We start from the raw sequence: 288,358 nt of genomic DNA on the forward strand, positions 1-288,358 counted from the left end.
AACTGCTATAGTGTGGTACCAGAGGTCTATTTTATTGAGAGGTGGGGTTTTTTGTTTGTTTTTGTGAAGAGAGCCTCAGGATTTTGCACTGTAGGTATATAATTGTGAGGTAACTGATGATACCTTGATTACAATTGTGAACCAGAGCTGAGTGTATAATGCGGGATGCAAAGATACTTTCAAAGAAGTTCTAAAACCTCTACATTCAGACACAAATAGCTGCAGTTACACTTCGAGTGAAGTGAAGTCTGCTTAAATGCAAGGGAACAATTCTCTTTTCCTTGGGAAGAAAGAACCAGGTTTAAAAATTTACAGAGTAAATTAGATTTTCCAGTTCCCTTGACCTACATTTATTGCTGAGATTAGAAACTGCGGTGTTCAATAACTATGTTCTGGTGAGTTTTATGTAACTTTCTTTTCTGTTCTTAGTTTATTATGGTTAATAAAAATGAAATGTTTGCTTTGGAGGTACTTTCAGTCCCCTACTTAAGGTTTGCTCAGAAGAGAAATTGATAGATTTTTTTTTTTCCTCACCTCTGCAAATAGCACATCAAATTAGTTACTTTATATTAGGGAAACCAGTGTCTTTAGTTATCATCATTCTAGATGATCATTTCTGCTGTCATGGTTGTAATATTTCTTTGGTATTCAACAGTTAAACCAGCATAAAAATCCAAAAGTTGAGGAGCAAACAATGTATTGAGAATGCATCCCTCTAGTGCTGCATTGTGTAGGCTTTTGGAACAGTAAATCCTCATTCAGCTGCATTGTAGTCTCGTGAAAGGCTGCCTGCAGCTCTAGGCCCAGTCATCATTTCAGCAGAAATTACAGTAACTGTAGCATTGAGATTGGCGAGGTTAACCAGACAACCAGACTGGTTAGCACCTTTCCCGAACCTAGAAAAAAAATCTTAAGCATATTTGAATATAAGAGGGTTTGGTATATGGAAAGGGTGAGTATTCATCAGGTTAGTTCTTATTTAAGGTGATTTACTCACCCAAGATACAATAGGAGGGGACAGTGATTCTTCTGAGATTTTATACTACTCTGTGGTTAGCTATAAGGAAGCAATATGAGAGCAATGCCAAGCTAACTTCCTTGCAAACTTAAAATGCCATCTTTCTAATGATTTAGCAGTTATGAAAATGCCAGCATTAGTCTTAAAATACTTTTAAGTGCCCAAAAATATGCAAAAATCTTGCCAATGCATACACACACTCTCTTCTGGTAAACACTGAACAGAGAGAACTTTAAGAGTGGAACGGTTATTTCTTTCTAAACCATGCTTCTGCATAAAGCAGCTTTTATATAGTAAGTCCCTCATTGTCTTTTCCCTTAGATCTAGATCTTCACCTGAATCTGTTGTAAAATGCACTTTAAAGAGAATACGTTTACATGCTCCCTGTGGTAAGGGTTGCATTCCCCATCCACAGGGCTCCCTTATTTTCAGGTGAACCTAAAGCGCTGGTACATCTGCTAACAAATATCTTTTCCTTTGGTTTGTTATTGTTGAACAACTTGTATGAACTGTATGCAATTACACTATTACTGTCTGCCAATCCAGTTTTATGATCTTGCATTTTATGAAAAAGTCCAGTTAGTATTGCTTTGATGCCTGGTAAGAATGGCCTTCCCAGTAAAGATAAGGTTTTTGCATTAAATGCTTACAAATGGGGATTAATAATAGTCACCAGTGAATGAAAAGGGGGAGATCAATTAAATACAGCTATGTTTATTTGAATGTATACATCTGAGCATGTTTATTTTTATATATTGTGTTGTATGCTTTTGTGTGCTTTTGTGGGTTTAGTGAATTGTCATTGGTTTGAATTTGCTTAAAATTGAGCTTCTTTTAACAAAATAGGAGAAGAAGTATTTTACAGAACTGTTTAGCATATTTTATTGGACTTCACCGATAAAGCTAGATTGACGATACTTAACTTCGGTAAAAGTACCTGAAGAAGATTTTTTTTAACTGATGCAAAATTCTTTTAGTTTTATCATAGAGACAACCTAAAACCCCAAGGATTTGGCCGGACTTCATGAAATAAAGAAGTATGAATTAAGATCATTGTTGTGTATTTCAGATTTTCTGTGAGATTATGTAATCTTAAACTTGGGTTTAAGCTCTTTAGCCTGTAGGGCTTTGTTAGTGAGATATCCTATTGTTTAGTTTTATGATCATAAATATTCTTCCCATGAACAGTGCATTTCACAATTGGGTCCTTAGTATTTTCTCCTCCTTAGTTATGAATTCATTGCCATAATACTCTTGTTATTCAAGTTTTAATTCTGATAGTAGACAATTTTTGGTGTAAGTGGGTGTAGTTTGGAGACTTAGTTACTAGGCTCGCTCAGTGATAAAGTTATGCCTTCCAGTGATTGCAGTGAAATCCTGCTTTACCTGCAAACATTTGAAATTGTAAGTGTGGCTCCATGAAGATTGTAGTAGTACGAGTAGGCTCTTCATTGATCCTCGTTCAGTTTCCTGCATAAAATAGGGTAAAATATGTCTAGATTTTGAGGAGTTGGGCTTCTTGGGAAAATAGGACTTCACTGACACAAAGCTGAGAAAATACTTGAATTGTTTTGGAAATCTACCTGTGGTTAAGTTTTATCACTCCCATAGCAGCAGCAGCAAGCCTGTACCAAATATCAACTGCTCCAGAGTCCTAGTTTAAGGTACATATAAAATGGGTCTGTGAACTGGGTTGCCAAGAGATGAGCACATGTTCTGTTTGGCTAAATCTACTGTGGAATATGTTTTCCAGCAATGGGGTGAAAGAAAGAGATGATAGTGGGATTACCTCAAAACCATGCAGTTCTTTGTGGCAGAGCCTGTCTCGTAGAAGCCAGGTTAGTAACAAAATGGTAGTTGCATTGTGTTATTAACAGATGCATCAAAAGTGGAAGGATAGACTGCCATTTAAGCAATCTTCTTTCCTAATCTAACGGAGGTCTGCTTGGCTAGACTTGGCACTCGAGTCACACAGAATGGGTAATTTGTTTATTTTGGTATGTTTGTGTAGCCAGGTTACTGACTATTTGAGCCTGTCTATTTCTGATATGACACTATATAAATCTAGTAGAAGAGCTTGTCTGATAATGCACATCTTTTTTGACTGTGTAGAAAACCAGTAATCTGTGGCAGAAAAACATTGGAGGCTTGGCCAAGCTATGCTTTATGAGGAACTGTGCTAAATAGGAATGGAAGCTATTTTGTGAGGCTGCGAGTTCAAGAAATACTTGAGATAATTACTAAAGGTAATGCCGTGTGAGAAGTAAACAGTGATTAAATTTTATTCTTATATCTGGTTGAATTTCAAAGGTAAATGTTGGTAGTAGAGCATAGTGCTTTCTTAAATATCTGAACAATATTTTGAGTGCTGTTATGTTGCAGGCTTCAACCAACTTACTGGAAAAAGTGATTGCTGCAAAGGTGTGGTGACAGAGAAAGCAATAAAAAGCCCTGAATGTTCCTCTTCACTGTTTTCAGCTGAAGGCTTCATTCCAAAATGTTGGCTTTTGACCCTGATGTGTTTAGTCAGGCTTAACCTTTCTTATATGAAGCAACCTTTAAAAAAGATCAGATCTACAGGTCAATATGGGTGGAGTAGACTCATAATAGGTACCCCACCAATTTTAATCATAGTTAGTCATTATCATCTTTATGACCCATTACAAGAGTGTAAGATTGATTATGAGCTACTTGAAAACACCTAGATATGCAAGCTCATCATTGCTCTGTTTTTAAAGAGGGTATATGATGACTGAATGTGTTACCAGCTTTGGAGCCAAATTACAGTGGGGCCTGGTATTCACTTTTATTTCAGTGCTTTTGTTTCAGAATGTGGTTTAGCTACTGTTACTAATTATATGCATCAGAGCTGTTTGCAATTTAACAGTTGAACCTCCTAGTGCTAAGAGGGCCAGCAGAAGGTAGCATTTAAGCTGTGCATAAGGGCCTTGGGGTCAGAGGCACAGATGTGTGCCTGTTTTGTTTTTGCACATAGCAAATTGTGCAAGGACAGTTTGTGGGAAATGAGAAGATCTGCATGTTGATAGTAGTAGGAAATCACTATGGTGGCTCTGGATTTTAGTCTAGTGATTTCCATATGCTTGGGGTTCTGTTGCTCAGCTTCTGAGCAGGTGGAGTATGTTTTCTGTGTATAGTTACAATAAAATGGCTTTGAAATGGGGATGGAGTCAAACAAAAATATGTTATTAGAGCCAGCTAGGACTCCTTCAAGTTCTTTTTTCCCTAGAAAATAAAGTTTTACTGAGGAATTGTATTTATTTTGACAAAGTGTCTCTGGAAAACTTTCCAGGTCCTGCAAGACAGAATTTGCGCTTGAGAAAAATCATCAGAATGGACAGATGGTTGGAGCATTGAGACCCAGTAAGCTCCGAGTTAGGAACAGCCAAGAAGGGAACTCCTAGTTGTTTCTCTGACCAGTGCTCTGAGTGAGTGTTTTTCTTTATGGCACAATCCATATTTATTATTTAATATTTAAATTATTTCAATTGCATGTTTTGATAAATATCTGTTGAAACTTGTCTGTTTATCTTTTTGGTAAAGAATTGGTTTTTTTCCCCTCATACAACTAGTATGAGAGGAGTCCAGTATATATATGCAGGTAGTCTTGAGAATGCATTCATTAGTTTTTCTTAATAGTAATTTAAAACACCTCTCCCAGATTTTAGGAAGATGAAACAATGCAGTTATGCAGAATAAAACCAAGTTTGCCTCCTGGAGTTCTTCCCAATGTAGTAAATCAGGTGTTAGTTACTACATTATCATAACTACTGCTTGTTCCCAGTAGAAGCTGCCTAAATGGTTATTGAACTATGTCGTGAGAGACAACAAATGTGGGCAATTTCAAATCAAAGCCTGAGGGTGTTTGATTCTGAAATGCAACTTCTTATTGAGATGTGTGTTAACAGCATCACATCTTTCAGTGTAATGAGTCTCTAGTTTTACTATTGATGCCAACTGTTAAAATGTTGATGGGAGTGGTGTTTAGTGTAAGTATGCTGTAAATTAATACCTTTTGTATTATTACTTCTTGTAAAGTTGAACCACGGTAAGAGTTAGTTTGTCCATTGTTTTATTAAAGTTCGCTATTTCCTGAATTTGGGAACAAATCCAGCTCTTTCGGACTCCTCCACAGAAAAGAATGTTCTGTGCTGCAGTGATTAAACCTTTCTGTGGAAGAAGAGGAAAGTCTTGTTATCATTTTAGGATTTTTCTGGTCTGTCTCTTGCTAGTATTGATAGACTAACTACGTCTCTTCAGCTTGTGTCTTTGTCATTGTATTGTAATTGTCTTTTCAGTCATCTGAATGCTTTTTTTTCTTTTGCTATATTACTTCATTTGTTGTTTTATTAAATTAAATAATTAATTCACAAATTCCAAACATCCACTGTGCTTGTGCAAGCTTTATAACTCTATCTCACTGACCAAATTAGATACAACTGTTCATGTAATCTTTGTTGACTTACATTATGACATTGTAGCTCTATATTTATTATAAGATTTCCTAAAATACTGTTTTCAGCTTTATCTCAAGGCGTATGTGAGGCATATTTGTGTGAGCATGCGTGTGATTTTTCAGGGATGGTGCTGAATCCATCTCATTCTCAGCAGATCAAGTGGGAGTGTAGAGAAATTACAAAGTTTCAACATTGTTATGCATATTATCAGTACTAAAATTTGGTCTTAAAAGTTCGATTTTCCATTTAATATATATTTTCATATTGCTTTTGCTAGGATAATTGAGTAATAAATTAGTAACATTTCTGATTAAATTAAAATTGATTCTTCTGAACGAGTTTTTAATATTTTCGCTGTGGGCAAAGGGTAAGTGAAAAAAGCCTGTAAAATTTCTTAAAAGACAATGTATTTTGGTCTGTAAGATGCATTTCTTTCTTATTTTATTTCTGTAGCCAGTTTAAACATTTCTCGCAGGATGGAAAAGGTCAAAATTGTAAAAGGATGAGTCTTCTTTTGATTTTTATATTATTTCCTGAGCCTTACTGTTACTCTTTTTAGAGTTTAGATAAAGCACCCTTATATGCATATAATAAAGAAAATTCTGACAATAGCAATGCATTACTGGAAACAAAACGTGTCACAAGCAACCTTTTTTTTTTTTTCCCCAAATGGCAATTATGGACCTGTTTTCTGTGGTTCATTGTTTGTCAGACTTCCCTTCTACCTCAGTAATGAAGATTCATCCTGGGGAGAGACTACAGAACCCGTGGATTAAACATATCCTGTGGATTGCTAGTATTAGCAGGAAACTTGTAAGAATGACCCACCAAGGGCAGTGCTTTGCTACAGATCTTGTCGTTTTGAGTTATAAATGAAATGAAGATGATATGGTCTGAATTAAGTTTGGAATAGGATTTAGAATTTGACTGAGGATGGATCAGATTTAGATGGTTAGGAGGCATAGGCTTCACAATTCATATCCTGATTATGGAAATGCTAAAAGATCAGGTGTATTTCCAACTGCAAATGTGTTGCTATTCAAGGTGGTGACATGTCTTTTGAAATTATGTGTTAAGAGTCAAGATACTTGCCTTGGAATGTGGCTGGAACCAGATTTTGCAATTGGATACTTGGACTTTGCATTGGGTACTAGTTTTTCCTGATAGTAGGATAATTTCTGGAGATGCATTGTAAATGCCACCAGAGTCCAGTAAAATAAATGAAAACTGAACACATGAATTAAAATTCTGTAATATATATGCTGAGCGTGAGCTTTTTAGCCTTTACTCCCCCTTCCTTTTCTGATTTTCTCCAATTATCCCAGTGATGTTTCCTTTCATCTTGTCTCTTCTTTTCCTCAGGAAATGTTATACCCTTTGTATAAATTTTGTGTCATATTTATGTCTAGGCTGCTACCAGATGGACTTTCACAAAGGTCTGCTAAAGTCTTTTGGACCTTCAGGTCCAAAAAGTGACCTGAATAGATCCAATTGTAGAATTGGGATCATGCTTGGTAAGAGTGCAGTTTGATCTGTAAGCATTGACCCAACATTAAAGATCATAAAGCCATTTCATTCTGGAACACTGCAGGATGGCATACTAATTGTATTACATGGACTCCAGTTGTACGCTGTCCTGGTTCAACAAGTGGAGCAGTCCCATTTAACTATGAAGTAATGTCTGCCACTCGATTTGTCCTCAGTTGAACTCAATGTACAGGCCTCTTACATAATAAAGTCCAAAATACAAAGAATGAACATGTAGTACAGGTACTTTACAATACAATTTCAAAATTCATGCCGACATTACCCATCCTAAACAGGTTTTAAATATAATGTGCATACGTTATAGAGATGTCAGTTTATTTTAAGGTAGGATTAGTTATTTTACCAACTTCCCTGTTACAATGATTTTGATTCATGCAGAGAAACTGCTTCAGTAGACTCATTTCTAAAGGTACTGTAAAATTCATGCTTATGTTAGGGAATGTATGCATCTACAGATGAAACCGTAATATTGCTCTTTTGGTAGATATTTGAAGAGATCTTTCATGTCTATAGCTATTGTGCATTTGCCACCTCATGAGCTTTAATGTGATGTACGGTATGTTACCTCCTTGTATTTGAGTGAATAGACTTAAAATGCTAAAGGCAATTTCAAATGTAAAATGTTGTAAAGAAACTGTCCTTTCTGGTATTTTCTTTTTGAGTAGTGCTTTATGAAATAAGTATTTAGGAGAAAAGTGAATGGAAAGATATGTCTCAACAGCTGAAGTTCAGCATAAGCTGGCAATAGAAATAAGATTTTGATCTACATCAAGACAACTCTCTAAGCTGGGAGCAAAATCTGTGTCATGGTCAGCAGTCTTCCCCTACTGTACAGCCACAGAATCACAGAATCAACTAGGTTGGAAAGGACCTTGAAGATCATCTAGTCCAACCATTAACCTAACACTGCCAGTTCCCATCTACACCATATCTCTCAGCGCTATGTCGACCCTACTCTTAAACACCTCCAGGGATGGGGACTCCACCACCTCCCTGGGCAATCCATTCCACTGCCTAATAACCTGTTCTGTAAAGAAATACTTCCTGACATCTAGTCTAAACCTTCCCTGGCGCAACTTGAGGCCATTCCCTCTTGTCCTATCGCTTGTTACTTGGTTAAAGAGGCTCAGTGTGCTGCAAACTGAATTCGTAGTGTGGCTAAAAAAAAAAAAAAAAAAAGGCTGACACATCTTTAAGTTATCTTTTACATGAACTAGTAAATAAATTCCTAAGTGTGTTTCACTTGAAGATACAAGCTGGATGGGAATTCAGCTACTTAGATAATGTTATTTCATTGTAAGAACACTGTGGAGCACCTGTTAAATGTGGATATAATATAAACTCAAACAGGATGTTCTTTCATGTTTCCCTTTTCAGGTGAACTTGATTCTACTTCATAGACAGCTCACTAATGCACACTCCACTCTACCTTTTCTTTCTGCAGCCACAAGATAGCTTCTTAACACGTTGAACTTCCACATTTTTACTTGATAACATTCCCATTTAACAAAACTTTGAAACTCCAGCCTTGAGAGTAAAATATTTGTGCTTTTAAAGGTTGAACAGTACTAGAGGAAGAAGAGGATGTGATTGAGTGAATGTGGAGAAAAGAATGTGCTTAGAAACAGCATGTGTAAGGCAATGTGTAGAGTCAACCTGGGTGTGTAAGTATATAGGGTTTTGTCAGGGAATGGATGAGTCTTACTGAGTATGCAGAAGGGGCAATACATATTTGTTAAGGGCAGAGGGAGACAAAATTGAATGTTACAGCATAGGAGTAACTAGCATTTTTGTGAATGAATTGTCACTGTGTAAGAGCAGAAAAGTAAGTTAAAAACTTAATTTGAGGAGGAGTAGTGGGTAGCTGGATTACCCTACATAGTGCTAACAAAGAGCAGGTCCTCACTGGGGTGCTGAGAATGAGAGAGAACTGCAGCTGGTAAAGAAAAGATTCATCCAAGGGCTAGAATCAAAGCAAAGAGTGCAATGAAGGTAATGGCTGCTGAGCTAGACAGTTAATCCCTCAAAAGCTAAAATGGGGCACAACAGCTGGACAGAAAAGAGTTCTGTGCTGGAGAACAGAGCAGACCTGTAGCAAGGTCTGCGAGCAAGGAAGGACTCCTGGGGTGTTGAGCATTGGCTGTGGCCTGACACCTGTTGAAGTTTGGAACTTTATTTCTTAAAAGGAAGAAAAAAATGCTACTTCGTACAGGACATAAACATATAAAAAGTTTGGGACTGGGAGAAAACATATAGAATATACATTGAGTCACCTTGCTTTTAAAAAATTCTGTGTTTCTCATTTTCCCTTCTACTTTCCTTTCTTCCCTTCATGCCTGCTTCTTTCTACAGTGATCAGGTTATCCTGGCAGTAAGGAAGTTATATGAGGTGTAACCATTGCTAATAGAAGGACAATTATCTCTGTTTTACTGTGTGGAAGGGCTGGTCTGTTCAAAGATTACTTTAACTTTTATTATAGTTGATTGTACTCCAACGGACAACAGTAACAAAAAAAAACCCCAAACAGGAAGCTGCTAATTGATCTACATTTTTAATATTTCATTTGCATTTTATTTACATTTCATTTATTTTAATGCTTCATTGCTCTTCCTCCAGTTCCAGACAGCTTCTCTGAATAGCCTGAATGAGTGTTCATCCTTATGGTATACATCACACATGCATCTTTGAACACTTCCTATAAAAATTCACAGCTTGGAAAAGATGTACAAGTTTTTTTCCTTCACACAGGTTCTCAGTCTTCAAACATTAAGCAGCTCTCTTGAAATATGATATTATGTCTCAGTTACTCCACTGTAGAAAAGCATACAGAATGGTACAGTGTCATCTATGAAAGCCACATCAATCCTATGCTAATAACTACAGCTCATCTACAGGGTGGGTGATCAGTGTAAATGCTGTCCATTCCCCTTTAGGAGATTTCAAGATACAAGTTTTTAGTGGATGGTGTAAGTATGTTGCAGAGCTTGGCAGGGAAAACTGGAGGTTGAATTTTAGATGAAAAAGGCAGAAGTGGTCTGGTGATTATTTTCTTTCTTCTGTGGCTCATGTTGATGAGCTGTATAGCTTAGTATATGTCTGTGGCCTTAATTGTTCTTACTAAAAATTTGAACAAGGCTAATTATTGATTGTGTGTGCAGTCCAGAGATTGGAAGTAGGATCTACTTTCTGCCTTCATCTCTTATTATATGTACTGATGACCTTTATAGTTTGATGACCATGCTGTACTTACCCTTTATTGGTGCTGGATGAAATATTTATTTGATAGTATTGTGCTAATATGTGCAGTAGTATTTTCTGAATGCATTTTTAAAGGAATAGAAGACTTCGAAGTACAAAATTAAATGTATGTAGATAGAAATGTTGTGTAAGCATAATTTGTGTCATTCTGCACCTAAAAGTGTTTAACATTTGGTAACACTTTTCCCCTCCCCACCTCCTACTACAAAATAAATCAGTCCTATTTCTGCATTTTTCATTGTCATCATTGAAAATCTGGAGTATTAGGCCCATGGTGGTTTTCTCACGTTTTTGTACTGGTTTATATTACCCAAATTGTTTCTATATCTGTATTTTCGAAGAGCTTTTACGTAGTAAAATAAATGTGGGTATCATATAAAAGCTCAAGCAAAATTTAGTTTTCCATTCTCAACATTCTTGCATCTGTCTTCAATAATATGTCTTGCCTCATGGATGTAGATGAAGTCTGGAATAACTGAAATGAAGTCTGAGAATTCGATGTAAAAAGAAGAATATTTTCTGTAATTAAAAATAAAATTCCCATATGGGCAAGCAGTTTTAGAACATGTCACTTCAGGACTTCTTATAAGCTCCTTTGAAGGATTTTTTTTTTTTTTACAAGTGCTTATGGAAACAACAGGATCACTGGTTTATCTAGTAGCATTATTTCTATGACTTTAATGGTAATCTTGTGCACAAATGAGCTAGAAAACGGCTTAAGTAGATCATGTAGACTCACATGAGCCATGATACTGATTTTACTGGTAAGGAATATTTTCAAACAGTAACCCAGGCCAGACTGGCCTGTGTAAATCCTAAATGATTGTTTTGCAATGGTAAAGTAAAACTAACCATTTTTACTTTGTTTTGAAATAGTATACCCTCCTCAGCTCTTCCAGCAGTGGAAACATCTCAAATTGCCTGCTACTGTGCAGAAGAGGACTGAAGTAGTTGCAAGTTAACCTCCCTCCCTGACCCTCGCTGTTGCTCCTCAGCTGTTTTCTAGAACGAAATGGTTGTCATTTGGGAACAGGTAGGCAGTGAGTTCTAGGCTGATCTGAAAGTAAGGTGAAGTGGAACTATAGAAAGAATTCCTGAAAACTAAAGTAACAAGAGTTACTTGAAGAACTACAAGAAAAAGAATGAAACAGATAGGAAAGGCAGGTATGATGAAAGGGAAAGGTGGGTATGAATGGCAAAAAACCCCCAACCCAAAACAAAGATGCTTTTATGGTGCATACTAGTTGCAGCTAGTAAAAATTTGCCCATCTGAATTAAGATTTTGGTCTTTAGATCAATGAAAGCATGTTTGCTGCTGCTGCCAACTACAATTTTGGGAACCTCATTGCATATTTCCTCCTTAACAAAGAGCCGACATTTTGTTCATAATGATGACTAAACAGAACACCTCTGAAAATGTGCTTTAGTTTTTTTATGCTCTTGGATTTTTGTTACACAGAAGTAATGTGTAGAGTTGCAGTAAGAAAATATAAATCTTTTCAGAAGGGGAAAAAAGTTCATTTCATATGCTGTACATAAACAGGTTTAAAATCATGTTGTCTTCAGGAGGAACACAAAACATCCAGTTACTTACATGACACTTCTATGACCTGGTAGATTAAACAACATTAATTCCCATTATTCATTGGTGAGAAACTAATATTTGCTTATCTGCAAGCTGGACATGTCAGTTTATGTGTCTAATGATACCTATACTTTGGTACAACATTTCTAATAGATGCAGAAAATAAAGCAGGTATTTTTCTGTATTGTTTTATCAGACAGTTGTTAACTGTTCTGATGTGCTTACACTATACCAAGTTGTTGTAAGCCAGTGGCAAGGCCTGTAGACTTAGGCATTCCCGTGTTCAGGAATTTTCATACTGAAGCATTGCTTTCAAGGCACAACACTACAAGCTTACAATAACCTCCCACAGATCAAACCATGTAATTCAAGTGCATCTCCTAGAGTATCACTCTTCATATTTTTTTTCCATAATTAGTTTGCAGGGTGGAAACCTCTTCTAGGATGGGGGAGGTTTGGTTTCACTTGGATCTCCTAGTTATCAGATATAGGCTATTCTAGATACAGGCTCAAAAATTCTAAAATATAGTTTATATCATAATAGTCCTGCCTTGGAGTAGAGGAATGGATCAGATGACATTTTAAGTTCTACTTTTTCAAGTCCTTGTCGTAGAAAGACAGGTTTTTTTTCCTGATTCTTTGCCCTTGGGAGCAGGATAGTCTGACCAGTAGCTATGTCTCATTTATACAAAAGGAGATAAATTGTCAGTCAGCTGTCACTGCTGAAGATCTGTGGTGACACTGTGGCATGCAAAAATAAGTGGTGTCTATGGTGGTATGTCCCTAAACCATTTAAGACTTTAAGCATTAAAAGTAATATAAGTACTGGTTGTCATTTTGCACATTTCTCTCTGTTTCCATAACAAGAAGAATTTCTACTCTGAATCAGGGTTTCTTAGCATAAAACCTGGTTTTGGAATGTATTTCTGCTAATATGCTGGAGAATAAGACTCAGCATGTGCTAGCATTCTCAATTTTCTTTGACATTCATGATTTCTAGCACAGTTGCTTTTTTCTTTTCTTTTTTTTTTTTTTTTTTTTCTTTTTAATGAATATCAGATCTTCATAATGCCAGCAAGGATGTCCCATTGCCAAGCAAAAAAAAAAAAAAAAAAAATTCCCAGGAAGCAATAAATGGAATTGATGTATTTTTTTTACACTCTTTTTACTCTTAAAGTAACTTGAGTAGCATGCAGGGTTTCAGAACAAGATGTGGTATGTGTTTATTTTGGTAATAGCTGCCATATGCTATTTTTCTTCTTTCTTCAGTCATCTCCTCTCATGAGGGGGGTTGAATACTAACAGAACATAACTCTAAAGAGAGTCACCTTAAATACATTCCCCTATGTTATTATAAACTGATGCAATGAAACTGCTTGACAGCCAAGGTAACTATACCCAAATACATTTTGCATATAAAATAGCTGTTAAACATAACACAAATGTAGAGTCTTAAAGCTAGTTTTCAAAGATGTCTGAAAGAAAGAGGGGGAGAATAGGGGTTTCCTTAATATTGGGCTATGCTGTCAGAATTTCTGAAAGAGCTATGATATTATAGTGGTAACCAGCCAGTGCTGTCACTATTAAAAGCCATACATAATGATAGACCTCTTGATATATCTTTTTGTGCTGACTATGTGGTTAGTCCTTACAAAATGAACATGAGTCATGCCTGAGACATGCATGTATTTTCCCTCCTTTCTGCTGAAAAGATATTGAGGCAGACACAGTGTAGTACAAAAGCTTCTTACTGCTGTTGGAGGGCAAAGGCAGTAAAACTGAGACTGACAAATGTATTTAGGAGCCTGATTCCCATTGAAATCAATAGGAATTGGGTGCTTAAGGGCACTTGCAAATGTGGGTCTGACTTCTGGCTAGGCTGCATAACAATGTTATTGGGAGGAACCATGGATGGGATGGGATCAACCAGCACGTTTTGGGTTCCACTTCCATCTTCATGTTGGTCCTACTCATTGTTCGAACAGTGCTACTCAGCCCTCGGACCACCATCAGTGATGAGTTTGCCGACAGCTTGTTCTTTGTGACAAGTTGAGCTTTCCATTGACAGTAGCCCACAGCAGACTCCTTAGTTTCTGTGTGTCCTTTTGATTCCTGCATCAGCCACAGATGTCTCTGTGATGATGTATGTTGTTTCTCGCTTTTTAACTTAAAAAGATAGTCCTTTCTGCAACAGTAGCATGCATTTTGCATTTGTATTTAAGACAGGGAAAGATTCCATACTTTGGAAAGCTGCTTATTTCTTGGGTTGTTTTGTTTGTTTTGTGTTTGTGTGCAATTAAATCTAAATGTCCCTTCTCCCCTATTCAAAAAAAAAAAAGTTTTAATCCCGAATTTGTGTGGTAGCATGTTTTGTAGCTGTAGTTGTTGCAAAGGTGAGGTGAAATTTAATGTAAAACATGCTCAGTGTTTATATCTACTGTCACTACATTGTGCAAACAGCCATCAATGTCTTCTGAACTGCAGTCAGCCTTGAAGAGTTTCTTGTGGTGCTGCCCAAGCAAGAGGTTCTGCAGATGGAAGTTGTAGCAGAAGCTCACAGCCTTTGCCTTCAATCTTGAGGTAGAAACTGAAGACAGAATTTGCTTATTGGCAGATAAAAAATCAAAACCATTGAGAACAGCCTGGATATATTTAAAACAAATTTGTATTGTAACGGATATGGATGTATGAAAAGTGATATGGAGGCAGTAACTCTTCCAACAGTGCCATTCTGCATGGGATGTGTGCTCAGGGTTAGGTGATAGGAAGACGGCTGTGCTATTTTGTAGCTTCTTCCCTCTGCATCTACAGGATGGCCTCTTGATTATTGCTTATAAAAGCATTAGAACTGAAACTGAGTAGCGGATGAAAATCCCAGAAATTCTAAGACGTTTTTAAGTTTTAGCATTTTGTTACCCTTGGTTCTCTCCTTGATGCTTGGGTCACCAAAGTATTTTTTTTGAAAACAGTTTCTCAGTGGGGCTGCATATGTGTATAATATGTTATAGTTTACCTTAAATATATACCTGCACTGCAAAGTAAAATTACACATTGCTATGATGTAATATATTGCTTTCGGAAAAAGGTCAAAAGGGAAAATTTACCTTGGCAGACTAATAGAAGTTTCTCATGGTTTAACTGCTTCCCCTCAAATTTCAGTATAATTTGACTTCATAAGATCATTAGGTTAGGCAATCAAAATGTGGTGTAGTGAATGTCTAGCATCTCTTCATTTTGAAATAGCAGTCTTCAGGGTGTCTTGGAAGTTTGGCACAGTTTATGCTTAGATAGATGTAATTCCCAAGATGTTTCTCTGATTTTCATGTCATTTACTCCTTTACAATGTTCTTCCAACTGTGAGCCATAGTTTCTAATAAAACCTACCCTACTCACAAGAATTTAGTGTCTCAAATAGTTGAGAAGGCAAATTGCCAATATAGGTGTTTATGTGAGTTCAGAGAATTAATGACAACTACCTGTGACTGTATCTACATTACAGTGAACAGGCAGTTGTGACAGCAACATGTATAGATACTGCTTTGCAAATACCGATCTAGCTAGCCTAGGCAACAGCACTGAACTACAAGATTGAATTTGGCTTCAGCTGTACAGATCTGGGCAGTATCCTGGTAGTGTGTGGTAACTGAAGCCTCTGTGGTGCTACTTTGCTTATAGCTAATGGGTTTTGTCATAAGTCAGCTTCAGTCCTACTTTTGACTGCAATTTATAAGTAGCCTGAAACTCATTCTGAAGAAAGAGGAGATGCTAATACTAATGAGAAGGATTAATCTGAAGAAACAAACCATTCAAGATGAAAGAGATGATGTTGCATCTTGTGACTACTTGCTTGATCTTACAACTGCTTTCTTGACAGGGAAGCACTAATGTTGCAGCATTAGCAGCCAGATCACGTCTGTCTGGCTTTTGGTCTCAGCTTGACAAAGAAGCTGTGTATATATGCAGTTCATATAGACCATCCAACTATTTTCTTTGTCTTTTTCATCTCCAGACTAAACTAGTTTCAGCATGCTTTGTGTCAGCTATTATTACTGTCATTATTGCACTCATTGTCATTAATGCCACATATATGAATCAGGTTCCAGGAGTTCATGAGATTTAGAAAAAATCCACATGCACCTGACTTCTGTTTGCTTCCCAAGGTTTTGACTCACTTGAGGTTCACATTTTTAAACTCTTCTTTAGAAGGATGAACTCCATTATAAATACCTTTTAAAAAGGCCAATGCCCTCATGGCTTCCAGGAACAATGTAAGAATCTGGGTTTGAATCCCCTCAGCTGAGTAGTACTTCCTCCCTGAGTATGCCAGCCTCTAGACAGCCATGTAAAAGGTAGGGGATGCTACCTTCTGCTTTGATAGTGCTTCTAAGTGAAAGTGTATGTTATACCCAGTGTTTTAATCTGGTCTTGGTGTGGCACTTGTACTACAAGCCTGTCCATTGGGCTGATCAGCAGACAAAGTGCAGGCCTCATAGCTTGTGATCAGTAGGCATGAGACAGGCCCTTGAAATGCTCAGCTAAACCAAGATCTTGGCATGCAGAGTAGCAGAATGTCCGGCACTCAGCTAATTTCACTGGTGAGAGTTAAAGCACCAATGATTTTCAGGTGCCAGAGCTCTGAAAGCAGGCTTATATTTATAAATACAAATGTTACTCAGTGCAGAGCCAGTTGGTATGAAGTAACAAGTTACTCTGCCTCGGTAGGTCTGTATGCTCTGCTTTTAGTATGTGGTAGGCACAACTAATTTGAGTGAGTGTACTCCATAGTGAAGGGAGCTGAGCTGCTGTGAGTTACACTGCATTTTTTTGTTGACTTGCTCAGCCAGTTGCTGTAGGTCAGCTGAGGTGTGATACTTGATTAGCTTCCAGCAATTCGTTTGAACCTTTGAGCTTTCAGACACCTAAAAATGCCTGTGGATGTGGCACTAATGATGTAGAAGCAACTTATCTGAAAGTTATTTCATCTACTAGTTGATCAGAGAAGACACTTAAGCCTACATTTGTATGAGAGGGGAGCAGCTGGCAGGGCATTTTTCCACACTGCTCTGGAACTTGCACTTCCCCCAATACCAAAATAGTTCTGGGACATGCTGCAGTGGCCCACTTGTTTTTCTTAGCAGTAAGGGATTGGGAGGTTTCTGGTGGAAGATTGTAAATATATCTTTTCAGCTGTTGGGCTATGTTTATTATCAAGTAAAAGGGAGCTACTGCTTTTGTATATCTTTATAACTGACACACTAAAAATATAATCTCAAGCAAAGGGTAAGTGTCCCTTTCTTTAGAGTAACTGTATTTGTATGGAGTGCCAATGAAAAATCATACATGAGAAAGGACACACATCTATTTTCCTGAGAACTAGCAGAATGTGTAGCAGTGTATATATATCAAGATACCAAGGGTAAAATTTGCTAATGAATTGAGGGTAAGTTCCCAGTGAACTGATATTTACTCTGTAATTTTAGCTACAGTAAGTCTACCTAATATTGGATTGCCATTTGCTTCCTTCCGATAAACATACATAATCACTCTTAAGTAGCAAACTATTTGAGGGTGGAATTGTGGTTACAAAACAGAAAACGGGAATTATTTTTTCAGGTTATTTTAGTTCTGTAGACTTTATTACTTACAGACAAAATATATTACTTCCCACCACTCTTCACGTCATGTATTTGCTCAATAAATGGAAGACAGGAGGAATGATGGTGGTAGGGGTTTGAAAATAGGCTTTCACATATTAATGGCTGTAATGGCACGATAAATGTCAGGACAGAAATGAAGTCTTATTGTAAGCAATGTACCTGCAAATAGGAGTAAAGAGCACAAAACTGCCAGTGGATTGCTCAGTATAAGAGAGTAATTTCTCCCACTTTGTTTTATAACTCTCTTACCTCACTCTCCTTCAAAATTTTAGGGAGGGTGGGCAGAAAAATGTAATATTACAAGGCTGTTCTAACACTACATAGAAGGTGATGAGCTTGTATCTCATGAACAAATATATCCCAAGCTTCAAGATGCCAGGGGATCATATTTCATTTACATCATAAGTTATAAGTGATCTCTGCATTAGCTTTTCCACTCCTTCCATCACCTTCTACCTTCCAAAGTTCTTCTAAATAGATTACATCTCTTTAGAGTTATATTTGCTTTGCTAATGGCTATTTTTAGCTTATCAAATGGCCTGCTCTACTGCTGAAGCTCTGTTTCAGTGTCTTCTCTAATTTAGAAACTTAGAATGGACATTTCAAAGCCCCAAAGTCCCATTTTCATAAGCGACTGATGAACCTAAGTCACTTCTGCTACTTTTGAAAATTTTAACCCATACCTTTTTTTTGTATTTACAGAGAACTAGGTACAAGCAGAGAACAAGTTTGAAAATTTTTCTCATAAGCATGATTTAAAATTCAGATTTACTGTTTGTTTAAAGAAAACCAAACTCACCTACACTTTGCTGAGTAGTTTGGTACGTGCTGGACTAACCTGAATCAGATGCTATCGTGGCTAAGATCTTTCTACTTCTTAGGACACCTTACAGAGGCTGCTGAAGATTTCCTGAGAAAAGCAGTCCACAGCATCAGAGATTGCGCATGGGTGGAATTACAGCCATAATAAAAAGGCTTCAATTGATTTTTGCCTGGAAGCAAGATCTTAATGAAATGGCTGCAGCCAGCATCACATAGCCCTATGATTGTGATGAGGCTGCAGAAAGGTGCCTCACATCTGTTACCCACAGCAGTATGGACTGTAAGCACAGTGCAGGTAAGCACTTAGTGTTCTGTAGTATTAATTTCTCCCATTTAGTCTGGCCGGAGTAATCAAATTATCTGTTACCTACAAAGAGTGAGGAAAATGTTTACAATAAACAGAACTGAGAGGAAGGCATTAATATAATTTTTTTTGAGGAATAATGTATACCATTCTGCCCTTCCATGTTCATGAAGGATGAATTAAAACTGGAACAGGTGCTATGAGGTTGATCACAGGAATGTACCATGTATTATAAGAGCCCATAAAAGCTTTGTTTTCATGCACTAAATAAGCCCACATCTCTATAAATACATGTGAGGGGAAAATATGCTTAGGCTGAAAAACAATGCGGGGATAAGAACACGTGGGTGTGAACTAGGCTAAAATAAATTAGAGTAAGGTTTTTAAAACCACCTAACCTTCAAGTAGGAGGTGTGAGAATGGGAGCCCTAACTTCATTTAGGACTGATTACTTTAAGAAAGCAACACTTTGACATTGAGATGACAAGATTGAGTTGATTCTTTTCCATCCTCTTCCCATGTAGCTTTTACAAGGAGAAACGGTTACTAAAATGTTAGCAGTAACTCTGTTCTAGAATTCACAGAATGCTTGAGGTTGGAAGGAACCTCTGGGGATCATCCAGCCCAACTCTTGCTCAGGCAGGGTCATCTAGAGCAGGTTTCTTAGGGCCATATCCAGCTGTGTTTTGAATATGTCCAAGTGTGGAGACTTTATAACCTCTCTTGGCAACCTGGTCCATGGTTTGTTCACCCTCACAGAGTAAAAAAATGGTTTTGTCTTCAGATGGAATTTCATGTGTTTTAATTTGTGCCCATTGCTTCTTACCCTGTCACTAGGCACTACTGAGAAGAGTCTGGCTCCCTCTTCTTCATTCCTTCTTATCTGGTATTTATACACATGAATAGGATCCCCCTGAGCCTTTTCTTCTCTGGGCTGAACATTTGCAGCTCTCTCAGCCTCTCATGTCAGATGCTCCAGCCGCTTGATCATCCAAGTTGCCCTTTGCTGGACTTACTCCAGTAAGTCTCTGCCTTGTGCCAGGAAGCCCAGCACTGGACCCAGCACTCCAGCTGTGTATCATCAGGACTGAATAGAGGGGAAGGATCTTCTGCCTTGACCTGCTGGCAATGCTGTTCCTAATGCAGCCCAGGAGGCTCTTGGTCTTCCCTGCTGCAAGGGCAAATTGCTGGCTCATGGTTGACAGGTTGGTTGGAAAGACCCCAAGGTCCTTTGCAGAGCTGCTTTCCAGCTGGTCCACCCCCAGCCTGTACTGGACCCTGGGATTATTCATACCGAGGTTCAGGACTTCTCATTTCCCTTTGTTGAGCTTCATGAGGTTTTTCTCGGCCTGTTTCTCCTTCCTGCTGAGGTCCCCCTGGCACCCATCTAGTGTATTAGCCATTCCATCCAGCTTTGTATTAATCTGTGAACTTGCTGAGGGTGTACTCTGTCCCTTCATATAAGTCATTAATGAGAGTGGTAGACAGTAGTGGCCCTGGTATTGACCCGTGGGGTACACCATCAGTGACTTCCCTCCAGCGGGACTTTGTGCCACTGTTCACAACCCTCTCAGCCTGGCCACTCTTGTTTTCAATCCACCTCACTGTCCACTGATCTAACCTGTACATTGTCAGCTTGTCTATGAGCATGTTAAACAGACACAGTATCAAACATCTTACTAAAGGTTGCAAAGGGTTTCAATAAGTTGCCAAGAAATGACTGTTAATAGCACTTAGACAAATTGGAGTAACATAAGGAAAGTAGTGAGGGTAGGAGAGATGTGGCAACCAGAAATAAAACCCTGGTAAAGATAAAAGTAAAGATCCTTATGTTTTTCAGAGCAAGAACTGAACAGACTGATTCCACAAATGATCTAGTGTACTTTGCACAACAGCTTGTACACCAACAGGTGTTGCCTCTAAAGTAGTTTCTATAGAAATATATAGAATAGAATTAATAAAATTATATATTACAGTTACAACACATTACTTGTATTATATACAAAAAGTTGATTGCTGTTATTGGTATTAGGCTGTTTCCAGCAGTTGAGTATGGTGAAAAATAAAAAATCAGTGCCCTTTTAACAGCTATTTTTCATATTCTGTCAATGCTGCCATTTGCAACTTAAATGAATGCTCTTTCTGTCCAGTGGATAAAGGTGACTTTTGGAAACAGGATTCCTGGATTTTTAAATTACAGGAAGAGAAATCACACAATAAGAGGGAATGATTGTAGGGAGGTCAAAGGGAGTAGACCAATAATGCAGAGTTATATTTGATTCTGCAGGCAGTTCAAAAACACCCTTAGGGTATGAGTGCCCTGTAGTCCTGTGTTAACTGTGATCTACTGATGACTCTAAAGTCAGATTTCCAGGTTTAAGTGTTTAAGCATACATTTATGCCTGTATGAAGAAGCAATAATAACAGTATTCTAAGAGAACACCAAATAAAGCAGTATCTTAATTAAAGAGAATGTAATTATTCTACAATAAACATATTTAATCCTTTTCTATCAGAAATGATGTGGATCAAAGTTAGTAGATGATGCAAACTTCTTTAAGTTTTACCAAAGCATTTTAATTAAAAAGCAAAATAGATCTTAGCTTTTTAGAGAACCTAGTGCTGCCAGTTTCAAATGCCATACTACAAGGCATGAACAGGTGTTCATCTTTCCAAAGCAAAATTAAAGAAGCACAGCTGTATGCAGTATGCCATCTTAAAATAGGCTTTCTGTGTAGTTTGAACAATGTTTCAAGCTTACTCCATTATATTTTAAGAGGAACAGCTTCTCAAATGAGTTTATAAGTGTTTTTTTTTAACACATGCAGTTTTGGTGAAGTTTGCATAAATACTCTTTTTAGCTAGAAAACAATTTTACTAATTCTCAGACATACAGACTATTCTTTAGTAAAAATAGGCCCTTCCAGCTGAGGTACTTAATGCTGGAAGAAAAGACAGTCTCAGTCACTCCTTCCAAGAAGAGGAAAAAAATGCTTACAAATTCAGTTCAGATGCTCAAATTATGTCATCCTGAGCTTGATGTCTTGAGGCCTAAACAGGCTTTTAGCTGACAGCAGTGCAGATATGTATTATGACATTCCTGTTCCCTGAAAAACTTAAAACAAGAGGGAAAGCCTGTAGACTCTGAGAAAGCTTGCAAGCTATGCTCACAAAATAGCATGTAAAACATTCATTAGGCCACAGTTAGCCCTTAGCCTGTCTAAGCCACCAGAGGCATAAATGAGAAGTGATAGCATGCCATCACTATCCTGGAAATGCCTCTAATTAAGGGGGAGAAAAAAAAAAAAAAGAGAAGAGATAATTACCCAAAAGATAAGCTTAGGTTTGATTATCAAAGTTCATATAACAAGAGCTGTCTACTCAAGGCAATGCTAATAGGACTTATAGTTTCTGCATGTACTATTCAGCAAGGAAACATCCACCAATATTTGCCCAAGTCATCACTATACTCCCACTCCCCAGGCCAGAAAACACACATGCTCTAAATAATATTTCAGAGATGGTGAAGCTTTAAAGTTACTAACCCCAAGTAGTCTTCAAAATATCCTTCTCCCACCCAAGCTACATTTCCTATTTGGAGTTTAATAAGGCCATAATGGGAAAACTACTTCTTGCAGCCAAAAGAACAGTTATAGGTTACCTTAAATTTAATATACTAGTCATTGTTAACATTTAAGTGATAAAATGTTTATTTTTGTGTGTGTTACGTACCACAGGAATACTACTTTTTAATTAATCTGATGTAATTCTACTCTACTGAGTCATTCTTTTAAATCTTTAGTTTGAACAACCTGTTTTAAAGCAATAAGCTCAATAAACAAAAATATCTGAATTCATAGCTGAACTCATGTTTTACCCAGCTAGCCTACAGCTACACCTGACTGGATCATGGTCTTAGCATTTATCCTAAAATCTGAGGTGGCATAGAAATACTGATGAGAGTGGTGGTTTTCAGAACTGACCTGTTGGTGGGCCATAGGTAAAACCATGAACAGCAGGTAATGCAAAAAGATTTGGTTATAACAATTACCTGAAAATGTCTTTTGGAGTGCTGAGATTTAAAAGGGCTGTAGACCAGATTCTCTCTGGTGTAGGTGGATATCAAAAATACCTCCTCAGAACAGTGTTAATGTGGGAAGAATAAGTAGGTGGGAAGAATATCCATCTCTATTGATCTAAACAACACAAAAGTTGAATAGCTACATTTTTCTACCAGAGCTACACCAAAACTCAAAGATTTGAAGAGTCAGAGGACTAGCTTACATTGTACTTACTTTGATGGTATTTCTATGTGCTCCATATAACTGTGTGGTAACTGCTTTTTAAATGAAAATTATTTCAGTGAAGGTGCAAGTATTACTGAGTATGTGTGTATCTCTAACAGATCCCTTAAAAATGGATGTCTTAACTCATGTCAGAATTAGCCAATCCTGTAACCATTAAAGTAGAAACCAAAACTCTCACTAACTTGTAAAATGAGGTGGTTAAAGAGGATTTCTGAAAGGCTTTAAATGATAAACATGATTCAATTTACATTTTAAGTATAATATTTTCATAAACGTGTTTGCTAATTACCTAGAACCTTCACAAGTGTTTGCGTAATAATCTGTACGAACTTTTAAAAGGATATTGAATAATAGGAATAGAAAGCTTTCTTCAAAATGCTAGCTTGTTACAAGTTGAAACTTGGAGAGAAACTTAAAGTTTGATTTCTTATGCTGATGTGTCTCAAAGAACTAAGACCTGCAGAAGGCAAACAGTATTTGGTAAATTTCCTTATTAAGTTTGAATTATTCCTTTAAAAATTAGAATAGATTTTCCAGGAATTACTTCATCTTTAAGGGCTGCAGATTATATTGTTACCTTTAGAAATTTAGCATGTTTAAATGGTCTCTCTAGGCAGTTTGGTCATAGACACCTCATGTTTCCTCACCAGTTAGTGAATGGCTTCAAGGCAATCATGAAGCTTACCCTAGTTTTTGACAATCTGGCTACTGTAGAAAATCCATCTCATTTTTAGCCTCAGCCAGTGCATCCTGGAAATATGTTCTTTCAGATTTTCTCCTAAAATAAGCGGAATTTCTTTTGCCACATTATGAAAATGGATTCCTGAAACATCTTGCTGCCTTAAAGGTGGTAGACTAGTTTCTCTAAGTCAGCAGTTGTTTTCATGTCTCTTTTTTCTCCTAATGGTCTTGATCAAATTGATTCAGTTACTGATGGGATCTAAATCAGAACAAATTTGGGAAGGTGAGAGCTTTCCTAGCTTTAGGATCCTGAACAGAGAACATCTAAGTTGGAGTTCATTGCAGCGGGGATCATAAACTGTAACTCAGCTGGATGGAACCATTTCACTGTTGAATATGTCTGTCCAGTACAAATTTTACAGGATAACAATAATTATCATAAAATCTGCATTAATGCTAATTGTAAATACTGTAATGTTTACCACAGAGAACAAATGATTAATTTTGCTCATGTGGCTTGCAAGGTCAACTTTTCTATGACATTGTTGAGTGCACTCTCAGCAAGTTCACTGACAACACCAAGCTGTGTGGTGCAGCTGACACGCTGGAGGGAAGGGATGCCATCCAGAGGGACCTGGACAGGCTTGAGAGGTGGCCTCGTGCAAACCTCATGAAGTTCAACAAGGCCACGTGCAAGGTCCTGCATGTGGGTTGGGCAACGCCAAGCACAAATACAGGTTGGGTGATGAGTGGATTGAGAGCAGCCCTGCAGAGAAGGACTTGGGGGTATTGGCATATGTAAAACTGAATATGAGCCAGCAACGTGCGCTCGCAGCCCAGAAAGCCAATTGCGTCCTGGACTGCATCAAGAGAAGTGTGGCCAGCAGGTCGAGGGAGGTGATTTTCCTCCTCTACTCCACTCTTGTGAGACCCCACCTGCAGTACTGTGTCCAACTCTGGGCCCCCAACATAAGAAGGACATGGACCTGCTCGAGCAGTTCCAGAGGAGGTCAATGAAGATGATCAGGGGGCTGGAGCACCTCCCTTGTGAGGACAGGCTGAGAGAGTTGGCATTGTTCAGCCTGGAGATGAGAAGGCTCCAGGGAGACCTTATAGCAGCCTTCCAGTACCTAAAGGGGGCCTACAGGAAAGATGGGGAGGGACTCTTTATCAGCAAGTGTAGTGATAGGATGAGGGGTAATGGTTTTAAACTGAAAGAGGGTAGATTTAGATTAGGTATAAGGAAGAAATTATTTCCTGTGAGGGTAGTGGGACATTGGAACAGGTTGCCCAGAGAAGTTGTGGATGCCCCCTCACTGGAAGTGTTCAAGGCCAGGTTGGACGGGGCTTTGAGCAACCTGGTCTAGTGGAAGGTGTCCCTGCTCATGGCAGGGGGGTTGGAACCAGATGATCTTTAAGGCCCCTTCCAACTCTAACCATTCTATGATCTATCTTTCTATGATTGTTACAATATTTCTGGCGGACATCATGGAAATTTTTGTGGTTTTGCTTGTATCCTAGTATAGGCGTAAGAAATGGGATCTATAATTGATTGGTTTCTTATTGCTCTTTGCATACAAACCCCACTGCTACCTTAAGGCAGGCACTGGCTCTTCTGTTATTTCAACAGAGTCCACATTTTAGTCTATATATATATCATAACTGCATTTGAGTGCTGTCCTGTAGTCCTTTGGGTAATCTGCCTACACATCTGTCCTGTACTTTATCTCTCTCATCCTGTCCTGAGGGGGTGAAGATGATCTGCCAAAGTGTTTAATTTGTTTGGTTGGTTTGTTTTGCTGTACATGTCTTGCTATGAATATATTAAAGAAGGCATGGCCAAAATTGTTACAGGTTCATCAATGTACTATAGTTTCTGTAGGGAGGATTCCAGGGTAACTGTAGCTTCCTTGTGCTAACTTGTTGGTTTGACAGCAATTACATTTTCTTGTCTCCCATACTTTTTCATTAATAAAGTCCCTCTTAATAAACTATAAATTTAAAGTACTTTCTAATGTATAGCTTTTCTCTTGAAGATAGAAGAAGCTGAAGACACAAAACTTTTCCAATAAATTAAATGTTGAGCATTAAATGTTGTGGGAAAATGGGAGATCAGATGCCTCATCTGAATCCTTTATGTGGTTCAGCACTAGATTTTGTTTAGACTATTCTTTTTAATTTTCTTTGGATAGACTTTTGAACCCCCCAAAAAAGTTAAATCATAATCAGTACATTCCCACAAAGTGTCTTATTCATTGGATTAGTAAACAGCAACAAAACCCATCTTTTCAGAGAACTTTCAAATGCCCTGATTCACCACTTAGTTTTCCAGCAAGGTAGTTTTATTGTTGGGACTGCAAAAGGCAAAATCCTAGTGTAAAACATAAACAATGACTTACCATTTTTTGGTAGTACATTATATTTGTCCTTTTGATTTGTACTAATGTACAGCCTATAAAGCTTCTTCTGGACGGTGTCTGATGGATGTACATGCTGGAGTAGTAAGCCTGTAATGTCTGTAGCAGCATACAAAACCTCACAGACTTCTCAAGTAAATCTGCATTTATGGAATTTAGCATCATCTCATTAGTCAGTCTCTGATATTTACAGCCTTGTATTTACATGGTTCAGTACAGATGATGCTGTAAATTGACCTGTTGACTAGTATTGTCTAGTGACTGAAGACAGGTTTGAAGATAACCAGTGTCACCTTGTTGGTTGCAAAATGTTCATCCATCCATTTAATACTGGAATCTGACAGAAGGTTTGAAAGACAGCGGAAATCCGTGGCCTTTTCTGCATGAGGAGATCTAGCTGGCAAACAGTGTGTTGGCATAGTGCAGCTAGCAAGTTCTTTTGGCAGAATACGTTCACATTTGGCTGCTTCTGTTGGCAATTTATTTCTTCATGGCTTCAGATTGTATTGGCAAAATATATGTAGCTTGTAAGAGGATCTTGGTAACTGTGTCTGTAATGCTGTACAGTACTCATCTTGAAGCCAAATGCACTAACTATTCATTCTGAACTTGTTAGGGTGTCATTATTACTGAATCTGGGGACACATGAAAACAGCTGATTCTCCAGTAGGAAAAATATTGGGTAGTGCTGGAGTTTTAAAGCTCATTCAGGAGTGTCCTTACTACTGTGTGGATAGGCCTGACTAATTCAGTTGTCTGTGCAGATAAGATGGTTCCTTGTCCTTAGGACAGCTGTGTCATCACTTACTGTGAAGAGTGATGGGGTTTGTGAGCAGTCTGAGGTATCTGTGTGTAGAGCCAACTATATTAATGTGCCATTATTTGGCATGCAACTAGGTCAGTATGTTTTTGAATGTTGAATATTGAGAGAGTATCCTTCAAGAACTGAGGCAACTGTGCAATAAAGCCTCAGAAACTTCTTCCTCAAGGCTGTATTTAGTATTCACACCTTTTTCCATTCCCATCATAGAATCATAAAATTATTTAGATTGGAAGGGACCTCTGGAAGGTCACCTAATTCAATCCCTTGCACAAAGCAGGTTCAAGATCAGGTTTCTCAGGGCCCTGTCTGCTTGAGTCTTGACCACCTCCAGGGACATAAATTCTACAGCCTCTCTGGGTAACCATTTTTTGGGCTACTTTCTTATATCTACTTGGAATTTCCCCTGTTCAGCTTGTGTCTGTTGCCTCTTGTTCTGTTGCTGTGCAGTCTGGCTCCATCTTCCTTGTATCATCTAATGAGGTAGTTGTAGACAGCAATAAGGTCTCCTCTAAGTCTTCTAAGAAAGGGACAAACCCAGTTATTCCATACTCTCTATGTACATCATGTGCTTCAGCTCTCAATCAACTTGGTAGCCTTCTGCTAGACTCACTCAGAGGCACATCAATGTCTTTCTTGTGATGGGGAGCCCCAAACTGAACGTGGTACTCAGCCATCTATAAAATAGCAAAGCTGTACTGATAGGTGGAGTGATCCTGTCTGTTGTAGGATAGGCAAGACTTTGTTCTATAAACAGAGCCAAGATGCCCAGAATGAGTGAACACCAAAGAATAACAATGTCTAATGAGAAGTCTGTTTTTCTACAGGTGAAATGGTTCTGATGGTGAATGCCAAATGTTGTATACTACATAACTTCTGCAACTGTCATGTCCCTTGTGAACTTGTTCAGGTGGAGAAATAAGATGTTTGTACTAACTGTTGAAGTCAGAGATGCCAGTTCTGTCTGCCATATGTACCAGTTGTTTGAGTGAGCATAAAAGAGAGCATTGTGATGGTATGCACTAAACCAGACAGTGATTGTTTTTGTTACCACACATGCAGAAGCTGTTTTAGCAATTAATTTGGGGGAATTTCCATCTAATACAAAATAACATAAAGCTGGAATATCAGAAAATAGACCTTTATCAAGCTTAACTTACAATATGGGCAGTGGAAAACACTGGCCTTGGTATCTATAGCTGTTTCTGAGTAGGAAGATTCATAGCAGATCTTCTCTACTGGTGTTCAATACTGCTATAAAACAGAGTGAGGAAGATGATGTAGGTCTTCAATGAAAGGGGATTATTTTTCATGCTGTGTTGTGGATTCTAGGTTGCTAGCATTTCAATTTTCTGATCAAGAATGCAGCTTAGTATTCTTTGAAAATTGTAGCATGTATTCATGCAGTTTTCTGTCTTTCAGTTTTTGTTATAAGACTCTGCAATGGAAGGGAGTTTGTTACCAATTTAGAGCTTCTCTCATCTATTTTTTTCCCATTTACCAGGTAGAGTATTCTACATGTAGAGTATTCTACATGTAGAGTATTCTACATAGTAAGGTGTACCCTCCAGATTCATGTTAGTACACACAGTAGGATCTGATAGCTCAGAAATCCTAGAATAGCTTTGAATATCTGTGATTCCACTGTCCATCTAGAGCTCATTGTGAAGGGACCCAGTTTGCCCAGTAGTCTGGAAACAATGGAAACTGTAACAGCTATAACAAAAGGTCTCTGAGAGAAGTGAATGTATGCCACAAGCTTACTGGGTGGGATTAATTTTACCAAATACAGACAATTCCTCATCTGGACTTCATTTATTGTGTATGGAGGGAAGTAGGCATTTCTAGGGCTCGTTTTTTTCATTTTGCAGCACAATTTATCTCTCCCAATGTCACTGTCTAAAATAAACCAGATGAATCACTTGTTAAATGCCTGTTTTCTCCATTGATTTTAAAAGAGGCCTGAGATGACTTTTTGAGCTCTAAAAGCCTGTGCTGTAGCTGACTAAAGCTGGTTGTAAAAGGTTGACTTTTATTGTAATGGCAGCAGGCCAAGAGAAAATTTATGTTGCTTGGGGGAACTGTTTTAACTTTCCCAGCTTTTTGCCCCTGGTGTTTTCAGGGGACTGGAAGTGGAGCAGGAATGCACACAGACTGGTGCTGGCTGAAAGCTGTTTTTCCTGGTTAAGAGTTCTTTATTGTCTAATGACTGTTCCAGAATGAAGTGTTGAATTTGTCCATGCCTAAAGTTTTCCATGTTTCAACCTGTCTTCCTGGGTTGAGTTTTTTGAGCTTATTAGGAAAGTAGACTTCACACTGTCAGATGCATAGTGGGTATTTTTTGAGAAGATGCTACTGGCTGATTATCACTCTTTTCAGGATTTGAACAGCCAAACTGTGCCCTGGTTAGTTTCTGAAGCATTGGGTTTCACTTCTTGAAGACATCATGTGTGTTTTCTTCTATTTTCTTAGAGAAGTGCTGATAGCTCTTCACTTCTGTTTTGGAAGCAGTCACGTGAATGGGTGAAAGCAGTCTTCTGAGAACCAAACTCTTGGGGTCTACTCACCTTATTGTATAGGGTGGGGATATGTGAAACCAGATAAACGAGATGGACAGGATGCAGGAGGAGAAAAAATGTAGTTATGAAGAAGGATATAATCATAAAAGGAAGGAACAAATCCTGCTTATTTTTCCTCACAAGATATACCTGCTGAATTTATTTTCTTTGAGTCTGTACTCTGTGGTGTTTGTGGATATCAGCATTTTACAAGAAGTGAGCAATAAGTGTGAAATGCAGAAGTTGAGGCACTGAGTTGAAGAGTGTCACGTAAATTTAAAGTCACTGGCCAAGGAATAGCTGAGACTAGGACCTGAGTGAGGCCTGGTCAATAAATACATAGGGTACAGTACTCCCATACAATGATGACTGGTTATATATCCCATTGGTACTGAGATTACAATTGCATACCCTGCAGTGATCATTAAGCACAATATGGCTGCAGTGTCAGTGCCATCTGTGATAGTAGTTTTGAAAACAGAGAAGAAACCCCTCAACTACAATATACTGCTGAACAAGTAGGAGAGATTAAGGACATCATTAGTGTCCCATGTCCTTTCAACAAAGTATAGTTTTTAAGATAAAATTCCCAGATAGCTTTAAAATGTAAACTTCATTCTATGTTATGAGATTGTTCTCCTCCACAGAAACTCAAAAATATTTGCTGGATTGGGCTTGAGAAGCTTTCATCCTGGTCTCAACTTCTGGCAAGACCAAGCCTACTGACCAGCTCTATTGTAGCCAAACTTCCAATGTATACAGGAAGGTGAAAGGAGAAGAGCAAACCAGAAACCAGAACAAGCCATCTGATACACTGGGTAAAAACATTTCTTCTTGGTTCTTTCAAGTACACAGTAGAATGGCATTGTAAGGTCCACAGGGGTGCAAGCAAACTCAGTCAACAGTAATAAAGACTACTTCCAAATGTGCTTTGGAGGCAGCAACACAGTGAAACAAACCAAAGAACTATATCAATAACTTCATGTCACAAATTTACATTGCGCTTGTTCTTAAAACAGTTTAGTTGTGTGTTTGTACAAGTAGTATCTTGTAATGGAGCCTTGTCTTGACTGTCAAGAAAAGGTGTTTCATGTCAGTAGCATACTTGTTAATTGTCCTGCTGCAAAATACCTTGTCTCCCCTATATCAATTTTATTATGTAATACATAAAACAAAGTCATCTCCAGGCAAGGATACAGAACACATATCTTTGGTAATGTTCTTGCAAATACCACCCTGTAAAAGCCTATTTTCCACTGAATCAGAAGGTGTCTGAATGTATGGGATGGCATTTCAATTATAGAGTAGTGGCTATGGAACTTGTCTAGGATTTTAAAGTCCTGTCTTCATCTACTCCCTGTCTCCTCCACATCATAGGAAATTCTGCTTAGCCTTTAGGCTGCTGTTAGCTACTGTGAAGTGGGTCTCATCTGCACGCAGTATAAAAACAAATGATAAACTTTGGTATTGTGTCCAAACCAGAATTGTTTTGTGGCCTTCTGTTGTGAAGATAAACCCTTTGATAAAGTTTGTCCAGTACCCAGAAAGGTGGATCAATGTTTTTGGTTGGACCCATGATGTCTGTAAGTTTGTTGTATGTATATATATTTGCTTGTGTCCACACCTGAGCAAGCTTTCAACTCTTTAGATGAAGTACCAAGTGTTGGATAACTTTGATACTTTTTCAGTTACCTTGATAGTTCTTCAGTGGATTCGAGGAGCATCAGTGAGTACTCCTGCAGAAGATATGTGAGTCAGGTTGAAACTTGGTCTCACGGAGCTTAGAAGAGGAAGGGATATCTTCCAGCTGCTGGTGAAAAGGTATCAGGCTCTGTGGTACTCAGCAGGATATTGCACACTCGAACTCTAAAAGTCCTTAGCAAGTTTGTTACAATTGCAGAACAGACATTGTAAGACTGGTCTGTCAAAATTAATTGAAATACTGTGGAATGCATTTTTGTGGTTTCAGTTGGCTACATAATGTGTGAAAGACATCATTCTACCTACATGTTTCCATTGGAGTGACTGGATAGACTTGGGAAGAAACCCACTGTTGGATATCAGTAGAGGCACAGAAGTTCCCCACAGGAAGAAGATGTAGTGATGACAATTGTAATAATGTGCATTATGCCAAATCTCCGACTATTATGTATATTTCTAAAGCTGTGGCTCCTGGACTTAGATCCCATATTTAAGGTGGAAAGTTTAAAGCACTTATAATTACATAAAGTGCAGATCTGAAAGATTGAACCAAAAGGCAACAAAGCCATAAATGTATTTTGAAAAACTCTTAACTTCTCTAACGGCCTTAGGATTTTGGAGTGAGTTCATTGTTTTGGAATGTTAGTCTTAACAGTATCACTATCTTCTGTCCCACTTCCTTTCCTTTCCATTGCCACTGAGAACTTCAAATGACAAAATAACTTAAAAGCGCCCAATATTTATTTTGAAATTATGTAACTTGGTCATCTGGTGTTAGATTATTTCAACAGTTTCGAGAGGGAGTTGAACACAGCCACTTCATTCATGGCTGAGCCTTATTACAGCTGATTTTTACAGGCTTTGAATCTGTTCCAGTTCCAAGCAGCAGTCAGTGGGAATTAGGGCTATGGCAATAGGAGCAAGTTTGAAACTTTAATGACCAAATAAGGCCTTTTCTTCCCCAATACCCACCCTACTGAGTTACTGTGGCAATACAGAGGAGTCTTTAAAAACAGATTGTATAATAGACTTTCAAGGACTTTGCTATGTGCATTTTGAAAACAGTAGCCGAGTATGAGCTCCTAGATTTGATTTCCCTTGTATGGAAAGTTTACATCTAGTTTCTAGTCCTAAACATTAGAATTGTACATTTAGACATTAAATATCAAGTTTCACTGTATAGGACTTGCGCAAGAGTTTGTCATACCCTTGAGAACCAAGTAACTAGCGCAAAGTCTCACTAGTACTTAGGATACTGGGTTTGCTACGTACTTGTCTGAACTCTATTCTGCCTGATAAGGGAATTTTGTATACTTCTGCTTGCTTTTCCTGGGTTCCTTCATCAATAGCATTGGATATACACATGAGAACATATTTTCAATTTATTTCTTGAGGAAGGGACTAATTTGAAAGGACATTTCATGACAGTACTAAGTAAAGAGTGTGACTTTTTAAAATCTTAAAGCTTGGAAGATTCAGATTTGTATGTGCTAGATTTAGCCAACCTACTGTTAAATCAAAACATTATATAACATGACTTTCTGGTCTTTTCCTGTCTGTTGTCTTTTACTTTCTTTTCCTTCTGCGTTCTGTTTATGAAATTCCTGTTGAAATAGTTCTTTTTAATCAGTCCTTTAAAAATGTTTTCAGTTTTACTTTTCCATGGTTCTCTTTTCAAATATGGGGTGTTAGTATTTCAGCTGTAGAGTCTGATGACAGCGTTGGTGGTTGTCACTTTTTGAGTCAGTTGAAAGACTTGGCAAAAAAATCAAGAAGCAAAAGAGCCTCAAAAGTTGCATTCTTTAATTGACTCTGTATTCACAAGTTTGTCATCTTTGTTTTCTTTTTCAGTCCCCAGACTGAGATGAATAAATCACCACTGTATATTGATGTTAACTGTATCAGAAGATTGTGTCTGGAAATAGGAAATTTAGAGGACTGTAACAGCAGCAGTATAATAGAGACCTCTTGTATATATTTGAACCTAGTGGTCAGCTATTGCTTAATGCCACTGCTCTCTGATGCTGAAGGTCTGATGTCATCTTCCAAGTGAGTTATGCAATCAGCAGTGCAGATATGTGAGGGGAGCTGTAATTGGCAGTAGACAGAAAAGATCAGAAAGTGGAACGTTTAGAGAAATAACACTTCTATGTACTGCTTTGCTTTTGTAGCTCTTAAATTTAGTTGATAAGATGGTAAATATCCATCATTAATACTGTTGTCACCCTTGTGTCTGCTAACTTTTGAGTTGCTATTATTGTTGTTTTTCAGATTGACAAAATGGGAGGGAAGTGAAGTTGACAAGAATTTGATAGGAAGTTGACACTGTGCTGATAAAGGAAAGTAAGGTGTGTTGGGCTGTATTAACCACAGATGTTGCTTCTGAAATATGTAGAGACTGAAGTTTAGAAATTATCTGTTTCTGTACCCATTCACTGTAGTTCATGCCAGGCAGTTTGTATCAGTAGGTGGATGCCATTTTTAGCAGGAAATTAAGGAAGCCACCTGGCTTCACTCTGTCCCCATTCTTCATGACATTACCTTTCTTTAATTCTGGCAACCACAAGAAAGTACCATATCTTACTACAAATATATTTACATATCAATCACATTATGACTCCATCTTACATAGAAATACTTAAATTAGCCTTGAGTTAATTAACATCAGTCAAATACTGCTATCACTATAGATTCAGCAGCAAAGAATTCAGCACAAATTAACTTTCTGAATTTGCTTTTTAGGCAGGCTTTGCAGTCTGTGCCAAGTTCTGTAGCTTCAGTGCTACACTGCTTGCAGTCTATGTGTTTAAGTATACCTTCATACAGTACAGTCATGCCTTGCTGGGTATGTTGGCATGCCCTATTAGACTATATAGCACCAAGCAGAATGGACTTCTGTGGTTACAGTCTTTTACTATAACTTTGAAATAATTAATATAGCTGATGTTATTTGTGTCGGGAATTTTATGGAAGGAAGGCCAAGTTCCAATGGCATAAAAATAGGTGAAGACTGAAATTAAGTTTTGAATGTATCAGCAAAGCAATACCACTAACATTAGTGATTAGAAACAGCAGGTTGGGATGAAATTTTGAGGTACATACATAGAACCAGTGACTGCTGCAAAATAAGCTATTAACTATGACTGTGGCACTCATTGAATTTCTTGCCACTAGCAATGTACTTTCTAAAGAGATCTGGCTGTAATATTTGTTGCCTTGGAATAGTGAAAATACTTGTGTTCAGGAAGGAAGCACTAAATGGACAGTTTTGAAAACTGTCAACCAAAAGCTTAATAGCTGCTGAAGACACACGACTAATAGCTTAAACTGACTGGCTAAGGTAACCTTATGAAATTAGAAAGTCTCTTGCTGACTTCTACACTTAACCATGTTTTCTGAATTGAGTTTTATAAGATAACAGGAATTTTTGAGAATACCCGCAAGACCTGTTGAGGCTTTCACACTGAATACTTACAGATACAATGAACTAGAAATATCCATGTGTCATGATAAGGCATAAGATGCAAAAGCTATCATGTGCCATGAGTTTATGAGCCAGAACATTTATAAGTTGCTGTTGCAAAGGAAACTAGTTGCAGCTTAGCTGTTTTTCTTAGACGTGGTAATAATGCACTCATTTTCATGGCCTTACTTGGATCCATGAGTTACTTGAATCCAAGAGTTAATGAGATTAGTTACAGCAACATTTGCTTAGCAAATATTTTCTAAAAGAAGTTTAAGGGAAGAGACCCTGGATCATCTATGCATAAAGGCTTAGGATGAGATACTTCATATAATTTTAGCCATTTAGAGAATAAAAGTCAGTGCTCCCTTTATAGGAAATAGTGTAAATTAAGTGGGCTGAATTGCCCTCCAGAGGTGTCATTCCTCTTAGATGCCTATTTTAGGATAGGAAGAATTATCCCATTGAAGTCTCAGAACTTCCTCCTGTAGTAGAGTGCCTACACAGCTGGTGAGAATGGACACCTATTTTCCACCTGGCTAGACAGACTCATCAGGACAGATAGAACCCACCCATAGTAGTTAAAGTAGTATTTTTTTTTACAGTAAGAAATCCTAAGTAGTAACAACTGTAGGAATTTCAGCGTCCTCTCAAAAAAAGGAGAGATCCTATTTCTTAGGGCAAGATTTTACAATTTGTTCAAATATAGGTGTGTTGAATATATCTACAGGAAATAAGCAGTGGGAAATGTAAGCCTTAACAGTAGGCATAATGTGTGGAATATAGATGGGGAGAGGTCCAGTTTTCCATTCCCTGTAAATTTAATCCAATTTAAAGGCTGCTCTGTATTCTGTCAGTTTAAAAAGTTCTCTAGGGACTTTTTCCAAAGGGAATGGGCCAGATTATTGGAGAAATTTTACTTTGGCTTCTACCCACTTCTGATCACAATTTAATAATATATTCCCATTTGTTGGCCTGCCACCACTTAGGGACTTCCGTATAGATGGGAGGAATGATGACCACTATCTGTTCTATTAGCTTCACTGAGCAACACAAAACCAAACATATGAAGTTAAGTTTTGATCTCACTGAATGCAGTAGCAAAACTGCCATGGATTCTGGTAGTATTAAGATTTCACTTCTGGCATGTTTATGGCCACTCTGAACTTTCTTTTGTCTGCACTTCTGCTCTGCTGTGTTAGTTTTTGGAGAACAAGAGGAAGTGGCTACCCCTTTCTTTAAGCCAATAAATCTGAATAAGGTTTTCTTGTAACTAGGGTTAAAGCACAGCTTGAGGTTGCTGCTGTAATATATAATAATATGGTCTAACAAAGTACCGGCCTAAGGTTATTTACTGTACCATGTTTCACACATATAACAGGAGTCTAGAGGCAACAGACAGTTGTTCTGACAGGTGATTTGACATCATACTATTAAAACTGTCATTCTGGCCTTACCAGACCACAGAACTAATTGAGCAGATAATGTTTTTCTTGCCATTAATTCACTAGAACTGTGAACACTGTTGGAAACTCTGCTGAAGTCTAGAGGACCATTGTCAACTTCAGTCATGTTTCTGTCACTGACTGGTGGTGGCTTTACTGTGGGAGTTAAAATAGCTGTAAATCCCACTCCCCTTCCCTGCCATTAGCACTGCCCAGTGTGGTGTGCACTCTTCATCGCATGATGGGACACTATCACGTGGCTGTATGAAGCATAGCAATACATGAGGGAGGCATGTGTATCCAGTGCTGGTTATGGTTGAAAACTAAAATGACTGATTGAGACTTTGGGGTTGGAGTGTGTGGGCAAAGATGAGGGGAGAAGGGAAAATAAAACCTAGTTGTTAAGTTTTTTTGGCATTTAATAGCGTTGTCATTATAAATAGGAAAAGGTGAATAATTAATTATAGCAAATGAAGCCTCATGTTTGGAAGCTGTGCTCTGCAGACGGAGGTCTGTTGACTTAACCAGATGAAATTCCTGCAGAAAGCCTTCTCCTTTGCCAGTCAAGTAAGTCTAATAGCCTTTCGGGCTAAAACAAACTTTGAAGGATTTGTAACAACAACTTGCTCTGGTACTACAGAGACAACAACATATCCATAAATTGGCACTAGTAATCTGACAGTACCCATTTGTCTGACCTACTTTCTACTTGCACTCTGTAAGGAATCACAAGAAGCAAATTTGGGTATGACAGAAGAAGGAGCAGTTGGAGGGACAGGCAGGAGAGGCAGAATGTTAAGTAGCTTACACACACATTGTATCTCATAACCCAAAGAAAATGAGTGAGGGGGAATGATGAAAGAATACTAATGTCTGATGAAACATAAGCCCAGAAGAGTGATTCCTTTCTCTTTGCTATCACCTGTGGCTGATGTGGGAGTGGCTATCTCTGAAGAGTCATTTTAAAGATCTCACTGCTTTTTTATCTTCCTAAAGTGGATGGAAAAAACAGTGTATTCTGAGAAAAGCTGATTTCTCAGGGGTTCGTGTTCCCCTTGCCAAATGTTGCTGTCCCCAAAACCAGGATGACAGAATGTGTGTCAGCATGTTCATCATCCCAGTCAAGTCTGGTTCACAAGGTGGGTCTTGTTTCTCTACCAGATGTTGAGGTGGAGCAGCTAAACCATCCTTTGTCACACTGCTCTATGCAGCTGAGCATTGCCTTCTTAGCCTCATTGATCCCATAGCTGAAGCTTGAGCCTATGTAGTGTGAGCTACTCAGCCACATTCTACAGTTAGAGTCTATAGCTAGCAGCCATAACAAAATCTTACTGGGTGTTGGTTTGGAACATTTGGGATATAAAACGTGCTGATCAGTGGATTCTTGAAATCCCTGCTCCTTCTAAGGCAGAGTATCTGTTTTACTCAGAAGCTGAGAGCTAAAAGAAAGTGCTTTCTTTTTCTATTTAATTGAAAACTCAAGCCACATTTTTCTTTACACTTTTTTCCTGTGCTTTGCAATTACTTATGGTGAATATCCATGGCTACTTGTTAACCTGCTACAAAAACTATTAAAAGGCTTACTGAAGCTAGGAAATTTACTATTAATACTAAAGCAGCCTAGTTTGCAGCTCTGCCAACCCAATGCACATCCTGATCTGCCCTGGCTTTTGACATTCAGGAAAATGATTAACGTGTAAACTTGTATGGTTTTCCTCATGAATGAATTCTGCAAGAGATACATGTGTAAGTACAGCTTCAATGTGTAGACAGGGCAAATATGCAAACATTCAAAAGCACCATTATGTTCTCCGAAATATTTACAGGTCAGGTAAATAAAGTTATGAAAAACACAGATTCCAACAGACCTATGCCTGAAAGGAGCCCTTGAAGTCAGTGAGAGCTGTGCACTTGAATCTGGTGCAGTACATAGCACTCAGTTATGAAGTAATTGGGCGATAAGACACAGTGACCACATGAACAGAGTAATTAATACATTCATCAGTGCTTATGTGATGACTGACCTCTTGCCAGAGCTAAAAGTGAGAGCTGTGCCGGTCAACTGGAGCAGAAGTTCTAGAGCAGGGAGCAGGAATAGCTCATGTTCCCTCTGGATTTCCAAAGGGGAAAAGGTGTGTTAGCACACCAGGAGGACTAGAGTGCCACTCATCTTCCCTTCCCCTAGGGTAGCTGTGTGCTGCCCTGTCTCCACCATCTTTTTCTCTTCCTTCCTCACCTACCCAATGGATACAACTTTGTTGGGGTACATGGAGGCACTGCAGTTTTCAGCAGCTTTTCCTAAAGTAATATAAAGTCTGGCTTATTGTAAGTCAAGTTTTAATGGACATTTTTCTTTAAAGTGTTTTCTTGCTTTGCTATTTGCACTGATATTGTATCTTAACTATGTGAGGGATGAGAACCACAGCTTAGCTAGCTTTCACAGCTTTGCCAGTGAAGTATGTGATAATATGGCAGCTTTCATAAAATCTTTAAAAATGTGAACTCGAGTCTAGACTATAAAAAACCTAAAGAGTGAAGAAATGCAGTAGGGCAGGGCAAGCTGGGAGGAATGGAGACTTCTACCTTCTAGAACATCTAAAAGCTGAGATAATCTGAGGCCATTAACATTTAACATTTTTTAGAGGGCCTTTCTATAATTAGTTGTTGCTTTTATTCTAGCCTACAGCTGACATACTGCAAGCAGGGCTGATGGACTAATTAGTAGTCTCAGAGGCCAAAGAATGTCTGGATGTGGGGTCAAACTCTTTCTCCAGTGAATAGAGATTCTCCAGGGGTGGCAGTGTGGCATGGTTGAAACATTTGAGAACAAGTAATGCCATATTCTATACTGTAGCTTTTCTATATGGGTCAAGATAAGCTGCTTTCATTAGATAGCATCTCTTTGTTTTCTTTTTTCAGTTCAGGTTTGGCTGATGTGAAACATGAACTAATGTTTTACATGTTGTACTTTTTAATGTGGCTAATGCTACCTTACAGAGCTAATGGTAATACTAGCAGTTCTGCAGTGAGAAAGAAGGCAGAGCCAGACAGAGAAGAAAGAGGTTGATTATACTTCTTTTGCATCTAGCAGTTAAATGTCTTTGCACAGCAGATACTTTACATCTTTTTCATACCATTAACTCTGCACTGCACATGTTGAACTGCTCTCATAGGTGACTGGGGAAATGTCTCCAAGGCTGTCCTATTGATGCCTGAGTTAGCAAACTGTAAAGTTCTGATCCTGCCTCCACACTTTTCCTAGTTAGAACCATGGCAAGCTATATCCATATTTTGCTGGTTTCTATAATGAGCAAAGTGTAAGAAACAGATGCATTAGATTTGTAGCAATCTTGTGGCCCTGGACTTGTATGAGAAACACTGACTTTTCTCATTTGTATTCATGTTGTTATGCCTTGAGTTCATCCTAGTGCCTTGATTCAATCCAGTAAGCTCTGACTGTCATATTGTTGATTTCTGAACTAGCAGTATTACACTGACATGCAGAGTTATTAGTGAAAAAGGAACACTGACAGATCAGGACCCTCCTTCTCATCCCTAACAGAAAGCAGGTGCCTCCTTATTATAGAATGAAAAATATCCTTTAAAAATGTAAAAAAAAAAAATCCCAAAGAGACCAAGAACCCAGCTTTAGTCAGAAGTGACCTGAAAAACAATGGAAAAGAGGAAGTCCCCTCCCATGCTAAAAGCATAGGGTCATTCACTTGCAGACAACCTCTGTGGTGGTAATGGGAAGGCTTTAAAAGGCAGGAGTGGAAGTAGTGGGAGCCAGGCAATGAAATTTCTGGGCACTGGTCTTTCCATTAACTGGTCATGTGTGAGAAACACTTTGCAAAATCCCAGCTCATAGCCTCTTTTCACATACCCTTTTTCTCCTTTCTTATGTAGGGTCAAATGAGGAAGATCCAATCTCTGACTCTGCCCTGCTTTTCCCTTGGTGAAAGGAAAGCAATCAACAGTAGCTAACTAAAGGAACAGTGTTTTGGTTTTGGGTTTTTTTTTAATCCAGGCTTGTGGATTAGCCTAACTCAAGCCACAAAAGAAAACAAAGATAGACTAATGACCAATATTGATTTCTATACATATCATATCTATACAGATATTTCTCTGTGTTTGCTGATTCATACAAATCCTACTCTGCAGCACAGAGGTTTCAAAAAATAACCCAAATGTGTTACTCAAACTAGCAGCAGCTTGCCAGCTAAACGTGCTGAAGTCTCATGCTAATCAGTAGGGGTTGGCTGCTTACACGTCATTTGCACTGTTCCTTAACAAAGGTACTGAAGGTCATAATTTTGTGCAAACCTTAGTGTTGGCACAAAGACAGACCAAATAATACGAAGAGCTGGCCTTTGCAAACTAAGATGATCATCCAGAAAGGCCTTTTTATAAGGTCCATCTAAAGTGTATGAACTCTCATCAATGGGATATTCAGGATGAACATTTTGATAAGGGTCTCGAAGAAAATTGTCTACAATGGACTCAATGGACTCTTTTTTTTTTTTTTTTTTTAAAGTGTATGTTTGGGTCCACAGGGAACCCAGCTGGTTATACTAGTGTCCAGAAAGAAACTGCTGCCAAGGCTTTGTTGGCCTAATCTAAGAAAAAGGAGCATTATGTCAAACGCTTGTGTTACAGCACTGTAGAAAAAATATTTATGAAGGTTTTAGGTAGGAGGTTTAATCCACAGTCGCTTTTTTTAAAAAGTAGAATTTAAAATAATTTGAAACTTTTCTATAAATATTGTAAGAAAATATAGTATATTTTTTTTAAAAAAAAATTACTTCTTTGCATAGGAGTCTATAGGAGATATAGATAGGAGAATATCTAGGCATGTGTCGAGGTCTAACTTTAGAATTTTGTACTTTATGATGATCTTGATTCAGAAACTGTTTCTGAGCCATAGAGAACACTTGCTGACATCGGCTGTCCCTTCAGACTTGACCCCTGTTGCAGCAGATGCAGTTGTGTGCATCTTAACAGTGAGTGGCTGAATCTGCATCAGTTGAAATGATTCCTATATAAATTCTTTCACACTTAAACACTCTTTCACTGTATAAATTCTGCACTGGCTTTTTGTTTTTGGATTTAACCCTTTACTCTGTTAGTGGATCCTAAAGCAGGCACAGATACTTCACCACTTCACAACTGGCAGTGTTATATTATTAAACTGGCTGCCTGCAACTTTGGTGACTGGGGAGGGAGCAGCAAAAACCCTGTCAGTAAACAAACTTTATTAATAGAAATCTTATCACAAATGTAAACATATGAAAACAAATGTGACATTAACATGCATGTGTTAATTCACAAGGATTAATTAAAGCTTTTTATAGTTCAAGCAGTATCAAATTTTGAGGAACAGCAGCAAGCAATAACTATTTAGCTGTCATTTCCAACTACTTAATGCATGTTTCTGAAACAAAATGAGTTCCATGGTTGCTGCACAGACTGACTTTGGTGCATGAATGGCATGTACAAGCACATGCGCTATGCAGAAGTACCTCCTTGGATCATGATGATTTCAACATTACTGGTCTCTTCTGAATGTGCAGCATTTCTGGTAACATTGCTGGCAGTTTCACATGTGCAGGAGAAGGATGAATTGGTAGGGCAGAGGACTAATATGAAGTGGAGCAGCCCTGCTGCAGGTTTCCTTCTTTGATTCTAAGTTGGTCATTTAGCCACTGAACCTTCACTGACTGGTGTCAGTGTGGTGTTACTGACTGAAACAGAGTGGGAAATCTCCATGTTTGTGCCTATGCTGTGCCTGAGCGGGCTGCAGTACTGAGAAACCTAACACTGGTTTGATCCCTAACCCATTTCTATGAAGCCCACTGTGTTGTTACCCACTAGATACCTTTTGATAAGTGTGTGTGTCTCCTAGGCTGTCTAAAACTCCTGTCATCTGCTTTTGCAATGCATGATGGCTGAACTCTCTTAAGAAGCACGTAGCAGCTGTCTTGCAAGAAGGGCAGATGGGATAAATGTTGGTGGCCAGCTAAGTGCAGCATGGTCACCCTACCCATATGGTCTGTACATGTGTACACTTAGACCCAGGTTAAGGGAAATGTAGGTCTGAGTTTTCTTTCCTCAGTCTTCCCTATATCTACCTCATGTATGTGACTGAATTGGAAAGTTAAACTAAAACACAATTTTGAGCTCAAAAGATTGTTCAGGTGTAATATCTGTACTTCAATTCCCCATCTCAAAAATTGGCTTAAGTAGGACATTGCTACTATTTTACTCTTAATGACGGTACCACTGCATATTAAAATGAAAGGCTGAAGTACTTGGGTACTAAAAGTATCATACTTTTATGACTTGGGTCATAGAAGTATCATACACAATTGTGTTGTAGTTATGCTTCTTGTTTCTATGGCAACATTCAGCCAAGAATCTCAAGGCTCTTTACAAGTATTCATGAATTAAACATATGAGGTAAGGGATGGTGATTATTCTTGTTTACAAATAAGGAAACGCAGAGACTAAACTACTTGATCATGGTCACACAACAAATCTGTATCCAAGCCAAGAATAAAAGCTGACTCTGTGGTCTGTGCTTCAGTCACCAAGCTGATACTCTCACTTGGAAGGGCTGCACATTGCTGAGAGGAAAGCCTTGTACAAAGTCTACAGATTTGTTCATTCAAAATGTACATTCCAGCTCAGATTGCCTCACTGAAGTGACCTTATATTTTTATCTCTTTGTCTATCTAAACTTTGCCCTTGTGAAAACATCATTATATCCAGTCAAAGCAGGAGTAACATGATTTTGACAAGAGTTTTGCAACTCTCTGACAATGCAAAACTGAAGCCTATGCTAAAAATGTATAACAATCTTTGCCTGTATGATTGCTAATCCTTCAATGGTAATTAGATAAACAGATCCAGTACGTGCCTGTTTCATTTCAGTAGCTACATAAACCAAAGAAAACAAACATATTTACACAAAGAACAACTATGAGTTTCTCTGGAATTACCACTGAGATATTGCATTATATGATGAAAAATGAGGTTTGCTGATAGACAACAACAAAAGAAGCCCACTTTCCTGGTTTTTTTTGTTTTTTTTTTTTTTTAAACCACAGGAAGGGAAAAACTGTATACTCTTAAACTTTTTTGGTGTCCACCCTCTGCTCCTCCCGCTGTACATAGTGCTTGCCAGTGCCAGAATATGGCAAACTGAGGTATTAAAGGAGAATAACAGCCACACCTTTTTAACTCCATCATCCCACTGGATGATGTTTGTAGAATGATAGAGTGGAAAATAGCAAGTATGTTCTTAGGGATGGTCTTTTCTAGTCTGGGGTAAATAGTATAAAACGCTTTCTTGCTTCCTGCTCTGTTAGGCATATAGATGTATGACCTAAGGTGGGCTTCTTTTTTTTCTTCTAGATACCATGCCTTACAGTTATTATGTGGATGTTGGTCTGCTTGTTAGCTGTATCCTGGTGGTCATGCTCTTTTTCAGCCTGGGGGGCTGTGACTGCAAGTTTTACTCTGCCTGGAGGAATGGTTTGCTGCTGTTTTCTCAAGATCACTGGCTACTATGGCTGTATTGCAGTTCTGCTGAAGAGCACGTCAGCTGGGTGAATGACAGTAATTTAGTGAGGAAAAGTCTTGTGAGAGCTGAGGATCATGTTTAGCAACGTTTGCAAGTCTGATTAAAAAGTTCACAGAAGTGCTAAGCAGAAAGGCTCATTGGACTGGTCTTATTGCTTAAAGGAGGCAAAGCAAGGATGGGATAAGGACAGAAATGGGGAGAATCAGCACTGCCTCCCTGAAAGATAAAGCAGTCCTGGAAACATGTAGCCATATATACCCCTGTTTGAATCAATATCTGATAATTTTCTCAGCTTCTTAGAAATCTTGCATACATGAGCATTAAAATCAGTGAAACACTGAAAGGATAAAGTGTAAGTGTCACCTAAGGTCTGATAATCAATCTGCATTTTGATCGTTGTGTTGAGTGATGGCTGCACCTTAGCTGCCACTGTGTCCTCTGAGCTGGGCAGTCAGAGATGGGGATGACTGGAGATCTTTCTCAGTCTCAGTGTGCAGTGCTGCTTCTCAAATTTTTCAGTTTATTTCTCATTCTGAAAGTTTTGGAGCAGACTTGCTTGAGAATATGTAGCCAAACCACTTGGTATTACCAGTCCTCAGCTTGTATTACAAAGGATCACTTGACTGTACAGTGTCTCTGTTAGATAGGTAGTGGGCCAAACTTGTCAGCTGATTTAGGCTAGCTGTGGATCCAAGTATACTTCTGTTTTTCAGGTCAGAGAAAATTAAATGGGAGAAATGTAGCAATAGAACCTAGATGAAACTTTGACTCTCTACTTGCCAATCTCAGGCTCAGGCAATTAGTTCTTTTCAAAAACTATACCCATATTAATCTCACATAGGTCTTTACAGTTGCAGCAGTAAATATTTAAGTGGGAATACTTCAAAAAAAAAGAAATTACTGGCTTTGTATTAAAAAGATCTAGTGATCTTTTAGTGCATTGAAATTTTTGAGAGAAGATGACTTCTTCTGTCTATATCTAGTTTTACTCTGCTTTCACAGATGGAAGAGGAAGCAACCCACTGTAATGAGATCTGTAGGGAAGCTCACTTCTTATGTCTTTTGCCTGCTGTCCTGCTGCTAATGAAGGAGGAAAATTCTGGTTGCCACTGCGTCAGCATGTTGCAGCTTGGTGGAAGATGGGCAGTTTAGGAAGTGCTGAGTGGAAGTACTTGGTTCTGCTGAACCCACTGGTTCCATGGTCCTCAGGATGATTGATTTCACTCCCTGGGAAATGCATGTGCCCAGTGTTTCCCAGACTAACCTGAAATTTCTCCTAACATTGGGCAAGGTTTATCGATGAGGAAAAATAAACCAGAGAAACTCTTTGTTGCATTTGGAAACAGGTTAATAAATGTCACAGACAGGACTCTAATAGTTAACTACATGTCAGTGTAAAGTTATGATCTTCTTTGTCTAGTCAGCCCACAGGGTTGATAAATCTAGTGGAGAGAAAGATTTTGCAGACTGTACAGCTGGGGTCCTGATGGCTGGTCTTTGAGGCATTTTCCTAAATGTCAGTTGAGTGGACACCCAAACTCAACTGTACTTTGGCTGAAGCTTCTTCTTCTGAACTCTTGTAGTCACAGAAGATCCTAGTCAGGTAAATGCACCCCTGTTATTTTTCTGCAGCCTTGAGGACCAACCAAATTATGGTATTAAACTTATCTTGCTACTTATGAAATGCAGTCTATCACTATATAACTTTCTGATAGTTGAAAGTGCTTTTCTGAAATGCATCCCTGAAGCTAAGTAGCTCTTAAACAAGTATAGGAGCCATCTTATTGATAAATTAGGTCCTTTCTTGCTGTTCAGATTTACCTTATTCTGGAATGATTTGTGAGATAAACTGTGAATTGTCATAGCAGCTTTAGTGCAAATCTTTTATATCTTTAGAGAGTAGTTGTGAAACTTTATTGGTGATAATAAAGAATGCAAGCTTATCTCTAGTTTATGTAGAGACTAAACCTGGTAAGTAAGAACATGAACATGAGAACAGTGGTGTTTGTGGAATATACCACAGCTGCCCCTCATACATAATGTTATTTTTCCTGTTCTGGTAGAGCAGAGAATGCAGTGGACTAACAGAGCCTTGATAAAAGCTGAACGCACCAAATTATCCTCTTTAATGCCTGGTAACACGTCCATGCATGGTCTTACTTAAATGAACCAAATAGACATGTCTAAAGCAGAATACTGCTCAGGCAACGTGTGGCCTTTAGAGAGAAACTAACTGAAGAAATTCTACACTCAGGCTGTCACTCAGTTGTTGACACAAGTCTTTGGGGATTGTGAACTGGATCAGAGAACCAGATAAGGTTGAAAATAATGCAAACAAAAAGGAGGCAGGAGAAGGTACCAGCTTACTTCTGTGGAAGTGGGGTGGTTTTGCGCTTCTTCCCTGAGCTCTCTCCCCATCCTGGACAACAGCTTCAATGTTTGTCAGACCCTTCTGTGAGCTGATTTAGCTCACTAGATAGAGCAGCAGAAAACTATCCAACCCCGTTTTTCACTCTGCCATTTTAGCACATAAGATTAGCTCAAAGGAGGGTCTGATGAGTACCATAGCTAGTAGGAGATAAATGGCAGAAGCATGACCTCCTGCTCAGAGTTTCAGGGAACTATTAGTTTAGCTTAGTGCCCCTCTGGAAACCCTGTGCAAATAATTGTGTCATTGCATGTGGGGTAGGAGAGAGCTCCAATGCTGAGCAAAACAAGTGACTGACAGAGAGGGTAGAGAAGAATTCCATTGCCAAAATCTCCTGTATCATGAAACTGAGGTGTAAGCATGAGACAGAAGTGCAGCCCTTGTCTTTCTGTATCAGACTGTAAAAAATTGGGAGATAAAGGGTTTGAAGAAGACTTAGTGCTTAGAACCTGAAGTATTTGGAACTAGCTGTAGGTCTTAGAAGTGTAGAGCTGAGTATGAAATAACAAATGGAGACTGTAAAGTAAATGGAGTTTTTCCCCTTTAAAAACAAAGATAATTAGTGGAAAGATAAAATTTAGATTTGCTTATAGAGTGATTCTCTATCTTATCATTGCCTAGAAAATAATTCATTTCTGATTTCAACAGCAAATCCAGATAACATCACAGACTGGTGGCCAGACAGCCCTTGCTGGATTTCGATGCACATTCTGCATATAGATCTTGTCCTTCTAGCTCTGATGATCTGTCTTCGCCCCTTAGGGACCATCACCAATGGACCAGCTGCATGATTTAAATTTGTAGTACTTCAGCAAACTTAATTTCTTTCCCATTACAGTGATGGCTGTTTAATTAGAGGAAGCAAACTACCCACAGTACACTGAACTGAATTAGGAGTGTGTGGATGTAACTAGAACTTTTTCAGTCCTGGAGACATAGCAAGTTGTCAGTAAGATGAAAGCATTAAACTGTGAGATTAACAAACATCAGTTTAAACTAATAACTAAAATGCTGTGGCTAGCTTATGTCTGCTTAGTGCTGCTCAAAGTGAACATGTAGCTTTAATCTGGTTCTCAAGGACAGAGCCTAAATAAGCTCACTACCACCTCTGACATTACCACAGGCCATTTGTGATCAATATTTGTATTGGTGATTTCATGAAAAAGCTAAAGACTGGACATGTCTACAGGAGACATTAATCTGGTTTTGTGGATAGAGGATGTCATTCCTCAGTTAGCTATGTTTACTGTAATATTAATTTCTGATTATTTGCAATGTACATTAAAGACAAATGCGGAAATTGACCAGCCACAGTTTGCATAAAAGAACATTGATACACAGAAATTCACCATGAGAACATGATTTGATGAGACAGGGATGTTGACGGAAACACAGCTTTATGGGAGTGCCCAGCCTTCCTGGTGGTGCTAAAATCCCTGCCAAAGTGCAGGTGTTACTCCTAATGCAGATCAACTCTTTGATCGGCTGCTCAGTGTAACCCAACAGTTTCACTGGCACAACAGAAGATGGACAGGAAGGAACAGCTGTGTTTGCTCCGTTGTGCCACTGAATCTCTTTTGTCATTAGCCTACAGCCAGAGAACTAGAAAAGTAGCTTCTTCACCTACCTTCAGCTCTTATCTAAATGGGGAACCACTTGCCCTGTTCTTGTGTGACTGTTAACTCTTTTTTTTTCAATTGTGCTGTTGGAGTCTGTGTGAGGCTGATTGTAAATTGACCAGTGAAATGATTCAAGTTGAAAAGCCATTCCCATTCTTTATTTTAAGTTCTGACAGTTCAGCTGATATTGTATTAAACAACAGTCCTACATAGGTAGTTGCACAGCACAAATAAGAAGAAAAGCAGTTGGCCAAAGATAAAGGACATCAGAAAACTCTTTTATTGGTTTGGTTGTGGGTGCAAATGTGAATAGAACTACCCTTTAAATGAAAGGTACAGTTTAAAACCAACTTAGTTTATAAAACTGTACAATTTTGGGGGAAGAGCAGTCTTGCATTTTACATCTTCCTCTGTGAGGCAGGTTTAAATCACTCACCGATATGCGTGGAGAATCTTGTACCAGTTTGCCTATGTGGGTTTGAAAGTGGTGCTCTGGTCATACCGATTGTTCAAATTCTTTTCTCCTTGCTTAATTAAAAATGTTGATCATCTTGCTCCTAATTAACCTTTTATAGCCCTGAAGAGAATGCTGCTTTATGACTACCTTGTTGTTGATCAGGTTCTCTTCTATTTTGAATTGATAGGACTCTGATAGGGTGCACAAAGTTCATTAATTAGATGTAGGAAGAAGCAGCTGTGGTGGTATGATTTTAATAGTCACCTAAGATCTGAATACAAGGCAAACTCAGGGTGACACATCCTTGGAAGGATTCCTAGTGAAAACTGTCCTGGAGAGAGCATATCCAGTGAACAAAATTACCCAGGGCAAGACTTGTCAGTTACTGCAAACTGAGAAGAGGCAGCTTGGAAAAACAAATTGAACATTGCTGTAGGAAGAAAATCATGCCAGTGCATTCTGTGAGAGACTGAGTACATGATGAGGGTTCAGGACACCCTCAAAGATGCCCTCCTCAGTGACACTTGAATGGGTCACTGAGGACAGAAGAATTAAAAAAGTCATGATTAATATTTGGTGTCTGTAATGTGTCTTGCAGCAATAGAACATTCAAATCCTTTGCAGTGCTCTCATTGTTAATTATAGGTCCCTTCAATCATTAACATTGGGTAGATCAGAGAGTCCACATCTTGCAATTTCGAGATATCTTCTTTACCTCAGATTTTTTTTCCCATCTAGTCTAATTTTAAAACTCCCAGTTAACATGACAGCTGGTACCAACAGCATGCCCAATTACTGAACTTCTGTAGTATGAGAGGAAAAAAACACATCCTTTTTTGAGAGGATTTGAAACTTTTGTGTGCTGAGTATGGATGGGTGCAGCCTCCCCATTTTCTGCCTAATAATTAATCCAATCTTGTACTTTTGTATAATGATTTAAATACAAATCTGTAGTGCAACTGAAGAAATATCTTCAATGAATTCTTTCTCACAAGGAAGGTAAAAATGCAGCCTCAAATTGAAAGTTAGGAGATTTTTCTTAAAACTCACTGTTGTTTATTAGGCACTGAAGAGGCTTTTCTCCTAAATGATAATAATACACTGGGTTAACTTTAGCAAGGAACAAGAGCAGGTCTTAAGTAGTACTGACATTACTTTCCCATAGCTTGAGCACATGGTCTGCATTTTTGCAAGGGATAGCACCACTGCCCCGAAAACCCCAGCATTGTAGACATTATGCTGCAAAGCAATCCAGACTCCTTGACAACAAAGCTGTAGGGTTTTCCCATATTTTTCTCAAAGAACAAACAATTTCAAGTTTATGGGTACTCCTGCACTATTTCATGCTATAATTTCATTGATTGCTATGCTTATATATTTTTATTTAAGTGAAGAAGCTATGTAAAGTCTTGTTAGTAAAACTTTGCTAATAATTTAACTGAACAATCCCAAAATCATTATTCACTTTTAATAAAAGCATAATACATAACATTTCCTAATAATATATTCATTCTTTACAAGCACTTCTTTTGGGATAGATGTGAAGAAATAATACACACACAGTATTTTTTTCCTACTATGTCAGATATTATTATGTTTCCATGAAAAGTTAGGCAGCTGTTTTCATTTTTCTGGGTTCTAAGTTAGTCTGTGATGATCTTGTGTATGGGATGTTGGCTTATAGGCTGGTATCATTAGGTGATACCTCATTAGGGAGTTGAAAAGATGAGAAAGCATGGTGGTAATTTTATCTAACTAAAAATTCTAAGTTGTTTAAAAGAAAACATTAATTTGAAATGTTCTGTCTGAAGAGGTGTGATTTTTTTTTAAAAGAAGTATATTGTAAAATAGTAATATATTGGATCTGTCTTTGTTGTTTGCTCTGGTGGAGGGGTGAGAGGTTCACAGGAAAGAAGTTTAACTACCGAAGTACTTGGGATTTATGTTTTGTTAACATTTGCAAGGGTTTTATTTTGCATTGACCAAGCACAGGTTCATGCTGACAATACATCATTATTTTTTTCTAGCTGCTCCCCTACATGTTAACAAGCTAAGATATTTCTTTGACCATCATATTGCTTAGGTTATTATGTGCCTTAACCCAAATGTAATATATGGGAAAATTACAGCTCTTGGAGATATTTAAATATGGAACCTCTTGAAGTATTTAGCTGTCAGACTGTCCATTTGCCTATTGGAAAGTCAACAATAGCCACCACAGGACTGTATTAAAATAATCAAAGTCTCCTCTTTAGACATATTGAGTCACATAAACAAACAGATTATGTATCTTGCAAAATATGTCATTAGTGTTTATTCTTAACACGGTTCTTAGATATTGAAAACATTGAACATATTGTCTGTTGTGCATAAACATTTGTGCAATTAGTACTGCAAACAAGCAAAACCAATGTTCTTAACAAGGACTATTCAATTATGTCCACAGAATTCCATGAAAGCCTACCTGAATTAGCCTAGCATACTAAAACAGTATATTTTTCTTAATACAAGAGATCCTCTGTGTATTTGAAAGATCAGCTCATATGGATTTGGCAGCCTGAAATGGAAGCCACGTGTCATCATGCCTGTGAGCCAGCACTGTTCTGGACTCTTGCTGAAGGCATCCATACTTGATTATTTTCCCCATGAAAATCTGCACTGAAGTTACTATCCTTAAGTAAAGGACAGTTGTGAGAGACAGTGGTCTTGCCATTAGTCTCACTCACTTTTAGCCTATGGGCCTGTCTCTGGCCAGTTGTTTGGTTCTTGTAAGGAGTCAGAAACAGGAGACCAGGCACAAGTTCTGCAGATCTGCAGAACTGTGGTAATCACAGATGTGCCTGTTAGAATGAATGAACACAAGGGAATTGACTAATTTTAGCAGGCAGTAAATCACATGATTTACTAAAGGCTAAGAGTGTATTGGTTTTGTGGCTTAGCTGATAAACTCTTTAAGTTGACTGATGTGTTTGGGCCTTAATTAATCTTTTTCCAGTTATACTGGATTGCTTATCACAAGATCACAATTTGAAAGAAAATATCCCCCACCCACTCACTGCAAGGCACCAACTAACTCCTATCTCACCCCAGGCTCACCAAACTCATAATCAGAAACAATCTTCCCACAAACCCTCTGTATAAGTAGGGGAACCAAATTGTGTCAGAACAACAAATGCAAAACTAATACATACATTTCTACATCAACCACAGTAAATGCTCCCTTCTTTGAACAGAAGCATCACTTGTCTTTCACCTCTCCCCTCTCTGTCCTGTCATCACTCCTCTGGCTATATTTCCCATCTAATCTGCCTGTTTCCATTACTCTTCTCTCTGATATTATCAAATAGGTTAATGTAACTGAGAAAAATTGAAAGAGATTGTCTCCAGAATGTAGTTAGCTTAAGTTTGTTACTTCTGTTTTGGACCTGTAGAAAGATTTGTGTCCCAGAAAACTTCTCTGTTTTCTCGAGAGCAGCACTTACTCTAATGGAAGATCTTGCCTCTCCCCACCATCTTTCCTTCCTAGCAGAGAAAACATCCTCCTTACTTTGCTTTCTTTGGATTAAGGAAAACAAGGAAAATAGATACAGAATTATTTTTAGCCTGGATCAGTTGTGAGTGATCTAGTTTACTGAGCTGCCCCACAACAATTGTGTCTGTAGAACTGATGGGACGTGAGCTGCGGTGCAGGAACAGCATTTGGTAGCTGGGAGAAAGGATGGGAACTTCTTAAGGCAGTTGCTTCATCTCATTTAGCTGTACCTCTCAGTATTAACTGGGGAGCTTTGTTGCACACCTAACTCCTTTAAATACAAGTGCTCTAATTTTATAGCCAGAGTATGTTTGTAAATGTCAATACCCCAATTTGTTGGCTAAAGAGATATGAATATTAAGAAAATTCAAATGCTTTGGTAATCAGTATCATAACACTCCAGAGTTTTGAAATATTCTAAGAAACAATTAATATGTTCTGAGTGGTAGTGTGAACATCAAACTGATGACTATTTTTCATGAATAGCAAAACTGACCAAAAATGCAGTTTTAGAAGGAGCAAAGATTTTTCCATAAAAAAAGAAAACCCATGGACAGTCAGCATATTTCATTTTGTAACTTTGTAAGTTTAAAATTTGGTTTTTGAAATGGCATTTTAATTTGGAAATTGTTCTCTTTTTTATGATTTTAATGGAAATTATACGTACACAGAGCCATATTTTGAACTCATAACAATTTTGAACAGCAGAACTGTTGCAGAAGCAGACAGAAGTTGGTCTTCTTTGAACAGCAAATGACAGTCATTACTAAACAATATATTTCTTGTGATAGGGATATATGTGTTCTTTTTATTCCTTAGACTAGACCTTTGGGAAATTTATACTCTGTAGGACTTCTTGAACAGTACAGTGACAAAACTGGGAGCTGCTATTAACTGATACCAGCAGTGTCAGTTATTCTAATATATTTATTGCATTCCTTTAATATTCCCCTAGTTTCATCTCTATGGCTCACGTGTAAGATGAGTAGCTGGTTTGGATGTTCTGGTTGCACTATTCTCACCCCCTTCATGGAGCTGTGGTTTTTTTTGATGATATGAACATCGGTTCCTGCTGAAACAGTAGCTTTTCTAATTGATTTCACACTATTGTGTCTGTTGAGATCAATCCTTTTGATAGTGGTTTTCTGTGCAATCAATATGGACAAGAATGAAAGGCAGACCCTCTGGAGAGTATTATCATCCCTATCGCATACTCAGGAAAATTGAAATCTAGTCAGACTGTGACTTCTTGAAGTCACCCAGAACTGAACCTTCTTCCCACTAGCATTGGCCTACACCTTTATATCAAGAAGACTCAGAAAAGCTTTCAATGGCTGAAGAATCAGCCATAGAAATGTGTTTATACAGAACACAATGACCTCTGAAGAAAAGTGGAAAAATTTTTTTGTTTGTATCATTTAAAACTCTGGTTTATAAACATTTGTATTTGATTAACTTCACCCTCAATTATAGCTCTGACTAAGCTTGCAATCCATAATTCTGAGACCACAAAGAAGAATTTCAGCAAAAATACAAAATGTCAGAGTTAACATTCTGGAAATGTGTAAAGGGAAGGATAAACAAATAAAACCAGCCCCCACATTTTGTGAAGGAATGTTCTGTGCACTGGAAATACTGTTATCAGGTACAGTCATGAGAATCACATGCAATGGCAAGGAAGAGCAAGCAGTATGAATTACTGAATGTACTTTTTATTTTTAAAAAATGCTGTATAATCTTTGTGCATGAATAAAAGAATGAAGAGGATGTCTCTTGGAGGAAAAGTAAATGTCACATTTGAAGGAAAAAATTAATAAAGATCATCAGTCAAACATCCATATGTGATGCAATCTAACCCAAGGACTGTTAGAGCCCTGTTAAGCCAATTGCAGCAGTCTCCCAAGGCTCTCTGCATGCACAGTTAGTTCCACAATCAGTACCTTCTTCCAAAATGTGATTAAATTGGCTAAGTTAAGATACCGGTCTAAATTGCCCCCAGAAGAGTTCTTCTTTTTCATCAGCCAAATATTCAAATATTATTGCCAGATAGTGTAAAGAATGTATCTGCCTCTCTGTTTTCACCTTTATAAAACAGGAATGATAATTTTGATGAAGTTTTTGGAGAACTAAGGACACACTGCTGAATGACATCTTAGTGTTGCTTTTATTAAAATTGCCCATATGCCAACTTAACTATATATGGTGTTAAGAGTCTATACTAGATTACAAAAAAATTATAGGATGAATTCTCAGAAAGATTTAGAGACTTAAATCCTATTTCCAAAATTGAGTCGAAAGGAGGATTTATTTAATGAAGTTGAATCTAGAAATATCTAGAAACCTCTGAATTCAGGGAAGTGGGTGCTTTGTAGAGCGTTTCATTTCATCCTAATGGTGACATCCAAAACAGGTCAAGTGTGTCTTCACTGATCAGCTCAGGTCTTTTCTTCAGATGTCTAATCCAGCATGGTGAATTCTACTCAAGGCCATCTAGGGCTTTATTCAGAAGGTCTAAGTTCTACCTACAGCTGTCAATCAGTTATTTCGTTTGGCACCTCTCAAAGCCAAGATTTGTTGAGAAGGAAATTTTATGCAAAGGAATTAGGGAATGTTTAAATAATGTGACCTGTAGCCTAAGGCCTAAGTCTCCTTGAAAGTCCAAAGGGTTAGGGTCCTAAGTCACTCTGTCACTTTTAGAGTGTTTTATTTTCAGTGCTGTTGGAAAAGACCCTGCTTTACATAATAAAACAGCACTTCAGTTTTGTGAAATACAAGTCTTCATCACATTTACACTACTCATTGCTGAGATTTTGTCACATGATTCTGGGCCATCTTTTCACATCTGCTGATGAACCCTTAAGAAAAAAAAAGGACAAGAAGAGAAGAGAATTCAATTCTGTCCGCAGGATTCACATCTCAGATTTTTTTTTCATCAAATGGAAAAGGTCAGTGAACTAAAAGTCTTTTTTTGGTGATGGAGCTAGGAGGTCCAGAAGAATTTCTGCAGATAGAAAATGTAAAACAAATTATAAATGTAAATTAAAAGAACATCCTGTTCTTGTTTATCTTGCAGATGAAACTAAAATTCACCAACTTTTATGCACAGTTAAAAGTGGGTTTAAGACAACCTGTTGTCTGCCTACGATCTGAACAGCTGTTTGTAGGAAAATTTTCCACATAGGTCACCACAGAAAAAGAGTAAGGTGTTGACAGCCTGACAGATGAGTTTGGCTGGCATGGTGCCCATCCAGTTGTACAACTAACACTTTCATGTACAGTAAGTATCGCACACATTCGGATTGCCTGTAATATAGTAGCACATCTTCTACAGTTATAAACTGAAAACAGAAGATCACCTGAGATTCTAAAGACCAAGTCACTCTTCTCCTAAATGCTCTCCTGGTAAAAAGAGTAGTGAAAGTTCAAATTAAACTTCCAAAAAACTATTTATGTGAAATGTTGCAGCTGTTAATACATGGAAAGGAACATGCTACTTTGTGCACAGAGCTAAAAGATAAGCAAAGGTCCCATTGCTATGTAGAACTGCTCCCTGTTTCCCAGCCAGGAGCAGTGCTTCTTGTCTTTCAGAATATTGGTGGCCTTTATGTAAGCAAAATTTTGCTAAATGGTCAGGCAGACATCGCCACGCACACAGAGTCTCATCATTGTTTCAATTAGTTGGCATTGACTGATATCTGAAATCCCAGAAATCTAATCCTTTTGCTTTGTGCATGGAATTTAGGGTTGCTGCAACACAAATAAAAAAATCTTCAAGCCACACTTTATATAAAGGAAAAGAAAGACATTTTCTTCTTTAGGTTTTACTTCCCAGAAGACAAATACCTGTTTCTGCTAAACCTTTCCTTAACATTTCCTTTCAAAAGAGAAACAGATTACTACCTCAACACTTGATCTCTTCACCAGTCCTGGTCTATTAGGATATGGAACTGAAAATATGCGTTTTATTTTAAGTCCTGCTACTAGGTGGCTCAGTGGCCATATGCAAGTCATCTAACTTCCACGAGGAACCCATGCATACTCTGGCAGGTGCCTGCAGCTTGCTGGTTTAACCTTGGGCTGGAAGTGAATTTGAGAAAGCTTTGTTCTGTGCTTGTCTGCCAGCGACTTGCAGAAAAAAACAGAATTGAGTTCCTTAACTTCTCCATTCCCCTGTTGTCATATTTGTAAAGTTGCTGTTTATTTAGTGTTTACCTGCTGTTGCAAACTATTGTGAGACATCTGCAAAGTGAATATGCTACTGTACAAAGTGCTCTCTTACTATGAGCCAAACAGCTAAAATGTTACTGTCATCACCAGCCTGGCAAATACAAAGGCAGTACAAGAGATTTCTCCTCTCCTGTCTCTTTACCATATAGGATAGGAGTCTTCATTACCCTAATTATTTTTTAATAATGTATTATTTTTGTATATATTTATACTTAATATATATTAAGGAAGCCTTTGGGATCTCTCTAGTGGGGAGTATTAATCCTAAAGAAAGAAAATGGGTTTCACTCCTACTTTTTATTGCAAGGGGAGTGCAACACATGGTCCTTAGTTTAACTCCACAGCGGAGGCAACTGCAGATGTTTAACTGCCCTCCTTCCCTGGCTGGGGAAGCCTGCAGTGATATGTGCAGGGTGAAAGGTTTCTGTAGGTGCTCCACTTTGTTCTGCCCCAAGCCCTTCTAGGAGTTCCACTACCCCCAGGAAAAGAGCCTGTGTTACACTGGTAGAGCGTAAAGTAATCTGGTATCTGCTTAATCTCTGTAGCCATGTAAGGCAAAAAAGAGTGAGGTCTATCTTCATTTTACAGAAGTGAAAATGGACAATGATGTTGACAAAGGCCTCAAGGCATATCTGTACTGGATCTGGCACTGAGTTCCTTCTATCAGGTGTATTCTCCTAGGTATATTCTTGCAGCATTCCTGCCTGAAAGTACACAAAAAAGAGATCAAATTTTTTTTGACATCAATACTTTTAATAAGGATATTACAGGAATGATCCCCACCATATTGGAAGGTATGTCATGTTTTAATTACATGGCTCTGGCAAGTCTGATATTTTTTTCTTCATTGTTTAACTTTTTCCTCCTTGGGTTTTTCTGGGAAACCCTTTCTGAATGCTTGCTCTGCAGAGACATTGATATTTTTGTACTTCTTTTGACTACTAGAAATTCCATACTGTGCTGTCAATCTCATAGTCAGCTGGTATGCTGGCTACTATGTTAGCTGATTAGTTAGTTAATTAGGGTGTTGTGGTAGGGTACAGTAGGGGGGATGTATTTCTGTAGAGGTGTTTCTAAGATACTCATACAATCATTAACTGTTTTATTTTAGTCCCAACTGCAGGCAAAGGAGCAGGAGAGCAGTTAACATTTAGCTTTGTAACAATGCTTTGTTTCACTGCCCTACTTATAAACAGCCAAATTTAAAAAATATAGCAGAAACCCATCTTTCCTGCAGAAACAAATGGAAAACACAGTGGCCAGTATAGACTAAGAAAATGATGGCATAGAAAAGTGTCATGAAACTGGAGAAGAACTCCCCAAACACTGATTTTTAATTATAAACCCTTCCTTCTGCACTATGCTGTGGCTCAGTGAATGCCTCAGAAACAAAGCCCTGGGCTTGCTAAAGCTTATGCTGATTGAAATCTAGAATCATTCAGATACGAAGTCATTCTTGAGTCATCCATGCCCCACCAGATTTTTTACTGGCTTGACAAACTGTTCAAATTAAACTGATGCTGTGTTCTGTGTATAGACAAATCCCGAGGTTCAAGCCAAGGTTGCTAAGTCTCACATGCAGTGAGCTGAAACAAAATGTAAACTCTGAATCAACGGGCAACATTATGGGTTTTGAGCAAATGAGGCACATTGCCACAGTTGTCTTATTAATGTGTGTCGCTAAACTTCACCAGTGCCTACAAAAGCTGATCAAACATGAGTTAAGAGTGGCTCAGCAGGGCAACTGGTGCTTTTGCTGTCTGCTAATTGGACATAAGCATATATTGCAGGCTCCTCACCTGCCTCCCTACTTGATACAAACATATACAGCTTTTATCTCCAGTGGCATGGTTTTAAAGTGTTTCCAAAGCTGTCTTCCTTAGTGACTCTGACTGCAGAGAGTAGGTTTAATCTTCCCTGTTGCACTGAATGACTGCTTCAGCAATGGTACTGGGCTGAGCCACTTACTGGGGAACGTTTCTGAAGAGGGGGCACAGTCCTAAGTCATGCAGGTAAAGCTAAATGGGCGCACAGACCTTGGTAACAGAGCAGACTGACATACAGAGTTAAAATGCAGTGGATATTGTATGAATTCTTTTTTAGCAAGTCCTCCTTTTATTGAAGGAAGAAAAAACTATAAAGAAAAGAGTACTGTCCTTAACTATTATATAGCTACATGCATAAAATATATAAGACATTTAAGAAAGAGGAGACAGCTTAGAGACTGCTGCCTGCCAAAGATCTTCAGTAATATTGTAACTTAACTTATGTTGACTGTATTCTTGGATTAGTTGGCAAATAAAACAACTGCAATGAAAGTTTTGGCGTATGATATAGACTAGGAGTATAGTATAAACTTGACATGGGACTGAAGAAGTAGGTGATGGTCCATAAATACAATATGTCCTGTAGTAGAGGTCAGCTATTTTATGCATACTGAGTAATACTAACCAATCCTAAAACATGAGGAAACATCCAGTTTAGATGATTTACCCCATAAGATGCCGTCACCTGTTAGGTCAGATCCTTTTGATAATGTTACAAGAACAGATCTATTTTTACCCAGCTCTGTTCAAATATCATTCAGTAGCTCTGTTAGTGCTTTGGTCCAAAGCCTGAATGAACAGGTGTAAGAACATTATCTGACCAAATATGAACTCATGTATTTTATATATTGTACATGCTCACACTTTTATTTATAAAATGAGTTCACTGTTCCTGGCATTTTACTTGCACTGTTTCTGTCTTGTCTGTTGAAATCTGAAATGAAAGAAAGCAGCACCAGTATCTTCTGAACTTTCATGAGAAACTAGAAGAAGTAAAAATTAAGTGAAAAATGAGAGGTTTTTTCCTCTTAACTGATTTAATGAAGGCCCATAAAGTTTAGTTTAGTTTTCAATTACTTCAGGAGTAAACCAAAATAATTATTCACAAATTTTTGGTTTTGTCTATGTTGCATGTTATGGGTTTTTTTTGTTTGTTTGTTTGTTTGTTTTTTTTAATTTACGTTTACCTACCAAAGCTACAGAGATATATAAGAAAACTTTTAAATTCTCTGTAATGTACTTTTCCAAGAGAAAATAGAATATGAGCAGAATGTTCATGTTTTTAAGGACACTACATAGGGGTTTGTGTGTTTACTTTTCAACAAACGTTTTGGAAGCAAATGCTTAAAACACGGCTATGCAGTCTGTAAGGATCTTTGCACTTCATGTATGGTCTTTGCTTAATGAAAGCCCGGGAATTTCACATTCATGTCTCTGTGCATACCTTTCTTTTTCTGCATGGCTCAGAGTTCCTAAAGTTACTAACAGTTAATTAAAGGTTCCTGGTAAGGTACAAAGAAATTACATATAGACAAAATGCAAACCCAAGAAGCAAACAAATATATTGGAAATGTCAGGTCATGCAACTCTTAGACATACTAGAGTCAAATGTCTATCTTTAAATGTGTACTTTTTAACATGTTTTTTACAAGGATTTGCTAGCAGAGTGTCAGCATAGCATTGGCAAGCAAGCTCTGCTGCTTGTTTGCAGGTGGCTCATAGCTACCACATGCATAAGGATGGAATTTTTAGCAAGCACTTTTAGCAATGTCTGTGTGTTAAAACCTGAAGCTGACCACCCTTTTTATTTAACCAGGGCCAATATTTTGCACTGAAGCAAAGTTAAAATTAATGGAGCTAATGGATATTTACTCAGGCCAATAATCTAAATGCAAGCACTACACCTCTATATAAGTAAGATTCCAGGAGAGGTAGATAGCACTGTGTGTCATTAAGGCTGCACAGCATGTCCTGGTGTGACTCCTTGTATTCAGTTGCTCATAACTTTGAGAAGCTTTAACAGTTTTGGCTGCACTTTTCCATAGTTAATGTCTGCTTTAGGCAGAAAACTTTGGCAAATAGCAGCCAAGTGATCGAGCCATTTCTGGAAGAAAGGTTAAGGGAAGAATATGTCACTTTATTCTTTTAAAAATATTTTTGAAAGCTTGTCTCTGCGGTGTTGTAGTTTGGCCTGGGAGCTGGGGGAAACGGGGAAAGGAATGGGAGGTGGCTGGATGGAGATGGTGCAAGAAGAGGCAGCAAGTGAGGAGGGAAGTTGGGCCTGGAGATAAAAAAAACAGTTTATAAGTTGGGACCTAGGTGGGCAAAAAGTAGGACAGCTAGCCACAGGGATGTAGAGGAGAGTTCACATGTCAAGGTCGAGGATGGAGACTGCTTGGGAGAGACACTGAAAGAAAGGCAGATTGGGTAGGGTCATTGAAGACAAGGCAGGAATGAAGTAAATGGTACACATCTGAGCAAGAAACTGGGAGGCTATGTCAACATGGGAGTTGTTGGGAGACAGATATTCAAGCAGTGACCTTGGAGGGAAGGCAAAGGGAGAATGCTGAGACTGGCTTAGCCAGGACAGTGGGACAGATATAAGAGCCTTGCTGGAAAAAGAGGAGGACACAGATGGATAGGCAAAAGGCATGGGCCTCCGACCGGGAACAGAAACCCTTATGGATGGATAGGGATAGATAGGAAGGGCTGGGCATTGTGAATAGAATCCAAAAAGAGTGGGTGGGAGTTTTACATGTCCAAACACATTCTTCTTCCATGATGGAACCTACTGTCCCTGAATTACCTTTCCCATCAGCCAATAATGGTAGTAAATGTTACCCAACAAAGTAAATGCCTTGCAACCTCTTCTGCTGGTTCACTGGCAGGAAGGCAGCTTGTCTGGCTTATGGACAGGGACCTGTGCAGAAGTTTTGACTTGTGGATGCATAGTGGGCATCTGTGACAGGAACCCAGGAGTTGATGTAGCGATTTAGTGTGGCATTTCTGTTCTTTTCAGGTTGTAATTTGAGAATAGTCTAGGAAATTATACACAAAATGGTACTTTTAAGACCAAAATCAAATGTCTCAAAGATAGTAAGTAGCTACAGAAGTCCGCTGTGAAATCAGAGTGACTCATTTCCTAATGCAATTCTTTCTCTTGTGCGTCCTTATTGAATTTATTCCATAATACTCCTGTGACATGATGGGGCTTTTGTACCCCGTCTTTGTTATCCACACTGATTTATGACTGACATGCCCATGAACTGATATTTCAGGGTACTCAGTGTTTAGTACTGCAGATACTCAAAGTAAAGCATACACATAAATCAACTGCAAGCTGACTCTTCAGCTCTGCTACAAATTAGAAGCCACAATCTCAAGCCACATATGGAAGATGAGGAATATGCAATTTCTAAAAAACAGTGAAAAGTGTGGTTTAAATGGCTTGGTTGGCACTGCAGAAGAATTCCATGGCAAAAAGCCACATTCATTTGCTTTTGTTGTGATACCTTCTGTTTTTTTTCAAGTTCACCTTTAATCACTTGCCAATTTTTGCAAGAAACAATGTAGAGGGAAGAAAGAGTGTCCAGAAAGTGTAGCCTCCATCAGTACATAGTCTGGATTTCATCCCAGAGGAAATCCATGTAGTAAACAGAGTAAGGCAAAGGCCCCCCTAAAATGGTATAATAATATATTTTAAGACGTTAACTCAGTGTACATAGATAATCCTAGGCACAGCATCATGTGACAGGCATCAGGCACTTTTGGAGCTTGGCAAATACTTAGAAGAACAGGCTTAATGTTTGGATTCAGAGTTTTGTGATAACCAGGCCATGCCCTATACTGTGTGCTGTGATGCTACTGCTGCTGGAGGATTGGAACAAAATATAATGACATATGTCTTTGCTTTTATTTTGCAAGTGCTTTTAAATGTAAATATACTCAGAAAAATGACTGCACCTGACATCAGAGTTTTTCTATATTTATAGCTGTTACTCTCATGTCAAATGCGTTCAATTTACCCATCCTAATGACTACTGTATCTGTTTCTATTCATCAAATTCAACCTGGGCCATACAAAATTAACCAATATTCTTATAGGACTACTCCCCAAGCTGGTAGAGGAGGAGTGTTAGCTTGTGTATTTGCTTCCATGTTCCTCTGGGGATCTGTATTGTCCACATGCTCTTTTTATCTGTGACCCTTTTTACCAGCAGTCCTGGTTGACCGGGGAGGTCCCGACAGATTGGAAATTGGCCAATGTGACGCCCATCTATAAGAAGGGTCGGAAGGATGATCCAGGAAATTACAGACCTGTCAGCTTGACTTCAGTGCCCGGGAAGCTGATGGAGCAGCTCATCCTGAGTGCCATCATACAACACATGCGAGACAACAAGGTGATCAGGCCCAGTCAGCATGGGTTTATGAAAGGCAGGTCCTGCTTGACAAACCTGATCTCCTTCTATGACAGGGTGACCTGCTTATTGGATGAGGGAAAGGCTGTGGATGTTGTTTACCTTGACTTCAGTAAGGCCTTTGACACTGTTTCCCACAGCATTCTCCTGGCAAAACTGGCTGCTCGCGGCTTGGATGGGCACACGCTTTGCTGGGTAAAAAACTGGCTGGATGGCCGGGCCCAAAGAGTTGTGGTGAATGGAGTTAAATCCAGTTGGCAGCCAGTTACGAGTGGTGTCCCCCAGGGCTCGTTTTTGGGGCCATTCCTGTTTAACATCTTTATTGATGATCTAGACAAGGGGATCGAGTGCACCCTCAGTAAGTTTGCAGATGACACCAAGTTGGGTGGGAGTGTTGATCTGCTCGAGGGTAGGGAGGCTCTGCAGAGAGATCTGGACAGGCTGGAGCGATGGGCTAAGGCCAACTGTAGGAGTTTCAATAAGGCCAAATGCCGGGTTCTGCACTTTGGCCACAACAACCCCCAGCAGCGCTACAGGCTTGGGGAGGAGTGGCTGGAGAGCTGCCAGTCAGAGAGGGACCTGGGGGTGTTGATTGACAGCTGGCTGAACATGAGCCAGCAGTGTGCCCAGGTGGCCAAGAAGGCCAATGGCATCCTGGCTTGCATCAGAAATAGCGTGGCCAGCAGGGACAGGGCAGTGATCTTACCCCTGTACTCGGCACTGGTGAGGCCGCACCTCGATGACTGTGTTCAGTTTTGGGCCCCTCACTACAAAAAGGACATTGAATTACTCGAGCGTGTCCAGAGAAGGGCAACGAAGCTGGTGAAGGGTCTGGAGCACATGTCGTACGAGGAGCGGCTGAGGGAACTGGGGTTGTTTAGTCTGGAGAAGAGGAGGCTGAGGGGAGACCTCATTGCCCTCTACAACTACCTGAAAGGAGGTTGCAGAGAGCTGGGGATGAGTCTCTTTAACCAAGTAACAAGCGATAGGACAAGAGGGAATGGCCTCAAGCTGCACCAGGGAAGGTTTAGACTGGATATTAGGAAGCATTTCTTTACAGAACAGGTTGTTAGGCATTGGAATGGGCTGCCCAGGGAGGTGGTGGAGTCTCCATCCTTGGAGGTGTTTAAGAGTCGAGTTGACATAGCGCTGAGGGATATGGTGTAGTTGAGAATGGTCAGTGTTAGGTTAATGGTTGGACTAGATGATCTTCAAGGTCTTTTGCAACCTAGATGGTTCTGTGATTCTGTGACCTGATGTGCCACATGTGGCTGGGCTGGTGCATGAATAGGAATGGTAGCTCTGCTCAGCACCTGAAGAAAGCATGTTTTTCCTCAGCACATTCCCAAGTCTCACTCCAGTGGGCAATATACTCCTATCTGTGGCAAGATACCAGCTGTTGGCTTTATCCTGTAACTCGATGCAGTTGGAGGCTCAGTGACCTCTCCCAGGCTGTTCTTGTGGAGGTTTGGACAGTCTGGCCACCATCAGAAACTGTAAGTCCTGTGGTCAGAATTGTGGCAGTTGGCCTGTTAGTGTAGTCAGAAGTCTAGAAATAAGTTTTCTCCCCTCCAGCTGATTCATCTCTGCCATTCCACCAAAAGCAACATTAATGTCAATTAAGTTAGAAAATAACCCCTGAACACCCTGGAAGTAGATAAGCAGAGTATTTGGGTATGCATGCCATTTTACAGAGTCACTTTCAGTGCCTGTAATTGTGCTTTAGAAGAGAAACACCTGAGGGAAAGTCATTAAGAAATTACAATTATGTAGATAAGTGTCATGCTTCATTTTTAAATTTAAAAGTGCAACACATACCAAAGATGTGCTAAATTGCTATATTAGAATGGCCAACACTGTGTCTGCCCAGAGCAGGAAGGTACAGAGAATTTTTTCAGTAGTTATTTGGTAAAAGGTTTGTATTTTTAAAGGAGAGAGGAGGGTTTTGAATGTAGAAGGGAATTATTTTCAAGAGGCAGATCAGAGATGGGGACTGAGCCACAGGAGTAAGAGGTCCCAAGAGAGGAGGAGGAGGAGTGAGTGTGGGGTATAAATCCCCAGGAGAGTGAACAAGGGGAGAACTCAGGGATTTCTGACTTACAGACGCTCTGCCTTTTTGTCATCTGATTGGTGTTTCTGAGACTATTAACAATAACTTGTCTTTACAGCTACTTTTCTCAGACTCTCCAGTAATGGTCCATAAACCTCCTAGGATCTGTAGCTCTCTTGTTGAAAAGTACTGGTTTGCATAAAGAGGGTGATGTTAACAGCAGCACCTTGCTTTGGGCAGAGGAGCCTAAGCCAGGTATCAGAACAACATTCTGTCCTGAAGGCCTTTACTTTTGCCTTGCCTGCCTGCAAGTACCACATTTCAGGCCAGTGTTTGGATACAGCTTTGGGATGCCTGAAACATATAGATTAAAACATATTCCCAAGGCATAGCTTTCATCATAACAGTGAGAAAACTTAGAGCCAGAGCTGCTTTAATAAAGAAATACCAAATACAGAATTACCTCTGTTGTCTTCCACTGAAGTCCCGGCACTGGGAGGGATTTGATCATTTGCCTAGAAGGTGCTTCCTCTGTAATTGTTTTCCAGCCATTGAACTTTTGGGTGGGAATTTACCCTATCGATGTGTTTTTATGCCAGATGCCACATTACATTGTAAAAGACAAACACCTGTATCCTTAACAGGGCCAGTTACTGCTTCATTGCTCTTCCTGTCACTGATGTGTGATCCTTGCAGTTCCTGTGTCTTTCCCCGGTTTAAGAAAGACCCTTAAGAAAGACCATGAACAAAGACCATACTTTAGAAAAGCAGGTAAACATATAAACAAGTACTCAGTGGAAGGCAATGATATTTCTTTAGCTATTATTTTAGTATTTTCTTCTTCTTTGGCAATTTTACTCCACTGTCATTTTACAAGCAGCTTGTAGGAAGGAACAGAGGCTTAGGATGTCCCGCAGGCATTCTGCCTGACTATGTGAAGAATGTTCATTATCAGTGGAGTCATTGAAAATAAAAGGCAACCTTGTACTGAACCTCATTAATGTGTAATAAAATGAACTAGCTTGTTATCTTGGAGATGCAGACCACTCTACCCTGTAATAGAGAACATCTGCAAAACAGAGAAAGAGAAAAATGATGTTCTTGTAGGAGCAGCAGTGCATTTGCCATAACCAGAATTGCTCCCAGGCAGCGGAGCCTGCGCTTTCAGCCTGGGCAGTCACATAGCTCCTGATAGCTATGTGATAAGGAAAGGTGTGGCCCCTTCCCCTGTCAGATAAGTGGCCATGTATGTCATGTTCTCAAAATCTATCTGCCCTGTGGTCTGGCTGCCACACATCCAGGTACGTGTGAGATGAGTCATGTCACTGGAGGCTGCCAGTGTGTCCTGTTACGTGGCTAATGCAGGTTTGCTCTGTCCTTTGATCACCGCACAGTGTGTCATATGGCCAGAGGCTGCACATCTATCCTGGCAGACGTGTACACAGTCCTGCCTTGTGTCTTTCTCATGGTGGTGGGACCTGCCTTTAGGCTATAGACAAGATGAAGGCAAGCTGTGGAAGGACTGTGAGGGTCTTGGAAGAAATGGTTGGTGCAGGCTGCCCAAGTAATCACCTGGTTTGTGGTTGCTGCCTGGCTGCATTTCAGGGACGCTCTGGAAGATGGTGTTAAGACTGGGCTGTGGCCTGGATGAACTGCTTGGCATGCTGTATTCAGCTCATGAGGTCACCACCCCTGCACTAAAAACACTGACTCACTAGATAAAATTTCATCCATTAGTGTAATTAAAAAGTAAAAAGAAATGAAGCAAAGCTTCTTTAATAATCTCAGTAGATATCTCTAAAACAGAAACATAGGAATCATTTCATTTTAGAATAATTAGACTTTAGTTCATTGACGTTTCAAGAGTGACTAGGTTTTGGAAGTGTAACAAGCTGTGTTTAACCGAATTCCAAAGCAGAGGTCATGACTTGTTATCAAACACATAAAGTCTCAACATTTTTTCTCATGTTAGGAGTGCAAACAGATGTTTTGAAGGAGTAATACATTCAAGTTGTTTTGTAAGCAGGAGACTGGAAAGGGAATGCCTGTCTGGTTTTGCCTTCTGTCTTCTGAGGAAGGCAGTCAGACCAGCAAAGGGAACAATGTTCAGATTTTCCTGAAATGTGGACCAACCATGAGTAGGAAACCCGAAGTATATATGTTACTTTCCTAGCTTCCTTTTCTCCTATACTTTTCCCCAGGCTTCTGCTTGGATACATAAGTAGCCTGCTCTTTACTGATGTAAATCTCAAACTTAACTTTGTTGTTATGCAAAAAGGCTACAGGTATCAAAATCTGAAAAGCATACAAGGTTTGTGCTGATGTGTAGGTGCTGGACTCTCCTGATTTTATCTGAATCATGTTGGAAAATGACATATCAGAAACTGGGAGAGACGTTTAGCACACTCTAGCATGAAACCTCACCAGCAGACAGGTTCAACTGGGAAAACTGAGTATCACCCAGTCAGGCACTGGCTAGGAACTATAGCACAGCACCTGACCTGTAGTTCTGGAAAAGTTTCAGGCTGGTATCCCTTCCCCCAAACTGTGGGTCCATTTAGTAGCTGAGGATGGAACAGCTCTAGGATCATATCTACTGTGACAGTAACTATAATAAGGATGAAGTGCTTGAAATTGTGGAACTGCCTGCTTAAATGTGATTAGCTCTAGGAATGGTTGGATGGGTTTGCATGAAATAAAAATAGCAAGTAACTTTGTAAACAAGTCAGTTTCCTTTTTTATTTTATGACAAAGTGTACATCTCTGGACTTCCAATTCTGCTTGGGAGGAAAGGCTGAAAGGCCAGGTGTTTTTTAGTCTGTTCAGTGTTACTGGAATGGGATGCCTTGGGGTGGGAATCTGCTGGCATACTGTTTCGAAAAGGGTCTGCTGATTTTCTCTCTCCCACTCATGGCTGCACGGTGCTGCTTCTTCCCTTATGTGGACTCTAGTGCTTAGCTGCCTGTATGCTGATTCAACTCACTGAAGCAGCAGAAAAATATCTGCTTTTCTATTTTGTTTTTTAGATTAGTTTTCTGCCTCTTTAGTAAGTTGAATTGGTTCATTGAAAGGCAGCACAGGACAAGAAGGAAGACCAGATGACTGAGAATGGTATGAGAAAGAGCTGGGACCCCCCTTCTCTGGTTGCTCTAAGATGTTAGATATACTCAGTTTGCCTTGTCTTGGGAATTGCCCTGTAAGTATGATCTGTGTGAGTATAAATACCTTGTATGTTGATGTGGAGAAGGTGGCTCTTACTGATTCTCCTGAAAACTGCCATGTGCCTAACCGCACGTGTCGCTTTTCCCTCAGTCCCTTGGTCCTGTGAGCACCACCCAGGTTATCATGAATCGTTATAATACAGTGTGTGGGGGTGGAGAAGGGGATGTGGATTGAACAGGATTATGTTGATATACCTGAGTGCAGAACATGTACAGCTAAGCAGGCAGGAAGGAATGGGAACCTCAGCTTGGGGGTAGAGAGGTAAAGGCAGGAACCTCTTAACCAGAGCATTAACTTTGATCAGAGCCCAAACTTTTGTAGACAGACAAAGGTGATGCAATATTCCCAGGAGCTGGAAATTACTTCACCTTAAACACTCCTCAGAGTTTGACTCACAGAGAAAATGACTTTAGGTGAAATATATTTTGAAAACATTAGGGGGAGGATTTGGATTTTATCACTTCTTTTATTTAAAAGCTATAAATACAAAGCTTATTTCTGACACTCCAGAAAATCGGTTGACTTCCATAATGTCACAGAAGTGATGTAGGAGACTGCCTCTGAATATCTGTTCAGTAGAAGTAAACACTAGCATTAGAGATTAAAAATCATGGTCTCCTTTCCTAAAAGGTCCATTTTAAGAGCTTGATAGGTACTGCTATGTGCTGGCTTCAAGGGACCGCCATTGTAAAAGGCAAAGAATCCTTGTATCAGCTGAACCTGGGGCTGGCCCAGCAGGCTAGGTGCTCTCCCGTTGCTGAGAAACAGGTACAAGAAGTGCTGTAGAAGCAGAGCAGTCTGTGGCAGTGTGCTCTGGCAGGCAGGTTGTGTCTTCTAAGGATGCTGCTGCCTGACTGTACAGGATGATGGCCATCGGTGGCTAATATTGGACATTAAGTGGCAGAGATACCTGGTAATTTATCTGAATTTTTAGGCAAGATGGGGGAATGATAAATTGACTTATTTGTACTTCTGCCCATTTAAAGTAGCGTGTAATTATGGCAAAGAGCTAAAAAGTTGAACTTTCAATATGTATCAATAATAAACCCCCCTCTAGCATGGACACTTCTTCAGCTTTTTCTGTAGAAGTGGGAAGTAGGGCTGATGAGTGCAATCAGGGCTGAAGCAATAACCCTGAGCAGTGGAATGTTTTAGAGGAAAGCAATTGAGCTGGCTGTTGCACTGACAAATTAATTTCCACATTCTGGAAAGAATCACTGACTCTGTGTCTCTGGGCCAGGAAGAAGTACCCAGAACAATGAGATTAGAAACAGATGGAACCACTGTTATGTTAGGAGCTGGAAATCCTGTTTTTTCAGAGTTTTAGGAAGAGAAATCAAACACTTTTAAAGTTCATTGCACATGCAAGCTTGCACTGCTATGTACAGCTGATGCACATAAGCCTTTCCCAAATACTGCAGACATTAACAACAGCTCTCCAGTAACTGAAAGAGGATACAACTTTAGCAAGAATGTCAAGCATTTGTAGGAGCAGATAGTTTGAAAACACAACAGCTTTGCCTCGCCAGGTGGCTAAGTTTGCTTGATTGCGTTGACAGGAAAGTAAAGCAGTATGATGCACTGCATAGTTTGTTCCAGTTACCAGATGGGACTGGCTGATACTGGCTGAACAGTTATTGCACCTTTCCTCTCACCAACTTTTATCTTCATTTATCCTATTTTTCCTTTCTTTATAAATAGCAAGAGATGGCTCCCTTAAACAGCTCCTTTCTACCTCTAACTGTGCTCTGAAATACTACGATCTTGCAGTGACTACGAAGCTACTGTATTATAGTGCAAGCACTACCATCTGTCAGTAAAATCAGAAGAGTGGAGCAGCAAGAACCATGACATGGCAGGACAGGACATGCAGGTGAGGCTTAGAAAAGCTGTCCAGCTGGAAGTGAAACAAAGACTGTAAGTCTGAGAGCTTGAAGGGAAAGAGAAGCAGGGCCATCTGATATAGGAGGTACTGCTAATTGCAGTGGAATTGCTAACAGTGGAAACAACCTCTGCACTTTGGTAGAGTCCGGAAGAAAAAGGTATCAGGGAACAGGCAAGCAGGCAAGGAAGATGTGGCCACTTTCCTGTCTCCACCTCACTTACCTCTTTTGGCCTGACTGTTGCATACTCAGAAGTCTGCACAGCTTCCTTCCTTTGTTCTAGGTGTCTAAGAGAGCAATGGAGGGGCTGTGCCATTATCCAAAATGCTCTGTGTCATGTTCAGAATAGGCAGTTCAATTGCTTTTGGGGGTAAAACCTTTTTTGCCATCATGCATATCAACTGGGCCCTTGTTCATTCTCTGTCTGCATAGTTCTTGAATGCAAGTAACAAAGCATGTAGGACACTGCTTCTGAGTCTGTGGGCTCAGAGAGAGATCAGGTGGGGTGATGAACTGAAGTAGCAATGAATAAGCGTACCAAAATGATCTCAGAAGAGTGGACCAGCAAGTGTCAGTTAAGCAGATGGTGGAAGTATCCATCCACCACAGATGAACTGGAGGAGAAAGAGAGGAACGGCAGAAAAAAATGTGAGGAGTGCTTATCTAAGGCAGTGGTTGTCAAAGTGAGTCCTGATCTCCAAATTTTTTTCTGGGTCGTATCTTCCACAATGTAATACTGTCTGAGTGTCAGCAAGGAAAAAGGTGTTAATATTACGATTTCTTTTCAACTTCGGGTAATCTCAATATCTTCTCTGTACTGATAGGGTTTGCATGCATGATCTAGCCGAGTGCTTAATAGCCAAGATCTTCCTTCATCTGCACTAGATTTTTACTAATAAAGGTGATGATCCTTTTATGGTGTGCCAGCCTTCCTCAGCATATTGCTGGCCAATGACCCTGAACTGGGCCTTCTACAGTTATGATTGGATTGGGCTTGATTCCTGTTTCTAGCCTTTTTTAAAAATTTTATTGGTTTTCAAATCAGTTGCAGAAAGTGCCTGCAGATTTGTCCTTGCATAGTCTGGGCACTCTGAATAGAGTGAGCTGAAGCTCACTGATAGCAGTGAGAGAGGAATCAAACCCATTGTTTATTTCTCTGGGAGAAAGACAAAGCAGAGGAATATATGTGCGAGGGAAGAGGGATAACGAGGGGGAAGGGGACAAAACAACAGTTTAAGCAGTGTATGCTGATTTAAAATTGTTGCAAACATCCTGCTCAGGTGGCATATGCATTTGATGAGGTCTGTGCTTGCAAATGCTGTAACTACCTGTGCATATCAACTCAGTGTAATCTTTGTGGGGTTAATAGCAGTAAATGATCAACTTAGATTTTCCAGATTGTCTGGAGGTTAAATTTCTTTAAATCCCTTTGGGTGGAGGTAAAGCAAGTGCATAGCTTGGGCTGTGTGCTGTGACCCGTAACAGGATCTTGCTGGAATACACTAGCATGGGTGGCCTTCAGGAAGGAAGGCAGACGTTTATTGATATGAGGGGAGTGCAGGGGGGAGTAGAGGGAAGTTTAAAAATTAACAGAAAAAACTTCAGCTTTATCATTCCAAATAAGACCTTTCAGCTGTGACTATCAGTGAGAAAATGAAGTGCAAACCTGCCACAAACCATGTGAAAAGCACATGAAGAGTAGTGATGCTAAGCATCCTGAAGTCTGAGCAAAACAAGTTTGCATGCCCTAAATTGCAACACACTTATTCTACTAATATGCATAATGTGGGTGCAGCACAACGGTTGTGCAACCCACAAATAACACTGGGTGCTTGGAGGCACCTCAGGTGGACATGGTGGTGGCCCTGGGAACAGCGAGCCTGGCAGTCATAGGTGAGGTGGCAGTTGGATACAGATCATCAGATGTTTCTTATTAAGTGCTGACAGAAGCCAAAGGAGTGGAGACAAGAGGTTGCTAAGGGCAGATCAGTATTAGGGAAGTTTTGCTAAATGGAGAGTAACATTAATATGTAAGAAACTGGAAGAGTACAGGCCCTGGAACAAGGCAGGTAAGCAGGGCAGGACAGGCTGTGTAGAGCCCAGCAAGCTCACCTGCTCACAGGGACTCCCTTTGTCCTCTTACACTGCTTTGCTGTTGCAGCTGGTATCTCCTTTTTATTCAGCACTGCTAGGTTTCTCCTGCTCCATGACTCTGCAGGTTACCAGTTTGAACATTACCTGATTGCAGGCTGTATTTGCCACGTGGGACTTGCAGAGGGAAAAGCATGTGGGAAATGCATCTCCAAGCCAGGGACTGTGTGCTCCTTGTTTTCCATGCACCCCCATCCTGTATGCCAGTCTCCCATTGCACTGTCCACCCTTTCCCCCTGCTGCTGTCAATGCTCTTCATTCCTTCTTCCCCCAACCCGTGGCTCTGTGAGTTCCTCCAGCCCCCTTGGTTTCTCTAGTAGTGACACTGTGCATGTCTCCCGCTGTCATCTCCCTAAGAATTCTCTCTTTTCTCCCAGCCTGCAGTACAAGTTGTCTCTTCAAGGATGGGCAAGACTTGCAAGGCTGAGATAGCAAGACAGGGTGAGATGGAGATGGCATTAAGAATAGGGGGTCTTAGTGGCTCCCTTGAAGAATCCTGGAAGTTCATGGTAACGTGGAAGTGGCTAAAAAGACCAAGCTCAGGTCAGTGGAGGTAGTCTCTGTTTTCTTGATTTCTTGTCAGATTTTCAGCCAGGAAAAATGCAATGTTCCTCTAAAATGTGAGCATTGATCAGAAACGATGTCCAAAAGTTGCAGCTTTATGTACAGACAGGCAGAGAATTGCTGTTGAGCAGAGTACTAGGCCATGCTTTCCTTGCCTGAGATGTTTTGGATTTTTTTGTGTAGCTGACAGATGCTGTTTACTTGCACTCAGCTCTAGTAAAGCTAGCTTCTTTCCATCTTGAACAGAACTATTACTAACAGAAGCTTGGAAGCAAAGAAAATTTGATACCCCATGAAAAGTGAAAATCCCTGTTGTCCTGTATAGAGAAGCTGAGGCAGTGAAAGGCCTAGTGCTAGAGGTTACACATTGAATAATGCAGCAGAACTAAAATTCGACATGAATTTCTGATTTCAGGTTTTCTGCTTGCCTTTTAGCTCATACTGCTGTTTTGCAGTGTTGATAATACCAGTGTGATGTTTTTGGCTGTTTAGAGCTGAGTTGCATACATTTTCTGTGGTTACTTCAACCTGATATATTTACCAAAGTTGAGTTGCTTGGGCTACTTATTCCTTCTGCACAAGTTGATGCAAGATTAGTATGATTACTAATCTTACACGGAGTTTGTGTCCTTATGCACAGAATTTTATGGGATGCTTTTTAGTCATTTGCAGGCTACAGCCTTTTTTTCAATATATGGTAAACCCCTTAAACAAAAAGGTCTTCTTCAGCTAAGTGCATCAGAAGGAATCAGTGTTCTTAACAGAAAAGAGATGTTATTCAAAATAATTATATCAGAAGCTGGGAAGAATAAGATTGAGAGAATCCTATTTAAATGAATTTGTCATCTAAATCAAACCTACTTGATATGCACAGGCAGGTTGGATCCCTAGATAGAAAATGTATTTCAGTCAGCCAAAATGTTGGCAAAAATAATCATAGTGATGAAATTTCTTGTGCAGTATGTGTCCTTAATTGCAAGTAGTTTTAATCAAAATTTTTATTTCTGGAATGCAACTTTCATATAGTGCTTGTGCTACTGTTTGCAATCCAGTCCTGCAATTGTGGTAACAATCTTAATAATATCTATCAATCTCAGATTACATTTTCTGAGAGTTCTTAAATTTGTATGTAAGTGTCAGTGAGGCTTCAGGACAGTACTTAGGCACATGCATAAACACTTTAAAATACTATTTGAATATCACAGTCAATATGGTATTTTTTTAATATATATATCTTTGGAATGTATAATTGTTTCTTTATTGGGCATTCTGTATGATACGTACACTCTGTGTGTCTAGTAGGAGACAGCATCTAAGAAAAGAAATTTGTCTTCCTTAATACAATGAGAATAACATCTGGTAGGTATTAAAGAAGGTGTCTTCTATTTCACAGAAATTAGAGATAAGAAAGAACAGTCAGTTATTTCTGTCAAAGGAGGTTTGTCCTATAATGCTTTTTCTAGTGTTTCAGGACAGAATTCAAGTGGTTGGTAATACTATGTATTTAGAAGAAGCTTCTTGTGGATTAATTTCTTCTCAAAATTCACAGTTTTCTCATTATTTTAAGTAACTACATAACTGTCATGTACAATATGTGGGATCTCAGAGCAATCTCATGGGGACTAGCTCAGTTTTCAGTTCTCCAAGTATACAATGGTAGTGTGATGTCTGAGCTATGGGACCACGGCAGTGTCCTTCAGAAAGCATGTTTAAGTGTAGTTAAGCCAGTTTGGGTGTCAATTCATGTTGTAATTTAGATTATGCCAAAGGGTGGTTTTACAGAGTGGGGAAGCCAAATGTTGAAGTCTCATTGACTTTCAGAAAAAAGTTGTGAACATAATTTCCCTTTGTGCTTTCTTACAAACCTAAGTGTGGAGTTCATGTAGTTTTGCTTTCTTTCCCCCTTGCTCATATTATCTCTTTCTGGTGTTAATCAGAACTATTGTTCTCGCATGGGCTGGTCCTGCAGGGTGGTGAGTTGTTAATCGAACGGTACATGTCATCTGCTTTAACCAATGTGCGGTATTCCAGGGGTAACCAGGGATAAGTACTCTGAAGTTGGTTTCCTGTTATCGTCTCTATTTTATGAAATGGGCAGCCTCCTAAGCCTGTCCAAATAAACAAAATTGAAAAAGAAAAAACTTGTTTTCATGGCTGGGTGTTGGAGATGTATGTACCAGTGCTTGTTTTTCTTTCCCTGGGCATGATGAAACGGTACATCGTAACCACCTTATTTTGCTTGGCCGTGCTCCTTAGTTTCTCTTATGTGGATGCAAAATAATAAAAAAGAACTTGAGCCAGATCATATTTTCATTTAAAACATGTCCCATTGTGCAGATTTGCACCACACAGTAGAAAATATGAATTACCACTAGTTTAGCTGTTTTGATATAAGGTTCTATGGGAAATATGCTCACACTGAGTTTACCTTTTTTGCTTCCTTTTCTTACAAGCATTGTTTTTACTCCAATGGCTTTTGTTGAACCAGTTTTCAATTCAACATAGGAACAGTTTGATGAGCACACTTGAGGGACAGGCAAACCGCTGCTGGAGGGACAGGGGCTTCTTAAGTCAGCTTCACTGCTGGACCTGATGTGTTGTAAGACCGGGGTCAAGGTTGCAGTACCTGTATTTGTGTGGCTGTGTTGGGCTTTCTTATTGTTGTGGTATTTTAAGTATCATTCTATGTATTTCTTAAGTGCCACTGTCAACTTAATCAACTGTTCCTGGCTTTGCATTCATGTCCATGCAGTGCTGCTTCCATCATGCTGTCAGATCTGTTTGGGCATTTGCAGACTTAACAGGACTGGGAATGGAGCCATCTAAAAATAACCATTTCTTTTGCTGGCTTGTTTTACAGATGGATCAGCTCTCTGATCAAGTTCATTGCTTGGTTGCTCAGACAGCTTGGCTGGCAGAGCAGAGAGGGAGCTAAGATGGAGAAGTTGTTCAAACCAGCTGAAATAGTGCTGTTGCCAGATATGAAAGCCATCTCTTATTGCTCTGCCATGAACTACTTGTTTTATACCCTGTGCATCTGATGGACCAAAGACATATCTTGCTGTCCTTTTACCTAGATCATTCAGTCTTGCATAATGTTGACTGAGGAAAAAAATCCTGGTTTATGTTTTTAAGAATGCCATTATTTCATCTGCTCTCCCAAAGAACCTTGAGGACTTGATTTCAAGTCCCCTTAAATGAAAGGTGAAGTGATGTCCAAGGAATTCAAGCCAGCTGTTAACAGTGGAATCCAGTCACAAGTGATGAAGCAGCATTGCTGGCAGAGGAGCAACTAGATAATATTGATGAATCTGCTTGGATCCATTTTCTGAGTTTTGTGGCAGGTGATAACATGCTGTATAGCCATATCCTCCATTATTCCTTGGTTTCTCTTGTTCTGCTGTTTTTTCACAGTAAGCAGAACTGAAGGTACTTCAATAATAGCCTTTTGGCACTGAGGATAATTAAAGCTGTAGGCTTGCTTTCCCTCTGACCTGGTACATAGAGGGTATCTTCCAACATCAGAAATATGTTCAACCATTCAGGTCTGTGGTAAGGGGTTTAAAGATGTGATTGTGGTTAGAAACTACGAAATTGAGTTATGCTAAGAGGAAAGAATAAAAGATGCATTTTAGTAGCTTACAATAAATGGAATGGGAAAGATCGAAGATTGTCTCAAATATGATTCCCCTCATTGCTCATCAAATAAGGTACAAGTAATTTAAATAACATTTTCTTATTTTTGTTTTAAGTGAACACTTCTGAAACTAATATATCCAGCTATGGAAATTTCATGTGAAGATTTTCTTTTCCCTTGTCATCCTGATTTCTGTGGAAATTTAGACTTCAGATATGGCAAGTAAAACAATCATCTTTCAAGTACAGTTGCCTCCAGGGGTAAGAGACTATGCCAATAGCAGAAAAGCATTATTATTCATATATTGTACTTGATGTACAAAAACCTGCATATTATTTTTATTGGAATATTTTTAAACATCTTTATGTTTGATTGTCTAAGAAAAATGATCTATGCAGGTAACACTGCCCTCTGCCTATTGGTAGTCAACTAAATGAGGTATTTTTAAATTTTTAAACAGCTGATCTTAAGTGACTTCACAGGCACATGTACTTAGCACTAGATACCTTTTGCAGTTGCATCCGTTATATCTGTTTATAGTGTTGTTGCATGAATGCGAGTCTTGTATTCTTGGAAGAGTTTGGCATTTGCGCTATGAGGGTTCAGTGCTCTTAAGTTCTCAATACCATGCATTGGCTTCTCAGAAATAAGCTGATGAGCTGAAAAGGGAGAAAAGTGGTTCATGCGCAAGCTGGCAGATTTAATCTTGCTCCTATTAACCCTGAAATGGCACCTTATGTTTACGAGTTTTTTTTAAGAAGTAGGTGGACTTCAATTTCTTGTTCCATTTTAAATTACCTGAACAATTGCAGGCCTATCTAGAAACCTGCATCAGCATACAGTTTTAAGAAAAATGGTGGCTGCCTAAGATTAGCCACACTGTTGAGGATGAACTTGAAACAGTTCTGGTTCTTTATATCATGGCAATGGATTGCTTCATGTTCTGTTGTTTCCTATACTCCCAGGTTTTGTTCTTCGGAATTCTGCCTACTATGTATTTGTGCAATTAATTCTCCCTGAGTATAGTTCTTTGAACTTATAATTTCTGAATTGCATCCTACGTGTCCTGTATTTTTTCAAGGCTGTTTTGAAGTCTGTTTGTTTCCACTGTGGTGCTTGCAACACTTTGCAGCTTGTTGTCATTTAAAAGGTGTCTTTGCTACCTTATCAGCCAAGACAGTAATGAAAACACAGAATAAGACCAGTATACCTGTCTAACACGAAACTTTATGTAAGGTACTAGTGTGTGAAATTACTTATCCTGGCCCTCATTCAGTGACCTGGCAGTTTTTATTCTGGTGAAAAATTCTGAAACAATAGGTAAATTGTAGAGTCCTGTAGGACTTGCACCCTGGCTCCCTGTTTACTGTTATTTCTCCTTGCTAACCCTGAGGGGTCCCAGAGTTCAGCAGCTGCATAGCTGCAATAATGTGTTCAAAGTTAGCAGGGCTGATATTTTTTTTTTTTTTTGTAATCTGATATTTTGAAAAAAATATTTTGAATGTTTTGAGAAAGCTTGAGCAATTTTTGTTTTTCCTTACACTATCCTTTTCCAAAGTATTCCCACTCTGAAATCTGCAGTCACCATCAGGTTGCCCACATATTTAACCCAGTGGAGCTTCTGACCGATTAATCATTTGGTAGATATCTGGGAGTATGCCAGAGTTTCAGATCAACAGGGTTTAGGACAGGGGAAGTCTGCCATTATTAGATATATTTGCAGAAATAAGCAGCCAGCCTTTCTTAAAATCCCAAATAATTTCCTTGCAGGGGAAGAGTAAGTTGCAATTCTACTGTAAATCTTGCAGGCTATTTTTGGTGTTCAGACATCTGCCATTGATTCAAGTATGGTTTCACAGCGAGTTTAAGACCATGCTACTGTTGAAAATAGTGGTCCTGCCCTGGAAGTGTATTGATGAGTTTTCATGTGGATCATCCAGTTGTTCTGAGTTAGCCCCTGGCTGGATGAGTGCTACAACTGGTGTAAGGGCAGGAGCAGACAGGGAGGGAAGGGCTGATGGCACCTGTGGAGGACACAGTGCATGGCTTGTCATGCCAGTGGGGTGTGAAACTTCAGGCTCAGGACCAGGCTTAGGTCAGGCAGCAGGATCTGCTCCAGTGCTATGTGCTTTGTCCAGTTCCTGCCTTGCACTGGCGGTGCTCTTTGTCCCATTTGCCCAACACTTTGTGAACTATTTCTTTCATAAGATCATGGGAACTTGTCCCCCTCATTTTCAAATTCCCATTACCTAGGCTAGGTGAGTGAATGGCTTTACTGTGTCTCTTCTCTTTGCTTTTGGATTGACTCCTCTGTCAGCCTTGAAGAATTATGTTGTTTTCCAACAATGCATTCTCTTTGCCCTTGCTAATTCTCAGTACTGTGACATGCCAGATTGATTGAAGTGGTCTCCTGAATGGTCTTCTCTATCAGCATATTAGGAATTTTTTTTCCTTGCTTTCGCTCTTTCCAGTTTTTAGAGAGAGAGAGATCAGAGCATTAAAACAAGGCAAGAGTGGTGGGTCATCTTCTCTGGCTTCACACAAATTGTGTCTCCTCATGGACGTTTCTAGAGCTGACGACTCATTATCGGATTGTCTCTGCTGACAGGAATCGCTTTAATTACAAATGACTCTGAGTGATAAGGTTCCACAGGTATCTATTGTCAGACTGGGCCATCACATTAAGAAATCATCAAATTAACTGGAAGTGACTGGAGTGAACATGAGAGGTGATTTACTTATTTATGGGTTGCTACTTCAATCAATTACATTCTTGCTGCACATACAGTTACAACAAACATGGCTGTATGTGTACAGCTGAAGAGGACAGCTTTAGGACCCACAGGACTGTAATTCCATGGACACATATACTAGCTAAGCCAGTCTCAGACAGAGCGAGTCCTGTGGTTCACTGTCCCCAGGTACTGGCTTGTGCCTTCAAGTTTGTACATGTGGGGTGAAATAGGTGGAAGATGCATCCCTTGAGAACTGACTTGAGCAAAACAAAGGCAAAATCTATTTTTCAGCTGAGTAAGTTCCACAATCCTGCTTATTGTAAAGCTGCAAAAACCATCTGTGCCTGCCAAAAGGAATTAGAGACATGGGATGGGAGAGAGTGGGTAGACCCATGAGGTAAGGGACTACTTGTCTCCGAGGAAGAGCCACATGATGCTAAAACAAAGCGTTTATTGAACAATGAATTAAGGCAAGTGATGGCAAGTCTGTTTAAGCTGTCCTAAGCACCTTCTGGGCACCAGCCCCATCTTTTAGGCAGTTTATTCTAATTCCTAAGTCTCTCAGTCTGCTGTTTGTGCAGTTGGGGAACTGATCCAGCTGAAAAAAAGCAGGGTTTAGGTGGCGATTGGGGGTACAGTCAGTTTGAAACCTGTTCACCCTGGGACCTCCCAGACATCTGCCTTCATGAAGAAGAGAACAGGATCAAACTGTTGGTGGTGGGAAGGTGGTGGGAGTTGTGTAAGCTGGTGTTGCCACTAAAGAGAAGGATCAGCAAACTGAAGGAGACATGCATTTGTTCATATGAGAAGGGCAGTTATTGTTATAAACACTCTGGGTTTTTTTAACAGTTGGCTTAAAATTCTGTATCTCTTTTTCCACTGTGAAAGCCAAAGCGTTCATTCATATGTGCTGAGTGTCTCTTTCATAACTCAAATTTTCAGTCACTTGGCTTGTCTTTACTATTTTTAATTTTCTTCTATAGCTGCTGTTTTTCTTCTGACTCTCTCTACTTAGTCATATATAAGTCTATTTTTTTTTTCTACTTCTATTTTTTTCTACTTTGTTTCATTCACTGGAGCACATGATCTGTTCTGTTTCATCCTTGCACTAGAATAATTGGATTCTGTTAATCTTACAGGGTAAAAAAAGAAAAGGAAGAAGAAAAAGGCTATGATTTGGAAAGTGAGGTTTATGCTCTAATATTTGGCTCCTTACATCTGTGAAATTCTCTTTGCTAGTAATGGACCCATCATCATATAATGGAAGGAGTAGACTAAAATTGAGATCAGATAAAAGAATAGTTTCCTAATTACTTTTCTCAGTACTTCTTTGTAGTAGATAATCCAACTGTTTTCTTTTTCAGGAGGATGAACTGTCTTTGCTTTTCATGAGGCATGGTGGTAATGGTAATGGCATGGTAATGACTTGCCTTATGACCTCTTGCCTTGCAGTGGTAGAAGAGGAAACAGGGCTGAGAATTCCTGTTCTCCAGCCCTTGACTTAAACTTCTCCATCTTTAAGCATATTTCTAGGGTCTGTCTTGGAGTTATCTTGCTTACCTATTGATGTAGCTGGTTAAAATGACAGAACGTGAATGCTGGAAGCATGTGGGATGTTTACAGTCCGATGTGGTACAAGTCAGTCCCCTAATTGGTGCACTTACACTTGCTACCCACAAAGTATTTTTTCTTTCAATATCCTGTGTGAGGGATTGATTTACATACACTATATAATTCTGGTCAGGTGAGCAGTTTCCTGTAATGGTGAAGAAGCCAAAATTGACACCATTCAGTGTGGATCCATCAGGTAACACGCTCTTACCTATCAGGAGACTTATGTGTGCAAAATAGATATCTGGTGTAACCTTATATCAGTATGAGCTGCGCAGAGCTGGTGTCACACTCTGAAGTCATCCATTATTTTCAGAAGGCTTTGCTTGTACCGTCTGCCTAGCTTCTCAAAAATAGGTTTATATTAGTAACTTTATGGTAGGCATTTAATGTTGAAATACATTCCTACTATATTGGGATTTTTGTCCATCTAATAAATGACCACCATGATAAGTAACAGAATACAGTGCTCACTAAATTTAGAGGAGTCTTAGATTATTCACCAAAATCTATATTTTCGTCAGTATCAGCTAGCTTTTAAATAGTAAATGAATTGCTGAGTAGATCTAAAGAAGAGCCTGTCAAGCAATAGGTATTTGAATTCAGTATCTTCATCAAGAACGAGATTCCAGCAGACATGAAAGAAAGTCTTTCTTCATTTGTCAGTCTTTATAATTGAGACTGAAGCAGAGTTATAAATTACATATTTCCTCTGGAGGCAGCTATTCATGGTAGATGAGTGTTTGTTACACTATGGCTTTATCCTTGCTATTGATGTTTTTTCATGCTCACTTACTCAGACTTCCTGTGATGCTGATTTTAATTCCATATGGAGGTACAATGGCATGAGAAATCGTCTGTGCTGGCGCAATGAAAAGTCTCTTATGAATGGATTATGACAATGTTGTACTTTTATAGCAGCTAGAGAAGCTATGAAATTAACAATTGATTGCCTCACTTTTCAATTAGTCTTTGCACTGTGACAGGAATATTACTGTTCTGCTTCTCTGCCTTGCTAATGAGGGAAGAAGACTCAGCTACTGGGAGAGATTCTAACATCAGGTCCTATATTCATTAGGTGCTAATTCTGTATTTAACCTGGGTTTTCCCCTTCAACATGGGATGCATTGTTGAATCTAAAGCAAATGTCAGAACCACACATGAAAACACTGTCATAAGCTACCTCGGTGGCTTTTTATCAGCTGCTAGTGCCAGGTGGATTAACTGAATGCATGTACTCTTGCAAAGAAGTGATCAGTCTTTTAACACCTACCCACAAGCCTTCTGGGCACTCCTTCCCATGTGCTACTTACCTGTGCTGTCTCTCTCTTTGCATCACTGGCTTCAAATGGGAGACATAAAACCTTTTCTTAGCATCTATTATGCCAACCTTTTTACAATCTCTTAATTTTCATTCATCTCTACATTTTAAGCAGCAGAGCAGTGGGCCCTGAGAAACCCAAAAGTCTTTATACCAATAGCTTGACTGCAGGAACACATTGGATGCCTGGTGTCTGTCTCAGCTGGAGAGCAAAAATCCGCTACTTTAATAATGAAGGCGGAACACCAAATATCAAGCTTCTGCTCTTTGACCAGAGGGTTGGAGGATCTGAAGATCAGTGTAGAGGAGATAAAGGGGCTGAAGAGTACTGGCTGGAAATCCAGTAGTAAAAATTCCAGTGATGAAATGGGCTGTACACTGGCATCCCTGGGAGCATGGGCAAGGGTAAAGGCATCCGTGTTGAATGTGGCATCTGCAAAGACCAGTCAGCCAGCAAAGGGACAAGGGAAAGAAAGGGACAAAGGAAAGAAAGAGGGACCTAAGTGGCCTTACCCTGCCCTGGAAAAAAGGTCAGCTTTGGTTTACAAGATGTATATCACACAAAGAATATAAGCAGCACAAATTAGGACTCAACATGTCAGGACAGGAAGACAGAGAGGCAGTTGTCTCTATTCCTGTTTCAAAGGACAATTTGAAACATATGGAATGTGTTTCATCTTGAAAGCTCATCTTCAGTTTTCTGTTTAGAAATAGCACCATTGCTCATTTACCAATAGATTTCCCACTTCCTTCTTCCTTCATCCTGATCACACTGTTCAGACTGTTTGGTTCAGGTATGAGGGCGCAGAAAAGGCAAGCGGGACTTCATTGTTGGGTAGGCTTTCCACGCGACCACAGTTGTACTCTAAGCTGGTAAAAGTGGGTCTGCTAGGGTTGTAAATGCTACTTCCTTTCACTAATGTCTGCGATCCTTTTTCATTCATGCACTTCAAAATAGCTGGCATACGGAGAAAAAAGAGGAAACCTAGCACTTCTCAGCAGGTGAATTTGTTGGCTTTTTCAAAATGAGAAGCATTTATATACAGACTTAAACTGTTGTGTCCACCTCTTGATCAAATCTAAACTGACAGGTGTTTGCGTGCTTCCCTACCTGTTCAAACCACTTGCCTATTTAGACAGCCTGTAGATTATTACAAACCAGACTATTGCCTGGCTGATTTAATGTCTTTCTGGAGAAGAAGAATTTTACACTTGCTAAGACTTCCAGTCAGTAATTCTTTTGTAAGAAAAACATCTCTTGTCTGCCTCAGTAGTTTGCAGTCCCTGTACTGTCATTTGATTACTTGAGCTCCTTCAGTGCAAGATAAAGATTTCTGCGGTACAAATGGAAGGTGTCACCTCATACGTAGTAAGTAAACTGCTTTTTTTCTTCCATCGTAGTATGTAAGGGTGAGGTCTCACAGTATAGCACAGCAGATCTAAAGATCACTGTCGTGTGAAAAAAGCTAGTTTCTTCCTATCTTCCCCTCTTCCTGATCTTCCTCCTGTCACCAGCTGCACAGTTCTCCCCGTCTTTTCCCGGCACTCCTCTTGCCCTTGGTGGGCCACTGAACCCCCAAAAAACTGACTCAACATGAACAAGTGAATATTCTTCTGAGGATTCAGTGAGCCAGATCAGCTCAGCTGAGCTGCCAAGCCATGAAAGAGATGGAGCAGGAAGGCATGGAAAGGAATGGTGGAGGAGGCAGCCCACCCCTTGTAACAGCAAGATCTGGCTCTTGGATCTGGCCAACTGCAATGTGAAACCTTACCTGAATGGAAGCTTGCAGAAGTCTGAAAAGGGCACAGCATAACCACTGCTGATATTGTCTTTTCTACTAACGGGCTTACCCACCTCCTTTACTTCAACAACTGTTTTGAATAATTAGAAGTTAAATTTAACTGCAAATATCTTCCCTGGGGTTAACTCCCTCTAAGAATAATTCTCAACAGACAGAAGATTAATGGCAGAATGAGCAAACAACAGGAGCCAGTGGACCTCAAAAAGAACAAAGATGGGACTAATGTGTCTTCTAATCCCTAGGAGTGCATCCTTCTCTCTATTATATTTGCACATACTTTGACCAAATTAGGGCAGCTACTTTTTTAGCATCAAGTATTTTCAATGCACGTGGAAAAAAAAGAATGTTTATTTTTATAACACGCACATAAGGATTGTATCTACACACAAAGCAACAACCCCAGTGCACCATACTGCAGCCCAAACATATGACTTTGTCCTACTTTCCAGGCACTCTGAGTGTGTTAGAGAAATTGTATTCCTCACCATCTTTGCTCTGTCAGCTGTGTTGCTTGCTGTGGCTACATAGAGCCTCAGGGCAGGCATGAAACATGACAGAAGTATGCTAACGTTGCGAGTGTGACCATACTGTAGAAGGGTAGGCTAGCATATGTGGATAAACTCCGATTAATTAATTACCTCTGGGTTTGGCAAAAGTTGAGACAAGGGTTTTTGCTTTGTGCTTCATGTGTTGCGCAGCAGGTACATTATTTCTCTGCCTGGCAAGTGATGCTGAGAGGATTTGTGTGGCCCTTTGCTACAGTTACTTATCTTGAATTTACTTAACTTGTCAGGGTGAGCTACCAAAGGGGTGAGTACGGGCATAGTCACCTTTCCATACAGAGGTAGCTTTTCCAAGCTGGAAACGGGGGAGGTGGTGTGCAGTTTGAAGGTGTTTGTATTGTAATGTGTCCCTGCAACAGTGCTTTATGTCCTTGCTGTTTCTGTGAATAGACTTCAGCACATTCCTGTATCAAAACAAGAAGTACTCATTTAACAGTTAAAATCAACTGCCTTTTATTATCTTGTGTAGCTCTAATCTGCTTCCAGCCTGATGCCCTTGGAGGATATTACTTTAGGCGCATTTTAACTACAGGCATTTCTCCTCTGCTAGAGTCTCAGCAGACAGGGATTAGGCTGCGGTACTTGGCTGAAGCTGTCCTGCTGACAGATCGCAGTGACCTTGCTGTGGCTTCTGTTCTGATCTCACTGGCACTGTTGGAATTTGACACACTAGAACATGAGATACTGGCTCCATTATGCCACTAATTAGTATCCAGAGCATTGTGTTCCTGCCTCCTTCACCATCTGATGTAGGTGGCAGATAGTTCTAATTTATCTTTGCTGTGTGATTTAGGGGGCTTAAGTCTCTATCATCAGCCAGTTGATGCCCTTATCCTTTTATGTGGCTGTCTTTATCATATGCAGGTGTAGAGCTTGACACAGGCTTGTATTGTAAGTGTGGTTGGTCTCATCTTATTGCTGGGTGCTCTTCTGAAATGAAAGGAAATTTTTTGCTTGCTGAACATGGATGAAACATGCTAAATATTTTTCTCATGTGTCTTTAGAGGTAGATCTTAAAATATTTTCTTTTTTTTTGTCAAATGTACAGTAACATATTATTTCTGCATGGTTATTTAATTTTTGAACTGCATAGACTGGCTTTTATATTTGTCTAGCAGTAATGTGGAAGGTAACACTGTAGGAAAATTCATATCCTTAACTAAAATACTTCACAGTTTGCTCTGAATGGCAGTTTTTGGTGTTATAATGGGTTTCTTTGTCCAGTAATCACAAAGCTGAACAAAAAGATCAGCAAACTGAAACAGAAAACAACTCCACATGGGATGATGTCTGTAGCACTTTTTCTTCCTCATAGACAAAAAAAAAAGACAGTAGTTTTCCAAAGTCCAGCTTTGTCAGTCCTACATGTCAGAATTTCATGCTGTTACTTTAATCATTAGGGAAGTTTATGACCCTGAAGGATATGACTTGCAAATGCCTTGGTATCAAGAGGGAACAAATAACAAATCTGTCCTGGAGGGAGCACGGGGAGTAGTTGTAAGCAGCAAACTACCTGACACAATTAACAGAAAAATAAGTTGTGGATTTATTACTGCATCTCTGCCAGCTGGAAGTAATAGTTATTTATTTCTGGCACCAGTTAGGCAGCAACGGCTAAATCTACAGGGGGACCTCAGCATTGTCAAAGCGGCACTTGACCTTGCAGGCTCCGGCTGCCCGGATGGAATTCACAGCCTGCTGTTAGGCCCCGTGGTTCCAAGGCAATCCGTGGAAAGGAAGGTGTGTCAGAGTAAGATGCAAAGCAGCCTGCAGCTACTTAAAATACCAAACATGATATGCTGAATTGCATAGCAGGTCTGAACCCCACTTCTTTCTCCTGGCCCATCCTAGGCTGTAGGAATGTGCCTAGGTTAAATGAGAATCCACATCTTCTTTTTAGGTACCTAAGTGCGCCCTTTAAAAATGGGGTAGACGACCACTGGTGTGTAGAAGTTAGAATATGGATAGGCTGTGGATGGCTGGGGACAACCGCCTGCTGGGGATGCTCTTTCTCATCCTTGATTCAATGACTGTTCATACATTTTAACTAGCCTGCCTGCAAGACTCAGTCCTCCATCTGAAGAGTGCTGTGCGGACACAAGAATTTCCAAATCTCAGAAACAGGGTAAGGGTAACTGATAGGAGAGCCTGCAGGGCAAACCACAGAGCAATTGTCAGCACAGGTGTGAATGAAGCTCATATTCTAGGATTGGTTTCTTGTAACTGTGTGATGTTTCTCCTTTCTCTGAACAGGAAATAGTTGGAAAGCTATAGAAGAGAACTTCTGATAATATTGACAAGGTGAATTAATGACTCATAAACCATACTAATGAGGCTATTCTAGAATGGAGTTTGAGCAGGAACACTCAAAAAGAGTTTAATGCACAGGACATGTTAAGGATCAAGATCTCTTTTATACTTTCATCTCACTGATTATTTTTTAATGGCCTACAAAACCTGACAGATCTGAACAAGCAGATAATCTTTATTGGGAAATACTGAAGACTGATGTCCTGATTTTTATTGGCTCCCTTTTTGAGTACAGGTGCACACAACTAAAGGCAGATTTATTTCTTCAATAAAGATGTGGCAGAGATAGGCTGGTGAAAAACTCTTTTCCTTGACCTTAGTCACATGACCTAAATTGGGGTTAGAAAATCCCCCAGCAGAGGTTATGATCTGCTGAGTACAGCAGTTACAGTTCACGGTGTGATCATACAGCTGAATTTAAAGCTTTAGGCAACTACGTTGAATGATGCTAAACTACTGCCCAGTACTTTGGTGACTTAAGAAAGGACTATATATGCAGTTTACCTATTTGTTTTTCCTAGATCATATTATGGTTGCAGACCATGTTGGTCACCGTGCTGGTTTCCTAGAAGAACTTTGCTTTATGCCTTTTTGTTATCATTACTTATGGAAACAAACTTACTTAGGTATTTTTATAGTCCTCTTTTCCATTGTGTCCAAGCTCCTCCTAAGCGTCTGTTGATTTCTCCTCACAATTTCCCAATTTCCTTGGCATTTCTCACATCGTCATAAGTATTTGTAATATAGAGGAGAGCACGCTTTTTTTTTTTTTTTTTTTTTAAACAAAGGAAGAGTCTCAATCAAGAGACAGTTGCCAAAATCATTATAAATTGAAGGATTCTTTACCAGGCAGCATGTATACAGCACTGTTTAGTAGTTCAGCAAGGTGCCACATTCAAACCTATCAAGACATCACAAGATGGCCTGATTTTTTTTTCTTAGAGGTTGGGTAGGCTTTTTTTCAACAGGTTAGACCTCTTAGAGGTTAGGACCTCAGGCTGTGGTTCCACAGTATGAGGCATCTGGTGGCAGTGCCAGATAAAGGGGCTCCTGCTTCCTTCTCCTAGCACCTCCACATAATCTTTCCTTCCCTTGCACTGCAAGGAACTAGCCCCTCAATCAGCCAACACAGAAGTCATGAACCAAGTCAAGGAACTAATCCACGTTAAAAAATAACCTTTATTTTGTTTTTAACTTAGACTGGCTCCTTCGTGGAGTTCATGGCAGGGTCTCAGAAGTGGTGGTGCAGGGGTGGTGTTTCACAGTGCAGCTGTGAAAGACCTGCTTGGCCAATGGGAGGTGAAGGTTGAGTTCCAGGACGGGATGTTTCTGCCAAAAGTTTGTTACTGTGGAACTATGGTCTCAGATTTCCCATCTTCCCTAGAAAGAGCAAAGTTTTTTTCTTGCCTCCTTACTGCCTCCTTGCCCTTACTTAAAAGGGACCTGAGACCTGCACAACTATTTAACCATTTTTTTTCAATAAGGCTACTGTGAGAGCATTCTAGGTTCACTCTGTGAGCAGATTAAAGTATTTTATTCCACTACAGACCACGTAGGTCTTGAAAGATTTTTCTCTACTTCCTATCTTCAGCTATTGCTGAAGCAGTCATTTTTATTGAATTGCTTAAGCATAGCATGGCCAAAGGTTGGGGAAGCTATAAAACCACAGGTAGCTAAAAATTCTCCAACCTAAAGACATGTTTGAGGAGTGATAACCTATCATCAATAGCTTTTCAAATGGAATGACAGACTCTGTTAATGATTGTGAATAGTCTGCTCTGAAGAGTTCAGATATTGTCACCAAGGAGTGGTCCAGTCCACCCCTCATTAGGGTGTTGAAACTGCCCTACTTCAGAGGGCTGAGGCCAAACCTTCAAGGTACAACCAGTTAGCCTGCATTGCTGGGGTGTGGGCCCTTTCCCGCACCCTTGGGAGGAGTGCAAACCAAAGGTGGTGCTGGCTAGAAAAGCAGAGTTGCCCTACCAAATAGCAGTTTCCACAGACCCAGTCATAATCCCATGATCCAGAGGAGAATCCCCCACTTCTGTATGGACTGTGAATTCCCTCAGGCCTTGGTACCATGACTGTTCCTGTGCGACATACCCCCTCTTGGGTCACCCAGAGGTACAAACCTGAGCCAGATGATGGATGGGCACATGATCACGTTTCTGCTGAACGCATTCTGGTGTGGATATTGGCTTTGTGTGTTTATTCAGGCTTTACAGTGGCCATGCAAAGATGGGCAGTGCTTGATCTGGCATAAAATCTGCCAGTGCAAAATTAATCCATCAAAAATGCTTTATCGCATTTGAACCAGCAGAGTGTATTTATACTGGATGAGTGCCTAATGTCCCATGGCCATGGCACTTCTGGGTCCACTTCCTGTTGCATTAGAGGAGAGCTTACCATACTGCTGAAGATTTGTAGACCAGAAAAAGTGGGACTGGGTGCATTCAGGGCAAGGAGTACTGAAGATATTTCTCTGGTAGCTGGAAAGGAGCTGGTTTTAGAGCTGATAATTAAGAAGCTTCATGAAAACCATGTTGTCGGGAAAGATATAGAGCAACGGATCTCTGGATTCAAAAAGGCAGCTGTGGGAAGCCCTCTTAATGAATAAAAGAGAAGGTCTGTCTTTGTAATACAGAGTGAAGACAGCTCTTCCATGCTGTTGGACAGATATGTCCCAGCATAACTCCTCTGAGGGATACTGTTTAAACACCCTACTTCATTGGTTTTATCAGGTCAGGGGTGACGTAGCCCATTACTGTTATTTGAGTAAAGAGGTGTATGCATCCATGTGTAGAAGCACAGGCAAGATCATGTCATTGTCTGAGAAACTTAATATCTAAGTCTAGACAGGCGTGATCTATACTTTGAAGGTTCAAACTGAAAGGTTCAAACTAACAAAAAGACTTTTAATTACTATCCTTGGAGCCTGGTTCTCACCCAGCACTGCCTGGTATCAACAGCTATCTGCTGTCTACCATTCCCTGCTCTCTAAAAATAGATGGAGATAGAGGCCATATAAACTGAAGGCATAAAAAGGCAGGATTGATTGTTTTCAGGGGAAAAAGACAAAGGCATAGCTTAAAATGCGGACATAGGAGTGGAGAGTTTGGCATGTTACCTCTAAAGAAAAACATTATTAAACATTTATGCAGGGCCCAGAGATTCCCAGATACGTTTATCTAGAAAAGGAAGATAAATTAAGAAATAAAGTCAGGAATAACTCTTTGTAAGTAAGCTAAGTATCTCACAAAATGACTCAACTTGCCTGGAAAATGTTGCAATCTCCACTTCAGGCTGGCCTGCCCCTCCCTCCTTGCAGGTGAATGCTCTTGGGAGCGGTGATTTGACCAGATCCTTTGCAGGGTAAGCAAGGAGCAGCTTGTCTGGGAAAATATTGTTTCTAATGCTCTGTTTGTAACCTTGAGAAGATCTCCACAGCAACAGAAGTTGCTGAATAGAGTTGATCATGACATTCTGACAGAAGAAGTTTTCCACTAGAAAATGCTGGTTTAATGCAAGAGTGTTGGGGAGAATGATTTGATGTTGATGATATTTTGGTCTGAAAAAAAATTTGGGAAAATCTGAAAAATGTCTTGGAAGGAAGAGGTTTTTTCTCTTTTTAGCCTGCTGCCTTCCCTCCTGGGACCTTTCATATCAGGAAACAAGACAACTATCTCTTCCTTTTCTATTCTGGGACTAGTGGTTGAATTCCCAGTTCATCTTCTCTTTTCAACACTCTATTGTTGATGCTTTTATGAAAAGGCTCTAAACAAAACAGGAGATGAGAGAAGCTGTAAATCTTCAAATATCTGAAGTACTGGGTTTTTTTGAAGTTCTATTTTAGGAAAGAGAAATTCTGAAACAAAAGCACAATAACACAGTGGAAGAGTGTACTAGAATTACTTGCCCACTCATTTTTGAATAATTGATTTTTATACTACATGGCCTAAAATCTTCGATTAAAACTGTCGTTTTCGCTCTTCATGAGTTATCATCACCCCTTCTCTCAACTCTTAGACCTGAACTGCTGGATGTATTGACAGCCAGAGACACGTCATTGCATATCATATCCTCTCACTAACAGTATTAGTTTCACTGAGGAAGGTCTTGGGACCTGCCAGTGCCAACCTAGTGATTTGTCTCTTTTCCCAGTGATATCCAGTGATTCTCCTTATGAAACCATTGCAGAGAAATGGTATGGGTAATAAATGTTTCTGTAGAGGCAGTTTTCATGGTTGTTCTGCTTCATCACTCCTTCCTTGCCCCTTCAGTATTAAGAATACGAATAAAAATGAAACCATTAATTCTTTGCAGTCAGAAAAAAACAGGGAAATAGACACCTGTCTTCCTCACTGTTTTCAGCAAGAATGTTGTTTTTAAGAACTTTCCATGGGATTTTTGGAAATGGATTTGGCATTCGAGATCATTAGTCAAATTTGCTGATTAGTTCAGTCGCTTGACTGCCTGCTGTCACTAGCTGCCATTTTAGTACCACCTCTCCTCACACTGCTCTGCTGCCGAGACTAAAGTAGCCTTCTCCTGTGCCTTCCCCTCCTTCCCTCACACTTGCCAGATCCCTTTGAGGATTGTCTTTTTCAGGGTTTCACAGTTGAACACGGGAGTATATCTGTACCATGCAGGGCTAGGTGTTGCCTGCACTCCTGGGCTGGTGTCGGATGAGTTCACTCTGGGCTCACAAGTTTGATGAGTTGGTACAAGAACAGACTGCTGCTGGAAACATGGCAGGTCTTCCTCTACAGCAGTGGACTGTTTTACAAACATGTAGTGGTTCGGTCAGCCGTAGCAGGTGTCCCCAGGCTGGAAGCTGCTAGAAGTACTGCAGCTACATCAAAGTGGTACACAACAAAATCTAGCCTGTGTCTTCATCCTGGAGAGCATGGGAAGCAGATATTTTGGCAGCCACCCAGATACCTCCACCTGCACCTGCCCGTTGGCTAGCACAGAGTCACAAACCACTGCTGCCAAGGAAGAACACAACTCCCTTTCCAGGAGCCAGCCACCACCAGCAATCTACACACATTTTGCATGGTGTGGACTCGACTTAAGTAAATTTGCCACGCAGGAATGTGCCAAGTGGTATCATACCATGTAAAAAATGCTGGGAATGGTAACAGGATTTGTCAAATAGGGTATCTGGTGAAAGCATTAAGTTTCTAACTGGAATAGCTGGGATTAACAGAAGGCTAGAGGTGAACAGAGAGAGAAATAGCTCAAGGTCATACAGCATCTTAGCAGAGCTGGGGTGTGCATCCAGCATCCTAATTATCAGGCAGTTTTCCTATCACATATTCTGTAGACTCATGCTTTAGGTTCAGTGGGCTTATGTTTGCTTTGGACACATTTTCCATGGAAAACAGCATCTCTGCTTACCTCAAACTACATCATACCACAGGGTTTGCACTTGCTGTGGCTGCTCAGCATCTTGACTCTGGTGTTAAAACTGGCAAAGGAGCAGATGATATCCCCTTTGTCAAGTCTGACTGATGGAAAAAGGCGCAAAGCCAACATCGGATGCCAACTCTGATAGGAGGCTGACGTAAAAGAGGCTTGAGGAACCATATAGGACTGCTGCCATGGTTATATAACTTGGAGTATTTTTTGTAAATGCTCAAACTGACGTGCATTGTGTTTTGGCATGTGTTTGTCAGTGCCCTTGTTTTATAGCCTTGCTGAAGACTCATTGACAGATGGCACTCAAGAGAGTGCTTTTTATAGGTGCCAGTGTCCAACTCAGATACAGTTTCTGAAAGCAAAAGGTGTTTGGGGGTGGAGGGATCTGACGCACTGCCAAAGCATTTTGTAAAAGGTGCTTTAATGGTACTTCGCATTCTTCAAATAGGTAGTTTGAGGTAAGCAGACACAATATTTTCCAGGAAAAATGTATCCAAAGCAGACATAAGCCTGCTGAACTTAAGCATGAGTCCTGTATGTGGGAGATGAATGAGGAACATTGACTCTCACAGATGTTGAGTCACCAGATGATTCTGGTAGGTGAACAGCATTTATGAAATGGAAGAACAAGGAAACAGGAATTTAAAGGGCATGTACCCTGTGCCCAGGGGAAGCAGGATTTGGGCGGTGCCTATCTAACCTGGTATTCTGCAGAATGATTTCTTGTCACAGCTTTACCTGGTTCTTACCTGGAGACTACGTGTGTTATAAGTGAACCCAAATGTAGGCTATGTAGTGCTTCATAGCACCTTTCTCCTTTGTGGACAAGGACCTTAGGGCTGACAGTCACCACAGTGCAGGCTGTGCCCTAACTCATGGAGTGCTTTCCCATGAGGGCCAAACATGGTGGGCAGAGCCAGGTGCTGGTAACAGGCTCCATCAACAGTCCCAGACTGGGGGAGTGATGACCCAGGTCCAGGATCCAGCCAAGGTGTCCACCTGGGAACAAAAGGAGACAGGGCTAGAGACAGGGTTGGAGACAAGGCTGCAGTGTGGATCTGAAGTCCATGCAGGAGGCAGGGTTAGAGGCTGGCACTCCTATGGCATTGCTAGTGCAGGGACTGATGGCTCTGGACTGAGCTGAAATGGGGTCCTGGGACATGGGCAGGACAGCAGGAGAGGGCCCAGGTGAGATTTACCAATAGCAGTAAGGCCTCTTGGTGCACTTAGGACCCTGATACTTACAAAGAAAAAGGTGTGTTTTTTCTACAGGATGACTTACGTGCTGTGGCTGTCCAGTTTTACCAGAAGGAGGAAATGGAAGTGGTTTCAGTTGTAGGAAATGCAAAGACTACTTTGTCTCTACTTAGGATTTTGCAGTTAGGTAAGTAAAAGTAAGCAATGCATTCCTTATTCTGCTGTCATTAAACCCTTTATTCAGTAGAGGTATCTGTATCTCAATGTAGCTACTGTTTCTAGCTCTGGGGCTGAAGGATTTGCAGGCTCTGACTAGTTCCCGCATTTCTGGGAGCCAGGACAAGGCAGTCCAGCCTTCATCGATTCCCAGTCTTGTGGTTGGCATGTGTTCTGGGTAGTAGGGATTCAGGCTTCCAGTTGAGGTGTTTGGGGACAAGATGGCAGGCAGGCTGACAAACAAGCATAGTCAAGGGATTTATTAACCATAGGCACTTTGCTCTTTACGTGTATGAGGGAGCTATACATATCCCTGACATAATGCAGGTCCATAAAGTACCTTTTGTGGAAGTCTGTGGCAGAAACAAATATAGAATCCATTTATTCTTAGAAGTGTTCAGCTGTGGAATGATCCTTTCTCTTCTGGAAGATATAAATCTATTTTACCACATATTTTACAACTTCTTCAGCAAAGAAGCAAGGCTGAAGAGCCAATGGTCTTCTCTGAAAGGCATCTCTGAGTAGAATCTTGTGTGCACTGAATATGAGGTACAGGGTCTTTGCAAACCAATGGTATCTATTCCTACAGTGAAAGATTATATTGTAGAGCAAATATATTGTAATGCAGGGGAGATGAAGACAAGGTAATGCAAGCAACTGTGCCATTTCCTAATTCTCTTCTGCAGCCTTAGATTTATTTTTATTTTTTTTCTGTGACAGGTTTGTTTTGTGCCACTTCACAGGGCTTAAAAGGCAAATAGAAATGCTTCACGGTATGAGGCCTACTTTATTAGATTTTTAAACACTAAGAAGTGACTTCACCAACATGGCAACGATATTGATGTCCTGTGTAATCCATTTGAAGCCTTTAGATTAATTAGACATATTCCCATCCTTCCTGTGTGCCCTCATCAGAGTGGAGGGGGTTAGTTTGCTCACGTCATGTTTGCTACATCAGGAGAATGGTGAGATGCCTTCTCTGAAGGGGACCATGTCCTAGTGGTCTTCAATCCTTCTGCCTTGTGTAGACAGCTTTTTACTGTTCACCCTAACCTTTTTTTTTCTCAGTTCTGAAATTCAATCCTTAAGATTGCTGTCCCAGGCTACCCTTCTTCCCATCCCTCCCATGTATGTGAGAAGAAGGTCTTTTCTTACACTAGGCTATTCCCTGCTAAGCTTCAAACTTCTATCCCCAAATATGGGGATATAAAGGTTTCCAAAGAAAAAGTTTACCTGAATTTTTTAACTTGAGTAAAATGTGATCTAAACTGGCTTTTCTGTGGATTCATTCTTAAATGTTGTTGCACCATTTTGACTGATACTTTCTTAAAGCAGATGTCCAGCTGGAAAATTTAAGCTGTGGAGATCGAGATTCGGCAAAGTATTCAGTACTAAAAAAACACCATGGAATGAGAATTGTCAGACAATGCTAATTATAGGTGTGGCAGGCAGCTGTAACAACCAACATGGCAATTTCTGCTGTGTCTCTCTCTGTTTTGCAATTTAATGCTCTTACACTCTGTTGCCTAATTTTAGAGCATATGCACACTAGCAATTCACAACCAGGTAATGCTTGTAACCATCTGGAACGGAGATGATTTTAAAATGGCAAGTAGAGGAAGCACTTTTCCATGTGGTTGTGACGCTGTCTGTTCCTGACCTCTCTAATGACTGGAATTTAGGGAAAGCAATCATTAGAGGGAGGAAAGGAAGGAAATGTGGGGGAGAAGGTGGAGCAGGACAGAGTGCCAGAGCATCAGAGTCAGCAGAGTCAGTAGGTGCACTGACAAAAGTAGGGCCAAAGATTTACAGTGAGCAAGAAGTAGAGTCAGTGTGTGGATAAAACCAGTATCAGGGAGTGTAAGGAGCACTAGGAAGGAAGGAGAATGCAAAAGATTACTTTGAAGAAGCAAAAATGACAAGAATGGGTAAGAGATAATAAATAAGAACTAGGATTTGAGACTAATAAAAACCACCAACAAACTTGCATGGTGGTCCAGTCCTGTTCAGAGAGGCTGCAGTCTATCCCTGAAATTATGTCAAAGAAGATCAGCTGCTACTTTTGAATTATAATAAGTATTTTCTCTGAATAAAGGACAGGTAGAGGAAGTCTATCCACAAACTATTGGACTGAAATCTATGCTCTTCATATAAAAAGAATAAAAATAATTTGCATTTTTGTAGCTTTTTTTGGTCCATTAGTACGTGAATCCTGCCCAGAGCTTTTACTCAGCCCATCTTACCTGCCTCTACTTTCTGCATATGAAATCTGTGAGGAGATTCTGCAGGGTTTTTGGTGAGAATAGTCTTCAGAGCTCAAAGACGATTTCTGTAGCAGCTCCTAAATGCTTAACCAAGCAAGTTTTAGGATGTGGCAACAGGTAGTAATTTAATATAACTTCATTGTTTTTAGTATAGTCCCATAATCAAAGCAGCATTGTCAGACTGACCGGCATGAACAATAAAGACAGGCATAATTTTGTGTCAACTGTCATTAACAGTTGTTCATTCACTTTAACGTCAGCCACTTCCAGATACCATAAAAATAGGTTGCATTACATCTGGACGGAGTAAATAGCACAACAAAAATTTGTGTGGATGTGTTGCATGACAGTCATTCTCAAAACACTATCATAGTTCATCACAGTAGTAAGGTAAAGCAGCAGCATGATTTGGAGTGGTTCAAGGAGAGCAGAGGAGAGAAGGGGAGGGGAAGGGAAAGGAAAAGGAAAAGGAAGGGATATATTGTAATGAGAGTTACATTCCCTTCAGAAGCTATGTTGAATTTTATAGATAGTGTGGCAGAAAATCACCAAGTCTCTCTTGAATATAAAAACCATAAAAGTTCCTTTAAAAATGTTCATATTCACAGAACTGGAAAAGAAGTTAGGCAGGACTGTGTGGGAACCTACCTGGGGTAACAGGCGCTGGTGGCCTTTGGCGGTCTTTAACTGCCTCAAAAATGATGGGGTTATGCTTATAACTAGAGAAAACACATAGTTTAGAACAGAAGTTTGTATCTCTCACTTCATTAGAAAAGGATAAATTTAATTGTAGTGCAGACTCTGCATTATATAACACTGTTTTTGAAGTATGTCAAAAAGGAATGTCTTGCAAATCTGAAAAAGTTCTGAATAATGGAAATCTTGGGGAGGAAACAATACATGATCAGCTTGGCTGCAGTGTTACAAGAGCCTTACGCTGGTTGGGGTGTAATTCTCCTCCCGTGAAGTTAAACTGTGTTTAATACCCTGCTTGCTCACAGCGTTGTTTTTCAGTCCCAGGAAAATCATTTAAATCAACTTTTATGATTCTGGGAAAAAAAAAAATTGATATATAGATTGGCTGAGCAAATGGAGATATTTCTGAACTGGCTTTCTGTAAGATAACAGTTGGCTTTCAACAGATAAAGCTGGGTAATTAGTCAGTCATGACTGAAATCAGAACTGTAGAGCTGAAACCTGTTGTTTAATTAACATTCTCCCACATTTGGAACTATCATAAGACAGTAAATTGTTCTGAGTCTTCCTGAAAAAATAATGGCTGAATACCTGTAAAATCCATTATGTAGTAATAGAAGTGCTGCTAGCATTACATCAGCAAATTTGGAGAGCTGGCTTTGCTAGTCCTTTCTGGATTTTCTTGGGAACTTTTCATCTCTGGCACCTCCAGCTGTAAACTTTACTGATGATTTTGCTCCCAGAGTATATTATAGCTTTCATCTCAGGGGATTTACTGAAATAAATTAAGTGTCATTTTGAAGAGATGGGCCTTCTGTTCCTAAAAGATTTGATTTTTGCACAGTTTTGGACAGATTGTTTAGTAAGTTTAGGAAGTTCTGACCTTTTTTTCCCCACTTCAGACTCATATAAAGAGCTTGTATTTCTTCCTTCGCAGCTCAAGATGCATCATGTAAGGCATTTTTCTGAAAGCAAAGCCAATGTATTTTCTGTGGAGTGTGCTCCTGATTTAAAAAAGAACAAAGGAGCTTGGTAGCACACTTACCACTTCATCTTTTATGTGTTGAAATAAGGACAGTATCTTTAGTTGTGATCTAAACCATTTTATGAATTAGCTAGATTGGCATTTCCTAAATGCTTATGAAAGCTTCATTTAGGACCATGCAGTTCTGAATAATATATTGCTATGAGAAGCCTAAGCGATTTCCAAAATCAAAGGGTCTGTGTTCCCCATGGTTCCTCCTGGTGCAGACACTAAAGCTTTTGTCTCAGAGCCACCATCATACCATTGTTTCTGATAGTTGCTCAGCCATATGTTGCAGACATAGAAGTTGTGATTTCTGTTATCTCATTTCAGGTAATTGGATTTGAGATTTTGCTTTGGTCTCTTTTTTAGTAATTTTGAAACTTTAGAATTATTTAATAGCTTGCAAATCAATTAACAACTCACTCTGATTTAGATACTTAAAAATTAAACATGCAAATCTAAACTGGCCTTCCTGGGCTTTCTTTGAAGTCGAAAGAGAGAGTTTGACCTCCAGGGAGCAATGAATCTGATGGTAATCACAAGCTAGGGCAAGATGATTTGTCTCAAAGAGATACTCAGTATATTCAGTGACTATATGTAGACTCAGGAATGACCACCCTACACTGCGGCATCTGAGTTTTAAACTCCTGGATTAGAAAAGATGAATTCTATCCTTCCTGTCACAAATATATTTCTGTTTGGTGGGTGGGGTTTTTTTTTTGTGTTTGGTTTTGGGTTTTGTTTTTTTTTTTTTTTTGGTGGTGATGTGAATATCTTGATGCTTCTTCTATTGCTATTTTTCAGTGTGAAAAATATAGATTGCTTGGAAGTTCCAAATCTTGGTTAAATTCAATACATATATGGAAACTCTATGTAACTGGAGAACTCCATCATTCTCTTCAAACTAATCAAAGCATGAAAAATCATTCAACTAGGATGAAAAGAAAGAGAGATCATATTTCACAGAGTTATGTGCTAAGAAAATATTAAGTTATGGTGGATAAAATATCTCAGAAATGTGAATAAAATGAGGTATTTGGTTTCTGGAGCAGGCAGTGGAACAGAGTACAGTATGACAAACAACAGAAGTTGATCTATTTGCTTCTGGTAATTAGGATTTTTCTTCTTTAGTCAGCTGTTTATTAATTGGTTTTAACACTTTAAAGATGCAAGTTCTGATTGTATTTTGAGCTGTGCTTAACTTTGAATGACATAGGATTAGAAAGCTGAAAGACCTGTAGATCTGAGGCAAACATCTAGCTCACATGCTGGTCATTGCACCTTTGTGGAGCAGTTTGGAGTTGGCAGAATGAAGAGAGAACAGCCCATAGCAGACTCCTTATCATAGAATCGTAGAATCATAGAATCATTCAGGTTGGAAAAGACCCTTGGGATCATCGAGTCCAACCATCAGCCCTACTCTACAAAGTTCTCCCCTACACCATATCCCCCAACATCTCACCTAAACAACCTTTAAACACATCTGGGGATGGTGACTCCACCCCCTCCCTGGGCAGTCTATTCCACTCTCTGACCACTCTTTCTGTGAAAAATTTTTTCCTAATGTCCAGTCTGAACCTCCCCTGTTGCAGTTTAAAGCCATTCCCTCTTGTTCTGTCACTAATTACCTGTGAGAAGAGACCAGCACCAACCTCTCTACAATGTCCTTTCAGGTAGTTGTGGAGAGTGATGAGGTCTCCCCTCAGCCTTCTCTTCTTCAAACTAAACAGTCCCAGCTCCTTCAATCGCTCCTCATAGGATTTGTTCTCCAGGCCCTTCACCAGCTTTGTGCCCTCCTCTGCACTCGCTCCATGTCTCTCGTATCTCTCTCGTATTGAGGTGCCCAAAACTGGACACAATACTCCAGGTGTGGCCTCACCAGTGCAGAGTACAGGGGGACTATCACCTCCCTACTTCTGCTGGTCACACTATTTCTAATACAAGCCAGGATGCCGTTGGCTTTCTTGGCCACCTGGGCACACTGCCGGCTCATGTTCAGCTGCTTGTCAGTTAGAACCCCCAGATCCTTCTCTTCCAGACAGCTCTCCAGCCACACCTCCCCAAGCCTGTAGCCATGCATGGGGTTGTTGTGGCCCAAGTGCAGGACCTGGCACTTGGCCTTGTTGAAGCTCATCCCGTTAACGTTGGCCCACCAATCCAATCTATCCAAGTCTCTCTGTAGTGCCTCCCTACCCTCATGCAGATCGACGTTTCCGCTTAACTTGGTGTCATCTGTGAACTTACTGATAATACACTCTATGTCCTTATCAAGATCATCAATAAAGATGTTGAACAGAAATGGTCCCAACACTGAGCCCTGAGGAACACCACTTGTGACCGGCCGCCAGTTGGATTTAGCTCCATTGACCACCGCTCTCTGGGACCGTCCATCCAGCCAGTGATTGACCCAGCAGACCGTACACTCATTCAGGCCATGGGCAGCCAGTTTTTCTATGAGAATTCTATGGGGAACTGTGTCGAATGCTTTTCAAAAATCCAAGTAGACAATATCCACAGCTTTTCCCTCATCCAATAGTCGGGTCTTCTTGTCATAGAAGGAGGATAGAATCACACTGGAAACAATCTGCTTTTCTTTTTAATAACCAAAGACCATCAGTTCCTCTTTCCTCCAGGTCCCTGACAAGTAAAATAAAAATCTAGGTGTAGCTGGAGGCCCACTGGCCTTGAGAAAGCTGAAAGTGCAAAAGGGCTGTTGATTCTCTGGTCAGTTTGTGCTTTTGTGGAGATCACTCACTGGCCTGGGATCATGAAAAAAGCAAGGTTCTAGCAGGGAATCTGCCCAAGAGGAGAGGTGAGATCTGGATCTGCCCCAGATGGCAGGGTTCAGAGATGGTCATCCTAGGGCAGGAACGGCAATAAGAAACCTCTTGTAAGAGGAGGAGGAACAAAGCACTCCTGGTGGAAAAAAAACAATAGGAGAACAACAAGAAGACCTCACGTAGGAACACAGGGTATGTCTTCACAAGATAAGAAACCCCTTCACAGCCAGGGAAGAAAGGAGCTAGACCTTCTGCAGAGGAATTCCTCAGCTTAGAGGTAGTTAACATTACTTGATTGTTCTTCATGGGGAAAGAGAAGGGATTGGAACTCTTGAGAGAACCACAGAAGCGTATGCTGAAAAAGCGGGTATGTATAGACCGTGGCCAGAGGTGTGATGATGAGTCAGGTAGCCATACCCGGGGAAACTGCATTCCAGCTACCTTGTGTACAGTCACAGCAATGCAGCAATGGTGGGGGCTATACTGCAGGCTGGGAGGACCAGCCTACTCCATGAACATTAGCTGGGCTGTAGTGATAACTTAGGGACCCTCCACCATGAGACTCCCACGATTGCAGGAGGGATGACCCTGACTGCATCCCATCACTGCAGTGAAGACATAAGTAAATTCCTAGGGCAACAGCCCAAATATAATGACCAGCCCAGCTATAATAGGTAAACAGTGGACTCTAGCTATTAGCTTATTATTTTTTAACTACATCCACACCTCTTGTCTTTACAGACTTTGATAAAAAGGTAAAAGTTGATGTGATAAGTGAAGTGCTTATAGAAAAGTCTGAACAAAAAAATGTAGTAATGTGGAGAAAGTGGGGAGAAGGAGCTGGATCTAGGGAGTTGTCGCAGTGAAAGACTGTGGGTTTTTTTCTCTTCATTTTTTGTTACATCCAGGAGAAAATTTAATATGTGCAAGCTATGTCTGTTGACTGAGTTACTGTAGATCATGTCAATTCTTTCTTTCACATAATGAATTATTAAAGATTGGGATTTGGAAAGTCCTGGGTATGGTATTTGCCTCCTTCTCCAGTGGCAGAGGCTGGCTACAGGCACTTTAAAATGCCACAGAATTTTTTTGCACTGGACATGTTTTTTCAGAGCAGTGTACTTCTAACCAGCCCAAATCCCAGTTTGATGCAGTTATACTTAAATGGGAATGCTTTTGCTGATGTATGTTATTCTGGTCTGAGAAGAAAAAGAAACTCTCCCTGTATAAAGCTCTGTGATGCTATACATGGGGTCCATCTTCCCAAATTTAGGCACATGTGAATTAGTCAAGTGTCCTGAGCTTCCTTTCAGTCCATGGGAAAAATAGTACCTTCAGTGTATGTATGTAAAATATCTAAAACAAATCAGAGAAATCACCCTGGAGGTGTCAGTCCCTCTCCATTGACTGTACAGGGTGCTTAACACAAGTGAGATTTATAACTTTCAAATGACTACATTGGAATGAGATCAATCTGACCACATGTATTTGCACAAGAACTCCAATCATTGTAGCCACACTGGTGCAAAATCATGAATGTAACCAGCAGAGTTGTATGGGTATGACTTTGTCCCCACATTGTAAACCAAAGCTTATACTTGAGGCACGTGACAGCTTTTGTATGCTGTAGGTAGGGACTTTGCTATGCAGTAGGAACAGCAGGCTGAATATTTATGTAGGTGGGTGGGTTTGCTAACTGTGTGGTAGAAATATTACTGTGATAAGTATCTGGTTGCTTTTTAGTGCACATCCAAAATACAACACCTGATAACATGTTTTGAACTAGTGGTATAGAATTAGAAGCTGCTGAGATAATGCAGCTGATAGTTAAGCTTGCCAAACATGTTCCTCTATAAAAGCAGCAGTGTGTTTCATGCCAGTGTAAGTACAGTTGATTCTTGACTTCAGTGAAAATAGTTCTGATTTTTATGGAATCCAGAAAGTGAATTTATGGAAACCATGGACTTTCCAAGAACCTCTCTCCACCTCCACCACCCCAAATAGTGAAGAGGCAGTTTACAAGAACAGTGTTCATCATGGATTGACTTTCTGTGGCGTTGGGAAAAGCCTAGGCTTGGTTTTGGGGAGGTATGTCCATTCCTTGTGTTTGGGAGGGGTTTTCTTACAGAAAGCTGTTTGTAGTGCAGTCAGGCTTTGGAGGTGGCCTTCACTTGGTGGAAAAAGAGCAGTGTGGATCTCATGGATTTTGTCCACAATGCAGGCAGTACAGAGGGCATTGGAAAGCTGTGTGTTGAGGCAGGTATACACAGCAGCCTTCACCTATAGTGTGAGGTGATTGCTGGGAGGAAGAGTGTTTCACACTGCATGGAGGATGTACTGTGCTGTTCTGAGCTGGTGCTCTGGGCAGAGACCCCAGCTGCCTGTACTTTATAAAAGATGATCTAAGTGAATGGGCCCTTTGCCTTTGATGGTAATAATTAGGAATTCTGTTTGAGATACATATTTAAATATGTTCTCAGAATTATTTCTTTATCAGTAATCTAAAATTTTAAAATGAGCTCTACAGCTTGGTGAAATCTGAAGTGCAGTTTCAACCCTGAAGTGAATGCCATTATCCCTAAATCAGCAGTATTAACATCCTTGTACTTGTATATCAACCCTTTACATCCTCCTACTCTTAGTCTAGTTTATAAATGGTTACTTGCATGGCTCTATATGAACATTATTTGTGTCTGCAGTCAGTTACTAAGGTCTCAGCACATAGTTGGGTTACAGGGGCTTGAAAACATGTCCCTGAGCTAACTGTTGGTACTTGTCCAGGTGTGCAAACTTAGCCCACTGCAGTTGTAAGGTGATTTAGCTTGAGCCTCTATGAAAGATGTTTAAGTGAGCCATGTTACCTCATATTTGGGCAGTCTGAGAGCATGTACATGGATAGCTGGCATGGTTAATCTGACAGGGTGTAACTTGTTAAGGTGCCATAATTTGATCATATGACTGAAACCAAAATATTTGGTCTGACATAGGCCTAGGTTGACACCCAGTAGCCTTTGAGGTAGGGTCAGTGTATTCTTGCTTGAAATGCCAGAGAAGATCCCTTTTCATGTGAATGTGCAGTTTTTCCTGGTCCTCTTCATTTCTGGCTGTGTGTGTACATGGTCATCACAGCACACACCGCCCTGTGCACGTCCATGCGACTGCATCCTGAGGGAGCTCTGCTCTCAGCCTGGACAACATGGAGAATTTCCCAGGGAGCACTGGTACAAAACAGATAGGCAGGAGGGAGTCCTGGCTGTGGCTGAGGTGGCAGAAAGTTGGCATGTGGTCAAAAAATTAATTACGTTGTTGTCTGTTACTTTGTAGGGTGATTGTTCCTTTAAAGATGTGCAAAATCATGGATAAGCACCATTATGAAGGATAATTCTTATTATTTAGTTTCTTTTAAGGTTTTTTGAAAGGTCTAAATGAGAACACCTACTGGACCACATTGTGATGCCCTCCCACTCTGCCTGCCTATGTTTTCATCTTATAGAAAATAGAGTTTATGGAGGAAAAAGGATGAGAAAGCAATCTGTAAACTTTTCATTCCTTGCAAGCTGGATGCCAACAAGTGGCCCCGAGTCCTGATACGCCCCAGGTCAAGACAAGACATGCCAGGTATGCATACACCTGAGATTTGCAAAACACTGCTGGTTCCCATAGTATAGACACAGCTCGAGAGAATTCTCTGAGCAGATTGCTGAGGTAGCACAAGGGCCAGAAGTAACATATGTATGTGGACTGAATAGGAACAATGGGGAAATAAAAATTATTTTACAGTGAGTGTATTGTAATAGCAGAAACTCCTTCAGTTCCTTCCTTTTATCTACTTGGATCAAGCTGTCTGGAAGATTTTCATGTCTTTTGTTGCATCGTATGAGGAAAAAGATGAAAAGAGAAGAATGCTGTGCTCAACTCTTGCTCACTGGGTTTATATTGAACTCACTAGGATCTGATGCAGAACTCTTTTTTTTTTTTTTTTTTTTTTTTTAAAAGTACACAGACCCTGAAATATAGTGAAAGCTATGCTTCTAAATTCTCAGCAAAAGGCTGGGTTTATTTACACCTTTTTCCAAGGTGTTGTGCAAATATACAAGTTTACTGGCAATCATCATGGTTAGGGTTTTAAGGAATGCTTAGTTCTTATTTGTCAAGAACAAAAAGATTTAAATATGTTTACAGATCAGGCTGGTGGTGACCTCCACTTCCTGTTTTGTAATGTTTAACATGCAGTTTCAATGTTTTGAATTTTTACTTAGCAGGCCGCACCGTAACTCTTTATTTTAAAATAGTCTTCATAGCTTAAATGTTGATTGGAGTTTCTGTTGGGGAGGTTGAGATTTAAATGCTGCCAGTGTAGCTTTACATGAAGCAAAGTGAGAATTAAGACAATGTGAAATATGTCCTTGTGTTGCATCAAAATGAAATTATGGAGTCCTACCAAACCTAGATTTGTGTGGTGTACCACAGAGGTGTGTTGTGTAGTATCCATGGAGTAAGATTGTTACCTTGCAAGGCAGAAGATAATTGAATATAACCCACATCAATCCACATTACCTATTTCCTGTTAGGAAACACTGGATATTGTTTTTAATAGCCACACTTTTTGAAGCACGTGCTGTGATAATTGTCAAGCGCTGTGATACTTCTTCTTATTTGGTAAATCTTGTACATGTGGATGAGATATTATTTTTCCATGGGTATGTTTATATGAGTTGCAGCCAGTCCCTCTATCTAGAAAACTGTGTCAATGTAATGCAACGTTATGTAAGTTTTGTTTCGGTTCTGATATGTTGCATGTCACAGCGTTGAATGTCTTCCAGAAGTGCATTAAGTTATGGAATTGTCATCTGCTACATATAGTTTTCTCTCTCTCATTCTTTCTAAAGGTGACTTTTGTCCTCTTTTTATTTTCAGTGTCTTTTAAAATAGTTATTACTTTATCTGTACATGGTTCTGTATGTATTTATGTGACTCACGTTCAGAGTAAGACAGTGAGCTTTGCACTGGGGATAATTCCACTGGGAACTCATCCAAAAGTCTGAGACTGGCCTGAGAAAGCTCTGTTTTCTGCAAAGCTTTTCTTTGGTGATGGATAATCCCACTGCACCTGCACAATGAAGCTGCTGTCTGTTTTTCCTCATCCTGTCTCTCTCTGTAGGTGATATGTCACATAAGTGTCTGCGGTCCCAAACTACTGAATCCCTTAGGAATAAGGATGCAACACTGAGAGTAACACCACAGATTAAATACAGGTCTTAGACCTGCACCCATTCAGTGGTGGTTCTCACAGCATCTGTATCTTGTCCTTGCACATTTGCAGTGCTGATTCTCTGTAACATATAGTGGTGAGGGGGATGACAGGACCCAGGTTAGAGTGCTCCCAGGGGGATGCCATATTGGAAGCAGTTTTCTGTGGGACATTCCTCCGCTCCTTTCTTTCATTCTTTCCAGCTTTTTCAGGCAGAAGTCTAACACTGGGTCTTCAAATTCAGGTGTTAAAGCTGAAGCAGTGGCTGATATATGTCACACAAGTGATTATTAGAGTAATGCAAGCCCTTTTTGACCAAGTATTACTGCTGAGTAGTTACTGCTTTTGAACTGTAGTTATTGCTCTTGAACTGTGGATATTGCTTTTGAACTGAAATGATCTGCATGTCTCTTAGGAGCTGAGCTGGCTGGAAAACATTTTGATCAAATTTCAACACAGTTTTTCCAAGTGTATTTCTTTTGCCTTTTGCTAGCTACTTCCTGATGCTGTTTATCCAAAACACCACCTGCTGTCAAGGGCAGTGCTGGCTATTTGAAACATCTCCATGTCCATGAACCAGATGTACCTATTAGGCTTAATTTCTGCAATGAATTACCAAGTGTATGTAATTTAAAACCCACTCCTCTTCTCTGCCCTCCTACCACCACAAGTCATCTCATTTAATCTGCAAGCAGTGATGGAATTAGGTTGCCAACAACCTGGAAGGTTTGCTTTCTCTATACCAAATTTAACATAATATATGTATGGCTTATGCAAGAAGGAGGACAGTTTTCCTGCTATATCATACAAGCCTGGAAACTGTTCTTTTCATGAATAGCAACATTAGCTATTAATTTCAGTTTATTTGGAGAAGAAGAAAAAAAAAAGGGTAATTAAGGCTAAGCTTGGGAGGTGTGCAACAGGAAGATACAATTCTCTAATAAATATTTTAAAATTCCAAGGGAGTCTGAATGTGGGAGTGATACGCAAGAAAACAGACAATATTTACATGTGGTGTGAATGTCCAAGAAGTCTGAATCAAAGTGAAACTGAGAATATAGTTTTGCATTGTTGTAGTCTGTGCTATATTTGGATCAAGCAAAGAGGGAAGAAAAGAGAAACTGAATTATTTGAAAGTACAAGTGGACTCCAACATCATAATAATTCCTGAAATAATTATTTTTCTTTCTTGTTCAGGAGATCCTCAGGTACTATGGAATAATGGAAGAGTGTCAATAGTGGATTTGAACATGAGCTGACAGCAAGCTGGATGAATGGTGTGACTGTCACATCCACTGAATATTCTGGAGTTTTCCTGACAAGGTTTTAGTTTTCTACCAGTGCAGACTGATTTTTTGGTTTTTTTTGAGACATTAGTAAATTTTTAGCCTCTAAGCTGTATCAGCAACTGAAATGATCTGCAAGGACTAACATAACTATTTGTTCCAAACAACCTTCATAGCTCTTTTTTTCTTCTTTTGGCAGGTATCCATGAACACATTTAAGTTTTAGAAAACCTTGAAGTAATCATTACAGCTGTTTTTGACCAATGGATTGTGTGGACTGCTCACCATCTGTAAGTGATGAGATCTTTTCAGTACAGACAGCCCAATCACTGTAAGGTTAACAATTTGACCCTCTGAAGAATCCTGATACTGACTTAAAAATCATGAGACTGGGAAATTTAGGGGATGACATTTAAAAGTTGTACTTTATAAGTCATATTGTTACTGTCTTCTGATCAAAACCACCCATCTTTATAAACCAGTTTTTCCCCTTCCATCCTTCTCTCCATGTTCCTATATCTCTTGTCAACCAAGTTTGTGAAGCTGCTTTTTGCAGAATTCTGTTAGAACAGAGTGTTGGGGCTTGGAATATTTCTGAACAACTCATAATGTAGAGGTTAAGTATTCAGTGATGCTGTTTCAAGAAGGTTTTTACATTATCTGAACATCTCCAAGACTTGCTTACCTGGTTTCCCTGCAACAAAACACTTGATTTTTAATATTTTCTGGGGCTATCCCTAGATATTACATCTGGTGTCAAAGTCTGTGATACTTGCTTAGGTCTGTGAAAATCTCTGAACCTCACTTAAATAAACACTTAACAAAAATATACATTGCATACTTGGCAGTGGAGAGATGCCACAGTTAGATGACAGATCCACCCTATGAAAAGGGACTCGCCATGCGTTCCCAAGGGACACATCTTAACAAAATCAAATACAAGGAAAATAAGAACATATCAAGAATAGTAGTCTGTGTATTTCAAAGGCAATAAGATATGCCAAGAAAAACATTGTAGTCATGCTTCCAGTTTAAAACAACATTTGAGAAGCATTTTAAAAAGCTTTCTACTTAGCTTCAGTTTGGTACCAGTGTGGGTTTTCAGGCTTACAGGACCATTTTTTTAAATCTAGGCACAATATAGAAAATACAGAATTAAGAAAAAGCTTTCCTAATGCTGGAATGCATTTGTTATCCAGTCTGAAAATACATAAAAAAATAGGATGTCCTGGAACAGAGAGAAAGAAGAATGTCCTAGAAAATAGCTTAAAACCCTAGAAAATCTACATTGGATGTATTTATATGCAATAACAGATAACATATTTATCAAACTGGTATTGGTTGAAAACCTAAAAAAGAAATTAGTCTTTCTTGCAATAACAATAGGTAAATGGTAAGCTGGTGATGAAAACCCTTGTTTTAGTTACTGGAGATGAGGCAGAACAATCTTAGCTGCAGTGGAACATACACTGTCTTTTTAACAACATTACACAGCAGCTTCTGCTGGCTGCATACTGTATAAAATCTGTTCTGCTGAATATTGTTCCTTGGAGCAATTATTAGCAGAATAGGAATGGCACAGAGTTGGAAAAAACAAATCAAAATAAGTGTTTTTTCAGACCACGTTGTTATGGATAATCAGTGAAAACTGAATGGTAAGGGAATGCACATGAAGAGTAAAAGGGACAGGAGTAATGCTATCCAGCTTTAGATGACATATGGCAAAAGGTGACATACAGAAAGTGTAGCTGGTTTGGACAGGAATGAACTACAAACCAGCCAAACTGAGTAGTGCTCAGAAGGGAATATAAAGGCTTGTGTTTCTGCTTAGTCCTGTGTTGCCATCTGTCCCTGCTCTAAAGAGCATAGCAACCCTTAGTGCCTCTACATGGTTGCCTGCTTAGGCCATTACCTGAGCATCTGTTTTGTTTTGCTGGATTTTGGTATTCCCACCATGAGGGGGAGTAGAGAACTCTAGAAAGGGAATCTGTGTAAATTGGAAGAGTAACCTAACCCAGCTGTAAGGCAGGAGGGGAAGGAGGGACACTCTATTGATATTGCTCCTGTGCAATGTGCTGTCCCTCTTGGCCTCTCTAGTTTTCTTGTCTTTCCCCTCTGGCTGCATTTATCGTATGGCACCACATGTTGTTTCTTTAGCTGTCTGTGTGTGATAGTTCAAGCTACAAAACTGGATATTATTCTATGCACTTGGTTCTGTACACTTCCAAAGATTAGAGGAATGTGCTTTTGGCTTTTAGATAGCAACATTTGCGATGGGCTGGGACACATGGGTTAGAGCTGTGTGTTGAGCCCCAGTGGAGCAGGAAGTTTAGGACACTCCAGACCAGCCAGCTTTAATAGACTAAAACTAGCTTGTCCTATCTTCACCAGGGCTTTTTGATCGGCTAGATAAAGCAACCAAACCAAAGCTTTGTAAGGGGGCAGAAAATGGGATCTCTATAAGAAGTTCTATAAACAAACTAAAACCTTCTGAAAAATAATGAGTTAAACACATTTCTGGAAATTATTTAGCTCTTAAAAAAAAAAAAATCACATTTTGTCTTCCTTTCTCTGGAAAGTGTCTGAAGTTTCTTAAGCTGCCTGATGGGAGGCAGTGAAAGCCTAAGATCCTGTAGGCTGCTATGTCAGGGAAAAATGTACCCTTTAAAGATGTATTTCATCCTGCCTCTCATATTACTCTGCTGTTTTCTGCACTGGGTATTTGTAAGTTACACTGATCTTCAGAAAACAAAAAGCCCAGACAACCCCAAAGAAAATCAGCTGAGTTAATTTCAAAATCTTTTATTTGAGAATTAATGTGTGAATAATATAAAGATTGTCAGATTAATACAGTATCGGATGGGGGCACAAGGCACGTTTCCCCAGCATTAGATACTTAAGATAGGCATTCATGATGTCTTAGCCAGCCCAGCTATTGAATCCTGTGGCCTCAGCCACCATGTCAGCCATCCAGGCTGCTTAGGCTTCCTCTGTAGGTATCAGCGAGGGAGACCCCTGGACAAGGCAACTGTGAAAATACCTGAGTTAAGAGAATGCTGATCAGCCAGCAGAAGAATCTCTCCTTCTCTGCTGTATATCCTGAGAATTGCTTGCTTGGAAGGTACCTAAAATTGGGTGATGCCAATTATACTTTCTATACAAATTTTTAAACATCTAATAAATTGTCTCAAGTATTCTATGAAATATCATGTACACACATTCTGTTGGTTTCATTTCCCAGGAGTATATTTTTATTTCTTTCATTCTCCTAAATTGTTCTTACCTAGTTTTCACCTCCCATTCCCCAACACCATTATGTTATGACCATGAGAACAACTCTTCATGATTTGGCCTTATGATAGGTGAATCAAAACTGATGTACAATGGGAAATAGTGATTACTAAATTTAAACATCAAGGCGAATTGTTTACATGCAAGACAGCTTTATTGTTATGATCATTTATTTATAGCACTTCTAGTGTACTGAGAGCTTTGCAGCACATATTGCTAGGTGTGCTCTCTGCCCTTTGAATACTGATATTTTGGAATTCTCCTGAGAGTGAAAGGCTGGTTGATCTACTGTTGAAGCTTGACAGGTTATATACTTATTTATCTTTTTTAAAATGAGAAAACAATATGTAATCACCATTCTTTCTGAGCATCTGGAAAAATGTGTATAGCAGATGTAAGCAGTTGCAATTCTTTTCCTCTGTTAATCACACTAGGTAGGAATATTTACAGGTTTTATGATCTGATTGCCTTCTTCACGGAATGTAATTCACCACCACAGTTGGGGATAAATACTGCAGGGAAGGTGCTATGAAAGGTAAAGTATACATTCTTCTTCAAGATGGTGCATTTATCTGTTTAATAAACCCAGTTCACAGCTTCCAACAGCTATAGCCATCCATTAATAATGTAATTTATGTCAGCCCATAGCGGCCTGGTAGCAGAGCAATTAGGATGCCTGACTGCAGAGCGAGAGTCACGAGCATGGGCTGTGCTCCGTACATGTGCTGACAGTGGTTCCCAAGGGATCCTGCTTTAAATGAAGACTTAGTCGCTCAGGCTGGCAAGTGGAAAGTGGGCAGGTGCCAACCAGCTCATGCCCATCCTTGCTGTTTTCTGCAGAGGTAGGCATGCTTTTAACCGTATTTACCTCGGTCTCATCCCAATACTCAGAAGGATGGTGGATGCGTTGTAGATGCGTATCACTGCCCTCTTATGGATGGAGTCAGCGGTGATCAGGAATATATTCTCAGTCCCCCAGAGTAAAGTGCATGGTATGCTTCAGATTTAGAAAGCCTCTGTGCATCAAATGGTGGCAGCCTTAGCTTTCACAGTAGTAAGATGTAAGAGCAAAATGTGCTGTTGCTCTGCCATTCTGGAAGGGGGGCAAGCACACCAAATCACCCAATCACTACACATTTATTATAACACAGTGGTTATAATTTGGCAGAACAGTAGTCCCTAACTAACAACAATTCTTAGTGTGCCCCAGGATATTCTGCTGGGCCCCACTGGATGCAGGGGCTTCCAGTCAGCAAATAATGTCTTTACTATGTTCTGCTGCACAGACCCAAAGCTTTGTCTTGCTGAAGATGGCCACCTGGTATCCCCCTTATTCAAATGCACAGGCTGTCCTTGAAGCATGTTATGAAAGCAAAATAGACTAGGAAAATGGTATTATTTGCAAGCAAACTGAGTAAGAGTATGAAATCTGGTGGGGTAGCACTGTGCAGTCAATTGAAACCAAGACTTAATGACTTCTATGTTAAGGGAGAGAGAGAGTGTATTCTTCTTAGGTGGCAGTAAACTTCCCTGCCTATATTTTTGGGCTGCTACAGTTTCAGTTCTTCTTTAAGAAAGTAATATCAAGCTCCAGCTCCATTATACTGTTTGTGACCTCTTTGCCAATCTCTTGGAGTCTCTTGGAGCTCTGGTGTCTGTGCTGGATCCGGCCTTAATCACCACTCCTTGCAACACACAGATGCTGCTTTTCTCTGTACCTGTGAACTGCTACCTAAGGTGCCCATCAGTCAAGGGTAGTTATGTGCTATAACTCCCAGTCTAGTGAATTACTGATGCTGAAGAGGGGAGATCCTGCTGCTCTCCCCTGCTCTGTTTTTCCATCTTCATGCTGCATAGTTCTGGCTGTCCTCTCCACTGTCTCTGGGACTCATCTAACTGTACAGTGACCTGACTCAACTTGGCAGCACTAAAATAACCACAAAACAAAACCAAAGTATAGCTTTTTGCTGCTTAGTAAGTTGAATTGGCTTTATTGTGCACACAAGAGAGGAGCTGAGGCTGTGGATTTGGGGATGGAGATATATAGGCAAGGAGGAGAGAGAGGAGAGTGGAGGAGCGGAACCATTGCATCCAGGTGTTAAATCTCCTCCATTACACATCTAGCTATACTCACAGGATCTCAGCACCTCTCTCTTTCTTGCCAAGCTTCATTATGCCATGCCCACGGAGTAACGGTTGCCATTTTACAGGAGAAGGTACAGAGACAATCAGTGGGTCTTCCAGTGCTATGCAGATCAGCTGAGGCACAGCAAGGAATTGGAGTCTGGTGTCACAAACCAGAGGTGAGTGTATGAACCACTGCCCATTCCTCCTTACCAGAAGGTGCAACTAATCTTTATTGCTCCCTCTTTATTCCTGCTCTTATATGGTAACTGTACTTCTGCTTATATATACAGGGGTCTTTTAATGCTGCACTGCAAAGGCAGAGGTTTGGTATCCTTCTTCTGTCCTTTTATCCATGGACTATTGCAAATAATCTGCTAGCTAGGGACTAAAATGGAAGTTGCTTTCCATTTGTTGCTGCCCTGCTGTAGTCTGACCAGTTAGCTGCCAGAATCTTCTAATTTCTAAGCTAAATGTGCTAGCACTTGGATTTCAAATTGCAAAACCGTGTTCAGCATATTAATAATTGGAGTTTTTTTATTAAGTTTTTCTTTGTAGTCAGGATTGATATAACGGAAATATATTATGCCTTTTGAAAGCCTCAAGCTAACATGCACCAAAGATTAGCTTGTTTCTACATAATAACCATGTGACAACTTTTAAGCATGAAGACTGTACATGACATTCAGGGACATGTTTAAAAGCAGTGTAATCAACTTTCAGTCTGGTCTTTCACTCCGCATGCATTTAGAGTAAGTCAGACAGAAATATTCTACTTGCAGGTCTTGCTGAGATCTCTTTAACTACCCACTTGTAAAATCTTTTAGTAGCACAGTACAAAGGCAGAAAACAGCTCATATAGCATCTTGAAAATCAACTAACGCAGTGGAGCTGTAAGCTTCTGAATGATGACATGTTAATTGCATTTCATATTAGTCCCAAATAATTTTTTTAATTGGCTGCATTTCGCTCAGTGAACATAAGCTCTTCCGTTTGTGGAGTTTGTGCAGACAGACTGTGCTTTCCTTGTTCATATTCCATGAATATGTTTGCAGTATGGAATACTTGGTATCCACAATACAAGCTGCGTTGTTTAGCTGTGATTAGTTGCTTAAGTCATTTGTTTTCATTTCCATTACCTAACTGGGGGAGAAGGATTTGTAATTAGCAGGGTGAGTTTGGATTTCTGAATAAGGCAGTAATCTGTGGGATGGGATTTAACAGGGAAGTAGAATTAGGACATTTTCCCTTTTCTTAGTTATACAGATCTTGTCCATAGAATCAATCCTAGAAAACAAAGTTATTCTTAATACTTTAGGAAGGGAATGTATTCATTTTAAATACGGTAATCTATTTAAAAAGGAACGCAACTGTGCTCTTGATATTAGCTGTGAGAAATACTGTCATTACAGTTTGGTTTATGTCAGTCTGTATACAACATGTATTGTGTCTATTATGTACTTAGATATCTTTAATCTGTGGGCTGTGGCTCTCCTAGTCACTGTTCAGTTTGAACCTGTAATCAGTGATATAGCTCTAGGCAGAGGCTAAAGGTTTGGTACAGGGTTCTAGTTATAGCCACTCCTTGCTGTTAAGGCAGCTTTTCTGTGCTACTTATGTGGTACATGTGCTGAAATGAATTAGGATTTTTGACAGTTAGGAGCCAGGAGCTTACTCCTACTTCCACATTTGGTAGGACTGGAAGTCTTTATAGGGATACATTTGATGTTAAAGTCAGGGTAACAATGAGATTCAGGACTAGTTGGAGATCTCAGCTTCTGCTGAATCTATATGGGAATATTACACTCTGGTTAAGAGTATTATCCTTAAATCTGGGCAGATCAGTGTCACTCATGTAGTTTTAAAAATAAGCTCAAGCTTCAGTATTGGGTTGATTTCAGTAAGCATAGTCTCTGGCAACTCAAGTTTTAGTTCAATCTGTAGCTGGCTTTCAAATTGCATTTTGAACTCTGTCCAGTAGAAATGAGAGACTGAGAATGGACTCAAAAGTGACAGGGCAGTGTGTCTAGCCTCTCACTGGTCAGTGATGAGCATGAAGGTTTGAGTACTGCTTGCAGGGCAGTCTTGACCTCTGATGGGTTTATACAGAAATGGTAAATTAGATGTCGGGATGAATTATCTTCAGGGGATGCTTGTTACTCTTCATGGACTACAGAGAGACTAGTGTGATATGGCTTCCAACTCAGGTGTCTGCATTAAATACCTACTGCTGGATGGCATGAAGCAGGTCTTTTCTGCATGTTGGCAGCACCACTAATGAGGATCAATTGCCTGAATTTCCAGCACTTCAGTAGCAATCTAGTACTACTCTGGAATTTACTCAGATTACTTTGATGAGTGGTTGCTCTTTTTGTCAGTTATTTTGAATAACATTTTGAATCCTTTTGACAAATATGGAAATACTGTGAAAATGGGAAAGCTGAAGCCAAAGTAGGTGAGTTCATTCCAGCTTTGTTCAGGCTTGATCTAACAGTGAAGAAAGTGCCTTTCCACAAGATGTTGGGTGGAGACACCCCAGGTTCTGTAGCTCAGCCAGTCTGGCTATTTCAGTTGGGAAATTTTCTTTTATACTTCTCTTCAGGCCAACTTTATGCTTGCTTCTTCTTTCTAACAGATGTACAGATTCACCTGGTTCCTGTACATTTGATAACATTTTCCCAATAAGTTCAGTGTGTGTGAAAATAGTCAATAAGCAATACCTGTCATGCCTTTCATCTTTCATCTGCAAACTCTATGAAGTCATCCAGCTCCCCCTTGTACAGCACAGGAAATTGTAGTTGTGAAGGGACAGGAATCGAATGTTACTTCTTTGAGGGTAGGGCTTGGCACAGAATTCATTAATCTGCAGCTTTGGCTCAGACAGGCATTTTCCTCGCTCTTTCCTCCTCCTTTATCTTCCTCCTCTTGGCTGCTTGATCTTGTCTGGCTCTCCCTCTACCATGCTAGCACAGTTGTGAGTAGGACTGCTGAATGAGTTGGACTGGGGAGCAATTCCAGCTAAGAAAATTATTATTATACTGGAGGTACAGATTATATTTCAGCTGAATCACTTCCTTAGGAGACTACATAAATGTTTGTGCTGGGAGGGCACTGCAAGAACCAGGGTTGAATGTGAAGTAGGAACAGTGTCAGCTGGAAAAAGCATCATGGCTGCCAAAGCCTCAGTCACAGAAAAGTGCTGCAAGAGCAAGGGCAAACCTGAGCAAGTGACCTGATACAGTGTGGGTGATGGACCTCCTCTGAGCAGGGGATTAGACTAGGTGAATTCCAGAGGTCCTTTCCAACCTTAATTATTCTGTGGTTCTATGATTCAAACTTAAATCCTGTTTCAGGGATCCTTTGACTCTGTCATGCTGTTACACACATTTCTTCGAGAGCACAAATGCAAAGCTAAGATCAATACTGTCCAACAGAGATAGAATCTGGTATGCTCAACATAGTAAAAGCCAGAACACATCATTTTTTATTTAGTAAGGAGAAGAACACTATTGCAACTTTTCTTTATTCTTTTCTGCTTTGTCCTAAGTAAGAATTGCAAATGTGACATTGTGTAAAGACTGTTGTATTTTGATTTGTTATAGCTTAATTGTAAATGATGTGAAAGCTGAAAGGATGATGTCTAGGTAGAAACACTAGATAACCCTGTACCTGCCACACTGTCAAACTCTCTGTGATACCCATCCATAGCCAGTGACAAAGCAGGCAGTGCCTTCCATGGTGCAGGACTATCCCTGAAAGCCATCTATCATCTCTCAGGATCAGGGGCACCGTGTGTTAGTAGTAGATGCATAGCTATGTTGAATATATACCTCTGTTTCCTTCTTCCCTGCTGTGATTACAAAGATGCTGTGAGGCTATGCAGGGCAGAAATCAGGAGGTCTAAAGCCCAGCTGGAAATTAATCTGGCTTCAGCAATCAAGGACAACAAGAAATGTCTCTATAAGTATGTGAGCAGCAAAAGAAAGACCAGGGAGAGCCTCCATCCCCTGCTTAGATGCAGGAGGAAACATGGCAACGAGTGATGAGGAAAAGGGTGAGGTGCTTAATGCCTTCTTTGCCTCAGTCTTTAATAAGACGACTAGTTGTATTGAGGGAATCCAGCCTCCTCAGCCAGAGACAGAGACAGAGGTGGGAGTGTTGATCTGCTCGAGGGTAGGGAGGCTCTGCAGAGAGATCTGGACAGGCTGGAGCGATGGGCTAAGGCCAACTGTAGGAGTTTCAATAAGGCCAAATGCCAGGTTCTGCACTTTGGCCACAACAACCCCCAGCAGCGCTACAGGCTTGGGGAGGAGTGGCTGGAGAGCTGCCAGTCAGAGAGGGACCTGGGGGTGTTGATTGACAGCCGGCTGAACATGAGCCAGCAGTGTGCCCAGGTGGCCAAGAAGGCCAATGGCATCCTGGCTTGCATCAGAAATAGCATGGCCAGCAGGGACAGGGAAGTGATCTTACCCCTGTACTCGGCACTGGTGAGGCCACACCTCGATGACTGTGTTCAGTTTTGGGCCCCTCACTACAAAAAGGACATTGAATTACTCAAGTGTGTCCAGAGAAGGGCAACGAAGCTGGTGAAGGGTCTGGAGCACATGTCGTACGAGGAGGGGCTGAGGGAACTGGGGTTGTTTAGTCTGGAGAAGAGGAGGCTGAGGGGAGACTTCATCGCCCTCTACAACTACCTGAAAGGAGGTTGCAGAGAGCTGGGGATGAGTCTCTTTAACCAAGTAATAAGCAATAGAACAAGAGGGAATGGCCTCAAGTTGTGCCAGGGAAGGTTTAGACTAGATATTAGGAAGCATTTCTTTCCAGAACGGGTTGTTAGGCGTTGGAATGGGCTGCCCAGGGCAGTGGTGGAGTCCCCATCCCTGGAGGTGTTTAAGAGTAGGGTCGACTTAGCGCTGAGGAATATGGTGTAGTTGGGAACTGTCAATGTCAGGTTAATGGTTGGACTAGATGATCTTCAAGGTCTTTTCCAAGCTAGACAGTTTCTGTGATTCTGTGACTCTGTGATGCTGGTGTTGAGAGCAATGTTCCTTTCCAGGGGCCTGGCCTCATGCACAAAATGCAGAGGGAGCAAAAGACAAGGTAGCGCCCACTCTAGCTGCAGTGAGGCAGATATCGAAGAAAGAGCTGAAGTCCACAGTTCCCATCTGTCTGAGGTGTCCCCTCTGGTATTCCAGCTGTCAGCCCCTGGTACTTTCCAGTTCAAAAAGATCACAGCATACTGCACAAAGAGATCCAAGGCCAAAGAGGAACACTGTGTCCTGTTCTCAGAATGATGTAGCTCACTTCTTCAGCAGCCTGCACAATTTCAATTAAAAAAAATAAATCTTTTTAGTATGCATGAAAGTATAGGTGGGAGACCTAATTCTAAAGTTTTGTTATGTTTAAGTGAGAATCAACTCCAACTATGCAAATAAAACTGAAATAAACCAGTTCCAACTGATATAAATGTATCCAAGTGGGTATTTGTAAGAAATGGTGCAAGCAAATACAGTTCCGTTTGTTTGACATCTAGAATGGGATTCACTGGTGAGGAATAAATACTCTGCAATACATGAGTCATCTCATTCTAAGGTAGATATATAAATTAATTCAGCTAAGATGTACTCCAGAAGTGCTTCTCCACTCCAGTAAAAAGGTTGACAATTACCTTAGTTTTGCATGTTTACCTTAAAGGCCTCAAAAGTTTTAGGGAGATGAATCTCATCCCTGGTTTACTACCGGCATCACTTGCGTCCAGGTTTAACATGGGGATCTGAGAGCCTCATCCTATTACTAACGTGAACATGTTTAGCTCTATCTGTATCTGATCTGTACTGAAGAGAGGGGCTTGTGATGAGGAAGGACAGAAGCATACCAACATGCAGAGCCATGGCCAGAGCCAGGCCAAAGAGGATGTCAGCCACACAGGGGCTTCATGAAGAGTGTCACAACTTGGGGACCATACAGCCAGGGTGATGTGTAAGGACATGCCAGTAGCTGTTGCTGCCCAGACACAGGGCCTGCAGGTCCCTGGTGGCAACTAGTAGGAGTGTGAAAGGCAGGAAGAAACACCACAGTAGGATGGTCTGGAGAGGGATGCTCCCAAACCTTTTTGTGACAGCTCTGCCTGCATTTCTTGCATGCCAGCAAGCATTGTGTATGACATAGGGAGAGGCACGTAAGTTTCATTCCTTAGGAACCAACAGCAAATTATTATCTGCAACATGTGAGGGATATTTTAGAGAAACTAACTTCAGAGGAGCATAATGGAGGGTCAAGACTTCTTGGGCAGCTTGGGGATGTAGTCTCAAGGGGAATTCCCTGGTGGCAAACCTGATCCTAGCTGAGATCTCAAGTCAGATGGTCCTTTTCTCCATGTCAACACAGCTGTTCATATCACTATGTGAGAGACTGGACTGGGAAACTGATGCCACTAAAATATAATGTGTTCTTTATTATTTTGCTGTGTGGTTTGCTGCCTTATGTGGCTCTGCTGCCGGATGTCCGTGGTGAGGTTCACACAGCAAACTTTGCTCAGAGCTGCTTTTCAAAGGCTCAGCATAGTCTATTGCATAGTCTTAGATTTCTGTTTATGTCCTGTCAAGCAGCTCTTCCTAGATACATGAGTCTTTACACATGTCCCTGGCTACCCTTCAGCCAGTCCTCAGAGAAGATCCTACGTAATGACCAGTCCCTGTCTCCTTTGAGTGTGGTGAGCCAGGCTGTAGTCACAGCACCTTTATTTGTTGTCAGTGACCTCACTGGAGAGACAAATCAATCCTGAAGAAAGACTTGCTCTTTTAAAGGAAGTCAGTGAGCCTTTGCACATTACAGGTTGGCATGATACGTATTGGTTATTTGAACTAGAGAGGGCAAAATCCCTTGGGCCTGTTGCCCAGGCTTTATGAGTTTATTTGGGGATGGCTGACAGCTTGCTGTCCTCAGCTCTGTGCCTCACCCTGGACATGCAAGGTGCCTCTGAGTCAGCTGCTGCATCACCTCGGTTTACATCATGGTTACGGTCTGTGCTATAATAGGACTGATTCATGTTGATTCATCAGCAGCTCAAATGTCTGTATGGTCTGTGCTGAGCAGGAGACTGGAGCATTATTCTTCTCCTTTTGTCCTATCTATCTAACACATTTCTTCTCTTAGCCAAGCCCTTAGCCAAGCTTGAATATGGGGAGATTCTCTGTTCTGCAGAGAATTGCTAGAAATTCTTCCTTCTCCCCCCAGCGCCCTTCTTCAGTACTCACTTCAGTTGCAGAGACATAGTGTCCGGTGCATCCTCGCTGTGCTGACAACCTGTGCATGTCTGTGGGGTGCTGCCCCCTTCAGTTCTTGAAGGCCCATTCAGTCAAATACTCGAGAATTTCCTTCCCTTGCCTGCCTTTTCCCCTCGATCAACAGGGTCTTTAACCTGTTCTTGTCTCTTTTAACCACTCCCGCAGAACTGGAGAATGCTATGACACAACAACGTTAAAAATCTTGCAAAATGTTCCTGCATTTTCTGCACAGCAGCTGTGGACAAAGCTCACAAAATGCTGTGTTATTATGTACTGCAGGGAAAAATACTGCCTGTTGTATGCTGGCTGCTTCCTTGCCTCTGAGAAAGGTCTTTTCTGACCCACTGGCGTTCTCTGCAGGACACAGATAACTTAAGTGGTTCTCGGCCTCAACCCACCGCTTTCCTCCTTCACCTTATGCTTAGCCTTTCATTCTCATCCTTGCTTCATCCCCCGGCTCTACTTCTGCGACTGCGTGCCAGACAGCAGATTGAACCCTATCACTGACATGATTCAGTCTGGAAGGAACTTTGTTTCTGAGGGTTATATTTACTCAGGATGGCTGGAGCGATATAGTCAGCAGCACAGCCCCATCGTGCAGTTATCAGGCAGTGCCTAGCAGAGAAAGCTCTTGCTGGACAGGAATCTCTCTTGCAGAAGACAAAGTTTTGTGGATCTGGTCCTGCCTGACAGGGGTCTTTCAAAGGGGCTTCAGTGTACCAAGAGTGGGGGATCTAGGGGTTCTGCTCAGTGAGGCCTTAAGAAGGTGGTGGGGCAGAGTGGGAAAGAACAGAAAGAAAGGTGGAAATGAAGGTATGAAAACTTAGTGGGTCCAGACAAGACTGGGAGTGCTGTCAGAATGGAGATGGGGTTAGGGGAGGCTTTACTGGGTGAGAGAGAGAACTGAGCATCAAATGGAGGAGAGGGGTGTCGAAGGGAGGTGTCATATCTTTTACTAGACAGATATAGCTAGAAAAAGTTCAGACACATTTTTAAGTACACTGACTTTTCAGTGGCATGGAGATGGGCTTGTGTGCCTGAAAATCTGTCTGTTTTTTCCCCCCAAATACACAATTTAATAAAAACTAGGACCTATCCTTAGAAATATTGCCTTGGTTATGTCCTGAGACCATCACAGCTGCAACAGCCACACTATTACAGCCAGAAATAGAGACAGAATGAAATTTGGGGAACTGGCAGATGAATTGGAGGAAAAATTCAAAGGCAGCTCTTCTTGCTGGCTTTCCCAAGGATATGTTAAAAACAAGCCTCTGACTTCCTTATGCAGTCTCTGCCCAGCAGCAGATTTTACATTCTCTAGGGTTCCTAGAGTTCAAACCCATTTAATGTCTAAAAATGCTCGCCTGCTTGTTACATAGCCAAGTCCTGCTTGGCTTTCTCCAAAATTAGAGCTACCCACATAGTAGAGATGACCAGGATCAGTCTCTTCCTGTTATCTTTGTGCACAGTTTCCCCTGATCTTTCCTAGATAAACTGCCTCAAGCTACATATGTCCATCGACGTATATGTCAGAGCTCTATCCCCAAGCTTGCCACAGCACAGATATGTGAAGGAAGTCTCCTAGCATATGATAACATATTGCCTTTGTGTTTCTAGTTCAGTGAAGGGTAAGCGGTGGTATATACGATTTCAGGGAAGACTGCTGATTTGCGATCTCTTCAGGAAGTTGTAATATTCACTTAGACACTATCCCTAGTCTGAATACATTAAGCCCACTAGCGAAAAGATAGCCACAATTTAAGTTAATTGTACAGTTGCTGGAAACAATAAAAGAAGAAAAGAGTTCTCTTTGTAGTCAGTCCTCCCACTCATGGGATCAGCTAGTTTCAAATACTTGCTGTCTCATACCACAAACCATTGGGCAGAAAACAGTAATTCTTTACTCTCTCCTTTTTTGAAGTGGAGGAGACAAAGAAAGGACATTTTTGTATTCTGTACAGCTTTATTCAGCAGCAAGTTTGCATTTAACTGCAGTTTTCAAGTGTCTCACAAAAGACTATCACACCTATCCTGAGAAATATCAGCACTGGGACTGTCACTTTATTGTGAGGAAAGAAAATGAGACAAAAAGAAATGAAATTGAGGGAATTGGTGTCTGGGATTTCTGACTCTAGTTTTAGGCTTACTTTATTAGAAACTGTTAAATGGGGAGGTGAGCTGTTTTCAAAAGGCTTTTTGGTAAAATGCACTCAAATAATAATGCTTCCAGACTTTTTCCTCCCTTTTATGATATAGGGCTGTGGAATATGTAACCAGGCAGTATTCTGCCTGATCAGTCCTCACATCCAGACAAAGTGAGAGAGGGAGAAATAGGTTGTTTGCCTCTGAAGTGCTAGCATGTGACCCCAAAGGATCCTTGAGCTTGTTGTTGATAGGAGAAGGCTCTTCAGGTGTAAGGACACTGTCTTGGAGATTATGGTCTTGGTCTCAAATGTAGGCAATAATTAGATATCACTGTACAAAGAACTTTTCCCTGGGCATTCAGGAGGAACCTTCAGTAGCTCTGTGCCTGTTTACTCCCCAAAACAGGGGTTTCTGTGTGCTTTCTGGGGACTAATGCTGGTGAAAGCAAATGCCAAACTATGGCACCACATTAAGGCCCACAGATCTGCTTAAAAAACCAGACTGTTTCCCCTTCCTTCTCTCAGTCAATTATTCCTGTGCTTACAGAAACCTCCTTACAATTGCAACACAAGCATTTTTATGACCTTGTGGGGAACTATATTGGAAAAATTGCATATTTTTTCCCCCAGGGGCTGTTTTTCAGCTGGATCAGTTCCCTGATCTGGTTCACCATGTAGCCACACAAATATTTATGATGGCACAGTACAACAGATTATCTGGAAGAAGATGTGGGAGTGGGAGAAAGCGGGGACTGCTTCATTGGCAGTCATGTTCACTTAAAAGAATACCAAACTGTAGCTTAAAGAAGAAAGGAATAGCAGTGGGATGACACATCTGAGAAGGGAGTTGAGGCATGTGCATTATTCCCCAGAAATGAAAACACAGCTTCAGATGTCAAATGGTGCAGTTACAGGGGTGATGATCAGCTAACAGCCATTTCCAAATGATGCAATATGCAGGCAAGGAGATTTTCAGGATTTTAGCCACTCTGAAGCTTCACTTTGAGGGAGGTGGGAAGTGGAAGATGCAGATGGTGGATCCAAACAGCTGCAAAAGCAGTGGATCTGCATGTGGATGACCCTCCACCTCCATGTGATCTGCAAGATCTGAAGTGAGATCCTATGTGAGATTGTTTTGGATAAATATGCTGGTCTCTGTGTGTTGGTGTGTGTGCATGTGTACAGGCTGGCATTCTGTGAGGGGTTCTTATGTGGTTTTCTTCTCTTGAAGGTGCTTGTTGTAGGTTTCTTTTGAAAAGGGTTATCACCAGAAGAATATAACGCACAGATTTATTTACTACTATTTTCTTACTAAGCAGCCTCTGGGCCGTGCACACTGCAATGGCATAGCAGCCTGGCCAAGCCCTGACAGAAAGATGATGTGGGGCTCCCTGTCGCCTGTTGCCAGTGTTCACCCTGACCTCTGTCACCTGGCACTTGGGCTTGCCTGGCCTTGGGACAAGTGCCCTGTCTGTACCTGCTCATACCCTCAAAACTGACTTTGCTGGGCCTTTGATGGGCTCTGCCATTTGCTTTAATATGTCTGGGTTTTATGCCAAAATATCCTACTTCCAATGCATCCAGGTGGAGAGGAGAGAAACTGAATAACTGTTGTTTTCTGCTTTGTGAGGCTCTACTGCATTTTATAAAACCCTTCAGAGACAATTCCCAGTCCAGAAGGGAGCTCACAACATGCTTCACCATTATTAAGCTAACACAGTTGCCAAGTCTATTCAGAGCCTTACAGCTACATGTGTGTTGAAACGCTTTTCTGGACAGAGGTCCAAAAATGCTGGACTATGTCTCTGCTGCAGTCTCAAGCACCACTTTGTATTTGCTCTTTTTCACTAGGACCTAAGGTATAACTTAGACACATCTGAGCTAATTTTGAACTTGTTAGCTCAGCTGCCTGCAGCAGTCTAGCTCGGGGAGCAAGGAGTTCACCAAAAATTTCCTGTTAGAAAATCAAGGTAAATTAGGCAGTGCTGAACTCCACAGTACTGCAGGTTTATGGCTGTCCCTTCCCAAAAGATAAACATTTGGATCTTTCCACACAGTAGACTATTTTTGGCACTGTCATACCATTACATTGTGATGGACTGTGCTTCTTGCATACTACTAATTATCCCCTCTTTACACCTGCCTTTTAAAAGACTTTCTACCCCACTATTGCATATAGTTGTACATGAGGTAAGATAAGGGCTTTTCTGCTCTGTAGTCAGTGTTGTGGGAGGATGGACTATGTGCAGGTACTTTGATTCTAGACTAAATGCTAAGTATGATTTAGCATGGCACTTCTTGTATTAGCATTCCCAGGGACACATGAACCAGTTCCTTTCAGAAATGTTTTTTAATAAGTTCTGAATATCCAAGTGACTCTTCATTATTCACTGGTACTTTATTTCAGTAGATGCAGTTTCAGTCAGTATCTCCCTAGCTTTTAAGTGAATGATGTTAATATACCTCCACTTCTTCAGAGGCATTCAGGATCTGTGGTGAGATCAAAGATGTCAAACCGTCCTGTGATCTTCATTAAAAGGGAAAGACAACAGGGAGAGGGCTGGCTCAGGCAGTGAAAAGATCTTTTAAAAATCTTTGTCTCTTCAGAACATAATAATAGAGCAATGATTCTCACTCAGTTAAAGGATGCAGGGTATAAGAAGCAGAACAGCGCTGGAATCAGACAATTTGGTAGTTTCCTTCTTTGTGTGTGGGGAAGGTCCTTTCTAGAGCATTACAAATTCTTTGTTGCCCCTGCATTTAACAACATTGTAGGAAACCTGATGGGAAGGAACGACCTTGGGAATGGGTTTACAGTTCCAGCTGCTGCAAACAAAAGGACAGGATGGCTGAGCTTATAAAGCTATGAGTGAAAAGGAAGAAAAAATTTTATCTCCATCAGTTCCAGGAGCAGAAAGACCGAGAACGTTTTTCTTAGTAATTCTTCACCTCTGATTGAGAGTGTCAGGGCCCTCAGGGCATCCCCAGCCCTGACTGACCCTGCCCAGCCCCCCAGGGCTCCCCCACCCTGCCTACAGCCCAGGACCCCATTTCAACCCCCTGGTCCCTGCCCCAGTGATGCTGCAGCAGGGACGGTCTCCAGCTCCCCACAGCCCTGCCTGGCCATGGGGCCCCCGAGCTGGGCCCACCCACGGGTCCCTGCTCCCATCCCCAGGGAGGTGTCCCTTCCCCAGGGCTGGGGTGGCTTTGGGTGCCCCTGTGCCCCTCTGACAGCCCTGTTCTGGACTCTGCCCTACCACCTCCCATGGGGAGCCCCCAGCACCCTGGTCCCAGGGAGCCATCGGCCCTCACGGGGTGCTGACAGTCGGGTTGATTTTGCTGGAATTCAGCCAGCACCTTTCTGAGGGCTTTTTCCTGGTGCTTTCTTAGATACGTGAATACATCTGAGCTGACTAAAAATATTCTTATCTATTATTCAATAATCTCTTCAACTTTCACCTTGCTGCTGGGTTGCTTTGTAAAACTTTAACAATAAGCTCATTTGATTGAAGTGGAGATAAGGAGTCAGCTCATATATGTAGATTTTTGCTAGAGAACAGTTTGTGAAACCCATGTGTATTTGGTCTGCCTGCTTGTTTCAAGACCTATAGACACTACCGTAAGAAGAGCGTGCTTGTTTGTTTCCAGACGTTTGGAGTATGTAACATAAGACAAACATGTTTTTTAACCTTTGTTTAAAAATATCTATTGCAAAAGCACTGAACTCGACTCTAATACCCAGGAATAGCAAATGAGCTGCTCACTAATGTGAAGCAATGCTCTAAACAGAGTATTTTCATTACTGTATTTTTTTCATTTGAATGATTCTTTTTCATCAGTGTCAGAATGTTTGGTGAATGTATTTGACAATATTCCTTTAAAGACTTTATGACAGCCACATGTTTGAGGTTGAAAGAGGAGGAGGAAGGGGAGAGTTAGTTACCTATTGTGAGAGGAAAGAGCAGATCACAACAACCTCCTGCCCTTTTTATCCTGTTTTGGATAGTACGACACAGTTCTGGTTTTGGAAATATGTGGTTTCTTTCTTTGCTCCTGAAGAAAAAAGTAAATGCATTTTTTAATGTGATGGTCACAAGTAACTGTCATTCTCCAGCTTGCACAACCTGTGCGTGCACTGTGCACAAGTAGTGTGAGAATGTCTGTCTCATGAAGACACTTGTTCAGGAGTGATAAGGGAAGCCTAACTCTAGTCCAGGACACAGTAGTATGTATGCTCTGAAACCTTAGTCCTACCTTCTTTAGGAAATTTCACTGTGAGTATCTGAGTGGTTGCCCTAGTACAGATAGGTGGATACCTGTCACATTCTGCTGCTTTTGCCATGGAGGTGGTAGGTGCAATGGCAGTGGTTTCTCTACACGTGCTGAAGAATCTCTTTCACTTAAGATATCCCTCCAGGTTTCCTGTGTAAACAGGACTGAAAAGTAAACCATTGATTTTTTTTTAGTACTTCTCTGAGTCATAATCCTGAAGGAAGGGAGTGTAAAAAGCATTTAAAAAAAAGAGTCTTGTAAATTAAAAATTAATTAAAAATATCTTATTAAGCATCTTTGGCCTTAACTATACTGAAAAAAATATACTGATTTAGCACGTAACTTGCACAAAACACAGTTGTGTTTAATAATGTAGTAGCTTGTCACAAATTTCTGCCCATGCTCATTCCAAGGACAAAATGAAGTTTAACATTGGGACAGTTAGAGAACATTTTACCTCATACATTTTAACACTGCCTTTTCCCTGTATAGTGTCAAGCTTAGTTATTCTAATTTTATCTTCAGTAATGGGTTCCTAATTTTATTGTTGTGGCTGTTGTTCCCTAAGGGCATTTGGAAATAAGATTCAGCATTTAAAAAAAAAAAACCTTTAGCTGTAACAGACTTCTAATAATGAAATCAATGAAAAGAGTATTTCTGACTATAAATCCTGAATACTTTAATGTGGTTACATGAAGAGTTGCTACCGTTTGTTCAGTGCTGAGTTTTCCAGCCCTGTTGCATTTAACTGCTTATTTGTCCCGGAGATATTCTGCACAGATCTGGAAATCTTCACTTGGAAGGGGCAGTGGTTTCCACCAAAGAATTTGTCAGATGTGGTAGAGTTGACAGGAAACATTTTGAAACACGAGAGGACTGTGTAGCCAGTGCAGTATTATGCCATTATGACCAAGAAGCTGTTTTAATTTTGAAGCAACAACAGGCATTTCCTCTGAGATAGAAATATATGCAATTATTCTTTCGCTTATACGGAAAAGCTAGCTACTCCATATCTGGAAGGAGGCACGTATATGGGGAGGTAGACTCTGGGAGTTTCCACCTGTGTCTCTTGCTAGGTGTGTGCTCTTGGGAGATGGGCTTTTCTCTTGGGGAAGGTCTTCTCTGGGTTTCCTCACTGACTGCAGCTTGTCTGCTCTGCCCTGTCCCTCCTCAGCATTTTTATCTGAACTGTCCAGGGCATTTGGAGGTAAAAGGAAAGCCCCGGAGCAAGCAGCACTCTGGGGTGGCCGGGTGCTCACTTCCCATGGTGCCCGTAGCATCAGCGGAGAAGAATCAGCAAAGGTGTCAGTGAGGCCCACACTTGCAGACTTCTTGATTTACATGTCTGTAGATTACTCAAATAGGATAATGTGTTTAAAAAAGGATTATCTTGCTGGGTCTTGTTTGCCAAATATCAGCTTGGAGCAAGTTTTTACAGCTGAGATACAATGGCCTGATAGCAATGTTTATGATAGAAATCCTGCCAGCTGTTTAATGCCGGCAACACACTGGCCACTTAGTCACTGGAAGACTTAGTTGTCAGAATGACTCTTTCTTTTGCAAATGGCAATATGTTTGGAGAATATTGCTTGGTGTTTCTAAGAGTAAAGGCTCCACGCTGGTTAGTGGTTAGCCAAGCCCACAGGCGCTGCGTGCAAACGTCCCCACAGAGCTCTGCCAGTAACAATAATGGCTGGCGCTTACGCAGCACTTTTCATCTTCAGACTGGTTCACAGAGGGGGTGGGACCCGCTGCTCACAAGCTGTGGTTGCTGCCGGCTGCAGAGAGCTGCGATGGCAGCTTTCCTGCGGCTTGGGGCAGGAAGGGTCGTGGTGGTACGTGGGACACATGCTGCCTGTCTCTCCCACATGTTGCTTGGAGAAAAAGCAGGATGTGCCCTAAGCCAGGACACACAGCACATCCCAGCTCAGGCACTCATTGCTTGCCAGGGCTACCACATTGTGCCTGCCTGGAGATAGGACTCCTCTATCAGGCTAAATAGACAAGGATCTCTTACTTCAGTTATTTTTGATGGGAAACATGCCCATAAAGCATGAAGGCACTATGGCTTCCTCTTTTGACTACCCTGTGTGTCACCATGGGGGATTTTGTTCCTCTTAAGGCAAATGCTTTTTGATCCTGATCTTATTTCCCAGACTTGGACCACTCCTAGGTAAAGAATACTAAATATGCAAAATTATATAGTGTTTCTGTAGTAGTGTCACTGAGTACCATTCAATGCCCTTGTGCAAAAAAAGTTATGACACGGCAAACTCATGACAGGGGCCTTTGTCCTCATGGAACTGTAGGACAACCTTTCTGTGGATATGCCCTTGGGAGATACTCAGAAATGATGGTCTCACATGTTGGTATGGACAAAAGCTACCTAGAATTTGGATAAAAAGGAAAATATATTTGCTGAGCCATTCTTGGTAACACCAACACAGCTTGTATGGTAATGTATTCGTTGTCACTGGCCTGGTTTCAGCAGCAGGGTATGTTCAGGTCATATTCAATCATAAAAAACCATGAAAAATTACATTGTGATCCAAGACCACTGAGCTTGAGCTTACATGGTACATTGCCTGCTTCTAGTTAGGCTCAACTTGAAGAAAACTGCCAGTTGTGTTTCATTAGTGCACCGCAAAAAGGGCTGCATTTTTGTTTTCCAGAAAGTCACTGAATTACATCACTGTGCAGTATATATTCCTCAAATGGCCTCTCTCTAATGATGCAAGAAAAAAAAAAAAAAAAAAGGCAAACCTGTATCAAATGGTGAAACATGTTATATGGATTAGTTGAGGAAAAGTAACTTTGTCTTTTTTTTTAGTGCCTCATGCTGCAGTCCCTGGGAATCGAAGGGCATAGAGTATTCCTTTTCTCTTTTACTGCTGCATGACTTGTGCTTAACTATTTATGTTGCAATCCTAAGACCTGCTCTCGCTCCCCAGGAGACAAACACTAAAGTATTATTAGACCTTAGTGCGTGGGGGGGGAAAAATCCTTAGTATAATTTAAATGTATAAATATTGTATGCTTTATGCCAGTTCTTAGATTTTTACAGAAATGTAAGTCAGCTGGTGCGCACTCTTTCTTTCTATAGTGGCCAGTCTTTCTACAAAGAGAACTCACAGGTACAACATTGTAAATAAGGCATGTGTATTTGCCATATATTGTGCACCATTTTTTCATTTGTAACTGTTATTTTTAAGTTGAGAATGCATATGCTGCTCAGTCAAGAATCTTATGAAAGTCATTGCTCCCAAACAGGTATTTTTTAGTTGCTTGTATTTTGATCTCAAAAGTTGAGTCTGGGTTTGTTTGACAGGATCCGGTTTCTGTTAAACTTTTTAGTCACAGCTCCCTATCCATTTCAACAAGGAAAAGAAAAAAAAAATCTTATCCTCTCTTTTGTTGGGCTATTATAAACATGGTAAGGCAAAGGCTCTTGGTACAGATTTGTGTCATGCTCAGCAAATGCAATTCTGACTAGGCTGGGCCTTCTGGGCTTTACAGTTGTACAAAAAACTACCAGCTTTCTGGACTTACAATACACGTATACACGTGTTAAAGATTTTTAGAAATTTTTGTGTATGCATACGTAAATTAGAATAAACATAATGTTCAGTTCGGACACATAGCTTCTACTGACAACAACTAACTGATATTTCTGATATTCTGTCTTCTGAATGCAGCTTTAGTATTGGTTCTGCTTAATACTGCTTCTCTTATGTTGTCTGTGACATACAGTTATACATTTTCTATGTATATTCTTTTTGTTCAACAGGAAATGCCAGGCTTTTCTTACTGCATTCTTCCCTTACTTCTAGGCAGTGCTCTATTACTTCGGCCATAGGTGTTGGAAGATGAAATTCTGCTCAATTTCCAATCAGGCAAATCTCCATCCTGCAATGTGCAGAGAAGAGGCTGAAGTGTGGGGACATCCCAGCGACTGCGGAAAGGGGAAAATACTGAGATTCTTGACTCCTTGCAGGGCTCAAAGTGTGAACATGAAGAAGAGGGAAGAAAGAAAAGACAGCAGATGTGGATCTGCAGCCCTCTCGCCCATGCCCTGAGAGGCAGGTGCTGCTGCTGCTCCCCCTGTTTGCAGGGTAGCTGCTCTGGCTCTTGGGTCTGCTCCCTGAGACATCTTCACCCTCTACCTTTGTCTCTTCTTTCTCTCAGGATCATCACTTAGGGTTGAAAACTCCTGTCAGGAAAAGAAGGCGACCTGCTCCCTCTATAGGCTTTCCTGGTTGTTGCTTTCGTGAACCGACCATCCAGGGGATCAGAGCTGCGTGCAGGCTTTGAAGGCTGGCAAAAGCTCTGAAGTGAGACATATTTTGCATTTTTTTTTTAAATTTAGAGATGATTTTTGTGTGCATATGTGTGTGAATATATGTGTATATATATGCACACATTCTCTAACACCTATGTATATAGCTACTTTTTCTGCAGGTCACATATGGAGCAATTTTTACTGTTTAGCTTTAGTCTTTTTTAAACCAATGCATGATCCTTTTGTGTGTGAACTTTCTGTTTGATAATGGTTTATGATAACACCCTCCTGAGTGCATTCTACCCTTATTAGTGGAAGAGACACCAACTGAGCCAGCAGTTCCATGAACCCAGGCACACTTCCTCCTCAGTGCCCGCTATCCTGACTGTTTTTCTCTCCTCTCTCTCCCACCCAGGGTCCTGCCTCCTCAGTTGCACCAGCACTGCGGTTTCTGGCATTGTTCTGGTAAAAAAAGCAACCTGTATTAAGAACATCCCTGTAAATAAAAAAGATTATTTGCAACTTGAATCATCTCGGTGACCTGATTTACAGCACAGCCCCAACAACAGTTGCAGAACAGCATGAGTGTGCAGAAGCAGCCGGAGGCAAGGCAGGGATGGGAGACAGACGTTCCCAAGCAGGCCTTGGAGCTGAAGTCCACTTTGTGAAACTGCAGCTGCCAGCGTACCTTTGCTCTGGCACAGATATCAGAGGGAATTCCCCTGCAGTGCCTGAAATGACACTTTAGGGAAGAACTGACACATTGGTGAGTTACATATTAACCATTATAGATGACCTTTCAGAGAGTGGCAGAGTAACAATCTCACCGAATTACTGATAAAGAAAAAAGGCAATTTTGCCATTATGCAGAGCATAGGTATTAACTCCTAGGAAAAGACTGCCCAGCCCTTTCCACCAAATTACACTGTTTTCAGTTCTCCCATACTTTCTTAAATGTGAATAAATTGTTCAGATGTTTTCAATGCTAAATAAATGCCTCTGGTTGTTTCTTGTGGGGAGCTGAAGGGAGAAGGCAGGAAATGTTTTACCTACAATGATGCAGCCATTTCCAAGGAAGTGTGAGAAGAGCAACATACAAATTCGACTGAGATACAGAAAAAAATAATCTTAGCAGTCACTCAGCACCGCGCTCGCTTTTCCTTCCCAAGGTCTGACCTTGCTCTCTGTTCAGCATTATCAGAGATCTGCTGCAATGAAGTTTATGTAGATATGTCACTTAGGACACAAATGAATGGCTTTAACTTAAGCTTAAAAGTAACACCCTGCCAGAGATGACAAATATGACTACTATATATCACCAGTTAAATGACTAATGACTTATTTGTCTTTGAAGCTTCTGGTGAAAGCTGAAGCATAATGGTGAAAGAAAAAAATAACCTCACATGTGGAATTGATAATGCTTTGTTTTCACATGGAATAAATTGCTCTTCAGTGGTTATATGCACAGTTATAATGAGGATGATTTCATTTGATGTCCAATGTGAGCTGTGCATATATTCAGGAGATTAAGGAGATTTAAACTTTTTGACTGAAGATGAGATTTTCACAGAAGATCCTTCTTTTGGTCAATATATTTCACTATTTAATGAAAGAAAACCCTGGCCATGTTCAAGTCAATTGTTTGTTTTTCAAGAGACGTTTTTTTGACCTTCAAAACCACAAAAATTATCCTTGTTTTAGACCAAAATATCATCTCCTTGAATTGCAAAAAATCTTTTTTTTTTTTTTTTTTTTCCAAAGCACTTCTTACTTCAGTAGTAATATATTTGCTTCAAATTGTATGTTTGGAATTTTATTGTTTGGAATTTATGTAGCCAAGGCTTTAAGCACCCTTATATAATTAATAATATAAACCAAAATCCCTGTGGTCTTTCTATCAGGCAGTCAGCTAGACAGGCAGCTACAGAGACTCTTTTCCTCGTCATCATTATGGGAAGCATGGTCTGCACTCAACAAGGTGAAATAAGAAGGAATTCATGTAATGAAAGGCTGGTAAAAATACCAACCAGCACAGGAGAGTTGAGGGTATGCCACGTTCAGGGCAGGATACTGCTTAAATGTGTTTGGGGAGGGAAGGACTGACAGGGGTTGCTTATCCACCCCTTAGAGCTGCTACCGCTTCATGTGGGTCAGAGTTGTCCTGGGATGTGGAGGCACTGCATTGCCTTTCATTCCACCCAGACCTCTTCAAGAAAAGAGAGGCATGAGTAAGGGAGAAGATGAATCATTTTGCTTAAATAGCTGGTGCTGTGGCAGCCAAGGAGGCAACCCGTGACACAGGAGAAGAGAGGTGAAAGGCAAAAAGGGGTAGCTGGGATTGGGTCAAAAGAAAGACTAAGCAAAAACAGAGAGAGAAACACTGAGACAAAGACAAAATGAGTGATGCAGAGTTTCTATGAAATTGGTACAATCCAGGACATAACAGTACTTAGGAATAGTGCGGTGGTTATGTTTGGATGCAAGGGCATTGTATATAAACTAGCATTGCAGATACTGAGTATCTTTAAGCTGGTGCCAGAGGTCTGTCACATACGTCAATCTTGGAATTGCTGCCAGTTTTCTGAGTACAGCGTGTCCAAATGATTATTACATGAGACTGCAGTTAGAAGCATGCAAATTGAGTTGCATGTCAGTTATACTTGTATCTGATATTTGGGCTCTAAGAAAAGGGGAAAGAGATGTAGGTCTTGCATGTGACAGTTTGATCAGTCTCTTCAGGAAAAAAATTGCTTTGTACTTGCCCATAAATTAAACTCGCGTCATGATGAAAAGAGCAATATCAATTTCCACTTGTTGGAAATGTTTTGCATGCCAGCTTTGGCAACATCATTTCTCCTCACAGGAAGAAGACTGTAAGAAATCCCAGCACTACTTTTCAGATGGTTATGCCACCGAGCTGCTCTGTTGCACCACCAGGGCGTTGCAAAGAATGCCTTAAAATGTGGAGCTACCAAACCTAAAAAGGCTTGGGAGGGACATATTCTTTACTGTACGCATGACCTCATCTTAAAAGGAAGATTATCATTAGCAAACTTAAGATGATGGAAAGCTGGGAGGAATTGTTAGAAATTTCATTTCAGCAACAATATGGTTCAAAAAAGAAAAAATACATTATTGTCATTGTCCTCTTTTCCAGTTCTACCCATAACTCTTCTATTTTATTTCAGAAGAGGCAATCACTGCAGAAATCAGGATGAACAAATTTCCCATGTATGTGTCAGAGCAACATCAGAAGGTGGTGTGCAGAGCAGCTGGTATTGCTATTCAGGCTGCTTGGCAGGGCCACGAAGATCATGCTCTGGGATGGAGGCAGGTGCCTGTGACTGCCGAGCAGAGGAGGGAGCTGCCAGTAGCTGCCAGCAGCCAGCTCTGGTGTCAGATTTATGCAAAGTATGACTAAAACAATGTCACTGCTGAATACAAAATTCCCCCATTTCTTTCTTGCTTTAATGAGAAGAGCACTGCAGATGTGAGGACAGGGACAAAAGTAGCCAGTATTTCCTCTCCTCTCTTTCTACATGCTAATCAGCCATGCTCATGGGGCACTGGCTAATCCCTCTGGCTTCTGAACTGAGAAAAGAAGATGCTCCTCTTCCAAGTAACTAATGAATCACCCCTTTTAGTACATAGTATGCATGACTGCATTGTTAAAAGTAGTCTTAATCACTCACTGAGAAAAATGATATTGATCATTACTCTCTTTTAGTTGTTAACTGGAAGCCTTGGGAGTTGTGACTCAGCCGCTGTGCTGCGGCAAGCCCAGAAAGACTTCAGTAGATTTTAAGCTAGTTATAGGAGCGCTCGGCATCTTATTCCTCACATCTTCCTAGTTTGGCTATAATTTGGAAAAATGTTAATTTTCTGGGTTTCATACCTTTCCAGGAATCACTGTTCTGCGATGGATTTGGCCTGAACTTTACACCAAAGGTTAAAGAAGAGAACCATTTTTGGTAGGCAACTGACTCCTAGCAGGGGATAGGGCAAAACAGCTCCTGGGCTGGAGGAAACGCAGCCTCCATTTTGCCTTTAGCTCTGTAGCAGTGTTGGACAAGCCGCACATACAGCAGTTCAGCGGGGTTTACAAACATAGGACTGTGTGTCAACAGGACAGTGGAATAAGGAAAAAGAAGTAATAAAGAATAAATTTGAAGGTTTTTGACAGCTTCCTGGAAAGAGGGTGAATGGGTCTGAGGTGAGAAATTAATTCTGTTGTTGACTAGGAATTGCCAAAGGCGAAGAAAGTGAACAGATAAAAAGTTTTCAGTGTGACATGGGAAAAAATGTATCTGTAGTTGTTTCAAATGTAGACAGATATACTGATAGTCATACTTGTGTATTAATTGCATAAAAAATACTAGACTGAACAATTGTTACTAATGCTGAATGGTCAAGTTTTCAACAGGTGGAGAATGCCATAGTTAAGGCAGCCTATACCCTCTTATATCAGTCCGTGTATGTATGTGTATTATAATAGTATAATATAGATTAATTTTGTTATTACATCCAACTTTTTAAATTGGATCAGGCTCTCAACTTGGTAATTTCTCCACAAATGCAAAAGAAGCTGTGGGACCTCTGTGGAGGAGGATGTGTAAGGACAGTTCTGTTAGTGAGTGATTAAAGCATATTTCTTGTTATCAATGCTTTCTGTTATTTCCCCTAAATAGCCCTTCTTGTTTACTCTGTGCAGAGACTCCCCACATGCTCCTCCACTTCTGACACTACATGACATGTTGCTGGTCAGCAGGTCCTCTGCTGTCCCACCACAGTCTTAGCTGCTAAAAATGGCATTAGCTTCTGCTGTGAGCAGACCCTGAGGAGGCGGGGGGAAAAGGGGAAAAAAGGCACCAAATGAACTAGCAATTGCTTGTGTAATGATTGTGTAATGATGGTAAAAACACATGGATTACAAGACTTCATCATGTTTGAATGTAGCTGTGAGCAAAGGTGATGTAAAACTGAGCGGTCAGGGTGGAGAGAGGAAAACTTTGCCAGGAGGTGCCTGAATGCTGAACGTGATGCGTTCTCGCCTACGCTATCTGCTAAGCTGAAGTTGGTGACATGACACCTCAGTGATCTGTTGGGTGCTGTTCAACCATCACAGCTTTTTGTAACAGAAGGCATAATATCCTCAGTCTCCGAGAGTCCACAGCAAACAGGTCTCTTCAAAGAGACCGAGTTAATCACAGGGGCTGATGACCTTTCCTTTCCTCAGCAGGCCTTTCTGGCAGCTCAAGCTCCATTCTCAGGGGGCAAGGACAGAAGACACTCCTTCCAGGACTGGTTAAATGTAGGATTAGGATTCAGTTGCATGCTGCCCAGATGCAGTTAAGTATTTTTTATTTGCTGTTATGAAACATCAGCCATAAAAATACATGTAGTCTACTCATTAAATGCAAATTTCTAAGGACAATGGGGATGACCAACAAAAAAAAAAAATCTCCAGATAAATGGTATACAAAAACATGCTTCAAGAAGGCACTAGTAATCATCATGTGATCTGTCTACCCTTTGGGCTGTGCTGGTAGAGGTGGAAGGGTGGGATGGCCTAGAGACCCTCTGCTTTAACAGGGACACATTTGTTCCATCAGATGATAACAGTTTTCTTTCAGCATATTTGCCTGGCATTGGATGACTGGCTTTTTTTGGTTTTGGGCTCCGTTGCTGCAAGAAGTATTGCTGTCAGCTGTGGGTCTTAGAAATATCCTTTGGTATATGGAAAGGAAATGGGATTTATTTTGTGACCGAGTCTCACTCCCCTGGTGGGTTGCTTGATGGACGATGGAGGTATGCTGCCATGGGGGACAGCCCCTGGGATCTGCCCCTGTGTCAGCTCAGCTCTCAGAGAAAGATATAAACTGCTGTGGAGGAAACAGATGTTCCCTGTGGTATCACAAAGAAAGAACAGAAAGGAACACATTTGGGAAGAAGGGCATGCTAAAGATCCTAGCAAATCTGCATTTGGTGGGTTCAAGGGAGGATTTGGTGAGAGCAGGGATGAAGAGGGAGCCTTGCTGGGTAGTAGCTCTGAAGCAAAGCAAAGAAGCCCCAGAGGCCTCCCCAGACACCTCAGGCTGTCAGGGGGGGTTCAGGTTTTGTGTGATGACCCTACGGATGCAGAGGAGTGTAACTCAGAGCCGCAAATCCCAGCCATACTTTGCGCTAAACGGTCAGTGAGAAATACCAAATGGTAACTGTACAAAGTTCTAGCCTTTACATAGTTTTGTCTCAGTAAGAAATAATCTGGACCTTGGCAATTAAAAAATGGACAGACCTGTTATAATCATCTGTAAATGTTTTTGCGATGCAGAGATAGTTAGAGTAGCCAGCACTTGTTCTTTGTAAGTAGGGTAGCAGACATCATGAAACCAACATCTTTAATAAGAAGCTGCAATTTGAATTCCTGACTGCAACTTCAGTTTAAAATCTCTTTAATATTCTTAAAATACATTTCAGGTTAGAAACCTCATTCAGCATCAATTTCTGCTCAGATCTAAGAATACCTTTTTGCTGTTTGTTACATTCATAAAAATAGTACTTAAACATCAATGTGTCCTTTGTAAACATAAGACTCTTGGATCACTTCAGTAAATTACTTATTACAACTAATTGCCCACCACTTCACAAAACCGCTTTCTGTTTCAGGGCCTTTACTTGCAAACCCCCAGTAAGATTGAGATCGCTCCATATCTAGTATCCCAATATTGAAAGTATGAGGTTGTGACTCTCAATGCATGTTTTTTTTTCTCCTAGATCCCATGTATGTCTATAGGTGAGCACAGGTCTCCTTGTGAGACCTCAGAGCAGGGGCCTTGTGCAGCTGGGGGATTCACTCTGGTTCCCACACTCAACCAGGCCTACTGCTGTAGCCTCACACACCTTTCTGACATGTATATGTACACGTTATCTGCCTTTCCATGTCAACAGAGTCCCAAACTGTGTTTCTACCTAACAGGGACCCCAGTCCTTAATGGGAATCAAAAGTCAGGATGACCAGAAGAGCCCCGCCCAGTCATGAACCATGTGTAATAGTTCTTCTCTTTCCTTAGTGTAGACTGGAATATTGATTGCAATGCCTCACTGAGGTCAGCAGTAAAACTCCCACTGTCTGCAAGGGAGCCAGGATTCCAGCCTTCAATATCTGACACCTATTGGGAGATTTCCTTGAATGTCTTGAAATGAAGCACTGAATGCCTGGTCATTTCTTTTTCTGCCTTGGGCCAGGCTATAGAATGAACGTCTTGTACAAATTGGCTGTGGACATCATGTTGCTGGGCAGCTGAGACCATCGCCTCCTTTCAACCTTATATTTTTGCAATTACACTGTCAGGGTCTGTGATTACGCTACACAGGCTTAAAAAGGAATGATTTTTATACAAATCAAAATTGTCCAATTGCCCACCAAAAAAGGCTTTATTACTCACTATGGGAAATCACTATATTTGATCAGAAACATCTAATATGAATAAAATATGCCAACTTCAAAGAGTACATCTGATTTTCCATTTCTTGTTCATCCAAATCACCTGGCAAACTCATCAAGAGATTTTGGTGCACTGAACACATATTCTAGCCAAGTAGTTAAACCACCACTGAAACATTTTGCAGGTTGGATGGTTTTAATCGGTTTTGTAATCTTTAACCTTAAAAAGATCTTTTCTTTAGAAGATGCTTTTTCTTGCTTATTTGGTTCAAAAATTTACTGAGGTGGAGACGGCCCATGGTATAGACTTGTACAGTATATAATATCCAGTTTTGGAAGAGCCATTTCAGTATCATTATGATGCCAAGCTGGAAATAAGGAGCATATGCATTACTGTCATTCCTCTTACCATTACATCTAGCAACCATCTAATAAAAGACAGGTATAGAGGCCAAGCTGTTGTTACATGGCTTGGTAAATCTGCTTTCAGAGTACCTAATGGTGGATTAGAAAAGTTACCAGCACAAATAGTAAAATTGCAGGTCTGGGGCAAACCTACCCTACCTAACAAAATGCATTAGTATTGTTTTAAAGCAATAACTTCGTTCTGGCCAGCTTTATAATGCATTTGATGGGTGGGTTTTTTGTCTGCAATCAACTTATAGTCAAAAGAAAGTATAAAATTGCTTTAACACTATATCCCACACTCTTGTTAGTTCAGAAGATAAAGAAATACAGTGGTGCATGCATATTTGATCCAGATTAAAATTGTATTGTCAGTTGACCCAGTAATGCATGTAGCTGGCATTAATGAAAGGGAAGCCTCGGCTGTTGAAGGGTTGATTCTTAAGAACTATGTGGCCATGTAGCATTTCATTATTCCACAGGAAATCCCAGTGCCCATTTGCCCTAGGCTTTTTATTTTCCATATATAAAAAAGCAGGGTTTTTTTGTTTGCAAACTTTATCTAGTATTTTATGAAATTACAAATCTTACCTGCTCTATACCAGGAAAAGAAGAGGAATGAAAGGTCCCACTCATTATTCTTTTAGTGTGAACATTTTAACTTTAAAAAAAAATGCTTAACTGAGAGAGATTTTTAATCCTCCTTTGCTTATACCCAAGATTCTTCCTCATGTCTAAATCATTACTACAATTTTTACATAGACAGGTTTGTCAAGAAAATCAAGGACTGGCCAAACGGGCATTTAGCAGTGTAATACTATATGGCTTAAAAATGGCACTTTAGATTCTAGATTCAGTAAACTTCTAACATTAAAATACAAATCTAGAAGACTTTGATAGGTTAAGTTTATAATAACAGATGCCATTAAGCACTGTGTGATTACTGTATAGCTACAGGAGTATTTGTTTATGTTTTAAGAAAGACTGTGAACCTCCTTTTATAGTTAAAACTTGTCCTCTGTTTAGTGGCCTCTATTCTGACCATTTTAAAATATTTAACTGAATTGCTGATGCAATGCATGTACACAGTGACTCCCAACAAAACCAACATTTATTGCATCTGCTTATATACAAAGCCATGAACAAATAGTGCATTAACTTTCAGAGAGAGGACAGTGTTTGAATCAGTGCTGTGTAGACCTTCACATATTAAAAAAAACCAAAGACCTTCAGCTTTTTTGCAGTTATGCAGAAGGGTGATCAAAACAATGCCCATAACTCTATTATCGCTAAATCTTTATATGACATTGAAAATCCATGTTATGTTTATGCTGTAATGAAGACAGTCCTAATAAGATTAATTTAAATGATCGGTACTACTGGCGTCCCCTACAGCCTGCATAACAAAGGGCTCCCTGCTTATTTCATTTGGCACTTTATGCATTTTGTTGAAAAATCTTTGAAATAGCCTCAAACATGCCTAGACTGATGGAGATGACTAAGTTTGTGTCTAAGACCCAAAGAAACAGAAGCTACGTATGTATATTAGCACATACCAAAGTGAGCAGATAAGTAACCCCAAAGAATGTGTTTAAAATATTTGAGTTTTACTCTGCAGTGGAATTACACCAATCCCCTTTCCTGTTTGTATTTACCCATTTTCTGTGCTATTTACTGGAGAGTGCCTAGGAAACTTGCCAGCAAGAGCTAATGTCTCTGAAGTAATGGGATCAGAATGGCCATGGTATCACAACATCTTTTTAGGGTGGAATTTGAAAGTGTTTGTTTTGTGGCAGGTTTTCAACTTCATGCAGAATAATTTCTTAGCTGAGGCATTTGGCAAAGAGTGCTCTGCATGACTCAGCAGTAGATCTTCTCTATCTCAGATTTTGGTTATATTAATATCAGGTTTATTTTTTACATCAACTCATACATATTTATGACTTAAGTTTTCTTGCATGCTGCTGGGCTTTCTGTAATTCCTGTGCCTGTCTCTCCAGCTACTCCAGCAAACTACGTGGCATATTCCACACAGTGATTCAGTCTTGGGGTGGGTGGGAAAAAAAAATCAGTCACTAGAGCAATTTTTTGTTGTTAACAGAGACAATTCTATTATTTCTGTCTTTAATTAGGGTTACTTGGGGGACCCATGCAAATCCTACAACATTCATGTTCTGTACCACTAGATAGAAGTAATGACTTTGAGCACTTGGATTTGGCATTAATGCTAGCCATGCAACCTTTTATTAGTACATACGCTTGTTACTCATGCAAGTAATTGCAGTGACTTGAAAGAGGCTTTCTGTAGCACAGGAGCTGGCCTCCAGTCATCAGCTCTTTGTTACAGATGTCGTCACAGAGTCAGCCTGGATCTAAAGTAGCTGAGCAAACACATTCACCCTAACACTTGCAGGGTGAAGTACTGATGCTCTGGCCAACCTTTTCAGTACCTCAAGTGAAGAACAAGAGAGCTATTACTTTTCTCTGTAATGGGAAGGGAATGGGTCATGAACGATTGGTGACTGGTTCAAACACAGACTAAAACCACCCTATGGGTTTTGCCTAGTTCCTTAGGGAAGCAGAGGTGACCTCTTCTGTCTTTCAATGTCCCTCCCCACCACATATCTTTTGAAGCCATGGGGCAGTTTAAGTTTAAACTGAAAGAGGCATAGACATCTCAAAGGTAGTTACGTTTCTCGGGTTTCTGACAAAATTGATGACTGAGTAGAGGTAAAAGATCCACATTTATGCTACTGGAAAGATAGGCAAACCAAATTGATGTCCTGTGGAGCTCTGCAATGACCACAGCGCATCGTGTCTCCTGTGTGGTGGGGGCCTTGAGTGGCCTTGGAGAGACAGAAAGTGGGCTGATTTTGGCTTGTTTAGGCAACTGCTTGACAGAACACTTTGGGAGACAGTCCTGAAGAGTATAGGGGTCCAGGAAGGCTGGGCACTCTTTAAGAAGGAAGTCTTAATGGCATAGGAGCAGGCTGTCCCCAGGTGGTGTAAGAGAAGCTGGTGACAGAGAAGACCACACTGGCTAAACAGGGAGTTTTGGCTGCAGCTCAGGGAGAAAAGGAGAGTTTACAGCCTTTGGAAGAAGGGGCTAGTGACTCATAATGGTTACAAAGATGCTGTGAGGCTATGCAGGGCAGAAATCAGGAGGTCTAAAGCCCAGCTGGAAATTAATCTGGCTTCAGCAATCAAGGATAACAAGAAATGTCTCTATAAGTATGTGAGCAGCAAAAGAAAGACCAGAGAGAGCCTCCATCCCCGCTAGATGCAGGAAGAAACATGGCAACGAGTGATGAGGAAAAGGCAGAGGTGCTTAATGCCTTCTTTGCCTCAGTCTTTAATAAGAAGACTAGTTGTACTGAGGGAAGCCAGCCTCCTCAGCCAGAAGACAGAGACTGGGAGAACGACCCCCCCGCATTCCAGGAGGAGATAGTTAGTGACCTACTGCATCACATAGACATACACAAGTCTATGGGACTGGAAGGGATACACCCAAGGGTGCTGAAGGAGCTGGCTGGGGTGCTCGCCAAGCTGCTTTCTATCATTTACCAGCAGTCCTGGCTGACCGGGGAGGTCCCGACAGATTGGAAATTGGCCAATGTGACGCCCATATATAAGAAGGGTCGGAAGGATGATCCGGGAAATTACAGGCCTGTCAGCTTGACTTTGGTGCCCGGGAAGCTGATGGAGCAGCTCATCCTGAGTCCCATCATACAACACATGTGGGACAACCAGATGATCAGGCCCAGTCAGCATGGGTTTATGAAAGGCAGGTCCTGCTTGACAAACCTGATCTCCTTCTATGACAGGGCGACCCGCTTATTGGATGAGGGAAAGGCTGTGGATGTTGTCTACCTTGACTCTAGTAAGGTCTTTGACACCGTTTCCCACAGCATTCTCCTGGTGAAACTGGCTGCCCGCAGCTTGGATGGGCACACGCTTTGCTGTGTAAAAAACTGGCTGGATGGCCGGGCCCAAAGAGTTGTGGTGAACGGAGTTAAATCCAGTTGGCAGCCAGTTACAAGTGGTGTCCCCCAGGGCTTGGTTTTGTGGCCACTCCTGTTTAACATCTTTATTGATGATCTAGACGAGGGGATCGAGTGCACCCTCAGTAAGTTTGCAGATGACACCAAGCTGGGTGGGAGGGTTGATCTGCTCGAGGGTAGGGAGGCTCTGCAGAGAGATCTGGACAGGCTGGAGCGATGGGTTAAGGCCAACTGTATGAGGTTCAATAAGGCCAAATGCCGGGTGCTGCACTTCAGCCACAACAACCCCCAGCAGCGCTACAGGCTTGGGGAGGAGTGGCTGGAGAGCTGCCAGTCAGAGAGGGACCTGGGGGTGTTGATTGACAGCTGGCTGAACATGAGCCAGCAGTGTGCCCAGGTGGCCAAGAAGGCCAATGGCATCCTGGCTTGTATCAGAAATAGCGTGGCCAGCAGGGACAGGGAAGTGATCTTACCCCTGTACTCGGCACTGGTGAGGCCGCACCTCGATGACTGTGTTCAGTTTTGGGCCCCTCACTACAAAAAGGACATTGAATTACTCGAGCGTGTCCAGAGAAGGGCAACGAAGCTGGTGCAGGGATTGGAGCACATGTCGTACGAGGAGCGGCTGAGGGAACTGGGGTTGTTTAGTCTGGAGAAGAGGAGGCTGAGGGGAGACCTCATCGCCCTCTACAACTACCTGAAAGGAGGTTGCAGAGAGCTGGGGATGAGTCTCTTTAACCAAGTAACAAGCAATAGGATGAGGTAATGGCCTCAAGCTGCACCAGGGAAGGTTTGGACTGGATATTAGGAAGCATTTCTTTCCAGAACGGGTTGTTAGGCGTTGGAATGGGCTGCCCAGGGCAGTGGTGGAGTCCCCATCCCTGGAAGTGTTTAAGACTCGGGTTGACATAGCGCTGAGGGATATGGTGTAGATGGGAACTGTCAGTGTTAGGTTAATGGTTGGACTAGATGATCTTCAAGGTCTTTTGCAACCTAGATGATTCTGTGATTCTGTGAGTTTCTGTAAAGGTGAAGCTGTGGGATATGTTCTTCATGGGAAACTAGACTTCCATTTCTTTCAATGCTCATAAATCATTTGGTTATCACCACCTAATTGATTGCCAATATATTTACATCAGTAGTAATACTTGACTCTTCTATAATGCTTTTCATCACAATATTCCAGTTTCTTTTCACAATAGAAAGGTATCAGTATTTACTTTTTATAGGTGGGGATTGTTACTCAGAGGACTAGTTTTGGGCTGAGTACAAAATTAAATGCAGTCTCCCAAGTCTTAGAGTAGTGCCCAAGTCAATGGATGATCTTGATTTGCTAACACCAGTTTAAAACCACCCTAAATATTTTTCCAGGCTAAACACATTTCTTTCCCCTAATAAAGCTGAGGGGGAGCCAAACGTTAAATAATGAAATACTGAGAGTTCAGTCCTAACCATCAAACTCTTTTGAAGGCAAGATAGCTACTGTTATTTTAATAGTTAGCCATTGTCCATTTTAAAGTATATTCCTACATAAATAGCAAGATCAGTAACAAATACAGATTTTCATATTTGGATATCTTAGTTCTCCTATGGCTGTTGTGGAGCAGATGTGCCCTATATATACAGGTGGCAGGCAGGGAGGGACTGGCAGCTGCCTGCCTTAGCACTGTCTGGCAAGGTCCATGTACCCCCATTATATGGCAGTGGTCCATCTGTGCTGCTAAGCAGCCCTGCCTTCAGTTGAAAATGTATTTGTGCTTGAATCAGTACTTCATAAAGCTTTCAAATTTTGTCAAACGTTTTTATGACTTTGTGTCTTCGTAAGTCTAGAAAGATTAAAACAAAATGTGGAATGTCTGTGGTTTCCAATCTTTTCCACTTTTTTGACTTTCTGCCTTTACGTGTCACTTGTAAAATTAATTTTTCTTGATGTACTATGCGTCTCACTGATGTCTCAGCCCAACCGTCTAACACTTATTTCTCAGTATCACTAGATTCACTAAGAACTTATCTTTTACCAAGTACCTCTTCAAGCTTATTGGTGCTGCCTGCAAGACTGACAAGTTTCAGTTGTAGTTTCTCAGCAAAATGAAGAAAACATGAATTTGAATTGCCCTCTGTGTATTTTGTTTGCAAATGTTTTTGAGGGGCAAGAGTATCAATAGCTGAAAGATTCTTCTTCAAGGTAGCTTTTCCTTCACAAATTTTCATCTGTCCAGCCATCCTCTTAAATGAGAATTCCTAGTATGCATTTTGATGAAATGATGCTTTGATTCCTAATTTTTCCCAAATTCCTCATTTTCTATAAAGTACATGCTCATAAGCCACTCGGAGGAATTTGAAAATCCCAGATGTATGTTTTCTCTCGGTTTCAGCAATGTTGTAATTTAAACTGTACTACTTATGAATTACAGTTTTGCACTTACAGTAGCTTGCTTCTTTTTCTAGTCACAAATTTACTAATGTAATCTGTTTATGAAATGTTATGTACTTTACCTTCGCTTTAGAATCCAAAATCCAGGCGGCAGGTTTTCTGAATCATTGAGGACTGAACAGGAGATGATGGCTGTAATCTTAATCTCTGTATTGACTCCTTGGCTGCCATTTCATAAATATGCACAGTAGATGTTGTATGAATATTATATACAGTTTCCAAGAGCTAACAAATTTGCTGTGCTTGTATGAAGTACTTTAAGATGAAGTACTTCTTTTGATCAATAATTTCCATATGGTAAATTGTATCATTTCTTGGGGTTTGGGGTTGTGTGTGTTCATATTTAAATTGTGTGTAGAAGCCAGTTTTCTCCAATAACTCAAACACGGATTAGTTGGAGGAGCTTGGCTGAGGAGATAAAGGAGAGTTTATGGAAAGTTTTAATCTTTGAAGACAGGTGGTTGGCAACTTTTTAATACTTTTTAATCTTATTATTTTTTTCTCTGTTCTATGGTTTATGATGTGGATTTTTAAGATGATATTACTTTTACCTGCTAGTTATTATGGTTTTTAACATACAAATCCTTTAAACAAACTGTGTTCAACTGAGTTTCATAGTTTAACTTGAGAGAGCCTCAGAAAAAGGTGTGGGTAAATTTGAAAGCTACTCACCGAAAGTATATGAGCAGCATACAGTGACAGTAAAAAATGTACAATTAAACAGCTAGGAAGAAAAAAAAAACAATACCAGAGGCTGATGCCTTTTATAGGTAGGATACTTACAAGCAACATCTTGAAAAAATGGGATACTTTTCCAGTACAGCATGTCATGAACCCAAGGAGCTTGTGACCAAGAGATTTTGAGGTCAGGAACTTTACATGACTGAAAGTAATCATCCGTATAAACACTGAAAACATGTAGGACAGTAGCCCAGAATCTTTGCAAATTTATAGGCAACAAGTCTAACCAAGCATATGTGCTGTGGACACACCACACATTATTTTCCCTGATATTTCGTACCAAGTGATGGTGTCTCCTTCTTGCCTTCCATCATGGCAGAAGATTTCATGAGCACTGATTCCTGTGAGAAATGGTCCAGAAATCATTGCTTTTATTTGGCTATATGCATAGCCATTAAAAAAAAAAAAAAAAAAAAGGCAGTTATATGTTGGAAGGTCTGAGAGGTGCTGGTGTGTACTGGGCCATCCTGAATACTGTTTGTACAGTCAAAAGATTGCTTTCAGTTCTCTACTGAAATAAAGGCATGCTGGCTTCTGCAGGTATGCAAGAGGTTGGTGTAGTTCAGACTTAAAGCCTTTAGCTTCTGTTTAAGGATGAAATACCTGCTTCCAGCTGATTTGGGAAAGTCTTTGCTGTGATTGTGGTCTGAGACTTTCTGCCACCAGTGGACTCCATAGAAAGGCACCTTTTAACCCTCCTGTTGCCAAACCCCTCAGAGATTTTATGAGGTTGGATGAAATGAAAATTTACAACTCATGCCTGAAGACATAACCTATATTCTAACAGCCTGAGAGTTCAATATTAGGGCAGCACATGATATAAATTCATAGGCATTACCATACACACCATAATTAAAACCAAGAACTTCCACTGGAAATGGGACTGATTTAAGCTTTGGTTTTCCCCTAGATCTCTGCCCCAAGGGTGAATTTTTATGTGCATTCTCTGGTACTTAGCAAAGGCAGTCACACTGCAGTCTTTCCTTTACAGGTGGGAGTCAGTACGGTCTCTCTCCTCTCTCTGTCCACCTTATGTAAATTTGTAGGAACTTAATATCTTTGAGTCTTATCTGGCTCTGTTGTATTTGATTGAAATTGGCTGATGGATTCATAAGTTACTGAGGGAATGATAGATGGACAGGGAGACAGCACATATGTTCACATAAACATCCACACAAATAAAGGACCATGCATTTCCTTGCAAGACTGGTCTAAGAAAATCCTCCTTGGATGTAAGACTTTTAACTAGTGTCCTCCAATCTCTGTCATCTTCCTCTGAGCACTCAGTAATTGCTAAACTAGGAGAGTAAAAAATGTGTTGCAACGATGGGCTGTTTAAGTTACCTAGGTAGGGCAAATTGAGCACTCCAGCAGTTCATCGTCTAGGCTGTCGCTTGTAAAAGAGAGTGAGATAGTAAAATTTGCAGTCATTTTTATTAGATTTAATGTCTACTGCTTGCCTAGATATTTAAAGAACTGTACAGCTGTACAAAACCAATCCTATTTCCATTAATCCCATGTACAAATTCAGAAACAAACCTAATTGACAAATTTCAAAGCCCTTTCGTACTATGGACACATAAATGAAAATCACAGAATCACAGAATCATCAAGGTTGGAAAAGACCTTGAAGATCATCTAGTCCAACTATTAACCTAACACTGACAGATCCCAACTACACCATATCCCTCAGCGCTATGTCAACCTGACTCTTAAACACCTCCAGGGATGGGGACTCCACCACTGCCCTGGGCAGCCCATTCCAACGCCTAACAACCCGTTCTGTAAAGAAATGCTTCCTAATACCCAGTCTAATAAAATGATATAATGGATGTGACCAAGACGTCACTGCTCATCAGCTGAAGCTATTACCAGCTGCATGTGCACTCTTAACCTGCCCCGGTTGTGGACTAAATGACATTCGCATGAAACACACTGGAGCCTGTAGCTGGAGGAAACTGAGTTCAATCACATAACGCTTCTGTGCTTCAAGCCTTAAGCTGCTGCAGTGGAATCCTTCTGGTCATGTGCTCATAACTCACACTAAGTCTGAGGATTTTAAAGTGCTTAGAAATGTTAGCCTTTGAGTGGAAAAATGCTTTCGATCTTTGCAGTACAACTGGTGCTCTGCTATGATATTTATTCTACTTGACACAGTCATTGAACAGGTTTATTATTTACTCATGACTCTTTGTCTTGCATCCAATACGTAAAAGTTGCAGCTTTAGAGTAGAAGGAACTGTAGTGTGCTGAATTATGTATTCTAGAAACTACTGGTATTCCAGCAACTCTCCTGGCACGGCTCACGTAGGTTTTTTCCTCAGCACCTGTAGATACAGATTGTTTCTCAGTTGAACTGATGTTTTTGGGCTGTACTTTTTTTTTGAAGGTAGGTGTGTGTTTATGCGAGCAAAATGTTCTTCTCTGATATTTAGAAAACACCTAACCGGACATGCCCCAAGGTCGCCTTTTCAGTTCAGGGCTCCAAGGAAGCAACTGGTCCTTCAGAATTAAATTCCCAGTTAATTATTCAAACAAGTATGCTTCAACAATACTCCTTTAACGTGCATTCCTCAGTACTTTCAATACCGCGCGAGTACAAAATAAACACGGAGCTGCGTTTGCGCCTTGCCTCCCACAGCGAGCCCTCAGCTGCGAGTTCATACTGCAGCTTGTTTCCGTCCCCTGGCCAGGACCCGATTCCAGGGAAATGTCAGTAGCAAGGGGCCCTGCAGCTGCCGGGCGCCCGGGGCAGCCCCTGAGGGCGGGAGAACGGCCGTGCTGCCGCAGGACTGGAAGCCCGCTGGGCCTCCTCCCCTCCTCCGGGCCGGGCGGGCAGAGGCTGCGGACCGGCGGGGAGACACCACCGCCCTCCCGTCTCCCCGCCCCTGCCCTCAGCAGCCGCGACGTTCCCCGGGCGGTAGAGAGCTGCGGGGCTGGGCCCGGCGCGGCGGGACGGAGCCCAGCCCGGCCGGGCCCAGCCCCCACGGAGGAAATCGGGGCGCAGGCTCCGCGCCGCCACAGCCACCCCGTCCCGTCCTGAAGGGCAGCCCCCGCCCGCCCCGTGTGCTCTGCCGGCCCCTCTGCCCCGTCTTCCCTCCCCGTGGCTCCCCGCGGTGGGGCCCGTCCCTCCCCGGGGCGGGGCGGCGCGGTCCCGCCCCGGCGCGGCTGCTGCCCCGCCTCCCCGGCCGCGGCGGCTGTCACGGGGCGAGCGGGCCGCGCCGGGCTCCTGCGGGGCGGGGGCGGCGCTGCGCGGGGCCCCGCGGCTTCCCCCTCGGCTTGGCCGCGGCCGCCCGGCGGCATCCGGGCTCCGCCACCATGTTCAGGCGGATTCTGCAGCGGGTAAGGCAGCGAGACCCGCCCCGGCGGCCAGGGCGGCGAGCCCTGCCGTGGCGTGGTGGGGAGGTGCCGCTTCCTGGTGCCGGCCGGGCGCGGGGCCGGGCTCCCCGCGGCGGGGCCAGAGCCACCGGCCCGGCCCGTCCCGTCCCGTCCCGCGGCGCACGGGCGGGGGTAGGCCCCCGGAGGCCGTCGGGCTTGTCCGCCGCTGCCCCCTCGCCCGCCGCGGGGGTCGGTCCGAGCCCCGACGGGCCGGGCCGGGCCCGCGGCCCCGCGCCGCGTCCTGGCTGGGGGCGGTGGCGGCGGCGGCGTCCCCCGGGCTGGGCGGGAGTGCCGGCGGAGGGCGGGCCCCTGCCGCCGGGCGAGGGGCCTGTCGGTGGGGCGAGGGGCGGCCCTGCCCCGGCGTGGCTCCTTCCCGCAGCGCGGCGGCGTCTCCGCCCGCCGCCTTCGCTCGTCGCCGCGGCTGCGGGCCGCCCGCGCCTCGGGCAGGCTCAAGGGAAGCCCAGCCTGGGGAGAGCCGCCGCGGGGACCTGGGGGTATTTCCCTGGGGGCCAACGGGGCAAACAACAGGCTCCTGACGCTGAAAGCCCGGGTGCCCGGCAGCCGCCGGCCAGCTGTCCCCCTTATTTTAGAACCGGCTTTTCCGGCAGCTCTGCCTGCTTTGCAAAGCCAAGTTGTGACAGTCGTTTATGAAACCCTTCTCGCCTTCCAAAATCCTCGCCGATCTCCGCGGCGGTGCGAGCCGCCTTGCCGTCCGCTTGCGACTCGGGTCGAAGCCGGCTCAGGGCAGGTGTCAGCCTGGCGCAGGGCTGGGGCCGTCGGTCCTCGGTCGCTGGCGCTCGGCTGGAGGATGCACCGAAAAGGGTTGAGTCACGGCGGCGGTGGGAAGGCAGCGCTCCAGATCCCGCCCGGCGGGGGAGCCGTGTGGCATGCGGAGGGCGCTCACGGGTAGAGAGGAAACCAGCCGCCCTCGGCGCTTTGATCTCGTGTTGCTTTCGACGCCTGCTGTCTGCGTGACACCTCGGTGAAAGGGTGTTTTATTGGAAATGCCGGCGTGCTTTCCTTATCTGCCACGCGAGGAAGCGTTGCTACAAGAATGAGAGTTAACAGAGGGGAAGAAAGTACATCGGTACGCATACTGCCAACTTAGTGTGAAGCGTGCCTCAAGTTGTTTTTCGGTCATAGACCCTGGGCAGGTGAAGGTCGCTCTTGGTCTATTTGGAGCTTTGTGTTTACAGGGAAGAACTTCCTTCCTGAAGTTTGATGGGAAGCCCTGCTAACAAGCAGGGGAACTTAGTATGGAACTAATTAAATACTGGCAGCGTTTAACGGGGTGTTTATTGATTATGAGAAATAACCGGCCATCAAGGAAAGCTTCTGTGATAGAGGAAAAAGCTTGATACAGTGCCAAAGGAAATTTGCTCCTAAGTACAAGTTCAGCTAAACACTTGCTATAAAAATCTAAAGTCAGTGCAAAAGTTTTTGTGTGTTAGAAACAGCCATCTTCTCTGAAAAGTTTAAACAAATAAACTATTACCCAGAGGCTCCTGAAAATTACAGGGTTACAGCAGAGCTAATTGCCAGCAAAGGTGAAACAGACTTCTTCCTGCCCAAAAAACAGAGAAATGCCAAGATTTTTAAAGGTGTTAATCTTTTAATTGGTGCAAATAACTATGCTTTTAAAAATCTGCCTCTTACTAAAATGGGCATTAGACCTTTTAAAAGTAGGGATTGCATGTACAGCCTCATACAAACCTTTTTGATTTACAATCTGTGGTTGGCAAAGTGTGAAAAAAGACTTCTGATGTACTTTGGCATTAAAAGTGGGCCTTAGCTTGCTGTCAAATTAGTTCATAAACAGCAGAAGTATTAAAATCTTTCATATCTCTAAGGCAGTAATTTGAAGGCCAAGGAACCTTCTCTTGACCGTTTTCTTGTACATCACTAATGTAGCTGGCAAAAAACTCCACCTTCCAGTTACAGAAATGTAGTTTTTTGTATATGTATTGGGTTTATTATTTGGTTATAGGTGATGCCATCCTTCCTAGCTGGATGGCTAGTCATTAGTGGTGATATAACTTGAGTTATGAAAGTATGTTTAAAAAAAAAAAAAAAAGGTATTCTTTATTACATTCCTGGTTTTTGTAACTCAGCTGGCCATCGAGCTGCAAAGAAGGAAGACAAATGCTACAAAGATACTGTTTATAGTTTTAGTCACTGATTTGAAATTCTGATTCCTGAAGTCTTAAAACATCACAAAACATCAGATGTTTCTTCTTATATTTCTTTTGTTCCCTGATCACCTTGTTGTTTTTTCCACAGTTGTGATTTCTGTTTTTAAAAGCATCTTCATGGTGACTTTGAATGGCATATTTTCAAAGTAGAAAGTATTATATACTTTTTACTACTGAACATTAATAATATAGTTTTTAAAGTTAGTATCTCCATGCTGTCTTCAACTAGGTCCTCGTTTTAGGTCCTTTCCCTGAAATCTGTTTCTAAATTTTTTGTATGTTTTCACTGTGACATCTCAGGGATCCATCTGTTCTGTATGTTTGTATCGTAAAACCCCCTTTCATTCCTTCTTGCCACTTCTCAGTTTGATGCATTGTTCACTGCGCTGATCTAGAAAAAGGTAGTCTTTCCTAAAAGACATCTGTGTGGTATATCCAAGACACAACCTTCCTGCCCAGATATTTTGATTTTTTGTCAGCGTATTCTTTAGAGAGCTGTCTTTATTTAATGTTCAACTCTGAAGGCCCTTTGTGGTCATTGTGTCCGCTCTCCGTAGTTCATCTGCTAGTGGGACAGTTTGCCTCTAGTCTGTGAAAGCAGAGCTCACTTCTTACATTTGGAAGATACCAAACTTGGGGGGAAAAAAACTCAACACTCTAACCCCTCCCACACTTTTTGTAAGGAGTAAGCATTTATACTCAGCTGGTGGAAAACTGATTACTTTGACCTTCTTCTGAGCCTTCTTCCCATTACTCACGTTTTGTCTGTTGGGCCAGAGTGACTACTGTTTACATTAGTTTTTGTCTTCATTCTTTGTGTTTAACTGGCTGTCTACAGCTGTTAGTGGTTGTACTGTGTTTGAGTGGTAAGATCCTATTGCTCTGTCACTAACCGTGCTTGAGTTCTTGGGGTCTAGGTGGAGAACAGGACTTTGCAGGCATTTCTGTAGCTCAGGTAGTACAGTCACCTTTTCTCTTACTCCAGGCTCAGGAGTAGAGATATTTACGTGTCCGGGATGCATTGCATCTCATGTCTTACGTATAATTTTCTTTTTTATGTTTGTAATTTCAGGGCTCCCTAGATAGCGTATTTACTTGGATGGATGCAGAACTGCAGCTGTGCTCACGCCCTCCCTGTGGGGTCGAAAGGAACATGTGTGCCCCTTCCTGGGCATAGGGTCTGCTTGCGTGGAACCGATGGCGCAGTGGGAAAGAAAGGTTTTATGCCCTGTGAAGTCAGGAGTATTTTGTTTTATGGAATCGTGAAATAGCGTCACACTTCTTTAGAAGTAAACAGTATTACTCTTCTCTATTGCACTGTACTCTGTTTCTAGCATTGAGAGTTGTTTGATAACAAGGACTTTGGCCTTCTCATTCTTGAGTCTTGTCTGTTCCTTCAGGAACTTAATATGTTTGGACAATAGGACCCTTCTGTAGTATTTAAATCTCTGCTGGGAAAACTGTATAAATACATATTTGGTCAGACTTTCTCAAGGCTTAACATTTTTTCAAAGGTTTAATTTATTCTGAATTTAAAACTGCTGAAAAAGAGTATCATAACTGAATGGAGTGTAGCTATATACAGATAAATGACTATGCAAAAATGGCACGGTAGCGATCCATAGTTATACTCCATCATCTTAATGCATTAGCTCAACTCATTCATTGTATAATTTTCTATTCCTTTTCAGAAAACAAGCTGCAATCCTTCTTGTCCTTTTTGTTGTTAATGATGTTTCTTTATATTAGCTTGCAGTTCTGAGAAAACAGAGAACAACATAATGAAGTTTAGCATATTACTTCTACAACTCTAGTGCTAGTAGTAGAAACATGCTTTTTCGCAAAGTAAACAAATATAACACTGACAGCTAGGAAAGAAGTATGTTGGGTGAGAGAATAATTTTGCATCAGTCTTTCATCTCTGGGTATGCCTTTAAGGGTCAAATGTTAATTTTGTAAAAACACATATACAGAAGCCTGTGTGAAAATTTACTTTTCCTGTGGGATTTGTAAGTCATTCTTTTGCTCTCCTGTATAGTCCAGGTGAAAACAAAGAGCATCATTCTGAGTCTTTCCTTACTTCACAAAATCTGAGTTGTTCAATGTGTTATGATTTTATTATTTTTTTTTTTATGGAACATGATACAACAGTGGTTTGGGAGCCTCTCTTAAACATATGTGCAAACCTATTTGATCATGCAATGATCAATTAAAAAAATATTCCCAATCCCCCGTTCTTTATTTGACTGGTGAAGGATGTTTGAATTATATTACAGCCTTGAAAGAGAAGTTAATTGCATTTATGGTCTTGGTTTCCATAACATCCTTCCAAATTTGTATTAAATTTTTCTTGCTAGTGTGTATTACTTTGCAAATGGATGCTATGAGGTGTTTTCCCGGATCCTGAAAGTTACTTAATGACCGTTTCCCACCCTTCTTCCCTGTGCATGCCACTCACCAGAAAATAACACCTATTTGTACTAAGCTTCCTAAATTTATCTTGGAATTATGCTTTCTCTTTTAAAGAGAGCATGCTGTTTTTTAAAAGGTTAAAAGGATTTTACCAGGTACAGTTTAGTAATTCCTGTCTTGTATGTTGCGCGTAATAAGACATGCCATGTGGTGCCTTTTAGTGTAATTATAGCATGTTTGAAGTGTTTCGTAAAGCAAGTAGTTTAATCAGCGACGTAGTAATAACATTGTACTTTTAATATAAGACCTTTCATCCTGGAGGTTTTAATAATCTCTAGTTTGTAGTGCTAGAACTAGCAGAAATTAATATGCAAATCTGATTGCGAAATGCAGTCAACTCTGAGGTGAAATGTGACGGGCGATTAACAATGCACAGTAGCATTGTATAAGAAGTTCCAATATAATATGAAGAAAATATTGTGTTAATTGTCACAGAAGATTCTTGGTTTTGGCACGAAATCATTCATTAGGTATGTTGAAAACATATGCTCAGGTATTGCAAAAGTGGAGGTGTGTGCTGCCCGTCTGAAGAGACGGTTGGACCAGGTCTTATTGCCATTACTCAGGCTATAAAGTTTTATCCAGGTTCTCCCTCTGCTCTCGTGTCTTTCTGTGCAAGGCTACATGAAGGCACATCCTTCAGTTTTTGGAGCTGAAGAGTGGAACAAAAGACTTATTTCTTATAAAGTGTTAGTAAAGAAGTGCATATCCATTAATGATGACACTTTCTCCATTTCAGAACATCCCATTTCTACTTGTGGATGTAGATGCTGGAAAGATAAGGGTCCAAGTTCTCAGGCTTTCTAGAACAGAACAGCCGCCATAGCTAACTGTTATACGAAAGCCTTTTTATCATGTTCAGATTTCTAAAGCCTTTTTAAAAATTCCTCTCAATAAGAAATTGATTCTTATGTTATGAAAGTTCAGCTCCTTTATGGAAGAAAGCTTTGTCACCTGACCTCTTCATTTTCCCTTATGTAGACATAAGTGTATATATATCATCTTTGAATTCTTTGTTCTCACACAAAATGGATTCGCAATTGAGCCTTACCTCTGAGTTGCTTGACTGTGGTTTATGGATTGCACGGAAAGGAACTTCTGAACTATATAAACCTAAGAAAACTGTTTGTAACATTAGATGCAATCTTCTAACTTACCTGTCTTGCTGAAAAACTTGGCTACACCTTACCAGTTTTAGATATTATTCCTCCAACTGTCAATGCACACAATCCATGTCTTCATTAACGGAATTACTAAACTTGTGTTTTGGAGCTCTCCTGCAAGACATGTGTTTCCGTAGGGCAGCGTTTCAGAGATGACAGAACAATTTGGGCGGCAAGGGAGCTCAGGAGCTCTCTAGTCTGAGCTCCTGCTGCTAACAGGACCAGCTTGGACTTCAGGAGCAGGCTGCTCAGGCCTGGCCTCATGCTGGAGAAGCTTTTCCTTATGTCCAGTGGGAACCTTGTTTCAGTTTCTGCATCTTGTTCTCTCACTGTGAGCTGCTGGGAGCAGCCTGGTTTCTTCTTTCTGATGACCTCCTCATAGGTGGTGGTAGGGCTGCTGTTAGGTCTCCCCAAAGGTGTCCCTGCTTCAGGGTGGGCCAGCCCTGGTCACTCAGCCTCTCCCCACAGGGCAGGTGCTCCAGCCTCAAGCTGTCTTGGTAGCCTTTTGCCAAACTCACTCTGGATTATCAATGTCCTCCCTGGACTGGGAGAGCCAAAACTGGATGTAGTATCTTGATGTGGTCTGAGGGGTGCTGGCCAGCGGGGGATGCAACCCAGGGTGCTGGTGGCCCCCTCTGCTGCCAGGACACGCTGCTGGCTCCTGTTTGCTTGCTGTCTGACACGAGCTCCAGGTCCTTTTCAGTAGAGAAGCCTGTGTTGCTGCTAGGGGTGTTTCTTCCTAGGCACAGGACCCTGCATTTGTCCCTGTTGAATTGCATGAGGTTCCCACTGGCCTATTCCTCCAGCTCCTCTAGGTCCCTCTGAATGGCAGCCCTGCCCTTGAGTGTATCAACTGGTTCTCCCAGTTTGATGTCATATGAAAACTTGATGAGTGTGCACCCGTGGTCCATGCTGTCATGTGCCTTGTCTGTATCAGTGACCTGAAGGAGAAGTACTAATGCCTTCACTTTGATGTGCTTTATATGTGCATCATATTCTTTGCTTACGCCTTGTTTGCCTCTCCTATTGTTAACTTGGAAAGCTTGCATCACTTTGCTTATCGCTTTTGTATGCTGTATTAGAAGGAAGCTATATTGTGTTCTTACTATCTTTAGAAATGTAAAATGTCTAAAATAAAGGTAAGGGAGTAGGAAAAACCAGCGTATGTGATCATTTAACTGATGACCTCAGAGAAGGCTGGAACAAGGAGAGATGGTCCTTTCGTTCACTTACTGTTGCCAGCCCCGACAGCTTGATGCTTCATTCCTCCTCACTTCCCTTTGGCCAGTCTTTGGAGCCTTTCTAAAACTGAACTGTATCTCACTGAGAATTAAGTCCTTAATCAGTAACTTTACCTTTTTATTACCTATTTTTTTTATTTGATTAGTAATAAAAGGCTGTTATCTTTGTGAAAGTTGGAAATAGAACAGTCTTTACAAAACAGAGCAGGAAAATACTTAATTTTCAAAGTATGGAAAAGCATGCATGCTGTAGTTATCTTATAAAAGGTTATATGGCTGATTTGTCTGGAAAAAAAGAGGATATATTTGAGCAAGAAATTCTAAAACAAGTAAGATTTTAGAGACACCAAGATCTAGAAACTAAAACTATTTATCTCCTTCTGTGTGTGTCTCTGTAGATTTACATCTATATATATAAAATTCTGTATCTTTAATCCCCCTATGTTAGATTAGAAAATCCTTTATAACATTACAAGTATTTCCAGATGGGCTAAATTACAGCAGTAGCATTATTTCTTCCCATTTGCAGTTCTCATCATGGAATTGTGTAATGAACTTTTATTTTTTTGTTGAAACTAGGATTACATATCAGTATTAAGATAATTTCTTTATTGATGTTTGCTTTGAGAATGCTAACTCTTCTGCTGTTGGTCAAGCAGTGGTGTTCTGGAGATGAGTAAGGGAAGTTAAATTTAAATCAAAGTTACAGTTAAATAAGTATTATAAGCTGTGATCCATCTATCCAGATTTTGAATCATGTAGTATTTCAAATTTATTTGTCTGTTTTCTCTAAATCTATAGTTTCAAGTCAATACTGTAGTTTTGATCTTCAACATATTCATAGGAGTTTATTTTTATAGGTTGTCTTACTGATTAACATATTTTATCTTTACCACAGGCTTGATTTTTATTTTTATTTTTTCCAAATGAAGGCAGTGTACCTGCTTGTGTGCTTATTGTAACAACAGGGTCCTCACTCCTCAGTTTTCTGTCTTTCAAATATTTAAAGGCTTGTTCAGATTGTAGACAAGTTATCAAGAAAGTCGTATGATACTAGTTTACTACTTCTGAAACTGTTTAGACTGTAATTTCTAGTGTTTGCCTCTTGGATATAGATATCTAATTTAACATCAGAGTGAGTGATATATGGACAGAATTTAGCCTAATTCTTTCTTTGTATTGAGCGTTCAGGAGAGGAAGTGGTTTAAAATCCTGGCCTTTGGTTCTGGTGTCTGCTTGTCCTTTGATGCATGGAGAATCTGGGATGGAAGCTTTTGTTAAAGTGTTGTAGTGAAAATTAAATAATTGTTTGTCACTTCATTACTCTTGCAGAGGGAAAATACTTCTGTATTCCAGCAAGTAGAAGAGAGGCCTATGCATAGCATAGGTACCATGCTTTTTTAAAATACACTCCGTAGACACTAATTTTTCTCTCCCCCCTCTATTTCAGACTCCGGGTAGAGGTGGGTCTCAGAGCTCGGATTCGGATTCATCTGCCACACCAGGAAATGCCGTGGACGTGAACAACGAAGGCTCCTCCGAGGTACTGTACATCGTACATGGGACTGGAGTCTTAAACCTTGGGTGCTGTTTCTCTGATCCATGAAGCAGTTGGCAGTAACTTTTGATGCCCTACGTAAATAATAGCTGTACTAAATAAATACTCAGAAGTGTCATCTTCTAAGAATTGATTGTTATTTAAATAAAAAAGGAAGGCTAGGCCATGTTTATATGTAACCGTTAATTAGACTTTCTATCTAAATGGTCACAAGTAATTCTTCCTGTAATCCTAGAGATGAATTATTAAAATTAAAAGCAATGAGACATAAGATTAAGACTCCTTGTAATAAATGTTTTATGAGAGTTTCAAAAAACGAGGCTTAACATTTTATCACACTTGTACTCCCTTTTTGCCTTGCTTCTGCTGAGCTATAATGTATACTGGAAACCTCTTCCTTTTTGTGAAATATCAAACGTGTTGTTTTTTGTTTGGTGTTGGTGTATAAATCTACCACTTGTAAATCCTGTCCATTTTTTATGTGCTGTATGCCATACTTAACCAGCAGAATAAGTTGTTACTCTTCTTCAGTACGATAGTACAATGTCTTTGGATTTACAGTGTTGTCAAATATTAACTCTGAAAAATGCAAACTGACTTCACTGGCTGTTGAAGCTGGTTTGTGCTAATGTAGCCTGATTACCTAGCTTGAAAATGTTTCAAGCTTAGCATACAAATGCAGTGCAAGGTTAATTACTCCTATTACACCATTAAAGGGAGCAAAGTGCCCTTTCTTACAGTGAATAAAGTGTATGATGATTCAAATACTCCTATGTCTGCTATGATAAGAGATAAGAGAAACTTTCACTGTGCTGTTTAAAATCCTAATTGCCTTCCATCCATGCATCTTATTTCTTGAAGCCTTATTAGAGTCAGTATAATCAGACATTACTTAATATTTTGCTGCATGTTATACAAGTCACGCGTTTGTGAGTCCAAATCTGTTTTGTATGCATATTTACACTGTCCCTGAAGCAAATAAATATTCTTAAACTGCAGACTAAAATCTCATTACTTTTGTAGTTATTTAAAGCACAAAAATGTGCAGTGAGATAATCACTTCTTTCCAAAGTTTGGCTAAAATTGCACAATTCTGTTAACACGAGTGCAGTATCACTTACTGTACAGCTGATGGGTGTCACAAGGTACCACAATACTAATGTAGTAGTATTTCCTTGTCATAGGATGCGCTTTCAAAGTGTCGGTGTGCCTGCACTATTGCACCATTGGCATTTCTCGCTACTGAGTCGAAATGGGGTCAGACCAAAGGCTGCTGTGTCACTTTTGGTTGGTACTGTATAACGTGAAAAAGTATCTTTTGGTTGTCAATAATTCCACCATCTGTTGCATTAGTTACAAGTGGTGTGTTCTCCTTAGCATATAATTTCAAAATCTGTTTGAAACTGAGCTCCGAAGCTGATGATGGGTTTTTACTCTCCTGAGATTCACGTGTTACAGCACACAACTCAAGCCTTCTTGTTAGTCTTCCTTTTCCTGCACAGCTGGCCTGAGGTGGTGTCTCAGAGCTTATCTCCAGCAGCATCGTAGTCAGACTTTGCAGAATGTTTGCTCTCCATTTCATTGTTATGTTCCTACCTGGTTCTCCAGTGTTACCTAGTCAGAACTCCAGTTGACTTGTTTTCACTTCAGTTTCTTGGATAGATTTTCTAGTTTGTATTGCTGCAAGATTTAAATGGAGGATAATTATTAAATCTGTGCAGATTCTCATGTTTCCTACCTCCTCAAACCTGGTTGAAATCCATTCTGATTTTTGAGAGTTGTAAGTATGAAACAAAAAGGAGTGAGAAAGCCTGAATTCAAACTGTTTCTTGCTCAAGGAGGGGTGAAAATCTGCTTTAGTCCTGTCTGTGGCCATGTCAGCACTTCAGATCACACACAGACCTGTAATCGAGTCTAGATATATCTTTTATTCACTGCAATCTGCCCAAGGAGGAAACGTTTGAGCCGTAGGATAGGTCCCAGCGCAACTCCATCTGCAGTACAGGGTTGCTGAATTTTCCATGCTTGCAGTGAGTCCACCGGCGTGTTTACACTTTCATTAGTGTAACGTGGCTGTGTTAGCTAGACAGGTTTGCCGCAGACATCCTTTTTGTAGGGGACCTTAACCTTCCCATGCATGCACGGAGGGTTGTGTTCAGGCTGTTCTGCCTGCCTGTGTAGTGCTCTGCTGCTGAGGTGCAGGCATCTTCCAGCCAGCAGTGTGAACAGATGCCCAGAGCACCTTACTCTCCACCCTGCTTTTTCTAGGTGTTTAAGCATGTAGCATGTGTCTTGAAGAGGTGAAGCTGTTGTTCTTCAGAAACAGATTTAATTATTGGCTTTGGTAAATCTCTGGTGAGCATGCTGAGTTTCTTTTGTTAAATGCTACCAAGGAAGGTGCATATTTTTCCCTGAGTTAGCATGCCGGCCAGGCGTGCAGCTGTGCTGGTGCCTAGGCCTCTCCTGCTGCCGCAGAGTTGCTTATTAATTTACAGAGTTATTTCTGCAGTCTCAGCACACCACCCTTTTCTCTCTCTGTGAAACATCTGAATGCCCTTATGGGAAACCATGTGGTGGATCTGATGTGATGCTTCATAACGGTCCACTCACAATTTGTGATGCAGCTGATTCCTCTGTCATATGAAGGGGGACACAAGAGCATCTGGAAAACACATGGTAGTATGCAGTGTGGTGCTAGTTTTTATTGTGTTTTAGATTTGTTTATCTTCATGTTCTTAATAACTGTTCCTTCTTGCCTTTTCCATGATACTGATATGTGGTTTGCAAAAACTGTCTTTCCGAAAGGAAAACAGACTTTGATTTTGGTGACTGTAGAGAACTGTCAGCGTAAGAATTTGAACAGCATTTGATTCCAAATCTGCTTGTCTGTCTTTATTAGTTTCTTAAAAACAAATATACATTTCACAGGGCTTCATCTGTCCACTATGTATGAAAGTGTATGTAACTCCCACTGATCTGTCTGAACATTACCAGAATGAGCACACTGGGACAGAAGGAAGACAGGAGCTTCGTGACCTCCCAGCTGTTACTGTGGGTGTTGTTTATTTTGTTTCAATAGCTTTGGTAATGGGGCTGCTTTAAATGAACATACATCTTTTCTTGTGGTTTGGGTGTCAGCTTTTAAATTGTTTCTTTTGATTCCTTGCTGACACATAATTTGATCTCCTATGCATGATTTCAAAGTATACATTCAGCAGATGAATTAATCTATTTCTAGCTTTCTGGATTGCGGTTGTGTCTCACATGAAACGTTTGCGGTATTGGGAGACTTGCAGTCACTGATGTATTGTTTTTGAACAGCTTTTGCTTGATTTTCTTGCAAATAAGTCTGTTACCTTATTTGGTTTACTTTACATCAGACTCAGTATAGTGATAAATGTGGATCTGTTACATCCTTTGTGAAAAGAAACGTTTCGAGCTCTTATTAGCTAACTAAGTTTAAAGCAGATTTCTAAATAGGTACATTGGGTAAAAGATGGAACAGAGGACAGGAATATAAAAAATATAGAAGCTTCTCTTCTTGAACATGTTTAAGAGCCTTATGTATTGCAGCAACATTATAAAAATAATTATAAACCCAAATTCTTTATATAAAATTTTATTGGATTTTTTTTTATCTCCCCAACAAAATGCAAAGGATGTTTCAGTTAATAGACATAAATAGTAGTCCATCTGTAAATTTTTCCAGTTGTGGAGTTTAGAACTGCACAATTAAAACAAAGTGTGCAGTTTTATACTACTTGATTGGAAGAATTTAGATTCTGTAAGGTAACAGCCTCCAGCTGCACAAGGCTATCTGCATTTTTTCTACTGTGAACCTTCAGAGAGTAGATGTGACTTCTGGGGGCAGGTAGCCTGCCATGCACTAAACGGGTTTGTAGGGAGGTGGAGTTTTGCATTCTTTCTGCCGATGTTACTTTTGTAGAGTTTTCGAATCAAAGAGTTTATTCTAGGCTCTGTGAGTGATGTGATTTTATTGTGTTTGTTGCTGTATGCATTTGCTAAGTAGTGCTTTTTCCTTCACTACACTTGATGTGTATTTACACTTTATTTTTAAAGGGAAAACTTCAAATAGTGGGGTATTATTCCCAAAGATGATGAAAGCCATCAATACACTGCTTATCCTAGAGTTATCTGAGATCTCTTTTCAAGGGTGAAGTGTCACCTGTTAAAGTGAGCAGGATCTGTGGTAAAACTGGCCTGTGCTGCTTTCCTGCAGTGCTGGGGGACCTCCTCAGAGCTGGGACAACTGGGGGCTGGCTTTTCATTGACTCCTCGCTGCCTCCTGTTGAAGCAAAGACCATCTGTGGTGCTTTGTTCATGGTCAAGTCAGCTTTTTATTTTCTTTATTACCTGGTCACAATGCAAGTGCCTTACTTGAATAAGCTGTGATTTATCAGTGACAGACTGTAGCATTCCGTGATGGTATCGGTAGACTGTGGGATGTGAGCCATCAGAGGTGGTGTGGTTACCTGAAGAAGTTACTCTTTTATTTAAGCAGGGTTGTGGTTAAGATAATTTCATGGAGTTGACTGTGGGTTCTTGCCCGCTTTTTGGTCTTCCACCGTAAGTTACTTGTCAGTACTTCTTATTTGTCAGTAGCTGATTACAACTTTTTAACTTGATAAAACTTGTGTATTGAGTGTAGCACATGAAATGCAAATTCAGTTGTTTCTAGCTGTAGCTGTTTCCTGTTGCTAAAGCTGTGTTTCTTGGTACAGTGATTCTGTAAAGATCTAGAAGAGGTGAGAAACAAAGAATTCAAATATATATATTTTTTTCCAGTTTGATCTTTTATTTTATCAGCATGCATAGAAGCATTGAAAAAGAGGGGAAATCTGTTAATAGCTATCATCAATACTAGTATGTAAGGTTTAAAATGCTTGACTACTGAGCTTGACTACTGAGAAGCTGATGGTTTGCATTTGTTGATGGAAAACGATAGTTTGCATTAGCAACAAGCTTTCAGGATTGTAATCCTGAAGCAGCAACACCTTGTCACCCTTCATTCCATCTTTGCCATTCCTGGGACAGCATTATAAGAATAATATAAGATTGATAACATTATGTAGCAGACATATGAAACATTGCTGAGTTTGGCTTACTTAAACTGATGCTTGGCTTTCTATTGCTTGTGGATACTACTGTGAAAAGTTCAAATATATTTTGTTGGAAACAATGGTGAAGAAGCTCCCAAGTTCAGTTTTTTTGCCAGTACATTCTCCTTGAACATGGAGATAGGACATGTTGCAAGGCCAGTGTTTGGTTGTGCTTTGTGAGACCTGAAAGATTGTCAGTTGGTTGACAAAAGCCTTAGTACCTTGCTTTTAATTTTGCCTATAGCTTTCTTTACTAACCTGTCTTCCACTGATACACCCTCCCTGCTGATGAAAATTTTAGTAAGTCAGGTCATTTGTCCCTCTGTTCTCCTTGCCCTTTCCTCCTCCCTGTCCTCCATGAAGTCAGAGTTGGTCTTGTTCTTCAGTCACAGGTGTCCACACCTGCATTTTCTGAAGGTGTCTGATGTCCTGTTGTGGGAAAGGATCCTTGCTGCTCACCTACAGCCTTATTTATGGTCTTGCTCTTAAACAACTCTCTGTGCAGCCCTCATTTTTCAAACTAGGGATTGCACCATATGATAACTGGTGAAAATGACAGTGAGATACTTTCCCCCCAAGCACTGGTGAAGCTTTAGTTTAAAAGAAAAAGGCTTATTCAGCTGCAGGAACAACCACCAAAATGTTGGCATATGTCTGTCCATATATAGCCAACTCAGCCAAACAACTGCGATAGGAAGTCGCACGCATTGCCGTGTTCCCGAACAGGGACATTGTTCCCCAACTTTCATGTATACAGTGGTGTCACAAACAAAAGCTGTGTGGCTTCTTCTGTTTTGTTTTCTTTTTCCTAAAGGAATGATACATTTCTAAACCGTGTCCAGCATTTCCTGACTGTCTCTGTTGGACGATCGGGATGTATAAACAGTGAGTCAGAGAGGCTTAGTTTCAGACTTCCCTTCCCAGTTTCTCTTGTGGCATCCAGAAAAAACACTGTATGGTACTCCTGCAATGTTTAGAATATTGTGGCTGTTAACATCTATTGTCTTATCTACAGCTAGGCTAAATCTAAGGCAATTTTTAAACAATTCTTTTGGGTAGTCTTTATAACTTTCCAGATGTTTAGTAAATATGTATTTCTTAGCTAATACAAGCAAGATATGACCCTGATGTTTTCTGAATAGGCTTTTCATAGCAGGATTGCCTGCCTTACGTAGAGTATAAATTGACATACTAGTCATGCAAAAATGTGGGTTTTCTTGTCTTTCTTTGAAAAGACCTCATTCTTTATGGTGTCTTTTTCCCTACTTGTCTCTTACTGTAGATGCAATTGATTGCATCTTTTGCTTTTATGGATGTCCTTGGAATGTTGTGAACTGGTTTTGCACAGAACATCATGTCGGTGCTTTAATGCTGATATTTTGTTCTCTTTGGCTGCTCTTTCAGTTGCTTCTCAAATTAGGTTGTGGCAGCTGTTTTTACCTCAGCATTAATTGTCTGCGCAGGAACAAAAATAATTGGTTGAGGTACATTGGTACATTAATTTGCTGCAACATCTGAACAATACTAAGACTGAAGAATTAGAGATACTGATTTAACTTGGCCATGTGATGTGACTTTTCTTTAAGAAATAGAGAATCCACTGGATTAGAATTTCTAATTCATGACAAATTTGTAGTCTTGTAGGTTGTGACAGAATTGTACTCTTACTCATCAATAGTTGGTTCTATTCTTCTGAGGAGGAATTCAGCTTCTTTTCTGGGAAGATATTGAGTCTGCAATCTGGTATAAAATAAGCTGTAGCAAGACACCTTTTTTTCTTTTTTTCCAGGAAGTTAAATACTTAATTGTGAAATTGAAATGGACTGCAGGTCTTAATTATATAAAACATGACCTTTTAACCTACTTTTCTAATGATTAGATATGATATCCGAGGAAGCCTCTGTCATCTTACTGTTTATGTAAACACAGAGGAAAAGGCTTTTTCTGGTGGAAGGTGTGGAAAAGATGTCAACTGTATTTTCCTTTTAACAATATGTGAAGGAAGTGACCTAATTTTTTTATTCTTTAACTTAAAATATCTCATTATTCTTTTTTTTTTTATTTATTTAATCAGTGTGTAAGACTAGGTAATTTATTTCAGAAATGTGGTCTTGTCCTTGCTGTCTAGGCAGACAGCTTAATCTGCCTCTGAGAACTTACTGAGGATTCAGTTAATTGCTTCGATAAATATTTAGAAAATAAAACCTAGAAACTACTTGATACATCTTTCAGCTCTGAAACATCAGTATGTTTCTGTCCTCTGGCGCTAAGTATATACAGTTCCTAATCTTCTGTTGTGTAACATGTTTCAGTCTTTAAATCACTGTGTAACTGGAGAATATCTGAGTTTTAGCTTAGATTTACTGCTTAAATGCTGGTGAAGATGTGTATCTTGTATCAGGGAACATTGTGGAAGTTCACCTGTAGTGGAGAAATGTGAATGGTGAATTTAGAACTTTTCCAAATATTCATGACACACAGAAACTAAAATCAGCTCTGGAAAAGTGTTCATGCTTCTGAGCACGTGAACATGCTGTACAGTTCTTGAACTTACTTTCAGTTTTTAAACATGCTGGGCTTTATTCACAGCATACATCTTATTGCACCAATACAGTTGTGAAAGTGTTGTTAATGTAAGTCTGGATTATGAGATGTAGGTGAATATAGGTCATGGCTGGAAGGTGTTAGAGCTCTGGGCTTGAATCACAGCTATTGCTTTTTGTTCATGTGGCTCACTGGAAACAGCTTGTAGGCTTGAGTGCTGGCCCAGTATTTCTGGAAGGTCAAAGGTGAAGCCCAGAAATTCAAATTTATTTAAACTTAAAGCCTGGTCAGGTGAATGCCAAGCATGTTGAAGTGCATACTGGGTTGGGCTAAGATGTCCTATAGTATGTAGAAGACTCGCTACTCTTTTCCATATGGTAAAAGTATCAATTATACTGAAATTCTGTGGGGTTTGCTGTTTATTTTTTGGATTTTTGTTTTGTTTTGTTTTTGTTCACCACAGTACTTAAATATTTTCCAAGAAGAGTGTTTGTGGAATAAAATTGACTTCTCAGTGGAAAACAGCAAAGTTCCTTGGTTCTTTAAGCTTGACTCATGTCATAATTGCTGGAATAAAAATTCAAGATGTTGCAGAAGCTTTATTTGTATTAGCAAATAGAACTGTGTGTGTGCTATCCTTGCTATATGACTCTCTACCACATACAGCTGTAGATGAGCAGCAGTCATCGCAACCTAGATGGAAGCGCTTGTTCAGTTCTATGCAGTATTAAAATGGGATTGGAGAATAGACTACACAGTCGTAAGATATTTCAAGAAAATGCTAGTGAAGATGTGTAGCTATTGCTGTGACTTTTAAACTTAAATAGGGTACCTTTTTTCTTGGACTCTAACTATATGAGCATCCTGTAAAAACTGTTTTGCCCATGGGACTGTTCTTCAAGAAGTGTCATCTTCTTTCTGCGAGATAACTCGTTTTAACTTGTGAAAAAGGAGATTAAAATCAAGTAAACTGTGCTTTCACTCATTAATTACTTAAGAAAAGATTTCATATTAGCTCTACAAAGACCATTTCATTAAAGCTCTGGGGAAAAAAGAGTAGTTGGCAGATGAAGTCAGATTTAATGCATGTTTATGTAGGTGTCTTGAGCTCCAGTTATCATTGATGGAGCCCAGGGAGCTGTTATGCTGACCCTACATATGATATACACATTTATTAGGTCAGCTGACTAGTTTCTTGTTCTATTAACTGTGTTGAATAGGTCTGCATTGGTAGTGATTGGGGAGTAGACACCTACATGTAAATCTTTGGTTATTTTTTAAACCTCAGGTGGGAGCCTTCAGCCTGTTGAGGGAGTATCTTTGAAAAATCTTCAATTTTCTTTGCTAGTGAGTAAGGAAAATACTGCTTTTCAAAATGTCACACTACATAACTTAATTAGATCAAGTTTGTGCAGAATGGTGAGAAAAAAACTATTACAAGAAAGACAATATTCTAAGAAGGCTGAAATTTTCAAAAATATATTTTTACACCCTGCCCTGCCCCCTCTCCCCACCTCCCCCGAATCCTACAGAATACAGGGAGAAGCTAGAGAAACAGAATCCATTCAGTCTTATACATTGATTCTTCTTTTATGTAAACTATTTCTGAATCAGTTTTAAAATAGTCTGAGGATTAGGAGGGCTCTACAGTAGCCTGCAGTAGGTCTGGTTGTGTACTGTGTGCCTGTGGGTCCATGCCCCTGCTCTCGCTGGGCAGTATGTTTTGATGTGGGAGGCCAAGGTTCTTCCAACAGTTAATAGCTCTGTAAATTATATTGGTACAATATAAATAAATATGGTCATTCTTGTGGTGAGAGTTTCCTTCCAGTGTTGCTTTTAGCATCCTGGCGTAATTCCCAAAGAATACTGTATTAATGATTTGTACAAGTATTAATGTTACCTGAAAGGAATCATTTACCTTGTATGCCTTTTAGGAGAGAGAGCACTGAGAAGCTTAACTTTATCAGGCCTGAAAGTAAATCTTAACCATTAGAGGGGAAAAATAACTACAAACGTTCTTCTACAGGCTTATTCGTAAGTCTGTTTTGAGAAAGTCAAGTAAAGAAGCCTCTGGTGCTTCCATGGAGTCCAAGATCTTTGGAGAAATTTGGTATTAGAACTCAAGCTAAGGCAAGACACTTTCCTACAAAACTTCTATGTAGCAATTTCTGTTCTGCTATGAGTGAAACCTGTGTGTTTTGGAGTCTTTGCACTGAGGAAGGCATGTCCCACAGTGAACAGTGTGGTACTGTGCAAGTGCTGGGTGCTAGGCATGGCTCACAGGCATCCAGCTGAAAGATAAACATTTCCCTTGGGAACAGAAAATTGGGATTTTAAGTTTAGCATGTCGTTCTCACTGGAATGCCAATTGTGTGCTGACTCCTAGTGGTTTGATTTTGCATGTATATGGGGTTTTGGTTTGATTCTTTATTTTTACTGTTCTTGCTCTGTCTTGCTTCAGCAGTTCTGTGGTGATCTTAAGAACGCTTTCCTGACAAAAACTTGAGCATGTGGTGGTTGTGGTTTTATTTTTATTTTCCTATCAACTGACAGACATCTGCAAAAAGCTTTGGATTCAAGAAATTGTCATTTCCTGGTGGAAAGATTCTGTATTTTAAAAAACAAACCCCAAATAATCATCCTTTAACTTCTGTTGGGCTCTCTTCTCCCTGCATAAAGTGAAAGATAAAGCCCAATTAGAAACGTCAATTAAGGAGTTATGACTTACAGTGCAGCACTGCAGGGGCTGTAAGTGATGTCTTTGGATTTATTAAATAAAGAATATGAATTGCTTTTCACTTCTCTGTGGCTGTGCTTTATGCAGAGTAACTCCTAAATGCATTTTAAAATGAAACCTACCAAGTGTCTCTTGGCAAATGCAGCCTTTTGAAAAGTGTAACTGTGCATGTTTTATAGGGTAGCTTCCTTCTTCAAATATAAGAACATTGCACTCATACTTGCTTCTTCCATAAAGGAGTCTGTTAAGGGAGCCAAGTGCAGGCTTACTGCAAAGGACACCTCTGCTCCCCGGAGTTGTAGTGACCAGTGTTACATCTTATGGTTGTAACTGCACAATCTCCTCTTTATCCAGGGCAGGCATGGTCCTGATATAGGAATATCTTGCACTTGATATAAATTCCTACAAACTAACAAAAATGCTTACAAGATTTAAGCATCTCAGACCATCAGGTTTCTTCACCTCTCCCTTCTCACACATTTGTCTTTAGATTAGTAAAATACACTTTTGCATATATTTTCAAAATTCTTTTCAAGATGATGCTGAGAGAGATATTTTTATGGCTGTATTTATTTTTTTTTTAAAGCAATAAAGCAAGAGACCCGCCAACCCAAGTCCCTGAACACTGATTGACACTGAGGGTTAATAGTTGCAGGCCCAGGAAACCTTTACACACTTTTGTCTGGTGCCCCGGAAGATCCTGATGATTCTGATTTTCTTACTCTAAAGAGAACTGAATTAGTGCCAGTTAACAGTCATCATCTGAATATTATCAGCCTGTGAGATGCAACTGAGTCTTGGGTTTGTGCAGTTCAAGGCTCTGATGTGTGAGCGGTGGTGCCTGCACCTGTAGAAACCGGCGTTCCTGCCCACCCCAGCTCTGCACAGGGATGGTGACATTTTCTCTGGTGAGGATGTCCTGTTGCAGAAGGGTGATGTCTTACTCTGTTAGAGCTAGGAAATGCTGCGTTAGAGTAAGGGGGTGTGTGAGAGCTCTAACCCAGCGCTGACTCCAGCAGCACCAGGTCCCCCAAAAGTGAGGCCAGCCATGGTCACGGCAGTGCTGGTGGAGGGGCTCGGGCTGGTATGTGCACTCTTTATCCCCACTTGTGTGAGAGAAGGGGGCTTTCTACCATAAAGAGAAGGTTTTGTCCATGCTTTCCCCCTCTGCCGGTGACAGCATGCCTGCCTTCTCAGAGCTCCCGTTCATCCTGCGGGCTCTCAGCTGCAGCATGTTCCCTTGGCTCAGCAGCTCTGCTCTGTCTCTGGCCCCTTGCCCTTGCAGCCACTGCCTTCAGATCTGCCTGCCTGGGAAATTGTGGGCTGGCTTTGCCTAATAATTGAGACAAACAAATGATTGCTGTCCCCTTGGGCTAATTGCACATGTAATCTATTCTTTCTTATTCTCCAGGGCTTCTCTTTCCACAGAATAATACCCAACCACAACAAAGCAAAGAAACAGAGTTTGCTGTTTAAATGGAAGGAAATAAAGGGCAAAAGGAAGGAGAGGCCGGAGCAATTTTCTACACCCATTCTTTCTAGATGCACTTACTGGTGCTGTGAGGAACAGTTGCTTTTCTCTGCGAACAGCAGACCTTCCCATCACCCAGAAACAACACAACACTGAGAACCACTTGGTAGTGTTTCATCCCGAAAGGATGCTGTTGCACTGTCGCTGTATGAGACTGACTGCTCTCACCTACTAGGGAAGAAAAATCCCTTGCTTTTTGACCCCTCTTATGGTTCATTGCTGTTGCTTTTTGTCAGGAATCTCCCTCTGGTTCTTTTGCTCAGAGTGACTGTCACTGCCATCATATAATTATATGCTAATTGTTTCAGATAAACATTACTGCGAACCTAGTGGTTTAACAAATTTTCTGTAGCTATTTTGGCATGTGTGCATACATATGAGTTAACTTGGTTTAATCTGGAGTGAAACTGTGCTGATCAATTCTGGAAACAAATAAATGTTTGTTCAGGGTAAATGCATGTTGTCTGCTTAAGGAGGAGTATACTGTTTTGTTTGATCTAGTTGTGCCAGAATTGGTCTTCAATATTATATGTGGTGGGTTTGACAAGCGACTGTATTTAGTAATTATTTTCTGAAACACTAAATAAATAATAGCAGTTATGAAGTCCGTGTTCAGTGCTCTGGAGCTCTAGCCATGTTTGAGTAGCTGAATGTGATGGTGTTTTTCTGTGTTAAATCCATGTAAGCATTTGGTTGTTGAATTCTTAGTGTCTAGTGAAACAAAATACTATGAACGTCAAGTTAGAAAATGAGTGCTATTGTGGTTATCAACATACACATCAGTATGTTCACTTTGTGCTTATATTTAAAGTTTTGTGGTTTGTCTATTAACATCCAAATGCAAAATTAAGAGCAGAAAAAGAGTGTCAAAACTCTTCATACGTCCTTCAGATATCACATGGGAGTATACATTAGGTGAAATTTGATAATCCCACAGGAGTACCCTCATCCTGGATACTAGAGAGCCTTGGTTTAGCTACAGTTTGGAGTGTACTGCAATTTGTACTGGCATAAGGGATTTAACGGTAACATATAAATGTGCAAAAGCACATTTGAAATTAATTTAAGAAACAGGGGGGCTTAATCTCACACAAGTTTCTCTTTGCATATCTTGGAATTACAGGAAGCCTTTAATGTGAGACTAAATTGTTTCCTCTCACTCTGAAATGTCTCTGTTTTGCCACCATGGTGCATATGGGCTGTAGAGTAAATGGGAATTGGGCTCAGAGTTGGCATAACCAAGTGAGTGAAGAACCAGTATAAAGTCCAACACTTAAAAGCAGGTGTAATAGGTTGCTAGATAAAATGAGATGGATGGTACTTCTGATAAATGGCAGTTTGGACATAATATTTATACATAAATACATAATACTTACATTTTCACTTGTGTGGGCTAATGGGCAGAATAAGGGCATTGCTCTGCTAAATTTTCACTCTGGTAAGCTTCCAGTAAATATGCTGGAATGAAAATGGGTGATTTCTGATTCTTTAGGCTGTAGAGATATGATTTTCTCAAGGCAGTATTTCTCTGAATTGCTTTACTAACTAATTATATGCAAGGTAAAAAGTGGTTCTTAGTCTTCTGGCCCATATCGAAACCAGTAGCTTAAATATGGTGGTAATAGGTAAATGAATAGCAGTGCTTTAGAGTGGGTTTTTGCATCTCCTTTTTTTTAAGACCAAACTCCAAACTGCCTCCTCTTTGGAAGAAGAATCTGATTTTATGGAAAATTCTTTTCTTGGGGGGCGGGGGGAGGAAATTGCAGAGCAGTCCTTCTGAAATGACTTCTTATTTTTCTAAATAAAGGTTTTGTTGCTAGTATGTAATGTTACTGGGGAAAAACCCACTGAATATTGGAATATGACTTTGTAGACATTTTCTAACTTTTTATTTGCCAAAACTGTTATCAGAGCATGAAAGAATTAGTATGAATCTTATCAATTGTTTTTGCTACCTTTTAGATGCTCAAACAAAATTTACAATTCTGTGTAAAAATAAGATGGAAAAAAAAATTTTTACTTCTCACCTCTTTTTTAAAATTTGCTTTTCTTTTCTTTTTTATAATAGGGCTTTATTTGTCCTCTTTGTATGAAGTCTCATGGATCAGCTGAGGAGCTGTTCAAGCACTATGAAGCAGTTCATAATTCTGGCATTGATTCAACTCATGGAGGGGAAGGTCATCTGTCACCGGAAAGGTGAAACAGTACTCACTTGTGCATGTGCTTTTGTGTCAGTGTTGAGCTGCTTCTAATTACACTGAAGGCTGTATTAATCTGAACACTTAATTATGTAGTCAAGTATTTAAATGTTCATGCCCCATTTCCAACTACAATTAAAAAGCAGCTTGAAACTTCATTGGCTGATATTGATCTGACAATAAATGAAAATCAGATACACATGTTTATATTTATTAAATCACCTATTTCTCATGCAGCTGACAATGCAATATTACACACTGGAATGATTTTTAGGAGTGTGGCAGAAAAAATACAGGTTCCTCCTAATTTCTGGCATAGAGCTGAAATTTCAGCTTTTGAGGGTGGGGGAGGACAACCCTGAAGATAGAGAACAAACCTAGTTTTGCCCTGGGTAGTTAGGGTACTTACTGTGTAATTGCAACATCAGTATTTGCCTAAATAGGTTTCCATATTACCTAGTTAGTTGCAAATCAGAAGTTTCTGTCTGTGTCACTAATTCTTCTCCTGTGTTCCAGAAGCTCCATGCTGATCTTCAGAAATCTCTAATTTAGTTTATTTAACTGTTTGATCAAAATTGTATTGTTAAATATATTCCTAGGAAATGTATCAGATTGCTTTATTTTTAGGAGCAGTAGTATGTAGCAGGAACTCATAATGTGAAACTTTCTGTAGAAAACTTTAACTGAATAGTTTGCCTGTGTTGGTTCAGGAAGCTTTTTCTTAGGGGTAAAATTTATGTAGGTTTCCTTTTGCTTCCTGCTAGTTCTTTTTCTGTTCAGTGTTTATTTTGGACTGTTGTAAATGACAGTCCATGCTGCTGTTTTGTCATGTTCTCCCAAACTCCCTTGGTTTGTACACAGCAGTGTTAGAGTGTGCAGCTGCCCGTGGCCTCATTCAGCACTCAGAGGTACACACCGCAAGACCGGTGATATGAAATACATATATTTATGTAATTAACTCAAGAGAGGTGGTTCTTTGGTGAGAAAAAAGTGTGGAAGGTAACATGTTTCAGTTGTTACCTGAATGAAGATCCCTATCTCCCCAGTATTGTGCACAGCTGGCAAGCCAATAAGAGCCAGCATTAGCAGAGATCTTGTCTTCATGCACAGATAAGCCCTTCCTTGTGGATAGCTGCCTCCTCTCCCAGCTGCTGCAACGAAAGAAATTATGGCGTTATATAGGAGAAAGTGGTAGGTTCTAGTGGAGTTATATTGGGTTTCCTATGTGCACATTTATTCAAGAATGAGTATTTCTTCTCTGTCTGATTTAAGCCTTTTTGGAGTGATATAACTTAGACCTGAAATGATACTCTTGGTAGAATAATGGCATTCACATGGAGGAATTATTCATCGTAACTATATTGTTTATATAGTTTATGAAATATTTATTTTTATGCCTGCAAATTTCCAATGTCAACCAGATGTAGGCTGGTGAAATTTTTTTTTTATTTTCCCCTGTTTTTTTAAAGTTTAAGGACAAGTGGTTTTGTTTTCTCTCATATAATTGAAAAAGTGGACAAGGTCAGGGAGTTTGGATGGAGTGAAGGGAGTCTGGTGAGAGCTGTTGTGTAACACATGAGCTATTTCTTCCTATTACTGTGGCATTCCTTAATGTTTCTCAGTTGGCATGCTTGCTTGAGAAAACTCTCATTCAACGTAAACATGTTTTTCCAAGACTTGGAATACCATATTAAAGAAATACTGCAGCCTGCATCAGGGAGCTACTCTGTTTAGCCTTCTAGGAGTGAAACTTACATGTAATTCATAGGACCAAGACTGAGGTGAAATTCCTTATTTAGTCAATAGAAAAAGCTAGGTACTATGAATTATATTGTGTCCTCTTCCTTCCACCCCACCAATAAACTACCTTGGTTAAGTGCCAAGAGTAAATCATGTAACTCTTCCCCAGTGCAATTCAGCAAGGCCATTGGTACTTGGTGCTGGGGTGGAGGCACTGGCATTACAGGTGGGGAATGGAGCGGATTATAAGGAAAAGGTAGTAAGGATTTGCCAGATGGTGAGGCTCAGATGTACTGAGAAGAGGAAGGGATTGTAACAGTCCTGACAGAAGGGGAGATTTGGTGAAGATTTGGATGGCAGTAAGAAAGACAGTTATAGTGTCTACTGTGATACCTTACACTTTTTTTTCCCCCATTCATTTTCCAGTTAAACTGAATTTAGGTTTCATCTTGAAACCATCAAACAAAACTATATTGGGAATATCAAGGCAACTGCTGTAGAAGGGTCCTTACATTACAAACTGTCTTTCCCTCCTCTTCCCCTCCTCCTTCCTCTCTACTACAAACTATTTTTATGCAGCTCAAAGCCTTTCATCTGCTATGAAGACAGGAGCATCTTAAATGCTTTAGCATTGCAGATCTGGTATATATTCAGCCCAACTTCAATAAAGTTAACTGCTTCACCTGCCTGAGATTTCATGTATAATCTCAGGTGTGAATATTAGCTGATTTACTCATACTGGTGAGAAAGCTGCTCCCTCTTCTCCACTCACAACCAATGTATAGGTTTTGAATTACAGCTACAACTGCATCAGTAAAGTTGTATGTGCAGACCTCCAGTGAACATCTCACACAGGCAGAATAATGTGTAAATAGCAGAAAATCATCCTCTGAAAAAAAATAACCTCCCAATATCCCATGTTTGTTTTGCCATTAAAATTGGTCCACCTTGGAGTTCTTGCTTCACTAGTTCAAGTGCATGTGTTTCACTTGCTTCTTGATCCTGACCCAGTGTCAATATGCTGATGTAGATTGAATCTGTTCCTTCCCAGTTTAGCTAAAGGAGTAGCTTGATTTGGTTTTCTGTTTCCTCCGAAGTGAAAGATAATTTAAAAGAACATCTGTGGAGGAGGGGATAATACAGCACAGCAGCAGTAAAATTGTATGGTGTAAAACTAAGAGAATTTGTTGGCATTGACACCTATATGTATATTCTGTGTACTTCTCAGTGTTGCCACTACACAAACAGTAAGAAAGGGTATGTTTGCATGATTTTCATGACCTGTGAATTCTAGATTTGGAGTGGCTGTATCTCAGTAATGCAACTTTATCCTTGTATGTATAGTTGTGCAATTCTGTAAGGAGACCTGCAGTTTAGAAGGGTGCTGTCTAAATCAATTAGGAACAGTTGTAGCCTTGGATCTTGTGTTCTTGCATGACTGGAGGCTTAAGCATGAAATTTTAGAATTTAAATCCCAAGGCTTTAAGCATTCAGGCCATTAAGTGAGTGTGTCTGTGGGGCATACCAAATTGCTGTGTGGATGAAAAATTATGTAACTGCATATTTCAAAAGGAGTAAGATAGCATGCTGTCTCTTAGCAGTGTCCCTTTACATGATATGGGAAGTGAAGGAGAATAAACCTGTCCTTTTCATAAAAAGACATGCTAAACAGTTCTTCAGCATGTCCCAATGCACATCTGCCATTCTGAACTCATGTGGTTGAGCAGATGCACCGATTTAGATATACATTCTGTTTTCATGAGACTTTTTGCGTATCTCTTTCTTTACTTATCTAGTTAACATGTTTAGCATTTTTTCAAATGATGTGCAAAGTGAACTAATAAGGATCTATTAATCTGGTTTATGCCAAGTTTCAAAAAACCTAAAAATAACTATTTAAAATTATGTAAGTTATATTTATGTAGTACATGGCTATCACTCCAGTTATTTAATACACGTTATAACCTGTATGTAATTGACAAAATATAACCACTACGTATTCATTTTCTCCACTCTGTGGGTATATTTATTCAGAGATGAAGTATCACTGCTCCGACAAGAAGTCCAAGATTTGCAAGCTTCGCTGAAGGTTGGAAATGTATTTTACTTGCACTTGGTTCTTTGTTTCAAATTGCAAAGTGTTCCACTGTCTTAAGCAATGAAATTTACACTTCTCTCTCCCCCATCTCCTTTTTTTTTTTTTTTTTTTTTTTTTCCCCCCCTAGGAGGAGAGGTGGTATTCAGAAGAGCTGAAGAAGGAACTAGAGAAATTGCAGGGGCAGCGGCAGCAAGTAATTGCTTTAAAATACTTGAAGCAGGTTTATCATCAGCATTGACATTGAAGATTAATACCTTTTTTGTAAGGCACGTGGCCTGATTTAGTTAGTTCCATAATTTGAATATTGACATGTTCTTGAAGACAAAGCTAGTTATCTCTCCATAATGTAACTGCATATACAATTCTGAAGAACGTAGTCAGAATAGATAATGATTCTTCCATACAAGTCACTACAAGTTCAGTTCAGACTTTTCCTTCTGTTGGGCTTATTCAGAACTCAGTTTATTAAAGAAAAGAAATGGAATGTGATGTTTCATCTGTTATGAGAAAGGGTGATGGGATTTTTCTTGTAAGAACTTTTAGAGAACAGTAGTGGGATTTCACAGATGTCCATATGAACTGAACAAACAAGGCAAGGCAAATTGTAGTGTGCTGTGCCCTAAGAAAGCGCTCGCTTCTTTTATTACTATGAGCTACTTAGAGACTGAATTGTTAGAAACCTCAGAAATCGCTTTCTGACAGAATGCCTTCTCAGAATGTATTTAATGATGTCTGTAACCTCTGTTTTTAGGGCAATTTCAATATTGAGAAAAGGGAGGGGGAGGGAATTGTTACTGCAATCTTGCAAGTCTGGAAGCCTGATAGTGTAGTGATACATGAAACGGAAAATCATCTTGGCCTTTTCTGGTCTTCCAGATATAACTGTTTGAAATCAGGTATTTTTACACTGCTGTGCAGTATTTGAGCACAGAAGTCTTTATTTCCCTTTGTTTCCAAAAATGGGATGAACTTTGGAAGTAGTAGTTTTCATTCCTACTGTCTAATGATGCATTTATTCTGTTTTCTTAAGGATTCTAAGTCTGATGGATTGACAACGACTACATCTACAGGTGGCTAACGTTTTATTATATTAATTTCTGCACTGTTATGGAATTTCTGAAATTTTTTTCAGTGTAGCTTTTAGGTTTATGAAAAAGCACTTTTGGTAAACTAACGAGCTACAAAGCTGGAATGGTACAATTACTGGGAAAAAAGTTCATTAAGTGCTTAAGATAGATAGCTCTTGATAGCTGTAGTCTGGGGAAATGTTCCAGAGGCTTGAGGTTTGTAATTTCTAGAAGTGAGACAGGAGTTCTCCTGACTCTGAAAGCAGTTCTCATGAGTAGTTTTGAACATGTTTTTAATCATTTCATGTATTCAAGCATTCAGTACAAGTCTTTTGCTGAGAAAGACAGTGGTTGTTGATATTTAAACTATAGCATTTGTCAGAGCTGGTTTTATTTAGTTTTTTTCTGTACTCACTGCTAGCAAAGAAAACAATGAATTTTTTGTTTGTTTTTTTGTTTTGCAGACCAATAATTTTTGCTCTGTATTTTTCTCCATGAGGCACTCATGGAATAAAATTTTCCATATGTGTACATAAGGTATCATCTGACTGATCATGATTAAAGGGCGCTTTATTGCAGTTGGAGGCTTGGAATTCAGCAGCATGTTGCAGTGATCCGAAGGGCTATTTGTGACCAGTGAAAACCAATATGTACTTAATACTCCAAAGTACTCAACTAGTGACAGGTTCCAGCATCATGCTTGTAGATATTTAACTTCAGTAAAGTTGTTCACTTTGCTAAGCTAATTGGATAAGTGAATTTGGATTACTTATTTACCTGCTATGGTTCTTTATGGGTGTGAGTAACTGTATTGTTCTAGCTCTTCCAGAAAATAATACTGTTCTTTTTATGGAACTAGAATCATTAGAACGGCAACTAGAAGAGATCCAAGTAGAAAATTTTAACATTAAGCAAATGAAAGACTTGTTTGAGCAAAAAGCTGCACAACTGGCCACTGAAATTGTGGGTGAGTATATTAACATGAGGTATGATTCTGTTCTTGTGCAACTTGTGCAAGTGATCATTTATTCAACTTCCTTCTTATTAGATCTTAAATCGAAGTATGATGAAGAAATCAGCCTTCGGGAAGGTGCAGAACAGAAAGTGACAAACCTGACACAAGAACTGCAGAAGGAGAGAAGTACAGTGGAAGACTTAAAGACAGAGCTGGTATTCACATCACACTAATGTTTTTGTTATTTTCAAGTCAAGGGAGGGATATAATTAAATGCTTGCAAATGCAGTTTTAAAGCAGTCAAACTATTGAACTGGGAGACATCTGCTTGTCAGAACAGCATTGTTTCTGATCTGTTTCACTGACCTATATTTTCAGTGTTTTTCCAGTGAGGAAATATATGTTGTTTCTGACATATATTAAAATTGACCCTATGTTATATTATAGTCTGCTTGTTTGATGCTCTACCCTTCAGCTGTTTTGCAGGGTATTACACATACAGATGTGCTGTGCAGCTTGTACTTGGAGCATGCCATTTCTGACTTCCACAGCTGTCTTTAGATCACCCTTTTTCCATGAGGTGTTTTGCTCTGGCTGTCCCTGGACCGCTGCATTCATAAGAAGTGCTCAGAGAGGTGTTTTGTGACATGGTGGCTGAAAGGCTAGCAGCTGTCATCATCATGCCTATGTTAATGTTGTCCCTCTTGTGCTTGGATACCAATGTGTCTGTATTCCAGGATTTTGGCTCCTGGTGACTTTTGTATACAGCCATGGCTCCAGGGAGCAATCCCAGAGACTCAGCAGTCGTGCCACTTCTAAAGCAGTAGTGAAGGGGACTTCCTAGTTTCTCCCACTCAACTGCTGTTTAGACTCTGGAGGAAATTAGGACCCGTTTATCCCCCTTCTTCCCCGCAGTTGGCTGCCCTGAAGGGCTCAGAAGTCCCTCTTGGCCCTGCCCAGCCACCGGACTTATCCATTCCTCTCAGTTTAGTTGTTTCTTGTCTTCCTTTCTCCTTCTGCATTCTTACCGTTTTCCTGTACCTTTTGTCTTCTAGATGCCAGCACTCCTTTTGTCTGCTTTCTTCAGTGCCCACTGTTGCCTTCCCTCTCCTTTTCCTCCATAGCTTTTTATTTTGAGGGATGTTACGGTGCGTTAGATGTAATTCCCAACAGATTTTACCTATGGGTTTTGTGTGAGGCATGTCTGAGAGTACCTTCAAGACATTTCCTTCAGCTGCCCTTTTTGTGTCTGTTCTTGTGGTTTTCTGAAATAGTTCTTGAAGACAGAGGCAGTGTTATTATAAAAGTCTGTGTAGCACTGGATTGTTAGGTGTCTCAGTCCTGAGATGGGCTTCTGAGTATTACAGCAGCAAAGTATATATGGTAATGCGTTCTGTAGAGTAGTGAAGTCAGTGCAGCCTACTTCTCAGAGAACTGTGACTTCAGATAATTTTTTTTGCATTGATTCCCTGTCACTTCAGTGTTTTCTTCCAGGGAAGATCTCACTCCTATAACCCAGCCATCTACCTACATAAAAATTACAGAAATTTAATCTTTGAGACCTTTTCCCATTTATCAGCCATTAAATCCTATTTCCTTTGGGAATGATAAGTACTTTTCTGTGGTTTTGGTGTTTTTTGGTTCCACACACCCCACCCCCCCACCAGCTGTAATACTGTATATGTTACCTTGTCTATAAATTGACAATCTGAAAGATTTTTAGAGATGACTGACACTGGAAGCATATCTGCCAACAGTGTGTTGCTCACTGCTACTCTTCTGCTTTTCAGCTACAAAGGCCTGGTGTGGAAGATGTGGCTGTCCTGAAAAAGGAGCTGGTCCAAGTTCAGACACTGATGGACAAAATGACACTGGAACGTGAGAGAGAATCTGAGAAGCTGAAAGACGAGTGCAAGCACTTGCAGGCAGAGCAGGCTAACTCAGAGGTGATAATCATACCTAAAGATGTATGTGCTAGCTTTGCCATGATTTTCCTATGAAAATAGAAAATATTAATTCATCATCATGAAAAAGCCTCTTTCTTAACTGAGTGTTCTAACTTATCTAATGGACATGTTTCTTCATTACAGTAGATTGCATAATTCTGTCAAATATTTACCCTCCAAAAGCCCCCATGCTTTTCATTTCAAAACCTTTTCTTGGCATAAAAAGTTTCTACAGGAGCCTGATAGCAGAGGAAAAAACCTTCTGGCAGAGCTGTGCTCTTTGTACTGGGAAGAGACAAATAGTGCAGTACCTGTGTGATTCAAACACTTTTTTCTCTTAGTGAGCTACATGCAGATAAAAACTGTTGTTACTGAAAATGATGATTCTGGATAATGTTTGAGTTGATGTGCCTGAAAATGGATGCTAGAGTGTTAAAAATACATAAAAAGAAGTGATTAGTTAGGTAGATAATAATTTCAATATTCTTATAGGATGTATATAATTCTTGAATTTATACAAGATTTTAAAATCTCAGTGGATATTGTAAACTGGTTTTCATTTTTGTTTTTTCTAGTTTTTACTGTCACATGAGAGGCCTTTTTACACCTGTTATTTATTGTAGGAATAGTTTGTGCGTAAACTACAAATCTGTTCTGGACACATACCCTCCCCAGTCCACTGCATAATGGCCTCCGAGCATTGCCTGTTACCGACCGGAGCAGATAGTGAGTGACTGCCAGGCCTCACTGTGTCATAAGATCAAGATGTTAGGTTGTCACCTGCACTCTGTTTCCAGGCAGCACCGCCTTAGTTTTCCTCTCTTTGTTGCTGAAGTCTAAAGTATAAAATAAAATCTATTGTTCTCATGTTAGGTTTTTTATCAATTTACATTTTTTTTCTTCCATATTTTCTGGATTTTAACTTTTTAAATTCATCTCATTTAAGAGGGACCTCACTGTCTACTTGAGTTTCAGAATATGCTGGTTTCTTCAGAAGTACTTTGTGAAGACTTACCCTGCTTTGGCTCAGTCAGTGGAATTTTTAAGTTGCTGGTGGGAGTTTTGAAAATATTTGTCCTTTTTTGTTGTTCTTGCATGTAGAGTTGATAATAACTCCGTGTTTAAGGAAGCAAAGCTAATTGCCTCTCCCATAGCAAATACTCAGTTTTCTTGGTTTTGGTTCATCTGGTTTTCCAGCAGTGAACACTTTGCTTCCATACAAGATGGAGAAAAAGGGATACAACAGCTCTGACTTGGATCTTTAAGAAGGCACTTTACATCTCAAAATGTCTCGGATCACTCCTGACTAAAGCCTGTTTGATGTTGTTTACATGACAGTGAGGGAAATATCCAACAGAGATAATGGCAAGAAATCCTAATAAAAATACAGTATCACCAAAAAGGCTTTTGTCTAACATATGATTTATTCTACTGAGGAGTTGGTAAATCTATACCTGCAGAAGAATTCTCCTGCTGGCTGTTGCAGCTCACCGGTGGGTTGGTTGGTATAGTTGTACTGATAGATGACCCAACAGTGTAACAGTCTTCACTAAAGACTGTCAGCTGTGTTTGAGAACTTTTACTTTTGCCCTTCCCCTTTTCTGTTGTCCCCCATCAATGCAGCAGTGCCAGCAAAACTTCTCAACACAAAGCTGTTGACCCCTAGTGAAGTGGGGTCCTTGCAGAATTCCCCAGCTTACGTGAGTGAATGCCTAGGGTTTCTCTAGGAGTCCTAGTATCCTCTGTCCTGTTGAGATTCGTGAATGTGAAGGATTTCTGATATATTTTTATTCTGGGGTTTCACGTGCCCTAAGTTTCAGAAGCAGTTTTAACTTTCTATTTCTTTGCACTGCAGAGCTTTAAGTGCTGCCCGGCATTATTCTAAACTCCTTAGGGCTTTCCCTCCTGCCTCCCCACACTCCAACAGATATATTGAGCTCCAGGAATTGTACAAGGGTACAGTATTGTACCAAGCATGAATCTACCATTGTTTTCAAGTTAAAATTATGTATGTCAAGAGCTTCATCTGATGTGAAAAAAGGAATATCACAGTTGGAGTTATGCATATAATGTGGTTATGTGACCATGTAAGTTGCTGCCTAATTGTAATTTGGTTTTAACTGTGAGATCACACAATTATGCTGTGGGATTTAAATTTCATTTCAAAATACTGTCTCTGTAGTCTTTTGTGGTTTTGGATATTTAGTTTTCATGTGAAGATAAAATGACATAGTGACATGGGCGTAACAAAAATCTTTCATCTTAAAACGTTCTCACAGAAGCATGAATTTCTCCTGTTCCCTCAAATTAGGTATGTTAAAATTTTGACATAACTAGCCATTTTAAAATGTAGCTTTAAACTTCAGCCTTTAACAGGAAAAAAGAAAAGTGAGGAAGGTTTTTTTTCAGTCCTCCTGGAAGTAATGGTAGATCATGGAGAAGGCTGCATGATGCCCCTAGCTGTTATGATGTGTTCATATAAGAAGTCTTAGATGTATGGAAGGATTATAAACTACATTGCAGCAATTATAATAATATCAGATGTCTGTGTAGTATCATCAGTATGTAGGCTGAACCAGAGAAGACTGAGTTGCTGCATGGCAGAACATGGTAAGCAGTGGCAGTCTGGTTCTTCTTGGAAGTGTTACTGTCTTCTCTATTTAATTCCAACATATGGCAACAATAGCCCAAGACATGTTCAAAATAAAAGCTTTTCTGTTGATGTAAAGTGACAGATCAGACTTTAAAAAAAATAAAAATTACTCAAAGTTGTAGCAGTGAAAACATTTCTACTTTTGTTAAAAAAACCACAGTTGTGAAAAGTGTTAGCCATAAGAAAACAAGAAATAGACGTCCTTTATTGGCAGAATGGGAACAATTCTGGCCATAACAGGCCACGTTTCATCTCAGCTTTGCTCTTTAAGACCACCTCAAGGGCTGAAAGTGTAATGTGGTTCTTAACACCATCCTTGGCTATTTTGCCAAGCTGGCTGAGGCTATGTATATTAATTGGTTTCCAAAGTGACATGTCTTTAAAATAAGTTAAATTTATGGTGTGGGTGAAGAGAATAACAAAGATCATCTTAACCCTGTATGAGCATCTTTAAATGCTGCAGGAGAGGGATGTGAAGAACAGTATAGCTCTACAGTTGTTGCCTAAATGTGTTTATTGCTGTCCTTTCTTTTTTGTTTGTTTGTTGAGTGTTTATGCCTTATTTTAGAGTTGTACCTGAAACTCTGGTGTCTAGATCTCTCAGATGAATGTTAATTCTGAGCTACTCCTTCCATGTTTAGTTTTTTGCTATAGTGACTCTTGCATAGTAAACACATTATGAAAACAGCTGCACTGCTGTGGAACTCATTATTTCTATGAATCTCTGCAGATTGGGATTTGTTTCAGTATCTGATAAATCTTCATAAAATACAGGGCCTAGGCTTGATTGTTAATTTGAGTGCCCACAGAATTAAACAAAATTAGTAGATTAAATTATGGGTAAATTTAATAAAGCTAGGACTGGTTTTTTTTTTTTTTTTTTCCCCACTAATCAAAGGCATTAAAAACACCAGAATATTTGCAAACAAATTTGAGGAAGTGTGTCTACTAACAGTTTTTGTGACTGCTTATTTCCATCTTTCATCCATCCATTTTATTTTTTCTGCTTTCTAATGGAGACACTTAAATTTGAGGTAAATTTTTTTGGAAAGCTTTTTATTCTTAGAGTAGATTTCTGTTGTATCAAGATAATTTCAAGAGGTGGTTAAACAGATACATTCCTGTTTGCTTATTGGTTCATTAGCCATACAGACACATCAGCCAGGCAATATCAGGAATGAATATTTATCCATGATATACTTCCATGTTAAGAATGAAATGTGGGATGGGCTTACTGAATTGTGAATGAGAGAAATGTATCTTTATGCATATAAATTAGAATTCTAGTTTGAAAGGCTGCAGTGGTGTCCTTAGCAAGTTTCTGCATGTTTTCTGCATTATATTTTCTCAGTAGTGAAATATCCATACTCTGTTTTCTGAGAACATCCTGGAATGTTTGTCTGCCAAAGACAGATCCCAGGATGTGTTTTAGCTCACAACTCTGTAGTGAAAAAGCCTTGTAAAGCACAGCGTTACAGAAAGTCAGAATTAATAACTATATGTAGTCATATAATGTGTTCATATGTTCTCTTTGGTCTTCCTTTTTCTGTAGGAAGGTTGTAAATAGTATGTTTATTGTCTCCTACTTCTGTTCTCCTTTAGTCCATTCTTGAATTCAGTATTTATATGTTTGTGCTGAAATCTGTGGTCATCAGAACAATAGGAAAGAAAACTTATTTAAAAAGGTCACTATTACATAGTGTATTCAAAGTGAGTGCATTCATACACAGCATGCTTTAGAGCAGCCATTGTTACCCATCTAAAGTGCTTTTCTTGTTTGCTTCCATTACTGTATTGAAATACTGTGCAGTCATTGAAATATTTTGGTTTTTACCAATCCTGTTTAACAGGGTAGTATTGTTCCCCTGATTATGCTGACCTGAAGGGTTGATGTGTCCAAAAGTTAGGTGCCAAATTTGCATCAGATGCCAGACTCGCTTCTAGTACCTTTTCCAGTGCATTTTTCGTAACAGGGATTTGGCCATTGTAACTTCTATGACTTGGGAGGGTTTCACCTTGAGCTAGAACTGTGATAACAATTAATGGATAATCTGTTGTGATTTTCATTGGTTGTGCACTCAACCTGGCATTTTCTATTGGACTGGGGCCAATTTTTGTCTTCTGAAGTAGAACGTGAATTAATCTCAGCATGAAAATTATACTCAGTGGTACTTCTGTGGCTGATGGTGCTCTAAGATTAGTTTGCAGGTGATTTTTTTCTTAAGCTGTTTATTTGTATATAAGATGCTTTTTATTTTGCTACCAGACATTTTGCTTTTGTTGGGTTATGCATGCAAAGCTTTGTTTTAAATATGAACTTTTCTGTTTGTCTGTTCAGGCTACCATTAGCCAGTTAAGAGCTGAACTTGCCAAAGGACCTCAGGAGGTAGCTGTGTATGTTCAGGAGCTGCAAAAACTTCAGAGTTCAGTCAAAGAGCTAGAACAGAAAAAACAGGTGAGAATGCTGTTATTTCCTATGCTTGTCAGCTGACATTAAAATGGAAACACACATCATGCGTTGCCTTGGGAAGCACTGAAGACTGTAACAAGACGTTTCTTGGTGTTGCAGAAGTTGAGAATTCCTTTGCCATTTTGCTTAACTCAAGGGATATCGTAATGTACAAACAAACACTATATTTTAACAGTCATGAATATGTTACAACTGAAATCCTCAGGGTTGTTAGGATTGCAGATTTCTAATTGCTGCAGTTTATGTTTACCTATTATTAGACAGTATTGCCATCTCACACATTAAAAGAAAAAAATACTCTTTGAAATATTACATTTGCCTAAAAATCGTAATTCTGAAGACCTTTTGAGCTCTCTTCATTGGTTTTCCCGCTTCTTAGCTTGGAGATTGTACTCCTGTCATATTTTTTGGCTGTTTATCAGAGTCATGAATGGTAGAAAACAGGAATAAACTCCAGAAGCTTTTTCAGCTTATTACATATTCCTTGAGAGCTTTTATCAAAGCCCTTTTTGCTTCCTGTGTTTTGTATTTGCATTAAGAAAGCATGTGTTGTGGGGTAATAAATGGAGGTAAGGGAAGAAATGAGACAAGGAGAAAGCTGCTTTTTGTTGCGTGTATACGTAACACCATATATGAACTGTACACATTATATATGTGTATTTACCAGCAACCTTGTCAATCTTGGAAAAAGGAAAGCACAGAGACTAAACAGTGTGTATTTAATGTAGTCAGTATTGGGACCAGCATTGTTTAACATTTTTGTCAGCAACATGGACAGTGGGATTGAGTGCACCCTCAGCAAGTTCACTGACAACACCAAGCTGTGTGGTGCGGTTGACACGCTGGAGGGAAGGGATGCCAACCAGAGGGACCTGGACAGGCTTGAGAGGTGGGCCTGTGCAAACCTCATGAAGTTCAACAAGGCCAAGTGCAAGGTCCTGTGTGTGGTTTGGGCAACCCCAAGCACAAATACAGGCTGGGAGATGAGTGGATTGAGAGCAACCCTGCAGAGAAGGACTTGGGGGTGTTGGTTGATGAGAAGCTCAGCGTGACCCAGCGATATGTGCTCGCAGCCCAGAAAGCCAACTGTATCCCATGCTGCATCAAAAGCAGTGTGATCAGCAGGTCGAGGGAGGTGATTCTCCCCCTCTACTCCACTCTCATGAGACCCCACCAGGAGTACTGCATTCAGCTCTGGGGCCCCCAACATAAGAAGGACATGGACCTGTTGGAGTGAGTCCAGAGGAGGGCCATGAAGATGATCAGGGGGCTGGAGCACCTCCCCTGTGAGGACAGGCTGAGAGAGTTGGAATTGTTCAGCCTAGAGAAGAGAAGGCTCCAGGGAGACCTTATAGCAGCCTTCCAGTACCTAAAGGGTGCCTACAGGAAAGCTGGAGAGGGACTTTTTACACAGGTATGTAGTAATAGGACAAGGTGTAATGGCTTTAAACTGAAAGAAGATAGATTTAAAGTAGATATTTGGAAAACATTCTTCACTATGAGGGTGGTGAGACACTGGAACAGGTTGCCCAGAGAAGTTGTGGATGCCCCTTCCTGGAGTGGTCAAGGCGAGGTTAGACGGGGCTTTGAGCAACCTGGTCTAGTGGAAGGTGTCCCTGCCCATGGCAGTGGAGTTGGAACTAGATGATTTTTAAGGTCCCTTCCAACCCTAATGTGGTGGTTTAGCCCCTGACGGGGTCTGAGACCACACGGCCGCTGCCCCTCCCCCACAAAGGGAGTGAAAATACAAAGCCCCAAGACTGAAATAAGGAAAGGTTTAATACAACAGTGCAATAGCAACACAACAAACAACAGCAATGACAATAACAGTAATAGTGATAGCAATGAACAGAGCAAAATAGCTACCAAATACAGCAGTTTGAAGCACGATGTACAAAACCACGAGTGCACCGCGCTCCGCGCCAGGAAAAATGTGACCTGCCAGGATGTGACGTCTGCATGGTATCTGAATAACCCGGCTAGAGCTCCCCCCCACTGCTGGGGAAACTTAACCCTATCCTGGTTAAACCAGGACACCTAACCATTCTGTGATGGTAATCTGATATTAAAGCAGCATTTGCAAAGATTATAAGAAGGTGCAATTAAAATTTGGTAAATTAAACTTGCCTTTAGTAGGATGACTCTTGGTTTGGCTCATTAAATCAGGTGCAGAACTGAGATGGTGAGAATTGTCATGCTGTACTTTTCCACAGACCAGCAACACTGAATCAAGCTTTTGGCAAAAGTACTGCTATACAGTATAGAGCCCTTGCCTGAATATATTGCTATTCCATTAACAACGTGAAGTGAAACAGATTGATGCATAAGATAACCATACTTTGAGAGATTCCTCTACTATGTCAGGTTAATGCCAAACACCACTTCAGGAATAGGAAGAAGTCGCAGCAAGCTACTCTTCCTCTTTCAGTTTCGGTGACTTAAAGCCGTTTGCATCCACCTTCTTACGCAGCTTTTTGAAAGGTGATATCCATAAGAATGGTATGCTAGCCAAGGAATCTTGGCCCTGGAGGACTTGGGCCTAGAATCGGAAAAGGTAAGGCTAGCTTCCCAAAAATTGTTCCCACTTTGAGCAGTTTGCCATCCTTGAAGAAGATGTCAGGGAGGAGGGAGGAGCCATTAATGCAGGATAGAATATATTGCATTTTGCTACGTACATCCATTTATAACTCCATTGCAACGCGGGAAGAGACTGACACAGTTTTTCAAGCTCATTTACAACCTCAAGCAAGCAAGCTGTTTCTTATATTTTCAGGAGCTATACTGAGAAGAGCAGATGACAAGTAGATAAGACGAGTTCTCTCAGACCAGCAGGAACTGCCTTTCCTTCATTTATAAAGCACTGTAATTATGAGGCTTGGCTTGCCTTGCAGAGGCCAGTAATGGCCTGTAGCACAGAAGAGACCTTCTGTGTAAAACCAGTGTATTCCCTAAAGTATAAGACTTGCTGTACTTCTAAACCCATTGCATGTGGGATTTTTGTTTGTTTTTCTTCTAGGAAAATTGTGATGCATTATCTATAGGGAAAAATGCTTAGTTTCTAACCTTCTACTGACATAACTATTCTGAAATTGGATCAGTGACCACAGAGTTCATTTTTCAATGCCTGGCCACTGTCACTACTAACATGTATTATGTGTATTTTTCCAAGTAGCAGTTATAAAAGAAGGGCTCAGTGTGGTGTTCCCCCTTGTATCTTGTGAGCTTTGAAGGCTCAGGGCTCTTCATTGAGTGCTGTAACTCATTTCCTCTTTTCTTTCTGTGGAAATCAAGGCTTGGGGAAGAGAGATGGCTTGTGTGTGTCCACATATCCCTTTATATATCAGGGATGCAGCTGGAACATGTATCCAGGTAGGAGACACTGCTGGGTCCACTGATGTAACCTGAGTGACTATAACTTGGCAGCTCTGTGGCCTCAAATCTGCTCATGGGCTTCAGTCACACGTGGAGGTAGGGGGCTGTCAGGCAAACCCAGCTCTTCTCTCATGAAAGCAGCAGTAGCTGCTTGTGGCTCTGTCTGGCCATTCATGACTGCAGAGGATGCTCATCTGTCAGGGGCAGTGGCTCTTTAAACACTAGTATTCATTGCTGTATTGATCATCAGACCAGGGAGGGAGAGAGAAGAGTAGTGCAGGATGTGGAGCAGCATCTCCAACTGTGTGTAGCTGCTGCTCTTGGCTGTCCTTTGGATAGCTTGTCTGGTGATGGTCAAGAGGCTTTGCTTCTTTTTTGGTTTACATAGCATTCCTGAAAGCTTCCCAGAATCTCAGTCTGCTTCAAGGGAACAGTAACTGTTTATCTTTTTTTCCTCCTCACCCCCCCTTTACTTGAAAGTTTAAGTTAGTGCCCTGCACTGACTCTTCATAAAGTAGCTCATAGCAGTTCTATATGTGACGTGTGGATCTAGTTATGAAGTAGCAGTAAGATTATCTTGCCCGGCTATGATGAAAAAGGTTCTGTGGTGTGTTGCTATTTCAGGAACACTATTCAGTATGAATGTTAATGATCCTGTGTGGTCCATTTCTCTTTAATGAAAAAGGAATGGCAACTTTGTTTTGTATTCTGAGGGTGAAATGTGTTCTAAACACAGTGGGAGCCTTGCCACTAACTTCAGGAGGGTGAAGATGGCAGCTTGCCTCAGTATGCTCTTTATGTGGTTTATTCCTGAATTTTATATATGCATATATAAAAAGTTCTGCATACCTGTAACAGCAGCAAGTTGTTTTATTTTTCAAGAAGCATTTCAAAATATACCACTTCAGAGGTAGAATTCAGTAGCAAAACTTGAGTCTTGAGCCAGAATTTTTGGCTCAGTTGTATGCTTTAGAAAGTATATATTTTTTTAAATGGACATGTAGGGCATTAATTGTATTTGTTCTCACATGGGTTGCTGGACTGCTAGAGTTGTCATTTGCAAGATTGCTTGTTTTCTAACCTCTCTTTTCTTAATAGATTCTTCTGTTTATTTTATCACAATTGTAAAATAGAAGTGTCTGTATATGGTTTATAATGACCAATACAATTTGTTAAAATCTGTAAAGAACAAAAGTGTTCAACTGTTCAACTTATTCAAATAATTTTACAGCTTTTTCTTCTGGCAAACAGATTTCATCCCTGGATACTGTGCAGAAGTGAGCTTTTAAGATGCTCAGCATAAATAGAATTGCAGCACTAACTATCTTATCTTTGGAACAGTGTTATTCCAAGGTTGCAGAATTGTCTGAAATTTTGATACATAAGACTGACCTCAGTGTTAGCATTTTTTCAGGCTGACATGCTAGAATTGTTCTTAATTTTTCTGTATTTTAATTGAAAGGGTCACTAGAGAATATAATAGTCACTGAAACTGCAGGAAGAGCACAAGCATTTAAAAGGTATACATAGTAGTGCTCCACTGAGATAGGTATCAGTAAGATGCTGCAATAAATGGAACCTGCTGGTACGTTTCAAGAAGATGGAATGAATTGCCTGTGTTGGGTGATGACCAGGGCCTCCTTGCAACTGCATTTCTGTGCTTCAAAAAGTGCCACTGAAAAATCAAAATGGTTCTCATGGTTTCTTTGTCCTGCTTAGAGATCTCTGAAATTTGAGTTAGTGCCTCAGCTAAGCCTGGGGAAACCCCAGACTTTCTGGAATTATATCCTGTCCATTAACATATTTAATGTCTATCTGAATATAGTTTTGATTAGTTTGTGAAATTTGATAAAAAGCATTATTTAATAGCTGAAAATTATCTATAAATACTTTTTTTTCCCCCAGTATTTGTCTTGGTGTGTGAATCAGATAGTATGACCCAGCAATATTTACTGTTGTTAATGTGGTAATTAAAATCTGACGCTCAGCAATGTTCATGTCTTTCCTTTAGGGAATCCCAGTTTTTAGTGTTTTCAGACTCCAAGCAGCCATCCTCTTTGAGCTGATTTGTATGCACAGAAATTAGATGGTATGAACTAAAATGTAAAAATATCCTCTTCTAAAATGAAGGTTAAATCATGAGTGTTTCATTCTGTGATTTATCAACATCATAGACTGTATTAGTTTTCACAGGTTCTCTTCCATAATTTGGATAGCAGATCATGCTGCTAAGTATAGTGACAGGGGAAAATTAGGATACTTCTAAAAATGACCAGCATGATGACTGCACGGGATTAGACCGGAATTAAACCACAAATGTTGCTTAGGGAATCATGTGAAGGACAGTGATACTTGAAAATGTTTTCTGTATACTAATAACTCAAATTACTATTTCAGCTTTTCCCCAAGCAAATGCAGTTGTAATAACCTAGAATTTGAACGTTCAGGGAAAGCAAATTAGTCTTTAGGATACAGAAATAGAGTTTGTGTGGTGTTCTCAGAGGAAGTGGATTTATGTGAGAATATGAAAAAATATTTCCAGTTGAAACTGTGTGCTGTATGGGCTCTAGAATTAACTTGTGTAATACATAATAGAGGTCAATATTTTCTTTGATAATGTTTTGGAGCAAGTTCTTCACTGTTCAGCATCAACACTTGAGAAGAAATCTGAATAATGCATTGCACAGCTGTAATCAGAATTGCACTTGAATTGCTGTGTAACTCTCTTCATAGAGTCTGACTGAGAAGCTGCTGAAGAAAGAACAGGACTACACCCAGCTAGAAGAAAAACACAATGAAGTATCTGTGAGTAAGAAGAATGTGCAGGCAAGCTATCATCAGAAAGACCTTGACTGCCAACAGCTTCAGGCAAAGTTGTCTGCATCTGAAGCCTCGATACAGAGATTACAGACAGAGCTAGGTGAGAAGGGGGAAGCAAGCCAGAAACTTAAAGAAGAGCTGTCTGAAGTAGAGACAAAGTACCAGCATCTCAAGGCAGAATGTAAACAGCTCCAGCAGCAGAAGGAGGAAAAAGAGCAGCATGGCCTGCAACTCCAAAGTGAGCTCAGTCAGGTAAGGTTCCTTAAGCCTCCTAGACCATCCTATTGGGATGGTTCCTTAAACCATCCCATTAACGTTTTTTAAACTGTGCATGCATTTTTTTCATTCACATGCATTTGCATTTCCTTGTTGAAGGGGAGTAACTAACCAGTACTTATATTTGAATAAATATAAAGCTAGCTGGTATTTGAATAAATATATTCTTCCTAACACTGCAGAGAATGAAATACAATCACCTTTACCCCTTAAAGAAGTAAAGAAAAGAATAGGCAAAAAGAAGAGGCAGTGATAAGAGTGCAGAAATTCTTTGGTATTTGTTTCTTGTTACATTTCAATCCTTTTAGTAGGTCCAAACTCTTGTCAGGAACAAATGGGGGTAGTTGTAACCCCTGTTTCACAGTCAAACTCAGCAAGATCTACAGTTATAAACACCTTTCCACATTTTTGTTTCTGGGAGGGCTAATGTAATATCTATCTACCTGTAGTATAATTCCCCTTTTTCTGAAAGGGAAGCATCTTACTAATTCTGTTCTACCTGGAACTCCTCTTAAAACCGTCTTTATAATTTCAGCTTTGAAGATTAAGGTTGAATGAGCATAAACTTTGTAGATAATTTCTCATGTTCTGATTTGACTTTTTCTTTTGTGTATGTGAATAAAAAAAGGCTTTAGCTGATATGAGACAAGTTTTTTTGTCCACTCTTTTTCTCTTACAGAGTTAAATGAACTCTTCTTTCATCCCGCATTTTTTCCTGTCCACATTTTTTGTTGATGCATTCCCTGAAATAAGAGTATTGTCAAATGAGAAGCCAATGCAGAATATAGAGTTTCCATGACAAATATAGTAAGAGACAAATCCTGAGAAGTCAGCAAGGTTATTTATTCTGGTTCAGTAAGGTAGATGAAGCTATAATGAATTCTGGTTATGAGAAAAACAAATTCAGGTAGAGTATCAGAAGTAGTTTCACTTTTAGTAGTAATTTTACTACTCTATAGGAAGTTTGAGAAAAGTAAGTCTTCGTTTTACATTAGAACTGAACAATGCTTGATTTGCTTTAAAATTGAACAGTGAATACAGTAGGGAATGCTTAGTGTGAAAAGCAAGGATAATGTGAAGACTTAATATTGCTTCCTTTGTGTCTCTCCGCAAACACCTTCTCTTTCTGTTGCTGATACCTCTGAAAACACAGAGCATATGTCCCCCCGCCATATATGTATTGTTCTGCTGAGTCCAATGAGTTATGGGGCACACTGAAATTTGAGGCTGGTTGAACTCTGTTTTATCTGGTGTCTTGGGGAGTGATATGTTAGACTGGAGAAATATTTGTGCATCAGGAATTGTGTCCAGTCCTAAAATGGAAAAAATAATCCGGTTTTTTGTTAGTATGACATATTTCATTTTAATCTTTCACCAAAGCTTTATCATGTTAATGTGAGTGTTTCCCAATTTTCAACCCTTTGTCAAGTCTGAAATAGATTAAGTTGCAAACTGTGCATGTATAGTTTATCTTGGAAGAACTGTGGCTTGGCAAAACTTCATTTATCTATGTATTACATCCTCAGAATGATTTTCCTTCTTCCATCAGTCTTCTCTTGGGGCAGGAGGAGGTAATTATATTAGTTATCTGCTTAGGAATTCTCACTTGGTAAAAGTGCCTCAGCCTGCCTAGCCAACACGTATGCAAGCTTCAGAAGCACATCCAAGAGGTTGAGCTGAAATACAGCTTCAGCCTGAGAGGGCATTTTCAGGGAGGATTTTTGGGGTGGGAAAATGAAGGCAGAGGAAGGTGAATAATGCATTGCTGAATGAATTCCTGTGAAAGGAAATGAAGACATTGCACATTGTCTGGTAATACCATTGGGAAGGAAGACAGTCTAAGCAAGAAAACCTCAACAAGCTGCTGGATCTCAGGATGTGTTTAGAGCTGTATTGTAAAAGAATAGTGGAGGGAAAAAATGCCTTCATACATGGTATAAAATAAAACTAAAGCCAAGCAAAAACTTCTCTCTCTCCTTCCAAACAAGAGTTTGGTTACTGTTGTCATGAAAAGACTAAATTCCTCGTATTTGTTCACTTATTACTTTAATGGAATTATCTTTTTATGCATGTAGTCCAATAGCTTATGCTGACACAATGAATGCTGCTTATGAAGGTGTATATGTATAGTTGTTTAGTCAAACCACACTTTCAAAGAATCCTTGCCATCTTCTCAAAATTCTTTTGAACAGATGCATGTCTGGTTAATGTTGTATATTTTAGAATTTGGGTCATGTGAAGGAAGTGATCTTCACAATGGAAAAAAACTTCAATGATAACAGTTTCAGCACAGCAATAGGAAGAGGGTACGGACTCCTTCAGTCTTGAAGAAATGTTAATTGCTAATAAATACTGTTGTTGAGAAAATTTGAATCTACTTGATTGTATCTTTGAAAGTCTAATATTTTTTATGACTTTTGTATTCTGCAACATAGGTTAATCCTGGATTTTATGGTTCTGTTTACTTAAAGTCAGCCTTAATCCTCTTCAGAAATACTTCATTGTGCCTGTAATAAAAGTGACTTTTGTGAAATGTTTACTGATTTCCCCCTTTCCAGATATTCTCTCCCAGTATCAACACAGCCGTGAATAGATATAGTTATCTTGTTGCACCCTTTCTTTGTTAGACTGTTTTCCTCCAGCTCTTGTTCTTATTTTCAGTGAGGAGAAGTATTAATAATTCAGTGATTCCTGTGGAAAAAGATAAATGTTCTTGATTACTGGAGGAGATATTATGGTCTCTTTCTTCACCCTGTCCTCCATCTTCTCCTATCTGTCTCAACTGTGCAGTCACAGTTAGCAATCAGCATCTCGGCCACATGCTGAACAGCTTTTCCTTCACAGTTTTTGTGGTATAAACATAATTTAGCTTGATTTCCTAAGAAAATAAGACATAGACACATTTCTTTTCCTGTCTCCATTCCTTGTAACTTTTGCATTGTTTGTTAGCTTCAGCCAAATTTTGACAGATGGCCAAAAGGTCTTCAGTGTTTAAATTCTTGTGGAAGCAGGCAGCTGGGTGAAGGAGAGAGACTTACATTCATGCCTCACCTCCTCAGTGCCTGGGGGAAAGATCTAATGTTATCAAAACCACTGTTCCTTTTTCTGTCCTGCTAGGTGGCCAGATGGTCAACAAGTGGTAGCTTGAAGTAAGAAACAAGATTGTGCTGCTTTTTGCCTTCCTGTTAGTAGGGGTTTGAGGAAAGCATGAAAAAGGTTTAGGGATATTGGAGTTAAAAGGTGAGTGGTTCAAGGGTCTTGGACATCAATTCATAGGGACCAAGCTTCATTCATCGTGATACCTGTAGAAAACTCTTGCTGCGGTGTAAGGCCCGAGCCATTTTCTGTTTTTGCATTGAGTTGAAAGTTCATTTGTGTATCCATGAATATGTTCATGTAGAAGTAGGCAGGAGGTAACCCAGGACCTATAGTGACAGTTTCCAATAGAAGAACAGCTGATTTTCTGGAGAGAGCTTTTTATAACAGGGAATAGTAAAAGGACATCCTTGCACATTGAAGATGATGCAATACTGGTTTTGATGGCTGAAAAAATGATGAGGCAGGCTTATGTCCATCTGGAAGAGTGCATCCCCTCTAGTTACTCTCTGCTGCTGGGAGGTGCCAGACTATAAGCCACCAAAGTTACTGCCGTACCGTACATTGAAGTTTCATGTATCTCTTCTTTGCAGAGAATGAATGCCACTGATGTAGCCAGGTTAAGCTAAAAATTATGCTCTTCCTAGTCTATCAATGCAGAACACTATATTGTGGGAGCCAGTGGAGCTGGTAAAGGCACGGTGCTTCAGCCACTGGATCTACAGGACTGAGGATGTATGCTGTGCAAGATGAAGTTGCTCTAAGCATCACTATTTTACATGATTTTTTTGAATATTCATGCTTGTGCAGCTGATGCTGTTCTTTAGCATGATTTGTGTTTCTGAGGTGTATGATGTACATACATGACTTCAGGAGTTCATGTAGTCATTTTAATGAGTTATGAAAATTTGGGGTAAACATTGTACAAAATGAGTCTGAAATACAGTGCTGTTGACTAAAGAATGTCTAAAAAAATGGATGACTTTTTTGCAGTTGCACAGCAAACTTCTAGAAACAGAGCGGCAGCTAGGGGAAGCGCATGGGCGGCTCAAGGAGCAAAGGCAGCTGTCTAGTGAGAAGCTAATGGACAAAGAGCAGCAGGTGGCTGATCTGCAGTTAAAACTTTCTCGTGCTGAAGAGCAGGTATGCAAACTCTAGTTCTGGTTCTGATAGTAGCCTGTATAACCACTTGTGGTGATGTTGCAGTTAATAAAGTTTGTCCTTATGGGAATTTCATTTTACTAATACTGTTTAAAGTCTTATGGTAAAATTGTCAAAATCTTCCTAGATGCCACTAGCATTACAGATTTTTTGTAAAGCTAAATGCTCATTGGATGCATATATGTTCATGGTGCTTTACAGATGGACAAAAGATGTGCATTTTGCGCTTACGAGCTTTGTCCAAGGATCTTATGAAAAAAAAAGAAGACTTAGGTGCACCTAAGCCCATATGAATAAAGTTTTGTGTGTAGACACTTTTGTGAGATAAAGCCCTATGTGAAGACAAAGTGAACATGGCATAGCAGGTCACTGATAATTAATAACTTTTGTGGGGTGGATGGGCAGAAAACACTTGTTTTATTAATTTTTATTTGTTTTAATGAGTATCTTGTATATGTTGCTGATTTTCTGCTGCCTGTAGCGGGATTGGTCAAATACCTGAGTGGTACGTTGTCAAAACTTTAAAGCTTTTCTGTAGCTAATTTGCAAAGCCTTGACCAGTATAGAAGTGGAGACTGCTAAACTGAAGTTGCTACTAAAACTGCTAATAATAGTGATAATAATGTTGTTTTACAGGTATCTACATTACCGGTCATGTTACATCTTAACAACTATTGGAAAAAACGTACTAAAAATCTCTTGTGTTTTAGAATTTTGAGAGCTAAAATACATATGTCTGATACTTGTTTTATAGTTCTTGCTTGTGATATAGAATCTCACCCATTAATGGTAATGAATGCTTTGGTTAGATTTTGATTCTTTAACTAGCATTACACACTTTTATTTTTATATCAGTTTTCAAATATTCATGTTTAGACTAAAGTCTTTTAGCATTAGAATGAACGTGGAGCACTGTTGGCATACTGGATGGTGCTTGTTCACTCATTAGTCTGGTTTGTTTGTTGGTTTTGGTTTTTTTCAGCTAAAGGAAAAAGCAGCAAATTCCACCGAATTGCAACACCAATTAGATAAGGCAAAACAGCAGCACCAGGAACAGCAGACACTTCAGCAAAATACTACAGCAAAACTACGAGAAGCCCAGGTAACATAGTTATATATCCTCGTGTGAATTTGTATTTCAGGTTTTCATTGTTTTAAATGTTTTCTCTGTAAAAGTGACTTACATGACTTATACTAGTTTCAAGAAATTAACTTGTAAATCTAGAACATAATATACAAAAAATGTTAAATAAATTTATCCAACATTTTATGCGTTAGGAGTAACTTCTAAGGTCCTTATAATTAAGGAAGCTATTATGCGATTTTCTAGAATGATTTGGAGCAAGTACTACGACAAATTGGAGATAAGGACCAAAAAATTCAAAATCTTGAGGCTTTGCTTCAAAAAAGCAAGGAAAACATTTCTCTGCTAGAAAAGGAAAGAGAGGACTTATATGCAAAAATTCAAGCTGGGGAAGGAGAAACTGCAGTACTTAACCAGCTACAAGAGAAAAACCATGCATTGCAAATACAGGTAAGAACGCGCAGAGTTGTTTCTTTTCTTTCAATCTCATTATTGAATCTTGTTTCTTTTTTTTTCCATCTCATCAGATATGACACTAATCTTTTCTGTACTTTGCTGTTTCTTTGATACTTACTTTAAATTTCACAGGACTTGTGTTTTGGTGACTTCCTTGCTATCAGCATAAAAGAAGGAGTTCCTAGATATTTCCTACGTACATACGCTAGTAATATGTGCTTACAAATAACTTTTGGATACATATACATGTTTGTTTCTCTTATTTTAAAAAGAGGTTTAATTCCTGCTTTCAACACCAAAATTTTTAACCTGCATCTGCTGTCTCCTTAGTATTTTGTTTTTGTTACAGTAAGGCCAAATTGACAATTCCCTTTTGCTTCCATTTTCAACTGGTAACCTATTTAAACTCTGGTATTGTGTACAATATAGCTTTACTGTAATAGTTCAGAAAAAGAATTGTGATAGTGTTGAGTCTCCAGAGCCATAAGACGACACACTGAAATTCAGAAGATTTATGACTTCCTTGGACATGCTGTTCAAGCCTTCTCTTCTACTTACCTCCTTTTTTTTTTTTTCACTGCAGGTAACTCAGCTGACAGAGAAGCTGAAGAATCAATCAGAAAGTCACAAACAAGCCCAAGAGAATTTGCATGAGCAAGTGCAGGAGCAAAAGGCACATCTAAGAGCTGCTCAAGACCGTGTTCTTTCCCTGGAAACAAACATAACTGAACTAACCAGCCAGCTAAATGAAAGTAAAGAGAAAGTATCACAACTTGATGTACAGGTAATGTACTGTCTGGTGATATAAATCCTGCTTGTGATTTCTGTATTGTCTCCAGACAACGTACAAAGCAATTTAGGAAAAACTCCATGTTTCTACTAACAGATGAATGAAGTAGAATAAGGCAGATAAAATTGAGGAAAATGTAGGTGGATTCCGAATAGCAATAGATGACAAGTGTGGGGTTCTTTTTGTTGTGGATTTTTTGGTCTATATTGTTTTATTGTGTGTTTTTTTTTTTTTTTTTTTTTTAATTAAAAACCCCTGAAGTTCATAATTGAGTTGGGAAAATCTGTCCTCAAGCATCTTGTTGTATTTGTAATGATTAGCTATCCAAAACCCTGCTCTTATCAGTCCTGGATTCTTTGCACCAGAGTGAAAGTCTGACAAGTGACTAAGATCTTGATGCCTAGAATTTCTGATGCTGGTGTGTTTTGTCAAAAACAAGACAAAAAAGCTGTGGGCCACATTGTTGTCAATTTAATTTATTAAGCAAGGAAATTTCCCAGTATGGACTTAAGATGGACTCTCCTACTATTAAGTGCTGCTTAAATTAAAATGAAATCAAATTAAAATTAAATTAAAAGCTGCTAATTATGTTCAGTTATCCCAAAGAATAAATAACATTTAATCAGAAGTTCTTGCATCAGTACATGCTGGATTATTACACTGTGTAGACTTTTGAATTAGTGTTACTCAGTTTCCAAACAGGTGTAGGAACTCCTTCTCATGTAATGTTTTTACTGGGCTTCACTACAGTATCTGGGCTGTTTTTTCACCAAGACATTAGAGCTAGAACTGAATAATTTATGGACTATTGCAGCTGATTTTTAAGGCAATGTGAGCCTTCCTTACAGTCTTCAGGGAAGTGGCATTTCTATTAGGCAAAAAAATAGTAAATGACAATAGCAGGTGACCCTGAATATTGCCACTCTGCACCAACACCATTCATACCTATCTTCTAAATTTTGTTTGCTGGGTGTTTTGGAAGGAAGGGAGGTTGTTCCCTAACAGGCTGATAGGAGAGAAAGAGAGTATGTGTGTAGAAGCATATTTTTGTTGTTTCTTATTATTCTTGCTTTTAAAAATTTTGGAGGCCCTTGAATGTGCATGTAGTCTGAAGTTATCAAGGTATGCATGGCTGTGAATGCAGTAAGTATATCCCATTGTTCCTTGTTAGTAAGTAAAAATGTTTTCCTAGAGTAGATGAGTGGGACTGGTGGAGTGTTTTTTTTGTTTTGTCTGTTTTTTTAGCTCAAAGTAAAAACTAACTGTGGTTTAAAATCCTGATATTTGACTAAACCTTGAAAATCTTTCTTCCTTTTTTTTTTACACTAGCACATGCAAATTACTGATTTCACTATTAAACTTACTGATAAGTATAAAAATTATTAAAGTGAGTTATGGTAAAATAGATGTTTTAGTGAAATACAACTTGTCTTTTAGGTGAAAGCAAAGACTGAATTACTACTTTCAGCAGAAGCATCGAAAGCTGCTCAAAGAGCAGATCTTCAGAATCATCTGGACACTGCCCAGCATGCACTGCAAGATAAGCAACAGGTTGTAAGCAACATATAAACTTAAAGTTTCTATGTTACCTTTAAAACTACTTTAAAACCTAAGAATAGTCTGTTTACAAAGTAAATAAACATGTGAATATGCATTTAGAAATTATAATTTAGGATATTTTAACCACGTGGTATGTATTCAGTTCTTTTTGCTGTAATCTGGACCAGGTATATTTTGCAGTGTAAAGAATTTGCTTGGCGATCCACTCCTTGCTGTGGGATTATGGTTCAGAATCTAAACTGTCCTAATGGGGTATAATTCAATTCTCACCTGTATGTTAGGAAGAAAAGATTGTAGAGTGCACTTGGGTACAAGTGAAAACTCTTAACTCTTATTGCAGATTCAGATACATTCAGAATCAGATGTCTGTATTCACAAATAATTATCTGTGTGCCAAACTGACACAAAAAACCCAAAAGACTGTTGTTAAAATTGCATGTTCTAATGTACGTTAATCCTACTGAAGCATTCCACTGGCTGCTTAATCAAATATTTGCATTGATAGAATCAGTGCTGCTGTGGTCTTCATGGAAACATCCAGCAGATGCTACCATAGCACCATTTTTTATCATGGGAATGTAATTAATTGATGTAAACTGAAGACCTCTTTTGCAACGATTAAATAATTAATAAATCAGCTTGGTTGGAGAGCAACAGGCTTTGATGTAGTCAAAGTGTTTACTAGATAAATGGGTTCGTGTCTCTTGTGGAAATTATGTTGGTTTGTGTTGAACCAAATGGTTTGAAATCATCTCTGGTATGTGAAGAACTGACTGTTTCTATGGTATTGACTTTCTTCGATGGTATTCGATTTCTTGAAAACAGCAAAAATTTTCTCTAAGGTTTTGTAGTGTTACTTTCTAGTTACTGTTGTATTAACTGAAGAATCTGGTGCATTTGTTACCTACAATTCCTCTTCTATTCATAACTTAAAACACCTTTGTTAACAAATTAACAGCTCACAGCCTGTAAATTTTGAGAGGAATATTGAGGCTTTAAAAGAAACTTCGTCAGTTTAACAGAGAGAATTTGTGCATGTGTTTGAGTTTCCCCTCTCAATTTCCTGCTCCTTAGATTAAAAAAGAAACATTATTTTCCTTTTTAATTTGAACATGTTAGATCATTTAACGCATCTATGACATTAGGCATTTTTGGAAGTTGTTTAAAAGCTAACAACCCTTGTATTTTTATTTTACCTCAGGAGTTAAATAAGGTCAGCGTTCAGTTGGATCAGGTTACAGCTAAGCTGAATGACAAGCAGGAATACTGTGCTCAGTTGGAAGTCAATCTTAAAGAGTACAAAGAGAAACATCTGTATTTAGAACAGAAAAGTGAAGAGCTAGAGGGACAGCTTAAGGTTTGTATTGAACACAGTATCTGGACTTACAGAAACGGATGTTCTCTGCTGTTTGGTGGCATGTGATAGAAGCTGTGCTCAAATTATGGGGGAAGGATTGTATCAATACCAGTTTTGTAGAGTTTCTTTTTCACTAGTGTTTCCCAATCCACCATTTAATCCTATTCTCCACTTCTTCCATGCTAGCATATCACACTAAAATGACAGGTTTAGGACTTTGCCACTATCCTGTCATTTTTCTGGATGTGCTTTTACCAACCTCTGTGCTACCAGGAAATTGTTACAAGAGGGAACATGAATATATCCCAAAATTAGAGTCTTGACATTCAAGCTTATATGCTTTACAAGTGTTATCAGGGAATATGTGTTACATTGATTAGCCCAAGTTAATGCTATGTGTCTGGTTTAATTTATTTCTAAAGCCTTTCAGTAGGCTTCTACAGAGGCTTTTTATCAAAATTACTAACTTGATCTTGAGTTTTGCGTTCCAGTTCTGGAATCAGTTTTTCTTTTAAAGTGCACATAATTCTGGCGGAAGGTGTTATGGAGTTTTGTGATACTAGCATTTTCAGTTAAGGATATAAATTAGTCCTAATGCTTGAGAGCTTTTAAATTTGGGCTTTAACCTTTGTTCAATGTTTGTTAAAAATTGTTGGTAGTCAAAATTCACAATACGTAAAAGCAGATGATACAGGGATCTTAGCAGCAATGTAGAACTGGTTTTGCAGTGTTGTCTATCTGTTTTGAGGGAGCTTAGCAGTCTTTATGCTTAAGACTGAGTTGGGTGTTTTTCCTAGCTTATGTGCTCTATAGAAGAGAAGGAATATTGTTTTCCCCGTATGAAATTTTAGATCCAATGCTATTAAAAAATAAAGCTGTCATCCATTAGCTTTATCAGCATAATTATTTTGTGCTTCATCTCTCTTCTTTTGCACACTTTTTTTTCCTGCCGACTTGGATTTATGTGTTTATTTTGCAGTCTTTTGCTAAAGTTTCACGAGTAATCAAAAGACACAAATGCTTGGGAGGAGTACAGTGCTCACTTGCACAAGATTTTATATGGTTCCTGGTAGCTGAAGTGTGAAACCGAGCAGGGTTGTTGATGCTGTCAGCAGAAGTGCAGTTCTGTGTAAAATCTTGGCATCATCACTATTCTTTGGGATTATTCCAGTTGAATGCATTTAAAAAAAAAATGGGGGGAAAAAAAAAAAAAAAGCCCTCAGGAATTTTCTCAGAGAAACTTGGCGATTTTGTTTTATGCCCACTGTGTAAAAGCAGAAGTGACTGTAAAACAGCCAGTGTGTTGAAGAGTCTAAGCAGTGCCCATTTGCTGAGGACTGCTGTGTTGTTTATAGTCCATGTACATGAACAAGTACCTTTGGAAAAAAAAAAAATCCCAAGAAAAACCTCTTCCAGGCAAGCATAGGATTTCTTCACAGCTATAGTTTGTGTCTTTGTTTTTGTTACAAAGAATGGCAGAGTTCTTGGGGTATGTAAATCAGCAGTCAGTTGAAACTGCTGAAACTACTTGGTGGTGGCTGAGAATCTGGTCCCAAAGCTGAGCACTGTGTATGGCCTTTTTTTGTATAAGTGTTTTGGATAGGCTTTTTAAAGATTTCTTCTTTTTATCTGTTACTTTGCAGTAAAATGGCTGCTTGTCCTTTTATTTAAAGATGATTTCAGAATGTTTTACCAAAATGGTTCCATTTTGGAGGAGCAAGAGATTTGCAGGAACTAAATAATGAAAGATAAATAGCAAACTAATGAAATAGGTAGACATGATGAGAAATTGCGACTGCTTTCTACAGTAAATGCTACTCACAGACTAGATGACTTCTGCTTTTCGTTGCTATTTTTATTTTGCTGTTTGTGTTCTGATGGCTCTAACTTTATTTTTCTATCTATCTCAGAAACTTGAAGCTGACATTCTTGATGCTAAAGCAAGCAAAGAACAAGCTCTTCAGGAGTTACAGCAGCAGCGACAACTATCTACAGAATTAGACCTCCGAACAGCAGAACTGAGTAAACAACTTGAAGCAGCAAGAGAAGCGTATGTATTTCTTGGGTTATAGTACTTCTCAAAGTCAGACATAAAACTAGAGTGGTTTGGACTAGAATTGAAATTTTGTTCTTCTCTCCCGTGATTTCTTAAAATCATAGATGTGATGTGTTCCCTCTGCTAGGAGAACTGAGTTTTATCCCACCTGTTTTCTTTCACTCTATATGCCATGCAGACTCCATCTGTCGTGTTGTCTCCTGTGAATCACTGACTGCTGTGATTCAATACACTTCAGTTTATTCACCATGCTTGTTGTCAGCTAAATATTTGAACAGTTTGATGTAGTGAGGTCCATCTTTAAATATCCATAGCTCTGTAGCTTTTTTCAAAGACTAATTTGCAATTTATGGATAAGCCGCAAAGGGGTAGTTTCTTTTCATTATAGTTGAGGAAGAAAATTCCATCTCAGAATAGTTTTTAGAGTTGCTGGTATTTCTTCATTGGAGAGACAAAATGCCCATGCTCTGGATGGAAAAGGTATGCGTTGAAGTAGTTCTAATAATAGAGACATTTAATGATACAAAAAACCCATGAAGAAGAATTTTTAAAAAATATTATTTTTCTCTTTGTATTTGCAGGATGTCTAATGCTAAACTAGATTTGCAGAAGAAATCTGAGGCCCTTGAACAAGCAAAACAGCAAATTTCAAAGCAGGAGGAGGAAAATACCAGCCTCAAACAAATCCTTGAGAAATCAAATCAAGATACAAGTAAACAACTTAAGGAATTAGATTGTAAAATGCAAGTGGCAACATCAGAGCTGCAACAAGTGAAATTAGAGAAGGATACTCTATTAAAGGACCTTGCAGCTACCAAAGACAAGCTCTCAAAAAGTTCTGAATCCTTCAAAAAAAGAAAGGAGGAATTAGAAAAAGAAATACAAAAAGGAAAAGCAGCTGTGGCAGAAATGGTTAGTAGTTTCTTTCATTAGACTTTGTTTGGTGTATTTACAGTCTGATAAAATGGCTTTGCTTTCTATCTGAAAACAGCATACACACAATGACAATGTATGGAAATTAATTGCCTCAAGGAAAAACAAATTGTGATTTTTTAGCAGTTCATACATGTTTCCTACCTTAAATTTTTGTCTGGATGTTTACAGTAGTAAACATCAGTCATATCACACAACAGGATCCCTTTTTCTTGCTGCATGCCTTTAATATGGTGAAGAAACTGAATGGAGACCAGTGGTGAAACAGTTTGATGGGAGATGTCCTCCTTTTTAAAAATACATCAGCCTTATTATAACAACACAAAGGTACAAGCCCTTTGCTAAAGTGCCACCATATTGAAGATGGTGTTATTTTTCTGAGGCTATTTTAGTTTCCTTTCTGGAGTCTTTGTATTTAGAATCTTCCTGTGCACTTGTCTGGACAGGCTGGAAGGCTGCATACTGCAGGCAGAGTAACATTGTCTGTCATTTGGGGAGATGCCTAGCTTAAGGCATTACCAGAGTACTAGAACTATTTCAGTTTCAGAAAGGTCTCACAAGTGGTGGTATAACAAAAAGTGCTTGACCACCAGAGCAATCTATTATGGTAAAGAAAGTGAACTCTCACTAGCTTTAAAATACATATTTCTCTTCCCTCTTTTGCTTTGTTGGTAGCGTGGATGGCCCCTATAGGAATACATGTTTCAAAGATTTTCTTATACAGTTGTTCTGACACCCCTGCCTCAGACATGGTAGGGGGGGCCTTTCTCATTCCCTTCTCATCTTACATGTCACCATTTCCCAGAACCCTTTCAGAGCTGCTTTTATTCTGGTCTAAAAAAATTCTGCTCCTAGTTAAAAATAACATTTTTTCCTTTACTCTTTCACCTTTTTAAGATAAGCCTTTTTGTTTGCTTTACCTAGTTACTGCTGTTTATATATTTGTTTCTCCTAAAAACTTGAAGGATTTTCTCCCCAATTTAGACTTAAAGATAGGAGGGCAGATTCTGCTTCTAATTTTGTAGTCATTTGGAGTCTTGCCACTGTCTTAAGTTCATATCATTTGGGCTTAAAATGTAGTTGTATTTGCATAAAAGTCCCACAAATGTACTTGCTTGTGAGTTTTAGAACACCAAGAAATTTTGGATCCTGAGGCAAGTGGTGAGCCTACTGCTTCCCACAAGAAGGGCTGCCAAACAGCATTTTCAAACAGGGAAACCATCCCTAATCAGAAGAACTCTTTGGCACATGGTTGCATTTGTTAGTACATGGTATCAGCTGTGTTCAGCTTAGATTTACCACTGTTACAAGTTTTGAGAAGTTTTAAGCTGAAAACATGTCTGCAGCTGAGAAGGAAAGCTTTTTCACTGAAAAGCATTATTTTTCAACGGTTTGTAGATCCTGAGAAAATAGCTGGTACCCGATCTTAGAAGCTCACAGGAATATTTCCTTGTCTTATGTTTTTTAGGAAAAATCTTGCCAAGAAGTAAAACACCAGCTCCAGGTACAAACAGAGTCTGTAGCAAAAGAGAGGAATGAATTGAAAAACTCACTGGAAAAAAAAGAGGGGGTAAGCTGTCCACTTAGTTTCAAAAATCTGGAAACCAGTAATAATAAATGTTTAAATGATTCATTTTCAGTCTCACATGCTGGGACTGATGAGAGATAAAGAGGTTGCAGTTCTCAAATTGTAACCTACCTAGGGCACTGAGATAAAGTGATTTCCCAGATGTTAATGTGAAGCTTTAATATACAGGTTTTACTCCTACCTTTCTGTGCCCCACATACCTTAGTGGGGGATTTTAGCCCTTCAGGTTTTTTCATTAGTGAAACAGTTACTTGGTGTTACCGTGTCCTCATTTTTTTTATACTTTCATACAATAAAAGTTGTTATCTCGTATCCTTAGATCTGTTTTAGTCTCAGGCCTAATCAATACATTCTGCGTGGTTGACAGGACATTTTCAGACAACCTTGGAGGATTTAGTTGCTTTTGCAGACTTGTGTAAGTCACTTGCCTGTGGCTGCGTAAGGACCAAATGTACTTCTTTTTTAAGATGAGGATTCAGACTGCAAAATCATGTAGTCCAGCTGGCAGCCTGAAAGTCAAATCTGCTTTCATGGATTTCTTTATCCAAACTGTCACCTGTTCCCTAAAGGAATCAGAAAAGATGTGGTCAGTGGACACAGTTTGATGGACTGTGATGGACTCTTACTGCCTGAAAGAGGGTTTGTGGATGTGTAGGTGTCATAGTAATTGCTCTGTGACTACTGCTGCTACTCCCCTGGCTCCTCTCTTGTTCAGCAGAAACACTGTGGTTCTCTGTGGCAAGTGCAGGAGGGTGAGTTTGGTATCTGCTGCAGTTGGCAGCAGGAGAGCCCAGACACTGCTGGCTTGAGAAAAGTTGTCTGCTCTTTGTTCTGAATGGTGAAAAAAGACTGCAGTTGCTCTAAGGGTGGGAAATTGGGAATAACAGATGATTTTAATGTGTTATGGTAGCTCTTAAAATCTACTTGCCAGTGTTTAGTCACCTAGCTCTGAAGCAGAAGATAGCATCAGCGGCACTGTGGGATGGTCTGGTTCTGTGTACAAGAAATAACAGTAGCATACTTGGAAACTGTTTTTCTGCAAATATTCTGCAGCTCTTTGTGAAAACGTGAGTGGGCACACTGGATCACAAGAAAGGTATAGCTTGGTATCTGGTCTCTGGCAGAGGAAAGTAGCAGATGCCTAGAGAAAAGTAGAGATTCTGCCCAACTTCTAACAGTCTTTTGGGAGCTGATTTCCTGAAGCTGTATCTTCAGCTTTAACAGCTTTGACCAGTTTTTCATCTGTGAAGCTGTCTGCTTTTTGAACTACATGATTTGTCATCCATACAGTTCAATAGGCAGTTTCATATACTACAGCATGCACAAATAGTGATTTAAATTAAAATTATATACAGTTATTTAATATTTTTGAATATAGATTTCTAAGCAGTTGTCGATAGAACTTGATTCAGCACGAGCGCAAGTACTGGAAATTCAGGGTCTTCTGAAGGAGAAAGAAAAAAGCGAGCAACATCTCCAGGGAAAGCTGAGAGAGTTAAAGGAGTCTTTCGAGCAGAAGAAAAAACATAGTGAGACACTGCAAGCTGAATTAAAAACTGCCCTTTTAGAAAAGGTAAGACTGGCCTCTCTTACTCCTTTAAGAAAATGAATGTGAATTTCTCTGATAAATGCTGCAGCTTTCATGTCAATGTCTTTGTGATAAACATCTGTTTGCTGTGGTCTTGTTGGAAATTGTTCCCACATCCTGATTTTATAAAGTTTTCAGATGCTGTTGGAGAAAGAAACAACAACATCAACAACAATAATAACAGAAAAAGAACCAATGCTGAAATATGAATTCTGTAGGAATTTAGTTTCAATAAAGTGATAAAAATGGCTAGATTGAATATGTTTATTTTGCTTCAGGAACATGCTATGAGGCTGCCATTTTCTTGTAAAGCAGTAGAATTTTGTGAGAGTAGTTTAGACAAACTCTGCAGTGTTTTGAAATGTCCATGGCAGTTTTAAACCAAGTCTTCTCTTATTATACCAAAAGAATTTATGTGAGTGACAGTATGAAACTCATAAACCATAATGGAAAGAGTTCAAATGTCTTACAATATTAGGGTATGTTGTGTTGTATGCCATGCACTATTAAATGTTGCTCCAGCTTTGGCTGCCCTATGTTACATGATCATATTTGTGCCTTTGTGGAAACTTTAGGACTTGAAAACGTTAAGACCAAACATTAAAAACCTAAGTAATGTGTTTCACTTAGTCTTTTGACATGAATTAAATTTTGTTATTAAATCAGTTACAAAATATTACGGTAAAATCACAAACATAGATTACCGAACTGCTATTTCATAAGTGGAAAAAAATCTCATCTTGCAGTAGAAATGCAGTTAATGGAAATGATTAAGCTTACTTTATTGTCTGTAACTTTAACTGAAACATGCTTATGAAACTATGCTTATGTTTCAGGCAGAACTGGAGAATAAACTGCAACAGCAGTCTATTTTGTCAGCACAGGAGCTTAAAGCAGAAAAAGTCAAGCTAGCAGACTTACAGAAGACCCATGAAAAACATAAGGAAAACATGGAGAAGTTGCAGCTGGACCTTTATGGGAAAGAGTCTGAGCTGCTGGCAACCAGGCAAGACCTTAAGGTACGTACAGTCATTTTAATGTCACATGTGACTTAGTAGATCTGTTTAGATCCATTTTGAAGACCAAGAAACAGTGCAAGAACTGTATAGGTGGAAAAAAGGTCTTCTGCTATATATAGAATTTAGTGCTGTTCAGTCACTTCCCCTGGGACAAAGGACATCCTGAAACTAATTTAAAGCCAAGGAGTATTTGCCAGTTTACCTGAAATACCCTTGCATTTGTGCAGCAGCAAAGTGAAAGATTATTTATTTTTGTATTCTTTTAAGAGTTAATTTTTCATGTTGCTTTCTCTTGTTATATGTTGTAGCTTTCAACTAATTTAAACAGCATAGCTAATTAGGACAAAGACTGCTAGCATGTGAGTAACAGCTGTCTTCTAGATGATTTAACTAGAATTTCAGTTGTCAGTTCTTTCCCATGGCCTTGCCCCTTCTGCTTCTTCCTGCCTTGTAGACGTTCAGAGATGTCACACTAATAGAAACAGTAGGTTTAGGGACCTGTCTGGAATACAAGTGTCTGAACTTAGTCCTTGAAGTGTTTGCTCTTCCTAAGCTGATTTTCTCTGATTTGGTATTAGGGTGTAGTGCCTTCAAAGAGGCATTGTTGGGAGTTGTGTCAGTCAGTAAAGGTGGTTTCTGTCCTTTTTTTTTCTGTCCCCCACCTCCTTCATGTCAGTGCTAAGCCAATGCTCCAGTTAGTCCCAGGACATACTGTGCTGCGGAGACTGGCTGTCTACTGGCAAGATAGCTTTGGCACATTTCACTTCAGATGAATCCCACCGCAGTTTTGTCTCTGTCTGTCTGCACTGTTGTTCTAGACTCTTCTGAAGTTTATGGAGAGAAACAGGCACTTTGAGAGGACAGATCATCTGATCTGTTTTAGATGTCAGCTTTTGTTTGCTTCGTTATGTATAAAGGGAGCCTTTGGTGACTGCTTAGATTCCATCGCTCCCTCTCACCTGTCCCAGTGGAGGTCATTCAGTCTTTTGGCCATTTCAGATAGGCCCGTGTGAGCTGTGGAGCCCTAGCGAAATTCCAGGTTTGGGGTTACTTTAAGAAAAAGAGAAATAGCTCCTTTACATATAGGCCATTGGAGTTTTATTAATCTTAGTCCTCTGTAGCATTAGATTACCTGCCATGTTTCCCCGCACATTACAGAAACTTTGCTTTCAGCGCAACTTGGTTGAATCACTATGTTAAATTGTAAAGAACTTCAGCATGATTAATAAGCAATGGTGGTTTAAACATACCTTTTCTTATGGTTAGTTGCTATAGCACACATACCTCTGAGTTAATTTCCTGCAGTGCATTTAGATCAACATTTGGTAATGCAATGACCTGTAAAAGCATTGGATGTGCTCACTAACCTGTTTTTTTTGTTATAGTTTTCATTTAAGTATCACTTGTTGCAAAAATAGCTCTGAATAAGTACTGTTAAACCAGCTTGATGACCAGGACAGTAGATGTCCCACATGCTTTTAAACCTGAATGGGGATGGTAGCAAGAGAGAGAGAGAGAACATTCATGCAAAAAAGTAAAATAAGATAATGGCAATGAAAAAAAAAAAAAAGATTTTCAAGATAAGCAGTCAGATAACTTGATTTATGATGTAGGTCTCTATGGAGCCTAGAGAACCTGAGGAAGTTTGGGGTCCTCAGTGCTGAAGTGGTGTACCAACATGAAGGCTGTTTGCTCGATTTTAAAGAAAAAATTTAAAAACATTTTAATTAGTATTAGTGAGGTCTGCTTGACACCACTTTTTTCTGTAAAATGTAGAAGAGGAAAAAGGTGGGGAGCTGATCTTTAATCATGGATATGCTGCCTCATTGCAATGTTAACCTAAAGAAACAGTGATAACTTGTCTTAGAAGACCACAAAGGAAAAAGCACATTCAGAAAGCCTCAGTGTGATAATGTTAGTCTTGAGAGCTGAGTATCAAAATGCCACTCAAGGCAGAAGAACTTTATGGTAGAGTTTCACAGTCCAATTCAAAGTCACTTGTCTGGATTATGTTTTGCCTTGAGTGAGTTACTTAATAAAAGTAGATAATTTGAGCCAGAGCTATGGATTTTGATTAAAATTTGGAACCAAAGCTGATGGGTGGGCTGGGGTTTGGAGTGGTCTTAATCTTACTAGTAGGCAGTAGTAGAAGTTTTTAAAACTTGTATGTAAGGTGAGCTTGGGTGTCTTTCAGTGCAGGATTTTTGGTAGAGATATGAATTCCCTGCACAGCCGCGTTATGTCAGCACTGTTTGAAGCATTGTCCAGGACGGGCATGGCCAGGCTGTATCCTGGGGTCCTAGCAATGCTAGGTTTTCTTTAGGTAAAAATACTACAAGGGAAAACTTAAATATTCTCACGTGGTGTAGCACCATGGTATTGGTGAGACCAAGGTTTCAGGCGTGGGGAGATAGATGATAAAAGGCTGTACAGCGTATGGGTGCATGAGTAGGGTGGTAGGTCTAGTTCCTAGGAGGGGATGGCAGGACTTGGGCTGTACACAGAGCACCATCTGCTGGCATTTGTTCGGAATATCACGGCTGGGATCGCTGGCTCTTCTCAGTCTGGTAGACCCAGGTGTGATTGAAAAGTGAGCAAACGCTTCAGTGAGGTTTTGCAGTTGGAGATACAGCACTGCATGAGAGAGCGCCGCAGAGTGGGCAGCTGCTCTCTGGAGTGCCATCAGCACGGCTGAATCCTAGTTTCTGGGTCAGGAACAGAGGACCCTAGCTATGTAGCTGTAGCCAGATGCAAACTTTGAAGCTGTAAGTCTTGCAGAGGAAAAGCGAGAAGTGTAACAAAACTGAAAGTGAGACCGTAGTTATAATTTTATGGTTACTATTTGCTGCAAATTTACTTTGGTTTAAAAATGCACCATTTGTAACAGTAACTCATACACTTTTGTCTTTGTGACTGGAAAGAAGAAATTGGATAGGATTTGAGTGCTTATAAAAGCTATAGTTTTTGATAAAAAATAATATATGTAATAAAAAAGAATACTACTAAATATTTTGTGTGCGTATATATATACACATATATACAAATATACCTGTATTTATATATAATATATAAATATTTTTGTATGCACACACAAAGTATTTAATGGGTTTTTTTTGTGGAAAAGGCATTTTTTTATATAGAAGCGTTTATAAAAACGCAGCACTTATTTTTGCCTTGATTTTGAATTGGTGTAAACATACTTCGTGTGAATCCTGCTTTCCTGAGCTGTGCCAAGTATCCTTCAGTGTTGGCATTTGTGCTTTATGTAGTCAGTCCTGGTTTCCTCTGTGTTCTCAAAAGAATGTTTCTTTGCCTCCAATATTGGCATCTCTGTCAGTGTATCTTCAGTGGATGTTCTGGGACAAAATTCATGCTGCCAAACCTCAGGTCTGTAAGTCAGGAGCCTAAGTTGCGTACAGTCAATCTAACCCTTCTTCTTAGGAAGCAAAGAGAGATCAGATTAGCATCTGTGAACAGTTTCATGTCTCTCCTTGAGGACTGGGATCTGGGAGCACACAGACTAAAATGCTCATTTGTGCACTTTACTTAGGTGGAATGAATCCAGGTACTACCACCCAGCTAGGAGCAGTTCTGTACTTCGCACTATTATTTGCACTGCAACAGCCCAAGTTGTAGTGAATCACTGTGATATCTATTTATTTATTTAAGCTCTGTACCAGTCATCCTAACATCTGGTTTTATTTACAAAATCAAGTACAGATTGACCTCTTTTGTTCTGTACCTTTTCCTTGTATTTGGTTTTGTCGGTCATTCTGAAGAGCAATCTCATGACTGAGTGGAATCTTTTTGGGAGAACACCTATCATATTCTGGGAGCAACAGCAAAACTGAATGGTAATTAAATAAGGTAGATGGCATCAGATGTTTTGAGAGGTGATTTTATGTTAAAGATGTGAGCTTCTCAGCAGTCCAAAAGAATCGGGCTGAATTACAGTCTCAGCGGAGACTGGGCCAGGAGCAAAGACAATAACTGGAATGTTTAACCACGTGCCAGAAAATTTCTGCTCGTTTCCAAAGGTTGCTGTGAGGCACTTTTGAGTGAAGCAGAAAGAAAGGCATAAATAGATAGAAGATTGATCTACTCTTGAAATTATATTCGATGGTAGCATCATTATTAATCACAGCACAATTAAGAGGCATTTATATATGTAAGCTGTAGTATGCTAAATTGTATGCAAAATTCCAAGTCTCTTATATTGCAAACTACTGAATTACAGAAATGTTTGTGCATAATACAGTGCAGAGCTGGCTGAATACTGTCTCCCTGTATAAGAATGTTTACATTGTCTTGGCCTAGGTATAGACACAGTGAGATAACCTGTCCAGTGTAGACACTTTGAGGGGGTGTTGAGAGAGGAGTATCCCCTAAGTGAGGCTTTTAATTTGGGTGTCACTATGCACTTCATCAAATTTTATCATCCTGTGCTAAAAAATTGGATGTAACCACATTTCTTCCACTGGAAACAAGCTTGAATAAAAGCCATGGCTTCATTATGTTTCTTTCTAAAACTGCAGAGACTGTTGGGTTTTCCTGTGAAGATGTTATCTAATGATGCTACACTTCCCATCCTTTCTCATTGCTAGGAAAATATGGTACTTCACTGCCCACAGTGGAGCAGAGAGGGATAATTTTGCTTTCTGAAAGACCCACCTTGCTGAAACCTTGAAATTGCAAAAGCACCTACTATTTTGCTTAAAAAAATTTGAGTTAACACCTTGTGAAGTGTTAAGTAGTAAACTCTAATAGCCTACAAAGCAGATAAAATAATTTGTGTGCAAATTAAGTTTGAAAGCCAGCATGAGCTTTTTAAGAGCCACTGGGGTTGTTGAAAATGCTATTGAATCAGCAGTGTTCCATCACTGGTGTTTCAAACTAAGTCTGACTCTACAGGCAAAATACTTTAAGACTTTACAAGGGTGGATTAGGAGGCATCAGAAATCAATTTGTTTTTAAATCAGCACGGGAGTTGCTAAAGCATATGCATAATTAAGTGAAGTCAAAGTTTTTCTTATTGTTCCTTTTAAAATCTGTAACCTTCAACAAGAGATTTGATTAGGATTTAAGTAAGAGCTTCAAAAAGAATTTAGTTTATCTTGAAAGAATTTAGATCCTTACTGGTGCACTGAAAGTAATAAACTTATTACTAATAATAAATCTCCTCACCTCACATTCTGTATCTTAGTGTCAAAAATGTCCATAAAATAGTGATATTTTGGGGGAGTGGAGGATGAGTTTGGTGTTTTTCTTTCTCATTGATTCTTTGTGAAGGAACATACTTCTAAGTGGAGCTAGTCTATGCCTAAACTGAAGACTTTAAAGAAAATAACCTCCAGAATACTAACTAAAGAAGAATGCTGAAGTTTGACTTTGCTGTGAGCAAATAGAATGGCCCTTAGGTGCAAATTTTAGGATGTTCCTTGGGTTTTTGTGACCTGTTGTGGAGAGATAAATCCACATTCTTTTTCTAGGTCATGGGGAGAGTTGGAGGCAAAATAAAATATATTCTGTAGTAGATTCTGAATGGAAGTTTACATTTTGTGTTTAAAATGCTGATGCAGCTGAGACTGTGAAACATTTTGTGCTGATATTAGCGTTTTAAATTTGTATATATCACTTTAGGATTTTCAAAAATCTTACAATTGTCCTAGCTAACGCTAGCTTCATTAAGTCATTGGGGAAAAATAGCACTGAATTACTTTTGAAATCTTCACAGTATAGCTTCACTGCCTCTTAACAGCTGTCTAGAGTTATAGACCAGTTGATTTGCTTGGAGAATAAATTTGTGTGAGCAAATTCAAGTTCATTCTCTTTTCATCAGTCACCTTTCATTCTCTGCCGTTTTGAATGTTTTCACCTTTTCTCTGTGGAAAGATGCAAGCCAGAATATGTACGATAAGGTATTGCTGCTGGAAATGGTACTGGCTTAGTTTCTTTTTACTCAGGGTAACGTTGTAACCTAGAAGTTTCTGTAACTGTGCTCTGTCAACATTTGAAGCTAAATGTTGCACTCTAGATAACAATTTTCCCATGTGAAAATGTTTAAGTGACTGTTGAGTATCTGAAGCTCTTATATTGAGATAATTTGCAGAATTTTCTTTGTAATTAGTCCACAGAAGAAAAGCTTGCTCTAGCTCAAGAAGAATTAGTTTCCAGCAGAAATCGAATTGCTAGCAATAATCAGCAGATTCAGGAACTGAAAAAAGCAAAGTCTACACTGGAGCAGGATGCATCAAAGAAGGAGCAGCAGCTGGGTGAGAAGACTAAAATGTTACAGGATCTTCAGAATGACAGGGTAAATGCCTCTGTCTTTTGAAATCTTCACAGACACATCCACCCCACGCAGACACCCACTATTAATTCGTGTTACATCTCTAAACAAGAGGTATTTTGAGGGCATAGTACTGTTGTAGTGCATAGCAATGGCAGTTTTACTGAATCTCTGATGCAAAGACTTTTAACAGACAGTTGATGTGAATTTGGTTTGAAATTTGTTCTAAGTGGCTAGACCGGTGGAAAAACATTATTAGTTTTAAATCTAAAACTGCAGACATGCTGCTAATTGTTTGCACTATGAAGTGTGGATAGAGATATGTGGCAGTTGTTTCCCCTTAATTACAAAGCCTCCGAGCAAGTTTTGGGCCCTGGATGTTTTTTGTTTGGTTGGTTTTTTTATTGTGTGAACTTGGAAGAGGTAACTTTTCTGGCACTTTTTATTTCTCTTTAAGATTTTGAAAGAAAAAGACTTGGCTAATGAAAAATGTAAAACAACAGAGCTCCAGGAAATAAGGACTAGACTTGAAAAAGAAAGTGCCAAGCTGGGTGAAGAGCTTAGAGCCTGCAAGCAAGAATTTGAGAAGGTATACTGAGACAAACTGAGTCTTCATGTGGTTGGTTATCTGATAACAAATATATGCCTACTCAGTAGATGTTGTCTGGAATGGCTATGCAAAGATGGTTGCTGTAAATATCAGTATTACAGGTAAGGGAACCAAAGCACAGATTTCATTGAGGTTCCTGAGTAATGCTGACTTGAGCAGTGATAATCCTGGAGCATCAGTGCCCGGTGTTCTCAGCCAGGTGGACCACATAACTTGTCTTAGCTTCAGGATGGGTTGTATGTCCTGGCTCTTCTTCTGTTCCACTGTAGATTCACTGTGCATACCCTTGCTTGACTATTCTGAAGTGCAGAAAAGATGTCCAAAAGTGTCATGAATGTGAAGTTTCCCAGATGTTCTATGCACATCTGGTACTTCTCAAGGGTGCATGGTAGAGTTGAAACTCCCTTGATGTGCTGTGGTTTCTTAAAATGTCTTAAAAAGTCACAGCTGGGGAAGAAACAATGTCAGGAACCTCATAAAAGACTAACTCTCTTCCAAATCATAACAATCCAATGAGCTCTCAAAAGGGTACAAGTTTGGAGGCTTTAATTAAATAATTTTTGGTCTTCAGTAAAACAAACTATTTCTCACCACATTCTACATATTTAATTTTTTAGTCTCTGTAGAAACAAACACTCCTGAAGACCGTAGTTTGTGTTTTCCATATTATGCTATTAGTAGTTACATTTGCATCTGTTAAGCACACAGGGTTTAAGTTGCCGCACAAGTATAAATGAAGGTACAATGCCTATATGCTAATAAAAAGAAAATAATGTGATATGAGTTTCGGATGTTCTTTTGTTCTCCAGTGTTTAGAAAATTGTCTCTTATTTTTAGATAGAAGTCTGTACTTTGTTTCTGTCAAGCAATCTATGCCCAGTGTTTTCTTGGATTTTGGGGAAAGGTTATCTCTATTCTAAAGAAAAAAATGTATAAAGATGTATATAAAATGTATACACATCAATGATAGCTTAATATTCATCTCTTGATCTCCCTACAAGAAATCAGACTGAAACAGAAATTGTCTCCTAAAGGCTTATACTGTTTCCCATGTGCTACCAAAGAATGGATAGATGTGCATCTGTAGGTCATCCCCCTATCCTCAGGATATCTTCTCCTGCTGTCTTTGGTTTGGTTTTAATTTGTGACGTGAATTTTGAACCCAGATTACTCTGTTAGTACCTGCACGCTTGGCTATGTAATTTTAAGCAAAATGACTCCTGTAAATTTAACTAACTATTCTACTTCAGGATTTTTTATGTTTTATTACAGAGGAACAAGTAAAACTAATATTTAAAACCAATATATCATCCTACTTGCTTAAAACATAGGGTAATTATTTATACATTTAAGACTAATAGAAGCTAGCTTTCTTCCACAGTGTTTGGTTTTTACATAGTCATTAAGATGCTTTTAACCTCATTATTGCAATCAGAGATCAATATGAAGTAGAACAGACTCTAGAAAATGACAATGGACGTATCTTTTCAAAGAACTGTAGAAAATAATCCAGCAGAGCTTCCACTACTTTAGTAGAAACATACATTAAATTTATTTTAAAAATTGTATGTTATCCATACTATAGGTATAAGACTAAAATCTTTGATCATGAAAATCACTGATACTTTGTGTTGTAAAATCATCTTTTCTTCCAGTGATAAAACTAAAAATTATTGCTGTTCTCTCCTTGGAAAGAATTACAGCAGTTTTGCATTTAAATCATTTACACTTTCAATGTTGCTACTTTAACTTTGAGCTCTGTATCCTAACAGGAGGTGGCAAATCTCAAGGATGCAAAACAGCTATTGATTCAACAGAAATTAGAGCTGCAGGGCAAAATAGATAATATGAATTCAGCTCTGGAACATGAGAAGAACACCCATCAAGCTGTCAGAGATCAGCTGAAAAAGAGAGAAGAAGAGCTGAAGAAAGAATGTGCTGAAATTGAAGCCAAACTGGTTAGTATGTCAGAGACTATAAGACTGTTTTGTGAACATGCCTTTGGATTTTTTCAGGGACAGGGAGGAAGCAGAGTTGACTTTAGTTTCACATTACATTAATTTTTAAATGACAAAGTCAGAAATCTTTGAGGTGTAGGAAAATTCAGTGGGATGACAGCCTTGTCTAATAGAGTTTGTTGATTAAAAGTAGTGATTCTAGTACAGTAAGATTCTTTGCCTCAATTAAATGTAGGGAATAGGGAAAGAATACTTGGAAGGTTGTTTTTCATTGATCCATTGTTTTCTTAGCACACAGAGAAAAAAGAGAAAGACGAAGAAAACCGGAAACATGAGGAAAAGGAGACCAAGCTTACCATGCAGGTCACAGCTCTGAATGAAAACCTGGCTACCATGAAGAAAGAGTGGCAAAGTAGTCAGAGGCGAGTGAGTGAGCTGGAGAAACAGACAGATGATTTACGTGGGGACATTGCTGTCTTGGAAGCAACAGTGCAGAATAATCAGGATGAGAGAAGAGCGTTGCTGGAGAGGTAAGCTATGGTCATTGCAATGTGGAAGCGTAGTTTGGGAAATGGGTAGCCTCACACTGAAAACTTGTTTCAGTTGATTCAGGATTCTCTATGCATGCTTTATTGAAATCCATGTTCCTGGTGCCTGGGTTGTGGGTGCAGTTTCCAGAGTGCAACCTTTTGTTGTCCCTGCCAAAGCACAGCAAGGGGTGTTGGGAACACACTGTGCTCTTTGTGGGCTTTGACAAGGTGACCATTCTGTAGAAGATCAGGCAGGCTTATCTCAGGACCTTACTTACCAACAAAGCCACAACTCTGTGCTTGTGCTTGAAGATTTATGCCCATCCATAAGAGCTTTCTAAATCCACTGGACTCCTCTGAACTTTGAGGTGTGTAAGCTGTGGCTTCCCATCTCATCTGTTGTGTGAACCTTGCAAGGCCTGTAAGAGAGAGCTTCTCTTACCAGAGTTAACTATCCTTTGCCATCACTCTGAGGCTCCTCTGCCTTGACTCAGAGTAGGTGCACTAGTCATCCAGAAGCCTGGAGGAGACTGCTTAGTGCCTTCAGTAACATAGAATTTGCTTAGGGACTTCTAGGTATGCCCACTGCTCAATGTGAGGAGATTGAATGTGTAATTGGATTAGATAGGCTAAGGTTTGCACAGGAGGTATTTTCTTTCTCCTGAAAACCTACATTATTCTCTTGTCCAGTTCTGCTATTGTTTCTACAATATATTTAAATCTTAAGTAAGCAGAGTGCCTTTCTTTCAAGCAGCAGGAGGCATGCAAGGCAGTGGGAGTTACCTGAAAGCAGTGATTACAAGGGTGTTAGAAACATCCATGAGATAGGAAACTTTCTCTGTCCTTCTTTCCTGACATGTTTGGTGAAGGCAGAGTGGAAAATTTTTTTCATTATTATCAAGCTTGCCGATTTGTTTTTTGAGCAGTAGACCTCGGGAAAGGATGGAATCAATTCAAGTGAGATCCTCTTTCTTTGGCAATCCCTTGCCATACCATGTTGAACTCATCCAGTAGCTGTTTACAGCTTGGCAGAAAAACACCCTGTGAAATTTGCCTTTCAACAGTTAACTCAATTTCAGCTGATGGGAGGTGGCCATGCTAAAAGAAAAAGGTTTCTTTTTCTGCTCTGTTGTCTCACCCAATCTGCGGCAGCTGGTAGGTGAGTGTCCTGTTACGCAGGGATACTTACTGGGGCTTGCTATTGATACACTGCATTCAGTACTGTCCCTGGTTTTGGGAGTAACTCCAGGTATTAATAAGCTGCAGATATTTGAGAGCAATGCCAGATAAACTGATTGTTACAAGAGAACATTTTTCCAGTCAAGGCATCCAAGAACTTTTCACAGCAAGGATATTTTTGGCTGGATTTTATGAGTAACTTCTCAGACATGACAGCCTGCCTAAAGGAGGCAGTGTACGTTGCCTTATATGTTTTGAGCTGACAATTTACTGGTTTTCCCCAGGTGTATAAAAAGTGAGGGAGAAATTGAAAAGCTTCAAGCCAAACTTGTAGAAATGAAGAAAAAGCTGGACAACACTACTGCTGCAATGCAGGAACTTGGCCGAGAAAACCAGTCATTACAGGTACAATCTGATTTTAAGCAATTAAACCTGTTGATTCTCTGTGTGGGAACTTAGGAGAATTTCAAGTTTGTGTCAGATTGGTGGTGGGTTACCTTTCCAGAGTGATTAAGATGTTATGCTTATGGTGTGTGGAGGCCATATTGCTGTCTGTGGGTTCTTAAATCTGCTTATAGTTTTGAAACTTGAAAGATTTTCTTTCTGAACAAATATAAGCTCTCAGTATCATGGCAGAATTGGTGCTTTTATACTGCACTAGGGTAGTGTGTGCAGTGAAAATAGAGGAAATTAGTAGGAATTAGACATGCATTTTAAATGAACCTGCTTTTTTTATATCTTCTGTATAGATCAAACACACCCAAGCTCTCAACAGGAAGTGGGCAGAAGACAATGAGGTACAGAATTGTATGGCCTGTGGAAAAGGCTTTTCAGTGACAGTGAGAAGGGTAGGTGTGTTTTACTGTGTCTGTGGGGATTTTATTTTTCTGTTGTTTTCGAACTCTTAGATGGCATACAAACTTCAGAAAATGGCCTTAATAGTGCTGTGACACTCAGGACATCTCCAATACGGTTGTTGCTTGCAGTGCCTTAAATATTAAAAGTAAAGTTTGTGGAGCTTACCTTATTCATGATTCTTTTGCCATTTTAATAGCATCAGTTTATAAACAGTGTTAAAATAGTTCAATCCCTTAAGCAAGCAAGCAAAATTACACTGTTGTAAGGGTATTTACAGTAAACTTATTTATAACCAGTCTGAACTGGATTTGCAGGTATAAAAGAAATGTAAATTCGTTGAAATTAGGTATATGTGACAATGTGAGCCATCAATATGATCTGGTGCTTTGTGACTAAGCAATAACTAGACATGGAACAGAAGAAACAACTGGATGTATTTTAGGTCTGTAGTCAGACCTTCTTTGTAAAAACAGCTGTGGTCAGCTAAGATGTTAGTATCCCTCAATTGGCAGGGTCTGCCCTTCATCCAGAGATTACTATCCCTCCAACAAGTGACTTGGCAATGAAGTAGGTAAGGGATATTCACGAGGTTCATTTTGCAGTGCTTCCTGACCTGGTCTCAGGTGGCTCTCCCTGTCCTGCATTATTTCAGTTATGTTCTTTGGGTAGTCTTTGAACAAAGGCTGCTGGATCCTTCGATTCAACACTACTTCTCAATGTGAAAGCAGGTAGTTACATGTAAGAACAACATGTTTTATGTGACCAGAACAAGCTCAAGAGGAGGATTAACTTCAACCAGTTCATTTCTGAAACTGGCATAGTCTCCCAACTGCATCAAGCGCTTCTGAATATTTTACTCCTGTACCCTTTAGAAAGGATTTAGTCCTGTGCCCTTCTGTGTGCTGTGTAACTACTATTTAAAAATTCAAACTAACTTGTGAAACATGAGAGTTGACTTGACATGATAGCGATATCTCTTAGTGATCGATGCCCTGTCATTGATGTTCAGCATGTATGTTTCTTCTCTTTCACAGCATCACTGTAGACAGTGTGGAAATATCTTTTGTGCTGAGTGCTCAGCAAAGAATGCCTTAACTCCTTCTTCTAAGAAGCCTGTCCGAGTCTGTGATACTTGCTTTAATGACTTGCAAGGATAACTGGCTATCGTGAGTGACAAAGAAATGTTACACTAAAATTTATAATTTCTGTTGTTGCACTTCATTCAGCACTCAGACTACTATTCAGTTTGGACAATGATTGTAACACTTGGTAAAATTTAGTATATTTTAAAATGTTTATTGATACCAAGTAAAACTATTGTATTTTTTGTGAGACATGAGCTCAGATCATCCTTAGCTTACTGCCATTTATCCTGGAAGGAGCTTCTATGTCTAGATTAGAAATACCCAGTTATTTGTAAATAAAGTTTAAACAGAGGAGTAACAATGTATTTTTTTATCTTTTATTTTTTTGTTCAAGAGAAACAGCGTTTGTGATATTGCAGTTTATTCTTGTTTCCTTCAAAGAAAAAGGAAGACACAAAAACTTGTGAGGATTTTATGTATCAAATGTTGCTGTGAAAGCATAACTAACTGTTGCATTTGATTGCATATCTGATGTTCTTTATAACCCCTTGTGATTTTGTTTTCTTTCTATCTCTCTGGTTCTTGGACTTCTCTCTCTAAAGTTTGAACTCCACAGTGAGGGTAATGGCTGGACTCAACTCCAATTTGGTTTTATTTGCCCACTTAGAACTTGTAGTATCAGCATCCGAGTCCTTATCCAACTACAGTGCTTGGATACTGGAACATCCATACACATACTGTATTGCATAGTTTCTGTGTGTGTGTGTGTGTGTGAGAGAGTATGTGTGAACAAATGATGAAACAAAGTTTAGCTGACATTATAAGTATATTACAATATTCCATCCCGTATTTCTTGATTTCGCTTTGACGTATTTGGTGGATGGATTTTAATATTCCAAAAACCCTTATGTGTGGGTTTTTAAAAGCAAACAAACAATACTGGTAGTAGCCTGTAGCACATCTCTCCCCCTACCCATACCCTGGAAGCCTTGAGAAGTCCTTGTGCTTCTAAGAAACATCTAGACCTTCCATGCTAGGTATCCTACTAAGAAAAAGTCTTTTTGAGACTGCTGCAGTTTATCTGACCTTTTCTTGTGTCCCTTCCCTCAGCTTTTGGTGGAAGAAGCTGAACTCCTGATACACCCAATAAACCTGTTTTCCATTGCTCCATCTGCCCCCCAGTACCAGTGGGGTCTTAGATGTTATGTTATATGATTTAATCTGCTCAGAACAGTGGTGTGACTCTCCTGCTACTAGCTTAGTTATAAGCCAGACAGCTCTAAGTAAGAGGCCAATATATACATCTTTAGATATTTATTCATATTTTCTTTTCTGTACTTGCAACAGAGCTTTCTTGTAGAGTTCATATAGGCTCCAAACTTCTTTTTTGATGTGATTTTTATTTACACCTGCTCATTCCTGCCTGCCTGTATCTAACTCTTCTTCCCTTTGTATCTGGTATTTCAAAACAGCTAGGGTTATTTCTTCTGAGTAGGGGTTATTCCTTCCAATATTTAGGGACCCTTTGTCTTAAATACCCTCATAAATTCCCCACGCCCCAGGCCCTTCTGTGTCTTCCATAGTTGTGCCAGCTGTTCAGAGAACAGGACCATGTCCTCAATTCCTCTACTTCTTGCCTGAGGTAAGGAATCAAATTCTGTCACAATGATGGAAGCTTAGATATCATAAGGCAGGTTCGTTTGCTTTTATCCATTGACAGCTCTATATGTGAATGAAGATTTTCTTTTGTGAAAAATGTCTAGTCCTGATTAACTCTCAGGTGAAAAAACTTCATAATCCCTCTTCTCCAGAAGTAGTGATCTATATGTTTCATATCCCTTCTTAGCTTACCTGTCTAGTTCTACGTTTTCAGCCTCAAGGAGTCTTCCTTTAGGAGTTTTCTTAAAATTAAATTCTTATTTCCCAAAAGCCAGTTGAATTATGTAACTGGTTCTCCTCAGTGTAAAAGGGTTTGGGATACAACCATGGTTTATGTGAAATATTGACCTGCCTTTCTGGTCTGAACTTGAGAGTTGCTTGCTCAAAAGAAACAATTGCTGCAATGATTCCATATGAACAGAGCCTCTGGACTCGCTGTTTGTCCTCATTCTCACGGCATAAGAATCTTCTGAATAGAAAATACAAGCAGAATCTCTGCCTCTGGGAATTGTTTTAATTATTTATTTATTGAGAGAATCCAAAGAGTTTCCCTTTGAGTCTTTGTCTGACATGTGACTTAGGAAATGTGGGAAAAGTAAAGATGTGACAGTTGTGTTCCAGTCTAGATGCACTCTGCCCTGTGGTGTAATACACGGAGCCTCGTGCTGCACTCAGCCTGAAGGACAACCACGTGGAGCAGAAGGGATTTTGCGAGGGAAGAGAAGCTTCCCACAACTGCACAAGGGCAAAATGCATGAGGCAGAGGGAGATGGAAGTATTTCAGGGGGAGCTAGGAAAATGGTTAAAAGAGTCACTTGTGTTCAGGCATTTTGTTTTTGAATGGGAACCTGTGAAAGCTGAGGAGAGGGTTCTGCAGTAAAGAGGAAGTGGTAGAAGCTCTAGTAGGGTTCTTAATTCAGCCTTTTGGGATGCCTTTGTGTAAAGACAAGCAGAGTTGCCTCACTCAGCTGGCTGCTGAAGCAGGGCGGTTGGTTGACCACAGATCAGACCTCGGTCTGGAGCTCCTCAGCTTCAGGAGCAAAACCAGCTCAATTTCTGAAGGTTGCTTTTTGCTGACCAGGTTTATATGACCAACTTTTTTGAGAGGATGGAAATGCTTTTCAAACACACATTTGTAGAAAGAGGGATTGTTGAAATCTAGAGGAACAGTGGTAGGGTAGAAACATTCATTCTTGAGCTTTGAGTCTGCAGCAATAGGATTTCTACAGCTTTTCACTGGAGTAAATTTATGACTCCATTTCTAAATCTTATTCTCCTTCTTTTGTGATTATGATTCTTAGTGGAGATCTGTATTTGTTGACAAATTGATGGTATACTAGATTGTATAATGCTACCAGGTTGGAAGCTCAAGCTCAGTAAAATGACTTGTGAGATACATAATAAGGGAAACTGGAAAGTGAAAAGCTTTGTATTTATATATCTGCCTGCAGAGTCTGACTGTTTTGATGGATATATTTCAGTAGGAATGTGGGGTTTTTGTTGCACCTGCTTTAAAATAGAAGTAATAGGAAAACCTAGTAAAAAGCCTGGTAACTTTTACCACACTGAGCTGAAGGATTCCAGACAAAATAGTTTAATGCACTGATTTTTCAGACTGCAAACACAGGAACAGAGGGAAAAGCTAATAAAATGGCAGAAGAGGAACTGGAGGATGCACAGTGATGTGTTTTAACAGCCTCTAGCAAGAACCAGATTGCTTGATGCACTGAAGAGAGGCCGTTATAGAACAAGAGGTGGAAATAATGGTAAAACCAGTTAGGTGTGTGGGATCCTCAAGCTGTCTTTGATTACTAGCCATTACCATGGCATCCGTAATGGGACAGTGAAATGTGGGGTTTGTTCCTGACACTGTCCCCTCTGCAGGACAGTCCATCCACTTCCAGAATTGCTGGGGGAGCAGAATATAAGAGACCAGCTGCTACGTGGTTTGAGACAAGCTCCAGAGGCAATCGGGAAAGCGTAAAGGATAGTCTTAAGGGTGGGGAGAGGTTCTTTAACTTCCTGGAGACATCACCTCTCTTCTCAAAGAGCCACAATCCCTTGTGTTGTTGCCTCCAAAATGCCAAATCCTACTGTTCTATTCCAGCCTCGTGTCAGCAATAAATACTTCATACTTCCGTCCTGCAACCCTTCTGGAGGAAGGTAGCATTGCAGAGGTCAGCAACAGGCTTTTGATCTTAGCTGGCTGTGCTTCACTGTTATTAATTTCTTTTCCCCATGTGTTCCTTCCCTCCAGTAATCTTCCCCTTTCTACAAAGGTTGAACAAAGAGGATAAAATTAATGAGTCACAGTAGAAAGAGTTGTTGTTTGCAGATGAAGAGACAAAAGGAATTTTCTGCTGCAGCTTCCAACAGAGGCAAGAGGTTTAGAGGGATCTCATTTTTCAGCTGGCTTCACTGGCTGGCACAAGAGTCCAAGGCTCTAGGGTACAGTGTGGGTTTTTTCCTCTGGTTTTGGAAGGTGTCAAATAACCAAGTTGCCACGGAGTGTGGAGTGCTAGGTACAGAAGAACAATGAATAACTATTTTTGTTGTGTTTGGGACAATTAGGATTATTTGTGAATCCTCACTGGAAAAGCTTTCTTAGTGAAGCAAGAAGGGATTTGGGAACAGAAACATGAAGTAACCTTGCTGTGTTTGTTTTACATTAGCAAGAGCAATTGAGTCTCTTATGCTAGATGTAAGAGATATGACATTCCTAAAGAAGGGACCTGGAAAATTCAAGTACTTTTCTGGATTGTTAAATGTCAGTTAAACGTGAAGTGGGAACAAATGCTCGTTGCAAAACTTAAAAAATTTATGACCAGTACTCAGTGGCAGACAGAAAACTGCTGGAGCTTAAGTTCAAACAGAGTATAAACTGTGCCAAGAAGAATGATACCATGGTTTGAGTATGTTGAAACTGATAAATTACTCCTCCAAGTACCACTCCTTCCCCTCTGATATTCTTGGAGGACTAGGAAACAACACTGTCATTTGCACTATGCACTTTTTGCTGTCTAACTGAATATAATCTACAGGAGGTGGAATGGCATAACTTGCATTGCATGTGTTCGCTGTAATCAATGGACAGAAGGTTTATCTTCAGCTGGACTTTTCACTGTATTACATTTGGCCCCTTGCTATGTAAGGACAATTGCACTCGTAATTCCTTTGTACCAAAAATGTGATCATCATCTGAGAGCACATGTAACAACAGAAACCATGTAGTCACACACACATGTTGTCTTTGTAGAGCTTCATTTTAAGATTATAAAATGAAAAAACGTGAATTTTATGTATTTTCAACGGTCTTGCCAGTTGTCTAATTCTCAATTTTTGGTCTTGACCTCAGCATCACTTCTAGGATTAGTTTAAGATTATTGTCCAACCACAGCCTCTCCAAAAGCACTAAATGGTGTACTTTTGAAAAACAGCAATAATTGGATAGTATATTCCCGCCACAAAAACTCAGTTTTGGGGGTATTTTTTTTTGTTTAAGGGACACTGAATAAAGAGGTTTGCATCTTTAGAAAGAACATAAGATGCCACTTAAGATCACAATAATGAGGAGGATAGGTACTAGTTAATGTAATAAACTGCCTTTTGTCTGTAGCTCACCACATACTATGCACTCACTGTGCAGCAGATACAGGATTATCTGCTCATTTGAAGGTTACTGAAGCCCTGATAACCCTTTTGGATCAACGTTACTATGAAAGCAGAAGCCTGGTAGGCGTGTTTTCCAATTTTTCCTCCCCCTGTGACCTAAATTAAAACCAAATTCATCTGTATTTCCTGCCTTTTTTGGGTAGAGAGGGCTGGGAAAGTGTTCATTGTTATATGTCAACAGGCCAGTGCTGGCAGGTCCAGGCTCCTGCTGTTGGCTTTACGGCAAAGTACTAAAGCTTGATTCCTGGCGAAAAGGGATGTTTGAAAGAATGTCTTGCTGGGTTAGCAAATACCAGAACTTTTTATAGTAATGTGTCCAAAATGCTGCTTGTATAGGATTTGTCACTTTTGTAAGAAAAGAAAAAAAAAAATCACAAAAAAAATCATAAAACCCCACCATTTGATGCTGTTACATAAGATTTCATTTAAACTACCTCTCAGCGTGAAATTCAAACATTAGGTAAGTTTAATAAGGGTTGCTCACTGTCATGTTATGTAAAAGTTATAGTGAATGCCAAAATTACAAAAGTTGATCGCCAAAAAGGAAAAAAGTTAAGTCTTTCTTTTTTAATGTGTTTGAAAGTATCCAATAGTTTCAAGTTACTATAAACTCTGTTGTATTCTTTTAACTTATGTAGTTTCAATCTTGCACACTCTAGCTGCTGGACAGGAAATAAATCATAACCACAAGCTTTCATAATCACTGTCTGCTGGGTATAACAATTTTGTATGCATCTTTGTCATTTGGCTATAGATAACCTCATTCACCAAATGTACCATTAATTTAGTTGTCCTTTTTTTTCTTCAGTACTCGAGATGTGAACTTGATGAATGGTATTCTGTAATGGATGCGTGCCACAAATTACATTGTTTTGTTTGCCTCTTTTCTGAATTTTAATGATCAGTTTATTACTGCAGATGTGAATATTGCGCATACAACTTAATTTCTGTATAATTGTATAAAATAGAAATGGAAAAAGTTATAAGTTCTTACCCAGTATTTAGAGGTAATGTATTATACTAGCCTTATGTTGCAGTTTTACCTACAGAGTACTGCACTTCTTTTAAACTGGATCATACCATCTTGGTAGGTGTAGATAGATTTTTTTTTTTTTTTAATTTTTTTTGCATGAGTGTGTTTTGGTTTTGTTTCTTTTTAATTGAAGTTCAATTCTCTTAAGTTCTATTTTCAGTGTTTGTGTTTACTACTTGTGGTCATGTAGTTGTGCCTTACATTGTAAAAGAATTTAGTCCAGCGTGCACTGTAATTCCTAAACTCTGCGATTTGGAAGGTGGCTGTGGATTTGGATGAGAAGATGACACCATGCATCAACCAGTTCTGTAAAAACTATGATGAAATGTTATTGAAATGTCATTTTTGTTTTCTAACCTGTTAAAGGAATGATTAATGACAATAAAAAAAAATAAATTAGACCTTTCTAATAGACCAGTTCTGTCATTCAAAACTACCTTGCCCCATTTCAGATGGCAAAGCTACTTTGAAATGAGGGATATATCATTTTGTGAATGAACTGTTGGGAAGCCACACATCTAAGAACAAGCTAAATGCTCCAGTTTCTTAAACTTGTGGGGAGCTGCAACAAAATCATTCATGTTCCTGAGGCAGCAGTGATAATGACTTTTTCAAATCTGTATTTTCACAGGTTAAATTCAGAGTAGTTTTCCCATTCCCAATAACTGCACAAAGCCGCTGAGTATCCTGCATTCAGTTAAAGTCCTTCTGTCCCTGGCTGTGTCCAGACATCACATTCAGTGCTGTTGAACAACTAGCATAACTGGAAGACTCGAAAGTAGCACTTGGTTTAGTTCTTTAGATTAATGAAGGGCTTGCTTGTCAGATGGAAACCTTTCAGGGTGGAGCTGCATTGCAGAGAGAAGCCAGGTGATTAATGTGTGTGTGATCAGTCCCATGACAAAGCTACTATTGAACTGTGGAGGCATTCACATAAAAATGTGTTTAGCTATTGAAGCAGATCTTCCTAGGGGCTCTGTGTAGACAGTGGAGAAGTATGGAGAGAAGAGGTCTCCTGCAAGGCAATTCGAGTTGGGAAGTTAATTTCTGCCTTGACTGCTTTCTGAGGCATCATTCTCTCCAGACCACAGGAGAGCCTGTTGAGTTTACGTCTCCCTAACGACAGCCTGTGTGTGAATACTTCCTTCCTCTGGGGTGTCCTCCTTGAAGATGTGCGGGCCTCCAGGAAATACTGAATCTCTGGGATTGCTTAGTTGTCTGGTAAACTGAGTGCTTAAGGTTGTTTTTGGCAAAAATACACAGATGCAAAACACCCCCTCACTTCTGCCAGTGCACAAAGCGCAAAGCTTAGTTTGTCAGGTGTGACTTCTCTGGGCTTGAAATAGCTTTCTGTCCTACCAGCATTGGTTTCAAGGTACTGTGAGGTTTTGATGAGGCACCAGGATGGAAAGGGGAGGGTGTGACATGGTGTCCAGCTGAGCTTGGGATCAGGGATATTGAGCACAGCTGTGTAAGCCAAGTTGTGGCTAAGTGGTTGCAGCTTGAGTGGTGTCCTGGAGCAGATTTGCTATTTCCACTCTGTTCTGCTCTGCTGCCTTACACTTTCACCACTTGCTATGGAGCCTGAGTGGCTGTTCCTTTCCCAGGAAGCTGTGACAAAACCTTGCCCATCACAGGCACGGGGGGAAGAGCTGGAATGTGTACTGCAGCAGCGTAGGCTGTGTCTGGAGACTAATGAACCAGGTAAGTACGTACATATGTACAGCCTCTAGACCATAGCTTGTATGTACAGGTGAACCAGCTCAAGTGGATAAAATGTACCATCATGTTCTCATGGGTGGAGCTGGGGAGAGAGCGGGGTTAGGGCAACAGCTGAACTCATGTTTAATTCGATTGTGGAGTAGAGGTGAATGCTGACTTTCCTGTGAATAATGTGAATGACTGGGAGGGCACTCCTGCGTTCTTCAGCATAGTCCACATCTATGTGGCTTCTCTGTTCAGTTCTCCCTGAAGTAATTTCTAACACTGAGGGGATATTCTAAGGGCTAACTTTTCTGCTGAGGGAGACTAGCTGATTAGGGACAGAAAGTGGGGTGCCACAGTCACTTAGAGTGGCTTTAGGGAAGTCTCCCTTTCTGTCTTGACTATGGCTAATCTCGGGGGCTTAGCCAAGGCTAACCTGGTGAGAGCACCCTCCGTCCGTGGTAGTAACCTGCATGAATGTTGTAGCAAACAGTTTCAGGCTGTTCTGTGGAACTCCTTCAGTACCTCAAAAAGAGGCAAAAATAAAATGATTAACAGGGGAACACTTCTGCTCTGTGAACCACAGATCTGGGATAGCAATGAAGTATTGAATGGTTTAACACTTCAGTTTGTGAAGCAAACTTGAACTCTAATGCTGTAATGGGTGTGAACAATGCATAATGACAGATCTGCTGATAATGAAGTAGTGAAAAACCTCAGTTAAAAAACCCCAGTAAAACCCATCATTGCACTTCTTTCTTTTTGGATATTCTGTAACATCTCTAGTTTAACAGAATGTTATATGTAATTATGACCTTTTCCAAAGAAACTTAAATAATCTCATTTTAAAAATTAATGGGGAGTCAGCAAAATACAAGCTTTTACTGATCTGCCTCTACAAGCTCAATGTTAATGCAAAAAACATCTTGTGATATTATAGTTTAGTAGGTAGAGAGTCATAACGATTGGGAGCTATGGTTACACAATTTTAATTTCATGAAATTTATTAATACAATTTGAATGTTCTTGGAATAACCCTTCTAGACTTCTCTGGTTCTCCTCACCAACATAGGTTTTTTTCCCCTGTCCTGCTTTCTAGGAAATGACAAGCTGTATTAAAACAAACTTCCCTGGATGGCAAGAGCCTTCCCCTAGCTGAAGCAAAGGAACATCTAAGAGTGATACGTGTATTGCATGGCTCATTTTCCTCCCTCCAGTTTATTCCTACATCACTTGGTCAGAACTCCTCAATTCTCTCTAGTCAAGTCAGAAATTTGTTAGCGTCAGAAACTTAAGGCATGCTGGAAGAAATAACTGTGTTATCACCACAGTAGTCTTCCACTGGCTCTGTTGGTGTCATGCTGACATTATTAAATTTCAGAGGATTCATCTGGGAAGCAGAAAGCAGTGCTTTTCTTGGTTTCATGTTGCGTGGTGTAATTGGAGATTGCTGTTTCTATCTGTGACAAACATGTTTTCTGTAACAAGAAAAAATTATTTGTAAACCAAGACAATCTAAAAAAGTTCCAGTAATTCAGATACATAAACACCCAGAGCCTTTGGTTTTATTTATCTTTTCTTCAGGCCCATGCACATAATTCCTGAAGTGAAAATGAATTACCCCAGAACTGAGACTCCCAGTTCCTCAGGCCACTACATGCCACTGGAGCCTGTGTCTGGGGCCAAGGATTTCCAGTGACGGTTTCCTTTTTGGTTGGAAGGTAGGATTTTAATGTTCTGTTTGCTTGCAATGGTGAAGTTGCAGCTGCAGGCTGTTTCACATGTTTTTGTGTAATATTTATTAGTTTAATGCAGTCCCTGCAGTTTGGGCTCCCGGTTCCTGTGATGAGAACAGCCCCAGTGCTGTCAGTATCACAAGTTCTGTCCACCTCTGAGATCTGTCATGTGCTGCCACATGAATTTCAGTTTCTAGCATCACACTGACAGCATTCAGCTCTGCATCTGCTGTCATCCAGGTATGAGGGCAGGGGGTGATGGCTGGAGAGATGGATTTAAAATACTTCCTTCTCTCTGTGCTAGTCTAGATGGTCTGGTTGTAGAAGCTGAGCTGTCTCTGTATTGCTATGATTAGACATTACAAATTAGTTGGCAGCAATATAAGCTTAAGGTCTAGCTGTGCTTCTCCCACCCTAGGGATTTTGCCTAGTCAGGAGCTGCTCTCCTTGCTGTAATGCATGTAGAGACACTGAGTTTTGATGCAAAGAGTAGAAACGCATGAGAAGGGGCAGCCTGTTCTACTTCATGCTGTGCTGGGATTCATAAATTTTGTTATTGAGCCATCTAGTTGTTTGTTGTGTGTGTTTACACCCTGAACAAGTTAAAGACATCACTTTGAAAAATAGAAAGCTGGAGAGATAAATTGGATGACCTACAGGTCTAAGGAGTCCCAGCAGAGGATGTGAGAAGAGTCTGCACATGCCTGGCAGAGCACAGAGCCTGGCTTTGGCATGCAGCGGTTGCTCTGGTCCCTCTGGAGCTGCTGGCAAAGGAGGGTCTGATGTGCAGTGTGGTGGTTGTGCAGGGGTTTGCATAAACCTGTAGGAGGCAGGATTTAAACTGTTGAGCTTTTTAAGGTTCAGGGAAGAAATGGGGGGGATGGGGGGAAGAGAACGGAGGGCAGGACAGTGGTAGGGGTGGGATGAGCAACAGCAGCGTATTTCAGGTCTGTGTTTTCATGTGTCTGCTGAGTGTTGGGTCTCTGAGAGAGAAGTGGGAGTGAGGCAAGGGGTTCCTTGCACCTGCGTTCAATGCATTGCGCGTGGTCCCCATGCAGTCAGCAGAGCGCAGTATGGCAGTGCAAGGCAGGTGGGCAGGGTGAACTGGGAGTGCCGAGGCAGGCACTTCATAAAAATCAGGAAATCTAAGAGGCAGCTTGTAGCGTAACAGCCCTCTGCTTGGGATGAATCAATGGGAATGTGGCATGTACGGTTTCATTCAGTTTGCTGTCTCCATTTTGATATAGCTTAGCTAGCTCGAGGCCCTGGTCTGACAGCCCTCGCCAGTATCAATCTTATCCAGATCATCTTCCTGTCTGCCTTCCAGAATCATGTTAGCTAAACCCATGAGCTCATCTTGCCTAGCAGTTTCTTTACAGAATGTATTGATCGTGCTAAGATTCAGCTTCTTGGGAGCTAAAATAAGGTAGTTTATTCAGCTGGTGCTGGAAAGTCTACCTTTCCTAGGGCTTAGAGTGCCCAAAGTCAACAAAATGCAGTGATGCCACCACATCCAAGTGAAAAGACCCTTTCACTGCAGGGTTTTTCCTTTGATAAACTGGACTTGGGAGACTTTGAGAAGATGGTAGCCACCTGGTGTGAAGGCAGCTTTGGAAGGGAAAGGTGATACTTCAATAACAGGAGAAGATAACAACACCTTGAGTAGATCCCTATAGTAGATACCTATTCCAAGTACCAACCAGTGACTTGGAAATGGAAAGAATTCACTCACTGCTCTTCCATGAAAAAGTTTATCTACTGCATTTTACTTTTAAGAATTAATGTTAGCGTTAGTCAAATTTCTGTGCATTAGGTATTAGAGAATGAAATTCAACTTACAGGAGAAAAAATACTTCTGTGAAGTGCCTACCATGCTTTCAGATGTTGTATGTAGCACTGTTACTAGAAATGCGGTGTGAAAATGAGCGGTAAATTTATATAACAGTGGAATTAATCATACCATCTGTTTGATCTGAAATTGCAAGATGTGTGTTGTGCATAGATGAGCATGATAACAGTTTTCTGATTGAGTACTACTGCATATCAGTTGGGTATGGGGGGTGTTTTGGTGTTGATTTCTCTGGAGGGGCTGACCGTCTTCGTTTCTGCGACACAAGAAATGGCTTTTCTTTAGCAATCAGAAATGATAATGTTTTTCAACAAGAATATGACCTGCTATCAACCCTGATATAAAATTGGTACATGTTCAACAGCAAAAATTCTGTAACAAATGTGTGAGCCAGAGCACTGGGGTGTTATTTTGTTTGGCTTTGGTCAAGTGTCACAGCTGTAATAGATTCTTATTGCAGCATAGGTGCTTTTAGGCTGCAATCCTCATTTAGGGAAGGCATAGTTGTATAATTAGAGAAGAAAAAAAAAAGTGTGTTACTTACCTTGGCAGTCTCGTCTGAGCTTGTGACAAGAAGACTGCTATGCACTGACGATACCTATTTTCATGCTGTATTAGGAAAGCATTTCCCAGGCTGAAGACTGTGGAAAAATATTAAGAAGTGATATAAATTCCCTCATGCAGCTGTTAGTCCAATTTTACATCACATTGATTATGATTAAAGAAATGATACATGTAGTCATCTTTTCTGATTCTTCATAGGGCAATGCACACTGATAGGGTTAGGGGTTTTTTTTGTGTGGGAAGCTTTGTTATTTCAAAAAGTTACTTCTGCTTGCATTTGTTTTATTTTTAATTACTTTATCATTGTGCACCTAAGGTGTTTTTGAGTCTAGCTGAGGATCATTAAGACAAGTTTTCATTCAAAGTGGACTAAATCAAAGCTGAAGTTAGAGAAAAACAAATATCAAAACTTAAAAAAGAAAGGCCCCATTTTTATTTTATTTCAAATGGGTCTGTATGACAGCTGTCATGTAGGGAAGTGGCTGATGGTGGGTTTGTGTGTTCTCCCTGGGGTGTGTGCATGAGCCAGTGCTGCTGCCTGGGGTGGCCTCAGCTGGCTGCTGGCAGCAGTGTTTTGCAGGGCCAGGCATGTTGCCAGCAGCACTCTGGTTCCTGCCAAACATCGGCAGGAGAAGTTAATCACTGACAGGAGCATCTCCTGGGTCTTGCAGATGACTTTGAGCATCATGTAGCAGGTTTCCCTGCAAGGGGTCAAATCAGCACCAATGACACATGTCCAGAGTGAAGGGGTGGCTTAAGTCTGCTGTGAAACAAGCTTAGGGGACGAGGAGGGGAAAGCATCTTCAGGTAGCCAAAATCCTGTGGCAGAAGGCAAGCATGCTTGGGTGGGCTGTTAGTAGCAGGGAGTGGGGCACAGCAACCTGTTGCAATGCACCAGATTCACGTGGTTGCACATGGTGTTGCTTTTTTTTAGCTAGAGTTGACACTGCTGTAAAGGAAGCGATGGCAAGCAAGGTGTGGGATTGCCTCCCTGCGAGTGGTGGCCCTAAGCGGAGCCCTGCTCCTGAACCCACACAGCCTGAGGAGAGCACGGATCTCGAGCTGCCAAGACAAGGCAGTATTTTTTTGTCTATTACAGTTGATAACCTTACAGTTTGATAACCTTATCTAGATCATATAGTTTCCTCTGAAGCCTTGTGCTATGTAGAATATCTTGCTGCTGGGTAACGCTTCTTGTCCAAGCATTTCGAAGTGCTTTACAGTCAGACCTCAGAATGTTTCTGGAAGATAAACTGTCCTATAGTTCTAGTTTTATAGAAAAGGAAAATGGAGCACAGACTAATTACTGCGACAAATTGGTGGAAATTTATAGCAGTAGGGGGCATATGTTTCAGAACTCATGCCTTCCATCTGTCTGTGGTCAATGGAAAATGCAACTTTGCAGTCCTAAAAATGAATTTTCTGGGCAATGCTTGGCATAAGGCTCTCAGTAATGTTTTGTAAAAGAAATTCTGCAACTGCAAAGATTACCAGTCTTTAATACAGTGACATACCAGTTGGTCTGGCTCCTCCAAACTTAGTGTAAAGCATTATTAGTGGAGCAATAATAAGCAATTGCAAAGATCAAATCCAGAGCAGAACGTTAAAAGGAAAGCAGTTTCCTAATCATAAAGTATGTTGCTGCTTACTATCTTCAGAGATGGATTCCTACTATTACACTTACATGCAAAGTTACATCTCTTGTGCAAAGTCCTGGCATTTGCAGATAGATCTGCCATTAGGATATCTTCCCAGGTATGAGCACACCATTATACCTCTTATGCTTCAACTGATACAAGGCAGGCTTTGGGCTAGAAATACCCTGCATAATTATCAGCCTCCTGTTTGCTGCCAAAAGGGTATTTCTATGATATTGCAATATATTTTTTTTTTCCTAGTCCTTGTATTGAGGTATGTTTCTTTCCAAAGTGAGATCAACTCTCAGCAAAAGTACTTGTTAGATCAAAAATCAGGATTTCGGTTTTGATTAACATGACGGATCACTACAAGTCACATGCTGCCCTTTCTGAGAACAATAATCTTTTACTGCCACCAGTAGTAAAAGTCTCCTTGAGACTGCAAATAAATTGGCAGCATTCCTCAAGGTCACACATTCCTGACAATATTTAATCTTTTTTTTTTTTTCTTTTTTTTCCATGCAAAGGGGCATTTTCCATTGACACTGGAAGTTTTGCTTCTTGTTTTACACAAAATAGTGGAAATCTGAGCTGTGAGCTCCTTACAGTAATTTTTCTCACTTTTTTTATTGTACCTCACTCCAAGGGGTCCTGTATTAGGATGGAGCTTCCAAGGTGTTACAAGAGTACAGGTAAGTAATGGAGTCTGGCATAGCTACAGCTGTAATAAAGCTGGTAGGAATATATGGGAGAGATGTCAGGCAATAAGGTCCAGAGTGCAGGGAAGGGCCATAACGAATGGCCAGAGCCTGGGCTGGGGTACAGCAGGTAACTTTTGTCTATTCTGCTTGTTACAACTGAATCGTGGGGATAGAAGGACCCTGGTTAGAAATCGCCGATTGTAGGAAATGCTGGCGTGGAAAAAAAATCCCCAAATCTGATTCCTATCTCCATTATGGCTTTTATGCCCAATCTTGTATGTGCAATCTGGAGGGTGGCTGCACTGCCCTCTCCAGCACCCAGAAGCTGTCGACCTCGCATCTAGTCTGGGTTTAGGCAGGAATGTGGGGCTGCCCTCCCCTCCACCCTGTAGGTGAGAGGTGGACGCTTCATTTGCTTCATTTCTGCTGCGTTGGTAGGGAGGCTCGTTGGGCAGTGTCGCGGATGAAAGTCTTGAAACGGTAATGATTTAGTAGGAAAACTAGATTTATTAATAACAGCAATTTATCATTACAAAATAATTCAGAAATGTTGAAAGAAAGAAAAGCAACTTATTTACAGATTCTAAAATGACAAGATTCACACTAACTTACTTAACGGTACCTTAATTTATACATATATACATGCGCATACACAAAACGTACAAACACACACACAGAAACAAAAGTATTTGGATCCAGTAGAATGAAGTACATACCCACACACCAATAAACAGAGAAAGAACGGGTGAAAGAGAACCTAGCTCAAAGAAAAATTTCCTTCTTCTTGAGTTTAGAGCAAATACTCACAATGCCTTGGCATTCCTCAACGGGCAATAATTGAGACTCGAGCGGGTGGACTTCGCCCTGGCCTTCCGTCAGCTCTGGCAGCAGACGACACCTTAAGGGTTTTGATACCTGAGAGGCATCCCAGCTCAGGGGAGATGCTGGTCACAGACCCGCTGCGATCCAGGAGAGCTCAAAGGGTCTCCCTTATGGTCACTATTTATAGGGTCCAAGATAATTGGCTATTGTCAGATACCTTCTGGTGCCTTCCAGCAGTTGCACAAGAACTTGATGAATGTGCAACTCTTTTATTGTTCCCATTTGACCACATCCCAGGCACAGGTGTGCCAGGCCATTAGGAGATGATGGACCATTATAACTGTTTCCGGAGGGGCAGGAGCCAGGCTCGTTAAGGGGGCGCCTTAACGTTAGCAGTCCTTATCTCCACAGATTGGTGTATAGCTCAGGGAAAGTTGGGTGGAATCACAGGTAGCACCAAGCAGCCCAACAAGGAGGGGCAGGGAGGGGTGAGAATTGCACAACCACAGGCAGACAGACAGTGCCTGGAGCACATTTAAAAAAGGTTATTTTTCTCTGTGTTCATCCCCTTATCTCATCTTTAGTCATTTGCCTTTTATTGCCTACCTTTACTTCCTATCAGCATTGATGCTGAATGCTAATTACTCTGGGTGAATATATTTCAAAGTTATCATAAATTTTATGGGCTCTAGGTTTATTTTCCATAGCTATTGATTTCCTACAGAGCACTCTAGCTCTCTGAGCTTTTCCTCTCAGTCTTGAGAATTAGGATGGCTGACAGGGCCTGGAGCCTGGAGATTTGCCTTTCTCGTATTTCTCTATGGTAAAGAAGGCTCATGGGATCTGGGCAGTGTTAGACTGAGGTGTGTGAGAGCCTTGGCTCAGGCCAAGGGAGGCCTGATTTTTCATGCCTGCTCCCTCACCCAAGCTCTGATTTGGTGGCTCCAGGGATGTTGTTTTGGCAGGGTAAGGCTGGTCAGTCCTTCTCTCCTTCTCACCCAAGGACACAGCAGCAGATGTTATTGGGGTAGTTTCCCCTGGTGATGCGTTTGGATGCCTGTGACCAAGGAAGCCTTGATGTGTGGTGGGTGATTTCCATCCTCTCACTAGTTGGTGGGGAGGTGAGTAGGAGTAGCAGCAAGAGGTAAATCTCTCCAGCCTCCTTAAATTGCTGCTGTGCATGTGTGGGGACACTCAGGAGAGCAGTGCGCTGGGGACAAGTGAAAAATGCTGCATAACTACTACAGAATTGAAAATGTACTTGGGAAAGAGGCCCATGGTTTGACAGAGCATGTTAGGACAGTTAGGGCAAGGAAATAGTTGGTTTGTGAGAAAGAAGTCATTGGAGTCTTGATACCTCCTTTGGGGTGAATGGATAATATCTGACAGTCACTGGTCTGTACATGAAAGTCACTGTTAGAGGCAGGTGTACATGGGGTGTAATATCTGTGTTAGCAGGTCATGCCTGGCAGTAAGAGCAGAGCTGTGAACCAAAGAGTGCTGAGGCACCGGCGCTTGCGCTCCAGGTATCTGGGGGTGGTTTGTGGGAAAACAGCGTCTTATCCTTACACTGCCATGTACGTGATGCACTGAGGTGGTATTTATGAAGATGTTTAAATGCATGTGGGCACATACCTGTAATGTGGATGGAGTCAGTGTTTCTCAGTATCAGTCTGTCTAGTGGGATGGGCTGGTCTAGGACTGTGCAAAACCCACCCTCTCTTATGAAGGACTGCAGTTCAGGAGTGAGGGAAGGACAGACAGGGATTAAGCTGGTGTCTGAGCCCCCGTATTTCTGGGAATAGAAAATGAAGTTGGTTAGCTGGTTGTCTGCCATCTGCTCATGAAGTATAGACACTAAACAGCTCTAGATTATGTGTTTTCTCTTATCAAAGGTACCCAGACAACTTATTTGCCTGAGGAACCTCAGAAAAACTCATCAGTACCTGCAGTTCTCCCGCAAGGTCACACCTTGTACTAAAAAACCACAATAGAAACATAATACAAGTCCACAGGCAGAAAACAGTCAGCCAAAATTGTTCAAAGATGGTTTTTTTTTCCCCTTCCCCTCCCCTCTTCTTTTAATAGCAGGCCTTTTCTCCATTCCTTGGAGGTGCGTTTTCCCATGTCCCCTTGCATACTTGCAGAACACACAATTGCTGGGCTCCAGACAGGTCGCAACACCTTACAGAAGTGTCACCAACACACGTATGTGGGGAAACTCTCAAAGAACTTGCCTGTGGGCACCAGGCCCTTTGAATCCCTGCTCCCTTCATTCCTGCCCATGCTATGGGATGGTGTTGCTGTTCTGCGATCTCTCACTGCATTCCTTCTCTAGCCTACAAAGGCAGAACAGGTGCTTCTTTTTTTTTTTTTTTTTTTTTTTAAAAAAAAAAAGTCTTTAAATCAGACACAAACTTCTTGAGATTTAGCACAGGTCTGCTTAACTTTAATTTACAGCATCTTCATAAGCTTAATTAGCTAGATGTACTCCTACACTGAAGCTTTAGGAATTTTGGGTCATCCAGTGCCTTTTTTTCGTGGCTAAACTTAGCATCTATAGAACTTTCTCTATACCATCTTTCATCAATAAAAATATTCTTAGGAAGAGTCATTATATCTCCATTTTAAACTACAGGAAATCAAGGCAAAGAGAGGACACAATCAACAGGCAGTGTTGGAACTGAGAAAAAAGTCAACCTTCCATCTATTTTAGCATTTCCCTGTTCCCCCCCCATCTCTGGGACAAAAATTTAAATTTTTCAAGTTGCTGGACTGAGTCATAAGGGGAGCATTAGAAAACTTCTTACATTCTTGAAACCTTTCTGAGCTTTAGGAATCTAGCACATCAGAAAAATACCAGGAAAATATTAAGGTCTTGTAATGTAAATTCTGCCTGTCATAGTATTCCTGTAACATATTTAGACTAGAAACAGGATTTTGAATAAGTTATGGTTTGCTATTAACATAAGGAAGTATCACCTGTCCTTCATGCTGATTAATCATCTTGTATTTTTATTGTTCAATCTTCCAAAGTACGTTCAAAATATTTACCAAGCTGAAAAACATAACAACAACCATGTATATCTCTATCCATTATTACCTTTTTGTTACGTTTAATTTTGGTAATTAAGAGGAAGTCACTGAATAGGAGAGATAGACATCAAGAAGTCTTGCACTTTCTGAGGAGGAAAACAAAAAGATCAATTTGGTGGTGTGATTATTTTAAGGAATTGCTACTTCTAAGATGAGGCACATCTGTGAATCACTGCATCTTATAAAATGCTTTTAACAAGAAGAATGGTCTCCCACATAGTACACAACTACTCATCCCCTAGTCTGCACTCTCAAATGCAGTGCTTAAAAATATCATGTCTCTTGATGATTTTGGCTACTAATGCTTGTACCTTGTAGTAGCTATCTCATTATGGAAAAAGAATTACTTGCCTGACAGGAAAAGTCACCTGGATCACCTGGAGTACTTACAAATACAACAATCAGCATGCTATAAATTAACAAATCCTACCTGGTAAACAGTGAACCTTCTGAAAATGGAAGAGATAAAGAAATAGGGAAGTGGCACCTTTTCCTGGTACCTTTAAATACTGGTATGCTGCCTTCTTCACAGGCTTTTGCAGTGATGAAATGAAATGTTAATTGATAGCATCACAAAAACCTTTCAAAAACTACAGAAAATAGTTTTGGCTTGTCTTCCTAGCTTAGAGATCATGAGGATGTGAGAAATATAACAACAAATGTCTGTGAGAACTCTTCAAAGTCGTTCAGGTTGATCTCCAAACCATGTTGAAAACTCATATGTTATTATAATAAATAATAGGGAGCAATTTAACAAAAGCAAGAGTAATTTTCTAAGCAACTGCCTGCAGGAAACCTGGATGCTCTACTGGATTTGCAGTTGGTCCTTTGATCTCTTCCTTGTTTATGGCTCCTTCTATCCCTTTCCATGAATCTTTCTTTCATTCCCTTTTTGTTCCCAACTTGCTGTCCTATTTCACTTCCAGAATCACCTCCTTTCTCTGCTGCAGGCTTTATCCTTTATAATCTCTCCTCTGGCTACTCTGTACCAATAGGGCATCTCTGGGCATGAAATGCCCAGCTATTCTTCACAGCAAATGAGGTTGATCAGAGCTATTCCAGACAATCTTGCAGGATCCTAAAATACTTTCATGGGTTCTGAACGGTTTGGCTTGAAAACTTCTTGTCTCACTATTTTTGTCTTGAAAGATATTTCATTCAGACAAGTGGCCAAGTGCCAGGCACTTTTATATTACAGATTGCAGACAGCTGGCTGTCTTGGTGGGTAAGAGTTACACTCATACCTCCTTCTCCATTTTCTAATTACGTATTGCAGAAAGCAATGTGGCCACCCGATGGCCACCCTTACCTCCCGCACTGGGGGCTGATGTCTCATCAAGAGAGCAATGAGTGCAGAGGGAAGCATTGGCAGGAGAGTGGCTTGCTTTCTCTTCTGCCTGCCACACCCTAAACATCAGCAGCAACCTTTTCTTCTGCTCCCATGTGCCTGGTGGTGTGCCTTCTCCTCTGCTACTAGAATTCTCCTCATGTGGGAAGGAAAACAAAAACACTGAAAAATGGACCATGTCCCTTTTGTTGCTCCCTTTATAACACTAATAATGGTGGCCGGAGACAGAAAGTGTTGTGTGCTTATTCTCTTCACCCCTGCTCCTGAGGTGGTGATGAAGGAAATGTAAGACATGGGCTGTACTCATTTCTGTCAAACCATTGCTACAGCCCTGCAGCCACCGTGGCATCCACCTTTCAGCATCCTTTCAGATGATGATCTTCTCCAAACTGCCCAAGCTCTGCTTCCTGCTCATGAAAGGAGGAAATCCTCCTCTCCTGTGCAGGTAGAGATTCTTCAGCAGCTGTGCCCAGCAAGAAACCTGTGCCCTGCTACAAAACAGTGTCTGTGTGACTGGAGATGTGAGTTTCTGCTCTGCCAGGGTGACAGACCGATGTAAGCAGTGCTGTAGAAATCAACATGCTTGCGTGGGATCACTGCTACCTGTGGAGCTAATGGAATGTTGTATGAATGCTCTGTTCGTAAAAGGACATCCTCCTGGCAGGATAACACCTTCTTGTTCCGAGATATCCATCAAAACAGCAGTCTTTACAGACAAGAAGTATGAAATGAAAATAGGAAAAACCTCTGGACTTTTCAGTAATTTTCAATGAAACACATAGCGGATATGGTGCCAAAGAGGTGAGGTATGTTGATATTGTCCCCGGGCACATGGGGCACCTTGTATAGGACAGTCTAAACTTGATGTTATCCTATTGCCACATTCTTGAACATGACAATAAAACACTCCCTTTGAGTGACAGACACTGGCCAGTCAAGCTGGTTTCTTCAGCACCTGGCAGACTGCATATCCAGATGTGACAATAAACAATCAGATTACTTATCCTCTTGGCGGTTTGGTTGTTTCTCAGTCTCTCTCTGACAAGCTGCACATTTGCTATTTCTTTCCTGCACCTGCCCAAATACTGTTGCAGAGTTTCATTCTGGACCTGCCATAACAAAACATTATTCTATTAAGCTAACCCCTGATACGAGGACATTTAGGGATGTTACCTGCTAGTGTTAGCCTCCCTTCATGAAGGAGAAGTCATTGCTGTTTTCCCTTAAGCTTTGCTTCAAACACTTGACCCAAAAAAGAGAGAGAGAATGGAGAATCTTGCATATCTGATGATGAACTGGGAGGCAACCAGCAGTTAAACAAACTGACCACACATGTGCTTTTATCTCAGGCTAGTCACATCACACAGCTAATAACTGAGCACGGTTGTGTTTTTTCAGCAGTGCTATTGCTTAAATGTGTTTACACTTTTGAAATGTTAAGCTGGGTTTTTCTTTTCTGGAGTGAGTTTAATGTTTTTTGCAGCCCTGCATGTGAACATGTTGCCATAATGCTGCTTAATTTCTGCCTGTATGTGTAAGGGGGTAACCATAGCAGAAATGCGCACATTCCCCAGGTATGCTGTGTAACTTTTTGTAATGCTATTTAAAAGTAAATAGAAATTTCTCTGGCTCAGCTTGAGGAGTGAAAGATGCAAATAATTTCTACTTCATATTCTTATAAAAAGGTAGTAATACATCTATCCCGCTTCATTCTGCCCCCCTAAAAGCAAACACTGGAGACTCTTCCTGGATCATATGATTGTGCTCTCTTGGATGCTAGCTGAGAGCAACCCGTGCTGCCATCCAGGGCACTGTGCACTGCCTGCGTTCAGCTATGGTGTTTGCAGTGCTCAGGCTGCAGCTGCCTCTGTTAGAGCAGAGCCATCCCCAGTAACTAGAATACAGACAACCAGCCAACTTTGGACCATGCTATAAAGATAGATAGGAAACTAAACCTTCCTCAAGGAAAAATGCCCTTTTAAAAACCGCTTACCTCTGGGACAAAGAATCTTTAGTCACAATCCCAGACCTGAGGCCAAATTATGATCTCTTGCAGCTGCCTAAACTTCTGAAAGTTGTCCAACCACTTGCCTTTACCTTCCAGATCCCCTGAAATATGTGAAACATGAGTTATTGCCAAGGCTGGCAAAACCAGTCCTGTTTCTAGAAGATGCTGAATACTGATTTTCTTCAGTGGAAGCCAAAGCACCTCATAAGTGAAGCCCCAGATAAAATCTTGGCCTCACTGCAAAAAATGCCTAAACTCTTCTTAGGTCAGCAGAGCCAGAATTTCAAAACATGCATTCAAACATGCTTAAATTCACTGTTAATGAAAAGTTTGTGTTTACTAATCTGACTTGGGAACAGGAGGAATCATATAAAGCTCATTTAAACTGTAATCTTAAAAAGTTCTTTAAAAAAAAAAATCCTGCCTTTCTAAACTCTTTGGGGTAGTGAGAGAAAAATAATTTTCATTATATACAGCCTGATCAAAAGACTGTTGAAATTAATGAGAATTAGTTTTGGGAGAAGTGGTGCCAGAAGTGACTGAAGGATTTAACTGGGATGGAGGCACCTTAGAATGCAAAAATGGGGACTAAATCTTTGCTGATTCAGGGCCATTATGGGGAAAACTTTAATGGACCTGCAACTTAAATTCCAAGTTTTTGTGTTGAGTGATACTGCAGATAATGATTCCAGACACATACACATGTATACACCAGAAGGGGAAGCTGGAACTGCAACTGTTCCTTATGTCACTGATTCACTGATCAAAATATGAGGGTAGATATTTGTCAGGTGTCTGTGAATAAAGAGGGATCACTTCTCTATCTTTGGTTTCCTTGGTCCAGAGCTATCTAAACTCTGGAAGGACCTATTTCTTTGCCAGTAATATTCCCCAGATATCCCATGGTCTTTTGGGGCCATACCTAAAACTGCTGTTTTCCCAGCAGAAGTCCCCAGACTAGTGACAGAACCATCTTATTTTCCTATGGGACCTGTTCTGTGCCAAACGTGTTCTCCTTGTGTGGCCATTAGGCTAGATTCCTCATAAGACTTGGCAAGAAGAGAAAGAACCCGAGTCTCTCTCTTAAGTGGTAATTCTGTCATTGGAGTATTTACCCAAGAAGAAGGACACCCAGATTTATCTGTCTCTGGAAGACATTAACTCTCTCTCTGCCTCATCTCCCAAGGGCTTATTTGAACCTTCAGCCTCCAGGATAGGGAGAAGTATGGTGGCAGAGAGTGAGCCACCATGCTGGGTAGCTCAAGGCCTTGGTGAGTTGCTGGTGAGGATGAAGCACTGCCTGGCCCTGCCAAGACTGACAGGGTGTTTTGCTGATGCACGATCTTCTCTTTGATTTCAGTTGGGGCTGCATGAGGCCTTTGGAGAATAAACCTATCTGCTAATGTATTATATGACCATAAGACACTTGGAGATTCATTTCTAGCTTCCTAAACAAGACTGAATTAAAAAACTATTTAGAATCAATAAATTATTAAGAAAGAAAACAGGAAAAAAAATATTCCTGGACCAACCCCTTTAGTTTTTCTACAATAGCTAGAAAAAATCTGTAGCTGAGATAGCTCCTCAGCTACTTTACATGGTAGGACCCTGTCATTTAGTGAAAGGTCTCTGACATAATATTCCCCTTACAAGTGAAATTTTATCCTATTAAGGATTAGCCCCAACAAATCCTCCGTAGACATAAATCCCACTCAAAGAGCTCTTTATTTGAGATCTTACTTGATTTGTTCCAATTTGTGATCTGCTCTTAATTGTTTGCATGTCACTGCAGACGATTCTCAGCAAATACAAGTGACTCACTGATTTGGGAGTCCCATGACCTTGCTCAGAGAGGCTTTGACAGCACAAGGGTGGTGCCAATCATTTCCCACAGAATGAGGAAGGGCTCAGGATTGTAGATCCTCATTGCATCTCTGCAGGGAGACCGGACCCATTTACACTCAAAGGACAGGCACAAAAAGGCCACAAAACTTGCTAGTTGTTAATTGCACACTTGACTCTTAACCTTAGCTACTTACTTATGGACTTTTCCACCTTCTCTTTAAGTGACCAGATAAAGCCTTTCTCTGTTTCATCAGTGCTCCTTTTCCAGATGTTGTTAAGGAGGTGGGGATCCCGTGTCCGTTGATGCAAAGGAGCGACCAGCAGATCCGGCAGATGCAGCCTCTTGCACTGTTCATTTTGTTCACACCACTGTTGAAGACAAGGAAAACCTGCCTTAGACCTCCACTTCCTCCCTGGCAGAGAGGTAGCAAACAGTTTTCTGCATCATCAGTTGACTGTAATTAGACAGAGGCTAATTAAAAATGAACTTCTCACACAGTGAGAGTAAGCAAGCAAGCATAAAGGCTCTCTACAGGGGAAATTGCATCACTCCTACAGATTTACTTTCTGTATTTCTGCTTCCCATTTCAGATGCTGTGGCCATGCTAACAGATTCAGCAGTGCTCATATTTATCTGCCATTTTAATTTTATCAGGAAAACCTCAGTTATGTCTGAGGGCTACCTTTTGTTTTAGGGTCATCTGCTACTTCCCACTGGGGAGCTTCTTCCTAGGTGTGAGTGTATGAAATCCTTGTCAGGGAGCAAGCAAAGTGAAACTCCCAGGCCCTAAAAGCTGCAGAGTTTGACTGCTACAAGGAGGTGTGCTCCCAGCTTTGGGCTGCCTGTGACAAAAGCCCACTTCTTCAGGTTTGTGTTTCTAAGCCTGTAATGTTGAAGATGAATCTTAAGTATTTACAGGACACACTGGTCTGCTAAATGACGAGTCAGAAAGAGCAGAGCCCTCTCCCCAGGACTCCCACCGCTGCACTGGCTGGAGTTGTCACTTCAGGCAGATGCAGTGTTGGCAAAGACAGACCCTGCTCTAGTGCTGTAACTTTACAAAAACATCACTGATAGCTCTTTCCAGACTTAGAGGGAGGTAATCGTACTCGCTTACTGGTAGTGTTTTGATACCAACTTCTACATTTGCTTTATCTATGGTTAAACAAAAGCTGTCAGAGGAGCTAAGCCACTGCCGTTGCAGAGGGGTTGCTTGCTGTTCTGTCTAGGATGTTGCTTCCTCCCTGTGGGTACATGGGTCAGCAAATACCCATGAGTGAGGAAAGCAGCCTGGCTTTCTTGCCAGGGCTCTGCCAAAGCCCACCCTGCACTCTGACTGTGGGCTATCAAGACACCTGAAAGCACTGACACGCTCCTGGCATTCTGTTCCCCTTGTTTTGGCTTGTATCATATACCCCTTAAGCAGAAGGAAAGCATCATATGCTCCTCCAGTTTTGAGGTTTGTGCATGTCACTGCTGATGTGGCATAGCATAGAGGCTGGGGGCTGTTTTGTACTCGGGGGATGTGAGCCCTGTTGTCTGCTAAAGCACATAATACCCTACACGTTGTGTTCCCACCCAACATCTAAACCAAGCTGATATGCAGGACATGTATCAAAGTAAAACACTTGAGAGAGATTTTATTTACAATGTGACTTGATTTTTGTTTCTTGTTTTCTGTAACCAATTCACTTTGTTAAGATAGAGTTCATCAAGTCAAGGGATTATGTGTGATTCATCTGAATGATAGAGGCTGGCAGTACATATTTTCTGCCTGCAAAAATGCATGTTCCCTTTTGGCTTCCCCCTCTTGCCTGTTCTAAATTACAAGTATGGACTTTCACATGCATGGGGGAACATACACTCAGAAGGTTGACTTTATACCTATGATACCCTCTGCAGTTAAAAAAATCTGTGTAAAATGCTATCTACACAGCTTTGCTTCCAATGAACTTTCCTAGTCCACTGTTAAAATCCTCTCATAAGGTAGGAAGGTTGGAGACAACAACAACCACCACCACATCACTTTACTTTCAGGTAGATGCCAAAATCTTTTCTCTGTCTCAGGTTTTCCAAGTAGAAGACAGCAGAGGTATAATTAAGGCAATAAATCTGGTGTGTCTGGCAGAGGTCACCCTGGAAAAACTGCAGAAAAAACTTGTAAACTTATCAAGAAAGAAAAATGTCATGACAAAGGGAGGAACAACAGTTTTGGTTTTGTAATGTGCATTTTACCTGAGATTTCCTCGAACCTAGGAAAACAGAGGAAGAGGGAAAGTGGAAGTTAAAAAAATAAAGGGTGAGTTAAAAAGTAGTAAATGTGATAAAGTAGTAAAAAAACCACAACAGTGCTCAAGCAATGAGTGGGAGCACGGTTCTAACAGCTCTGCAGAGGTGTGAAGCATTCTTAGGCTTTGTTCTCATTAGAAGTAAATGATGTGAAATTCACCTAGAAACTGAAGATAAAAACCACTATCCGTGCAAAAGCTTTACATGGCATCATATTGCATGTCACTTTATATCTGAGTGTCTTAGAAATGTTGAGTGCCATCTGTGATAAAACGCAGTTTTGTCTAGGATTTTGCCTATTGCACACAAACTATTGATAAGAACACCTTAAGTCAGAGGTAATGGGGGTGAGAAGCCAAACTCTAGCCTCCCTTTTCCTTTTAAAAATTCTAACCCTGAGGTGGGCTCTGTTTTAGTATTTTCCCAGAAGTTTTCTAATGACCTCTACTGCTAGGGAAAGTTCAGGTCCATGAACTGATTTTCTGTCTGTATTAGTATTTCCAACTTTTCGGTCATTGGGAAGTTGTGTAGGAAACAGAGCCCCCAGAGACTGCTGTTTGGACAACTGCCTTGTTTACCATGCAGACTGCCCGAAAGGGTTGCAGGGCAGTGCTTGGCAACGGCAGGACAGCTGTGTCCATGCCTCTCTCTTGCTTCGCAGACACAGGCCAAAGTGCAAGAGGTATTTCAGTCCCATGGAGCAATTAATTAAGCACTTAAACACACTTGTGGGTCTGGTCCATGGAGTAAAGGAAGGATCTATGCAATGTCAGGAGGCAAGGAACATCCAATGATGGGGCTGGGATCTGGTCTCAGGCAAACATCTTCCATAGAGCAAGAATCTCTCCTCTGCCAGGGCCAAAGTCTCCTCAAGGTCTGGGCTACTGTTCTGCAGGAAGGCAAAATATTTCCACCCTTTGTTCCACATACAGAGTACCTTTCCATGACCACGTCAAACATGCCAATGAACAAAAAGAAAAACATCTTACTGGCAGGAGGTGCTTGAGGCTGAGACCAAACTGCCTGTGACAGACGGCCTTGACTGACTTGATTGCTCTAAAGCACTTGCATAAATGGTCTGCTACAAGGACCTGCGGATATTAAGCAAGAATACTTCTAATTATGTTACCTTTCTGAGTATGGAGCTGAAATCCGTAGGGGAGTCTGACTTGCTGACATGCTCCTTCACAGTTTCAAAAAATGTTTTTGGAAAATTGAGACTTATCTAAGTAAGGGGGGGGGGGAAAGAGAAATTAACATCAGTGTTCTTCTGAAGTTAAGTTTAAAACAACTTTATTTCCCATCCCATGTCTCTTCAAAGGCTCCAAGCCTAATGGGGTGCCTATACTTATCTCCCCGACATTGCCAGAATTAGTTTCAGAATTACACCCAGAATGCTTTAATTAGTCAGAAGCTAAACCAAATCTATAAAAATGCCCACTTACATCATGATAATGCTGTATGACAAAAGCTTTGAAACAAGATTAGTTATTCCATTTAAACTTATTTTATGGTGGCAGCTGTATTTAACATGAATTGACATGAAAAGTATCTACTGGAAAATACTGATTGTGTATGACAGCTGTGACAAGGAAGTCTTCATGGTCATTTGAATAAGATACCATCTTTCATAGTTTGAGTTTGTTTTATGCCATTGGAGGTAAGGGAAATTTCTATAAAATGCTATAAAAAGTCACATATTCCCCATAAGTTAACTTTAACACTGGATTCAAGGGTGCCCACAGTATCAGTCAGATGTGGGTGAAAGCCTGTTCCTAAGCCCACCCTTACCTCCTGAACACACTGTTTACACACAGATTCATTACCAGGCTCAGCTTTAGGCCAAATTTTAGGCCAGAGGGTACATCTTCCTCTGTGATGCTGCTTTGAACTGCTGTTGTAGCTGCACACACTGCTTTATTTGCTGTATTTATGGGGGCAGAATGGCTTATAGGCTGATGCTTATTCTTTCATTTTGACAAAGGTGCATTTTACATCTTTTACAGCACGCATTTTTTCATGGATTCAGCCTGCTGTCAAGAAGAAATGCATGCTGTAAAATGTATGAAAAAAAAGGCATTGAAAGCAGCTACTTTCTCCTACATTTGATCATTATTTTATAGCCAAGTATGCATAATGGGTGATCATTTATCATCCTCATTAATAAGGACAACAAAATTAGAAAACAAAATAGAAAATGTATTAAAGATAGTTCTCTCAAGACATGATCAAGTCCAGCCAAGCTCAAAGGCTTTGTGATTGCTAAATGACATGCAGCAATATACCCCACTCCCTTCTTTGAACAAGAACAAAGGAATCAGCAATGACACATCAACTGAACTCTAGTAGTTAGCTGCACATAGAGTCTTAGCCTGTAACAAGCACAAGGTGAAACACATCAGCTAAAAATCTCTTTCCTTGTATCTCCAAACCTGCTCAGGTGGTCACTCACAGCAGCTCATCTGGTGTGTGGTCAGTCACTGAGCAGAGGTGACTTGCTCATGTGTTTGAGCTCTGGCTAATTGTCCCTACTCTGAAGAGCTTTCTTGCTTTTCTTGTTTTGGCTAAAAAGGAAGATGTTAACTGTTAAAACAAGGGAATTACAAAAAGGGAAAGAATTTGAAGTGAGCAACTGGTTTGGGGACTGTGATGTGATTGTGAGCAGTCATTCAACTTATGCAGCTGAAGAGCCCCTTCCAAAATTCACTTTGTTGTTAAGGGTGAGGTGTCCTGTAAAAAAGCTCTCAAGCTACGAAAAACTTCTGGTTTGCTTCTAAAGTTATGTAAAGGCTATTTTGGATTTATGGGTTCCTTTAACTTTCAGGAGCTGAAAATGGTCTCCCAGCAACTGGCCACAAGCAGCAAAGAGCTGGAGCACATCGTAGCCAAGCCTTGTGGTCTCCTTCCCCCTGGAAGCTGGAGGGTAAGTAGCACATGAACACAGAGCATCCCGTCTGTGTGGCAGATATCCTTTCCACCCCTGCCAAGGGAAACCCCAGCTGGAGAGGGGTGGTCACCATTTTGCTTTAACTTGCTCTACTGGAGTGTCATAATAGATAGCAAAGTCTTTGTGCCCATCTGCTTCTGAAAGGAAACTTCTTATTGTAGTTATTTTGCTATTCTTACTGTTTTGCTGTACGGATTGTGCCGTCGGAGTTTATCTTCACAAATCCTTTTAAAAGGATACTGTTTATGAGAGTTAGTCTCAAGCTCATGTTTGCTTCAGAAACAGCTGCCAAATGAGTTCTCCTCCACGTTCAAATGCCTGTTTATCTTTTGCTGGAGACACACCAGAGTAATTTGCCCTGGTGAAATTTGACCCCCACTGATGTACCGAATAGAAATGAAAGAAAGACTAATTATTTGAACTAAGTTCTAAATGTGAGCATTAAATCTGAATAAAAGCTTTATGGATGGTTTCTTGTCTCCTTTTATTGGACTGATTGATTTCTGATCTCAGTAAGACTTATTTTTTTACTCACCTTGTTTAACTCCTCTAAGTTTGCGAAAAGCCTTCACAAATCAACATCCAAGAGAAATTCATTGCTCTGGAGGTATTTAAAAGTGTTCATAAATATCTTTAAAAACAAAGCAAATCCATGTTATTTACTATTTGTGTCAGTTCAATATATCTCATTTTTTCTTTCTGAAAAGAACGTGTTTGCACTGTTAATTCTCATGAAATGGTAATTTGATTTGGGGAGGGCAGAAGATGACACTCTGAGAAACTTTTCCTGACCTGCCTGAAGGCTAAATATTGGGCTTTGTGTGAGGAGGATGGCATGAGTGATGTCTCTGGGGTGTCTCTGTGGCTGCTGCAGAGGCAACTATGTCCCTGCTGTGCTCTCTGGCAGAAGAGGGGCAACTGAGCCCCCTGCAGATCCATGTGAAGGAATTAATAATATCAGAGTCATAGTTACAGATTTCTATGAGCTTTCTAAATGCTCTCCTTCCTACCCCATGCATCTGCTGCTACATAAGTTGTTTAAAGTTACTATAGGGAAAAAATTGTTGGAATAGCATAAGTAGAGGGCTCATGGAGGTTTGGATTGTTTTATTAACCTGTACTGAGTGAAATCTGTATGTGTATTTACTGGCTGTTTAAGATTTTGTATTATTTAAGCTCTGATGGTGATCTTGGAGCTGTGCTGAATCTAACCTAAATCTGAAAAAGTCTCACAAAATGTAGATTAGAGTAAAATTTTTTTATATATGTGTGAAAAGCATTAATGAAAAAACCCATCACGCAGGTGCCAAGACTGAAGAGCTAGTGAGACTGCTTGCTTACCCTTGTGTAATTCTTCAGTTGCCATGAACAGTTGACCTGAGAGCTTAAAGGGGATTTATGGTGGTCTTAAAGTTCCCTGTGGAGATTCATTAAAATCAGTGGAATATTTCTATAGTAGGAAGTATTTAGAGTAGCAGGTATTGGTAAAACTGGCCACCCAAATTCAATGGGTTCTTTCTTTGGCAGGAGAGTTTGGGAAGCTGGCATGGACTGAATAATTTATCATTCATGGGTGCCCCGATCCAATGTCGGGGGAGGTTTTGTTATGATCCCAAGAGTGAGATTAAGACACAAACAAAGGTCAAATGCCGTATACCCAAACCAGGTTTTTATTATTAAAAAAGTGGAGAGGAGTAGCAATAGGACAGAACGGAAGGAAAAGACAGAAATAAATCAAGGATGCAGGATAGTGCTGCAAGAATAGTCACCACCATGGATCCAGCAGCGTCCTGTTGGTCCTCAGTCTTCAGTTCTTTGGTGGGGGGTGCACACGGATCTGGCTTTGACGGTGGGTGCACACTGAGCAAAATTTTCTGCTGCCTTTTTAAGTTTTTAGGATACTTTTTAAGTATCCGCTGATTAGCATATCTGCTCACCTTTAGTTTTTTTTTCTCTGGTTCCACAGGTTTTGTTGCATCTGGCTTCAGGGCAGGAATGTTTGCCTCTTACTGTTCATTAGCAATGCATGCATGGGGTCTGACCTACACAATAGAGCCACGAATGGCTACGGGATGGGGCCAGCTCGGTACACATCTGCCCCTTTGAGGCTTGTCTAAAGAGTCCAGCAATGCAACCTCAAAGAAGTGGGGGGGTCCATCCTTCAATACACCCCCGCTTCCCTGGGCAACATCCCCCAGACCAATTCACAGGCTGCAGCAGCTTCTCTTGGAGGTTTGCACAGACACAAGCAAGCTTTGAGACAGTCATAGGACATTTCAGTCTCTCACAATGGGTCACGCAGGGTTGGCTGAGGCTCATCTGTGTGTTCCTACCTCAGACTCACCAAGGGGCCTGCATGTCTCCTGCTATCCTCATCCTTCTCAGAATTCACCTGTTCTTAATCTTATATCTCTGAACAAAGTGTATAGAAGGAAGGATGCTTCCATCCTGCCTTGGGCCAATAGCTGGTCCCGTCAACCCCTTTCCTCTCCCTTCCTGTTCTGTCCCACTAAGGAGGAATTCAGCCCACTCCTCTATTTATTCCCTTCACTTTGCAGCTCTTCTTGTACTGCCTAGGCTAACTTTGCAGCAACATGGAAAATTTTTCACTAATCTTTTTCCTTTGACTTAATAAGAAAACAAAAATTGTCTATGCGGAATAAGAGAAAAATGATATGAAGGTATTTAGGGAAGCTTCCATCCTTTTAAGTGGATACACTAACTTTTGATGTGTGATGAATGTAAATAGTGCAGCTATTCTTGTAACAGTGTGCAATATTCTTGTCCATATTTCAAAGCTCTTAAAATTCAACACGATGGAGACAATTTGGAGTTTTTGGGAAAGGAGTTGTTTTTTAGTTTACTTGTTTTCTTGTAATATTAGAACTACAGGTCTGCTGAATTCTGAGGTTTTCATGCTCTAGTCAGGATAACCTAACTATAGCTCTATATGAAGTTAAACGAAGAGTATAATGTTACAGACTAGCGGTAAAGAAATATCCAGTGTAGTCAATTGGAGAGTGGCTTTTGTTCAGCGTTAGTGGGAGGAATAGTGGAATATCAGCTGAAATTGCTAGAAGGATCTGCTATCAGATAGTGTTTGAAAAGCACTATAAAGGGATGTCCAGAAGAAGGGATACCATCAAGAAGATAAAAACTGAAGGGGACTATGGAAACAGGATGAGCAGGCCAGATGGGGAAAAAACTAAGTACTTAAGTCATTCCCCTTTAGATACCCAATGAGAGATTACAGGTGGCTTTATGTCTGCCATGCTGACAGCAGAGCAAATAATGTTTCATTATTTTTGAGAAATGAAATCTGAAGTTACCATCTTGAGAATGAACAAATGATCCAGAAAGTAAGTGCATTCACTTGTGAAAAGCTCCCACACTGCTGCTTCTTTTTTCACTTCTAACCGGCTGTTGACATCTTTCTGCTCAGTCTGTTATGCCTTTATAAATTCATGCCAAGATTTACTCTATTGACGGGAGAAGAAAGAAAACCACCGACTATTGCATCAACTGCTTCAGACCTTACGAAAAGAATCTATGAACTATTTGCCCATGTAAAGAGCCCGACTGCCAGTACTAGTGGTTTTTCTGAAAGCTTAAAAATTCCTCTAAAAAGATTTTAAAAACTGACATTTTCCTTCAAAATATTTATAATACAAAAACACTGAATTTGAAAGTAACACAGTATGTTTGTAAGATGCTGTATCAAAAAATAGTGGGTAGTTTGCTAAGGAATTTAATCTGTTCTGCTGCTGCTGCTGGAAAGCAGGGATGGATTTCGTTTTTTTCAGATAGTAAAATCAAGGTACCAAAGGACTAGGTCTTCATAGGTACTTGGATATTGTTGTTTAATCCTAAGGTGGCCACTATCACCTTACTGACCTGCTCCAAAGTCAGATCTTCACATATATGTTAGGCACTGACAGGAGTCCTCAACAACCAAGTCTAGGGAACTGCATATAACAGCTTGTTGTGAGAAGCAAAAGTTTGCTTTGGAGGGGGGATGGTGTTAGGTGTGGGTTATCTGAATGTCACCTTGGTAGCCCAAGCTCGGTGTTTCTATGGCTACGGGGGCCCAGAGGCCAGGAACCTTGTTTATCTGGCAGACAGGCTTTGGTAGGATTTCTGCAGCTGAACCTTGGTGTTGTCACTGACCTCTACGTGGCTGCCTCAGAATGTGCCCCTAAGGCAGCAGTGGGGGTGACCATGCCCCATTTGTCACCTCTGTGATGCTGCCATTTCTTTCTCCAGATCTGCAGGCGCTGCTGAGAAGTCTGTCTCGATGACTTTTTCTGGATGTGGTACCTCCCTGATCTAGGGCAGTCTGAAAGCCTGGCAAAATCCAGGTCCTTGTTAACCTTCTATGACACTCAGTTTCCCCCTTGCCCTTCCATTTCAAACCACAAAATATACCTTATGCTTATGCATTAATTTTGCAGAAAGGTCTCATATCAATATTAATGTAGTGAAAAATGGTAACTTGAACACAAAAATTTTATCCCCATCTTTAAGTACTCTTGGTGCAGTATACTGAGTATTTTAGTATATGATACCTTAAAGCAGAAAAATTAATATGTGCTGCAGTCTATGATCTTAACAGTTGAAAGACAGTGTTCCAGATCAGTTGCTTGTTTCTGTTCGTCTTTACTCTGTTGAATGACAAAAAATCACCCCTGATTCGTACAGTGTTTTAAAGACCATTAAGAAGTTTACCCAGCTCGGTAACCTTGCTCTGATCTGTAAGGAGCTTGCCCTTAACTGAGTGATTTCCTTATATTTCCAGGCTCTCCTACACAGAGATGAGGCAGTGATGGCAGGTTTATTTGTAGCTATGGGTGGGGTGTGTAGGTGGCTTAGGTGTGGGTGTGTAAGATCTTATTTATGTAACACAGAAGTCTGGCAGGGCAAATCATTGGTATGGCAACAGACAATGGACTACCCTTGGAAGACAGAACAAATAAAATATTTTGCTTCCTTCAGCACTGTCAGAAGTAGGGGACAATAAACTCATAGTTGAAATCATCCTCCTGCCATAAGCATATGAAGCTTGTGTATTTATTTTCAATTTTTAATTCGAGCTACATATTGAAAAAACTTTGGTTGGCTGCAGAGTAGTGTTTAAAATGAGCTTTTAGAAAACTTAAAGAGCAGGAAGAGTTTGTCTGTGTGAGGGATCATGAAATAAAAACAATTTCTTTTGGTTTGGCTTTGTTTTTCAGGCTGAGTGTGCCATATAGAAAGTTTAACCAATATTTATGAACTCTAATTTAGTGCTATGAGCATAGACTTATAAGGTGTTTGCCTAAGTTTTATCTGCTCTCTGGAACAATATACTCATGGATTTTTATTGTCTGAACTTTAGGCACTGAACTGAAGCCAATTTTGAAATATGTGTTTGATTATAATATTTGAAATTCAGAGTTTCAGCTCAACTCTATCTTGAAAGATAGTTTGATAGTTTGAAATGGTGCAGAAACAATAATGCAATTATATATACATGCCCTTAAGAAATGCACCGGCAAATAAATCTTTATAAATTAAATTTTACGGCATTTAATAGTCTTAGAAATCACATTTTGGCTAAATATGAAATGCGTATTATTGCAAACTTCAAATATTTTGCTGAACTTAAAAATTCTCAGTTTTAGGCCATGCTCCTTCAAATGCTATAGAAATGCTATCAAATGAAGTGGGAACTGTCGTACATGCTAGTCTGAGCACTTGCATTGGTTTCACTCACACAAACTCTCCTTTGATAGTCAAGATTTAGAAGATAAAATGCAAAAAATATTAGGAAGGGACTTTTCACAATTACATGTTTAGGGGTGCAAAGTTATCAAGACAGTTGTGAATGATTTTCTGAATGATGAACAATACTCAGGAAATTTGGATACCGTAGTAACTGAAAATTTTCGTAACTGGCAGAGACAAGGAAATGTGTTAGACAAGGAAATTAACTGAAGTGTATTGGTGTGTATGCTTTTACTGGTGTGTGTAAGGGTGTCCATGAGGCAGGAAAGGCCTAAGAAAGCATTTTAAAAGCTGCTTTGATAGGTAAAGCCTAGATCCCTTCCATGTAACTGGGAGTTAGGCAGATACTCCAGGGCCCTCAGGTGCTAAGGTCTAGGTTGGCATGCAGAAAATACAGGACACACTATAGTCAAAGCAAGGATATGACTGACTTACCTATCTTGTGCTCTCTTACCCCGGGGACCTGCACTGGACCTGCTGTCAACCCTGAACACCTTGAATGAGAGCTCCTGCGTTGCCCACCCCACTCTGCTCTTCTGGTGCCAAGGGCACCTCTCCTCCCACCACCCATGGGGATGGGGGACAGCGGCACTGACTGTGTTTTCATGTGCATCACATGCAGCGCCACTGATGGCTGCACTGGAGCCACCCTACCCTCATTGCAGATTAACGTCCAAGCAGTCCCAAGGTGGGCTGAGACCTCTGAGTGCAGCTCACCTGCTGGCTGCCTTTATCCAAGGGCAGCAAAGTAAAGAAACTCTTTTTACCCAGGTTAGTTGTGGGACAAGGCAAGGTCAGTGCAAGGAAAAAAACATGGTGAAATACAACTCCTCTTTTGGTAAATGGCCACCTTGGCTTTTTGGACTCTAATGGGTAAAACAAATGTGTTATCAGTAAAGAAACAAATAGCTAAAAATAAAACTTTTTTGTTGTTGTTGTTAGATGAAGCCTGATATACTATACTTGGCTCAGATTTAATACTTGTGTTTAGGCAGTTTGTGCACCAGACTTAAAACTCATTAAACCTATTGGGTTCCTCCCAGCAAGAATTATGTCTATCTGTGATGGGATCTTGGATGATGCTAAACACTCCCACTTGCTGCAGATGATCAGTATGTGATTGCCAATTCTTTACATGAGAAAACACCTCATACCTCAAGCCAATACTTGAAGATATTAAGTGTTTTGAAGCAAGAATTAGGGCCTGTCTTCTCATCACTGATATCTTGGAGTTATGCAAGTATTTAAAACTCCTGTGAATAAATAGTCCTATAAAACCTAAGCCTCACATCTGTCAAGGGGCTGGCACAGTGGTGCGGGTTGTAATTCATGGTCCGTAGTGAGGTACAGGGAAAGCTGGGTATCTAGATGTAGGAATGCACTGGTGAGAAGTGAGAAATGCCTGTGTTTGTTCAGCAAGAAATTTGAAAGAGTTTTCTACATGTGGCACCTACCCTCAGTCCTGTGTGTGACTGGGAATCACAGCCAAAACTTTCCCATTTTGGATTTTGAAGGCCTTGGTCATTCTTTCTGGGGATGGCTGGCTTGTTTGCTTTCATGAAACTGCTGGCTGTGACCTTGACTTACTTATTTTTTGAGAAAATTTTGATCTCTGGTCACCAGCATCTTCTGGTCTCTGTCTCACTGCACACTATACTATATCCCCAATAGATATCTGTGGAAATTGCTTGCAGGTCTACATTTCAGTGTTGGAAGGTCTTGTGAGCAACCTCTAACCATGAGTTGGGTCTGCTACCCTAGTGATTAGAGCACTACTGGAAAGGGTGGCATGGGCTACTCTCTTCCCTCTGCCTGAAGCTGTGCAAGTAGGAATTTGTAACTCCTTGCAGGTGGAGATCCTGGCCTGGGCTCTGGTTGCTTCTAGCCTGTGGAGGAGGGAGGTGATCCATGTCCTGCCCCCCTCATCTACCTCTTACATTTTGCATTCAACGATAAAACGCAGGGAAAAAAAATAATTTGAGGGGAATTTTAAAATCAGTGGTGCAGTCACTTTGGTGTGGGGTAACAGGATCCCCCATGGAGGCTGCGCTGCCTCACATGTTGTTGTTGCACTGATCCTCCCTCCCCGTTCCACACACTGATGCGTTTTAGTTGTGGCTTTTGCTGGGCTGAGACAAACAAACCCCACCCTGTGTTTGACCTGCTCTTAGCAGGAGGGCTGCATGGGGCAGGTAGTCCATGGCATGGCCTGACACCAGGAGGTCTCCAGGGAACACCTCGAGTCCCGGCAGACTCAATACCACGGAACTATGCTTGTGCTTGGCTGACCTGTGAGACAGAAGAACAACACACGTCATGTGTCTCTGCTCGTGGCTGCAGAGGACACTTCTGAAGTGCTCCTTGCTGATACAGGAGGAAATGAGCTAAAAAACCAAATGCTATGACATAATGTGTTAAAGGAACAATGAGTAGAAAACTTCAGTGACAGACAACAAATACCTAATTATCTTTCCAACTCCACATTGTTGCTGAGATCAGGGTGTTTATGGTCATGGTTTGCCTCAGATAATAGGTACTTAGAGGATTTAAATGTCAGAAATTCGTCGGTTCTTCTGAGATTAGGCAAAAAGTGAGTGAGATTTCAGAATCTAAGTTTTTGCACTGGAGTCCAAAGGAGCAGTTAAATACCATGTCCCTAGCTGATATGTGGGTTGTCATTAATTTTAACCTTCATATAACTCAGGTGATTTCAAGAAAAGACAGTGTACTAGTGACACAGTTAAAATGTTGTTTTGTTTTGTTTTTTAATGTTTAACCTTCCAGCTAGTTTGTTCTATTTTCTTTCTAAATCTTTTCAGCATTTTTTCTGCTAATTCAAATATTTTGTATTTTGAATATAATATGAGTTAGTGGCCCTGCTGATCGAAAACAGATGACTGTTTCCAACTATTGTTGTTACTAACGGAGGGCATTGTCCAGGATGTAGATCCATCAAGTGAAGTGACACAGGCATTCTATATCCAGCAGCGTGTTTGTGCCAGAGGCTGCTTGCATTCAAATACAGAAACTATTGGTGCACATCAAAATCCTTTTTGGATTTTGCTAATAACTCACACCGATACCTAATGAATTATGTTAGTATACTGTTGCAGAGTGACTGGTGTCTACAGCTGTTGTGCTGTCTTCAATTGACCGATGCATGAAGACTGTGTTAGAGTTCAAAGGGTCAGTAATTAAGTAGCTGAAGGAGGAAGCACCAAGGATGTATACATATATAAAAATTCACTTTTTCAGTCACTGTTTGTTGTGCATGGTATTTTTGGTCAGTTAAGTATAATTCTTACTGCTTCTTTTGCCTAGGCAGATACCTTGCTGTGAGTATCTAGCCATTTGCCAACACCTGATGTGAAACCTGGCAGGTATATTTTTCTCTTTAAGTGCATGAATAGTCACTTGACAACTTATCAACTAGCAGATGAGCTCTGAGGTAGAGAACTGGCATTTGATATGTATAGCAGGATGTGGAGATTATGCTTTTTGTTATGATCTGACAGTAACATTGCTTGCAACTGTCTTAGCTAAACCAATTGAATTGTACAGATGAAAGGAAAAACTGCTCCGAGCAACAGAGGGCTGTAGGCTATAGGCTATCAGGAGGGCCTGGCCTAGAACTTTAACACTTGAAACATGGACGTGTTAGGGCTTGAAAGCTATGTGTTGAGGAGTTTACAATGTGCAATGTAAGAGTTCTCTAAAAGCTTTTCTTTTTCTGGTAGCCCTAGTGCATGGGGATCATAGAATCTGTATATTTAACTTTAGGGGTTTACAATGAAACTCTGAGGTTTCTCATGAAATTGAACCTAACACATGGTTTGAGAACTTTTATGGATGGAGTCTGTTTCTTGGTTGTCAGCAAGCCCATAGCAGTGCAAGGGAGATCGCTTCCTGATGAGGTGTGCTGAGTGCTACCCAGTGCAAATTTTAAGTGTTGGTAACGATTGTATTAAGATGCTTCTGAAACTTCTAGTGATGTCACGATATAGTCTCTTGGGCAGCTGGATTATTATAGAAGCCAGATGCTGCAATATAATACAAGGATAATTCTTACAGTTGTCGCTCCTGTACTGGGAAATTCAGGAGATTTATTTCAGGTTGGATTTACAGTAAAATTTTGCCAATGTGTTATTGATTTTTAAAGTACCTAGTCTACTTCAATTTCAGAATATATTTTGAAGTTGGAGGCTAGTGGTTTATGAAGATTAGTAATGGGAAGCATAGTTTCATTGTAATGGAGTTAAATGGTGTTCTTTTCCTAGATCAAAAAGTCCTTGAACTTCAGACACACATATGCCTAAACAAGCTCTTCACGTAGGTATGCGACCCCGTGATGTGTGGGAGCATACCAAGGACACTTGGATATGTGTCTACAACATACCTTTGCAATCTGGCATGCTTGGCTGATTAATGGCTTACATGCCTAAATTATTATGCTTCTCAAATAAAGGTTACAGGTATTTGTGATCACCTGGCCTGATGCCTGTAGGTATGTTAGATACATTAGATGCTTTTGTTGTTTTTACTGGAGAAATTAAACTACTGAAATTCTGTGTAATGCAATTTACCACTTTTTGAGTCTGTATGCCATGTTTTGGCACCTTTTCATGCCTGCAGACCCTGTAGCTTTGCCTTTTTCTTTAGTTTTTAGTTGATCATCTTACTAGGGGCAGAGGACTGAAGTGTTTGAGTGAAAGAAACACTTGTACTTTAGGGGTGAACTCAAGCACCTGAGGAGACATCATCTGCAATAATGCCTCCTTTAAATCTACTTGTTTTGTGAAACAAGATAATGTCACAGGTTTGCATTACAAAGTGATGGAAAATGATTAAAGACACTGAAGAAGCTCATGGTCTGAAAAAATAAATATCCTGTGTATATAGTTGTTTCTAGGGCATGGAGAGTTTCAGCTGATTGCTTTTTAGAGATCTGTATCTTTATACGTCCATAATCTTAGCCTAACTAGCTGTTCCAGGGAACAGACATCTACATAAATCACCTTACTGAAATAACAGATACACTATTTAAAGGAATACCTACTAGATGATAATAAAAGCAACTGAAGAGGTTACAAAGGTCAACATTATAGGGTGGTCACAGTACTGAGATAGCTGCCAGGTGACAACACCATTACCCAAGCCACACAGGGTGAGTATTTGGACTCCCTGGTTCAAAAAGTTAGCATGACACTTTACACGCATATAAGAAATTAAAAGAGGAAGAGGATCATCTCAAGATAGTTGAGCCCAGCTCCCTCAATTCATTGAAAATGAGCTGCTTTAGCAGTTATTGAGAGGACTCTTCATTAGCTGGTTGTCTTTAAGAAATAGTGCAATCCAGTTTTCCACTAAGTCTCTGATTTGCTGAATGGTGCAAGAAGAAAATGAGCTCAGAGTTTCCTTCCACGGCAGTGTTGACTTTAGCATCTCAACTTGTCTCCACCACACACACCTTTCTCTGTGCTTTTTGTTTATTTATTTTGGCTGGTAATTTTTAATCAGCATCACTTCAGCATGTTGCTATGTCGACAGAGATGTACTGGCATTCCTGACTGAGGGCTGTGTGGGGAAAGGCTGTTTAAAATGAGCATTGCTGCTTTAAGAAAGGCTTTTGAAAGTGCAGCCTGGCAACGGGGAGGGTTCATTAGAACTGAAGGATGGAGGTGTGCTTTTACCCTGGACAATGTATAACTCAGCCTTGGAGGAGGGTTGCCAGCTGTCCCAGTGTGCTTCTAGATGGAGAGAGTAATCTGACATTTCAGCAGTTTTCTCTGGCTGTGATAAGAAGGGATTAGCTGTTAAGGAGTTAGACTAATGATTCGGATAAAGGAGAAGCTGAATACAGCCCTTGCCCAGACCTTGGAACAAATGCAACTTGACAAAAAAAAGTTTAGAGCAGAAACTGGTGATTTTTGTTTTATATTTCTGCACATTCTAATATTGGTCAAGACAAAAAGTAGAAATCATAATACATCATCCAAACCTCCTTTTGTCAATCTTTCTTGCTGGTGGTTGTGCAACAAAGCTTGTGTTGTTCCTTGTGTGACTCCTTGATTTTAAAATGCATCTGGATAGAAGTCCAGAGCCAATAACCTAGCTGGCATATAGTGGCTTCCCTCTGAAGCTGCCAGGCTAGTGGCACTAACAGAAAATGTGTACATTAAATGTGTAATGTTCTCCTGCTTAGTGATTTGCATTCAGTATTCTTCAAATTCTCCCACAAAGTTTTCTACAGATCACATAAGTCTTCCCTCTGTTAGTGAGGTATGATTATGTATTACAGTTTCGAGTTTGATCAGAGCAGACTCTTCCCATAATAGGTACAGATCACCTGTTTTCACACTGAGATGTAAAGATCTTTCCCTCCCCTTGTCTCTCCATCTCCATTGTGAATTCAAAATGTTAAAGAGTGGGTTGGAATTTGCAACAATTCAGAAAATCTAGGAGGCCTCTTCTACGGTGAAAGTGTGATTTCAGATGCACACACATATCTGTTAAGCCTTGTCTAGGGAACTGCACTGTGTAATGACTCATAGACTGTATCAGCCTTCTCCAAGCCACCCAGTCCCAAACAGAAACATACTTGAAACACAGACCTGTTTGTAAAGTGTAGGCTATAACAGGGCTTTTACCTGAAAAATGAGTAGGCATTGGGAAAAAGAGGAGATATAGATCAACTAATGATGTCTACTGCCTTAACACTTGAAACACGTTGTGGTAGAGTCACAGAAGCAGTGTGTTGTTGTTTGCTGTCAGGTGACTTCTGTCTTCAGCAAGACTTTCTCACCAGTGCTGGTGTTTTCAATATACCTCACTCACCTGCACGCCCCACCTGAAATCATGCAGTAAAGTGAGCACTGCACTATTAGTGAGAGAGGTATGGTTATTAAGGGAGGTATTAGCTCCTACTTCTTTGTTGTGTGAGAGAAAATAAACTTCGTTTCCCTTCTGTAAACATTTGAACATCTTAAGGAAACAAACATGATTTGAATCAAACTAATTTCTAATCAAGCTTTTACTTCCTGATAATTGTTTGAGCTTGATCCAATTCACTACACAGATCTACAGTATGCAGCAGCTTATCTTGCCTGCACTAATTTATAAAATTCAAGTATTATTCTTAGTTTGTAGGATTAACAGTCTCCCCATCCAGTAGCAGTCCTAGATCTGCTTTGACCATGAATGAGAAAAATATTGAGCTGTTTTGCTAGCTTCTTTGCTCCCCTTTTCCTTCCACAAAGTTTTGAAGAATGTTGCTCAAGGTTATGAGATGTTTCACATTCTTCAAGCTGAAATTTGACACTGCTAATCCAAACAGCCAGACCTTTTGGCAGTTAGTTCCTAGTGCACAGCTCTCCCATGGTCTAGCTGAAATATTGTCTGAAATATAGCTAAACATGTTGGGGAGAGGGCCACCTTTGAAAGAAAATCTCATTAAAAAGTTTAGTTTAACAAGCTGGTGACAGGCATTTCACAAAGCAAATCTACAAATTAAAGTTGAGTTACACATACATGCCTCACTGTTCAGTTTTGTCTTAGAGTGAAGCGAGTTCATTAAAAATGTGGAGAAGTAAAGCTTAGAATAAGGTAAAACATGTATGCATACCTTTGTATAGGCGATCCATTCTGAAAGAGAGATATTCTTGTTACTTGGTCAGAAATCAAGTAAGCAATTTGATTTTGTGAAAAAAGTACTCATTTTTTAAGAGACATGTACTACATAGACATTGGCTAATTATTTTCACTGTTGAGGAGAAAGGGGGAGAACTCATATGATATCCAGAATGTTTTCTATATTGGAAGGGGGAAAAAAAGACACAAAACTAACCGGTGATTAAAGGGCAATACACCTATTTGACACCATCCACGTTCAGTGAAACGTGTACTTTGCATAATGATGGAGTCAAGCATATGTCCTAATTTAACTGCTTGTGCAAGTAATGCAAGGTCCTTGAGAGTAGATCTGGTAGCAAACCTGGCTTATGCAGTGCCTCACCTTTTCTTCTTGGGGTGAAGTTATGGGGGATGACTGAATAGTAGTTTGCTGCCAGGGAAAGACAGAGGGCTAGGTCCTCTCCTGCTTATTTCTCTTTACTGATGCTGGCACTCACTGGACCAGTGTTTTTGTTTTTCAGAAAAGATTGCACAATTGCCTGCTCATTTATGGAGCTGAATGCAAAAATGGAGGGGGCCAGTGAGTGACAGAGCTAAGGTAGTAGCAAACCTTAAATTTGGCTCAAGCATCTTGAATGACTTCATTCTTGGTTTTGTTGGGGTTAGTAATGCTATTCAGTAAAACAGTATAGAGAACTGCCCTGGCTTAGGAAGAACCCTGCTGAAGGAACTTGGGAAGAAAATAACATTTTGAAACTGAAACCAGAACTGGATAAATTACTTAGTCTTGTTCTTTCATAGCCCCACAAACAGTTATGCTGGCCCACCAGGGTGAATGGACAGAGCTGGGAAAGACTGTCCATGTGCATAGGCGGAGTAGGCCAACATGGTCACCAACAGACAGGGCTGGAACCATTGTCTTTTGCTGATCTGGAAGGAAAAATCTTCCTTTCCGATGAGCATAGAAGTTGGTATGTTTTATTGAATGAACACAGGCCAGGTTGTAGTTCAGGTTAAGAACTGTGGTGGTGTTTACACACCGGGCCATGATGGACCAACGCTGAATATGCAAGACTGAAAAGGAGGTTACATCATCCTATTCCTCTTACCTGGACGCCCTCCTGTGGTGTAGGGCTGGGGCAGAGGAGTCTCGCAGGCAGCGTAACAGAGTTGGCTCTCCAGGAGTTTTGGAGTGTCTCATTGGGGTTGCTATTGCCGAGAGAATCTTTTTGGCTTGACAACTTTGATCTGGGGCTGTCAGACTCTGGGTTTGCTATAGTTGTCTCAGACTTGGTTTTGGAAGACATAAATTTTGCATGGGGACAAGAAGGCATTGTCAATGAGGAAATTGTAGTGCACCGAGGTGGACTCTTACAAATGTGGTGGAGAGAGCTGGTGTATTCCTTTTGATTCCCCACTGAGTTGTGTCTGAGCAGTCCTGAAATGACAGTGCTTGTGAGGCAGAGATCATCCTTAGATGCCTTAAAGTTGGAGAAGTGGAAATTCTGGCCAGAGCATGCTGGTCAAACTGGAAAGGGGCATGGTGGCTCCCAATGCACTCCTTTGTGGGGAGCTTCAGAAGTGAAGGCTCTGTATAACCTTGTCTTCGAATGTAGTCACCTGGGGACATGGTGGTGCCCATACAAACTGATACTGCCTGTGTTTCACCGGAACCAAAGACATCTTCTGGACTGCCGCTTCTGGACAAAGCAACATCTTTATGAAGATCTGCTTTCCTGTTTAGAAGTTCCACACTGATGCAGGTTTCTTTGACCAGGTCTGGAGAGTAATCAGAGCTTGGTTGTTGCATTCTTTATTTGCAGCATGAAGATTTATAGCTGTGTGTTCCTAGGAAACATGATCAGAAAAGCTTCTTAGAAACTTGCTGTATGACTTTTTGTATGGGAAAATATGCAAATGGAAAAAAAATATAAACATAATAATGTAGATATCTGTGCTAGTACAGAAACAATTGCCTGCGCTTTGAATCCTGTTTAAATGCAGGTTTCAGCAGTTTCAGGACCCAATTTCAGTAAGCTGTTTAAACAGACGCTAACTTTGAGTATGCAAGCACTGTCAGTATCAGTCAATAGAACAAATTAGATGGTAAAGACTAACTGTGTAATTAGGAACTCTGCTCATCTGGTACTGCAGCTGCATAATTTCCTCTTGCCACTCCCCCATCAGTAAGCGAGATTGTGACACTGCTGTATATGGGATAAAAATTAAGTCACTAGCTCTCAGAACTCCTACTTGTTGCAAAATAGTTTATATAAAAATACTAATTCCTTGCTGAATGCTTAAACAAATACAATTTAACATTTATGTAAGGTGAGTCTAATCACTTTTGCTTTTCAACAGGAAAAATATTTTGTGGTAAACGTTATGTATGCATTATAATCAAATAATGAAGAAAACAATTTATCAAAGTAACTTATCTGTTTGATCAGTAAATAATCTTATGTTCTGTGATTCATGAAGCTCAATTTTAAGATATTTTGATGACCAGTCTCTAACTGGACTGACATTTGAAGTTATAAATGAAGACTATTGATTCAGCCTCTTCTTTAATTCAGTTTCTTTGTTTGCTAAGAGGAATCTTAAATCTGTTCACGATTGGCTTCTTTGGGGCACTTTTATTTATTAGAATGAGTTTATTCAAACATATGTTGACTTTTTTCTTGAGCTATTGAATATCACACATTGAATATGATTTTTGTCTAATTATATAGTCCTATCAGATTGATTTATAAAGTGATTAGAAACAATTTATTTCATCAAGTTTGCTAGTTCAAAGTATTGCTTTTTACAAACTCTTCAGCCATTAGAAGACAATGATTCAGATGTTTATAGGAAGAAAAAACATCTTTATGATGGAAATGGCTTTTTTCACAACTCTAGTTAATAGCCACAAATATATTAATGTCTATTCATTCCCCTTTAATGAATATGGGCTAATTATCAGATATGCTTATTAAAGTGGACAAGCACTAAAAATCATTTTCAGGATATATAATGAATGACAATAATGACAAATTATTACTATTTTCCTCTTCTGAGCAAAGATGTGATTGCATACTATTTCTCTGAGATTTGCTGTTACTGCTTTTTAATCTTTCAAGTCCTTAATTTTGTGAAGTGTAGTCACATCTGACTGATCATTTTTTGGCCAGGCGTTCTCTTTGCTTTTTTATTTATTTATTTTTTTAATAATCACCTCTTCTCCATGCAGAATTTTGCAACTCAGCATGGAGCTTCCAGATATTCATGTGAATAGCGTTCTGTTGCAGAAGTAGAAAGATTAAAGACATCTCTTCATGGAAATCTTATATCAAAAATATGATCTTTATTTTCTTTTCAGTTTACCAAGCTTTTTTTTTTTTAAATAAGTTGATACTTATGAGTGTCTTGATGAGTACTTATTAGTTACTTTTATGAGTAGAATCTCTCAGCAGCAAAATACCTTTAAAGAAGATGCATTGTTTAAAAAAGTGCAGAAATATGCCACAAACATGCAGAAAAATTATTGTATGTCATTAAACTTACCAAGGTACCCAGGTGAAGATTTACCAGCTTCCAGTATATCACATCCTTTTCATATGCAATTAAGTAAAATTTTCAACAAGTGCTCGATTAACTGATACTAGGCTTAGCAATAGCATTTTCTCTTTTAAAGCCTCCTTACTGAATGCTGGTATAAGGAACTAGTTTTTCTTCTTGTAGATTTGTTTCTAGGGGATTTGTTTATCAGGTCAGATGGAAGTGGCTTCAGGATCAATGCCTGTTTACAATAGGTAATGAGCCATACATTTTATTAAACTTCATTCCTTTTATAATTTATTTTTTTGTACTTTTCACATTGATAAAGTTTGGCAAGAGAGATCTCAGTCAAGTATATAATAAGTTGCAAGAGCAGATGAAATGCCTCAACCCCTCCAATAATCCTTTTGTTTTCCACTTATCTTGATTCATTCATCTGGATCTAACTGTGCGTTGTTTATCCTTCATGGAAGAATAGTAGTGATAGATCCCTTGGTTACATTATTTACAGTTAGATTTTAATTTTAACAAGTGTGCTAACCATCTGAGTAATTCTGAACACAGACAGATTTTAGTATCGGAGTGTTTGAGAATTCATCCAAACATCGATAATTCACTATTTTCTTGTGTCGCAGAACTGATTGGAAACCATTAGAATTGATTTAGGCATTCTTGGGTTGGATGAATTGAAAGTGAGACTTGAGAAAAGATGATTTATTTGGTAGATAACTTGTGAAGAAGCACTAACTTCCACAAATGTTCAAATCTGTTGTGTAATTAACACACATATTCAGAGGGCTGAGTGAACACTTGCAAATGCAGGTAACCATTGCAATATGACATTTTAATCTTCTGTAAAGATTTTTTTCAAAACTCATCCACAAACCAAAACACAATATCCCATAACTGGTATAAGTAAATGTCTTTGATTTTGCTTAACATTGGATATGGCTGTGGATTGAGGGAGGATTATTAAAAGAGAATGAAGTGAGAAAAACTTAAAGACTTTATTTGCAAGACTGTGATGGTATTACAGTATTTATGTTAGCATTCATCCAGTTTGGCTTATAAGAAAAAGAGATAAGTTAAAAAAAAAAAGTGCTCATCCTGTCTGATAGTTGATAGTACAAGTGTATTTAGTTTAAGTAGGACTTTTAGGAACATAAGACTTTTTTTTTTTTTTTTTTTTTTTTTCTGACTTCTTGTGCTGTTCTCAAGGTGATATTAGGATCAGATGAAATGGAACTGACCTTGTTGCCTGATGAAGTATGCAAATATCTGGAGATTTTATAGTGTTCAAAGCTGTCCTTTCCAACTCCAGAGAAGAGACCTAAGTGCACTATAACTGGGCAGGTTGGGGCGGTGAGGATCTCCAGGAAGAAGTACAGCTTCGGTGGGAAGGGGACAGACAGTCAGCAAGTGAAGCCATACCCTTCCTGGGTGGGAAAACTGCCTCTGTGTTGGGGACAGCTGAGAGCTATGCCCTCTGCTCCTGGCACTCTTCACATTTTCATGTAGTGCATAAACAGGCTCTTCTGCTGCCTAACTGAAATCTTTTGAACATGCTTTAAAGCTGCTACTATGATTTTACCTCCACAGCTTCTTATATGAAAGTATCTAGGTGGCTCTTTGCAAGCACCAGTCCCCAAATTAGTGCAGGGTCTACCAGACCAGACCTTACTCCTGCTCTTCAGCTCATGGAAGCCTCATCCTAAATCTACATCTAACCCCAACTTCTGAATATCTAAACATTCAAATACTGCTATTCTGTTTGCCTGCATGCAATTCAGACAGAGATGGCTGGGCTAGAAAGAAGGATGTAGCACATTTCTGAGATACCAATACCCATGCCTGAGCTTTGATAGCTGCTCTAAAGGATCATTTTTGAAAGAGACAGTTGGGTAAATATTAGTAAAAGAAATAAGTTAGAGTACTAGCCTGAGATCAGGGTGAGTGTGAACTACTTTCTGACATAAAGTGCTGGGACTGGTTTAGGTGGCTTTGAGTGTAGCTAGGCAGAAACTTTGTTTTAAGGCCATCTTTGATCACTTAGTTCTAACTGAGACCTGGAGGTTTTGTTTGTTTGGTTTTTTTAAGTTCTAGCTGAGACTTATCTTTAATGTGGTCACTATACTTATATTAACCTAGTAGCAATTACATAAAAGAAGTTATTCGATTTCCTTCCCATTTGCTGGTGCTATAAATTGAACACTATCTCTAACTTCCTTTACCCAGAATTAAAAATATTCTCAAAAGTTTAAGCATTTCTCTGGTTTAACTTGGGGAGGGGAGGCCAAATTTGGATTTAGGTGAAATCATAATTGTCCTCATTTTGTCCAGAATTCACTTGCACTGCCTAACTTGCCTTAGTCCTAATTGTAATAAAGCAAGTACCTTTCTCAGCTTGGACTACGTATGTGTACTTAACTGACTCCTATAACCACCACTTCTTTACTACTTTTCCAAACAAGTATCATCCTAGCTCCAACCACAAACTCAATCCTAAACAAACCTTTGCCATAGCATTAATTCCATGAACTTTAATTTTCATCCTTGGAAACAAATGTAGCCAAGTCATTTAACTGACTAAGCTACAGTTACCTTGCATGTGCTTTCTAAAATAAATAATTACATTAGATGAATGGCCTCTTCTGGTCTAAATCCCAACGTTCATGCTCAAGTCTCAACTTTCTGTCAACTCTAAAATATATCTCTAATCTGAAGCTAAAGTTAATCAGTTGTCTTTTAGGCATCTTCTCCTGGTAGTCTCCTTTGAGCACTGCTAGTGCCCCAGTTCATTGGCCTTTGTTGACCTGCACTGTCATGCTGCCATCAGCCTTAGCCATAGTCTTTTAAACAGCTGCAGGGCTTGCCAGGTGACTCGTCCCAGGGTTAATCTCCAAGTTAGACCGATGTCCCTTATGGATCAAGATGATACTTCAGGTTAATGATCTCTGCTAACTTTGAACATAACCACATCTTCCCTAGGTGTTTTCTCCAGCCCTAATTCCTTGGTTGTTCCAGAAATGCACAGAGCCAGATGTCCACACCAGCCCCTGCAGTCACCTTCTGAACTAGCATATTAATCGTGCTACTAAGCCTCTGTATGCTGAAACCTTATGCTTCATGATACTTCAGCAATGTAGAACAGTGGCTGCTCCAGCCAGACCTCTCCCCTTTTCACCTGGCAAGCCACTCCTTAATGTAGGAGATCCCCAGATTCTGTGTGTACCACTCCTTATCCTCTCATTTGGTTTAGCCTTAGCGTTAGGGTAGCCTCATTTGTTTGCCAGAGGGCTAACTATAGCCAGGTGGACCAAACCCATTCTCAGCTTTGCTGCCTTGCCTCTTAAGAGCTAAGCAGTTCTTACAGTTTATAGTTTTCTACCTTATCTAACCCAAAACTCAGGCTGAGCTGTAACCTTCAGGCTTGTCTTTTTAAATAGGTCTCTAGAGGACAAGTGAAGCTTAGGCTCAGGGCAGAGAAACAAATGAGTGCAGCACTGTCTAGAAGTGCCTCACAGCTCTGTCACGGATCGCCCTCTAGCTGTAACACACCTAGCTGGCCTTTTGGCTACTGACAACCTCTTTAGGGTGGAAGGTCCAGAAATAAAATCATGTAGCCCAGGTTTATGTACCTCCAGCAATGTCCCTGTAGGTCTGTCAGAGATATGTAGGTTATCAGAGCTGGCTGGAAAAGTCCTCAACTTTTTCCCCGTGTTTTCAAGCACCATTTGTTGCATTTGTTCTTTCTTGTGTTTCCCTGAGGTTTCTCTCTTGTTCTGTATCAGATCATGTGTCAGATATAACTTGTCTGATACTGCTGGCAGGCGTAGAAGGTCTCTCACATGTTGGCAAGGACAAACAATATCTCGGCTATACCTGGCTGGCTAGGGGCCTGGGTTGCATCCACATCATAGGACAGGCTCATAGATGGACCTTTGCTGTATTTTCCATGCACCAGAAAATGTCAGGTTGATGATTATCTGTTACCTCTTTGAGAGGTCTCTGTACGTCAGCCAAAGGGGTCTTATATTACAATGCCCTCAACCTTTTGGCTGTTGTCCTCAAAATCTTGCATGTTCTCTACATTGAGGTAAAAAAGCTTTCTCTGATTCACTCTTCTTCCTCCAATCCTCCACTGATGGAGCTGTTTGGAAATGGATTTTGCTGTGTCCCATTTCAAATAACCTGCAGAATCTGGTGTATCCTGAACATACTCATCTAGCTATTACACTCTCTGAGCACAGCTCCCAGGTTAGTCCCTCGAATGAATGCTTGCTTCTGAGTTCATATGACATGTTTATGGCTGCCTGATAGCTCTTCCAAAGCAAGAGAAGTAAATGGCATGTCTTTGCAGTCCTGATAATAGCCCCGTGGGGTCTGTGGCAGCTTTGCAGTATGACCTGGCCTTAAAAATCAGGCTGCATATCCCACCTCATCTGCTGCACTCTTGTAGGAATAGACCAAACGCAGTGGGTTACCAGTACTGAGGCATGGTGTCAGGTTATGGATTTCCAGCCAGAATGCAAATCAGTGCTGAGAGCTGCAGAGCAAGCCAGGTAAGAGTGCCCTAAGATAGTCTACACTGTGTGTGTGGTCATCTTAATGAGGGCTTAAAACTGCAGAACACACTTGGAGTCTTATCTCTTGATCTGTCAGTGAGATTCCTCTAGGAACCATTCTGTGGTGAGAAAGTTGGCAGATGTGGTCTCAGCATGGATGGTTTCAAAAGACAGGGTAAAGGTAGCCACACCAATCAAAAGTAACTTGGCAAAAATAACTCATTCCTGCTGTCCAAATCAAAGCATCTGAGATCCTGCTTTCCATGTACTTAGCTCTGAATAACTCTTAACAGGGTCAGAGCACAGATGCTATTGACATCAGCTGCAGCTGTAAGTGTTCAGCTCCCTTGGTAATCAGACCTCAGGTCTCAAGTCAAGTGCCCAGAGAATAAAGGGCATGCACTTAGTGAACCCTCTGAAAAGTTCAGTTTAAATGGCTTGGCCAGCACCACAAAGAAACTGTGCAGTAGATGAAGAGGTATAACCTATTTTTCTGGGGAAACATTCACATGAGAACTCCCGTTTCTCTCCCTATGAATGTCAGTCTCAGTCACCTCATGCTTCTCAGCTTTTGAACAAATAAAGAGTAGTGGTCCAAAGACAGCAGTCTCCTACATGCCTTAGTGCCGATTCATTCCCAGAGCTAGGACTTCCTGTATCCTGAGGAAGGGTCTCATCCAATACACACAGTGAATGTGTGATTAAGACCCATCATAATGCCAGCACTGGATGAAATGGGGCAGGGGGCTGTTCAGGTTGTGCTCCATCATCTGAACTGGGTCCTTCCCCAAAGAGACCGAAAAAGGTACCAAAGGGGATTTATGCTCTGGTACTTTCTCATTTCTGGGTGCGTAGCTTTGCTACCAAAATATTGGTCTTCTAAAAGCCTACAGCCTCCTTTTCTCATCCCTAATCACAGAAAAAGAAAAGAAGCTTCCTGTTTTCAGTTAGAGAGGAAAATCTTGGCTTGTCCCAGAGCTGCAGTTGCAGAGCATGCAAATTCAGCTGATCCTTTCAGTAAGTGTGGACAGAAACCTTTTGAAATTTAGTTAGGGAGATGCCATTTGTCATTTTTCTAGGGGTTTATTTTAGACAGATTCTGGCAGATTTCATGGGACCAAAATAAATTACATGAAAAATATTTTTCTATTTGCTAGCAAAATTTCAAGTGACTAATCCAAAGCTAGACTTACAAGAAATTCCCATTTTGATATTGTGGAACAAACAGTATATTTTTATGCTCTAGATTTGTCCTCAAAAATACAGAACATTTTGCCTGAGAAGTTTCAAAAACTTCATTTATGGTAGACACCTGTTGTATGAAATCTCTGCCAAATGGTTAAAATCTGGCAAAGTAAATAGGAAATTAATAATAATGAGAACAAGTATTGGTTGATTTTAACTTGCACTGTCAATTTTTCCTTTAGTAACAAGAGTGGGGTTTTTAAAAAAGCAGTAGACAGTAATACTTTTACAGAAGTTAACAAATGATGCAGTGTGTATTCCCACTTTTACACAATCATTTCTGTATAAAGCCTTTATTTTTTAACTTTCTCTAGAGCAAATGAAAATATGATTTATAGAAGAAAAACAAAACAAAGCAGAAAATTAAAAAAACTCCACTATTAATAGAAAAACTTTATAAAATGCTATGAAAAGCAGAGACTTTCCTGTTCTTCAGAACAAACTTCTGTGGAACTTCAATGGCCATTTTTCTGTGTATTCCAAACGGCATGGAGAAAACCTCTCTCCATTCAGAAATCAGTGATATCCACAATGCAACTAATATCCAAAGGAGATAAAGGCAGAGGAGGAACAGAGTTATTTCTCAAACACTTACCAGTTTTTGTATGAAACTATCTATTTGGTTTGCAGTCATCTGTAGGTAATTGTGTCAGGGTAATGGCATGTAAAGTAATAATGAAGGAGCAGCTTTGTTTTGGGCTGAAGTAAGCCAGAAATGACTTGACTATTTTGGCAAAACATCCCCCTCTCTAACTTTGTGCTGGGTCTAGTGAAGCATTGTTTTGGGTAGGTAATACTTTTAACGTTAAAAATAGGTCACTTTCAAGAGTTGAAATCTTTCCATTTGAAGAGTTATTTTCAAAAAATATATTTAGAAGAAAGCATTTGTTGAGTATTATTACACATACTGAGTTACTTCCAAACTACATAATTCAACAAATCTCTTTTTTAGCAAGACTTTATTCAGCTTTATATATACTCCCTTTCATGGTTTCTTCTCTTCTGAGAGTCTCTTTATGACTTCCTTGGGTGTCAGATTGAACTTTAGCGTCTTGATCACAACATTGATAGCTCTTAGTGATCTAGGCGATTGCCTTTCCTGTCAGATGCTGTGCCTGGTTTTCATCTCTCAGCACCTAATCTAAAAACACATGCTGTCATGCAAAACAGAATGCTGAAGCAGAGTTAGGAGACAACAGCTGAGGGAAGAGGTTTGCATCTCACCTGGCAGATCAGAGAGCTGCTGGCCTGCTTTCTCCAATTTCACTTCAAGTTATTTGTGAGAAGGACTCGTCTCATTCATGTTTAGACAGGCACGCATCTAAACCAATCATTCTCCAGTCCCTCTGTAGTCAGTGATAAAGCCTATTATGCATGCAGTGCGCTTCAAGGCATAATTCATCTGACTGATATTAGGCACCAATTTTAGGATCCCTGGTGGATGTTACTATTTCTCCTTAGTAGCCTATTCCAGATTTATCTATCCATTTTACATGAATCCTTTCTATGGTCTTCAAGCTGTCTGGTCCCCAGCTGCTAATGAGCATGTTTCCTGGCCTGACTGTTAAGCATGATGCTGTCAGATGCATGAAGTTTGCATAGAAGTTGCCTGACCTTGTCTGTTCAGGAAGGAGTGATAAACTTGTGCCTTATCATGATTTTGTGTTCTGGTTCATGAGCATGACTGATGGAGCCTGATCCCTCACTGCTGCCCTGCTGGCAGAAAACTCTGCGATAGATAAGGGCTCTTGTTGGCAAGGAGACCTACAAGATCTTCACCTGGCTGAAGGTGGTACTGGCTAGGACAAGGATATACTGTGCTAGATAACCAAGAGGTTATAGAGTTTTTTGGTGTGCTTGGAGGCCTTGACATAATCTGGGTGATGTGTGAACATCCTTTGTTTTTCAGAGCATTTTAAGAGTCTTGCAAAATATTCTACCTCCTTTCACAAGTCACAAACTGAGAGAAAAAGTAAATAAAGAAACCAGAAATGATTTAATGAGACTCCGTGTCAGACATTTTCAACCCTGGATTCCAGACCTCCCAACCAGTGTCTTCTGTGCGGCTCTACTTGGTTTCAGACAGTAATATTCTTCCCTCTGGAAGCTAATTATTGCAGGAATGGAGGTATAATGAAGGATGGAACTGTAGTTTTCCATCTGAAGGCAAAGTGACTTTGAAATGGAGAAAGGAATCAGCTGGCAAACCATCAGTCAGGAATACAGAGCTGAAATCTCTGTGCTTGAGTGTTGATAAATGAGACTTGTTCTTTGACTTTAATGTGGTTCCCAGGACAGTTGTCATTAAATTGAAAGTTGCAGAGGTTTTCTCCTAATGACCTCATAACCATCTTTTTCACAGGTCAATGTACAAGCTGTAGCCAAAAGAGCAACACTGAATCAGAAGAACCTGGCATCCTCATCACCATGAGCTCTATGGGATAAATCACAAGATAAAATTGTAGGTGAAAAATCATAGTTTTACATTAACTTTCTATTAACTAGCCTCTATTCTAGCCTTAAGGATGTTTATTTTTTCCTGGCCAGCTCTGTATGGCATACCACCAGGAAACATGTAATGTTGGGAAGAAAAAGTTTTGAATCCCCCCCACACTGTTATACTTTGGCATTGGTTTATCCAGACAGCTGGATTTAGTGGATACAGTAGTCCTGCCAAGACAAGTTGTAAAGAACGACATCTGTTTCTGTTTGCTCATCAGTGGCTTCCATGTGATAATCATAGTAATGAAGATGACAGGATTCCCATCAAATATCCACAAGCATTTTTCCATTAGAGAATTAGAACAAAAAACCCCTAATACTTTGGAAAGTTATAAATGCATATCTAGTCTTATCAAGTTCATTCAAAATTATTATCTAAATTCAATAAATTACAGCTATTTTCCAACTGAAGAACATATTGGGACAACAGAAGGGCAAGGTAAAGGGAATTTTTGCTGCACTTACCTGGTTGCCAGATGTTGCTGTTACTATTAGCTGGGCAAAGAGCTTTTTGATTTTGGTAGTGCAGACGATCATTCTCTTTTAATAGTGGCATTTGAAACCTTAAGAGGTGATGTTTAGATGTTAGCAAAAAAAAGTATGTGAAATGCTATCTTATGATGGAAATAGAATGTATGAAGCTCACCATAAAGGTAGCACTGCTTCTTGTACCCCTCTAAGACTGGATGTTCAACTGATGTAGTCAGTTCAGTTCCGTAAAAATCACTTGAATTACCCTGAGTTATCCTGGCTGAGAATTTGTCCTGTTTATTTGTCTGACTCAACCATGTAGAGTATTATCTAAGTGTGATGTGACTGACCATCCCCCAGTGCAGGAAACATTGCTTTGGATTTTAATTTAAATTGTTATTGATAACAATTTTTCAATGAAGGAAGCATAGATCACTTTTTCTTATGGATGTTCATGGGGATGAGAGAAAAATCTCTCTGTACTATGAACTGATGAGAGAATTCATCTACTATGAATTACCATGACTACACCCACTCCTATGGTCTGTTTCTTTTAGTGTTAGCTTAAGGAGAAAAGATAATGGAGGAAAATAGGGATGGTATTTCTTATAATGAAAATAGAAGTAAACATAAAATAGTTGTGGTAGTTCGTTTTGCTGCCACATGGTAATGTTCTTACCGTCCTCTTCGTAGCCACTTAAAAACACCTAGGAAATAATTACAATGCAACTGACTTCTGAGGTTGTTTTGGTGTTGACAGTCAGTAAGCAGTGATTAGACTATTAGTTCCATAGTGATTGCAACATAATGAGCAAAATAAGGCAGCTTTTTGTTGCATTCATCCTCGACATAAAGCACAACATCCTTTGACTAAGTCATTAAAAGAGCTACTTCATTTACAACATGTCCAGTTTATTGTGTGGACACCTCTAAAAATCTCCAGTCTGCATCCATGAGTCCTGGGGAACAAATCCAGAGGTGCTGCTGACTAGCTAAGAGCATCACAAAAACAGGCAACAATTTTCCCTAGAGCTGGAAGTAGCTTTCTTGTATTTCTTTGGTGCTGTGCCTTTGATATTTAAGAAATAGTTAATTATTTTACACTACAGTGGAAAAAATCCACAGATTCATCATCTCAACAGGATGTTCATACACTTTCCTATATTTTAGATCCTTTGATAGCACACTGTGGTAACATACAGTTACAGATACAAACTACTATGAATAGCAGTCTCCATGGACTTGGTGTCAGCTATTTTGGTAATCAACACATCTACATGATTTATACATCCTCTTAGGAATAAGGCTTGGAATTTTAGCTGTGTTGCTTAGACCAGAATTGCAGCCGCCCCCTCAGATACATGTTAATCTAAAAGAAGGATTAATAGAGTCACAAGCTAAAGATTAGTATAGTGACAATTCTGTTCTCTTCACCTGCAGAAAGAATGAAGCTATTCAGAACTCAGAATGTAATTTCCTAAATGGGAAAACAACAGTGTAAGTGCATTGAATAGGTTTGCTTTTACTCTGGATTTTTTTTATTCAAAAGTTGTTGCAGTTACAAAAAGTGTTCCACAACTCTTTAGTGAAGGTTAGAGTTTGCCAGCTGGACTCATGCTGAGAAAAAACTACTTGGTGAAAATGTCCAAAGAGATCAGCAGAAAAACAGTACAGATGCAGAGGGGTATGTTCCCTGATGGAAGATATTGGGCAGTACTGAAGACAACAGTTTGTGTGAAAAATAAATACTTTCAATGGCAAATAGACGTCAGCTGATAAAATATCCGTATTTACAAAGTGTTTATCTTTAATATTAATTATTTTTCAAAAGAATAATAACTCAAGAGGACAGTTGTAATACTAAGAAATATTACCTTTGTTTCAAGTTGAACTTTTGTATATCTGCTCAGAGAAAAAACAGAACTCATGATAAAGTGAAAAGTGACAAGCAGTTGTATGTAGATCTTTGTTAGAAAAAGGATAAGAATTTTCCATTTGTTTTAAAATTTGAAATATTCTGATAAAGTAATCTGCTAGTTACTGAGTTCTCCCTTTTGAATATTGATTAGCTACCAATTGTCTCATGGGCTATTTTCGCATCCCCTATATGACAAAACTGAGTGATTGTTTTCCGCTATACAAAAGGGGTGAGGTCCTTGTTTTAGTGATAGTGGCAGTGGTATTGTCATTGAATTCAGTGTGCTCTGAGATTTTGGGCTCACATTAAGGCCTTACTAGTGTAACATAAATTTTATACGTTCCGGATGGTGTTCACTTCTACCATCTGCTAAATAAGACCTCTTTTGGGAGCCTGTCAGTCATTGCCTCCAAAAGGCACTTTGTGCCAGGGCTGGAACACTGAATTTGGGGTTTATGAGAGATTACTGACTACTCATTTCTGGGATTTTCCGCTTTTCCTGCATATTGGCTGGGTTTGTATGATCTGAAAGAGTCTAGACCTCATGCCTCATTTCTGTGGGAGAATGATCCTGGCTCTGCAGAGCTGCCAGGCTGGAGGGTCCCTAGCCCAGCTTATTGCTAGTGTATCAGTGACTAGAATTTCTTGTGGCAGTGTCTGCAGCTCATTGTATTCTTTAGCTTTCATACTTATTTAATTTATATCATACATTTCATACTTCGCTCTTTCAGCATGTTAGCTTTTAACGTGTAATGTGAACCAATAAAAATTTTGGCCAAAGGAAATGGTTTTTCATGCTTAGGACTGGAATTTGGAATTCTGAGAAATGGCTTTAAGTACCTTAAGTTTTCAGAGGCTAGAGCCAGTTATTAAATATCATGAGATACGTGAGTATTATTTTCAGAAAATATTTCTTTATTATCTATCTTGTTAAACAGTTCTTCCTATATACCTCTTCATTTCTGTATTATGAGGAACATTTCAATATAGAAAACAGATGGGAAAATCTCATGAGCGGGTCATTTCTAAAGAAATCCATCTCTAAAAAGTTATGATAATCTAAAGAAATTCTTGTGAAATTTTCCTTCCAAAGAAAACCTTTCTTCTGCAGAAACTAAGAAGTACTTCATTTGAAGAGGGTGGCAAGACAACAGCCTTTAGTAACTTAATCCATGTCATATTTCTATCTTCTTTAATAGGAAAATTTTTGAAGTTGTCTTTTGGCTTTCTTTAAATACTGCCTAAATGGTAAGTGAAATTATCTCCATAAAATAGACTCAATTATGATCTAACAGTGTCTGAAAGTTGTTTGAAACACTGTTCACTTCTAGCTCAGCTCATGAATAAATTTTCCAGTCGGCAAATGATGCCATCTGCAGCATGCCAACACCATTTTCATCCCTGTAAAAGAAAAACAAATCTATTTAAACTGCCAGAATAATCGGTTAATCTCATAATGGAAAAGATAATAAATAATATGGCACATTATTAAAATGCCTACCTATTAATGTACATACATATTACACTATCCTGTTTAGACAATCTGCTGCATTAAAACCATTGCATTTATTTAAAACTGGTGAAATGGCATTGTGCTTGAAAGTTGGATGGAATCCCTGAAATCCATTGAATTCAAGGAAAAGCTGCTTTTAACCTAAACAGGGGCATAATATTAAGTTTCATTTATTTATGATTAAATCCAGAGGAACATAACCAGCCTTCTGGACCTTTGCAGGTATACCAAGCCAGAAGACACATATCTTGTACCAGAAAGCAAAGAGAGGCTCATATTCAGGAAAGATCACATATGAAAGTAGCTCAAAAATGGGAGAAAACATCACACTTCCAGGGATCCCACTGCTCCATAGTGACATCTGAAGTATAGCCAGGTCTCAGGATGAGCTGTCAATGTCAGCCTCACCTGTTTTTACTGGTTCGCTTACACTCACACATGGATATTTAGGTTATGGTTGTTGTGGGACATAGCCTCCATGTGGAAACAGCACTAGAACATGTGACAAGTCAGTTTTCTCTTTTGGTTCAAAGCATTTCTCAGAGCAGCAGTAGGACTTGCAAGATGTGGTGTAGACAATGGTTTGGATTGCAACTTACTTGGTCAGAGTTTACTTGAGTCTGTGCTGAATTTTCTTTGTGATCTGGATGAGCTGCTTGATCTGTACATCTCTATAAAACAGACATCAATCCTCTCTTCCTTTGTGCTGTATTATACTTTTTCCATTTAAAGAAAAACCCCATCCACCCTGCTTTGAGGAGTTTGCAAGAAGCTATAACTAACAGAGCACCTTATTGTATAAAAGGATGTATTAGTGGCCCTAATTAGCTGTCACGGGGTATCCTCTCCAAGTTTCTAATGACTTAATTTCTTTCATTGTTTCTAATGACTTTATAGTTAAGACTTGGCAATAATGTCTTATAAAACTGAGTATTATGGAATATAATTAATGGAGCTCATTGTAGCTGCATAGTTAAAGAAGAGTTGAAATTTTTATTTAAAGAATGATGTTTTTTTTCCCCCAGTCTGTTGCACACACTCTTTATGTTGTAGCAACATGCCTTGGAGACGTTTCTCTCTGTGTTGCTTATAGAGAGACTAAAGTTCGTTTGGGGGATCATCTCTAAAGACCGCCCCACAATAAAAAGACTTTTCTGAGTCATGTAGCTGTTCAGATTGTGGACAATACTTTCATTTTGTTGTCATTTATACAGAGTTTACTCTTTTATAATATTTTTTCTCTTTGATACATTTCTCCTAAAGAAATAATACTCTGCTTTGAGTTAACTTGTTGGTCACTGACTAACTCAGTTTGTATTGCCAGGAAACAGAAAGTTGTCATGCCTTGGTTTAAACTGAGGCTTCTTAGGATGTTCACAGTGAATTTTAGGGCTTTCGTTCCTAGACTGAATGGAGAGCAACATGAATTCTTGCCTGAGAAAACTGATGGTAGAGATCATTCACTGGCCAGGAAGAAGTCCCAAGCTTCTTAAGCTGCCAAACTATCATAATAGTAAAAAGAAAAACCCAAAAAAACCCCCAAAAACAACCCACTACAGAACCCAAGCTCCAGCATGGCAAATAGTCTAGTGGTCAGGCACTTTCATAGGAAGAAGATTTATTCCAGACTACTGTTTATTTGTTGCTTGCCCTCCACTTCCTACAGGCTGTTCTCTCAACAAATGTTCTGCTTTTAATTAATTTCATAAAACATCCCATTCAGATACTTTGGTTCTCACTGATCAATCTGTTCAGGTGTGAAATGGTTTCCCTTGAAAGATATGCTGCTAGAACCTTTGGGTTAGTGCCTAATGTTAATTTCATTTTTCTGTGAAACATTGTCAGTAGATACATTGCAGTAGACCACTGAAGCCTCAGCCTTCTGAGATACCTCATCACTCACTACTCAACTACCACTGATGCCAGGCATTGCTTCTTGCAGTAATGCCAGCACCTCATACCTGTAATACAGAAGTTACATGTTCTGCACTGGAAGTTGGGTAGAAGTAATTGGTCTATCAGTTTCTGAACCTGTTGAAATCCAGGTTGGGTTTTTGATTTAGTGATATAATTGTGGCTGTAAGGCTGAGGGAAGACATAGAGTCACAGAGTAATTCAGGCTGCAGATGACCTCAGGAGATCTCTTGTCCAAACCCTGCTCAAAGACAGGTTGGCTCTGAGATCAGACCAGGTTGCTCAGGGCTGCATCCTGTTGGGTCATGAAAGCTTCAAGTGTGGAGACTGCACAGACTCTGGATAAACTGTTCCAGTGCTTGAATGACTGTTCTTGGGATAGTGAAATCAGGTTTTTTTCCCCATTTCCATGCACCTCCTATGCATCTGGGAGAGGTTGCCAAGTCCCATTTACCTGACCATCATACTTATTGCAGAGTTTATAGAGCAGGAAAACAACACGTAGGAGAAGGAGGGCAATCTGCCTTGAGCCTTAAATTCTGAGGCAGTAGACAGAAGCAATGTTCAGTATGCTGTAAATCACCCACATATAAAGAAAGCCAGTGTCATGCTTTTACCTTGGATCACTGGTGCATTTATCCCTAAGGCATTTAGGTACGTGCAAGATAAAACCCAGTATTAATCTGCCAGATAGCGATACAAAAAGTAGTACAAACCAGCACAAGAGTTATATATTTATAGGCTTCTATTTTTTTTTTTTTAATCAAGACTCCTCTTGCTCCTTTTTTTTAGGGACCCCAGCATAGAGATAATCATTTTACTATCTAACGCCCTCCGTGGAGTTTTCTGTGAAAAGACAGTTGCCTCTGAAAGGTTTTAGAAACATTAGTTCAGATAATGATATTGGATGCAGTAAAAAACCCCCACATATTTACAATGAAAAAGGTACATTTTTTTTAAGCATAATGAAAGCTAAAAATTAAACATTGGAACTGATATGGAAATAGACCTCCCTGGACTGCAAGGCACTGTATTTTTGTGAACAAAATCAGGGTTTAATTGATTAAAATATGAACATTTGGAAAGCACCTCACTAGAAAAAAAAGAAGCTATTTTGAAAGAAGTAGTCTGTGCTTGCAATAGTATAAGCCAAGCTCCCTGAACTCCAAAACAGTTACAAACTAGATAGGACATAATTTAAAAAAAAAAAAAATAAAAATTATGCAAGTCCAGGGAGTAATGAAGGATTGTATTTACAATTTACTTATATATTATTTTAAAGGCAGTTTGGTTACAGGGAAGTAGAATAAAATGATAGGATTGGACTAGTGTCGAGTCAAACACCAACAATGTTTGCATGGTTGCTGTGTAATTACTGTCTAAGCAGCATAGCTTCAAAGCAGTAAGGATTAGCCTTTTGAAATGTTATCCTCAAAGGAAAATCACAAACTGACAACAAATCTAAGGGGAATCAAATATGAAAGTTGACATTAACTCAAGAGTACATTTACACAGTTAACCACTAAATGTCAGGAAATGCCACAGTTCAGTTGGGCTGTGTAATTGTGCTGCTGTTTTTTTGTATGCATAATCTCACAGGCTGATTACATGGGTGCCTAAAGTTCCTCAGACAGAATCTATCAGATATAATGGCCCCACACAGATACAACCTATGCATGTGTTCAGTATTCCTCACCAGTGTATCAACAGCCAGTGAGAAATCTGTGGATATGAGGTGGATATAGGAATGTATTCAAATGATGATTAAGAGGACACAAGCTCTGTTAAAATAAAAGTCAGAGCTCCATCATCTCAAGTGCCACAAAGACCTCTGTAAGGGGATCTCCAGATGAAATATGGAATATAACCTGAATGCTCCTGTGAAGGAGTGTAAAAAAATGTCTCTGGACACTGCAAGTTAATGCATTTCTTTTCCTTGAAAATTGAAGTCTGAAATCAACACGACATGCAACCATGAGATCCTGCCTCAAACAGAGACCAGTAGTTGAGGTTTCAGAGGTGACCTCCAGCTGAGACTATGTATGAGATTTACAGATAATGTTCACCTGCGAGACATGTCTGTGTCTCCAGTCTTGCAGCCGTTGTCAACACCTCCTGCTATGCCAATCTGTTGCTGTCATATTTGATTTTGGCAGGCTGCAGAAGGTCCACTGAGCTGAATTTCTCATCTTTCCCTTTTCTCTGATAAGCCCTCCCAAAACCTGAGCTACGAGACTCAAATAAAAACCTATAGCAGAAACATTTTGAGTGTGTATATGTATGGAAAAAATCCAAAAGAAGAGAAGATGCCAGGATGGCTACAAGCTCTTTAGGAGGGATAGACAAGGAAGGAGAGGTGGTGGGGCGGTGCTGTATGTTAGGGACTGTTACGATTGCTTTGAGTACAAGTGTAGTGAAGACAGGGTGGAGTGTCTTTGTGTTAGAATCAGGGGCAAGGCCAACAGGGTAGATGTTGTAGTAGAAGTCTACTATAGGCCACCCACCCAGGACAGAGAGGTGGATGAAATATTCTACAGGCATTTAGGAGAAATCTCATGATTGCTTGCCCTTGTTCTTGTGGGAGACTTTGACTTCCCAGACATCTGCTGGAAATACAACACAGCAGAGTGGGACCAGTCCCGGAGATTCCTGGAATGTGTGGCAGATAACTTCCTGATGCAGCTGGTGAGTGAACCGACCAGAGAAGGTGCCCTGCTGGATCTCCTCTTTGTGAACAGAGAAGGACTGGTGGATGATGTGGCGGTTGGAGGACGACTAGGGCACAGCGATCATGAAATAATAGAGTTCTCTATTCTTAGAGAGGCCAGGAGAGGGCTAAGCAGAACTGACATCCTGGACTTCCAAAGGGCGGACTTTGTCTTGTTTGGGCACCTGCTTGACAGGATCCCTTGGGAGACAGTCCTGAAGGGTATAGGGGCCCAGGAAGGCTGGGCACTCTTTAAGAAGGAAGTCTTAATGGCTCAGGAGCAGGAGGTCCCCAGGTGCTGTAAGAGAAGCTGGTGACAGAGAAGACCACCCTGGCTAAACAGGGAGTTTTGGCTGCAACTCAGGGAGAAAAGGAGAGTTTACAGCCTTTGGAAGAAGGGGCTAGCAACTCACAATGATTACAAAGATGCTGTGAGGCTATGCAGGGTGGAAATCAGGAGGTCTAAAGCCCAGCTGGAAATTAATCTGGCTTCAGCAATCAAGGACAACAAGAAATGTTTCTATAAGTATGCGAGCAGCAAAAGAAAGATGAGGGAGAGCCTCCATTCCCTGCTAGACGCAGGAGGAAACATGGCAATGAGTGATGAGGAAAAGGCAGAGGTGCTTAATGCCTTCTTTGCCTCAGTCTTTAATAGCAAGACTAGTTGTACTGAGGGAATCCAGCCTCCTCAGCCAGAAGACAGAGACTGGGGGAACGACCCCCATGCATTCCAGGAGGAGATAGTCAGTGACCTACTGCATCACATAGACATACACAAGTCTACGGGACCGGATGGGATATACCCGAGGGTGCTGAAGGAGCTGGCTGGGGTGCTCGCCAAGCCGCTTTCCATCATTTACCAGCAGTCCTGGCTGACCGGGGAGATCCCGACAGATTGGAAATTGGCCAATGTGACACCCATCTATAAGAAGGGTCGGAAGGATGATCCGGGAAATTACAGGCCTGTCAGCTTGACTTCGGTGCCCGGGAAGCTGATGGAGCAGCTCATCCTGAGTACCATCACACAACACATGCGAGACAACCAGATGATCAGGCCCAGTCAGCATGGGTTTATGAAAGGCAGGTCCTGCTTGACAAACCTGATCTCCTTCTAGGACAGGGTGACCTGCTTATTGGATGAGGGAAAGGCTGTGGATGTTGTTTACCTTGACTTCAGTAAGGCCTTTGACACCATTTCCCACAGCATTCTCCTGGCGAAACTGGCTGCTCGTGGCTTGGATGGGCACACGCTTTGCTGGGTAAAAAACTGGCTGGATGGCCGGGCCCAAAGAGTTGTGGTGAACGGAGTTAAATCTGGTTGGCAGCCGGTCACGAGTGGTGTCCCCCAGGGCTCGGTTTTGGGGCCACTCTTGTTTAACATCTTTATTGATGATCTAGACGAGGGGATCGAGTGCACCCTCAGTAAGTTTGCAGATGACACCAAGCTGGGTGGGAGTGTTGATCTGCTCGAGGGTAGGGAGGCTCTGCAGAGAGATCTGGACAGGCTGGAGCGATGGGCTCAGGCCAACTGTAGGAGTTTCAATAAGGCCAAATGCCAGGTGCTGCACTTGGGCCACAACAACCCCCAGCAGCGCTACAGGCTTGGGGAGGAGTGGCTGGAGAGCTGCCAGTCAGAGAGGAACCTGGGGGTGTTGATTGACAGCCGGCTGAACATGAGCCAGCCAAGAAGGTAGCCAAGAAGGCCAGTGGTATCCTGGCTTGTATCAGAAATAGCGTGGCCAGCAGGGACAGGGAAGTGATCTTACCCCTGTACTCGGCACTGGTGAGGCCGCACCTCGATGACTGTGTTCAGTTTTGGGCCCCTCACTACAAAAAGGACATTGAATTACTCGAGCGTGTCCAAAGAAGGGCAATGAAGCTGGTGAAGGGTCTGGAGCACAGGTCGTATGAGGAGCGGCTGAGGGAACTGGGGTTGTTTAGTCTGGAGGAGGTTGAGGGGACACCTCATCGCCCTCTACAACTACCTGAAAGGAGGTTGCAGAGAGCTGGGGATGAGTCTCTTTAATGAAGTAACAAACGATAGGACAAGAGGTAATGGCCTCAAGTTGCGCCAGGGAAGGTTTGGACTGGATATTAGGAAGCATTTCTTTACAGAACGGGTTGTTAGGCATTGGAATGGGCTGCCCAGGGAGGTGGTAGAGTCCCCATCCCTGGAGGTGTTTAAGACTCGGGTTGACATAGCGCTGAGGGATATGGTGTAGATGGGAACTGTTAATGTTGGGTTGATGGTTGGACTGGATGATCTTCAAGGTCTTTCACACCCTAGACAATTCTGTGATTCTGTGAAAGGACAGCCCTTCTAGGAGAAGAAGGGATTATTTCAGGGATGTGGAAGGGGGAAAGGAAAATGAAATTGGCTAACTTTCCAAGTCAAAAGGGACAAATTTCTTCTTCTCATGACTTTACAGGTAAAGCAGCAGATATGCCCTCATTTCTAAAATGAGTTTTGGAGCAAGACACAAAATTCTGCTTTACTTGCTGCCTTGACTAAAGAACAGAGCAAAATGGCTGCTGTGTTTTAATCAACGGTTACAGTGTCCCAGTATGCGATGTAATTTCTAGCTACGCTTTCTATATATACAGTCTAAATTATTTTTGGATGCTAAAAACTGTCCACAAGGCTATCCCTGTTATGATCTTTTCATCTCTTGTCATTCTGGTTGGGTCAAAGTGGAATGGATTTTCAGGGATTTTCAGGTGGTTCCTGTTGCAAGCCCTGAAACAGGAAAGGAGCTTTCCTAATCTGTAGTAGTGTAAATCACAAGCTTTCTGCTCTCCTCAACTTTGTTTCTCATAGCTGTGTCTGCAGTGAATTATGGTTGGGGAGCAGGGACAGCTGAGATGCATATGCAACAGCCCCTGGGAGGTGGTAGAGGGAGGTAGCTGGGACATTTTGTAGGGCAGTTGTAGTGAAAAGGCAGCACAGTAGCAATAAATAGAATGGGAACTAGGAGAAACAGGGACCAGCAGGAGCAGTAACTGCGGTAATCATCCGTGCTCTGAAGCAAGTGGCTGCAGAAAAATGCATCCTTCAGCCATGTACTCGTTCTCCCCTCTTTTCTGAACTTCCTTATTGTCAGAGAGTCTTTGATAGAGAGAGAATTCAGTGGATATAGCAGCAGGCCTACAGGGCTGCTATCACCTTTCTCTTCCTCTGATGTGGTAGTTCTATGCACACAGCAAAAAACTGCATAGCTTCATCCAGTACCCTGCGACTTCTCGCCAGGCACTTTGTCAGACTTAATAAATTGTTTACGATTATTCTCTGTACATGGTATCACAGCCAGTTTTTTCATTCATGTAACTAGTTTCAGTGTAAGCTAATGTGAATGAACAGCTGAATAAGACTTCCCAAAGCAGTATAGAAGTACCTTACTGAAATTTGTATAGAAACTTTCACTGGCACAATTCTTTTTGGCTTCCAGTTGCTGACAGTACGAAGTTATCAGATTAAACACAGTTTACCTGCCTGTGAGGTATTCTGGGTGATCAGAATAAGAAGCTGGATGAGCAAATAAGTCGTGTATCCTGTGAAGGCACACAGGTGTTTGGTCAATGGGAAACCTGTGAAGCATGTTTGGAGTAATTCCAGGAATTATTGGAGTGTTGGGTCAGTTCCACCTCACTTCCTTTCATCCTTTCACAGTGCCATGTAGGACTATATTTTCCTAAAAGGTTGGTTTTAATTGCAGTTACTTGGTCTGCATCCTGTATTCCCAACCTTCTCCTGTCAGACAGACAGATTTAACACGAAATCCATGTGTTTTAGAGAGGGTGGGTCATGCTGAGTAAGACTCTCACTACAGACAATTGTGGAGGCCTGATTGATGCAAGCAATATAAAAATATATTCAAGGGCTGGAAGCATTCTGTGACCGACTGCTGCAGATGAGAGTTGTGCTCTGTCAGGTATGGAGGCAGAGCACAGAAGAGAAGTATCAGAGCCAGGAGGTATCATCCTCCATTGCTGCAAATCCTCATTACAGTATTTGGTGGTAAGTAGCTGCCTCTTCAGCAGCTTTATTCTTGTTCCTGGACAGAGTGTGGGAATGGTCCTTCTCATAAGGCATAGGGCTTTTGTGTACTTCACCAGATGCTTTCTTCAGCAAGTCAGGAGCTAGGAGATCTGGGGGCAAATAAATTGCCTGGGAGGATAGAGGAATAATCTGTTTTGGGAACACTACTGAGTAGAGGATGTACCAGGTCCAAAGGGACTGTTTATATCTTGTTTTATCTCAGTAAGCCAGAGGGAAATGCTCTTTCAAACATGTTAAAATTCATTAAAGCGTTAGAGAGGAAAGCCAGGCCTGTATAACCAGATGTTTGGATGGGGTAAACTCTGGCAGTTGCTAATTAGCTTTTATAGAAGTTGGACAGGAACAGATAGTCTGGTCACAATAGAAGTAATAATATGCTGATCTTTTCTGTTTTTCTGTGTTCCACCCCCCCATAGTTGCCTGCTTGTTCCTCAGAGATATCAAACCATTGGCCACAGCAGTTAGAGATGTGGTTTAAAAGCTGTCATTTTGCATCCTGCTGGCTGCTTAGCTCCTTTTTATCCAGTCCCAGATGCAGGGCTCTCTTTCCATCAATGATTTACTTGCATAGCTCCTGTTCTCGAAATACTGACTGTCTTTCCTGAGCAAGTCCTTCCTTGGTGTTATGTAAGACACACCCCCCACACCCCCCCAGTAATTAAATTTATTGTCAAACATTTTTATTTGTTGATGTTTGTTTATTGTTAAATCCTGGCAACTAAGCAGCCATTGTCCATGATGGTGTGGGTAAATCTACACAGCACAATGAGCTGCTGTATGAGCATACATTTTCTCTTGTGTTTTCATTATCACAGGCAAGTTAAAACAATATTGAGTTATTTCAGTCACAAACCCTGTGCAAGGAATTGAGAATTTAACAAAGAAATCCTTCAAACTCTTGTGAGAAAAAGCAGCTGAACCTCATTCCCATAATGAAATGAATGACTTCTAACCTGGTTTTACAGACTGAAGTAGGAGAAAATACTAGTCTACTAAAAGTCACCAGTGGCTACCATCAAACAAGTCTGATTTAAAGACCAGCAAAGGTATAGGGCTTCCAGACAGGCTTTTCCAACTGAATGCCTTCAAGGCTGTGACACAGTCAAGAGTTTGCTGGGATCAGATGACAGAGGTTAGATTTCCTGTGGATTTATTGTCCCAATCCATACTCTGCAGCCTTGATATTGATAGGTATTTCACCTGTTGGTGAATTTTCTCCCTACAATGTGGAAGAAAGGGACATCTTCAGTCTTAAACAATCATTTTTATTAGGTTTTCCTTATACCCACATCCTGCCAGAGGAAAGCATGGCATCTGGATGAGCACTGGTAATTTGACAATGCTGCAACAGAAGACACGGTCTCAATTAGTTCTCCTTTACTCTTAAAGATATTTAAATGCACGAATCTTTAGTTATTTCCTGGTATTTGGCCTCGCAGATCTTTGTGTTTACAGGCAGTCACACTAACCACAAGTGTGTTTTTTGCAGGATCTAGAATGAGACCGTCAGAAACTTCTGTGCATATATACATGGAACAGGTTATGCAGATTGGGAGACACTCATAGAAATATATTACCATATTACATATTTAGGAGCCCTACAATCAACTGAGACTTGGAGTGACAGAATGGAAGCTGCCTTGGATAACGAAGTCTGAGAAACTCCCCATTACTATCATCTTTCTTGCATATAGCCAGGAGGGATCTCTGACTTAGGTGACCTTGAGCACTTTTGGGACTGAAAAAGGAGTATGTCTTGCTGCTTCTTTTTGTGACAAAAGGGAATGATAAACAGCAGAGGAGAAAGATAATGCAATGCAATGAAATTAAAGAAGGCAAGGCCAGTAATAAATACAGCAGTAGTAAGAGGAGAGCTGCCTTCTAAATTCTCCTTGACCAACAGAACTGCGACAGGATGGTATGAGTCTGTTGCCAAAGCTTGAAAAACTCCTGAGGAAACAGATGGCTGGGAAGAAGGGAGGGTTTGGGGCAGTAGAAGCATTGCTGTGGAACCTAGTGGGAGCCTAACATGGGTACTATAAGAGATCACTCAAGACTATGAGTCCCAGGCTTTGAAAATTCCTCTCTTAGAAAAGTCCTTGACAGGAAGGAGGATTTGGGGCACAAATAATGTGTTTTCTGCCCCTTTTCTGATTCTCTGCCCCTTTTCTGATTCTCTTGTCTCTCTTCCTGTCTTTGAGTTGGGCTTTTTTTTTTTTTTTTTTAAATCTTGTCTGTTCAGCAGTCACAGGCAGTGTGACTTGGGTTGTTCACTTGGATATAAAACAATCCCCGGTTTTGGGCCCCTCAAGCTGTGCCTTAACATCTGCAACTCACT

The 288,358-nt window shown here is 40.2% G+C and overlaps 2 protein-coding genes and 1 long non-coding RNA gene across 9 annotated transcripts; 2 read left to right on the forward strand and 1 right to left on the reverse strand.

The window, feature by feature from the left end:
• Positions 1-4,344: 4,344 nt before the first annotated feature.
• On the forward strand, positions 4,345-129,569 carry LOC141923783 (uncharacterized). Of its 2 annotated transcripts, XR_012623401.1 has the most exons (4): positions 4,345-4,464; positions 106,336-106,426; positions 111,638-111,730; positions 129,084-129,569. It is a non-coding gene; the product is annotated as an uncharacterized LOC141923783 (long non-coding RNA). The 2 variants fall into 2 exon arrangements; XR_012623400.1 differs by lacking the exon at positions 4,345-4,464 and having other exon boundaries at positions 106,073-106,426.
• Positions 129,570-147,755: 18,186 nt separating this feature from the next.
• EEA1 (early endosome antigen 1) lies at positions 147,756-226,050 on the forward strand. 6 transcript variants are annotated; one of them, XM_074827073.1, is made up of 30 exons: positions 147,756-147,899; positions 156,454-156,546; positions 159,490-159,612; positions 170,562-170,689; positions 174,466-174,520; positions 174,657-174,722; positions 175,560-175,599; positions 176,456-176,563; positions 176,645-176,766; positions 178,342-178,497; positions 183,489-183,605; positions 189,726-190,064; positions 194,178-194,327; positions 195,328-195,447; positions 195,676-195,879; positions 196,469-196,669; positions 198,113-198,226; positions 199,437-199,592; positions 201,503-201,642; positions 202,230-202,560; positions 204,050-204,151; positions 205,548-205,742; positions 206,594-206,776; positions 212,904-213,089; positions 213,523-213,654; positions 215,448-215,633; positions 215,925-216,163; positions 217,627-217,747; positions 218,092-218,190; positions 219,235-226,050. In XM_074827073.1, exons 1-30 carry the CDS (start codon positions 147,876-147,878, stop codon positions 219,355-219,357), a joined length of 4,353 nt encoding a protein of 1,450 aa, XP_074683174.1. In that variant the 5' UTR covers positions 147,756-147,875; the 3' UTR covers positions 219,358-226,050. The 6 variants fall into 6 exon arrangements, with proteins under 6 accessions (XP_074683174.1, XP_074683177.1, XP_074683176.1 ...); XM_074827074.1 differs by lacking the exon at positions 147,756-147,899 and adding an exon at positions 151,214-151,345; XM_074827076.1 differs by lacking the exon at positions 159,490-159,612.
• A 2,673-nt stretch (positions 226,051-228,723) lies between these two features.
• On the reverse strand, positions 228,724-263,398 carry PLEKHG7 (pleckstrin homology and RhoGEF domain containing G7). The gene is given in 19 exon segments (XM_074825414.1): positions 228,724-228,831; positions 231,479-231,579; positions 236,298-236,457; positions 237,766-237,815; positions 237,818-237,844; positions 240,280-240,315; positions 240,318-240,348; positions 241,100-241,215; positions 243,154-243,328; positions 244,992-245,105; positions 246,379-246,474; positions 248,732-248,827; positions 251,526-251,675; positions 252,762-252,857; positions 254,785-254,825; positions 256,121-256,248; positions 261,581-261,600; positions 262,698-263,005; positions 263,008-263,398. Coding segments are annotated over 19 exon segments (2,244 nt in total).
• Between the last annotated feature and the right edge of the window lie 24,960 nt (positions 263,399-288,358).

This window comes from Strix aluco, chromosome 5, assembly GCF_031877795.1.
Source record: "Strix aluco isolate bStrAlu1 chromosome 5, bStrAlu1.hap1, whole genome shotgun sequence".
NCBI classification, from domain to species: Eukaryota; Metazoa; Chordata; class Aves; order Strigiformes; family Strigidae; genus Strix; species Strix aluco.

What these genes read in the sequence shown, in the direction of transcription:
- EEA1 (XM_074827073.1), top strand. Translation starts at nt 147,876, where the DNA reads ATGTTCAGGCGGATTCTGCAGCGG. An exon ending in CAAAACTACGAGAAGCCCAG is followed by an intron (nt 195,448 to 195,675) that starts GTAACATAGTTA and finishes GCGATTTTCTAG; the next exon opens with AATGATTTGGAGCAAGTACT. An exon ending in TTTCAGTGACAGTGAGAAGG is followed by an intron (nt 218,191 to 219,234) that starts GTAGGTGTGTTT and finishes TCTCTTTCACAG; the next exon opens with CATCACTGTAGACAGTGTGG.